The 264,878-nt window shown below is 40.9% G+C and overlaps 43 protein-coding genes, 6 long non-coding RNA genes and 1 other non-coding gene across 64 annotated transcripts in view; 25 read left to right on the top strand and 25 right to left on the bottom strand.

Annotated features, from left to right (window-relative positions):
* Positions 1-3,173: 3,173 nt before the first annotated feature.
* Positions 3,174-8,730, top strand: LOC130703652 (adhesive plaque matrix protein-like). The gene is given in 6 exon segments (XM_059496476.1): positions 3,174-3,297; positions 3,367-3,498; positions 3,577-3,612; positions 3,682-4,423; positions 4,661-6,573; positions 6,575-8,730. Coding segments are annotated over 6 exon segments (4,671 nt in total). The 5' UTR covers positions 3,174-3,291; the 3' UTR covers positions 8,417-8,730.
* A 1,367-nt stretch (positions 8,731-10,097) lies between these two features.
* Positions 10,098-11,261, top strand: LOC130703666 (uncharacterized). The gene is made up of 3 exons (XM_057525106.1): positions 10,098-10,128; positions 10,240-10,374; positions 10,441-11,261. Exons 1-3 carry the CDS (start codon positions 10,123-10,125, stop codon positions 11,050-11,052), a joined length of 753 nt encoding a protein of 250 aa, XP_057381089.1. The 5' UTR covers positions 10,098-10,122; the 3' UTR covers positions 11,053-11,261.
* A 1,742-nt stretch (positions 11,262-13,003) lies between these two features.
* Positions 13,004-15,638, top strand: LOC130703680 (uncharacterized). Its single transcript, XR_009004792.2, has 3 exons — positions 13,004-13,135; positions 13,367-13,647; positions 14,232-15,638. It is a non-coding gene; the product is annotated as an uncharacterized LOC130703680 (long non-coding RNA).
* Positions 15,639-15,759: 121 nt separating this feature from the next.
* Positions 15,760-35,733, top strand: LOC130703653 (uncharacterized). 2 transcript variants are annotated; one of them, XM_057525088.2, is made up of 10 exons: positions 15,760-15,910; positions 19,033-19,241; positions 19,731-20,045; positions 21,117-21,761; positions 23,478-23,681; positions 27,508-27,654; positions 28,892-29,187; positions 29,773-30,100; positions 31,050-31,510; positions 32,467-35,733. In XM_057525088.2, the coding sequence occupies exons 3-10, from the start codon at positions 19,994-19,996 to the stop codon at positions 34,225-34,227; spliced, it is 3,894 nt and encodes a 1,297-aa protein (XP_057381071.1). In that variant the 5' UTR covers positions 15,760-15,910; positions 19,033-19,241; positions 19,731-19,993; the 3' UTR covers positions 34,228-35,733. The 2 variants fall into 2 exon arrangements, with proteins under 2 accessions (XP_057381071.1, XP_057381072.1); XM_057525089.2 differs by lacking the exons at positions 15,760-15,910; positions 19,033-19,241 and having other exon boundaries at positions 19,380-20,045.
* A 1,869-nt stretch (positions 35,734-37,602) lies between these two features.
* LOC130703668 (gem-associated protein 2-like) lies at positions 37,603-38,643 on the bottom strand. The gene is made up of 5 exons (XM_057525107.1): positions 38,498-38,643; positions 38,345-38,429; positions 38,120-38,275; positions 37,944-38,054; positions 37,603-37,885 (listed from the first exon to the last, which is right to left on the bottom strand). Exons 1-5 carry the CDS (start codon positions 38,599-38,601, stop codon positions 37,607-37,609), a joined length of 735 nt encoding a protein of 244 aa, XP_057381090.1. The 5' UTR covers positions 38,602-38,643; the 3' UTR covers positions 37,603-37,606.
* Positions 38,644-38,918: 275 nt separating this feature from the next.
* Positions 38,919-40,858, top strand: LOC130703660 (endoplasmic reticulum protein SC65-like). The gene is made up of 6 exons (XM_057525096.2): positions 38,919-39,440; positions 39,511-39,563; positions 39,636-39,960; positions 40,038-40,163; positions 40,262-40,595; positions 40,670-40,858. Exons 1-5 carry the CDS (start codon positions 39,080-39,082, stop codon positions 40,585-40,587), a joined length of 1,191 nt encoding a protein of 396 aa, XP_057381079.1. The 5' UTR covers positions 38,919-39,079; the 3' UTR covers positions 40,588-40,595; positions 40,670-40,858.
* Positions 40,859-40,868: 10 nt separating this feature from the next.
* Positions 40,869-45,901, bottom strand: LOC130703654 (neurogenic locus notch homolog protein 1-like). Its single transcript, XM_057525090.2, is given in 11 exon segments — positions 40,869-41,546; positions 41,612-41,766; positions 41,835-42,047; positions 42,050-42,083; positions 42,195-42,311; positions 42,376-42,488; positions 42,552-42,746; positions 42,815-43,171; positions 43,238-43,555; positions 43,992-44,063; positions 45,749-45,901. Coding segments are annotated over 10 exon segments (1,758 nt in total). The 5' UTR covers positions 44,056-44,063; positions 45,749-45,901; the 3' UTR covers positions 40,869-41,354.
* Positions 45,902-47,596: 1,695 nt separating this feature from the next.
* Positions 47,597-49,459, top strand: LOC130703661 (protein pelota-like). 2 transcript variants are annotated; one of them, XM_057525097.1, is made up of 8 exons: positions 47,597-47,758; positions 47,818-47,910; positions 47,978-48,125; positions 48,184-48,438; positions 48,543-48,765; positions 48,828-49,020; positions 49,089-49,195; positions 49,260-49,459. In XM_057525097.1, exons 1-8 carry the CDS (start codon positions 47,718-47,720, stop codon positions 49,349-49,351), a joined length of 1,152 nt encoding a protein of 383 aa, XP_057381080.1. In that variant the 5' UTR covers positions 47,597-47,717; the 3' UTR covers positions 49,352-49,459. The 2 variants fall into 2 exon arrangements, with proteins under 2 accessions (XP_057381080.1, XP_059352470.1); XM_059496487.1 differs by lacking the exon at positions 49,260-49,459 and having other exon boundaries at positions 48,828-49,033.
* Positions 49,460-58,074: 8,615 nt separating this feature from the next.
* On the bottom strand, positions 58,075-59,075 carry LOC130703669 (uncharacterized). Of its 2 annotated transcripts, XM_057525109.1 has the most exons (6): positions 58,979-59,075; positions 58,854-58,925; positions 58,656-58,795; positions 58,402-58,585; positions 58,246-58,339; positions 58,075-58,176 (listed from the first exon to the last, which is right to left on the bottom strand). In XM_057525109.1, the coding sequence occupies exons 1-5, from the start codon at positions 59,004-59,006 to the stop codon at positions 58,275-58,277; spliced, it is 489 nt and encodes a 162-aa protein (XP_057381092.1). In that variant the 5' UTR covers positions 59,007-59,075; the 3' UTR covers positions 58,075-58,176; positions 58,246-58,274. The 2 variants fall into 2 exon arrangements, with proteins under 2 accessions (XP_057381092.1, XP_057381091.1); XM_057525108.1 differs by having other exon boundaries at positions 58,081-58,339.
* A 1,966-nt stretch (positions 59,076-61,041) lies between these two features.
* Positions 61,042-62,591, bottom strand: LOC130703665 (uncharacterized). Its single transcript, XM_057525105.1, has 8 exons — positions 62,439-62,591; positions 62,233-62,363; positions 62,072-62,151; positions 61,858-62,005; positions 61,693-61,788; positions 61,513-61,629; positions 61,351-61,447; positions 61,042-61,252 (listed from the first exon to the last, which is right to left on the bottom strand). Exons 1-8 carry the CDS (start codon positions 62,488-62,490, stop codon positions 61,203-61,205), a joined length of 771 nt encoding a protein of 256 aa, XP_057381088.1. The 5' UTR covers positions 62,491-62,591; the 3' UTR covers positions 61,042-61,202.
* A 1,230-nt stretch (positions 62,592-63,821) lies between these two features.
* LOC130703656 (U4/U6.U5 tri-snRNP-associated protein 2-like) lies at positions 63,822-65,967 on the top strand. The gene is made up of 9 exons (XM_057525092.2): positions 63,822-64,017; positions 64,083-64,229; positions 64,291-64,580; positions 64,638-64,863; positions 64,919-65,205; positions 65,266-65,456; positions 65,521-65,656; positions 65,716-65,802; positions 65,863-65,967. Exons 1-9 carry the CDS (start codon positions 63,942-63,944, stop codon positions 65,905-65,907), a joined length of 1,485 nt encoding a protein of 494 aa, XP_057381075.1. The 5' UTR covers positions 63,822-63,941; the 3' UTR covers positions 65,908-65,967.
* Positions 65,968-66,499: 532 nt separating this feature from the next.
* LOC130703651 (protein PRRC2C-like) lies at positions 66,500-75,164 on the bottom strand. Of its 2 annotated transcripts, none has more exons than XM_057525084.2 (8): positions 74,923-75,164; positions 74,327-74,483; positions 73,492-74,197; positions 72,636-73,425; positions 69,686-72,576; positions 69,425-69,609; positions 68,350-69,351; positions 66,500-68,278 (listed from the first exon to the last, which is right to left on the bottom strand). In XM_057525084.2, exons 2-8 carry the CDS (start codon positions 74,414-74,416, stop codon positions 66,827-66,829), a joined length of 7,116 nt encoding a protein of 2,371 aa, XP_057381067.1. In that variant the 5' UTR covers positions 74,417-74,483; positions 74,923-75,164; the 3' UTR covers positions 66,500-66,826. The 2 variants fall into 2 exon arrangements, with proteins under 2 accessions (XP_057381067.1, XP_057381068.1); XM_057525085.2 differs by having other exon boundaries at positions 74,327-74,828.
* Positions 75,165-75,675: 511 nt separating this feature from the next.
* LOC130703671 (large ribosomal subunit protein uL29-like) lies at positions 75,676-76,697 on the bottom strand. Its single transcript, XM_057525112.1, has 4 exons — positions 76,573-76,697; positions 76,180-76,316; positions 75,944-76,025; positions 75,676-75,882 (listed from the first exon to the last, which is right to left on the bottom strand). Exons 1-4 carry the CDS (start codon positions 76,573-76,575, stop codon positions 75,733-75,735), a joined length of 372 nt encoding a protein of 123 aa, XP_057381095.1. The 5' UTR covers positions 76,576-76,697; the 3' UTR covers positions 75,676-75,732.
* Positions 76,698-76,884: 187 nt separating this feature from the next.
* Positions 76,885-79,805, top strand: LOC130704079 (endoplasmic reticulum mannosyl-oligosaccharide 1,2-alpha-mannosidase-like). The gene is made up of 9 exons (XM_057525561.2): positions 76,885-77,297; positions 77,360-77,915; positions 77,980-78,128; positions 78,195-78,383; positions 78,449-78,633; positions 78,698-78,821; positions 78,883-79,044; positions 79,115-79,258; positions 79,314-79,805. Exons 1-9 carry the CDS (start codon positions 77,184-77,186, stop codon positions 79,533-79,535), a joined length of 1,845 nt encoding a protein of 614 aa, XP_057381544.1. The 5' UTR covers positions 76,885-77,183; the 3' UTR covers positions 79,536-79,805.
* A 374-nt stretch (positions 79,806-80,179) lies between these two features.
* LOC130704238 (uncharacterized) lies at positions 80,180-86,188 on the bottom strand. Of its 3 annotated transcripts, none has more exons than XM_057525708.1 (8): positions 86,053-86,188; positions 85,159-85,303; positions 84,903-85,085; positions 82,911-83,149; positions 82,547-82,824; positions 81,430-81,634; positions 80,885-81,355; positions 80,180-80,823 (listed from the first exon to the last, which is right to left on the bottom strand). In XM_057525708.1, the coding sequence occupies exons 3-8, from the start codon at positions 84,916-84,918 to the stop codon at positions 80,626-80,628; spliced, it is 1,407 nt and encodes a 468-aa protein (XP_057381691.1). In that variant the 5' UTR covers positions 84,919-85,085; positions 85,159-85,303; positions 86,053-86,188; the 3' UTR covers positions 80,180-80,625. The 3 variants fall into 3 exon arrangements, with proteins under 3 accessions (XP_057381691.1, XP_057381690.1, XP_057381689.1); XM_057525707.1 differs by having other exon boundaries at positions 82,911-83,152; XM_057525706.2 differs by lacking the exons at positions 84,903-85,085; positions 85,159-85,303; positions 86,053-86,188 and adding an exon at positions 84,305-84,680.
* A 642-nt stretch (positions 86,189-86,830) lies between these two features.
* On the bottom strand, positions 86,831-97,929 carry LOC130704019 (mitoguardin-like). The gene is made up of 8 exons (XM_057525492.2): positions 97,794-97,929; positions 97,391-97,498; positions 97,169-97,325; positions 96,939-97,079; positions 88,245-88,378; positions 87,471-88,154; positions 87,209-87,379; positions 86,831-87,122 (listed from the first exon to the last, which is right to left on the bottom strand). The coding sequence occupies exons 1-8, from the start codon at positions 97,794-97,796 to the stop codon at positions 86,982-86,984; spliced, it is 1,539 nt and encodes a 512-aa protein (XP_057381475.1). The 5' UTR covers positions 97,797-97,929; the 3' UTR covers positions 86,831-86,981.
* Positions 91,768-96,259, top strand: LOC130704001 (protein unzipped-like). Its single transcript, XM_057525471.2, has 2 exons — positions 91,768-91,990; positions 94,385-96,259. Exon 2 carries the CDS (start codon positions 94,385-94,387, stop codon positions 95,687-95,689), a length of 1,305 nt encoding a protein of 434 aa, XP_057381454.1. The 5' UTR covers positions 91,768-91,990; the 3' UTR covers positions 95,690-96,259.
* A 1,167-nt stretch (positions 97,930-99,096) lies between the features above and the next one.
* LOC130704008 (carbohydrate sulfotransferase 11-like) lies at positions 99,097-100,164 on the top strand. The gene is made up of 2 exons (XM_057525479.2): positions 99,097-99,262; positions 99,323-100,164. The coding sequence occupies exons 1-2, from the start codon at positions 99,119-99,121 to the stop codon at positions 99,995-99,997; spliced, it is 819 nt and encodes a 272-aa protein (XP_057381462.2). The 5' UTR covers positions 99,097-99,118; the 3' UTR covers positions 99,998-100,164.
* Positions 100,165-100,222: 58 nt separating this feature from the next.
* LOC130703999 (glycoprotein-N-acetylgalactosamine 3-beta-galactosyltransferase 1-like) lies at positions 100,223-103,724 on the bottom strand. Its single transcript, XM_057525469.2, has 10 exons — positions 103,160-103,724; positions 102,667-102,756; positions 102,341-102,580; positions 101,987-102,264; positions 101,779-101,917; positions 101,595-101,713; positions 101,453-101,498; positions 101,321-101,379; positions 101,096-101,250; positions 100,223-101,032 (listed from the first exon to the last, which is right to left on the bottom strand). The coding sequence occupies exons 3-10, from the start codon at positions 102,445-102,447 to the stop codon at positions 100,451-100,453; spliced, it is 1,485 nt and encodes a 494-aa protein (XP_057381452.1). The 5' UTR covers positions 102,448-102,580; positions 102,667-102,756; positions 103,160-103,724; the 3' UTR covers positions 100,223-100,450.
* A 1,113-nt stretch (positions 103,725-104,837) lies between these two features.
* LOC130704011 (carbohydrate sulfotransferase 11-like) lies at positions 104,838-105,844 on the bottom strand. Its single transcript, XM_059496669.1, has 2 exons — positions 105,764-105,844; positions 104,838-105,720 (listed from the first exon to the last, which is right to left on the bottom strand). Exons 1-2 carry the CDS (start codon positions 105,842-105,844, stop codon positions 105,016-105,018), a joined length of 786 nt encoding a protein of 261 aa, XP_059352652.1. The 3' UTR covers positions 104,838-105,015.
* A 2,068-nt stretch (positions 105,845-107,912) lies between these two features.
* LOC132088248 (carbohydrate sulfotransferase 11-like) lies at positions 107,913-108,263 on the top strand. Its single transcript, XM_059496670.1, has one exon. The coding sequence runs from the start codon at positions 107,913-107,915 to the stop codon at positions 108,261-108,263; it is 351 nt and encodes a 116-aa protein (XP_059352653.1).
* Positions 108,264-109,026: 763 nt separating this feature from the next.
* On the bottom strand, positions 109,027-111,283 carry LOC130703998 (F-box only protein 42-like). The gene is made up of 8 exons (XM_057525467.2): positions 111,010-111,283; positions 110,810-110,944; positions 110,545-110,756; positions 110,315-110,490; positions 110,071-110,252; positions 109,773-110,013; positions 109,509-109,710; positions 109,027-109,431 (listed from the first exon to the last, which is right to left on the bottom strand). The coding sequence occupies exons 1-8, from the start codon at positions 111,140-111,142 to the stop codon at positions 109,114-109,116; spliced, it is 1,599 nt and encodes a 532-aa protein (XP_057381450.1). The 5' UTR covers positions 111,143-111,283; the 3' UTR covers positions 109,027-109,113.
* A 9,333-nt stretch (positions 111,284-120,616) lies between these two features.
* On the top strand, positions 120,617-123,189 carry LOC130704000 (LIM homeobox transcription factor 1-alpha-like). The gene is made up of 6 exons (XM_057525470.2): positions 120,617-120,922; positions 121,045-121,522; positions 121,628-121,863; positions 121,927-122,256; positions 122,340-122,411; positions 122,512-123,189. Exons 1-6 carry the CDS (start codon positions 120,853-120,855, stop codon positions 122,814-122,816), a joined length of 1,491 nt encoding a protein of 496 aa, XP_057381453.1. The 5' UTR covers positions 120,617-120,852; the 3' UTR covers positions 122,817-123,189.
* A 1,074-nt stretch (positions 123,190-124,263) lies between these two features.
* On the top strand, positions 124,264-126,142 carry LOC130704002 (all trans-polyprenyl-diphosphate synthase PDSS1-like). The gene is made up of 8 exons (XM_057525472.2): positions 124,264-124,455; positions 124,537-124,662; positions 124,756-124,889; positions 124,953-125,094; positions 125,163-125,252; positions 125,322-125,453; positions 125,525-125,719; positions 125,785-126,142. The coding sequence occupies exons 1-8, from the start codon at positions 124,336-124,338 to the stop codon at positions 126,004-126,006; spliced, it is 1,161 nt and encodes a 386-aa protein (XP_057381455.1). The 5' UTR covers positions 124,264-124,335; the 3' UTR covers positions 126,007-126,142.
* A 273-nt stretch (positions 126,143-126,415) lies between these two features.
* LOC130704006 (all trans-polyprenyl-diphosphate synthase PDSS2-like) lies at positions 126,416-128,288 on the top strand. The gene is made up of 6 exons (XM_057525477.1): positions 126,416-126,523; positions 126,595-126,872; positions 126,938-127,223; positions 127,284-127,399; positions 127,466-127,577; positions 127,636-128,288. Exons 2-6 carry the CDS (start codon positions 126,601-126,603, stop codon positions 127,849-127,851), a joined length of 1,002 nt encoding a protein of 333 aa, XP_057381460.1. The 5' UTR covers positions 126,416-126,523; positions 126,595-126,600; the 3' UTR covers positions 127,852-128,288.
* A 754-nt stretch (positions 128,289-129,042) lies between these two features.
* On the top strand, positions 129,043-131,158 carry LOC130704009 (uncharacterized). Its single transcript, XM_057525481.2, has 6 exons — positions 129,043-129,099; positions 129,249-129,392; positions 129,452-129,678; positions 129,737-130,080; positions 130,140-130,281; positions 130,346-131,158. The coding sequence occupies exons 2-6, from the start codon at positions 129,334-129,336 to the stop codon at positions 130,453-130,455; spliced, it is 882 nt and encodes a 293-aa protein (XP_057381464.1). The 5' UTR covers positions 129,043-129,099; positions 129,249-129,333; the 3' UTR covers positions 130,456-131,158.
* Positions 130,823-132,324, bottom strand: LOC130704003 (uncharacterized). Its single transcript, XM_057525473.2, has 3 exons — positions 131,475-132,324; positions 131,225-131,408; positions 130,823-131,153 (listed from the first exon to the last, which is right to left on the bottom strand). The coding sequence occupies exons 1-3, from the start codon at positions 132,322-132,324 to the stop codon at positions 131,030-131,032; spliced, it is 1,158 nt and encodes a 385-aa protein (XP_057381456.1). The 3' UTR covers positions 130,823-131,029.
* Positions 132,325-133,123: 799 nt separating this feature from the next.
* Positions 133,124-134,633, bottom strand: LOC130704012 (phospholipase A2-like). Its single transcript, XM_057525484.2, has 5 exons — positions 134,257-134,633; positions 134,047-134,201; positions 133,816-133,975; positions 133,599-133,745; positions 133,124-133,529 (listed from the first exon to the last, which is right to left on the bottom strand). The coding sequence occupies exons 1-5, from the start codon at positions 134,418-134,420 to the stop codon at positions 133,412-133,414; spliced, it is 744 nt and encodes a 247-aa protein (XP_057381467.1). The 5' UTR covers positions 134,421-134,633; the 3' UTR covers positions 133,124-133,411.
* Positions 133,402-173,838, top strand: LOC130704004 (all trans-polyprenyl-diphosphate synthase PDSS2-like). Its single transcript, XM_057525474.2, has 8 exons — positions 133,402-133,537; positions 133,624-133,767; positions 135,939-136,257; positions 136,317-136,602; positions 136,682-136,797; positions 136,920-137,031; positions 137,092-137,323; positions 173,829-173,838. The coding sequence occupies exons 2-7, from the start codon at positions 133,749-133,751 to the stop codon at positions 137,305-137,307; spliced, it is 1,068 nt and encodes a 355-aa protein (XP_057381457.1). The 5' UTR covers positions 133,402-133,537; positions 133,624-133,748; the 3' UTR covers positions 137,308-137,323; positions 173,829-173,838.
* LOC130704010 (phospholipase A2 hemilipin-like) lies at positions 137,583-139,062 on the bottom strand. The gene is made up of 5 exons (XM_057525482.2): positions 138,673-139,062; positions 138,456-138,616; positions 138,226-138,385; positions 137,985-138,134; positions 137,583-137,917 (listed from the first exon to the last, which is right to left on the bottom strand). The coding sequence occupies exons 1-5, from the start codon at positions 138,834-138,836 to the stop codon at positions 137,689-137,691; spliced, it is 864 nt and encodes a 287-aa protein (XP_057381465.1). The 5' UTR covers positions 138,837-139,062; the 3' UTR covers positions 137,583-137,688.
* On the top strand, positions 139,683-140,533 carry LOC130704017 (mitochondrial import inner membrane translocase subunit Tim23-like). The gene is made up of 3 exons (XM_057525488.2): positions 139,683-139,803; positions 139,864-140,113; positions 140,172-140,533. The coding sequence occupies exons 1-3, from the start codon at positions 139,770-139,772 to the stop codon at positions 140,446-140,448; spliced, it is 561 nt and encodes a 186-aa protein (XP_057381471.1). The 5' UTR covers positions 139,683-139,769; the 3' UTR covers positions 140,449-140,533.
* On the top strand, positions 140,807-141,711 carry LOC130704014 (ADP-ribosylation factor-like protein 6-interacting protein 4). Its single transcript, XM_057525486.2, has 3 exons — positions 140,807-141,398; positions 141,461-141,511; positions 141,585-141,711. The coding sequence occupies exons 1-3, from the start codon at positions 140,896-140,898 to the stop codon at positions 141,682-141,684; spliced, it is 654 nt and encodes a 217-aa protein (XP_057381469.1). The 5' UTR covers positions 140,807-140,895; the 3' UTR covers positions 141,685-141,711.
* Positions 141,828-143,109, top strand: LOC130704015 (ADP-ribosylation factor-like protein 6-interacting protein 4). Its single transcript, XM_057525487.2, has 3 exons — positions 141,828-142,774; positions 142,840-142,890; positions 142,951-143,109. Exons 1-3 carry the CDS (start codon positions 142,314-142,316, stop codon positions 143,039-143,041), a joined length of 603 nt encoding a protein of 200 aa, XP_057381470.1. The 5' UTR covers positions 141,828-142,313; the 3' UTR covers positions 143,042-143,109.
* On the bottom strand, positions 143,225-144,739 carry LOC130704007 (vesicular integral-membrane protein VIP36-like). The gene is made up of 7 exons (XM_057525478.2): positions 144,479-144,739; positions 144,299-144,414; positions 144,016-144,213; positions 143,792-143,954; positions 143,558-143,730; positions 143,436-143,493; positions 143,225-143,376 (listed from the first exon to the last, which is right to left on the bottom strand). Exons 1-7 carry the CDS (start codon positions 144,582-144,584, stop codon positions 143,225-143,227), a joined length of 966 nt encoding a protein of 321 aa, XP_057381461.1. The 5' UTR covers positions 144,585-144,739.
* Positions 146,941-160,718, top strand: LOC130704186 (uncharacterized). The gene is made up of 3 exons (XM_059496483.1): positions 146,941-148,719; positions 158,589-158,766; positions 158,846-160,718. The coding sequence occupies exons 1-3, from the start codon at positions 147,727-147,729 to the stop codon at positions 159,262-159,264; spliced, it is 1,590 nt and encodes a 529-aa protein (XP_059352466.1). The 5' UTR covers positions 146,941-147,726; the 3' UTR covers positions 159,265-160,718.
* Positions 160,816-163,765, bottom strand: LOC130703997 (exonuclease mut-7 homolog). The gene is made up of 10 exons (XM_057525466.2): positions 163,317-163,765; positions 163,120-163,260; positions 162,626-163,040; positions 162,369-162,550; positions 162,229-162,296; positions 162,044-162,171; positions 161,846-161,987; positions 161,414-161,762; positions 161,192-161,344; positions 160,816-161,131 (listed from the first exon to the last, which is right to left on the bottom strand). Exons 1-10 carry the CDS (start codon positions 163,603-163,605, stop codon positions 161,016-161,018), a joined length of 1,983 nt encoding a protein of 660 aa, XP_057381449.1. The 5' UTR covers positions 163,606-163,765; the 3' UTR covers positions 160,816-161,015.
* LOC130703996 (FHF complex subunit HOOK-interacting protein 1B-like) lies at positions 163,888-168,294 on the top strand. 2 transcript variants are annotated; one of them, XM_057525465.2, is made up of 12 exons: positions 163,888-164,203; positions 164,259-164,414; positions 164,476-165,087; positions 165,151-165,246; positions 165,433-165,480; positions 165,893-166,195; positions 166,254-166,422; positions 166,484-167,076; positions 167,141-167,528; positions 167,611-167,728; positions 167,796-167,872; positions 167,967-168,294. In XM_057525465.2, the coding sequence occupies exons 1-12, from the start codon at positions 164,036-164,038 to the stop codon at positions 168,050-168,052; spliced, it is 2,814 nt and encodes a 937-aa protein (XP_057381448.1). In that variant the 5' UTR covers positions 163,888-164,035; the 3' UTR covers positions 168,053-168,294. The 2 variants fall into 2 exon arrangements, with proteins under 2 accessions (XP_057381448.1, XP_059352461.1); XM_059496478.1 differs by lacking the exon at positions 165,433-165,480.
* LOC130704013 (polycomb group RING finger protein 3-like) lies at positions 168,696-170,040 on the bottom strand. The gene is made up of 4 exons (XM_057525485.2): positions 169,803-170,040; positions 169,582-169,734; positions 169,376-169,521; positions 168,696-169,281 (listed from the first exon to the last, which is right to left on the bottom strand). Exons 1-4 carry the CDS (start codon positions 169,906-169,908, stop codon positions 169,009-169,011), a joined length of 678 nt encoding a protein of 225 aa, XP_057381468.1. The 5' UTR covers positions 169,909-170,040; the 3' UTR covers positions 168,696-169,008.
* Positions 173,839-177,479: 3,641 nt separating the features above from the next.
* Positions 177,480-180,070, bottom strand: LOC130704285 (uncharacterized). Of its 2 annotated transcripts, XR_009004897.1 has the most exons (5): positions 179,982-180,070; positions 178,587-178,665; positions 178,430-178,528; positions 178,163-178,366; positions 177,480-178,102 (listed from the first exon to the last, which is right to left on the bottom strand). It is a non-coding gene; the product is annotated as an uncharacterized LOC130704285 (long non-coding RNA). The 2 variants fall into 2 exon arrangements; XR_009421537.1 differs by lacking the exon at positions 179,982-180,070 and having other exon boundaries at positions 178,587-178,800.
* A 318-nt stretch (positions 180,071-180,388) lies between these two features.
* Positions 180,389-200,913, bottom strand: LOC130704089 (filamin-B-like). Of its 4 annotated transcripts, none has more exons than XM_059496473.1 (47): positions 200,212-200,913; positions 197,884-198,008; positions 197,663-197,793; positions 197,380-197,593; positions 197,200-197,317; positions 196,946-197,133; positions 195,680-195,835; positions 195,316-195,444; positions 195,027-195,245; positions 194,471-194,693; positions 194,262-194,402; positions 194,032-194,124; positions 193,438-193,875; positions 193,269-193,376; positions 192,965-193,192; positions 192,381-192,519; positions 191,862-191,941; positions 191,640-191,779; positions 191,547-191,574; positions 189,188-189,589; positions 188,987-189,126; positions 188,900-188,927; positions 188,687-188,833; positions 188,407-188,625; positions 188,170-188,343; positions 187,953-188,102; positions 186,878-187,102; positions 186,591-186,758; positions 186,257-186,484; positions 186,027-186,164; positions 185,784-185,957; positions 185,491-185,721; positions 185,309-185,424; positions 185,034-185,232; positions 184,784-184,969; positions 184,501-184,722; positions 184,260-184,433; positions 183,787-184,170; positions 183,389-183,705; positions 183,037-183,316; positions 182,488-182,841; positions 182,284-182,422; positions 182,082-182,224; positions 181,694-181,828; positions 181,378-181,560; positions 181,137-181,318; positions 180,389-180,900 (listed from the first exon to the last, which is right to left on the bottom strand). In XM_059496473.1, exons 1-47 carry the CDS (start codon positions 200,561-200,563, stop codon positions 180,769-180,771), a joined length of 8,820 nt encoding a protein of 2,939 aa, XP_059352456.1. In that variant the 5' UTR covers positions 200,564-200,913; the 3' UTR covers positions 180,389-180,768. The 4 variants fall into 4 exon arrangements, with proteins under 4 accessions (XP_059352456.1, XP_057381556.1, XP_059352458.1 ...); XM_057525573.2 differs by having other exon boundaries at positions 193,438-193,914; XM_059496475.1 differs by lacking the exon at positions 194,032-194,124.
* Positions 200,914-203,119: 2,206 nt separating this feature from the next.
* LOC130704087 (uncharacterized) lies at positions 203,120-204,805 on the top strand. Its single transcript, XM_057525571.2, has 7 exons — positions 203,120-203,303; positions 203,386-203,441; positions 203,548-203,690; positions 203,799-204,022; positions 204,385-204,464; positions 204,539-204,679; positions 204,748-204,805. Exons 1-7 carry the CDS (start codon positions 203,228-203,230, stop codon positions 204,781-204,783), a joined length of 756 nt encoding a protein of 251 aa, XP_057381554.1. The 5' UTR covers positions 203,120-203,227; the 3' UTR covers positions 204,784-204,805.
* A 331-nt stretch (positions 204,806-205,136) lies between these two features.
* LOC130704088 (eukaryotic translation initiation factor 6-like) lies at positions 205,137-206,482 on the bottom strand. Its single transcript, XM_057525572.2, has 6 exons — positions 206,298-206,482; positions 206,121-206,206; positions 205,923-206,047; positions 205,627-205,854; positions 205,365-205,549; positions 205,137-205,305 (listed from the first exon to the last, which is right to left on the bottom strand). Exons 1-6 carry the CDS (start codon positions 206,402-206,404, stop codon positions 205,296-205,298), a joined length of 741 nt encoding a protein of 246 aa, XP_057381555.1. The 5' UTR covers positions 206,405-206,482; the 3' UTR covers positions 205,137-205,295.
* A 381-nt stretch (positions 206,483-206,863) lies between these two features.
* LOC130704084 (integrator complex subunit 4-like) lies at positions 206,864-211,137 on the bottom strand. The gene is given in 17 exon segments (XM_057525567.2): positions 206,864-207,478; positions 207,546-207,690; positions 207,743-207,907; positions 207,975-208,303; positions 208,373-208,506; positions 208,577-208,712; positions 208,775-208,897; positions 208,961-209,078; positions 209,133-209,220; positions 209,332-209,506; positions 209,572-209,764; positions 209,823-209,962; positions 210,049-210,207; positions 210,276-210,422; positions 210,488-210,616; positions 210,697-210,855; positions 210,915-211,137. Coding segments are annotated over 17 exon segments (2,856 nt in total). The 5' UTR covers positions 210,966-211,137; the 3' UTR covers positions 206,864-207,013.
* Positions 211,138-211,497: 360 nt separating this feature from the next.
* On the top strand, positions 211,498-213,450 carry LOC130704086 (mitochondrial chaperone BCS1-like). The gene is made up of 9 exons (XM_057525569.2): positions 211,498-211,711; positions 211,796-211,961; positions 212,020-212,159; positions 212,225-212,419; positions 212,476-212,517; positions 212,580-212,668; positions 212,737-212,839; positions 212,904-213,098; positions 213,167-213,450. The coding sequence occupies exons 1-9, from the start codon at positions 211,555-211,557 to the stop codon at positions 213,337-213,339; spliced, it is 1,260 nt and encodes a 419-aa protein (XP_057381552.1). The 5' UTR covers positions 211,498-211,554; the 3' UTR covers positions 213,340-213,450.
* A 15,458-nt stretch (positions 213,451-228,908) lies between these two features.
* LOC130704085 (zinc finger protein ZIC 1-like) lies at positions 228,909-233,375 on the bottom strand. Its single transcript, XM_057525568.2, has 2 exons — positions 231,910-233,375; positions 228,909-230,176 (listed from the first exon to the last, which is right to left on the bottom strand). Exons 1-2 carry the CDS (start codon positions 233,276-233,278, stop codon positions 229,665-229,667), a joined length of 1,881 nt encoding a protein of 626 aa, XP_057381551.1. The 5' UTR covers positions 233,279-233,375; the 3' UTR covers positions 228,909-229,664.
* A 15,169-nt stretch (positions 233,376-248,544) lies between these two features.
* Positions 248,545-250,325, top strand: LOC130704297 (uncharacterized). Of its 4 annotated transcripts, none has more exons than XR_009004912.2 (6): positions 248,545-248,678; positions 249,079-249,454; positions 249,526-249,722; positions 249,802-249,844; positions 249,931-250,102; positions 250,164-250,325. It is a non-coding gene; the product is annotated as an uncharacterized LOC130704297 (long non-coding RNA). The 4 variants fall into 4 exon arrangements; XR_009004911.2 differs by having other exon boundaries at positions 249,079-249,251; positions 249,334-249,722; XR_009004910.2 differs by having other exon boundaries at positions 249,079-249,722.
* Positions 250,326-252,529: 2,204 nt separating this feature from the next.
* Positions 252,530-253,933, top strand: LOC130704319 (uncharacterized). The gene is made up of 4 exons (XR_009004924.1): positions 252,530-252,981; positions 253,102-253,205; positions 253,277-253,361; positions 253,441-253,933. It is a non-coding gene; the product is annotated as an uncharacterized LOC130704319 (long non-coding RNA).
* A 5,097-nt stretch (positions 253,934-259,030) lies between these two features.
* Positions 259,031-261,285, bottom strand: LOC130704306 (uncharacterized). The gene is made up of 7 exons (XR_009004917.2): positions 261,114-261,285; positions 260,885-260,978; positions 260,669-260,820; positions 260,429-260,605; positions 259,385-260,369; positions 259,227-259,314; positions 259,031-259,166 (listed from the first exon to the last, which is right to left on the bottom strand). It is a non-coding gene; the product is annotated as an uncharacterized LOC130704306 (long non-coding RNA).
* Positions 261,286-261,682: 397 nt separating this feature from the next.
* On the bottom strand, positions 261,683-261,754 carry Trnap-agg (transfer RNA proline (anticodon AGG)). The gene has a single exon. It is a non-coding gene; the product is annotated as a tRNA-Pro (tRNA).
* Positions 261,755-262,940: 1,186 nt separating this feature from the next.
* LOC130704100 (uncharacterized) overlaps positions 262,941-264,878 on the bottom strand; it is a 3,326-nt gene continuing 1,388 nt past the window's right edge. Inside the window, exons 4-8 of the long non-coding RNA XR_009421529.1 lie at positions 263,682-263,947; positions 263,505-263,610; positions 263,322-263,453; positions 263,160-263,263; positions 262,941-263,069 (exon numbers count right to left, since the gene is read on the bottom strand). This is a non-coding gene — a long non-coding RNA (uncharacterized LOC130704100). The remainder of the gene's footprint in view (positions 263,070-263,159; positions 263,264-263,321; positions 263,454-263,504; positions 263,611-263,681; positions 263,948-264,878) is intronic.

Genomic DNA, 264,878 nt, shown 5'->3' on the forward strand with positions numbered 1-264,878 from the left:
TTTTATAAACATTAGAATGGCTAGACAAAGCCTTGTTTTCTCAAGATCACGATGAAACATTTTCTATAACACATTTTGGGCTGAACTCGGAGGCTGCGGATGAAGCAACGCCCGGACTAGGACAAGGTTATCGCCGTTGGATAACAATTGTTCGTATCCCGTAAAAAAAAAAAAACCGCACCGATTTCGTTTAACAGCAAAAGGAAATTCAAAAAAAAAAAAAAAAAAAAAAAAAAAACACTAGAATTAATTGCGCATTGAATTGCATATGTTTTTTTGCAGCCACGGGAAATTCCGCAAGTGTTAGTCACGCCTGCGTGAGATGGATGAGCCTCGCAAATTACATATGCGGGCAGTTAATGTATACTCACGGCCTTCCTGTAACGCAATGAACGTATAGAACATAATTTCAAAGTCTAGAGCCAGAAAGTCTTAAACTTCCTTTCACACCATATATACAAAAAAAACAAATTCAGGAATTTTTAACAATTGATTTTTGAATCGGTTGCTAGACTAGTTCAACGACCACTTTCCCCTTCGTCTAGATATGTCTGCATATATAGTAACAGTTGCCTTTTTGTATAGATGAACTTGCCATCGAACCAGTTTATTTTGTGTGAAAGGGAATTTCAATAAATTTCAATTGTTTTGTCACGAAAGTTGCTGTTCCAATCAGGCCTCAACGCGCTATGCAAATATTTGAAAATTGCTGAAATGGAACATTAAATAGCAATTTAAGTGTTTGCCTTACACGGTGACAGTGAACGCCAAAATTGTCCGTCGATTCCGGTGAATCCATGATTATCGCGAAATCACTTTCCATTGGATCTCTCTTTCGTCTATCGCTGTTATTGCTCAATCGAGGGGCAGAGCTAATAAAAGAGTTGAATAAGATTGTGGGTCGTATAATGTCAGTTTCGTGTTTTCATAAATCAGTGAAAGGCACATCTACGTCAAAAAACGATTTCGACATCGCCTAGTAACCTAAATGATAAATCTCAGTATCAAGCCAAAAAGAAATTATTAATTACAACTGAAATGTTTCATCATATTTTGCAATGTTTGTGTGTCCTCCCAAAATTTTGCTTGACATATTACCCGCTCCTACATTACAAAGCTGACCCAGTTGCTGAAAGATCCTTGGTTTTCCCAAAACACGTTGAATCACAATGAAATCAATTGTGGGTGAAAGACTAGCATCTTTAAAAAAAACAAAAAAAAAAACAGAAGAATCCCAAGGCCTCCCGGCAGAATCTGTTGCGGAGTGTTCCATTGAGAAATTGCGCATTCTTGCGTACCGCCCTACAGCAGGTCCGTGATTGTTGGCTTTTAGCGATGTTCATTGTGGAAAACGAAAAAGCCGATTCATCAAGAACAAAAGCTTAAATATAAAAAAAACAAAAAATATGCTTTAGGACAGATTCTGGAACTTGCTGGAGCCAAAAGTGGCCAATACTACTTTCTACTTTTTTGTTTTTACTTTCTATGTGTATACGTGCGGCGATTGAGCTCCATTAAATGACCTTCAAGCTTCAGACGGTTGCTAGATGCTGACCTATTCATCTAATGTATTCGGAAAACCCGCTATAAAAGGATTTTTAGAAAGAGAAACTGAAACGGTCAAACGACGAGTTTGCGCGACTATCGCCCCAGCAACGCCCAACCTTCTCTTCCCCTTCTCCAGGATTTTACATGATGGATACAACTCCTCCCCCCCTTCATACCTCAAAAATGTTCCATAACGGCCATATAATTATACTTTTTTTTTCGGGAACAAAAATTCAATATCAGTTGTAGGAAAGAAAAAATGAATTGAAGGACGCCCGGAAAGATATACTTCAACATATTTGTTCATTTTTTTTTTGCGTTCATTGCGGGAGTCCCGTTTACCTTGAATACATATCCTTGTGCTATCGTTTTTTTTTAGGTAAAACGTATGGTACCGCAAAAGAGTTCATGTACCCTTTTTTTGAATATTGAAATGATAAGATTATAACACTAAGATTTTTTGGAGCACGGTGCTGGGCGTATTCGAAACAGATATTAGCAAAATTCCAAGTAATTAAGAAATTCGGTGCTTTAAAACCAGAAAGAGAAAGGAAATTCATTAATCAAGTAATAGACAAAGTTTAGCTTGGCAATCGAGACGTTTTAAATAATTTAAACTGTTATTTATATAGTTTGTTTTCTAATTATTAGGCCATCAAAAACGTTTTGACGTGGCTAAATAGAACAAGTCCAACGCACGTGCACTTGGAGGTCGGGAAAGAAACCGGTTTTTCACACGGCAGTAATTTCACATTGGCAGCCTTGGTAAACTGACAGCTGTCACTATTATCGTGTTCATAATTTAGCGCAAAAAAAAAAAAAAGTATAACATTGCGTAGTCATTATCATTAGGTTTAATTATTGGCAAGCGTTGTCGGTATAGTGCATCCCACACGAGTTTCTAATATCCCCTTGAAAATCTCGTGAAATGGCCATTTAAATACGTAATTACACTCACATAAAAAGAGGGACATGTTGAAATTGCTTCATTGAGAAATAATTCAAGGATGAACCCACACACAAAGTTTTACTGGAAAAACAATGGCGGAGGCGTAAGAAAACAGGATGGTGAGGTAAAATTTGATTACGCCGTGAAAATGATCAAACGTGACTGTACGGTTTGTTTGGAAACAATAGGCGTCGAAACAATTGGAGAACCGGTTGAATCTATCATGCAAATTCATGTTTTGCGGATTGATTTGCATACGGCTAGATTATTGCAACGCCGATTGCGGCGAAAATGACGCTCACTTTTTAGCCGGCCTTTCAGCTGAAGGGAGAAAGAATCTCTGTCCAAAATGCATCGGTCGACACCATTCACCTGCTGGAACTCGTTTTTTTTTGTTGTTTCATTTTGGATCGAACGTCAAGTGTTACGGCTAGACGAAAGAAAACAAAATAGGTGGCATGTACCCATGTACGTGTGGCTCACCTATTTCAGAATGTTTGAAAGAAAGTGGATCGTGAACTTATGTCAGTGCGTCTATATGAAAGTGTGTGCGTACCCGAGATTATCTTATGTTCCACATTTCCGTTCACTTTCTCTTGTTCTCGCTGTTTTTTTATTTTTCAGGTTTTAACCTTTTCTCTTTGCATATTGTGGCATTCAGATTTGCAGCAGTTCTAGGGTTGACACGAGCCATACGAGTCGCCTATAAAACGCATCGGTTAAGCGTTTGAACAGTGTCAGTTGTTCTTCAACTGTGGTCCAGTTCTTACATACTCCCTCCCCCAGTTTGAACAATGAAGGTATACACACAAACTACGACCTCGACTGCGCATGCAAAATTGGCTCATCGAACTTTTGGATTATTTTAGATTTGGTTGGTCGTCGCTGTTTTGGCTGTTGCGTTAGCTTCGGCTAATGTCGCCCAAGCTGCTGCGGATGTGACCGCTGCCGTTTACGTGTCTCAAGAAGATGATGATATCAACAACGAAACCACCGAAATAGTGAGTTCCATTTCTAATCGATCAATTGGCATCAAATTAAATCATGATTTATTCTTTTTTCGTTTATATAAAAAATAGTACAAGAATACGGAAAATGATGACGATGATGACAAGGTGAGTTAAGTTCATAAACAATGATCGAAATTTGATGTAAAAAAAACTGGGGAATTTTCAAAATGGCAGGTTCACTTCCAACAGGAAGTGCGAAAGATTGAAGATTCCAGGGAATCGGCTGAATATATCCAGGCAAAGAGGACTGCTGAAATCCCCACCTGCAAACCGATTTACATTTACCTTCCAGCACCAGCTCCGGCCGTCACACCTGCTGCGTACGTTCCACCTCCAAAGTACGTCGCTCCCACAACCGCTGCCCCGGCTTACGTTGCCCCGACCACTGCCGCACCGGTTTACGTTAGACCAACGACCGCCGCACCTGTCTACGTTGCCCCCACAACCGCAGCACCAGTCTACGTTGCCCCCACAACCGCAGCACCAGTCTACGTTGCTCCCAAGACCCCAGCTCCCGCCTACGTAGCTCCCGCATACGTGGCTCCTGCTTACACAACTGTAGAGGTCAAAACAACGGAGAAGAAGTACGGCTCCGTCCGAGCACCAGGTTACAACTTGGGTTACGCAAAAACTGAGACCACCGTACCGGGATCGGTTGACGTTAAGACCACGTACAGGGCCGCTGAGTACCCCAAGTACCCTGCACCAACAACAGCCGCACCTGTTTACGTTGCACCTGCTACTAAAGCCCCAGTCTACGTTGCACCTACCACTGCCGCTCCAGTTTACGTTGCACCGAAAACCGAAGCTCCCGTCTACGTTCCTCCCGCAACCAAGGCCCCAGTCTACGTTGCTCCTGCCACTAAGGCTCCGGTCTACGTTGCCCCCACAACTGCTGCTCCCGTCTACGTTGCGCCTAAAACTAAAGCCCCCGCCTATGTTGCCCCTGCCTACGTAGCACCTGCTTACGAGTCGGTTGAAACCAAAACCACCGAGAAGAAGTACGGATCAGTCCGCGCTCCAGGTTACAACTTGGGTTACGCCAAGACCGAAACTACCGTTCCAGGCACTGTTGAGATCAAGACCAACTACAAGACCGTCACAGTTGAGCAACCCAAATATGTTCCAGCCAAGTACCCTGAATATGTCGCACCAACCACCGCAGCTCCCGTCTACGTCAAACCAACCACTGCTGCCCCGGTTTACGTTGCACCTAAAACCGAAGCTCCAGTCTACGTTGCACCTAAAACCGAGGCTCCAGTCTACGTTGCTCCAGCAACCAAAGCTCCCGTTTACGTTGCACCTAAAACAGAGGCTCCAGTCTACGTAGCACCGACCACTGCCGCCCCAGTCTACGTCGCCCCCAAAACTGAAGCTCCCGCTTACAAAGCGCCTGCTTACGTTGCTCCCGCTTACGAATCGGTTGAAATTAAAACTACAGGCAAGAAATACGGATCAGTCCGAGCTCCAGGTTACAACTTGGGTTACGCCAAGACCGAGACCAGCGTTCCAGGCACCGTTGAGATCAATACCAACTACAAGTCCGTTATCGTTGAGGAACCCAAATATGTCCCAGTCACCCCGGCTCCATACAAACCGGTTGAATACCCCAAGTACCCAGTGTACGTTGCCCCGACTACCGCAGCTCCGGTTTACGTTGCCCCGAAAACTGAAGCCCCAGTCTACGTTAAGCCAACGACTGCCGCTCCCGTCTACGTCGCTCCCGCTACTAAGGCCCCCGTCTACGTTGCCCCGAAAACCGACGCCCCAGTCTACGTTGCACCGGCAACCAAAGCTCCAGTCTACGTTGCCCCCGCCACGAAAGCTCCAGCCTACCTAGCCCCCGCTTACGAAACGGTGCAAGTCAATACAGTCGGTAAGAAATACGGTTCCGTCCGCGCACCTGGCTACAACTTGGGTTACGCTAAAACCGAAACCAGCGTTCCAGGCACCGTTGAAGTTAAGACCACCTACAAAGCCGTCGAATACCCCAAATACCCAGAGTACGTTGCCCCGACCACTGCTGCCCCCGTCTACGTTAAACCAACAACTGCTGCCCCAGTTTACGTTGCTCCTAAAACCGAGGCTCCGGTTTACGTTGCTCCCGCAACCAAAGCCCCAGTCTACGTTGCACCCAAAACCGAGGCTCCAGTTTACGTCGCACCGACCACGGCGGCCCCCGTTTACGTGAAACCAACAACAGCCGCCCCAGTCTACGTTGCGCCCGCAACTAAAGCTCCAGTTTACGTTGCCCCAAAGACGGAAGCTCCTGCTTATGTAGCCACTGCGTACGTCGCTCCTACTTATGAAATCAAAACTCCAGGAAAGAAGTACGGATCAGTCCGAGCTCCAGGATACGTTTTGGGTTACGCCAGGACAGAAACCAGCCTTCCAGGCACTGTTGAGATCAAGAACTACAAGTCGGTGACCGTTGAACAACCCAAGTACCCAGTCTACGTTGCCCCGACTACCGCAGCCCCAGTCTACGTTGCCCCGAAAACCAAGGCTCCAGTCTACGTTGCCCCGAAAACCCAGGCTCCAGTCTACGTTGCCCCGACTACCGCAGCCCCAGTCTACGTAGCCCCGAAAACCGAGGCTCCAGTCTACGTTGCTCCCGCAACCAAAGCCCCAGTCTACGTTGCTCCCGCAACTAAAGCCCCTGTCTACGTTGCACCAACCACCGCTGCCCCAGTTTACGTTGCCCCGGCAACTAAAGCTCCCGCCTACGTAGCCGCTGCTTACGAAACAGTTGAAATCAAAACAGCAGGAAAGAAATACGGATCAGTCCGTGCCCCAGGTTACCACTTGCCTTACGCCAAGACTGAGACTTCTGTTCCAGGCACTGTTGAAATCAAGACCAACTACAAGACCGTCACAGTTGAACAACCCAAATACGTTCCAGCCAAGTACCCTGAATATGTCGCACCAACCACCGCAGCCCCCGTCTACGTTGCCCCGGCAACTAAAGCGCCGGTTTATGTTGCCCCAAAAACCGAGGCTCCAGTCTACGTTGCCCCCACCACTGCCGCACCTGTCTACGTTAAACCAACGACTGCGGCGCCCGTATTACGTTGCACCCAAGAATGAAGCTCCCGCTTACGTAGCTCCTGCTTACGTAGCCCCTGCTTACGAATCAGTTGAAATCAAAACAGCAGGAAAGAAATACGGATCAGTCCGCGCTCCCGGTTACAACTTGGGTTACGCCAAGACTGAAACCACTGTTCCAGGCACTGTCGAAATCAAGACCAACTACAAATCGGTCACTGTCGAACAGCCAAAGTACGTTCCAGCCGCACCTGCCCCCTACAGACCCACCGAGGCTCCCAAGTACCCAGTCTACGTTGCCCCTGCCACTAAGGCTCCAGTCTACGTTGCCCCCACGACCGCAGCACCGGTCTACGTTGCGCCCAAGACTAAAGCCCCCGCTTACGTTGCCCCCGCTTACGTTGCCCCTGCTTACGTAGCTCCTTCTTACGAATCAGTTGAGATCAAAACAACAGGAAAGAAGTACGGATCAGTACGAGCTCCCGGATACGTTTTGGGTTACGCCAAAACTGAGACCAGCGTTCCAGGCACCGTGGAGGTCAAGACCAACTACAAGTCGGTTACCGTTGAGCAACCCAAATATGTTCCAGCCAAGTACCCTGAATATGTTGCACCAACCACCGCTGCTCCAGTGTATGTTGCACCCAAAACCGAGGCTCCAGTTTACGTCAAACCAACCACCGCAGCTCCAGTGTACGTTGCACCCAAAACTGAGGCACCCGCTTACATCGCACCTAAAACTGAAGCCCCCGCTTATGTAGCCCCCGCCTACGTCGCTCCTTCCTATTCATCCGTGGAAATCAAAACTCCAGGCAAGAAATACGGATCCGTCCGCGCTCCAGGCTACAACTTGGGTTACGCCAAGACCGAGACCAGCGTTCCAGGCACCGTTGAAATCAAGACCAACTATAAATCGGTCACCGTTGAACAGCCCAAATATGTTCCAGCTGCTCCTGCTCCATACAAACCGACTGAGGCACCTAAATACCCCGTTTACGTAGCACCTAAAACCGAAGCTCCTGCTTACGTTGCCCCCGCAACCAAGGCTCCCGTTTATGTTGCCCCGAAAACCGAAGCTCCCGCTTATGTTGCCCCTGCCTACGTAGCCCCAACATACACATCCGTCGAAGTGAAAACTCCAGGAAAGAAGTACGGATCCGTCCGCGCTCCAGGCTACAACTTGGGTTACGCCAAGACTGAGACATCCGTTCCAGGCACTGTTGAGATCAAGACCAACTACAAACCAGCTGTGGTTGAAGAAACCAAATACGTTGCACCGGTTACGTGGGTAGAAAAATACGTTCCAGTTGCCCCATCTGCATACAGAACGACCGAGGCTCCTACATACCAAGTTTACGTCGCACCTAAAACCGAGGCTCCGGTTTACGTTAAACCAACAACAGCAGCCCCAGTTTACGTTGCTCCTAAAACCGAAGCACCTGCTTACGTCGCCAAGTCTTACGAGTCGGTTGAGGTGAAAACTCCGGGCAAGAAATACGGATCAGTCCGAGCTCCAGGTTACAACTTGGGTTACGCCAAGACCGAGACCAGCGTTCCAGGCACCGTTGAGATCAAGACAAACTACAAGTCGGTCACCGTTGAACAACCTAAATATGTTCCAGTCACCCCTGCTCCATACAAACCGGTTGAGTACCCCAAATATCAAACCTACGTTGCCCCGACTATCGCAGCTCCGGTTTATGTCGCACCGACCACTGCCGCCCCGGTTTACGTTGCACCGACCACTGCCGCTCCAGCGTACGCTCCATCGGTTGAAACGAAAAGTCCAGGAAAGAAATACGGCTCCGTCCGAGCTGTTGGATACAACTTGGGATACGCCAAAACGGAAACCAGCACAGCCTAAATTAAATTACAATTAAAAAGAACGAATTATTTGTTTCAAACCAAATTTCAAAATTCACCAGTAATTTAAAGATCTTTGGTTGGCGGCTTTAGGATGATGTCGAACTATGTATTTATGACGTATAGCTCTTTATTATTCGACGGATTTCTAAATGAAATGACATGATCTTGTTTTTGGTTGTTGAATGTGAGCTTCAATGTGAGGGTTTCTATTAGCGGTGCTCTATAGCTGAATTTATTGTGATGCTCCTCAAAAAGCCATGCTTATATATATTGGTCCAATTTTATGAATGAATACAATGATTTAAAAAATTACATCTCTTTTCGAACGTCATTTCTTTCATCATAGGTTTTCGTTTTGTTTGTCCATCTTGTATAAAACTCATTGTGTTTGCGAGTCGAAGATGAATTTATTCTTTATGCGAGTATGAAAGATTATGATTGCTCAGCTACTGTTGTTGAGAGACTACATACGCCAAGATTAGATGGTACAGACCATTCGTGTAGGATAAATACGTTGAACAACTCCACATGTCCAATGAATTCTAAAATAGAGAGCGCCAATAAGTGTTTGAATCGAAAAATAACATACTCATATTAAATGAAAATTGGCATGTACAAAAGCAAAAAAAAATAAGATTCAACAGCCCTCATATTGGAAAACATGTAATTAATAAAAGCTATGATTGGCATACCAAGCGCCATTTGAATGAGTTATATTGTACGGGTGAAACATTGTTTCATAACAACAATATTTAAGGGTAGAAAGTAGCATACTAGAATTTTGCCGATTAGATTTTGATAAAAAGAGAGAGGTTTGCATAACATAGTTTAAACATTTAACGCTCCAATTGATCGATATTCTGAGAGAAAAGCTGACAAACATTGAGGTCATTTCAATTTTTCGTACATGCTCGATCAGTTTAATTGATTTACGCAGAATCTGTCATCCTTATCTTCGTGTTATCGCAAAAATGTACGACTGTCTGGACACCTTTAGCACCTCATTGACATAAATAGCAAGTGATTGATCGAGGTGCCCACCTCACCATAATAGGAAACCTCACCGTACTTTCTGCACGTTTGCTATTTTTGTCTATCTACCATTCTCACATAGATAAACATCCCATCGTTGAAGGACGAATGGCAAACTCAGCTGTTCACCAACAGGTTCAATAGCATTTTTACAAGGAGAGAAAGAACAGTCTTCCAGTACCGGTTCGAGCTAAACTTATGCCATCGGTGATCTAATGGGCAATGCTTGCCAATTAGTTTGGGGTTTTTCTGGGTGGCAACGGGAATCCCGAAGATCACGGTCGCCCCAAAATTTAAACTTGTTTAGACCTGTGTTTTTTTTTCACATTTTCTACTCGTCATGATGTTAAACAGAAAAACAGTTCAATGTAGAAGGTCTCGATGTCGTATAGTAAAGGTTAACTCCCCCTGTTTCATAGTGAAGAAAGTGGATCACGGACTTGGGTGTTGAAAGGGCCAAAAGATTATCAAAAAAAAAAATGTAAAAAAAAAAAATTCCATTCGCTTTCCTTTATCTTGAATTTGAGCCACTTCACGTTATAGCACGTCGTACAGCTTGTCCAGTGACCGCGATACGGTTGACATGTCAAAAGAAAGAAATAAGAAGGAGTTGCAGTATAAAAAGGTCGAAGGATATCCAACAATGCTTCAGTCTCACTCAATCGCACAACAATGAAGGTATGCTTGTTCTTGAAGGCCTCACGTTTGTATAGCAAGCTTCTTATTAAATCATAGTGAACACTATCGCAATTGATCTCATCTTGTTCTTCACTAACACAACTGGACTAGGTTTGGCTTATCGCTATTCTTCTGGCCGTCGCTGTCACAGCAGCTGTTGCTGAAGCCAACGTGGCTGTCACAGGTGTCACTCGTCTTCCAGAAGCCGATGCAAAAACCAATGAAAATGAAGATTACGAGACCAGTGTAAGTCATTCATTTTCATTTGAAACTTGCACAGCTTATTGCTAAAAATTATTCATCGATTAACAGGGCAAAGATGATGAAGAGAACGATGAAGGCTCGAATGAATCTTCGTCTGAAGAACACGACGAAGAGAACAAGAAAACACAAGTAGCTGTTAAAACTTGCGGGGCCACTACAACCCACAAACCGGTAGCTGCCACGAAGCCCCGGCCTTACACCCCGACTCCATCGTACGTGAAACCCGCATACGTCAAGCCCACCTACCAAGTGGTAACTCCATTTTACAGACCTGCTGTCACCACTGAAGCTCCGAAGACATCAACAGTGTCCGGCTACATCAAGACGGATGCCCCTGTCCAAGCACCAAAATACATTAAGCCGGCCGTTGTTGAAGTTAGCACGCCCAAGTACGTGCCGATCTCATTCGAAAAGCCAGTAGCCACTCCGGCCGTGACCATCCGAAAATCCGGATGGGTACGCGCTCCTGGATACAAACTCGGATACGCCAGAGCGGAGAGCACCAATCCAGCTGTTGTTGGACCGCTGAAATACACAGCTCCAGCCACGGTTAGCGAAACAGTTACGGTTGTCACGACAACCAAGTCGGATGAGAAGCCCAACGCCCCTCGTCAGACTTACCCCAAGTGGTTTTTCAAAACCAAATCGACAGGGAACTAAAAAGCCGGTCGTTCAAATCGTAGATTAAAAGAAATACGTGTGTATGTGTGTGTAGTATGATTATGCAAACACCTTCTAGCTACTGTGTTAGTTGAATTGTATGGTAGACTGCATATTTTTCGCACATTTGCCTTCACACATGCCATTTTTTTGCAGGATATTTATAAACATGTACTCCGAGCTAAATATATGAAAGAGTCTAAACTGAACGATTTGTTTTACTGCCATTTTTTTTTTTTTAAACATTATTTTGAAAAAAATATAGTGACCGGTTGTAAAGCATAACGGTTGTTGGCCGTTATTCAACAAAGTATTGAGGGATTGCCCAGTTCGCGTACAATGTGCCCTGCCATTAAGGGGACGTCTGTCAATAAGATCTTGAAAACAATCGCAAAAAGGATGCACGTAGAGAAAGTCGTAAGGAATTCGGCCTTCAAAAGTTGCAAATCAAGCATTAGAAGAACATGTATATTCCTTTTAAAGGTCGCTCGTTCCAGACTTGGCGAGAATGAGTCGGAGACAAGTGTGTAAATCTAGACCATTTATTTTTTCTTTTCTCGCGTCAGACGTTGTCGCCGTTATTTATCTGTAAAGGATCAACCCTGTGAAAATACTCGCGAGTCACCTTCTTTCAATAGAAGCTGACCTTGTTGTGTATCGTTCCTATTACAGACTGCGATCCCAATCACGTTGGGTAACCTTCTCGTTTAGCGAGAAAGTAGGCTAGGTTACGTTGGCAATCTAGTCATTGTTCAATCCTCAAGCTCCGAATGAAATGAGATCGTTAATCAAACGTCTCGAATTTCTAGAGTTCAAATCTGAAGACCACGGCACGAAATGCGAAATGATTGCAGAAATATTTCAATCACAAAGCAGTCGGATGCCTTTTCCCCTTCGTTGAATTGGGCCAACATTCCGAGTTTATGTCACATAATCGTTTTAGAAACATTCGTGCAAAATTTCTCTTTTAACAAGACTGTCATCTGCGGCTTGTCTGTAATTAGGTGGACATTTTTCGTGTGTATTTTTTTTTTTTTTTGCATATGCTGGAGCAATAATGAAATTAGCAATGAATGAAAAGGGGAACCTGTCGGAATTAATCATATTCAAACCGCCACTGTTTTGCGTATGTCACGAGCAACGAAAAATAAATATGCACGTCCGATTATTCCAAGAATGGCCAGCCATAAAGGCTTTGGTAACATAAACTCACTATCCCCTACATATGCACTCGACACCACAGCAAAATTATTCATGTTTTCTCCTAGTTTCCGAACACGTCAAGTTGGCCTAGTTTAGTTGGGTCGACTGAGAAGCGTGACCGACACGTAGATTTGTTAACTGTCATGTTGACCTGTCCCTAAGACCAACCCTCCCCCCCCCTCGAGTCTACTGTGTTTTAAACAGATGATGGCTTTGACACTTGCATTTGTTATACGTGTCCCTCTAACGAACCCGACAGAAGAGGCCAGTTTACGTTTGTCGAATACAAAAGCCTTCAAGAATATATTTTCTTTCAGTTTTGGTATTGGTTTTCATGATCATATGGCTTGTATTTTCTCGTGTTGTATGCGTTTGAAAATGAAGACAAAGTTATTTACAAAATCGTAAGTAAGGTCGCCAATAGTTTCAGATTTTCAACTAACGCTTTTTTGTTCCTTTGGGTCGTGGACATACATTTTTTAACCACAATCAGCATTTCCTTTTTTTGTGTCGTAGACGATGTAGAGGTTAAGCCGAGAATATTACACCATTAAAAAAATTTAGATTCTAAATTTCATGCGCCTTGCAAAATACCGAGATAACATGCAAACCTCTTTTTTATTATGGGTTCGATTAGACGATATGAATGTTCGATCGAGATTTTTATCGATCATAGAAAAGCTTAGAATTTTGACCAGCAGATGACACGCAAGTTTAGTATTGCAGCACATAGCACCGATCAATCATGCTCGAAGACTTGACGGATACTAATGTCTCGTGTGAAACAAAACTGGATCTATTCTCGATTCAACCCCTTGTTTGGTTTGTTCCCTTCTACCATAAAGTTATTTAATTTCGAAAGCTTCTAAATGCACAGCAGGTAACTGCATAATCCTTGGCTAGAAACTCTACCATTCATCTTTCATACTAAATTGTCTGCTACTACACTTGTCAGGGTAGCTCCATGTTCCCTTTCTAGCTTCTATTTCACGACAAAACAAAACAAAACAGAACGAAAATAAGCAATTGGCTTAAAAAAAAAACAAAGTTCCAAGAGAAAGATAATCAGTCGTTGTTTTTTCTGTCTTCTTTTTGGGTTGTTTGCCGACAGTGAACGAGTAAAATTCGGAATAAAGCCGAACACTTTGGGAGTGGCCATGGTTAGACAAAATGTATTGTCTGAATGTACGTGCGTTTCTTTTAAGAAAATGGAAAAGAAAGAAAATAAAAAGAGCCTTCGTCAGCTTAATGACGCCACGCGTTCAGCCCAAGGCAGGCCAATTCGGCTAGAGATTTCAAAAGCCCGTCTTCAATGTTTGCAGCCGTAATAACTAAACGAATATACACACAGCGAAAACTGGAATAACCGGAAGAATGGACAATCAAATCGAGGTATTCTTCTCTTATTTTTAAATATTATTATCTCTGATTGACCCAAAAGCAGTTTTTGGGAGCCGGTCCAACAGTTGAAACATTCGGTAGCTCCCCCCCCCCACCAAAACTTGATGATGATGCTTATTATCCGTAACATAGAGATACTGTCCTACAGGGGGGGAACCTCTCTAATAATTATTTTTAAAATATTAGAAAAACAAAAATTTATGGTTGGGGGGGGGGCTAATCTCATTTTACATTCAACCAATGAAGCCCCCTGTTTGCCACTTATTCCAGGTAGCCTCTGTCGATCTAGGATATACCTGTATAGCATATAGCTATTGGGTACGTATACGTGATGTGCAGAGTGTTAAAAAAATATATATATATCTGGCCCAAACTTGTTCTCGGATTTCTTTTACCAGATGCATTTTTATTTTTGGGTTGTTGTTTTCCGAAAAAAAAAACCTTGTTGTACTTTGAAAAAATCTTTCCTAGAATACCTCTCTCTCTAAATAGTAAACAGCCCTAGAAGCAAACAGTTCATTTCAGAGTATATTAGATATATAAAATTTTTATTTCCATTTTTTTTTTTTTTTTAGAAGGAAGACTCGAGGGCTGGTTGCCAAGTCGGACACGTACGCAGAGTCCAGTCCCATGCTTAGCCACTAACCGGTTTGAACTCGAACAAATAAAGGTTTCTCGCATTTCCCGACGGCGAAAAAAAAAAACGACACTAGAGAGAAGAAGGAAAAGTCTATTTAACAAAGAGACTAGGAAACCTGCTGACCAGAGGAGCAGACGAGCAAAATGGACGGCACCCTAAAGTGTCTGTTGTTGATCAATGGCAATGGGTGCAGACGACGAAAACCTTTTTCTTTAATGGGATCAAATTCCGTCAGATCTCTTGTCGTTCTTATTTTGCACCACGACGTCCATTTTTCTTTTCGTTTGAAAGAAATGTCGCGGGATGAAAAGAAAAATGTATGTTTATTGTTTTGTTTCGAGTCTTTCTGTGATGTGGTTGTGAATCGATTTGGTGTTCAGCCGTAGGGCATTCTTCATAGCAAAGGGCGGGTTGATTCGGGATGCACGAAAGGTAGCACGAAAGAACGCGAGTGGAAAAAAGAAACATTTTCTTTTTCAGCACGATTGCACCATCGAAATTCGTACCCAATCACACACAGACATACAGAGCCAACTATTTCCTTCTGGAAGAAGCCAGGCCATTTTTATTTAATTAATTCACCCGTCAGCGTGAGAAACTAAATGAAATGAGTGCTCTAATCTAAACGCTCATCACACATTTCATGAGGTGTAACACAAACGTGTCAATTGAACGAGATTATGAAACGTTGGAGTGTAGACTATTGAGAGAAACCTCGAGGTGTGTGTGTGTTTTTCATTTCAGTGCTGTTACACACACTACATGGCAGAACACGAGAGAGACTTTGGCACTTGGTTGCACCATCACGTCTCCCCATATTTGAACGATAGTGAGACAAAATTCATAGCGGGAAAAACCTGTAGGCACTCGAGATTATTAGAGAGCTTTGCAATGTGTAGTCGAGACCTTTTCCAATATTTTTCAAACGACCGTTTTGGTGCTGGTACAAACAGGTACGCGATTCACAGCCGGTTTTCCCATCATTGTGTACTGAAACAAGCAAGCAAATCGCCGACTGTCCTTAAACCACATGGGGAGTTCCTTGGACTTTCGGTACGGCATGCGTAGATCGTTTTAGTACTACGATCAGTGGTGTAATATGATGCTGATCGTCTTCGTAAGGGAAGAGAGACGTCACGAAATTGATAAGGAAGAGATAGGCCTCTGGTGGCCAGTAGCAGCAGTTAGAGAGCGCCATTATCACGTACACGCAAGTTTGGCCGTCTCCGATGACAGTTGTAGAGGACACACACGTACGCACTGCTTTTTTTTTGGAGAAATTAAGCCTAGCAAAATGAGCATCTTTTAAGGCAAATGTACATGCAACATTTAATATAATGTCTCGATGTTTATAGTTTATGACTTGAGGGAAAGATAAGAAAAGTTCCCCTGGCGGCTAAAAATGGAACCACTGCCTATTTGACTTCTTGAACATGTGATGTGGTGCAAAGACGTGAAAAAACTAGTCCTTGATTGGCTTTCTGATCGACGAGTCGACAACTTTTGAGATTATCATCGTGTTCTTTTTTTTTTTTTTGGCCCGATAAAATTGGGTTCACGTGTTTAAGGATCAGCAAAACGTTTCCCACAGTGGCAAGACAGCAGTTTTGGACGGTGAGTTTTTCTTTTTTTTTTTTCGCCAATCAAGTACAACTCGTTTCCCCGCCATTAAACGTCCCGTCGTAAGCCTCACATTTTGAAGCACGTGCTCAACCGGCCCATGACTCGGCATTTTCTTTTCCCCAATTTTCTAAATTTGTTTTTCCCCATCAAAAGTGTTATGGCGAAATAATATTCACGTTTATCTATTTGAAAGACAAATTAGATCTCAAACTTTTCTTTTGTTCGGATCAAAAGTTCAATCGTCATGTAGCAAAAAAAGAGAGAGAAGGGGAAACACTTTTCACGTGGGCCATCAGCTGATCGGCCATTGCAACTAGCAAAAATTTATTTCGGGACATGTTTTGTCAGGTATTTTTTTTTTCTTCTTAAGGGTCACGACTAGAGAAAAGAAAGATTGACTTAATAATGCAACTTGTCTTTTGAAAAAGCACAGCACAACTTGGCAACAGGCAAACTATTTCCAGCTTCTTCTTTTTCTTCTTGGCTCCTCTCAAAAAAACGAAATGAACTGCAAAAAAAAATCAAGATGGCCTCGATGGCCTTTTTTTTTTACCCGATTTAAAAATGTTCAAAGTAGATTTTTTAAAAAGAATAAGTTTTGAAATGGAAGAGCCAAGGCGAAATCGTTGAAGGTCATCTTGGTTATGTGTCTTTATACGGCAGGAAACACACAAGTTGTTGGGACTCTTCTTCGTGTTAAAAGTTATGAAAATTGTTTTGCGGCAAAAGTTGTGACCTTTTTTTTTTATTTATTTTCGTGTGTAGAAAAACCCGAGGCTAAAAGAGGGGCGTACCTGACGTGTTAAACAACAGAAATTGTTGCGAATTTTTATTAGTACCATTTTTCCTAGCTCAATGAGGCTACATGTGCCCCAAAGGCCCATGGTGACTAGCAACAATTGTTATGAAATAACAAGAGATTTAGCTAGAAAGTATTTTTTTTTTCTGTGTTTTAGATCATTTCGCCAGTGGCGCGTTCCAATCAATCACGAATTTTTTTGTTTAATTCCTTTTTCGTCCGTTTTCACCATTCAATTTGCATACGGCTACTGATATTTCAAGCGGGGCAAAGAGAAACCGAGACGATCTGTTTCTTCATACACTTTGTTTGTTTTTTTTACGGCCGTCCAGCGAAGGTTTTTCTTTGCCAGTTGTGTGTTGATTGTTTCGCCCTTACTTCTTCATCTTTGAAGACGTTTCCGTCCTTTGCCCAGCGGCGCATGTTCTCCGTGAACCGGTTTCTTAACGTTCTTTTCCTCGCTCATCCCAACGTGACGATTGTACTGCAATTAAGAAGTCAGAAAAAAAAAAAAAGAGAATTACCCTTCCAGGTCAGGTTGGTTTGGTTGTCATGACAACGATATCCCGTTACGTAACACCTCATCTTTCAGATTTGTACACACCGAAATACGAAAAATCTCTGGATTGTTCTTCTTTTCTTGTTTCTGTTACATAAAAAAAAATGTACCACTCCCTAGTCCCGTGAGATCCCGCTGGCGTCACGTGTCGTGACCGTCGGGAATGTTTTTTGGCACTCATCAAAAGCAACGGTCGACCGAGGGAAGGTTTCACAATTGGAACATGGGACGTCATTGTAGAACACAATTTTTTCTTTCTAAAAAAAAAAAAAAAAAAAAAAATACGAGAGACAAGAATATTCTCTTTTGACGTATCTGTTCGAGTAAGAAAGGGCGGTGTTTTGGAAAACAGAAACCCCCCTCTCTTTTGCGAGTCAATTTACGTTTATTACTTCTCTTTGTGCTTTTTCCCCCCTTGCATGTTGTTTGCTGGCCCGCCAGGAGCCGCCAAACACTGGTTCGAACAAGGGACGAGTCGGTAATGGGCCAACCTCTTCATTGGCCACACGGAATGAACGCACTAACTAAGCCAGCATGGTCTCTCTCTATCCACAATGTCTTCCACATGATGGTACAATTGGATCGTCTTTCGAACCTTCCCCTATTTGATTGATGTCATCTAACGAACGTTGTATCTCAATCAAAAAATATTAGAAGAATACGCGCCCCCCCCCCCCGAATTTCTTGTTGTTTTTAAATAACAAATGATGAGTTTTTTTGTTTTTTTCGGTCGTCATTTGTTTCTTTGACACATCAGCGGGAGACGTGAAAGAGACCAACGGGATTTTTTGTTTCTTTCGTATAGCGAATCCGATACTTTGTTCTTTCCAGAATGCCCTCACCCAAAGAGAGAGAGAGAGAGAGAGAGAGAGTCAAATTCACCTTCTCAAGTGCACAGACACACACGCACACACACACCGTTTTTCCTTATTCAAAATGTGTTTCATCTGCTGCAGAGGTTTTTGAGGGCCGTGTGTCGTCGTTTGTCACGCTCACCTCTCTCGGAGGGGTCTCTCAGCATACCGCACATTGTTTTGATTGTTCTCTTTCTAATAATATCATTACAATAACTGAATTTATTATCGTTCGAGCTGCCAAGTTTCCCCCCCAAGCAAAAAGAAAAAATCGAAGGATTTTTTGTTTCACGAGTCACGCACCACGTGCACACGGAGAAATAAGAAGAACAAATCAGAGCTTCGATATCGTGATGGATGAACATTTCTTTCACACTCGAACATCATCGAGGGGCTTTGTTTAATTTTCTCGTGCTTAAATCAAATGGGTTCTTTCTAAATGCAATGAGATATGCTGTCTGCCTTCCATTTTCTGAGCTGCCAGTTTCATATCTCACGCCAAAAAAAAAAAAACAACAAAAAAAAAACACGAAAAGTCACGTCCCTTTTCATTTTTTTTTTTTTTTTAGTTGTCTGTTCTTCGATGTTCGAACCGGCATTTTGGAACTGGACGAAAATGTTCTGCTTCTATTCGCGTTGTTGGTTACGTTCGAATGTCGCACACGCTACAAACGACTTTGTTCCATGTTTTTTTCTTGTTTACTTCACTGCGCGCATCGATGGCCGACGACGTTGTCGAAAGTGTCAATGTCATTGACCGCATTTATTCAGTCCAAAATTATTTAATTTCTCGTATAGACACCGGATAAAACTCGTGACTGATGAACCTCTCTAACCCACGTGTCTTTTTTTTTTTTTTTTTTTTCTTTTCTAATTCTCATTTTTTTTTTTTATGTTCCAGGAGAAAGAAGACGCCACACAGAGAGAGAGAACGTTATACGAAGGAGATCGATGATGACGTCAAAGAGGCCCCCTCGTCACATGACTTTTAACTAGAGGGAGCCGTGATACAAAAGGAGGAGTCGTCTCGCGTTTGAAGTTTTCTCCCATAGTGGGGGGGCGTGACGTTAGCACGTGAAGCCACCTCCTACTCTCCTTCACATCCACCTTGTACGTATATATATATATATATATTTACTTATATAATAATCTTTTCTTCCTATTCTTCTTCTTTTTTATTTCGCTTCTGGTGGGCTCCTGCTTTAGAATACTTTTTTTTTTTTTCTTTTGCCTTTGGCCCACCCTCCCAACCCCTCCCTTTCTGCCCGGGGTTTTGAGGTCTCATGACTATGAGCCTGCCCGTCAACCCAGTGCTCAGAAGACTGTCCGACATGGACTGGTGAGGTCCTGCTGTGTTGGGATTTTTTTCTGTTGTTTCGTGTATCCCTCCCCCCTTTACGCACCCTCACACGCGCAGTGCAAAACAGCCGGTTACGTAACAAACCCAAAACTCGTTAAGAATTTACTTGTGCGCTTTCGTGTATCTCTTCATTTCAAAAGTGTCGATAGTTTTATCTTTTTTTTTCTTTCTTTCTTTGACATTTTTGAATTTGCGGTGTTCAATAATTAATTGAATTTTTTTAAAATTCTTTCAAAAAGACAGCGAACATTTAGGACAGAAAAGAAAAAGCGCGGGGTGGAAAGTGCCGGGCAAATCAAATTGGAACACACGAGATTTGTTTTTTCTTTTTTTTTTCTGAACAACCGGCGGGCCAGAAAAATCTCATTTCCTCCGGACAAGAAGACAAACATCTGAAAAAAGGGGGGAGTGAAAGTCTTGATAGATTCGAAAGAAGACCCGAGAAAAAAGAGAGAAAAAAAAAAATACGAAAAGAGATCAACCCTCTAAACCTAAACAACCGATGGGCAAGAAGACCCGCACGAGGCGCACCAAATGGAGGCGGCTCTCGCTAGGCAAGTTCCATTTCTTCTTCCAAAAATTTTGAATTTTTTTTTTTTTTTTTAAGAGATAACAAGTCTTTCTCCCCCCCCCCCACCCCCCATTCAAAATTCCTGTCGATGATGTGGTTTAATTCAAACGTTCGTTTGATTGTGTCTACCCTGCGCCGCGGATCATTTGTTGACCTTTTTCTAAAAAAGAGAGTTCACTTTGAAACGCCAGGTTTTTTTTTTTTTTTTTTTTGAAAGAGCACAGGTCCCCCCCCCCCCTATCTCTCCGACTTTCCAGTTGCACGGCCGTTTCAAACATCAGCTTTTTTTCTTCTTCTTAAAATAGCAAATGTTGGACGGGCAAACATCTTCCCTCCCTCTTATCTCGTGTTCCATAACCTCTACACTAAAGGGAAATGGTTCACAAACAAAATTTTATATTTCCTTTTTTGCTTCGGTGAGAGGTAAACAATTGAAAGAAAAATTCTCTTCGTTCTAATTGAATTTTTTTCTACAGAAGTAGAAAGTGGGGTAAAGGGATACACACACACACACACACAAAAAAAAGAAACGAGTATCGTGTTTTACTGCTTGTATTATTATTATTATTATTAGTGATACGACCAGACATGGCTCTTTTTTTTTTTCTAGGAAGGGCTTCGGGGTCACGCAATGTTGTCCCTTTCACGATCTCAAAAAGAAAAGAAAAACAAAAAAAAACAACATATGGAAATGAATTTTTGGGTTGGGGATCGAACCTGCATGTGATGGATTCCCAATTGCCCCCCGTCCTATTCGTTCCTCGGCATTTGGAACACACACACACACACACAAAAAAAATGGCTCTCTCGTCATGTGGGAGGGTTTTAACTTGCAGTTGGGGGCACATCGATTTTCCTTGTCCGTTTGTTTTGAAGGACTTGCGCGCGTGTCCCGATGTGTCACGATCGATACGTTGGAGAAGCCCGCGCTCGAAATTGACATGCCCTGCCTTTTCTGATGATTGACGTCGCCACGCCCCAATCAGCACGTTCATTGACACTCCGTTTTGTTATTTATTTATTTCAAATAATTCATTTGACATTGTTTGAATAGGCGATGCGTCAGGTCCTGAGGAGGAAGACGACGAGACTCAGCCACAACAACTGGAAGAACAACAGCAAGAAGAGGTGAGACAGAACGTAGTGCTGCACTCTGACGAGAAAGAGGACTCCGTTTGCGTTGAACACGACAAGAAATCAAAGTTTGCCGTCGTCGTGACGACCACAGTGAACAACAACAACAACAACAACAACAACAACTGCACAACGACAGCATCTGCGGAAGGCAAGAGCGAAGCAGCATCGGGTGGACACGAAGAGGACGACACGAAATCAGCCATGATGGTCTCCAATCACAACAATCAACGCGGCCCGGCGTGGAAACTGCCGGCCAACAGTACTCAACCCGTCAAGAACGCTAGCGGCTATTACAATGTTAATAACGGCTATCAGTCCGGCAGCGGGCGGCCAACTGGCGGCGCTGCCGCCGCCTCCACGGCCAACGGCTTCCGACGCGGAGCCAACGGCCCGCGTTACAACTCGTCGTTCAACGGCAACTACAACGGCTACGGACGGGCCAATGCGTGGAACAACGCGTCCTCCAACGGCTACGCTAATGGAGATCACCATCATCATCACAACGGAGGCGGCCCTGGATTGAGCAAGATGCACGGCATCGAGAAAAAGATCTTTAATGACGGTCAGTTCCTTTTGCTTTTCTTATTTAATTTTCGTATTGATTTATGTGTGTGATCCTACCCCCGTCGGACGGAAGGAAAGAGACGGGCCAATGGCTTCTTTCCTACCCTTTGTTAAAAAGGGAGGGTTGCAGGTGTAGGGCAAAAACAAAAAAAAAAGAGAAGGTGACTTGTCCAGCCAGACGATGTTCCGGATTAACTAAAGGGAAGGAAGGAAGCTGTACGAAGGAGAGCCGTCTTATCTATTTATTTTTTTGACATCTCAATTTCAGTTCAGGTTTAAAAAAAAAAAAAAAAAAAAAAAAAAAAAAAAAACATTTTCTAGCGTCAATTTTTATATTCGAAAAAAGAAAATCTTATTAAGATGGAGACAGTGAGGAAAAATGGCGGCAGCGCGCGCGCGCATGAGATTAGAAACGAGTCCGAAAGATGTGAAAAAAATCACGTGGCGTTTAACAAAAAAAAAAAAAAAACAAAAAAAAAAAACGGGAGCCTCGTACCGGGAAGACAAGAAAACCTGCTCACAGCTTTAATAAATTATTATTTTATACGAATTCAAATAGGAATAACATTCAATAGATATGGACCTTGCGTATAGCCAGCGGGCATTTTAACCAATGGTAAATTTTTTAGTCTTGAGGGTATACCGTCGGCGGGACGAGGTTTCTCCCTCCCCCACCCACCCCCCCTCCCTCCTACTCCGGGAATTGGAAGTCACGCGCTCACGAGCCCTTTAACAGTGATGACGTCAGAGCTCGTGTCATGTGCTCGCGTTTCTCCGTGTGTGTATGCGCGGCGTCCGGCCAGGAATAGAGGGGAACACGGTATACACACACTACATACGGGACAAGAGCCATTTGAAATTGTTCATCCGGCATCGTTCCAGTCGTTTCTCGTTAGGAAAAAAGGAAGAAAAAAAAAAAAAATTGGAGAAAACAAAAACATTCTTGAGTTGGGCGCCGACGTTTCACGGTGTTTTTCTTCTTCCTTATGTGTGTGTCTACGTTATACACATACCCCGTGACACGTACTGAAAATAAACTGCTGCCTGGAACACACGCAGGGGAGACGGACGCAAAGATTTTTTTTTTTTTTTTTTTTTTTTTTTTTTTTTGAGGGATAACAATTTAAAAGCTGACGGGCGCGGCCTTGTATTTCTAGTGGTCCTTTTAAAAATTTCACGGGGACCAATTGATTAATTGCGGGAGTTCAATCTGATTCAAGTCTTCCCCCCCCCCTATATTCTAAGAAAAACAGGTTCTGTAGTGAATCATTTTCAATTCTGTTGATGTTGCCAAATTTCAAAAAATGAAAAAAAAAAAAAAAAAAAAAAAAGTCTTGACATTTTTCTTGGATGAAAATAGATTTTTTTTTTTTTTTTACTCTTGTCCGGCTGCTCATTCATGTTGTGTGTGTGTGTGATACGCAAGGCTACTTACATCACGTGACCTCCACTTGACTTTGGCCCACCGAGGGCATCATTTCGTGTGTGTGTGTGTGTGTCTTCCTCAACTTCTTTTTTTTTACGTCATATTAAAGAAAAAAAGAAAAACTGGTTCTTTCTTTTTTCTTTTTTTTTTTTTGAGACTCGAACAAGAAGCCAAAATCGTTCGAACTCGTGTTGTTGCTATGCGCTTTTGGAGTGCGGTACAGTCGGGACCGATGATGTTTTCAAAACGCTGGGGTTAAAATAACTTGTTCTTCTCATTTTTGTGTAGAGGAGTACACGAAGATTTCTACGCCACGTCAAGAGGTGCTCTTCAAGAAGGGATCGATCGGCGCTAAGAAGAAGACGAGCGCAGCGCCAGTAGGTTCCGGCGCGCACACGGACAGCGGCAGCGAGCAGGACAGCGTCAACGGCAACGCCACATCGCCCATCTTGCCCGCACAAGGCGATTCAGCTGATTCGTTTCAATACACGGGTAAGTCTCCAAACATTTTTTTTTTTTTTTATTAAAAAAAAAAAAAAAGATTCTTGGATGTTTAACGGTTCATGTCAGGTGGGCTCCCTCTTTTTCCGGTTGTCTGCTTCCTAATCAGCAAACCCACCTCTTTTTTTTTTTTTTTTTTTTTTGTTTTAATTCCCTCCCAAACTGACAACTCATATTTGTCCAGCGTAGACTAGTTAAAACGAGAGTCTTCTTGACGTTCTTCTTTTATTTATTTTTTTATCATTTATTTGATTCCTAAAGTCTCTCAGTTTAAAGGAGGGGGACGAGAGATAACAGACAAAAAAGAGAGATCGGAAACTGATCCTTGTGATAACAGAACATTTTCTTCCCTTCGTTGTGTTGGAAATATAAAAAAAAAATGAGAAGAAAAACAAAACAAACAAGCCAAAGGGAAACCTTTTGAAAGTGGGGGTAGGTTAGAGAGGTCCCCCCTTTAGTTCTAGAATTTCATTCTATTTTCGTTAGGAACCTAAATTTTTAAAAAATGGAGGGGGGTTATCTTTTGTTGAAGAAAAAACAAAAAAAAAAAAAACAGGACTGTTCGGAGAGCTGGTGTAGTAAATGGTCTTTAAAGAAGAGTTCGCGGAAGCTCATTACGTCAAGTGGGCGGAGTAGATTTTCTTTTTTTTTTTTTTTTTTTTTTTAACTTTAAAATAATTTAAAAAAAAAAAAAAAAAAAAAAAAAGGAAACTGTCTCGTGCCCCCAAAAACTGATGATGGTCCCACATCTTTTTGGGACCTTAATGATCGTTTGTCTTTTGTTTTCTGGAAGGTGTGTGTTTTCTTCCCCCCCAAACGGACTCTGTGACTTTGAGAGTCGAAAAAGCAAACACAACTTGTGTGTCGAAAGATATCTCTTTCTTTTTATCTCTCCTACACCTACACTCGGTGCGAGTTCTCTTTTTCATTTTACAATACCTTTTTTTTTTTTTTTTTTTGTTTATTATATATTTTTACAAAGGAAAAAAGTGAGGTATTATTAATGCGCCAGAACCACCGTAGATCCATTCTCTTTAATAAATGGGTGTAGGAACCGAAGGGAAACGTGCCAAAACATAAAAACAAAAAAAAAAAAAACGAACACATCTCGATTTCCTCTCTTACAATGAGGAAGAATTTTTTCGTGTTCTTCTTTTGTTTCTTTTTTTGGGAGGGGGGGGGGTAACTTGCTCGTACAAAATGTTCGGTGTGCTAATGGTTCGCTCTTACGTCACGGCCAAAGTTTGGTGTTTTTTAACGCGTGATGAACGACCATCGGAAGTAGGACTGAGGGAAAAATCTTGGCCTACGTGTACAAACCAATTCATTTCGTTTGACTTTTTTTTTGTTTTTCTTTGGAACTTGACAAGATGCCGAACAGAAACATGTTTTAGTGCAGTACCTCTGTTTTACATTGACGTTCAATTGGAACCGAATGCCTTTTGAGGGTTTTTATTTTTATTTTATTTTTTTTTCATATAGAACTCCTGCCCCTCTTTAAAAAAAAAAAGGGAGGGAGCAGAACTCATTTGAATTCGTTTGGGGGCTGTTTTAAATTTTCAAACAGCCATAATAAAGTTTCAATCTCATTGAAAACAGTATGTCCCCACTCCCCTACTCATAAATAGATGTATGCAAATAGAAAAGGCCAGTAGGAAATGGAACGTCAGGAACTGTGGAACCTGCATCTCGTATAGTTTATGAGCTCGATGAGGAAACAGAGGACACACAAGAGCCGAGGTTTTTTTGGAACAAGCCGTCGTCATCATCATTAACGTGAGACTCCTCTCTCTCTCCCCCTCAATTTTTTTTTTTTTTTTTTTGTAGTTTAACGTTGACATTTACGATCTCCAGTTTTTGGAAGCGCGAGGGAACTCTCCGGAAATGTTTGAAAGGGACACAAGTGCGTGGGGGGGGGGGGGGGGGGGGGGGGGGGGGGGGGGGGGGCTCTCTTGTAGTGGTGTCGTATCTTGTTGGCACCGTGCCTCCATCATTTACGTTATTTACCTATATCTATAAACAAAAACCACACACAGACACACACGCCACGGATATCTTTCTATGTTCAAAAATAAGAAAACATTTAAAAAAAAAAAAAAAAAAAAAAAAAAAAACCAGCAGGAACTAATTAAGAACAAGAAAATTGGGGCAGACCCGTTCATATTCATTTGGCGAGTCTAGCTGTCGTCTGCTTTTAGTCCTGTTGGATTTTCAATAGCCTTGTTAATAAATCGATCATTTGAAAAAAGAAATCGAAGGATTTTGTTTTGTTTTGTTTAACAATTGCCATCTTTTTTTTGGGGGGGGGGGGGGTTGAACAAAAGTTTTTTGTTTTTATTTTGAGGAAACGTACAAGTTCGTCCTCCCCTTGTTTTTGTTTGCGCAGGCAAATCGATCGTTATGTTACCATGGCGACATCTAGCGTGTCATTGAATTTCGTATGGAAACATGTTTGATTTTCAAATTCCCAACTAACTAAATAATAATAAAAAAAAAAAAAAGATTTGTGTCACCTATTTTGCATGTACACACGGGCAGACGGTCAATGGCATCCAACTAAATTCTTAACTCATTTCCAGCCTTTCAAAAAAAAAAAAAAAAAATAATAAAAAACAATTTCTTTTATTTTTTAATGACGAACGTCCCCCCCCCCCCAAAATGAAAATAAAATCATCAGCTTTTTCTAACGAGGCAAGTTTTTTTTGTTTTTAACGAGCTCCTAGTGATCCTCGTTCTCTATTTGAACACAAAACAATGTAGAACTCACCTCGTAATAAAAACAAAAACAAAACGGAAAAGATTCACTTGAAATTCCGGTTGAAATCGGATGTTATTGGTTGGGTTTAAACTATTCCGAGCAGCGCGCGTCTGATGTTTTTTTCGGTCGGTCGGTCGGTGCTTTTGCCCCCTTTTTATTTAAATTGACAAACTATGAATTCATTATTCCCCCCCCCCCCTCGTCCTCCCGTGTGTGTTCAATAGGAACACAAATAGGCGATCGGCTTGATTTACCTTGTTATTAAATATGTAGCGACGAGGAGAGATATGGCGTCATTAATAATCAATGAAGACCCTTCCTCTTTTTTTTTTTCACATGAGGGAGAGGCTTGTTTTTCTTCTAATTTTATTTTTTAAAAGGTAGCCCATTAGATTGCCGCATCACGAAGCCTCGTGTTGAACGAACATCACGTCTGACCGCTATGACCCGCTTCTTTTTTTTTTCAATTGTATTTTTTTTTGTGTGTGTGTCTTTTTTTTTTCATTCCGAACAATTTTTTTGGGGGGGGGGGTTGAATCGACATTTTTCAAAAGTCGCGATCGAATGTGTCGTTTCAATGTTTTTTGACCGAGAACGAACGAACGAACGAACGAGGAAAAAAAAAAAAAAAGACACGTAAAAATCGATTGGCTCAAATCCAATCGGCTGCGTGTTACCCTTGTGTAACTATTTGCCTCGTCCTCCCCTTTTTTTCTTTTCTCCACTTTCTACGCATTTCCATCCGCCCTCTCTTTCTCCTTGGGGCTTGATCGATCCGACAGAATCGAGAAGAAGAAAGAAAGAAAAAAAAAATCTATCGTAGAGACCCTGCCCAATAATCTCAACGATCCTTCTAGATAAATAGCTCGTGCGTGTGCGTCACAGACAGAGGCGGGGAGGTGCGCGCATCACGTTCTCCTTGTTAATCAATTGGCATATTTTCATTGCATATTTTCCGATTGTTTTGTTTCTTTTCAACCGTGTGGATTTCAAAATGTTTAATATTTTGGTTTTGTTTCAAATAATAATTTAAAAAAAAAAAAAAAAAAAAAAAAAAAGGCAATGACAGTGGATCGACTGGCGATGCGTCTTCCACAGCGGGCGAATCAGCCGCACCTTGCGATGCGGCCATGGCTGCAGCCGCCGCATCCGGAGCGGCGCTTCAAGCCGGCTACGCTGACAGCGCACCACTCGTCTGCTTCCCAAGTGAGTTTTTTTTTTTTTTTTTATTCTTTATTAATTTATTTTTTTGTTTTGTTTTGTTTTGTTTAATTCATTTGAAAAGATCTCCTCCCTTCGTTGGCGTTTTCGGCTTTTTGATCACATTGCGGATGTGTTTCGAATCACATGACGTCGGCAAGTCTCGTTCGTTTTCACACACACACACACACACAAAAAGATTGCGCTTAGTCATTCAATCTGGCAATCGAAATCGTGTGGATAAAAATCTCGAGAAAAAAAAAAAAAAAAAAAAAGAAAAAGAAATGAGAACGAAGTGTCGACAATCATTTCTATTGATCGAAATTTCCATGTCCATTTTTCCATTGCTCTGTTGTCATCTGTTTTGTCATGTCGTTGGCACGGAGCGAAGGTGTCCAAAGCCAGAAGCCCTTTCCGTGTGTGTGCGTCTTTTAAAAAAAAAAAAAAAAAATTTTTTTTCGAAATCTTATTTTTACCGTGACATGTCGACGTCGTGTATCTCTTGTGACAACAGTCCAATCGGCTTTTGCTTTTCTCTGGCACTTTGCCCGAAAAACGCGTTCCACCTTCTACAGCCACCCGATGAACTGCCATCCCCTATATACTCTTTTTCGATGCGTTTTGTCCGTGTTCCAAAAACTTTCAATCATCCCTGCTCCCTCCTTGTGGCACCCCCTTCGGTCCTTATTTTTGTGTGTGAAGAAAGTCATTGAAAAAAAAAAAAAAAAAAAAAATCGAAAGAAAGAAAGACACAAGAATTTGTGTCCGCCGTCATGCTGGCCGGCGTGTGTTCGTACGCTGTGTGTGTGTGTGCGCGCGTGAAGGATTTGTGATGGCAGTCGATCGTGAATCAGCGTGACTGGGCGGACTAATGAGATTTTCTGTCATGCCCAGCACATTCCGTAGACAACGGCCAAAGCAGCAGACGTTGCAGCACGTCAATATTTTATGAAAGGAGCCAGAAGCCGGGGACCCAGCTGGAATGTCTCTCTTCTCTTTTTCCTGCCGCTCTTATGAATCCATCATTTTCCATCTCTCTCTCTCTCTCTCTCTCTCTTTTACTCTTTCCTACTTTCTAAAAACAAAATTCTAAACTGGTAGACGTTGTTATCGTCTTCTCCTACCGTCGTTCTTTTCCAAAACACACAATGCGTTTTTGTTTTTGGTTTTTTAAATGTCATGACTTTGCATTTCATGTTGTTCGCTTTTCCTTCTTAATGTATTTCATTTGCCATTTTTGCAGTGTACGATTTCTATGGTGGATACGGCGGCATGTACCCTGGCAGTATGTTGGTGCAGACTTATCCTGGTGGGCCGATCGTGGCGGCCGTGCCCGTCCCTATGCCCGTCCAAGCGATCGATTGGTACGGAGGGGCTGGCGGTGCGAGGGCCGCTTCCAACGGGGACGCCACTACCAACGGCGGCGAAGTGGGCTACTACTATGCTCTCGGCTATCCGGCCGGAAGCGAAGTCGGAGGATCCAGCCAACTTCCAGAAACGAGTTCCAGCACCCGCAGGAATTCACTCGAATCTTATCAAGTAAGAAATAAATTTTAATTTTAATTTTTTTTTTTTTTTTTTTTTTTTCTATTTTCGAACGTCAAGTGAAAAAAAAAAAAAAAAGGCCACACCCATAAAAATTGGCTGGAATTCAAACTTGCAGAGTTGAAAGATTTGTTTTTGTTTTGTTAGTTGGGGAAGAGGAGGAGGAGGGAAGGAAGAAAGAAAAGAATTTGCTCCGTGCGACGTTAATGGGTCTTTCGGGAAGTTTTGAAAACACGTAGAAATTCCCGCATACTCTTTTTTTTTTTTTATGCGCGTCGCTTGTTTGCTTCCTCTTTTTTTCGGGACAAACTTTTGGAACAAGCCGAGAAAAAGAAGATGTTCGTGTTCTCGTTGCTTCCAATTCATTTCCATTAGGCATGAAATATCACGAGTTTGCATAGCTCGACATTTCCCAATTTCTTTTTTCCTACAACATTTTGTTGCCAGTTTTTCAGATATGACACGTGATGGATGTTCCATGATCTTCTAAAATTGCTCGCTCTTCTGCATGCGTGTCCAACCATTTCTTTTTTGTCATTTAAAAATCAAATAAATATTTTGCATTATCGTCAATTATAGGCGAGCAGCCAGGAGGTGATGACGAGCAGTGAGACGGGATCTTCATCTGAGAACAGCAGCCCGTGCCAGAGTACGGGACCGTCTTCGCAGGGACCCGCCTCTCCGCAGGGCGAGCTCGTCTCACCCGCCATCGACCCCAAGGCGCAAACGGGCGGAGGGGCGGCCACGGCGGCCGCCGCCGCTGCCGTTGTCATGGACATGACGATGATGTCGAATCATCAACAACTCGACAATAATTTCCATCATCATCATCGCAAAATGACTGTCGCCGGATTCGTTTATCCGTACGCCGCTTACGGTCTCGCCCCACCTGCCCTCTACGCTTCCGGTAAGTGAAACCCACTTTTCCATTCCGCCTTTTTTTTATTTTTCATTTTTATTTTTGCGTGTCGTGACCTCGTCCAGCTTCTTCCTCCCCTCCCCCTTCCGTCCCCCTTTCCATTCAGTTCATTTTTGATTTAAAATTTCAAAAAAAAAAAAACCATTTAATTCAATTTAAATTCATTTAACATTTCACACCGCCCCTTTTACTTCTCCTCCCTGGGATTGATGGAGTGTTTCTTTATTCCCCCCCCCCCCCTTTTTTTTTTTATTTTCGGTTTTGGCTGACAAAAGACTTAAAAAAAAAAAAAAAAAATTGAAATTTTTTTTTTTTTTTCTTCTATTGGACTAGTCAACGAATGCTTGCGTATAATTTATTTAAAAAAAACAAAACCAAATTCGGTTGGTTGAAGTCGCGGTCGAACTGCTGCTGCCTGTCTTTTTTTTTTATTATTTTTTTTTTTTTTTTTTATAATTCTCACCACACAAGTTTTGTTGTTGTTGATGTTGTTGCTTGTAGTTGAAAAAGACTTGAGAGTGCTGTCCCCTTCGGCCGTGTAGTTTTTTACGAGGCGTCCCCACCATTTCTTTTTTTTTTTTTTTTTTTTTTTTTTTTTAAATTAAGCGCGCAACTGATTTGGACCCGCCCCTCCCCCCTTTTTTTTTCTGTTGGTCCTTTTTTTCTCGCCTTGTGCCAATTCAAACAATCCACTCAATCAAGCCACCTTCTCGCTGCCCCATCCCCCAATCTATCTCTCTGAATCTATTGCCCCTGTCGACGTGAGAGCTGTGATACCAATTAGAAAAATTAAATAGAATTTCAAAAAAGAAAAACAAAAAGAGAGAGAGAGAAAAAAATAATAAAAACTACAATGAAATCAAGTCAAAAACAAAAACAAAAAAAATTTGAAACTTTCTGATAAAAAAAAAAAATGCACCAAAAAAAAAAAAAACAGGCGGCGGCAGCTCGGAACAACTTTGCGATGCGACTAAGCAACAGCTCTACTATTACTACCCCGACGTCTACTACCCCAATGCGTACGAGCAATATGACGTGGAACAAGGCGGCGAAGAGGAAGTGGACGCGTTGGAAGAAGCCATGGATGTGAATGCCGACGTTGTTGTAATGACATCCGTTGAAGAGGAGAAGGTGACCGAGTCCGTTGAAGTGGATGGCGTTAAGCCGGACGAGAGGAGCGAGCAGCTGGAAGGCAGCGAATCGAACAAGAAGAGAGTGCTGGAACCGAAAGAAACACGAGACGTGGCCCCAGCGACGGCTGTTGCGAATGGAAACGCTGGAACGGGACGGCGTAAGAAGAGGCGCAAGAAGCGGAACAAGACCCAGACGGCAATGGCAGACGCGCTGGAACGTACGGAATCGCTAAAACTACCCAGGCCCATTCAGCCATTAGTCAGGGTACGACACACAGTCCTCACTCGCCATACCTCTTATCACATCCAAGTCGTTGCTCTCTCTCTCTCGTTCTTCGCTCTCTTTCCCTTTCCCTCTCTAGCCGACATTGTCTCGCCCTTATCATCGTAATTGTATGACAACAGTTGAAAGACATTTGTAATTCTAATTTGCCAGTGGGAAAAGGTTTGCGTGAACTACCTGCTCCTTCGTGCTGAAGGAAGACTTCAGTTTTGCGTTTTCCCTTTCCCCGGAAGCTTTGTCCACCAAGGTAGAGACATGTGCAGTGAGAGAGAGAAATAGAGAGAGAGGGGAGGAGATGAACAGAGTCATCATGTGTGAGTTTGTTTTGTGTTCTAGTTGCTTCTAGCACCGTCATCACACGTGGCATTTTTGTGTGTCGAAGGTAGCATGCACCATTTGTCGAACTGATCTCTGCCTCTCCAATCATGATCTGAGAATGTTCAAAGTTCCTTCTTTCTCTGTTGTTAGACCTTTTCTCGTGGCAATTTGTCAGTTTCTCTTTGTGCTTTTTCTTTTGTCAAATTTCCTCCTACAAAGAAAACAAAAAAACCTTGACCAAAACTAACACACAAACACGAAATCTCTAATGTAGCATTTTATCCTTGGCACGAGTTGGGACTAGATGGGTTCCAGTTTTGTTTTTACTTTTTTTTTTTAAAACCCCTCTTCTTTTTTTTTTTAATTCTTCAAAGTTGTGTAGCCCTTATTACCATAAAGAAACAACAACAACAGCAACAACAACTTGAACAAACAAACAAGATGAATGATGGAATCTGTCATCCTGTGCAGCGTTGCCGACTTGACGACTAATGCTTTTCTTCTTCTTATTATTTATTTTTTTTTTTTTTTCTCTCTCGGATGTTTATTTTCATTTCGTTCTTTTTAAAACTATCATTATTTTCATATCTTTTTCTAACAAAAAAAAAAAAAAAATAAAGGTTACTGATGACGGAGCGGCCGAAGACGAGGAAGAGGATGAAGTTGCGACGGCTGAAGAGGAAACGCTGGCGACGGCTGTGAAAGAAGAGAAAGACGCAAAACAGGAGGAAATGACTCTTCCGGCCGCCTCAAGTATTTTAGTTTTAGTTGCCAACGATCCAGCCGCCCCGACAGCCGATTCGTCGCCTCATGATCTTTTGCTCGTTGAAGAGGCCGTTTATCCGCCCCACTCTAGTCGAGTCGAACCACCAACCCCACTGTCATCATCCCCATCCCCGCACTCGGTCGATTCCGGACAACAGCCGCAATCCACTCCCGACTTATCCACTTCCAGCGCGCCTTCCGACGGCCAACCCGTGCCCGGCATCATAACCAGCACCACGGATGACGCTCATTTCCCGCTTCTCACCGCTGGCCAAGAAGAGCCATCCAGCCTAGAACATTGTCCTTCTTTTGTAGCCGATCCTGCGGAGATGCTCGAGTCCCCCGCTTTTTGTTCGACGCCATCTTTCCCTTTGTTTTCAACGTCAGCAACGTCCAGCCAAGTCGTCCCGCCGGAAGAGAAAGAAGAATCGAACCCAACCGATGCGGCCGTTTTGTTTGCTGTCCAACTCTTGTCGCAACTCTTGCCCGCATCGGACGGCATCGACTGCGTTCGAGTCCCATCGACGTCTACCAGCAGGACGGATTCTTTCGAGCGGGACAGTTTGACGGGCGCCAGCGAGAAAGTTGAAGAGCCTATCGATCGCGATTCGTTGGACGGCGATGAACAACAACAACAGCTGTGCGATGATTTCGTTTACCTCCACATGGACGAAGAGGACAAGAACGAAGCGGTCGATGTCTACTTCGAAGACGACGAGCCGGAAGGGATGGTTTTGTGCTCGAATGACGATCCCCGGCCATCGCTGACGCTCTGCCTGGACCAACCGCAGCTCTGGAGGACAGTCATCTTGGAAGAAAGCGAACCGAATTCGAAAGAGATGAGCCCGCTTTTGTGCTCGGACTCGGGCATCGGCGCTGGAACACCTTCGCAATCGCCTACACCGAACGCGGCTGAATCGCCCAACGAAGAAGAGCCGCCGCCTGGGCCGATCACGAAAGCCGTCAGCCGATGGCTCGAATCGGCCCCCATCGAACAGCAATTGATTGGCTCGTCGAAATCGATCATCTTCTTGGACAATGACGAAGAAGACTCTGACGACGAAGACATGTACTTCCACCATCAAGAGGTCGAAGAAGAAGAATCAAACAATGTGACTGCTCCAAAAAACGGGCTGGCGACCCTTCGTACTGCACCATCCAGTGACGGCACGGCATTGCGAAGGGTCGGTTCCGATTCCGCTTTGACCTCCGACTCGTCCGACGATCTTCTACAAGAAAATGGCGCTTTGATCGAGACTTGCGATCCGGCCAAGTTTTCCGTCTACTATCAATTGGGCGTGTCTGTCGATCAGGACGTGGTTGTTGGCGATCCGCTGGCCATTAAATCCACAACGCTGGACGATTGTTCGACGCAGCAGAGCAGCAGCTCGTTACCGACGACCGGCTCCTCTTTGAAGAGTCGCAAGAAGAAGACGTCAGCGCAATTGGACGACGGCAAGAAGAAGAAGAAGAAACGAGCCAATTCGTGGCGTCACGTTTTGCTGCGAGCCGCGCATCATAAATCGAAGAGCGGCGACGATGCGGCCTCGATATCATCGACCACTAATAATAGACGGCTCAAATCCGGTAGTCAATCGTGCTGTGCGCTTCAGTGAAAAAAAAAAAAAGAAAATCGAAACCAACTTTTGAACGAAACAGAACCTTCCCTTTTTTTTTTTTTTTTTTTGTTTTTGTTTGTTTTTTCATTATTTTGCATTTTGTTTTTGGTTGATTTTCATCATCGACTAGATCGCAGTGAAAGTGTGCGCGCGATTGGAGCATCTAAAAGTGTGCGCAGCTACAAACAAAAACAAATGATGGGCGGAAGTGACGCAAGTGCGATGGGCTGCTTCCAGGTTTTGTTTCGTGGCGTTTCATAGCTGGGATTTATCAAAGAAAAGACAAAGGATAATTTTTTTTTTTTTTTGTTTTTTGTTTTTTTTTGTTGTTGATTGATTGATTGAGTTTGAAGAAATGGGGGGGGGGAAGGAAAGAAACAAAAAGAGAGAATGGAAACATGAAAAATGATCGTTTGTGATACGCCGTTTCTTCATCAAATTTAAGTGCAGAATTAAGCATTGTGCTCCATTAATTACTAATTTTTTTTTTGTTTTCCTTGTCATTTTGCCCGGCCCCTCTTACGAGATATGTTACCATCTCTCGCATGTTTCTTCTTCATTTTTGTTTTGATTTTTTAAAAAAACTTAATTTGATCCGCTGTTTTGTTTTGTTGCAATAGCGGGGAACAGATTATCCATCCGTACGGCTATTTTTCAACACACACTTTTCAGAATTAGATTATAATTCTTTTTCTTCTTCTTCTTTATTTGGGGTAAATTTGGAAAAAAAAAACAAAACAACAAAACAAAATCTGTCATATCTACATTTTTTTTGTTTTTTTTTTTGTTTTGATGTTTTGTTATTTCTTTTCTTTTTTGGGTGAGCTTCAAATATTTACACACTAGGAATGTAATGTCAAATGAAAAAATTTAAAGATTTCCAGTGTGAATATGAGATAAACTCTTGGAAAAAAAAAAAAGAAAAGAATTAAGTAAAATGCCATCTACCGACAAAACAAATAACTGCCCTGTAATTTCTCTCCGAAAACTATATGCTGCCCTGAAATTTACGTGTTTCAAATGTTTTCTTATTTCACTGCCTATATATATATATATATATTTGGATTTGCTGGGTTCCCGTCCCCCCCCCTCCCCCCCCCCGCCCGTCTTTCCTATAAGACTACACCCCCATGTTTTGTTGGCTCGACGATTTGTACCGAAATATCCCCGAATCATAATCAATTTTTTTTTCTCTGGATAGGTGACAACTGCAAAGGAAAGAATGCAACAAACTAACAGAAGCTTCTTTTAAAAACAAAACTTACGAGAGCCCTGTGCCTTACGCAAAAAGAAGAAAAAGACATCCATTTTTTCGTGTGTCTTTAGGGTAATCAAAGACTACGAATATCGATTTAGATAGAAACAAAAAAAAAAAACAAAAAACAAAGGAAGGTGACCGGAGAGGCTAAATGAATTATCGCAGCGAACACAAACAAGAAATTTGTTGTTGAAAAAAAAAAAAAAAAGGCACACACCCACCAACACACACATACACGTCATTAATCATTCAAACAACGAAAAAATGCGGTTATTATTGCGACCCTTGTTTGTTTCGTCTTACGTAACCTATCGTCCTGGATCTTCCTTTTATTGTTGCTGTTCCTTTCTACAGAGAGTATACCCCTGATACGGGCATACACACCTACACCACTATACAATGGATTGTATCTCTCGGGTGTTACGTGTTTATTGATATGTAATGATTTGATTTATTATCTGAATGTGCGCTATGCGGCCGTTCCTCTGGAAACCTTTTGTTTTTATTCTCGTGGTTGTTACGACGCGCCCTCCCTCCCCGTCTCAGTTGAAAACAAATCCTATCGTTTTCTCTGCTACACCACACAGACACCACTTGAATCTACCACTTTTCCTTTATTATTGCTGCTTCTTTTCTTCATTTAAATTTATTTTTAGTTTTAATTTTCTTCTTCGTCACAAATAATTTTGTGTATCTTGGCATTTCTGTTTTTTTGGTTGTCTATTTCATCGTTCTTCTTACTTCTTCTATTATTCAGTACTTTATGTGCACTACTATATAACACTATATACATATATACTTGTCTTTTCTGTTTTGACGTGCCCCCCCCCCCCTTCCTCAACCGCCATTGTGACATTTTGAGTAAAAGAAAACAAACAAAAGGGAGAGCAGTTTGTTTCACGGTCTTCCACGGAAGTCAGACGAATGGCCTGCTCCTCCTCCGATTGAAGGATACAACTCGAAGTGCGCTATAATACATACAGAGAAGGGACGTTTTGATACCCACACACACACACACACACACAACATATACGTCAGGCTGTCAAATAAGCAATAACGATTAAAAAGCAAAAAAAAAAAAAAAAAAAATAATAATAATAAATAAATAATAACCTAAATAAATCCCCATTTTTGTTTCCCTTTTAAAACACAATAAAATATATTTGTATATGTGTGTGTGTGTGGGTTGGTGTGTTTGTGTCACAGCATCGTACATATAGTGTTGTGTCGTTCACGTGAAAGACATGAAAACATTTGTTTTTGTTTTTTTTATTATTGATTCACCAACACCTCGCCCCGCCCAAAATGCTGCTGCTGCTACCTCTTGTCTCTGTGTCACCCCTTCCCTCCTAAAAATCAATCCTCCCCACTCTCGGAAAAAGTATTTGGCCATATCTCTCTTCCCTTTTCACTCGCCATATTTTTTTGTCACACCCATTTTTATTTGTGTGTTCTCTCTCCTGCGCTGTTCCCTCCCCCCGATGTCGTTTTCAGCGGTTCAATTCGCCACGTAAAAACATATTCAACTACGAAAGGAGTCCCGTCTCGTTCGAAGAAAACAAACGGAGAAGATTTTGGTTGTCGATGGATAAAACAGCAAAAAAAAACAAAACAAAACACAATATCAATAAGGAATTGATTGGCGTTTGCCTCCCCTCAATTTATCTTCTTCCTCTCTTGGTTCATTCAATCGATGGAAAGTTCAAATTTTCTAACGTGTCTCTATATACTGTTGAATTTACGGGAACTTGAGGGAGATAAAGAAAAAAGTTGCCAGTACTAAATCTCTTGTCTACCCTTTCCTCCAGCTCTATCGCTACAATCTTCTTTTCACCACCCCTTTCATCACCTGCCTGTATTGCGGAGAAAGAAGAAGAAAACAAAAGCAACTCAGCTCCACCCTCCTCTCCCTCCCGAATAAAACAAAAGTGTTAAATGTACCATCAGCCACGTGCATGTTCTTTCACCCACGATCTTTTACTATATTATCATGAGTCATTACTTTTTTTTTATTTCTTACAAAATGGCGAGTAAAAAAGAAAAAAAAAAAGAAAAAAAAAAGATAAATAAAAATACAATGCGGGAAATGTGTTACCAGAAATCAGCTTTCTTCCTTTCTTATTTAATCGGGTCAGCTAAATCGGTTTGATCAAAATAACGACCGACTAGGCATATGAAAAGATTCAGTTGGGGTAAAAGTGGATCCTCGGCAGATGTTAAATTGGCCCGAAATGTGCTACACAAGCGCGCCAGCGTTCTGATGAGACTACACATTTCGGGCTTCAAAGGTTTCTCCAACTTTGCCAGCAAAGCATAGAGCCACTGACCCCTCTGTTGCGAAAAACTTGTTTCCTCCAGCCAGCTGACATTGTACTCGAGCAGAGTTTCAACCATAAACTGCATTACAAAATCATTACTATGTGAATTGTCAAGAAAAAATAGCAATTAAGATTACCTGATTCAATGACAAAATTATGGGAAGCATAGGTGGTGTTCCTGAACATTCTTTATCGTCTGGATTTCCAAAGCACAATATCGACCATTCCTTTTCTTTGTCTCCGTCAGGCTGAAATAAGCAATTAGAATTGTGAATCACAAAAACAGATGTATCAAAACATTTCAATTTTATACTAAGGCTATGGATGGTTTAATTTTGATTCCTTGTTGTTTCTGTTTAGCTAAATATTGGGTCATTTGGTTTCTTAGAGAAGAAAACTGGGAAACTTGTAACTTTTGCCATTCATCTGAAGGAAGGAAACCAGGTGGTGCAGCTGGACAGCCAGAGTCCTATATGTTACAAGATGATATCATAAGGTAATAACTTTTTTTTTTTTTACTTTGAATAATTTAGTCTACAGTAGTGTACAAGACGGTTTGCGCTTTGAGCTTTTTGCCTGTCATATCGGCAACGACGACAGCATCACATTTCCGCGATTCAACTCTATTCAAAGAGAGCCAGATCAAAACACGCAGATACGATTTAATAAACTAATAGTTTTGATAACTTACATAACACGTCTCAAGTATTCTTGACCCGTACTGGGTGCTGACTCAAAATCAATATCCTCATCAGTTTCCTCGACATGGAGTGCTTTATGGAGAAACTCATCCATACTAGTTTGAGTGTAGTTTCTCGGTTATTTGTTTTGAAGTTTGTAGTCGTCTGCTACGCTAGAATGCACTACGGGTTCGCGACAAAAAGAAATCGAAGAGCCATCATTTCAACTTTTACCTATTTAAATACGCAATATGATCAAATTTTAATATTTCGTGAAACTCTATTATTCTGGTGTTTCAATAATGACTAACATTTAATGAGAAGCACAAATACTTTACTTTAAATCTCTATTAGCGTTTCTTTGAGTTTATGGTTATATTTGACAATGCAGCGCCAGAGTCAAAACATGAAACACGAGAGTTTGTTTAAGCATAATTTTCCCTCGAGAGAGCTTTAACAGATGTTTTCTCACGCATGCACGATCTTCTTCTAGAGGGCATCTTGACTATTAACTGCCAGCAGTTGGGTAGATAACCCAACCCTCCTTGTTGTATACTCAAAATTTTTTTTTGTCAACTTTATACATTGTTAGAATGTTATTTAAAGTTTGTTTTCTGTCCTTGCTCGTTTACTTTTGTTCCGCTACAAAAGCGGATCCCGCCAATACGTATGATATTCTTTACAGCCAGGCGGTAGAAGCATATTTAAATGAGCAATGGGATGAGTGCGTTTCGCGCATGAACGAAGCCATCGAAGATTACCACTTTTACAGGGATGCTGTTGTGGGCTGCCGAATGGAATGCATAAAAGCTTCCTTTGAAAAACCTTTAGTTTCTCCACATCTAGAAGACATGAAACTCTGGGAAAAGATGATAAAAAAGACACTTTGCTTACTGAAATGCAAAAAACAAATCTTGAAAAATCGAGCAGAACTTGTTGATCGTCAAATTGAAGGTTGAATTCTTACATCATTGTTAATATTAAGTTATACATTGAATTAATATATATATATCTTTTCCAACAGCTGATTTTGAAACATTGAAACCTTATGATTATCTTCAACTTTGTTACTTTAAAGTCAGTATTTGTTCAACACATACTTTTTTACAGAGTGCTTAAAATGTTTGTGCTTTATCAATTTATTTTCAGACAAATGATAACAACAAAGCAGCTTCGTGTGCCTATACTTTCTTAACCATGAACACTAATCATTCGGTGATGAAAGAAAACCTTCGATTTTTCATTAATGAACTGAAGGTGGATCCTAACTACATCATCAACCTTGAAGCCAAACCATATGTCGACATGTACCTTAGGGGCAGTGAAGCCTACAAGAAGAAGGACTATGACAGAACCACAAACTACATGGAGCTTTCACTAGTAGAATATTTACAAGCTGAGGAAGAATGTAGAGCCCATTGTGAGGGCCCCTTTGACCAGGGCTGGTTTCCAGATTTCATTTCTAGCATCTCAAGTATGTACACAGCATTCACATTCTAAATAATCTAGTTTAGCAGGTTTACCAATAGGGTAACGACATTATTTGCTTAGATCATTATACTTTCACGTTACGCTGCAAGCGAAGGTGTGCCAAAAAACTACAAAACTTGAATGGCGAGATACATGACGACCTCCTACCGAGTCATTATCATTACTTGCAGTTTGCATATTTTAAACGTAAGCTATTTCTTTATGATAATTATCTTTAATGTTTCATTTCAGTTTTGTAAGATGATCAAACATGATGGTTTAATGTTTGTTTTCAATTTTTACAGTGGGGAATATCGAAAAAGCTTGCCAGGCTGCGGCCTCTTATCTTTTATTTTTCCCTAATGATGAGACCATGATTGATAACAAAAACTTTTACATGACGCTGGGCAACGTAAATGAGAGCATGTTCGTTGCGAGAGCCGAAGCACTTCATTATCACGAACGTGAATTAGGAGAGAAAGCGCTACTCCAATTTATAGAAGATAGCTTCCAGTTCGACGAGGGTGAGATCTTAGAGCCCACTGGTCCCGATTTTGCCTCATTTGATACGGATCTAGCAACCGTGCCCACGGACTCGATTACCCAAAACGAAATCCCCGGCAGCACGTAACTCATCAGGTTTCTCATGACTAATGTTCCCAATTTTTTAATACTCTCATAATGTTTTCTCTACAAGAATCTCTTAAACACAGTTATAGGTGTACATCCCCATAGCTATGTCTTACCCACTTGACCAATGACTTCCATTCATGTGGTGCCTTTTAATTTTCCAGTTCCAGAACTATAAGTGCCAAAGAATTCGTTCTTTAAAGCTGCCTTTCTCCAGAGCGACCATCTATTAGAACTTTCAGCTACAAATACAGCTACAAAAATGATAAGTATGCAAAGTAGTCTTTTTTAGAAAACGATTTTTCTCGTTGTATTTTAAGGCCAGAGTTAATCATTCAGGTATAATATTAAAGATAATATCATGCCATTTGCAGGAAATAAGCAGTTGATGAGACACGTTAAATTAGGTACAAAGCCAAAAATATCAGACAAACACAGAAAAGTCAAATTTTAAAAAAATAATATAAGAAAAAAAAAAAACAGAATTAGTTTCTGTTGTTCTGTCCTAAAAGAGATGCGATGCCCCACCCCCTGGTTGGCCATAAGGTATAAAAATTGGACACAAGTAATAAAGCGATTCCTTTTTTTTACAGCGTAAGAGATGAAACATCGTCAAGGCGTTTGCTGAGTTTGCTTTATTTTTCGTTTTTTGTCGTTTCCCACTTTTTAAAAAAATTTTCTTTTGAATTCCGGGTATGTGGTGACAGGAAGAGAAGAAGAGGAAAATTTGTTTTGTTTTCTTTACTAGAATTGCAATAACGGATTGTTTTAACCCCTGAAAGAAGCGCGGCATTCAACCAAGGGATCGCCATCCTGGCCAATGGGGCAAGAACAAACTGCCCCATGGTTACGTGCGTCACAACGTGCCCCAATTCCGCAAACGGAGGACCTCGACGAAGAGGTACTGGTGCATGGGTCGACACATTGGTATCCGTAACAGGCTTGTTGGCCGGAGCAATCCTATGTAAATAAGGAGAACATGCTGTCAGTGCTTGTTGTTGTTATCGGACTTTGCTTAAACTTACCGCATGGTCGATACACTGGCCCTTTCGGCATCCGACGAGAGGATCGCCGAGATATCCAGCGCGGCAGAAGCAGACGGGTCTGTCGTTTCCTTGACGATCCGTGCCCGGTTTACAATCGGCGTCGGTTCCGCAAGGATTCGGGTTGCAAAGATCACCTGTTTTGATCAGAGAAAAAGAGATATGGTTTAGAAGAGATCCTCAAGATTGCTTACGACATTCTTACTCTTGTCGAATGGTCGGCAAGCAGTGAATGGATGTCCAGTGTGGCCCTTGGGGCAAGAGCAAATGGCCTTGTGGCTCTCGACACGACACTCGGCGCCAATGCCGCAAGCTCCTGTGCAAGGGTCGACGCACTTGAGATTGAAGCAAGCCTGGTTGCTACGGCAATCCTCGTGTTGCGTGCACTCGGGGAAGCAGCTGCTGTACGGATCACCCAAAAGTTGGCCGGGCAACTGCAGATTGCGCGATGGTTCTAAAGAGCGTTCCAGAAAAAAACAAGATGACGTAATCATTTTTTACATAATCGTTTTAGGGGGAAGAACAAAACCGGAAAATTTTTTGAGGGTTTTCCAAAAATTCATACCCGAACGTTGCAGTCGGCGTAAGTTCCGCAACTTCCACATGGATCTGTGCAACGGAAGCCTAGGCAAGCCCGGTTGGCATCACATTGGGAATCAGTTTCGCATTCACGACGACAGCCCTGTAAGTTAATTTTTCTTTTGTTATTAATCAATTCACTTTTTATCATTTTATGTAATAAGAACCTCAATGGGATTGCCCATAAATCCATCCTGGCAAGAGCAGACAGCACGGTTGTTCTCGACGCGACACTTGGAGTTGGCTCCGCAAGGTGTGGGGGTACAATAATCTCCACCAGCTTAAAAATTTAGAAAATCATCATTAAAATATCGTTTCTTTCAATAGTATTTTCCAATTTGACTTTGACGGCCGGCAATGTTGGAGCTGGAAGACGGAGTACAGGAGACGAACGGATCGCCGGTGAATCCCCTTGGGCATTGGCAGACGGTGACGTGATTGCGAACGGTACATTCAGCGTCAACACCGCAAGACGTCGAGCAAGGATTGATGCAACGGAAGTTGTGGCACACCTTGTCGGTCGGGCATTCAGCGTTTTCTTTTCCAGCAAATTATTGGAAATTAAAACATTTTCATTGCCATTTTGTGAGGGATCCCGAAACTTACCGACACACTCTGAGCGACGACATCCAGTGTAAGGGTCACCCTCATAACCAGCACGGCAAGCGCAAACAGCCCGGAAGCTTCGAAGTAGGCAGTTAGCGTTTGATCCGCAGTTGAAGTTTGCGCAAGGGTCATCACCAAAGCTTGAGCTGCTGCTAGTGAAAGAAGATGCAGCTGGGCTAAATGAGGAACCAGAAGAGCCGAAAGAAGTGCCGAAGGACGAAGAACTCGAAACAGGGGCGCTGCTAAAGGATCCACCAAAGCTATCGGATCCAGTGATGATCGTCTGTCGGTTGCCAGTAAATGGGTTGCTGTTGAAGCTGCTGTGACTGCTGCTGGAACCGGTCAAAATACGTTGATCTATGCAAGAAAAATGATAATGAATAATTTAATTTTTATACCACGATAGGAAGAATTAGAACTTACCAGTATGACCTGCAGTGCAGCGAGTAAAGGGATCGCCAGAATAACCTGAAGGACAACGACAGATGGCACGACGGTTGCGGGGCTCGCAAACAGCGTTAGTTCCGCAAATGCCATCTTCGCAAATGTTGACACATCGTCCCCTGGCGCAGTTTTGCGTATTGGAACAATCGTCATCATCATCGCACTGTGGTCCGCAACCGGTGATGGTGTCCGGCTTGGGAAAGAAACCCGACTTGCAACGACAGACAGCCACACCAAGCGGGCTCACCATACAATCCGTATTGGGGCCACACGGGTAAGGACTGCACGGATCATTACCTGCAGATACAAATGGGGAAGAAAATGGAAAAACAAAACAATGTCAAATCTTTTGCTTTGCATATGACAAGGTATTGGTGCCACAGGGTCATGTGTGCTTCCATTATTACAGTACAAAGCAAAAGAAAAACAGGCCATCAGTGTACAAAAATGATTGGTTTTTGATAAGTGGTGGTTTTCCCAAAATCTGGCAAAGAAGAAGAAGAAGCAAGTTCACCTACTTTACTAATATTTCCTCATTCCGCACAGGCGATAGAATGAGAAAAAGGGCCGTTATACAGCCTTCAGGTACATTAAAATTTGCAAACTGACTGGTTTTATGCTATTAAAAGTTCAACAATATTTCTTCTCACAGATTACCATGCAAATATTGACTTCAAAATCCACTGACCCACAAAACGTTCAAATGCATTATTATTTTTGATAATATTTTTACCCGAAAAGCCTCCCATGGCGGCAGCCTGGGCAATCAGCAAAGACAAGGCCAGCATCCCGACCATTTCAAGATCTAAAAAACCGACATGTAAAGGTAAAAATCAAACAATGTACATATATTTCGTGTATACACAATAACCTAGCGTGTCTAATTTAATCACACGCATCCATATAACCTATTTTAATTCATAGGAATAGAAACACTTGAATGAGACAGTGAACCAATTGGAAAACCAGTTGAGGGCTATGCCTTTCATGGGTTATCAAATGTTTTTCTTTTTTTTTTCTTAGAGTTTTGCATGTGTCTGCCTGTCGAGGTCGAGTGATGTGGAAGGGAGATGTTATCTGTCTTGCCAATTCATGCAATTCCATAATGGGCTTGCAAGAGTTCTTTATTTTTGTTTGCCGGCTGGCCAACCTTGACGACCGGCTTCCTACCACCATCCCCCGGATTTTCTGACGTTATTCGGCATCGCACGTAAATCCCCTCTTCTCCATTTATGGAAGTAGTTTTCTCTCTCGTTTGCCAATTGCACGAATCACCAAATGGATTCGAGCTCAAACAAGACCAGCCCTGCCAACCAAACTCTCGCATTCTAATGAGCAAGGCGAAGAAAACAAGAAGATGACATCTTTCTTTGTTAGTTACATCCCCAGATTGGGTACTCTTGAGTGATTCAGTTCTGTCGTGTTATCGTTTGATTATGGGCGGGTCCCAACATTGAGTGACCTTCTTCTTTTGCTCTTTAGGCGGGTAGTGGTGGTGATTTCAGAAACTTACCATCTAAGGAAGAAGCTTAAAAAAACGCCAGAGAGATAGTTGCTGCTGCTGCTGACCCACACCCTTCTAGCCTCGACAAGCATAAGCTAACAACACATGCACGATTGAGAGAGGAAGAAAAAAAGAAACAAAATAAGAGACCCATGATAAACAAGCCCATCCTATTTGATCCAACCAGAGTTTCACGAACGACGCCAGTGATTTTTTTGCCCCCCACATTTTTCATTTGGATCTTTACCAACTTTCCAATTTTTGGCAAATACCTTTTTCTTTCTTTTACAACATATCTTTAGATTAACAAGAAATAGTTGTTCTTTTGTGAAGGGATTTAGAAAAAAAGCTCTTCTGGTTAAATGTGTTCCCGAACGACATTTTCGTTCAGCCAAGGTCGATGCTAATCACGCTGCTTTTCTTTTTCAACGTTTTCTTTTATTGTTATTAGGGATCAAGAAACTCTTCTCCAGTGTAATTTAGCAGAGGAAGAAAACTGGATAGTAAAGAACTGATGAAAACAAAGATCTTTCTGAACAAAAGTCACCGTCCATCAGCATTTAAACCGCCCCAGACAACCTTGAAAGAGCTGCCATCAGAGAGAAACCATCTGCCGGTGACTAACTTTTTCTCCCCCTTTATTGGTAACCTTCCCATCAGTTAAGAAACACACAATTTAATTTAAATTTACTTATGATAAACGGAATATTTTTTTATGGTTCTATTTTAGCTCCAGGCAAACGTCTGTTGCTGTTCCCTTCAGATGAAAAAGAAAAATAGGATACACGATGAAAGTGAAAATTGAATTATGGATGAGCTAACCGCTGGCCCGCAGGTTACGTCACGTATTTCTTATTCATCTTAAACTTTCTTAAATCCTTTCTAACGTAATTGGTTTCCTTTTACGCCGTCGACGAACACAGAAATCACATTAGAAATAATTGCGAAATGAGTGTTTATCCAGTTGGAAACACTTTGGTTTGTACCTGTGTGTTGTTTGTGCGGTGGAGAGGTAGGAAGTGCCTTTTCGTTGCCGAGTTGCGTCGAGAGGGAAGGAAGAATGGTACACCTGTGCGTGCGGACCTTCAGCCAGCAACTAACTGAAGGTGGACGGGCGCTCAGCTTCTCTTTTTATCTCCTCCAGGATCACGTGTTGCAGCGGGTTAAGAGCTTGGCTGGCTTGGTCGACAGTCTCTGTCACTGTTTTTTTATTCTGGAGAAACCAGAGAGGGAAAGAAAAAATCAAGTTTGTGACGTCAGCTATTGTCCTCCTGCTGGCCACACGGAGGAGGCATTTAGTCGATCCCTCCCTTGCTCTTATGGTGTGAGCTGTTGCTGTTGGATGTTACACGTGTGTGTTGGCCGTTTCTCTGGTTTGCTGGTTTCAGTGAGGAAGCGACCTTGGTAGTCATTTACGTACACAATCGTTGCATGGCTTGTATTCGTTAGCTCCAACCGCTTTTTAATTTGCTTTTCTTTAAGGGAAAGGAAACGATTTCGTCAGGTACGAATTTTACACTGGGCGTTTTCTTGAACGAAATGATTTGTTATTCATGGTGACGTGATGCTGCAAGTATGATAGGAAGTCAATGAAGAACAAGGTGACCAGCAGCTGGAGACATCTGAAACGGTCCCTGTATGATATCAGGGATGAAGTTAAACACATTTGTGTCTTATTACGGCTGATAAAGTCGATTTAACGACTGTTTGATGGATAAAAAGGAAAACCTTGCTTGCCAAAACGGGATAAGATTTTTGTTGCTTTTTTTTTTTTATTTTTTTTGAAAAGTGAAATTACGAACACGTCATGGAATCAAGCGAGTGAGCGACGCCCATAAAGGCACTTCATGTCCGCCTCACTATGCAAGGTGAAAGGAAAACTTGGGTTTAGACAAAACGCATTTATTGGTATTTTTTCTCTCTTTTTTTTTAGCAAAAAATTGAGGTAATGACAAAAGTAACAGCGCAGACACATTTGTGTTATGTGCGTCATCGTTTTTGTTTGGAGTTTATGGGAAATGGTCAGCAGCAAATAAGGTCCTGTGTGGGTTTTCGTTGGAAAGCACGAACGCAATACGTCATATGGTTGCAAGGGTTCACACCCTTTACGCAACCAAAAGCTTACTAATGCGGAAGGTCTATAAAAACAAGTCGGGAATAGACGGGGTTTTCTGTGTGACCTGAAAAGCAAGTGACGGGTTGAAATTTGTTGGCAAACGCTTTGCTTAGCCAACAAGTGTTCATTGCTCAATTTACCCCTGCCACTATTCATCAACGATGTTTCGTGGCTGTTTGCCAAGTCAGATTCAATGAACTACAAAGCAATGATTGCTTTCGCCATTTTTCAATCTTATACTCGGGTGAAACAAATTCGCGTAAACATTTGTGAAAATTTCATCGCAATATGAAAACAATAACAAAATAGGCGTGTTGCTGGAATCGTTTTACGTGCAAAAAAAACTCGATAGACGCCCATGCCTTCAATTGAAGTTTCCCTCAAAATGTCTGCGTTTGATTAAGGCCGGGCAGCTGATAAAAATGGTCGCAGCCTTCAAAGCGGCCATTTCGAAATGAACCAAAATTCTTGTTTCGTGAGTCTCATTCGGCCTTGGGCTACTAAGATTAGAGACAAGGATGACACTTTTTAAGAGATCAAGCTAATTTTCTATTATTTCTTTGAATTGCATGACCAGTGAAAATAAATCGGTTTGCTGCTAATTTTTACCCTTTCTTTGCAGGAAAACTACTCATTCACCGGAAGAAATTACGGAATATATACTTAGTTTTTTTTTTTTTACTTTGTTTCGCCATCTCTGATTGCAAGCAGATAACATTTCTTCTGAAGGTGCAACTTTTCGCCAACAGATGACGTTTCTTTTACGTGCTCATAAACATGATTGTTGACTTTCTATTACTTCCATCTTCATCAATTACGTTACATTTAACTTATTTAAGATGAAACTTGTGAGCAGATATATAGAAAGAGACGGCACAGGGTCAGTGCATCTTCCAAAATCAGTTATGTGGCAGTTGGTAATCTTAGTTAATGTTCTAGACGAGTCGCTCTCATCCCCGAGAATCCTGAGGATATGTGGCATGCATACAACCTTATATCTCACGGAGACACTGTTAGAGCTTCAACAATCAGGTATCCCTCTCGAACAAGTGCAAATCTGAAGTAGATTGAGTAATGAGATTTGTGTTGTATTTTTTAGAAAAGTTCAAACTGAATCGGCAACAGGCTCATCTAGTAGCAGAGTCCGGACCATGCTTACAATTGAAGTTGAAACCATTGATTTTGATACTCAGGCTTGTGTATTGCGGTTAAAAGGAAGAAATGTAGAGGAAAATCAATATGTCAAGGTGTCACAGAATGTCTTTACTTTTTGTTGTGTTCCATCATTACTTTTTCAAATGCCAGATGGGTGCATATCACACTGTTGACATTGAGCCTAACAGAAAATTCTCATTAACCAAAGCCTGTTGGGATGTTGTGGCTCTTGAACGCATTGACATGGCATGTGATCCAAGCCAGAATGCAGATGTTGCTGCAGTTATAATGCAAGAAGGTTTGGCCAATGTCTGTCTTGTTACAGGAGCAATGACCCTGGTGAGAGCTAAAATTGATGTAACCATTCCCCGCAAGAGAAAAGGGAATACATCACAACATGAAAAGGTTAGTATACTAGGTTGTTGTAACATTATGTGCGTTAACATTATACTTGCTATATGATGAGGTAAAATGTTTATTTTAAATTTACGTTTTTTACGTTTATTCAGGGCTTACAAAAATTTTATGACACCGTCTTGCAAGCTATTCTCCGGCATGTAAACTTCGAAGTTACGCGATGCATTTTGCTTGCATCTCCAGGATTCGTAAAAGATCATTTCTTTGAATATATGATGCAATGGGCTTCTAAAAACGACAACCGTATGCTTATCGACAACAAATCAAAATTTCTTCTTATTCACGCTTCGTCAGGATTTAAACACTCTTTAAAAGGTTAGTTTGAAAAAAGAAATGATACGCGGATAGTTGAGCTTAACTGTTGCCTGATTTACTAGAAGTTTTAGCTGATCCTGCTGTAACATCGCGTATGGCCGATACGAAAGCGATGGCCGAAGTCAAAGCATTGGAGAATTTTTATGCAGTTTTACAAACAGAGCCAAGCCGCGCCTTTTATGGTCTCAAGCACGTCTTGAAGGCTAACGAAGGCCAAGCAATTGATACCCTTTTGGTGTCTGATAATCTCTTTAGGTACTAAGTAAAGGTAAAACCACCATCTTTTGTCCATGTAATTTATTTATATGGCATTCATGCACCAGGTCTCAAAGTGTAGAAGAACGTAAGACGTACGTTAAGCTGGTTGAAAGTGTTCGAGACAATGGAGGCACCACGCGCATTTTCTCCTCTCTTCATGTATCGGGTGAACGTAAGTTTGAATTTATGACTATATCAAGGAAGGGGAAATTTTACATTATTTACCCCTCGAACAGAGTTGACGCAGCTAACCGGTGTGGCTGCGGTACTCAGGTTTCCAATGCCCGAGCTGGAAGAAGAACCGTTAGACAGTGATGAAGACTCATAACAAAGAAACTAAAACGAGGAATTCCTTGCCTTTTTCAAGTCCAGTTCAAAAATATTTCCTGCTGAACTTAAGTTGGAGGTGTAAATAAAATAAGGAAGTCACTGCTAATCAGTCGATTCAATAGCCGAGAATGAAATCTTTTTATCTTTAAAGATTTGCCTCCTAACGACGTACTTAAGTTAAACTTGAAGGTACGGTAAAGGCTATCCTATTATCTTCTATCCCTAACTTGTAATGTATGTTAAAGGTACGCACAGAGTACATAGTTTTAGGTGATGCAAATAATGTGTAAAGGTAATACATACAGTTTGACATTGTTAAGAACCGGTATCTTTCGACAGAGCATGCGGGCTTATTAGTCAGGCCTCCCGCACCAGGTTTCTTCCCCTTCTCTTAAATCAAGAGATGTTTTTTCAAATGGGCGAGACCCACAGAGAGCGATTGTTTAGCGCAAGTAGTGTTTAGCAGTAAAACAGCCGATATTTTTTTTGTGGGGGGGGGGGTAAAACGGATTGCCATATGCTTGCTCCGACAAAAACAATAATTGTGGGAAAGAAAGAAGTGGTTTCTGTACACGTGATAGGTGGAAAGGCAATTGTATGGCAATCCGTTTTACCCAAAATAAAAATAAAAAATATTAGCCTTTTTTCTGTTTTACTGCTATCGCCATCTACCGGTCACGTTTTTAGTTAATTTTCTACATACACTGACCGAAAAAAAATTTAAGCCCGACTAAATAAGCCCGACTTTTCTCGGTCGGGCTTAAATTTTTTTTCTGAAAAAACTGACACTCATCGGAATTGGTTGAATATCACAGGGTATACTCAAAATTGAATGCTGATTCCGAATAAATTGCTATTTTTTTTTATGAAATTAATTGTTTTTTTAAATACATAGAGTATTTGACGTAATGCTAGCGCGCCAGGACGCTACAGCGCTAGTGCGATGCTTATTTTGTCGGGCTTATTTTAAAACCTGGCCAAACAGTATCTCCACAGCGCACAGCGCCATCTAGCGCTGCAGATTCATCAGCCTCTAGCGTGTGAAATGGAACTATTGTTATTTTCTGTTGTCATGTGATTCTCATTGTTTAGTTTGTTTTTATGTTGACAACGTGTATCTGAGTTTCCATCGTCTGAACGGTATCGTTATTTCGGTTTTTTTTGTTGTTGTGAAGTGGTATACAGCTCGTACCTGAAAACTGAACTTTAAGAACTTTGAAAGGCCATATTATGTTCATTTACTATAGTTTACATTTGAAACTACGCAGGTCTTTTGTAACTTGTGAAAGAGAACATATGTTCATTTTTTTAATTTTCGAAGTTTTAACTTTCAGTACAACTTCCGGTTTGAAAATGCCTAATAACTCACTATCTGTTGGTCTGAATGAAAAAAGAACCACATTTTCGTAATCCTCGTGAAATTTGGGGTCGTATCCATGTGTCAGTAGGAAATACCCGAAAATCGTCAAAAATCGCAAATTTCCCTGAACTATAGTTCAGGAAAAATCGCGATTTTGGCCAAATTGGACTTTTCGCCAAAAACAGGTCAAAATAGGTCAGACACACCTTAAATTTCACGAGGATCACGAAAATCATATTTGTTTTGTTGTGGACCCAGTATTTCTGGAGATATAGGCTACTTCTGGTCACTTTCGGTATTAATTTTTTTTTCAACTTGGCAAAAAGTAAAAAATGAACATTAATATTCCAAACCGGAAGATGGCGATAGCAGTAAAACAGAAAAAAATACCAATATTTTTTATTGTTATTTTGGGTAAAACGGATTGCCATAGAATATTCTGCTGTAGCACCAATGTGCTATAGCGCACTGGCTATTGCTAAGCCTAAAAGATATTTTTAAAAATTTTATAGACATCTAGGGGAGGATTTGTGAACTGCTATTCAACGCCATGGCAAAATTGATATGCCAGCTGTTAGCAGTAATTTTAGAAGGTACGATGTTCCGTACACTTTTATCTTTGTGATCCGTTATTACTTCATGATCATTAAGGAGTTTTTGAATTAATTTTTGTTTTGTGCATCAACAAAAGCAAGTAAATAACATATAACCGTGATTCTTACCCTGGCATTGTTTTTTTGCCTTATTGTTGGACCTATAAGGTGGATGCCTGTTGATGCCAAGTGATCATAAACTGAACAGAAGGCAAACAATCAATGCTCAGATTGTGCTTTGGTAAATAAAATCTTCTGCTTTTCTTTAGTTAATTATCTCGCAGTTGTTCCGCAGAGTATAGAACAAACGTTATTGGGAAATGTAATGCCAAAGTATTACTTTGCAAGGAATCTCCCACAGTGAATCACGAGTTGACGCAAAAGTATTGTCTGAACCTTTTCTAGTTTATGCCCACTAAAGGACCTATTGCTATTCAACATATCTGTTATTATTCATCTATAACTAGAGCATTAAATGGTGTACTTTTTCATTTGCACCTTTTATTCCAGTTCATACCTTTGTGTGTACTAGGCATTCCCGTAATTTGGTTACCCTGAATCTTCTGTTATCTAGGAAAACTGTATGACACAATTGCGTGTGATAAAAAACATGTTGAAAGGGAATTAAAGGCAAAGGTTGTTTTGCATAAGATTCTTCTAGAACCAAAGGCTATTTCTAAAACATAGCATCCTTTATATTACGTCAGTTCCATCATTATTGGTCCTTGGATTAGAAAATAATCCAATAATTCTTGGGAAAACACCCTGACTAGTTTTCAAACTTGTGTCTTTTTAATATTTCGCGGAACCGTAGTCGTACTTTATTCTCTTATGTATCAATGTTATGTTGTTTTTTGGTCTAATTTATTTACATCTGTTATGCAGGAAAAACAGGAAACCAAGTCCTGCTTTTCGCTAAGCTTCGCCTTCTCCTCATCGTCGTCTTTGCCGTTTTCGCCTTCGACTCATCGCCGTCTTCACCTCACCGCCGCCTTCACCTCACCGCCGCCTTCACCTCACCGCTGCCTTCGCCTCACCGCCGCCTTCGCCTCACCACTGTCTTTGCCACTTTCGCCGTCTTCCCCGCCGTCGCCTTATCGCCGCCTTCACCTCTTCGCAATCTACACCGCCATCGTCTCATCGCCGCCTTTGTCCCATCGCAGTTTTCGCCTTCACGTCATCGCCGTCTTCGCCTTCACTTCATCGCCGTCTTCGCCTTCACTTCATCGCCGTCTTCGCTTTCACCGCTGTCGCCGTTTTTTTGCCTGTGGCCTACAACGATGGAACAACCAGGTCGGGGAAAAACACATGGCTATCGCGGGTGACTTCGCGACGGAACTTCTCGGGTATTGTCCTATTTCGTTTTGTTGTATGTTGTATTGTATAGTTAACCCATTGGCTGCCACCCCGTTTGGTCCCATTTTTTTTTTTAGCTTGTAGGGACGGGCCGCGCTGCTCTGCCTCTTGGCCGTATTTGCCTTGGGGTGGAGCAGTCGCAACTGCCCAAGATTGGCCTTCGGGCCCCGTAGGCAATGCACCGTTAGGGACTTCTCCTTGTCGGTATACTGATAGAAACCAGGGGTGTGCATTCCCGTAATGGTTTCTATCAGCGTGCCACCCCGGGCTTGTCTTAGGACAAGCCCCCCTTGGTCAGCGATCCTTCAGACGTGTGACGTAGCTACTGTAGTTTAAGCAACCTACGGGTTGCAGGGCTTGGCAGCCAATGGGTTAACTAATTGTATGTGTATTTTGTGTATATATGTATTTATGTATTTGTTTGTATATAAATATGCATCGTTGTATATAAAAATAGTGGTGGAATTGTTGGGTGGAGGAGGGACAATAAAAAACTATTTATAATTCACTTGTTTGTGCATTTTATTTAACATTTTATAACTTACGTTGTCATAACAGAAACGTGGAGTAATGTTACAAACCACATCTTTACGTTATTAGACAAACTTTAATTTTACTTTTTACTGTGAAAAAAAAAACACTTACGAGTATTTGCAATGAAAATTTATGAAGTTCTCTTTCTTTCTCTTTTCTTACAACTGCCAAACAATTACTGTGCAAAGAAAAAAGGAAAAGAAATCATTCTTCGTCAGCACTAGAACACTTCCCATGGTATTATTATTTTAAATATGAACTAATTTCAATTCTAATTCCCTCACGGTTTGTTTAAAAGATGTGATAATTCATCAAACAAGTATATTACCAGATATGTTATATTTTGCACTGAAACCACTACGCAGGTAATACTCCTTCCCGTCACAGAAGGATCCCACAGCCAGCACAGCACATTAGGTACATCTCAGAGACCTGCAAGTATACTTACAAAACCAATATTGCTAACAATAAATGCGAATGAATCTTGACAATTAACTAATACTACTAATGATAAAGGTGAAATGAATCATGACAATTAGATTGTGACAAATATTACGAACAATGACAGCTTTCTTAAAAGAAAACCTTGTGTACCTTAGTTGGTCGCATTAGGCTGTGAAATGTGTAATACCTGCTTGGTAATCAAGAACACTCGAGTCAAGGTTCACTTTTAAAGAATTTTATAAATGTGGTATAATACTTCTGTTATATAAACTTGAGCTATAATGCCTCCAAACTTGTATAGATTTGTTTAAAAGTATAAATTTCTCAAGAGGCGAAAACGGGAAAATCTATTTTTAAAACCAACCTGAAATGCAGGAAATCGAAAGAGAAATTTCAGTAACGACGGTCACATCCATCACACCTTCTCTCCCTCTCCGACACCATTGAAATAAAACAAGTGACTATCACTTTGCCATGGGATAGACAAACAGTTCATAACTTTCCCCCTAGATGTATGACAATCCGTTTTACCCAAAATAAAAATAAAAAATATTGACCTTTTTTCTGCTTTATATGGCATGTGGCAATCCGTTTTACATAAAAAAAAAAATGTCGGAAAAAAAAAATTGCACTTTTTTCTTTTTTTCCGACACGTAGCCATCTACCGCTCAGACTCGTTATTACTGGCGTAGGCAATTTCAGTCCATTGGATGCCATTCGCAGTTAGTTCAGTAGCGTGGATGGAGAATAACGCGTGGCTGGAGGAACAATTGAAAAATGGATAAGATAATACAACAAAAGGATGGTAAGTATAAACATTATTATATTGGTTTTCAATTATTAATTATTGTTTATTAGATCAAATTATGAAGCTGCAAGCCCAATTATTGTAACAACACAAAATATTAGATAACAGCAAAGCTAAGGATGGTAAGGCCTAATACGTAATGATTCTATTTATTTGCTTTTATTCATTTGTATTTTGTAGCTCAAAGTTTGAGTCTACAAGCTCAGCTAGGGGAAAAGAACAAATTGGAACGAAACAGTTTCCAAACAGTGAAGGGTTTTTCCAAACTCATCCCTAACTGAACATGAGGATGAATTGGCATTAGGCGAACACAGTCAGGTACCTAAACTTTTCAAATCAGAATTGAAAATAAGTATAGAATTTTAACAAACAATTATTTATTGTTTAGTTATTCAGTCTACCACCTGACAGTGTGTTAAAGTTAAATTCTGTTAGTGCTGCACTAAAAGAATTATTAGTAATAAGTCCAGGCAGCAAAGGAAGTGAACAATTGTGGGACTGTATTTGGGCTGAAAATGGGTGTGGTACGGAAACCCAGAAATAGCACGAGTTCAACATAAAACAGGAATTAGGTACTTTTCGGTTTTTTGTCTATCGAAAAAGTATTTTTAATGCTACTATTTTGCATTCACAGAATTTTAGTGGGGGATCAAGTCAAGTCTGGAAGTGTTACAGGATGGAAGAGTGAGCCTACAGTTGAAAAACACTGAAAGTGCATTACCATTAAGGTATGAGGTAAAGTAATAGAGTATGCAAATTGTCTAATGAGAAGTACCATCTTGTGTGAATGAATCCTGTACAGCAATCCTTTATAGTTCTGTCACAGCTAGAAGCCTCAAATAATTCTGCTTCTCTTGCTAAAAAAACTTGTCCTTTACATTCAGAGTGTTGGTGAAGCTGGGTACTTAAATGGCCCTAAAGATGTTTCATTTCGTTGGCATTGCAGCGATGAACATCATACATGGACTTTTTAGGTATGAAAGGAATTTTCTTGAAAATTTTTTGAATTTATGACAAAGCATTTCTCCTGCTTTTTGCCAACCATGTCTAATCTAAAAAAAAATTTATCCAATAGGAAAGGATTTTCAGCATACTGGGAACACAACTATCAACAATGCAACATTCTAGGGGTGCTATTTTATCATTCAAGAGCCTTATACAATGATTTTCATCTGCAATTTGTATGGCCTTTCACAAGCTTCTGCTAGAAGTTGAATCTATGAGTCATGTAAGTCACATGAGCAACAATTGAGATGCTTAATGGTGTTTTTCTTTTCTCAGTGTAGGATAATAGTAACATTGGATCTGAAAAAATTCTTGGTTGGGGCATGACACTGAATAAATTGTAATGATTGAATGGATGACATGACATTTCTATACTTCATTCGGATTCCCGAGACGGTATTTTATATTTAAAAAATTGAAGTGCATATCTGGGCTCCCTTCCTTTCCGTAGCCCCGTTTCCCCTTGACTCGTAATAAGCCCGTAGGGGGTCATGCCCCTACTGTACGGTATATATAAAAACAACATATACCGAGGTTTGGAGGGCTCTGGCCGGAAAGGGGACGTGGGGTGCCGCTTAGTCCGATGATGTGTTCACGGAGGGCTCTGTGGCTACCCACAAATCCGAACTAAAGGTTAATCGCTCCTGTAAAAATGTTCCAAATCTTCAGCTCTTCTTCCGGCTTCTCTTAGCCAATCACCGGGTAATCTCCCCGGTGGGTCAACAAGGCAGTGTCTCCCCCTGCCTGGGTTGACGGCAACTTTTGAAAGGGCTATTGTGCCTTTTTAAAGTTGCAAAAATAATTGTAATGTGCAGAGAATTGTCAATAAATTTTTTTTTATAAAATTTTTTTGCAAAATTTGTTATTTTCATTGTCTGTGTTCACACATTACATTTATCATCTTTTTTTTATTTAGCTTTCTCTATACTCCTTCATTGTTTATGCCACTTTTAATGGTAAGCATTGTTTCCTGTAAGCATAGTTTATCTGTAAGCATTCAATTATTATCCAGGGATCGAACCCTAGATGTTCGGCATTCCGCGCCGATGCTTTACCAATGAGCCATGAATCATATGATGTCAAGTTGGCTTTTTTCTAGTCACTTGCGGACTTGCATTTACACTTTGAATAAAACTGAAATTCAATACTGCAATATTATTTTCTCCATTTAGATGTAGATTTTTATACATCTAGTAAGGATTGAACCTAGGGTAACAGTTATCGCAGCTGAATGCTCTACCACAGAGCTATGGACATTATAAAAGCATTACAAAGATAAACATATAGTTGTGAAAGACTGCATAAACATCCTAGACGATAACATATGATATGCGATAATAAAAAATTTAAATATATCTCGTGGCTCAATGTTAGAGCATCGGCGTTGCACGCTGAATGTCTGAGGATCGATTCCCGTGCCAGTAAAACAATATACAAATACAAAATTACTTCAGAAAATATCAAGTTATTACACGTTGTTCCTTGTCTAAGTTCATGAATTAAAAAAGTGTAATAAATAGTAATTGAATACTTACAGATAAACGATACAACGGTGGCAAAAACAATAAAATTGAATTGCGCAAGCTGAATAAAAAAAAAAAGTTGATAAATGTAATGTGTGAACACAGACAATGAAAATAACAAATTTTGCAAAAAAATTTTATAAAAAAAAAATTTATTGACAATTCTCTGCACATTACAATTATTTTTGCAACTTTAAAAAGGCACAATAGCCCTTTCAAAAGTTGCCGTCAACCCAGGCAGGGGGAGACACTGCCTTGTTGACCCACCGGGGAGATTACCCGGTGATTGGCTAAGAGAAGCCGGAAGAAGAGCTGAAGATTTGGAACATTTTTACAGGAGCGATTAACCTTTAGTTCGGATTTGTGGGTAGCCACAGAGCCCTCCGTGAACACATCATCGGACTAAGCGGCACCCCACGTCCCCTTTCCGGCCAGAGCCCTCCAAACCTCGGTATATGTTGTTTTTATATATACCGTACAGTAGGGGCATGACCCCCTACGGGCTTATTACGAGTCAAGGGGAAACGGGGCTACGGAAAGGAAGGGAGCCCAGATATGCACTTCAATTTTTTAAATATAAAATACCGTCTCGGGAATCCGAATGAAGTATAGAAATGTCATGTCATCCATCCAATCAATACAATTTATTCAGTGTCTTGCCCCAACCAAGAATTTTTTCAGATCCAATGTTACTATTAACCTATATTAAGAAAAGAAAAACAACACCGTTAAACATATCAACTGTTGATCATGTAACTTACATGACTCATAGATTCAACTTCTGGTGGAAGCTTGGGGAAAGACATACAAATTGCAGATTAACATCATTGTATAAGGCTCTTGAATGATAAACTAGCACCTGTACAATGTTGCATTGTTGATAGTTGTGTTCACAGTACATGAAAATCCTTTCCTATTGGATAAATTTTTTTTTGGTAGATTAGACCTGGTTGGCAAAAAGGAGGAGAAATTCTTCGTCATAAATTCAAAACTATTTGAAGAAAAATCCTTTCATACCTAAAGAGTCCATGTATGATGTTCATCTCTGCAATGGCAGCAAAATTAAAACATCTTTAGGGCCATTTAAGTATCCAGATTCCCCAACACTCTGAACGTAAAGGACAAGTTGTTCTTTAGACAGAGAAGCAGAATTATTTGAGGTTTCTAGCTGTGACAGAACTATAAAGGATTGCTGTTGTACTGGATTTATTAACACAAGATGGTACTTCTCATTAGACAATGTGCATACTCTATTACTTTACCTCATACCTTAATGGTAATGCACTCTCAGTGTTTTTTCATCTGTAGGCTGACTCTTCCATCCTGTAACACTTCCAGACTTGATTTGATCCCCCATTAAATTCTGTGAATGCAAAATAATAGCATTAAAAATACTTTTTCAATAGACATAAAACCGAAAAGTACCTAATCCATGTTTCATGTTGAACTTGTGCCATATCTTGGTTTCCGTACCACACCCATTTTCGGCCCAAATACGGTCCCACAATTGTTCACTTCCTTCACTGCATGGGCTTATTCCTAACGATTCTTTTTGTGCAGCACTAACAGAATTTAAATTTAACACACTGTCAGGTGGTAGACTGAATAACTAAACAATAAATAATTGTTTGTTAAAATTCTATACTTATTTTGAATTCTTATTTGAAAAGTTTAGGTACCTGACTGTGTTCGCCTAATGCCAATTCATCCTCATGTTCAGTTAGGTTTGAGTTTGGAAAAACCTCCTTCACTGTTTGGAAACTGTTCCGTTCCAATTTGTTCTTTTCCCCTAGCTGAGCTTGTAGACTCAAACTTTGAGCTACAAAACACAAATGAATAAAACCAAATAAATAGAATCATTATGTATTAGGCCTTACCATCCTTAGCTTTGCTGTTATCTAATATTTTGTGCTGTTGCAATAATTGAGCCTGCAGGTCCATAATTTGATCTAATAAACAATAATTAATAATTCAAAACAAATATAATAATGTTTATACTTACCATCCTTTTGTTGTATTATCTTATCCATTTTTCAATTGTTCCTCCAGCCACGCGTTATTCTCCATCCACGCTACTGAACTAACTGCGAATGGCATCCAATGGACTGAAATTGCCTACGCCAGTAATAATGAGTCTGAGCGGTAGATAGCTACGTGTCGGAAAAAAAGAAAAAAGTGCGATTTTTTATTTTTTTTCCGCCATTTTTCTTTTTTTTTATGTAAAACGGATTGCCATAATAGCACAATGGTGCTACAGCAGAATATTCTATGGCAATCCGTTTTACCCAAAATAACAATAAAAAATATTGGTATTTTTTTCTGTTTTATTGCTATCGCCATCTTCCGGTTTGGAATATTAATGTTCATTTTTTACTTTTTGGCAAGTTGAAAAAAAAATTAATACCGAAAGTGACCAGAAGTAGCCTATATCTCCAGAAATACTGGGTCCACAACAAAACAAATATGATTTTCGTGATCCTCGTGAAATTTAAGGTGTGTCTGACCTATTTTGACCTGTTTTTGGCGAAAAGTTCAATTTGGCCAAAATCGCGATTTTTCCTGAACAGTTCAGGGAAATTTGCGATTTTTGACGATTTTCGGGTATTTCCTACTGACAAATGGATACGACCCCAAATTTTACGAGGATTACGAAAATGTGGTTCTTTTTTCATTCAGACCAACAGATAGTGAGTTATTAGGCATTTTCAAACCGAAAGTTGTACTGAAAGTTAAAATTTCGAAAATTTAAAAAATGAACTATGTTCTCTTTCACAAGTTACAAAAGAACTGCGTAGTTTCAAACGTAAACTATAGTAAATGAACATAATATGGCCTTTCAAAGTTCTTAAAGTTCAGTTTTCAGGTACGACCTGTATACCACTTCACAACAACAAAAAAAACCGAAATAACGATACCGTTCAGACGATGGAAACTCAGTTACACGATACGATAATCGAAGCAAATTTTTTAAAACCACCCCCTTAATTTTGTAGTCATCAGAATTAAGGGGCTAGTGGAACAGATATGGTTATTACCAGACAGAAGTAAATGGGTGATCCTATTCTTGCAGAATATTAACAAATAGCACATCTTCAAGATTTATTTACAATAAAATCTTCTGCTGCAAACTATGAATATTTTGTTGCATTGGGAAATGACTGCTATCCATTTAGTCATTTGTTTTTTTAAAATATATTTGTTATTTGTTTTTTTTGTGTGTTTTTGGTTGTTCATTGTCTGCACAGATTTTACAGTTTACATCTTTGTTGCAAAACACTGCAAATACTATAAACAATTCATCACCCGTGTGCCATCAAACAGGACTTGAAAGGTAACATCCTAAATATCACTAGGCAATATCCAGCTTGAGCTATGTTTCCCTAACATGAATGTCTAATCAAAATGAAAGGCGTCACCAACACTTCGAAATACGAACAACACCACTACAAAACGTTCAGATTTTGCCTGCAATCTTCCTCACATTCGTAAATCTACTTGAGAAACTGTCAAACATTCGAAGATCGACATTCAATACTGTGTTGCCACATAAGCAGAAAAGTAGAATACATCCCTATTCAAGCTTTCAAGGTGAAAATTACGTTTATTTTAAACACATTTTACTGGTTAACGAATTCATGGATTTGACTACACTACTAAGAATTTTCTATTGTAATTTCTGGTGGATAAAACAATTTGCAGTTGAATTTTTTATATGAAATTAAAGAGACAAAACCATGTGAATGGTTCTGTTAAAGTTTTCTAGTTCAGCTATCAAAACTGGGAATGTCATCATAGTCATCTCCTCCATATTCTTTCTGCATACCACACGGCGGATACATGCCAAATTTCGACCACGGGCTCACCACGTTGTTAGAGTACATCATGTCGTAAGGGTTTCTCATCATGGCATAACGTGGCGGAAGGACGTAAGGATTCATTGGATTGAACGACGATCCAAATTGAGAAACACATCGACATCTTCGAGTGCCATAATCCTCAAGGAGGAAATAGCTACCTCGTCTGCAAGGTCCACGTGTGAACGACTAATAACAACCGCCTTCAGAGTTTGGTGTTGACTTCCAGTATATTTGGCAACAGTCACACTTGTTCTCCGATTCTATAGAAGTGGAACAATGGTCATACAAAGAAAAAAGACCATTTTACGAAGCAAACTAATTCCCTTTAACTGTATTTTTTCAACATTAGCCGTGGATCCTACGATTGCTTTAAACTGCAAGACTAGCCATAGTTGTAGGTGGGTTCCTTAATGAATCAACTAAAGAAAATACAGAATTTTTTTAACTGTTAAGGTAATCATAAAAGCAGAAAACAAAGAATAAATGCCATTAATTGCCAATAACAAATGCCATTTACCATAGGCTTGAAGAACAGCATTGATTAGGTTCGTAATGGGTCCTTCAATGAGTTCCTTGAAGAACGGTGCCAAGAGGTTGAGTGCGAAATCAACAATCTATGAAATTTTGAAAATTAAACAAGTTTTTTTTTTCAAACACAGATTGCGTAGCGCATTTTTACGATTTCAGCAAGCCAATTGAAAATTCCCAGGCCGGTAATGTCCGTACTGATGTGACCCATTTGTTTCAAATCAAACACATCAACGACAACAAGCCCAGAGAGAATATCGATGGTCGACTGTGGAAGCAATTAAAGTACAATAAGGTAAAAATTAATTGTGATGAAGAAAAAAAAATTCACATGGAAGTAGAAGTTGATATAGTCGGCGGTTCCGGTCATTGAAGCGGTCGGACCAATATCCATGAATAGAATACTTATGGCATAACCGAAAGAAGCCTGTAATTGTAATAGTATGAAAAACCAATTATATTTATCGTTTAGCTAGCACATATTAAATCAACCAACAGTATTTATTCCGCAGTCGGATTCGAAGAAAATAATGGTCGCACTGCTGCTCAAGGTAGCGTCTCCTACTCGATGGATGGTTTCCATACCAGTAGCTAATCCATCATGGAGGTAAACTCCACCAGTAACTCCAGGATATTCATCCCATCTGTCAACGATTTACGTGGAAGAATTATTGTTTTTGGAAAGCAACGATCTCTTTTAATCTCCATACGTAAAGCTGAAATCCCCATCAGGAAGTTGAATACGATCATATCCTTGCAAGACTATTTGCTCACGAACTAAAACCAACACCTAAATATTAAACCGGAGATTTTCGAACAAGGTAAGGTATCTCTTCATGGCATAAAAAAATTATAAACTACAACACAATACTTCGTCCATGTAGTCGTTTGCATTTCCTAGTTCACCGTTACGGGTGCGAGACAACAGTTCTTCGGGAGCATTAAAAGAAAGACTAAGAACCGGGCGTTCTTTCTTGGAAACGGGTCGTCGAATCCCAGCCCCTATAAAATTACACAATGGTGTGAAAATTTATTTACATACATAACAGTCAGTTTCAATGGCAGACAACAACTAACCATTCGAAAGAGCAATAAGAGAGCATAAAGCAAGAACAACAACCACTTTCATGACGAAGGAATTGAGTCTTAATTTGAAGTAAGACAATAGAACACGCCAGTTAAGAAACAGAATACGAACTGCGCAACTACAGTTAAAAAAAGCTTCTTGTCAATCGCATAAAAGATGTACCGAATGACTGATCACTGATAATGTCTGTTTTCGCTAGATTACGACTGTGATGACGTTGGCGAACAATGAAAGGAAAACACAACATACAGGTAGAGTTACATTATCTGCAAGAAATGCAATGTGAATTTTAATGGTGAAACGATGCAAATCGTCATGCTAAAAAAATAATGTAGTTTTAATGCTACTCCGAATGTCGATACCGAACAGGCTTCCAAAACAGAAGTCAAATTACAAAATCGCGTTTTATAAAAATGAGAAAAATGCAGTCTTTATAGATGTAGTTTGGATGACAAATACATCGAACTAACGCGGAAACGTTTACCCAGATAAACTTAATGTAGACCCTTACATTTTGAAAAAAATAGGCTTAGGCCATTGTACCAAGTGCCAGCAGAGAGAACAGCAGATAACACATCTAATCAACATTTTGATCAAAGTTTGACAGATTTCATTACGAATGACATCTTCAATCTTCATCATGCGTCGATCCTACAGATCGGCAGTTGTTAGTTACATCGGTTTTCCTACTAGTTTGTATTCACCAGAGAATCCGTTTTGTTCTGAAACTACCGTAACATAGAGCTGCCGAAATGTTTAAATTTTAACCTGGGCTCACCTGGTCCGCTTGTATGCTCCGGTGTTTTACATGTCCTGGCACACTTGTTAGAAAATGGCAGGGAACAACCCAGCTGAATACGTTTAGAAAAGCAGCATATGGAATGTGCAATAATCACAAGACGTATGCCGTTTTTCTTCTAGCAGACGACTCTTACGAACCGTCGGTACGGTTCAGCAACCTCCAAGCTTGTCATTTCTGGCGCTAGTTTCATACGACAAAAAACCTTAGAGTTTTGTGAATGTCAGAAAAATACCGAGTTATAGCTACAACTATGTACAAAAATACCAATAGAAACACAAACCGATTAGTTAAAAAAAATACCAAAAAATTAAAGAGGATTTAAGAAACATACGAGACGGTTGAATTGTGCAGATCAAAATAAACAACAAAGAAGAAACATTTTAGAAATATGCAATGAAGGCAACTCGTTTGTTCACTCGATGAATTAGGCTGGCTAAAAAGTTTGAAATTAAGTAAATAAGGTACTGGTTCCCTAGAATTTGTAAAAACCGGACCGTACTAGCGGAAAATGATCGAGGATGCACACCATCTACCGGAGAAAATCAAAACAGTTTGTTTACATGCAAAATAACCCTGAAACTGCTTGGATGTCTGCTAGTGTTTCGTTTTTTAGTTGACGCTGTGTTTTCTCATAAATTGAAAATAAAGCGTATAGAAGAACTGCCAAATTCTAGTAACGATAGATTTCAAAATGGGAACAGAAAAGCAAGAAATCAAGCGGAAACACGAAGATGTCGATGACGCGGAGGAACCGGTCGTGAAAATAAGTACAGCTATCATTGACAATTGAAAACGTTAACTGACGCGCTTAACGCCTATAATTTGCTTTTAGGAGAACCAATTGTTCAATCTCGCTTGTGTCCTTATTTGGACACAATTAACAGAACTGTTCTGGATTTTGACTTCGAAAAGCTTTGTTCAGTTTCACTCACGAGGATTAATGTTTATGCCTGCCTAGTGTGTGGAAAATACTTCCAGGGTATGTTTACCTCAATTTTATCGCTAGCATCGCTTTATATGTTTTGGAATTCAAATATTAGGGAGAGGCCCAAGTACACATGCATATCTACATAGTGTGGGAGAAGGACACCATGTTTTCTTGAATCTTCACACTCTAAGATTTTACTGTCTGCCAGACAACTATGAAATCATTGATTCATCACTTGATGATATCAAATATGTCTTAAATCCAACCTTCACACAAGAAAATATTTCAGCTTTGGATATTACAGATAAGGTGTCAAGGTCTTGTGATGGCACTCTGTATCGCCCAGGAGTAGTTGGACTTAACAACATCAAAGCTAATGACTACTGCAACGTGGTCTTACAGGTACACAAACATAACTATGAAAATTGATAAATAACTGATCACTTACTTTCTTGCCAGGCTTTATCACATGTTGTCCCATTGCGAGACTATTTTCTCAGGGAAGGCAATTACATTGGCATTAAGCGCCCTCCCGGAGATAACAACGTTATCCTCGTGCAGCGTTTTGGTGAACTCATTCGCAAGCTGTGGAATCCCCGAAACTTTAAGGCGCACGTTTCGCCACATGAGATGCTTCAAGCTGTCGTTCTCTGTAGCAAAAAGAAATTTCAGATCACAAGCCAAGGTAACATAATGAGTGAAATATATATATGTATATATTTCACCTGTCTGGTTTGTAGGTGATCCTGTTGAATTTCTATCATGGTTTCTAAATGCATTACATTTGGCTCTTAATGGAACAAAGAAGCCTACTTCTTCAATCATTTACAAAACATTTTTGGGAGCTATGAAAATCCATTCACAGTTAATCCCACCTATTGATGCGACTGATAAGGAAAAGGATGCCTTAATGATGACTGCCGAGTACGTCGAAACATACGTCGACTCTCCTTTTCTCTTCCTAGCGGCTGATTTACCTCCTCCTCCTCTGTTCAAAGACGAATTTCGGGAGAACATCATTCCTCAAGTGAAAAACCTAAGTTGATAGTTGTTGGAGTATAGTTTTTAACCAATATTGATTCTTTAGGTTTCTTTGTTTACTTTGCTATCTCAATTCAATGGGGTCCAGCAGAAAGAGTACAAAACGTACAAAGAAAACTTCTTGAAGAGATTCGAGTTGACACGGTTGCCACGTTACATTATTCTGAACATCAAGAGGTTTACAAAGAACACATTTTTTGTTGAGAAGAATCCGACCATCATCAATTTTCCCATCAGGTTTCTAGATTGCTTAAATCCTTTGTAAATTTAATTTAAACCATAAAGGGAACACGCTTTTCAGGGGAGTCGATTTTGGAGACATTCTAAGTGCAGAAGTCCGTGCTAAGCATGGTTGCACAACGTACGATTTACTAGCCAATATTGTTCATGATGGAGAACCTACCAAAGGAACTTATCGTGTCCACATACTACACAAGGTAAATGAACAAAACTGCCGACTGTTTTTATTGCAAACTTGAGTCAACTTTTTTTTTAGGCGACAGGTAAATGGTTCGAAATGCAAGATTTGCACGTTACAGAAATTCTTCCGCAAATGATTACGCTCACAGAAGCCTATATCCAGGTAACTAGATGAAAAAAAAAAATAAATAGTGCCCAGATTAAAATAAAGAAATTTTTTCAGATATGGGAACAATCTACTGTGAGCAGCGACGTTGAAATGTCTTAATTGATTTTCTTCAAAAACTGTAACACTTGAGTTGAAATAAATATTCAAATTCGTACTAAGCGTTTATGTGAGATTTCTTAGTAGAGGAGAATAAATTTAAAACACCAAATCGCGAGGAAACGAACCATGTTTGATTACACAAGATGCAATAATACACAACTTTTCTCGTTTTTTTTCCATTTATCTTGCTCCAAACGGTGTGTATGTTGTGTGGCAAAACAGGGAAAAGGAGTGATTTTGTTTAATTAAGAGAAGAAGTGGGTCTGAGAATGCAGAGCAAAAAAAAGAATAATTCTCGAAACAAACACTTAAAGACAACCCCAAAAGGACAGAATGAAAAGAAAAATAAGGGTCGGAGAAAAATAGATTCACACCGCGCAATCAAATTGACCTTAATGAATTTCGCTCGTTTGCTACTCAAACTCTTACATACACACGCACAAAGTTTTCTTCAAAAAAATCAGACCAGCATACGATTGAATTCAAATCGCTTATTTTTGCGGTGAGCGGCGGTGGGTAATTTTTTTATGCTACAAAAATTGGAAAACGGCCAAGGGAGGGCGAAAAAATCGGGAGAAACAAGAGGTGGGCCTTTTGCTTTTGTCGCGAATAAACGAGGTGTGTGCGGGAACAAGAAAAAAGATGATCAGTCGGGGGAAAAAGTACAAAGGATCAAAGAAGAAAAAGGGGAGTTAGGGCGGCAGCAGCAGGGCTAAGCACAAGACGTTTGTCCAACAGAAAAGACAAGTTATCCTCTTACGCTTTTAATTTTTTTTTTTTCCCCGTGCGTCAGCTTTGCAAAAAGAAAGTCTGTGAAATCTTCCACCTAGGAAATCGAGTCCATCAAAGAAAACTTGCACAGCACTTTTTTTTTTGAGTTTTTTTCTTTTTTTGTTTGTTAAATTTTATCTCCTGAAATTCACTTAGTGACGGAAGCGGCGGGACCGTCAGCTTTAACACTGCTATCCTTGTTGCTTGCATCACTAGAAGCTGTCTTCGCAGGAGCATCCGGCCCGTTATTACCTCCCTTGCGCTGAGGCTTGTCGTCGGACGAAGATGTTGCCGTGCTGCCAGACGTGGTCGCAGATGTCGGTGTGGTAGCATTGCTACTGGTGGACGTCGTTTTGTCATGCTGATTCGTCGTCATCGCATAGCTATTAGATGCGTTGCTTTTCATTTGAGAGGGGTGACCAGGTGCCGAACCCGAGCCGGGAATTCGAGCCGGATGCGGATTGGGTGCTCTAGGTCGGGCTCCTAAGCCACCTCCGGGAGCTCCGGGAGGACCACTCGAATGCAACGATGGCGGCGGATGTTGTTGCATATTTCCAGTAGGGGCAGTCGGTCGTTGAATCGGTGTTGGATACCTTGGCGCATTGTTGCTGGTGCTTCCGCCAGAACTCATCATGTTGCTTGAGTTACTGCCTGATGTTTGTTGAGGCGGTGGAGGAGCGCTTCGGACGGAAACAAAAGGTTGTCGAATCGAGGGCGGTCCAGGGTAGGCACCACTCGAATGCGAGCTGCCAGCAAACTTGTTCATCGGATGCATTTGCTGCTGCTGTTGTTGTTGTTGCTGCTGCTGTTGATGTTGCTGTTGTTGTTGCTGTTGTTGCTGCTGCTGCTGTTGATTAGCGGCCTGTTGTTGAACTTTATTTCTCGATTTGGGAGACGTTCCAGAACCACTTTGTTGCTGAACAATGTCAATTTTCTCCCCTCCACTCTGACTACTTCCAATGTTGTCTAGTTGTCCAGACATGTATTGGGCAGGAGACGGTGCCGCTCCAGCAGGAGAAGGGCTGGGCCCTGATGGAGAATGAGTAGGTTTTGCAAATTGTAGGCCACCCAACGGTCCAGATGGAGGTATTTGGCTCGTACACATGGGACCAGGACCGTTCCGCGGCGGATAACGCCCAGCCATGTTAAGATTATACTGCTGCTGCTGTTGCTGCGTTGGCATCTGCTGCTGCTGCTGTTGCTGCTGCTGCTGTTGTTGTTGTTGCTGCTGTTGCTGCTGCTGTTGTTGTTGCTGCTGTTGCTGTTGTTGATTAGCCCTATGCGCGTATGCTTGCAGACCGGCTTGGGATGCAAATCCCGGCAGCGAAAAAGGGCCAGGAGCGGCTGGGGGGCCTTGTCCCATTTGTTGAAGACTAGGGCCACCAGGTTGTTGACTATAGTATCCAGCGTTCTGGTTGTTTTGGCCAGCACCACTCGAATAGAACGACGATGGCGGTGGTTGAATGGCTTGAACCTGTGGAGGCGGAGCCGTTCGCGGTTGCGATAGAAGCTGCGATTGCGACAAGTAACTTTGGCCACCCATTTGACTCACTTGTCCCATATTCATCAATGGTTGACTTGGGTCATAAGGATAATACATCTGGAAAACAATTTTTCTCGTTAGAACATAACAAAAACACATCATATTAAACCGATTTTCGAAAGGGTTACCGGCGAAGGTTGGTGGCTGGATGGTTGCTGTTGATAGGCTGATTTGGTGCCGATTGAGCCGTGAATGGATTGGCCGATAGAACCATACGAAGAAGACTTGAGACCGAGCGAGGTGTTGTTGGATATCAACATCGGTCCAGGACTATTGTGTTGTGACTGGCCAGCGAAAGGCCCATGACCCTGTAGCCGGTATTGCGATGACTGGTACAAATCATTCATCGCAGCCACCGAGGGTGGCACGTGGCCTCCTGAAGCACCACCAGATGCAGCGTTAGGAGGTGCAGCTGGGCTTGGTGGAGGCGGTTGCTGAAACAAAAGGTTCTGTTGGGCAGCGAATGGACCCGCGCCGGCAGCGTTGCTTAAACTGCCCAGATTAGAGAGACCAGCGTGCCCGACACCCATACCGTGAGCAGCTGGAGACATGAAATGGGAAAATTGTGATCGCCCTGGATTGCCTGGACCGTTGAGCACTTGCAACAGCGAAAACTGAGAATTCGAATCCAAAAACGGCCCATAGATGCCAGCCTGAGGAGCACCCTGTAGCTGCTGGCCTGGCGCTGAACCGTACACCATTGCAGCTGGAGGAGATGGAACGGCAGGCATGCCACTGAACTGGTGATAGCCCAACGGCCCAACTGAGCCTAATCCACCGGGTCCGGCAGCGGCGGCAGCGGCTGCGACGGCCGCTGCTGCGGCGGCAGCCACAGACGGAGTGTTACACGATGGCGCCCCGCTGAAGGTAGGTGAAGACGACATGGCTTGTTGAGCAGCCAAAGCCATCGCTGCTTGTTGCTGTTGCTGCTGTGGCTTGACCTTGCAGACGTTGTTCACACCTGAACTGTCCATCTTGGCCTGCTGCTGTGCGCCATAGACATCTTGCGTCATGTCGACAGATGGATCTGTCTCGTAACCGACTGGATAAGCTCCAGGCACTACATTTGGATTGACTCCCTGGTTTGGATCTTCTCCGTGATGTTCCATAACAGTTGGCATATCCCAAACCTGATGGAAATGACCAAAGTCAAAACAATGTCTTTATCTCCATTACAATTAAGAATATTATTTTCAAATATACCTTTTTAACGGATGCGATTTTCATATTGAGTTCGGCCGTAGAAGGGGAGATGGGCGACTGGACGCTGGATGCGGCTATATGTTGGATTCTAGGAACGGCAGAATTGGTTCCGACACCGATTGCAGATTTATTGCAACCAACAGCTAGCTGAAGATTGCCAGCTCCTTGATACCCACTATTGCCACCTATTAGTCAAACAAAACAAAAAAAAAAAAAAGGTTAATTGACGTATGTTTAACATGTCGATTCATTCCAAATTACCTACACCGGCAGCCATCGCTGCCATTTGTCCAGTATCACCTTTGGAAGCAGCACTGACAGCAGCAGTTGCGGGGGCTGATGCCTTAGCATCTGAAATCTTATGCTGCTGCATAGAAGAGGGTCCTTTGAGCCCTCCTTGTTGGGTAGGGGGTGTGCCTCTTCCTTTTGCCAATTCCGCCGACGAACTCTTAAAATTTGTGTTTTCGAATATGATGGTCTGAGCCGGTGGTGTAGTCCCATCTAGGATAACTGCGCTCTCTTCGGTCGCTTTGTCTACGCTCGAGTCGGTCAATGCCATTGAAGCCATAGCATTTGTCAGTCCAGGCGAAGGCGCACCTCCAGCCTTTTCCCATGCTGTCCCACCCATTTGCTGTTGTTGCTGCTGGACCGGTGGAGTGCTCTCCTTCACTTGAGGCATTCCTTCATGCGGTTCAGCATTATCAGATTTCTGGGTTTTATGGCGATTATCCAGTTTTGCCAGACGAGGAGGAAGGTTTGTCTTAACCCTCTGCTCGTAGCGTTGGTTCTCCGAAGCTTTGGAAGCCTGTCCTCCACGATTTCCTCTTTCATCATTCCTTCCTCCAGCTCGATCACGATTATCCCGTTGTTCGATTCGGTCGCCTCGATCGCGATCATTTCTGTTTCGTTCACCACGATCACGGTTATCTCTGTTGTCTCGCATATCTTTAGGCTCATTTCTTCTATCGCCACGTGGTTCCGCCGGGCGCTTTAAGCCATCATCCTGGTTCAGTTGCTGTGGACGGTCTTTAGCTTTCCTGTCGTGGTCCTTATCATCGGCAGTAGATGATAAATCCTTGATTGACGCCAAGTTGGACGATGTTCCACCGGCTGTTTCCGATTCTTTATAATAATCATTATGATCAGGTTTCCCACGAGGACGCCTATCATTGCCACCGACAGGGGCAGCACTACTGCCTCCACTACCGCGTCCACCTCCTGCCCCTACGCCACGCTGTCTGTTTGATCGATTGTGTGCCGAGTCGCTATGCTCTGAATGACCACTCTCCCATGGCTCTTCTTTAATCTTGTGGTCGATTCTCGCATTCGACCCACTAACGGAATCGTCTTGCTGCTGGAAACGGGGAGGACGTTGTTGTTGCTGCTGCTGGCTATCTTTGTTGCGAGTATGCGGCTGCTCCTCATCGTCAAATCCACCACGACCATTACCTCTCCTGTTGCGGAAAGGCGCCGCACCTGCTGCTGGAAGCGGACCTCGATTATTTCCTGCTCCTCCACCCCTAGCATGATCCTTCTTCTGGGCTTCCTCTTCATCAGGAGATTTGCTCTTCCTAGGAGCTTCCATGTGTTTCTTTTCGACATGCTGTTCATTCGTTCGATAATGGGCACCTTCTTCTTCATAGTATTCATCGTAACTGTCTGAATATCGTGAGTTCGATTCTCGACGGCGATGACCGGGCCCAGTTCTTCTACCTGAAGGCGCAGCATTGGATGCGTTATTGGTAACAGATTGCGCATTGCTACTGCTACTATTGCCGGTTTTTTGTGTCACCGAACTAACTGGTCTAATGCGCATTTCTTTAGCAGGGCCCTTACGATCCGAATCATCACCCGTCTCTGTACTGGCCGACCTCTCTTCGACGATTTTTGCCGGTTCCGGAGCTTGTTCTCGGCTTTTCGAGCGAGTCGCCCAGACATTTTGAACACCGTCAGCGGGCGGTCTCTGCTGCTGTTGCTTTTTATCCGCCTCATCATGGGCGTTGGTATTGGTAGAATGAGGGACTGAACTGCTTCGTACATCACCGTGAGTAGTGGCTGGTTGCTGTGCTGGAAGTGACTGGCCTTCTCGTCCAGGTAACCGGCGAAGTGAAACGAAATTGCTTTGTTTGTTTTCCGAACGAACATCAGCTTCGAGTCTTTCTCTTGGAATGGGAGCAGGTGCATGATGGTGCGCGCCATGGGCTTTGCCACCACTTTGAATGCGTCGTTCTTCACTGAATCCACGATCAGTATGGGTACTAGAGGGAAGAGGGAGTTCATCTTCCCCGGGTTCATCTGCCCACGACACAATTTCTGTCATGAGGGTAGGAAGAATACCCTTTTCTTTGCCCCCTTCATCTTTGAGACTAGACCGACTATTACGGCTGTTGGGTCTATCCTGTTCCACGGCATCAGACTCGGATGTTTTGGCATCTTTGCGTTTGATGACAATATTTTCTTTTTCGGTCCATTCACGATCCCGAACAGGTAACTCTGGGCGATGACTTCGACCATCGCTGAGTCTTTTCTCCGGATCTGCTCGCTGCCAATTTTCTCCAGATCTTTTATACGGTGGTTCACGGTCACGTTCATGATCTCTGTCTCTTTCTCTGTCTCGATCTTGATGCCAATCACGCCCACTGCTACCGCCTCCGCGAGAATCATAACTATTGCTGCGATCCATACTTGGAGGTTGCGGACGTTCCCGATCATCTCTATCTCGCAACCGTATCTCTTTTGGAGGCGGGCCTCGTTGATCGTTCTCATCCATTCTTCCGACTCCAGCGCCGCCACTAGCAGCTTGCTGTTGTCTTTGCCTCAAAAATCTTGGCGGAAGTTGAGGTTGTGGCGGAGCATTACGGCTATTATACGAGTAGTCTGACCGATCATTTCCTGATCTACCCAATCCAGATCGCTCGTATTTATCCCTGTCTGGGCCACGATCATCCAGATGCCGGTCACGGTCCCGATCACGTTCCCGATCGCGTTCTCGATCGCGCTCACGGTCACGTTCCCTGTCACGTTCTCGATCGCGTTCCCGGTCACGATCACGATCTCTCTGATTCAATCCGGTTCTCGGTTCGACGTCAGTGGTAGATTCCCTGTTACGATCTCCTTGTTTGGTTTGTTCGAATCGGCGTTCTTCCTCTTCCCTATAAACAATACGGAAATAAGAGATCGTAAGAAAAATAACTATAATCTTAACAATTACCTCATTTCTTTTGCGCGCTGGGCAGCTTTAATTTCTACGTTCTTCTGTTGTCTTTGTTGTTCTCTCCAGAAGTCGTCTTCATCTATTGAGATTGGCCGGCTATTATTCTGTTGATGAGGATGGCGAATGGGCTGAGTTCCACTAGCCTGCACGGCCGTCGCACGATCCCTGGTGTGAACACTGGGAACAGGTTGTGTCGAAATAGCCCGACCTTGAGCTTGAATATTGTCGGCCCATTTTCCATCGCGATCCGCCTTTGATTCTTCTTCGACGGCCGTCGCTGCTGCTGCAGCAGCATTAGCCACCGATGCACCACTTTGTTGGCCGTTACGCACTTGTTCGTTCGGTTCATCGTCGTCGAGTTTCTTATCGTAATCGGGTTCATCCTGCAAAGCCGCCCAGCCGTCGTCGCCCGAAATCTCATCCATTCGTCGAAGATCTTCTTCTTTGATGATTGGGCGAGGATACAGATCTGGATCATTCTGGTTAGCAGCCGGATTTGCCATCCGCACTCCTTGTCGGTAACGTGCTTCTTGAGAGGGGGGTGCAGGATATCTACCGGGCGGACCGCCCGGGCCTCGAGGCCCGTAATGACCTGGACCCGGGTATGGGCCTGCTGGATAGTTTCCCGGAGGAATCTGTCCACCGCGGAACATGAAAGGAGGCATGACGGATCGCAGCGCATGAGGTTGGCCAGCAATTTGGCCTGGGTGTACAGGAATGCCGCGCGGGCCGACCTGGCCCGGAGGCAAAACATTTGCAGCCTGCCCAGCCGAGCCATCGACGACACCTAATCCGAATAGCAAACCGGTAATGATATGTATTAATTTAGACTAATAAAAAAAATTTATGTTACCTGGGCCCCCTTGAGAAGGTGGAATATTTGACGGCCTCCCGCCCTGTACCCAACTGCCTTCGGTTTGTGGTCGTAGACTCGGACCTGGACCGTACTGCAGTGGCTGGGGCGACTCCTGACGCGGAATTTCCGATGGCGAGACAGGAACAGGCCCGGCAACCGCTGTCGGTGGCTGCGGTGCGACCGGTCTTTTCACTGGTGGGCCAGAAGCTTGCGCGTCCGCCGTCAGGGAAGGAAAGTCTTGTTGAAATTTCCTCTCTAGAAATGTGGAAACTGGGGGTTGTCTGGGCTGTGCAGAAATCGACGCCTGTTGACCTGGTGTTGCAGCAGCTGCTGGAAGAGGCCCCGTCGCTGGTGCAACGACTCCTGCTGGAGCTGGCGATTGCGATTGGGGTGGCTGTTTGCTTCCGGCTGCAGCCGGTGGTGCCGCCGCTTCTTGAGCACTTCCAGTCCATCCCGCTGGATTGGGAGTAGTCTGTGGAGCTGAAGAAGTAGGGGGTGCTGCACCACTACTTCCACCTCCGCCGCTGGTGGATGAAGACGAGGAATTAGAGTTGGAGGATTCGGGAGCGGTTACGCCACTCTCGGATTTCAGACTAGGCAAGTTGACAGGTTGCGGGGCCCGTCGAGCACTGGGCACTTTGCCCAGACTTTGCATGCCATGTTTGGGGGCTACAGTTTTAGCCTGTGGCTCGATAGAGTTACCCTGCAATGGACAAGGAGTACAAGTGAAAGCTGTTGCATCTTAAGTTCATCAAACGGAACAATCAGTTGGGTTTTCATCATTGGTATGTTGCACATAAAAAACCAGAAATAAACAGTACTGAAGCTGTACCTTGTACAAGTTGTTAATGTTTAGCGCTGCATATTTTGCTTTGCCTTTCTCCCCCTTGGTAGCACTGACAGAAGTGGTCGATGTGGACATGCTGGACGCACAATCCCCAACATGAGGCACTCAGATTCACACCCACAGAACGAACCTTTGCCCTGGGCTGAGTTCAATGTAAAAGAAACAAAAGTATTAGTACTCCTCGGGTATTCTTCTCCTTTTGGTTTGACAGTCGCAATGTCTTGATGTTCCCAACACCCAACCAAGAGGGTTTACTCCACACAAATGAAAAATACTCAACAAAAGAGAATTACTGAACTTGCCACCAAATGAAAAGTTTCAGATGAAATGCTATTAATTCCTCTTTGCTTTAATTAGTTTGTAAAAAAGAACTTGTATGTGCCAACAAAGCACAACTGATTTGTTCACTCAAACGTTTGTCACTAGCTCGAAATATTACACAATAAAGGATATACTGGAGCCTTCGAATCACGAACGTCGGCGAACCCTTTCAAGAAATAAAGTGGAGGTAGGGACGAGCATTAAAAGGATGACTTTTTTTTACTGAACAACGAATAATGAATATTTCCGGCTGTTGTTACCTAGGTTCGTCCACTTGGGTTTATCCAGAATAAAATAACACAACACACGGTAATGTATCGGCCTAATGGATGTAGGCGGATGAAAATATGTCCTTAATGCACGAAAATTTTCCTACTAGGGCGCGCACGAATAAAATCTTTTTCCCTTTTCCCACTAGCCACAGTTGTAAAAAAGTACTTCGGCTATAGGGGGCTTGTCTGTGGAAGGCGGAGGATGGGAAAATCGACGCGCAAATATGGCGGAATGCCGACTGAACGATAAATCGATACTTAAACAGCGTTGCCAATGCATTTTATACGTTCTTCATTTCCGAGGTATCGTTTTTTGTTATTTCTACTCCTTTATAATAGTGTGCAGTTTTTTGTTGCTTTTAAAAAATAATGATTTAGTTATTATTTATGTTGACTTATTCTACCGTGAACTGCTTTATCTTTTCTAGTTAACCAACAGGCATTTAAACATTTTCTCTATTGCATTACACAGTAATCGTCAGCAGTTTTCACTAGATTATTGAAACTTAACGTATTTGATTTACTTAATCATCCTAGTTAGCCGTTGATTTCGTAAGTCTCACTTCATTATGAATTCTCTTAAAGTGAAGAATCATTTCCCTTAGTTTTGTCATAGATATTCAGTAGTTACGAGAGAAATTCTAAAAATTTCCGTTTCATAATCCATTCATTAGGATTCTATAAAAAACCAGTCTTATTGTTTGTTTCATCGTGAACTAACGAGAAAATTAAGAAACAAAGTTTTGACGGACATCAGAGTGTAATGAGCCCGATAGCAAAGAAATCCAAAGCAATGATTTAAGCCTTGACTGCGAATTTGCGCATGGGGAAAGCCCTGCTTCTCCTCAATTCCTTGGAGGTCTTCTTCGCCTTCTCGCCGGTAGTAAGAGCTCGGCGCATAGCACGCGTCCTCTTGGAGCGGAGATCTAGGGGCTTGTATTTCTTGTTCTGTAGGACAAAATGAGTGTTAGTAAAAACAGATGCAATACAACGAAGCAGAATTACATACCTTGTAGACTTTGCGCAAGTTCTCCTTTTGCTTCTGGTTCATAACAATAAGAACGCGGGCGATGGATTTACGCACAACGCGGCTGCAATAGAAATTCATTAAAATATAAATGGTAGGCTTTTCATTAAAAAAGAAAATAACCAGTGCAAAAATTTAACTGGTATATCTCATGGACTAAAGTTCGATGTTGCAGATATCATGGGAAGGTAATGGGTTGAAGAAATAGCTAGTCTTACATCTTGGACAGCTTGGAGGCAGCTCCACTGGTGACTTTGGCCACTCGAAGCTGAGACAGCTCCTTCTTGAGCTCATCAAGCTGCTTAAGGAGTTCCTCCTTCTTCTTGGTGCGAAGATCACGGCATCTCACCTTGGCCTGTTGAAAATAATACACGTTCAATTAGATACTACCACAAAGTATACGAAACAAACAGTGGGTCGGCAATCGGCACACACACACACATACACACTGCATTTACTTCTTGTCAAAATCAACCATTTAAGCAAGTTCAAAAACCTGACATCCAACACAACAAGTTACTAATGATACCCTCCATTTCTATTCGATTGCAACACTTAGATAAGTATTAAAATCACGGATGTTAAAGGATAGAGTTTAATAAATTGCTCACCATTTTGGATTCTTGTTCTGTCTCAAGTGAACGACAGAAGACGGAACACGGTACCACCTGGCGGCTGCACTCTCAAGCTCCCAGGGGGAAGGGAAAACCTTGATGCCAGATTATCTTTATTTGTAGTTAATAATTTTTCTAAAAAGCAAAAATTTCAATTTCAAAATGATTATTTGTAAAAAAATAATTCAAAAGTAAATGTTTATGTAAACAAATATTTTTATGAGCTTAAAATGAAATACAGCGGAGTGACAGTGGTTATAAGCTGATTAGTTTACGTTTTTTTTTTGTGTGTTTTTCTTGGGATGGCAAACACTGTGACGTCCTTAACTAGACGACTTTTGACAGACTGTAAAATATGCGCTGGCGAGGTTATTAATGAGATTGTCTGCAAAGAGGTCTCTTTACATATTTTTAATGGAGTTCACTCTTTGAAGTTTACTAATAGTTTACTGTTATTGGTTGTGAAGTATGTAAATAATTATCAGATATTATCGATGCAGACGCCAGAATCCACCAAGAGTAAAATTAAGGAACCATAGCTCAAACAGTTTTTTGCATTGAGATTATTTAGCTAAAAATACCAGAGAAATTGGTTTGCCAGTAATTCGATGGGGACTTCTACTCCTCAATGGGGATTCACATCTGTCCCTGTGCCACCTGACTTTCCGTATCCAGCCACAGTTCTTGGGAGTGAACCCAACCAGAGAAAACGTCTATGGCGTGTAAGCTCCGATGGTTGTCAATTGAGTTTTATGTGATTCTAAAATTGGATTCTTTTTGATAGAGATGGAATCAGCTGTCCAGGTTCCAGCGCAACACCTGTCTACTCTTCATGGCTCTCCTCATCACACTCTCCATATTGTTTGTTTTGCCCAATCTTCCAACAACAGCCAGTTTGCCTTCCCCATCCAGAAATGAAGCATTAGAAGGAAGTGAAATTGTACAGGGAATAAAACCCAGTCTTGAATATGAGAGAGAACCTGAAGGTCCTCCTAAACCAATCACATTGTCAAAACCAGTACACGAGAACTTTCGACCTCTCACAAAGGAAGAGGAAGCAAATCATGTTGGTGAAAATGAAAAAGATTCAGTGAATTTGCCAAGAAATGGCATTGATCCTTTCAGCAAGAAGAACCAAAAGATTGTTTTTACCGGTCCAACGAATCATCGTCAGAGAGCGGTTGTAGATGCTTTTAGTCACGCCTGGCAAGGTTACAAAACTTATGCGTGGGGTCATGATCATTTGAGACCTATTAGCCAGACCTACAACGATTGGTTTCACCTCGGATTGACAATCATAGATTCTCTTGATACTATGTACATAATGGGTCTAGATAAAGGTAAGCTTAGAAATAACAAACTAACTTACAATTTTTCACTTTGTTTTATTCTTACATGTCATAGATTTCAACGAAGCCCGAAGTTGGGTCAAGGACTCATTACAATTTAATGGAAATCGAGATATTAATTTATTTGAAACTACCATTCGAGTGCTGGGAGGATTGCTTAGCACGTATCATCTCTCCGGGGATAAATTATTTCTAGACAAAGCGGTGATTTGATTTTCTCCAAACCCAATTGTAAAAATTGAATTAAAGATATCTTTTTTTTTTTTGCAGCTGGAACTAGGCTTACTTCTTTTACCGAGCTTTAAAACGTCTTCAGGAGTGCCATATTCAGATGTTAATCTTGGAACTAAGAAGGCCCATCCTCCCAAATGGAACGCCGATTCAACCACGTCTGAGGTGACGACAATTCAGCTTGAATTTCGTGATCTAAGTCGTTGTACCGGTGATCCTACCTTTGAGGTATGAAAGGTTAAAAAAATTTCAATGTGAAATAATTATAAAATATTTATTGGAATGGCTTACAGGAACTTTCGTTCAGAGTGTCCAAATTTATCCACAAGTTGCCAAAGACGGAAGGACTAGTTCCCATTTTTATCAACCCCAACACGGGTCAGTTCCGCAAGTCGACCATTACATTAGGAGCAAGGGGTGACTCGTACTACGAGTATCTCCTCAAGCAGTGGATTCAGACGGGCAGGACGATCGATTTGTAAGCGCCCGACGACCTGCACGTGGCAGCCAAATGAAATTTTAATTCCTTTCCCGTTTTACAGTTTACGAGATGACTACAATGCATCCATCAGCGGCGTCAAAAACTTGCTTGTGCGCCATTCCAAGCCGAATAATTTACTCTTTGTCGGCGAGCTTATCAATGGAATGGACTTCAAAGCCAAAATGGTTAAATTAGATTTAACAGACATCAATTTGCTGGTCACACTAAGGACTATTATTTAAACAGGATCATTTATTATGTTTCTTACCTGGAACATTGGCTCTGGGTGTTCATTACGGCATGCCACCGGACCATTTGCGCCTAGCCGAGGACCTCCTCTACACGTGTTACCAAACGTACGCGGCTCAGCCCACTCATCTGGCACCGGAAATCACGTATTTTAACGAAGTATGAGCTTTTTGATGCACATTATCGGCATCTTGAGTTGGTTAAAGGCTATACGATCTTATTCTGTTAGGATGATGACGGAGATAACGACATGATTGTCAAACCGGCCGATTCACACAATCTTCTGCGACCGGAAACCGTGGAAAGCCTGTGGTACATGTACCACTTGACTGGCAACACGACCTATCAAGAATGGGGTTGGAAAATTTTCCAGGTTTGTTTTAAAGTCTGATTTAACAATTCAAATGTTTAATAAGTTCTGTCCACAGGCTTTCGAGAAATTCGCCCGTGTCGAAAATGGTTACAGTTCGCTTGGCAATGTGAAGAGCATTGCGGAAACCAAATTGCGAGACATGATGGAATCCTTCTTCCTGGGCGAAACGCTCAAGTATTTTTATCTACTCTTCAGCGACGATCAGAAGACGCTGAGCGTCGACCGCTACGTTCTCAACTCGGAAGCTCACTTCTTCCCGATTCACACATCACGATGACCAGTTTTCACTCCCAAAAATATAGCTAAAAGTTCTATCTTTTTTTTTTCCAGAACAAAAAAGAAAATTTAAATTGTTTGCAAAATATTCTAGTAATGCTCACACGGTTTCTAGATGGGTTTGTGCCGTATTCCGCAATTTACATATTTAGTAATTTTTGCACTTTTTCTTTTTAAATTATTATTCTTCCACCACCAGATAGGGACAAGAAAACATCTAAAAGAAAAAAAAATATTATTGCATGTTCATTACACTAGTCCAAAAGTTAAATGTCCATTTTTTCTGTTTTAATTATAGAAGCCGTTTCTATATTTTTTTTTCATTCACGTTTTCTCACGCTGGTAGCAAAGGAAGTTAAAATGCAAATAAGAATCCCAGTTGGTAGGTATTCGAGACTAACGTGACAGCTTGTGGTGTTCCATCACCGCGTGCGTGATATTAACGCTCCAAGGGATTTCCATCTCGACTTCAAAAAACACGAGGAAAATGGACGCGTTCGTGAAATGCGGAACACCGCCCCACATCGTCTACTGAAAAAAAAATAAAGAACTTGCGTGTCGTGGCAAGAATCGATCACCAGAGCGCATCGGTAAAACGTCTTATGCTTTAAAAAAAAAAAAAAAAAAAAAAAAAAATAGATCGAGAAAGAATCTCTTGTTATCGTCGACGAGTTTCCTCTTATTTACACGCACGAGCAGTCCGGCAATCAGACAACTGGCATGGTCGAAATTAGTGGATGATAAGACACTGCAGAGGAGGGAAATAGACACAACAGTGACAAAGAGTGATTTATGGAACGGGTGGGAACAATTGTACACAACAGGAGCACATGAGAGATAGAGAAACAGCATAAATGGAAGTCGGACCGATCGATGTTCCGTGTCACGCAAACGGGATTATGAAGGGGACATCAAAAGCCACACATCAACATGAAAAGTTGACAACAGAAAAGAGAACCAAACTATTTTCTTCTTTCTGTCGTCGACTTTCAAGGATATCTCAACTTTTGGTCCAAACAAAAAAAGGGCCGGCTTTAAAAACTGTTACCTTTCGTTTGCTCCCCTTATTCTTTTAACAGTTGGAACTCGTTTTAGTAATCAGGCACTGCGCCCCAAAAGTCTTCGACGATGGGGATTTCTTCCACATCCTCGGACAAGGATCCTTGTCTATGAAGTAGCGGTCCAGTCTCGTACTGGACAGCAGTCGACTGGTCAGATGATACATTAGCATCGCGACGGGCAGGCGGTAAAATCAAATGTTCGGCCGCTTGATAAATATCATCCACTGTCTATCAAAACCGGAAGCTTTAATACCTTTGAAATATCGAACTCTAATTTCATTGATTATACCTGTCCGCAGTTGAAGAAATCGCCGGTAATAAATGATCGACTGGCCGTCGGTTTGTCCGTTTCAGGCCGCGGAGGAAGTCCGGCAATGTCAGATAACCTCGGAATATTATGACCGCGTGACGTGGTCATCAAATCGGAAGAAGGCGATATTGAATTCGATAAAGCTATGCTGTCGGACGATCCGTCATCGACTCGACGCTGACTGGAACGGCCCGTTTTCCCTTTACCACCACCACCGCTCTTGCCAGATTTCATTAAAAGCGGAGGCACAGACTGCGTGGCCGGAACGGGACTACTGGCCGGTAAGCTGGACGAAATGTTCTTTAGTTTAGCCGGCCTTATGATTTGCTGCTGGTGTTTCGGCCGATGAGACACTTTGCTGGGCGATATGTGTCGCCTCGTTTTGGCTGGCGATTTGGCCGGTGATTTGACGCAAGATGTCGTTTTCGGTCGGACAGAGCCGCTAGTAGTCTATGTCAAACCATATCAATCGTTACAATAAAAAAAAAAAAAATCAATTGATTTGAAATAGAAATGATACCAACCGGCAGTTGCATGAGAGACTGAACTTTACGCTCGGCCAGCCTTTCCTGAAGCGACGAGACGGAAGCTTGCTGGAGTGAAACTTGCAGACGTTCAATGTACTGGCCATCAGTCAGTGCGGCGGCTGCTTGGTCGGCCAATCCATTGATGGAACGCGGCCGGATGATGAGAGGGAGACTCGCCGATCCACCAGCCGCTTTAAATTTACTGAAAAACAAAGAACATATAAAAGTTTGTTACATTAATTTAAAATTTTTTGAAGAAAAATACGTGGCATTTTTAGACGATTTGAATCCGGTAGAACACCGCGATTCTTGCATGATTCACCCCCCGACTTCTTATTTCCGAAAACAAAATGGCCGAAATCTACTGTCATTCCCGAAAGGAAGTTAAACACAAAGAACACATTTAATGTAATTGAACGGGCACTGGTGATGTGTCTATCTCCTGGAAGCTCCCAACAAACAATTGCGCGGGCGATACCCAAGAAAGGACGGGTGGATGATTGGGACGTGTGTGTGTGTGTGTGTATCCAAGTTGAGCACGCGCATCTCTCCTGTTTTCTTATTCCTTTATAGTCTAGCGAGTATTACAAATTCTCATACACAACCAATTGGTTGGGGTTCCTACTTCTTTTTTCTTTCCCCCCTTTTCTTTCTACATATATTAGTGTTACCATGGAAACAAACGCCAATGCTTCACTCTTGTTGATTTTTGTTTGTCTACCAGGTCAGCGACTGCATGCAACGTCAAATATAAAATACAATAGACAAGTTTTCCAAAATAAAATAAAAATATTGTTCCTAGGGCGGCAAAAATTGTCCCATTCGATACGCTGGAAATGGGGTAGGACACGGAGGAGGTAAAAAACGAAGTGGGCGGGCGAATTTTTATAGCAAAATATTATTTCTTTTCAAGTACGTGCTCGGCTTCGTGACATGTTTTGTCGTGTGCGGAGAACAGAGATCGATGAAGACGGAGCATTCAGGCGCCCCAGTCGCGGGGGTAGTGGGCAAGGTCCATCTATTTCCACCTAATGATCGGTGATCGGCGGACACAGTGCCGCGCGTGACCTGTCGAGTAAACTGACGTATAGACACAACACTTAAAACTACTCACTGGATGATGGACGGATCGCCGCTGCTGGTAGACACGGGAGAAGGAGGCGGCGGAAGAGTGGAAAGAGGAGGAGGTGAAAGCGTCGAAAGCAAAAGGGGAGTAGGCAGATTGAATCCCTTTTTCGATTGGGCAGTGGCCGCCACAGCGATGGATGCGACGGATCGTCGAGACGGACGACTCGGCCGTTGGCTCGAACTGGCAGGACCCGTGGCTGGACTTGGAGTTGAAACACCGGAACACGCTTGTTTCAATTTCAAATGAAGATTATCCAGCCATTCCTTTTTCAAACATTCGCAAAACAAAAAAAACATTCAAATGAATTTTCAAAATAATACGTTTTGGCGGGCAATTTGAAAACACTTGCCTGTAAATCTTCCTGCTGCATGACGGTCCTTCCATTCGATTCCGGATCCGTGAGTTCTGCATTGCGCGCTCTCATATTGAGCAACTGTTTGCGGCAGTCGAGACGACGTCGTGCTACTTCCTTTTCTTCTGGATCTTGTATCGTGTGCAAATCAAATGACGAGCCGAGCAGACCTTTACTCAAGCTGACTTGAATGGCGGCTGTTCCAGCGCTGAATGTCTTGACAGCCAAGTCCTCAACTACTGGGGCGGGTCAAGTGCAAACAAACATAAAAAACAAAACACCAACGCCAAACGGACGAACAAAATGTTAAACGCGCATTTTACACAAAACACGAGCAATAACCAAATTCCCGCTACGCTTTAACTCCGGGGCCGTCGTGACTTACAGGTCGCACGCATCCACAGCGTCCGAAGTCAGAGACTCTTGTGTTAACCGTTGACAGACACTGTATGTGTCTGATGGCACAAAAACACACATACAACCTAGGCAGACCCCCCACACTCACGGCCGATCGGGTGGCCGTCTCAAAAACACCTCCCCCTATCCAGCCCGATCAGTACGCCTGCCGTCAAGTTGTTGTTTGTTTTTTTTTGCACCGTTGTGGGTGGAGTCACGAGAAATACTTGAGTGTACGTTCGAAAAGGTGCCCGGTCGATTGTTTTGTCCCAGCAAAGTGGCCGTCGGCTGTTCCTTTTTTTCTTTTGTTTTCCAATTTTTTTCATTGCTATTTGTGGAAGAGCTGTAAATTCAATCGTTGCGATTGAGTTTGACTCAACTCGAAGACTTGCCATAAAATTCCATGAGAAAACGCGATTCGCTGGTCTTTTATGGCCAGCCCGATACACAAGCGTGTAACGTAATAGACGATCGATTGCGTACGACAATAAACAGAACAAAACTTTTGCCGCTGACCCGTCATGTAACTACAATTCCATAGTTCATTCGAATCGATACAACCGAATTGACATGCTAAAAATGATCTCGTGTCGATCGGCAAAACACGCGTCGCAATCGATATGTCCTGAACACCCTTTTTTTTTTTAAAAAGAAACTCTTCCCCACTGTCTACCTTTTTCGCGATCCCGATGTAGACGTTATTATAATAAACGACCCATTAAAATAAGGACAAAAACAAGCGAAACAAGAGAATTTTTTCTTTGGGCAAAAAGCTTAAATAATAAATAAATAAATTGCGTGAGTTGATGCAGAGCCAACGGATCCACGTGCTCAGCGGGTGGGAGATTGAGGGGCGTTTCCCACTTGTACAAACACTCTTACCTAACAACCCTTTCTTTTCCTTCCGTTCGGAACATGAGTCATAAGCAAAACGTGAATAACTATTCGGAGGAAACATGAAAAAAAAAAAAATGAAAGCCTCCTTAACGACGTACCGTCAAACACATCCAATGTGTAACATTTCGATCGCTGAGTCGGGATGGCAATATGATCTCGACGACTCATAATCCTCCTATTCGGCTAGCCATCGTCTTTGTCCAACACGGCCACGCACTTCAAACTAACGTCATTTTCCGCAACAATTAGTTATCCAAAATTAAATAAATTTTTTTTTTAAAGAAAAATATGGGCAAAATTAAACTTGACAGACGGAAAGGCTGGGACACTGATAACAATCGACACCAAAAGCCGAGGGCTTCCGGTCGACGACTGAACTTGTATAGCGTCAACAACTATCGGCTGAAAGCCTTCAGGCCGCCCCAGGTCCTTAACAACAAGTTGAACTACCGCTGACTCCTACACACACAAACACACAGACATAAGAAAAGAGTTGTGTGTGTGTGTGTGTGAACGTACTTCAAAAGGGCGGCCCATCGCCACTGTCCCGAACGCACCGGATCGGACTTTTTGCCGATAGCTAAATTTACATAATGGTACGGCCAGACCTTATTGACACCGCGATGGGCGCGTGGCCAAGAGTCTAAGAAAAAAAAGGAGTGGCCCAACACAATGTACATAAGTTTTAACACATACCCTTTATCCTAAGCATGGCCGATCCTGGGCTGCAACATATCCCCACGTCGGAATGCCGAGTGCAACTGCCCAATTGAATTTTGCTGTCCCAGCCATCCGAAATAAAAGCTGGTTTTGTTGTTCTTTTGCACAAATGATATTTTTATTCCGCGGCTACGCCCAGACTCTTCTTCCAAGTGTCTCCTTTTAATTAAACATAAAAAGATTGACGATAACAAATGCTCTTGGCGAGATATCATAAACAAATAAAACATACCAAACTGTAGCCAGTTCCTTACGCTCGAAAACATGAAAAACTCAATCGTTCCAGTATACCACCGTCAAATTGGAAACGAAATAGCTTGTGTTGCTTCACGTAGTCACGGAATTCCTATTGCAACCTCGATCTAAACAAATAAAACCTAAAAAAAAAAAACATTAAATATTTTATTAGCAAAAAAAGTAATATCAGTTGGACGTTGTTCTCTACGGGAACCTTCCCCCTAACGTATGACAATTGGATTAATGTCCACCTGTCACGCAAAACGTGTCAAGGAACCTTGAAAAAAAAGATGGCTGAAAGGAAAAAACGAGTGGCTCAACTGCTCGTACGTGCACTGTGTGTTATTATTCACTTTGTTGAATTCTTTTTTTTTTTTACAAACAGCTGACGGATGTATCCATCAACTCTTCCTTAACCGTCCCTACGTTTTAAACACTTTTCGTGATGACGTGTGCGGTGCCCAAACACTTAGCCGAACCGCCATTTTGTTTCGGCAAGTGTTGAGCTATTTGGGTAGATTGATGCAACTGCGATGTGGATCCCTCTACACCAAGCACGTAGATGTTGCGATAATGAGGCAAAATTGGTGAATTATGCACGGTACAAGTTTAGCGTGAAAAAGAACGTTACCTACGACATTGCAAAGGCACGAGTGCTATGGTAATAAAAAAAAAACTACAAGTCACGGACGGGTTCTAAACGGTGGGTGATGACGTCATTGAAACCCCCCGTCAAAAAATGGTGAAATTACACAACAAGTGTCGAAAAGCTAAACGTCACGTTGTTGATGGCTGGTAAATGGATGGACCGGACGGAAGAAACGTCAAGGGAAAGAGGAAAACGAATAAATAATAGGTTCAAAAAAAAAAAAGGGAAAACGATTATTACCTTTCGTCACGATCAAACTTCTTTCGAGTTCTTTCGACCACACGAAGATGCGTTTCCCACGTTGAGTTTGATTCCACGTGTTCGGCATAATGGTAGCACTTAGGAACCAAAAGAGCACGAGATCGAAAATTTAGACCTCAATCTGCAGAAGAAAGATGGCAACTAACCTCGTTAATTTTCTGCCCTAACCACGTCGACTCGGCAAAAAACAAAAGACGATAGCGTCATTGTTAGTGGTGAACTTATTCGCGGTTTTTTTAGCGGGGGGGGGATGGAGAAGAAAGTGTGAACAATTGACGATCGCTGTACATCAGGTGTGCATCCTGTAGAATTCACTAGAAACTCTACATTTTCTTCTTAATAATTATGTTTTTATTATGAAAAAAGAAATGAAATAAACATAGTCTGTCCTACAGCCTCTAGGATTACATTTTGTTATTTTAGTTCCCCTTTTCAGATTCCATCGTAGCGAAACAAATGTCCTGGAGACATGGTCATCCATCATTTGGTCTCGGCCATGATTCGAGTCGTACGATAAAACAAGAGAAAAAGAAAACTTTTAAGGTAATTTCATGTGTCAATCAAAGAGAGGCCGTGTCCATGTTCTACCCACCGCTGCGTTATTATTGTTATTACTTAACCATTTCCCTTTCCAATTATGCTTTTCCTCCTTTTAGAGAAAAAAAAAAAGAGTCGAGACCCAACGCCATCTATCGGCAACTATATAAAACAATAAGCGAAAACAATTTCAAAATTCGATTGGCCGATGACTATATTTTTCTGAAAATACGCGATTCATTTGCGGTCGAGTTCCACACCACTACGTTTCTTTTTTATGAGACAGCGTCAAAGGTTTCTATTTAAAAAGCTTTAATTGCTGACCGATTCATTCGGCCCCGATAAGCTCGGCAGTTGTCCGCTGGGTATGGTCACCTGCGTGGCATTTGCCGAGTGATGGCCTCTCGACGTTCTTTAGCAAGCGCCCAAACATCTTCGGCCATTTCCTCAACAGTCAAGTAGCGAACACGTTCGAAATCAAAAATATCGCGCAGGTATCCTTCAACGTGATTCTGCGGGCAACGATCGATAGAAAACAATTTAGACTGATGCGTACAGATTACCATGTCAATGATTATATCATAAAAAGACATTTTACTTTGAAAATGAAACAGGCTTTCTTCAGATCGGAATCCGGTCCTAAGAAGCCCCAAGCTAAAACGGGGCTCAAGTGTTCCATGATACCGTAAAAGTGTGAAATGAAGCCATCCTGGTAGAGCAGCTTCCGCCGTTTGGCCTTCAAAACACTCCAAACTGCTGTCGCCAAGGCCTATGCTTTCGGAAATCAATCAATGGGAAAAACGAAATTCATTGACAATCTTTTTTTTTATTTTTAAGTGCAATCTTTTTAATGCAATTACGCCTTCTTTAAATCCATTGCTAAGCCATCTGTTATTGATAACAGCCAAAACGGAAGATGGAGGAGCCGTCAAATCTTCGAAAGCATCCATTAAGATGAAATCCAACACGACATCATAGAAGGTGACAGCCTTGACACCTCTGTGTTCCATCTCGGCTGCTAGTTTGAATCGTTGCTCTGTATCTTGGACGAAAACCATCATGGCGTCGTATGCTTCAAGGACGTCGCGAGGATCCTTATCGGCCAGCATCAGCAACTCGGTCAACAAGGAACGGCCGGCGGAGATGAACCACTGGTCGGCCCCGGCCAAGTGGAACACGCCCTGACAGGCCAGCCGGATGCAATGCAATTTGCACAGGTATTCGATGTCGCTCTGACAGCCCGTCAGTTCGGTGCGCAGCACTCGGCAGGGTATTCCGCTCTCGTCCAGCTGCTTCATCGAGCCTTGGTACAAGCTGGGCAGACTATCATCGACGGGCAGGTCGGCGAAATCTTCCAAATCGGCCACTTCGTCGCTCACCGCCGACACGAACGAATCGGCCGACGTGAAACTGTAAGACGTGCGCGAGTACAGCGTGTGAGAGCCGGAAGCGTAGCCCACGTTCGTTGCGCTTTCCGTTTGGAACAATACTGAGTGTTCGTGAAGGAAAAGGTGCTCCGTCTCATCTTGAAGTACGTAAGCGGCCTGAAAAAGATTTTTAAAGAAAAGTCTTTGTTTGTTTTCATTTTTTTTTCTTTCAAAAAATGAATTGAAAACATCAAACATGTTCTTCACCTTGAGAACGCGTTCCAAACTGCGGCAGAATTCGACCTCTTCGGCCGTCAGCAGAGCGGCGCCTGTGCTGTTCGACTGATAAGCGGCCAGCGCATCTTCCCAGTAATTAATGGCCGTCTCTAGTGATTCGACCCCTAGCGAATAATAATAAATATTTCATTTAGTCAACAACTTGCATCCAAGTAGAACACGCAAACATTCCACACACACAACACTCGTGCGGATTTAAAAATTTGAAGAAGACATCGATCATTTCTTTTTTCCAAGTTGTAGATTGAATGACGATGATAAGCCACACGTTCATGTCGGCCTGTTGTAGACTAAAAAAAAAAAAAAAAAAAATGATCGTATCTCTTCCTTTTTTCGAGTCGGAACGTCAACAAGAGGGCGCCACTGCTGACACAACATGTCAACCCTGATCTTATCAACGGCTTATTACTATTATTATTATTACTTAAAATTTTTTTTTTTTAAAGAAAAATTAAATTCCATTATTCTTCACTTCCCCCTTTTTTCTTTTTTTTTTAAACGTCATAAAAATGAAATTTTTTTTCAAGCCCCTCATTTCCTGGCCAGACGACAGGTGTACAAGCATCGTAATCGGCTTCGGGCCAGCACAGGGCAGACACCACATCAACAATAATTATAAAACTGGGTGGATTCAAGCGGGAGGGAATTTAAAAAGAGGTGAAACACGATCGTCTAAACAATGGAGGGAAACATTTGAATTGTTTCAAAATATAAAAGAGAAGAATCATCGCAACTGCTGCGCATTTAAACTTTCTTTTTTTTTTTTCAAACAATAAATGAAAACCTTAATTCAACACAAGAATTTAAAAAAAAAAAAAAAAAAAGCTCCAGGAATATGAGAGGTCCGGCCAAGGATTGAATGACGCCTCCGACAGGGAGAGCACGAGTTGCTGGTCAGCTCTTTTTGGCCCGTTTTCTAAAGTGGCCAAATGAGTGGGGAGATCCGATTGCATCTCTTTTGTGTACACACGTCGGAGCCAAACAATTTTCTTCTTGCCTACCCTTTTCTCTCTCTCCTACACCACTCAACGTCGGGATGACAATGAGGTCATCTGAACGCTACGGATGACATACTCTTTTCATCATCGCTTGTCGTGATGGTGAGCCGTCACGACTCGAACGCACCAAACGGCGGATGATGAGTAGGAAACAGCCACACGTTTCTTATTTTTTTTTTTTTTTTTATTCTTCTTTAAAAGTAGCCGGCGGGAGTTTTCAAACTTGCCTGCAGGCTAAAGGGAGAGACGGTTGTACGAGTTAAAAGAATAGAGCATCGCTATAATTAAAAAGAAGTGGAGTAAATGAAATAAGAAAATAGGTGCACGCTAAAAAAACAAACAAAAAAACGTGTACGGGTGAAGAGTGAAAGAAGAGAATTAAAGATCATCATCATCCGGGTAGAGTTAAAACAATCATTTTGGCTTCTGGCCATTTGTGTTGCTATTGTTTTTTTTTTTTGTTTTTCTTTAAACTTGGACACTCGAAATGATTTGGGTTTAAAATGAGTTTTTGGTCTTTCGCCCTCGTTCATTTTTCACGGTGTGACAGCGGGAAGAGAAAGGGGAAAGAACCGAATCGAATTCGGAGCAATCGTTTGAATATTTATTCCATCTTAGTTTTCAGATGAATATATTTTTTTTTCTCCATGATTATCAACGCTTTGTGAAGCAGAAATCTGGAACAAACCAGCGGTAGCCTTGTAATGACTACAACAAAACCAGTTTCTCCCTTCGAATGCGTACGGTTCGAATGGAACATACGGATAGGGCCCCCCCGAACAAAACAAAAAGAGCGCCCTGTTTAAGCGACTGCATTTGCATCTGTTAAACTAGTGACGATTCATTTGGGAATGTTTTTATGTATATCGCCAGTTTTTCTTGTTCAACCAAGGCGGTTGAACCGGTTCCTTCGCCACGGGACGTCCTCTTTCTTTTGTTTTCCACTTCAACCGTTTTCGAGTGGAGGGCAGACGGCCATAAATGTAAAGAAGGACAAGAGAATCGACAACTCCAAAGTAGAAGGTTTTAAAATGAATTGAAATTCGCGCGAAAAATTTCAAACTTCAAGGTGTTGATTGCAATCAGCAACAAAACCGCGTAAAGAAAAACAAATGAGAAACGCCTTTTAGTGTGTGCGCGGAGCGTCTCTAAGGGGAAACAGGAGCGTGAGTTGGCCTTCGTGAACAAGCGAATTCATCATCGTAAATTGCAGCGCATAACTTTCCCCTACTTGTTGGTCTATTCCGACTTCATTATCGAATGAATGCGTCGGCACGAAAAATAACTTTTCCGCATGACAATAAAAACCTTTTTTCTTTATTGCGTTTTTTTTTTTCTTCTTAAATTTAAAAGAGTTGGCCAACGCCCTAACGCTATCACATCGGATTTAACACAATAGCTCCTGACTTGCCTCACTTGGACTTTGAAAAAAAACGCGAGTCTGGTTCATCGATTCATGTTAGAGACACTCACGACAAAGAGGGGCCGTACCTCATTAAGAAGAAAACCCGTTAAAAACGTACGGGCGTGTTATGACGTCATTTCCTTCCCTTTTCTTTTTTTCAGATGACGACACAAGTGATCTTTAATTACCTCTAGAATTGTCACAGTGGAAATAAAACAATGGCGGCGAATTGCGATATAATTTTTGCGCTTTCGAAATTGCAAGTTTAAAAAAAAAAAAAAAAGCTAAAGATATTGTGTTTTGTTCCAAAAGCGGAAATGCGACTGATTGAAACCCAACAACGGGGAGGAAATGGCCAATGAAAAAAACATTCTGTTTTTCCTCTCGCCTCGGGACTATTCGTGAACTGGACCGTGTACGGTCTAAGCACAAAGAATAACAAACGACAAGTGTCGTACTCTTTAAGCGGTCGCTATTGCAACTGAGACCACACTTTTAATTAGGTCGTAAAAAGAAAAAAAAAAAAAGAAACTAATAATGCTGTTATTTTTTATCAATAAGCCGGCGGACTTGATGATAATAAAAAAAAAAAAAGTTGTTCCCCAGTCAGGTGAGTCACGCTGGAGACCTTCCGGAACAAGTTCTGTGGTTCTACATGAGCTCATGCCGAAACACGTGGAAATGCTAAAACAAAATGATTTTTTGTTTTATTTGTTTGGTCGAAGGATAGGCGTCCCTTATTTCTTATTCCTGTTTTTTGTACAACTTCCAAAATCGCTTGTTATTGCGTAACATCTAGAAGACTATCGATCGTGCGCTATGGTTTGGAATGTTGTTTTTTTTTTATTTATTTATTTTTTATTTTTTTACTAACTCCGCATCTGAAATGGAACACCCAATACAATGTTCGCTAGTAGTTTGTCAAATTGCTGTTTTGACGTCAGCTCGTGAATCAGAACGGAAAAGGCGCAACGCTCGTAGCGGTGGCGCTAGTGTCGATACGACCATTGTCTCTGCTGGGCGATCAGGTTCCTCTACGCGGACCACCGTCGCTTCAGTTGCAGGCGATCCGTCCTACCGACTGGTCTCTTTTTTTATTTTATGTTGTCGTACGTGTTTTGTTTTTTCTTTCCCTCCCTGTACATCGCGGAGAAATTGAGTGAAATTTTGGAAATCGTGCAATTTCGTTCACGAAAAGTGTGTCAACTCGGCTACAATTGCGCTCGCTGTGTTTCAATTAAAATATTCAAACGGATTAGAACGCAATCGATTGAAAGCTCTCGGATTGGCTCGTTTCAAAACAGAAAATCAACGTAAGTTTTCGTTTTGCTTTTCAGTTCGCGTCAAATCGACTAGAACTTCCAAGGCGGGACCCGTTGGACGAAAGCGAGAAGATCACACCGGTTGTTCTATTTGATCAATTCCCTCCCCCCCCCCCAAAAAAAGGGAGAGAGATCGGGCCGTACTCTCCATTTAATTAGCAGACAGGCAATATATTTCGCATGAGGCGGCCCCCCCCCGTTGACGTCACGGCTCGCGTCAATATTTGATCTCTCGGCAATAGGCAAACAAAATGTCAGCTTTATTTATTTCCTGGAATTTTTTTTTCCCACTTTTAAAAATGACTTTAAAAAAGACAATGTTGATAAATCCCGTCAAAAACGCGCAGAGGCGAAAAAAAAAAAAAAAAAAGAGAGACACGCAAGACGATGGAACGGCGACAGAAAACCACAACTGGATGTTAAGAAACAAAAGCGGGAAAAGTTGGTGTAGCGTTCATAATGACACCGGAGAACAGCCTAATCATTCCTCTGTGTCCAGTCATCTACGATTCGTTGACTCCCCCCCCCCCCTTCAAGACATTTTCTCTTAGAGACTTCCTGCCCCTTCAATCTCAGTTAGTTTCGACTGAGAATCGAAGATAATCGGCTAGTCACGACATTTTATCCCGCTATTATTTTTCAAAAAAGCAACAGAAACTATAAGACACGCTCCAGGAAGCGAACTGGTTGAATATTATCCAGCCCCAACGAAATCACGTCGTAAAAATAAAGTCGATCCGCCAGAAACCCGTTATGAATTCACGAAATGGTCCTAGCATATCAAGTAAATCAGCGCACGTCTAGCGAATTCTTAAAAAATGAATTTTTTTTCCAATCGCGTCTGCCCATAGAAATGGAGAACTCAACATTTTTTTTTTCTTTCCAATTCGGTGGTCGTGGTGGGGGTGTAATAACATTTTCGGTGTGGGTCATTCCGACGGCCCGTGTTTCCCATCGCCAGCTGCGCCCTCGCTTTCTTTCTCACAGTCGGCCGTGCTCGGAAAGAAGGAGCCCAGTTAAAAAGGGGAGGGCATATTACATCCGCAACTCTCCTACACCACTTCCTCTCTTTCTATTTCACGTTTGCGCTCCAATGAACATTAAAAGCCGACGCTACGTACCCCCCTCCGTCCAAGACAGTCCAAAAAAGAAAAAGCCACTCGTACTTTAAACACTTTCTCTCCTGTTCCATGAAGCGTCTATGACGTCATGCAATCCACACGGAGGTAGAAACGCCAAATAATAACAATACGATTTGAATAAAACATAAATTTTTGACACACAAGTGCGTGACGACGCATCCGAACAAACAGAAAGTTCTCGCCAGCTCACCGTTGCCTCTTTACATAGTCATCAAATATTTTTTTTAAATTAAGGTGTTCGTGCAAACGTTTCTCCCCGCCCTTCCCGAAAAATCGCACCTAACTTCTTTAAGAAATGACGCGCTGATAGTGTGCATCCACATGTCCCCGTTCAAAAAAACGTGCGAAAAATGGACACGCACTTTAATTTCTACAAGAAATCAGAGAGGGCCCTCTTAGATAGATCTCGATGGTCAACTCTTAATTCTCAGAAGACGAAAATGAATGAAAAAAATATATATAGTAATCGATATATATCGGCAGGATTAGGCTACAGTACGAGAGCGATGATAGCCGAGCTCGTTAACCAACACCGATGCCATCGATCCGACGCGGATAGAAAAGAAATAATGGGGGAATACACAAAAGAGAGAAGGAGGAATGCGGATAACAATGTGCCCTCATAAAATGTGTCTCCTATTGAAGGGGCCACGTTTCACGTCGCAAAAATTCCCGAGAAATATATAAATAGACAAATAAAATGAGAAACATGTTCCTAAAGAAAAAAGCCTTAAACGGGGGTGGAGATCGTCCATTAAGATTTCCGTTTTTCTTTCAGTTGGAAAAAAAAAACAAATCGCGTGACAAGGTTGCCATGTCACAATGTCCCCGCAAAAAAAAAAAAAAGAAAGGATTTGTTTGTCTATAGTCGTTTTCTTATCGTAGACTAACAACAAAAAAGAACAACAACCAAAGACAGACAGCCATTGGAATTGTCTGTCTCCGAAAGAAAACAATAAAGAATTCTGAAGAAAGGCAAGACCGAGCTGAGATTGCAACAACAAACACACAAAAAGGGTCTAGTAAAGTTGCAACAGTATTTCGGTTATGCTAGACGCATAGTAAAAAAAAAAGAAAAGAGCCTCACAATAAACAAAACGAGCCCCCACCATTCGCTTGGCTAAATACGAATATTTTTCAAAGGACGTCGAACTGCAATCCGCAGTTTAAAGAAACAAACGAAACTGATAAAATTCTTTTGTCCTTTTTCGAAAAAAATAAAATAAATATATATTATAAACAGATGAAACGGGCGGGTGGAGTATCAATCGCTCTGGTGGCGTTGTTGCTGGGCGTGGCCGCCGCCAATAACGGAGTTCTAATCAAATCGAAATCGGGACAGCCACTGACATCGAGCACGCTGCATTGGGTGGCCGTAACAGCGGGCAGGATGCCAGAAGACGCCGTCGAAGGCGGCCACGGAACGTACGTGTGTCGATTCCAGCACGTCGGACGGCTGGAGATCGGTGCCACGGACGAAGAAGAATCCAGCAGCTGCAGGATCGTCTACTACGGCCGCATCATCATCCGAGATAAATTCGAGGTACTCGTCAACGTCCAGCAAGCCGGCCGACTTGTGTGGACCAAATGGGACCGCTCGCAAATGTCCTTCGTCGGAGCCGTCCAAGTGGGCGAACAATACGTCGGTCGCGTCAAGACGGCCGACGGCTACAGGCTGGGACATCTCGACCCGACTGTCCAGCGCGGACGCATCTTCACCATCGACCACGCCCAAGATCAAGTTGTCGAGTCGAGCGAAGGTGAAATCCTGCTGGAAATGGAGGCCATCGACTACGAACTGGGACCCATCCAAGTGGTACGCAACAGGCGCAAAATTCAGAGCCAAGAGGACGTCCGTCTTGCTCACACCATTTTGGACAACATGACGGAAGATGGACCCGTCATCGAAGAGACGAACGTAGCGTCCACCTTGTCGTACGTCGTGACCCATTCGGCCTATCTGAGCCACGTTCGCGGAATGATTAAAGGATTGCCGGCCAGCGTTCATCTGGGCGCAGACACTAGCGGCGGCACTGTCCACTTCCGATGGGGCGATCAAACCATCTCGGGATCATTCCCGCAGCTGATGGATGTCTCGCATCGGCTAGAGCCGGGAACGGCCGTTAACGTCTCGCTAACGGCTCGGCGGGTCACGTTCGACGCTCCGTTCAGCGCCCGTTTGAGCAGCACCTATTCGGACCAGTACGTAGGTCGGAGGCAGATCGAAGGTCAATCGAGACAAACGATCCTGGAGGACATCCAGCTGCACTACGGCGACGTCTACTATTTGAGCAACGGGTCGCTAGTGCCCAGCACGACGACCTCATCGACGACGAGTTTACCGACAACATCAACGACAGCGCAAAGCCAATCGACAACGCAAACGCAGCCAAGCTCATCTGTCACATCGCCGCCCAGTCTCAAGCAGACGAAAGAAACGTTAGAATTGAAGAGCCGCAACGTGTCCAGCAACGGCCAGACGTTATCGACACCCTTCGCGTTATGCACTAGCTTTCTTGTATCGCTTATTATCTTTATCGGCCGATGAAGAAAGATGATGGGAAAAAGAGAATAGTATCCGGTTCACCACCTTTTAATTTAGTGTTCAGTCCTGTCCTACCTAACACGTACCAGTAAGAAAAGAAAAAAAAGGGGGGGAGATTCTTTTTTTAAAAACAAAACAAAACCTGTGATCGCACTGTAGATGTGTCTAAAATCTCAGCTCCCCCCCAGACCTCCCCCCCTCTCAGATATTGTAGTGCAAGTCCAACATCAGGGCAAAAACAAAAAAGGGAAAATGTGTGCAACATTAATTTAAAAAGAAGACCTGTGCCAATAGATCTGTTTAAAAAAGCGTTTGTCCAGACGGATGGATTTTTGCGCGGTTAAAAATTCCCATTATGATTCTTCATTTTTTTTTTGCTTGCAAATTTTGTTTGTTGTTCTTTTTAAAAAAAATTAATTGATGAATATGACCCACATTTATGCATACGTATGTATAGAAAAGAACTGAGAGAGAGACCTAACCCTTTAAAATTTGAAAATCATTTGCTAATGTACAGAAATAAAAAAAAAAAAAAAAGAACAAAAATAAATAAATAAATAAATACACTGATGCGGAGGAAGAAAAATAAAAGTCTTTTTTTTTGTGTGTGTGTGTGTGTGGCCGGAACCATACTGTAGCGTCTATCAGTTAGCGGAAAAAGCCACGCACACGTCCTCCCTCCTGGGGACGGAGGAGGTGGCCGGAAGCTCATCACCATCATCGCCAGTCCTCCATTGAACAGATCCATTTACTCCAGGATCGATAAAATTTCTGCTTTTCTTTCTATTTTGTTCCATAACTGGTCCCCTTCCTACGCAATTCCATCGATTTCTTACAAACGATCGATGCTAACCTCGTACAAAAAATAAAAGGAAATCTGTGTTCTAACGCGGAGATACCGACGCCAGAGATGAAAAAGGAATGAACCAAAAGGCACACACAAAAAAAAGTCAAGAACGGTGGGAGGAAGGAGCGTAAACAAGTCATGTGTTGTTGAAATATGGCCTAGACTTTTTGGGCTCCAAGAACAGACAGTGTTCCTTCATGTGGAATGGCTCAGCCGACAATCGTGTCCAGTCAGAAAAGTGGGTGAATAAAAAAAAAAAAAAAAGGGGGGGAGAGCTTTTTCTGGTCTGGATGTATGCCAGAATCAATAATTGCTTAGTCTTATCCATGCACTAGAACATTGATCCCCATACGTTGAAAAGGATGGTGAAATGTTTCGTGATTCAAGAATTGGTTTCAGACTTACCCATTGTTCCTAGGAGCTGAGGGGTTGATTTGGCGTCGGCCCCTTCAGAGACAGAGTAGCGGTCACTGTTTACCGATGCAGATCTCGTTCGATGTATTCTTTGGGGAACAGGGCTGGTGCTTTGAAATTCCGAGAGGAAGTCTACCGAGCACGGAAATAGAAAATCCGAATAAAACAAAACCACATGTTATCAATACAGTAGAATTGTGTGAAAAAAATCAGATTTATACCTCCATTGGGACTTCTGAATCCAGAACGCAGTCTGCGATTTAATGTGGCTGCATCTAGTCTAGAGGGTTGGGTGGGGCGTATCCTTTTTCTCCTTCTCAAGTAACGTGAGAGTAAAGTCACCAAACCAACACCCACGGTTAATGATATGATAACCACCTGTGTCAAAAGAAGAGGGTGCTTATGTTGGACATAGTTTTCCATTGCTGAAATCAAATAAAGACCTTTTGTGGTTTGGAAAGAGATAGTCCAGTTACTTTGAAATATGGTAACCTAATGGCAAATGATCCCCATGTTAAAGTTGGCCTGGTACTGTATGCAAAATTCAGCACCTGTATAGTAAAATGGCACAGAACAAAAACAAGGAACGTAAACAACGGGATACACTTTGGTCTCATTACACCCAGCCACTTGGTTTAAGATTGAAAATTATTTTCTATGAATATAGAACAATGGTGCAAACATGACTCTAGGAGATAAGATAACTCGCAATTACAAATGCTTTTGTTTCAATTAAACACCTTGGTGGAAAATAGCAGCCATGCAACAGACCCGCATGAGATAAGAAGGCTCTAGATTTCCCTTTACAAATTATGAAACAGCACAAATAGTTTAAAGCTTATTCACCATGGCGTTACGTTAAACAAAGATAGTCTTCATCTATCGTAGATGACGAACGAGTTATTTAATTTTTAATGTTTTTTTTTTGCCAAATACCAACGTCTGTTTTGGAATCACGTGCGAGAAAACGTCTGCCGGTTACTCAGCTCCTACTTCGTAAACACCACCTAGGTGGCGAACCTTACCAGAAAATGATTTAAGGCGGGAAAGACACGACGTGGACGCCAAATTACATTAAAATGAAAGAAATTATGAACTATTTAAATGTTAAGTCATAAGCCTCTGCAGTGGGGATGCAAATACCATTGTATAAAATGAACTTACTAATTTCAATCACCTCAAATAGTTTTAAATTACAGGCTACCTTTCTTCGCAACAGATATTTACTAAAAAAAACTGAAAAGCTTAAGAAAACTTTGACTTACAATGTTTGGTTAATTTTGAGACGAACAAAAGAACTCAACAAGCTGTTTGTTTTCCAACAATCGTCAGTAAGAAGTCCACAGCAAACTGTTTTCCACATCAATTTTTCCATCGAGTTAGATGAACGAATGCTTGATGATACAGAAGTTGTGCTAATGTGGAATGATATTGAGTTGTAGAAAGCTTTGTTGTTTGTCATACTGACATAATCTTCAATTAACGACGAAGAAAAATTTTGATTTCACCTTGTTTGTCTCGTCCTCGTGTAAGCTGATCGACCGCCATGCTGTTGAGAAATTCGTAGATATCATTGATCGGCAGACGAAAAAGCACAATTGTCGGATTGGTAGCAACAAAACTAGTTTTTTAGAGAATCAGCCCTCAGGAAATGATCGCATTATCATATTTTTGAATTAGCAGTGAAGAAGTGGGAAACAACAAACAGGAACAGGGGCTCTTATTAAAATCGTTAAGTTTGGGCTTCCAAATCTCCCCCGAAGCTTTCAAATGTTGCCGAAGACAATGACACCATCAAGGTCAACGAAATAGACACCTTGCCTTACGCAATTCTAAACAGTGAACACTTGTTTTGAGGTATCAAAGCTGTTGTTGCCAGCAACAGACAACTGATAAAGACATGTATGTGGTAGATGCAAAGTTGGACAAAGCAAAAGAATCATTCAGTTGGCTCCGATAACTCAACTAAGAATGTTCGGTTTACGTGGCAATCGCTGTGCATGTAAACGCTTCCTCACCGTTGTTGTGTGCATCGTTTTTTACATAGTCTTCTTGAATCACTCGATATCAAATGGTTTGTTATTATAAGTAGTAATTAGTGTCCCCAGCTCGAGTAAGTAAATGTGTTTTTTTTTCTAATAGCTTGTCTAGAAAACCTTCCCACAGAAGTGATGATGGAAAAAATCCAATTGGAAAGAAAGAATTTGTTGCAACAAAAATGTAGAGAGCTGAAAATGGAGTCGAAAACGAGTCCACTTCCGGCAAGGTTCATAATCGAAGATCGGCACCGTGTGATGTACTGCGATGTTCCAAAGGTAATAAATACTGAGATTTGATTTTTAAAAAGTTAATTTATGACACTAGTTCGATCCCAGGCTGCCACTACTAATTTGAAGGAACTTATGCTTGTCTTGTCGGGTAATTTTAACATTGCCGATCTGCGATCAATACCGAAACTGAAAGTGCATGAAGAAAATGAAATGCGCAAATTGGACGTTTTCGAATCAGCAATGATTTCAAAAAATGGGGTAGCCAATTACACGAAGTTTATCTTTGTACGACATCCATTTGAAAGATTGGTCTCCGCCTACGAGAACAAGTTCGGACGCACTATTGACGGCACTGCATATCAACGGAGAGTTGGAACAGAAATTATTCGCAAATACCGTCAGAAACCAACCAAAATTTCTTTGGAAAAAGGTGACGATGTCACATTTGTGGAATTCGTGGACTACGTCGTAGACGAGTGGAAGCTGAACAAGAAATGGATGGATTTGCATTGGCTACCTGCGAACGATCTCTGCCTTCCTTGTTCCATCGAATACAACTTGATTGGGAAGGTGGAAACTCTCAAACAAGATGTCAGTTTTTTGTTGCACAAACTCAATGAAACGGATCTCATTCCACCATTTAAAGCCAAGCAAAATCCACCCCAGACAACACCATCTGTGTGGAGACGGATGATAAAACAGCTGAGTCAACAACAGATCTACGATCTTCTTACCATTTATGCAGCCGATTTTCATATTTTTGGATATCCACCGGATTAACCCGTGTAGCATGTTTAATATTTTACTGCGCCATGACCTATCTTCTAAAGACACTTCGTTCTTATTGACAACACACATAATCCTATATTTATTTTGTCGAAGTAAAGTTTGTGACAAAAATCCAAGAACATCAGATCTTTCCAAACCGATGACAAATTCCTAATAAAACTGCTTTCAAATCATTAGGATTTAATACCTAGAAAACAACTTTTATTTAATGTGCTATTTAAGATAACAACGCACTGGGATGGGAACGTTTTGGCAAAATATTAAAGCAATTGTAGGACGAAAAAGAGGCATCTCAAAATTCTACAAGCTTATTTTTCTCTTTTAAATATAATTCTTGAAAGTCAAAAAATTTCTTTCGAAAAGCTTTTTTAATAGGATTGTCGACAGATCTCTCTTGTTTTTCTACAATTACAGGACTGTTAATCGTTTCTATAGGGGCAAATTTTACCTTTGCTGCCTCTGTAGGCTGTCTAGTCCTGGTTGTAATAATTCGTGGAAAATTTCGACGTCGAGAAAGCAAGTCGTCCTTATTTTCACTTCCAAGACGGCACTATCTTCGTCGGGATCGAAGCGTTTAGTTCTTGCCTTCATCGTCACTTGATCCACAATGGCCTTAGTAATGAACGATGGTTCCATATTCGTCCTTCTCGTGGTTAACAAAGTACGAATTGGCTCTTCTACCTTGAACATAATGGGTCGTTGATCGACCATTCCAGAAGAATTAATTTGATATCGGGAATAATCAGATGATTGCTTGATTGTCTGCTGTGCGTCCTCAGCAAAGCCAATAGTCCCTTCAGTTGTAGTTTGCCTCGGCATTGGAATCCCAGCAATGATCAAGGTGTCATTGGGTGCGAACCAAGGAGTTGCAGTAAGATTTATTACAGGAGGCGGTTCGGGCGTGGCTGGGCGTTGGTCAACGATTCCAAAGGGGCGAATTTGATAAAAGAAGAAATCCAGTAATCGCATCAGTTTAGGGTCGATGTAATGAAATGATATGGTGCTATCTGAACAGCAGTCAGATCCCTTGCATAACAATAGAAAATAATTTTAAAGTTTCGAATTTGATCATGATGCTGTTTTGATTACCATTATTGGAGGGTAATAGATAAATTTCCAGTACCAGTAATCGGTAATCTTGCGGGAGAAGTAGAACCGATCAGGCTGAAAAGGAAAGAATCTTCCTCTTCCTTTCGAATCCCGTGTGTCCATGGCGGACACGTTTAAGTTCTCCATACATTTTCCTGGAAGGCAGAAATTGGATGACAACAGTTTAGTGAAACTAGAAAATTGTGTGACAGAACTCGAACGAACCCAATTCGACATCTTCCGCTCCTTCAGGATCTTTCCGACAAAGAAGTGGATTGAAATAACTAAACGAGAAGGTTGAAATTAATCACGAATTCATGCTGCAGTAGATTTCAAAATGGAATGGAATTCGATTACCCATCTTTGACGAATCTCTTCGTAGCTTCTTTACTCAAAGCATAACCTGTAAAGGCAGTAATACAAAAAGAATACCCCCATAAATTATTCTCCTATGAAAAATGAAATGGAAAGCGACGCTTGGCTGAAAAAACTAGATTACCTGCGTCTCCACTGAAAAACCCTGCCGTTACATTGGTCTTATACTTGTGGCCAAACCAGAAAGGCTCTGACGTTTTGAAAGCCGAGAGAAAATAACGTAGGTTCTCAACAACGACATACCTATTGAGGAAAGTCACCTTTAGTCCGACATACAATGACAATCTGACTAGTTTTGAGTTTCTCACGTGTCATCGTCAGCCTTGAAAAACCAATCAACTTCGTCTTGAAAACGATCCCAGGCATAGCGGAAGGCTTCGCGTGTTTTGCCCCATAACCTGTTCCGGCCTTCTTCTAAGTCCAGTTGAACAGCAGGTAGATTCGTATCTGAAAGCATACGAAAAGAATAATAATTAAGATGATTTTAAAAATTTTTAAATAAAGGCCTTTACTCACCAGCCTCTGTACTCATAAACAGTAGGACATTGCAACGTTTACCCCACGTCTCTTTCACGGCCAATGCTTTTGTTTCGTGGTTTGCCGGTGAAGTCATGACCCAGCATAACACACGTACTTTATCGTAGAGACCCTTTTCATTGTTTCCTTTGACGTCTTCTTCCTCCCTTGCGCGGACAGTAACATCTTTTTCAGACGTCTCTGTTCCCTGTTGAACTGATGACTCAGGTTCTTGATCGACTCCGCTTACAGGGACCAGATGGTCATTTAAAAACAGCCTGCACAACGTTAAAATTTGTTCGAATTTCTTATAATAACGGAATATTAAATACTGAAAAATTAAAAAAGACTTACTGTTGGACAGATTCCTGTACGAGTGAATTGAGAAAGCAGCCAAATATTGCCCCGACAAGGAGAGAAAAAAATGACAGTCGACGGACCGGAAGGCGGAACATTTCCATTGCTGTGCAATTGAGTTGATAATAGTTTTCTAGGAGATGTTACATTACGAGCGATATTCGAAACACCTGCGTCACCAAAGGGTTCGATCGCTACTAGCGTGCTGTAAATTTCCTTTTTACTTATGCATAGTTTCTACCGAAGTTAAAGGAGAAAACAGGATGATGAACAGGTTATCTACCTGGTAAGTATAACTTGTTTTCATAGTTCTTTTTCATTACCTGCTGGAGAAAATGGAAGGTGGTCACCAATCATTTTCGGTACATGGAGTCATCACGTAATCATCCGGACGTGGAGGAAACGGAGCCAATCTGAGAGATGTGAAACAGAAAAACCACAATTAACAGAGACATGGTTTTTGATTTTTAAAATACCACATTGCTGATGACAGTTCAAATTTTGTTGTTGTTTTTGCAGAGATACACTATGTTTTTTCTCCTATGTCCTAATGAACATATGCAAATCCAGATGCAAAACTCGTAAAACAACTTAAGTACTTTTTGAGACACTAAGTCAGACCACAAAGGCTATTGCCTCGTTATTTCACAAGTGATAGGAATCACAATTTGAGACAATAGAAACATGATGTTAGCATTGTGTTGGCAAAAAAAAAAAAACCAGAATGATACCTCCATTGGGACTTCTGAATCATAGTTCAGAATCATCAAGAATAGAAATGATCATAGTTTTCCATTGCTGAAATCAAAAAAATACCTTTTGTAGTTTGGAAAGAGATAGTCCAGTTACTGTGAAATATGGTAACCCAATGGCAAATGATCTCCATGTTATTGTTAGCCTGGTACTGTATGCAAAATTCAGTACTTGTATAGTAAAATGGCACAGAACAAAAACAAGGAACATAAACAACAAGATACACTTCAGTCTCATTAGACTCAGCCACTTGGTTTAACATTGAAAATTATTTTCTACAGAATAGAACAATGATGCAAACATGACTTTAAGAGACAAGATAACTCGTAACTACAAATGCTTTGGTTTCAATTAAACATGTTGGTGGAAAATAGCAGCCATGCAACAGACCCTCATGAGATAAGAAGGCTCTAGATTTCCCTTTACAAATTATGAAACAGCACAAACAGTTTAAAGCTAATTCACCATGGCGTTACGTTAAACAAAGATAGTCTTCATCTATCGTAGATGACGAACGAGTTATTTAATTTTTAATGTTTTTTTTTTGCCAAATACCAACGTCTGTTTTGGAATCACGTGCGGGAAAACGTCTGCCGGTTACCCAGCTCCTACTTTGTAAACTTCGTGGCGAAAGTTACCGGGAAATGCAACTTGGTCTGCGTCACCTAGGCCAACCGTTTGGCTTTTGCATTGAGCCAAACAGTTGGCTTAGGCCAATGCTTTTGCGAAGCCTCTTCTAGCCGAAGCGCTTTTTTTTCTTGGGCTAAATCGCTTACACACCGGCTTTGACATTTGAAATTCGCCTGCTGGGGTGACATTATACTTTATTGCTATTGGCCAATTTTGGTTAAGTAGCTCACAGGCAATATCGACAGGCGGCAATAATGGACGACTTCAAGGTCGTGAATTTGAAATGCTATTTTAACCATTAAGTTCTGAATTTACATATAAAGATATTAATATAAATTAATTCCGATTTATAGAATACATAGTTACTTAAGCGATCTGCATTATTTCGGAAAAGTTATGCTTTCCAATCACGATAAATAACCGAAAGGGAAGCCTTTTGAGTCGAAATTCTGGAATTTATACGCCATTATGGCAGCTTTTAGTTTGTTTTTTAATTATTTTGAAACCCCAGATAATCTAACTTATTGGGAATAATGGGTACTAAACAGAACTATAATATCCCCGAAAATTAATAGTTAATTTAAATACTAAAGATGCGTATTTTCGATTTACCCATAGCGTTATGTAACGAAATCTTTCAGCACATTATTGGATGCGAAATTTCACCAAATGAAAACAAATTTGGCTGTGAAATGACGGCATTTTCTAGAGATTCATAAAAACATATGATTGATGGATAAAAGGTAATGATTGGAAAGGTTTTTGAGTTATTATTTTACCTTTTAAAAAGTAAAATAATAAAAGTCAAAATAATAACTTTTACCTTTCGAATCTAATCTAGAAGAGGTTTCGCAAAAGCATTGGCCTAAGCCAAATGTTTGGCTCAATGCAAGAGCCAAAGGGTTGGCCTAGGTGACGAAGACCAAGTTGTGAAAGTCAGCTTGATTTAAAAAAAACGCACAGCGCCCGAGATTCGTGAAACTGATCATTATTCTTGAAATGCGAAACCGAATCCGAATATCCCCTAAAGAACTATCAACTCTAAATGTTAAGCGCTTCGATCCCGACGACGATAGCGCGGTCTTTTAAGTGAAAGAAGAGGAATCGCTTTCACGTTTCTATCCTTATGAGTTATGGTCTTAAGTAGAAAACTGAATGAAAAAAAAAAAGTTTTCTCCGGTGCCAGATCCTCGTTGTTCATCTAATAATACAAATTAATTTATGGCAAATGAAGCGTAAACTATCTTCATTTAGAAGACAGGTCATGGCGCAGTAAAATATTAAACATTCTACACTGGGTAATCCGGTAGATATCCAAATATATGAAAATCGGCTGCATAAATGGTAAGAAGATCGTAGATCTGTTGTTGGCTAAGCTGTTTCATCATCCGTCTCCACACAGATGGTGTTGTCTGAGGTGCGTTTTGCTGGGCTTGAAATGACGCAATGAGATCCGTTTCATTGAGTTTGTGCAACAAAAAGCTGACATCTTGTTCGAGAGTTTCCACCTTCCCAATCAAGTCGTATTCGATGGTACAAGGAATGCAGAGATCGTTCGCAGGTAGCCAATGCACATCCATATGTGTCTTGTTCAGCTTCCACTCTTCTATAACGTAGTCCACGAATTCCACAAATGTAGCATAGTCACCTTCTTCCCAGACTTTTGTTGGTTCCTGACGGTATTTGCGAATCATTTTTGGTCCAAGTCTCTTTCGATAGTTAAAGTCAACGGCATTGATTCCCACTTTGTTCTCGTAAGCGGACACCAGTCGTTCAAATGGATGTCGTACAAAAATAAACTTCGTGTAGTTACCTACCCCATTTTCGGAAAAGGTTGCTGATTCGAAAACGGCCAAATTGCGCATTATATTTTGGTGATGCACTACCGTCCCTGGTATTGATAACAGATCGGCAATATCAAATTTACCCGACAAGATCAGCATAAGTCTCTTTAAGTTAGTACTGGCAGCCTGTGATCGAACGAATGCCATCATCTATAAATTACCTTTTTTAAACTTAAATATCAGTATTTATTACCTTTGGAACATCGCAGTACATAACTTGGTGTCCATCTTCGATTTTGAACCATGCCGGAATTGGACTCGTTTCCGATTCCATTATTAGCTCTCTACATTTTTGTTTCAACAAATTCTTTCTTTCCAGTTGGATTTTTTCCATCACCACTTGTGTGGGAGGGTTTTTTAGAAAAGCTATTAGAAAAAAATACACATTTACTTACTCGAGCTGGGGACTCTAATTACAGTAATAATGACAAACCATTTGATTTCGAGTGATTCAAGAAGACTATGAAAAAGACGATGCACAAAACAACGGCGAGGAAGCTTCGACGGGCACAGCGATTGCCACGTAAATCGAACATTCTTAGCTGAGTTCACGGAGCCAACTGAATAATTGTTTTGCTTTGTTCAACTTTGCATCTGTGTCTTCTGCGCCATGTTTTTATCAGTTGCCTGTTGCTGACAACAAGAGCTTTGATACCTCACAATAAGTTTTCGCTGTTGAGAATTACGTGATGCAAGGTGTCTATTTGGTTGACCTTGATGGTGTCATTGTCTTCGGCAAGGTTGAAATCTGAAAACGTCGGGTGAGATTTATAATTTCTTCGCTAGTTAAAAATATGATAATGCGATCATTTCCTGAAGGCTGATTCCCTAATAAACTTGTTTTGTTGCTACCCATCCGACGATTGTGCTTTTTCGTATGTCCATCGATTCTATCCAAGAATTTCTCAACATCATGGCGTTCAATCGGCTTACACATGGACAAGACAAATACGATGAAACCAAAATCTTTTTTCTTCATCAGTTGAAGATTATGTTAGTATGACAAACAGCAAAGTTTAACTACGATGCAATATCTTTCCAAATTAGCAAAGCTTTTGTATCACTAAACATTCGTTCAACTTGCTAAATGGGAAAATTGATGAAGAAAACAATGTGCTGTGGACTTCTTGCTAAAAACTGCCTTGAAACAGACGACTGTTGGGGAATAAACAGCTTGTTGAGTTCTTTTGTTCTACTCAAAATCACACAGACATTGTAAGTCAAAATTTTCTTGTAGGTTTGAGGTTGATTTAGTAAATATTTGTTGAGAAGAAGTTATAGGATAGCCTGGAGTTGGATAAACTCCAGGCTATCTTTGTGAAGAAGGATAGCCGATTGACCGCCACGCTGTTGAGAAATCCGTAGCTATAATCGCTGGACAGACGAAAAAGCACAATTGTCGGATTGGTAGCAACAGAACTAGTTTTTTTAGGGAGTCAGCCCTCCGGAAATGATCGCATTATCATATCTTTGAACTACCGAAGAGATTATAAATCGTTAAGTTTGGGCTTCCAAATTTCCCCCGAAGTTTTCGTGTTTCAACCTACCGTAGACAATTACGCCATCAAGGTCAACCAAATAGACACCTTGCATCACGTAATTCTCAACAGCGAAAATTTGTTGTCCTTGAACTCAACTAAGAATGTTCGATTTACGTGGCAATCACTGTGCCCATCGAAGCATCCTCGCCGTTGTTGTGTGCATCGTTTTTTTTCCGTAGTCTTCTTGAATCACTCGAGTTCAAATGGTTTGTCATTATAATTGTAATTAGTGTCAACAGTTCTAGCACGTTAATGTGTTTTTTTTTTATATTAGCTTTTCTGAAAAAGCTACCCCCAGAAGCGACGGTGGAAAAAATCCAACTGGAAAGAAAGAATTTGTTGAAAAAAAATGTAGAAAGCTAAAAATGGAATGAAAAAAGAGTTACGTACTGCGATATTCCAAAGGTAATAAATACTGATATTTAAGTTTAAAAAAGGTAATTTATAGATGATGGCATTCGTTCGATTACAGGCTGCCACTACTAACTTAAAGGGACTTATGCTGGTCTTGTCGGGTAAATTTGATATTGCCGATCTGTTATCAATACCAGTGTCGGCAGTGCATAGCTAAAATAAAATGTGCGCATTGGCCGCTTTCGAATCAGCAACCATTACCGAAAATGGAGTAGGCAACTACACGAAGTTTATCTTTGTACGACATCTGGTTACGACTGGTATCCGCTTACGAGAACAAGGTGGGAATCAATGCCGTTGACTTTAACTATCGAAAGAGACTTGGACCAAAAATGATTCGCAAATACCGTCAGAAACCGACAAAAGTCTCCTGGGAAGAAGGTGATCATGTTACGTTTGTGGAATTTGTGGACTGTCATAGACACGTGGAGGCTGAACAAGACACATATGGATACGCATTGGCTACCTGCGAACGATCTCTGCCTTCCTTGTTCCATCGAATACGACTTGATTGGGAAGGTGGGAACTCTCGAACAAGATGTCAGCTTTTTGTTGCGCAAACTCAATGAAACGGACCTCATTCCGTCATTTCAAGCCCAGCAAAAAGCACCTCAGACAACACCATCTGTGTGGAGACAGATGATGAAACAACTTAGCCAACAACAGATCTACGATCTTCTTACCATTTATGCAGCCGATTTTCATATGTTTGGATATCTACCGGATTACCAATTGTAGAATTTTTTATGCTTTGCTGCGCCATGATCTATCTTCTAAATGAAGACAATTTACGCTGCATGTGCGGTAAATTAATTTGCGCGCTATCGTCGGCGGGATCGAAGCGTTTAGCATTTAGAATTGGTAATTCTCTAAGTGTTATTCGGTTTCGATTTCGCATTTCATGAATAATGACCAGTTTCACGAATCTCAGGCGCCTTGCGATGATATATCTGTAAAATATAAATAGCAAAATCAAATTATTTTTGTTCGTTTTTCATATACTATGTTGAAGACAAACCTTTCATATGGTTGCAACCAACAGAGCCATTGGCCAAAAGTCAATGACGAATTCTTTGCCATCTCAATTGAAATTTGTACGAAAAACCTTGGGAATTGCGCTCGTTTTGGAAATTGTCGACGTCATGGTGCTTCTTGTGTTTTACTTCACATTATCTCTATTTGTCTCCTATTTTAGATAAATGGCGCCAAAAATGGATTAAATGCCCGTATGGAAGTCAAACCTTCCGTTTTGTAGTTTGCTGCAGTTCATGGACAAATTCTAACATAATAATTCTAGATAAAAAAATTTTACCACATTCAAAAGCAAGCTGACTTTCACTAAGCTTTTGTTTGACTGGGTAACATTCCTTAAAATGCTGTTCAAACAGTAGGCCAGTGTCTTCTATGGCACAGTTTTTCATATGTTTTGAGCTGCATCTGGTACCTAACTCTAAGCCAAAAATAAAGTATAGGACTAAACTGGAATTAAACTAACACCAAGTAAAGTGGCAAACGTATGTCTTTTACGATATTATACAAATCTGAACAGCTAATCGTTAGGGCCAAGATTAAACTGTTGTCATCGTTATCAGATGATACTTTTAGGGGCTTGAATAAAGTAAACTGCGTTCGAAACAATTTTAGGCCCGCCAGGCGAATTTGTTGTTGCCTGTGTGGCGATGAATTTTTGCACACCACCAAAAACAATCAATTCACCCCGCCCGTGTACGATTGAGTAAAGAACTGCCTCTTCAGGTGATCCTCGCCCATTCGTGAAAGATTCATTCGGTGGAAGCCACCGAACTCTGTACTTTGAAAGAGCTTCACTAATATCAAGCAGGCAAAGACTCATCGACGATTGGCTTCCTGAAGGCACTTTAACTTTCGGGATATCACGGGCATTTCCCTGAATTTTCAGCAAATTTTCAAATTAGCTGTAATCTGAAAACAATAAATAAAACAAATAAAGAAAACGTGTTAAACCTGTAACCGTTGGATACGCTCTTCCATTTGTTTCAGTGCTTCCAACTGTTTTCCTCTATTTTTCATTGCGTTAGGTCGGACAGACGGCCGTGTTCCAGGCCGTGGGTGAATACGTACTGGTTCCTTGGGCTCCACCTCTTGTCGCCTTAGATTCAAATCACCACTGCCATTTCCGTTAACGTTTTTTTCTTCAGGAACTCGGCTAGATTAGTTTTAAAAAATAGTTAACATCATTGTTAGACCTGAAAGTAAAATTGGATTTACTTGTTTGGACGGTCAGCGGAATTTTCTACAGGAGGAACCCAAACAGATCGGCCCCGTATTTGCGCAGACATGTTATAATGCGATGCGTACGCCGGATGGGGGCTAGAAGCTTGTTGGGCGTTTGGTCTCCTGCACAGAAACACCACCTTATCTTCAACTTTGCATCCTGGAGAACACCACATATGTGAAGCGCCATGCTCTTGATCCTCGACAGTTAGCTCCCTCCATCGCCACCGTGGGCCTGTTTGGCAATTTATTTTGAAGCAAGTAATCCAGACAGGCATTATCAAATTAAAACCTTCCATGTTGAGCAGCCAAACGTCATTAAAGACACTATTCGGGCCTCCACAACCACCTATGACTAACAGGTTGTGTTCATTCAAGGCTATCTGAGTCTGTCCGTAACGTCCCTGTGGCTTAGGTTCCTCTATTTCTTTTTGGAACCAAGAGTTATTTTCGAGGTCATAGCATAGAATTTCCCTAAAAGTGACATTGAAATTAGTAAGTGGGGTACTATTATTTTGTTTTTGCAAAGAAGTTACTGAGAAGGCTGGCCAAGTGACAGTTGCCTTCTGATTCCCCCAAAAACAATCATGTGGTGCCCATGTACAGTTGCTGAATGGCCAGCTGCTGAAGGTGGAGCTGGATGTGTATATTCATAATCCCATTTGTTGGTCTTCAATCGGTAAATGTTGAGCTCATTGAAAAGTTGGCAAACCTGTTCAAAATTGTAGTTTTTTTTCCGTCTTGATTTGTTGCACTAATAATTTACCTGGTGAAGTGGAGACGAAGATGACTGTGTCCACCCTCCATACAAAATAAGGGAGTCCTTGTAACACACTAGTGTTGCACAGGCCTTTGGAGAAGGATATGACCCTGTAGGGAGGGGTCTTACCCAAGTTCTTGAAGAGAGATTCAACTTCCATAAGTCATTGAATGTTGTATTTGTTGAAGTACACCCTCCAAATACATACATGTAGTTATCTAGAGAATGGAAATCAGATTGAATACCACAAACTTTTTAATCAATCGAATACCATAGTAGCAGGCAGCATGTGAATAACGTCTTGATATTGTTGTAAAAAGGTCATGAGATGACGGGAGGGTTTCCCAGTGAATGTTATTATTGCTGATACTGGACAGAAATCTCATTTGATGCTTGTTGACCACTTCTGAAATTTTGAAGGATAGACTATATCTGGCCATATTGCTGCAAACCTTGGATAAGATTGCATACCTTGGACAACTTCCAACCATTTTTTGCAGACAAGTTTACATGATTGCAAATCATTGTAGGGGGAGACAAGTCCAATGATGTATTCAAGAACTTCGGATGGCAAACTATGAATGAAGGCTTCGTCTTCTACCATTCCAGTTGGAAGACTTCCACGGCTGATGTTTGTTTGGTACAACGTACAAAATTTGAATCCTGTAGGAGGTAAACTTTAAGCCCTCCCTATTCGACTAGAAATATTACTATGGTTTTTGTTGTTGTCCGTTAATCTTTTTGACGAAAATGTTTTTGGTGTTCTTTTTAGCGTTAGATGGCGTCCGCTACGCTTAGAACCCTAAAATCGACAAAAATCTTTAGCCAAAAGGTGGCGTGAAAAATTGCTCCGAAACCGACATGCCATCTAACGGGGAAAATATCGGGAAAAAAGGGTCGGTCGAATTGCACGCATAAGACACACTTTTGATAGAATCCCTAACGGGAACTTTTTAAAGAATCCTTACAAAAATATAAATCATACTACGTGTGAGTAATTCACCTTTCCCTGCGGGAAACATCTGCGAACATTTAGCTATGCATGTTACTTTTTGTCTTCTTTTTTTTTAACGCTCAAGTGGGTGTGGTTTTATTTCAGTGTAGATTGATGATGATGGGCCCGATCCATCCGTCATGGTACAGTTTCCGCCTACATATGTTATCGCATACGTGACTTAGTTGATGGAGCATTATATGTCGCATGATTTTCTATCTAAAGGATGCATAGATAAAGCCGCAGAGAGGTACGATATAACAAATTGTGTGACAAGTTTGTTCAGTTTGTCTGGGATAATAATCAATACAATTTTCAGGTTCAATAACTAATAAAATCAGGCATCAAAAATTAAACCCTTCCTCACATTAAATTCTGATCATGACTTATAGCTAAATTTTTAGCTCGATTTAGATTGCCTTAGCATTCTTTATCAAAGTTGATTTACATCGCTCAATTAAGGTTTTACGCTGAATGTGTAAACAAATTCACTCCGTACGGCGCTACGTAGGATTTAAAAAAAAAAAAAAAAAATACGTGTAGTCGTTTAAAGTCAAAAGGATCGCAGAGATAACGTCAATTTTACCCAGTTAACAAACAAGCGGGGAATCAATCGGAAGATATGGAGGAAACGTGTTTTTAAGGGCTACTCGGTGGATGAATAAAGAAAAGCCAGCAGGGGTATGCATATTGCCCATACAAGGACGGGGGGAAGGCTAAAGGAGGGTGGAAGGGATCAGCAGCCCTTTTTTTTCCGGCTTTGCTATACGAGTTTTTGCCGTCGAAAATACACACAACGATAGGAGAGAGAGCATGCCCTCCAACGACGCCGACGCTGCCCGGAGGGGAGGAGAAGGGGGAGGCCAATATCACTGCGCCGCTTGCGCGTCGTTGGCTGGTGTTTAAAAGACTCTGGAGCGTGCGCCGGTCACGTGACCCTATATACTGCAGCTTATAATAAATACTACGCTATTTCTTTTCTCTCTTCTCGTAGCTGGCCCTACCCCTGCAACTGTGTTGACTGGAAACAAGGTCGCCTGTTTTGCCTGTCCCAGCTACACACGGCCTGTACGTATCGTGGGCCATTAGCAAGTTGGCATGTCATTCAGTGGGTTACAGTAGGCCTTTCTGTCAAAGCTTTTTTTTTTTATTATTATTATTTGAATATACTGGCATGCAAATAATAGCCGACCCGTCGTCCTCTTCCATGTATACTAACCTATAAAAAAATAGTACAGCCTCTTTTGTCTTGATGTAACATGAAATCTCATTTAATATTCAAATTCTTTTTAAATCATGACAAAAAAAAAACAAAAAAAAAACACATTGCCCTATTGACTTGTTCCTCTCTTCTGTTGATATGCTAATTCGTTGTAGCGGCAACATCGTGGGATACATCAATGGCCTACTGGATGCAGCAAGAGTTTGACGTCGTTAATGAATAAGGCGAATACACGGGTACGTCATTAATGAGGTCTATTTTCTGACTTGTTGTATAGCCATAAAATTGACCTTTGGTTGGTTGGCAATTCAACAGTTTTCCGTCCGTGTCGTTCGTACGTGTGTGTGTGAAAAGAGTTTTTCCGCCTCTTTTGTGCGATTGCTGAGGCGACGAACAAGTTCCATCGGGTCGCGTGGCCGGTCGGCCGACCTGAACAGCACGGGGCCCCTGATCAAACCCTCCCTCCCTTCATCCTTTAGAAGAAAAAAAAAAGAGAGTATAGCAGATCGTTTGCTGGAGGTCAACCATTGTTTGCCCCCCTTTAACTCTATGGTCCTCCACCCACCTACACCCATATGATACAAGTATACAGTAATATAAACACTTTGGAGTCGCTTGTTGAAACAGAGTCAATGAAAACGGCATCTATTGCAGCCTCAAAACAGCGAACAGAAAGCAAAAACAAAGTCAAACAAAAACATTGAAATAGAAAACGACCTGCACACCAATGTCAATAAAAAAAACGTGGGGGGTGGGGGGATAGAAGGGCACGGATTTTTTTCCCACGAACGAGGATCGAGTTGATTTTGAATAAAACAAGAATTAAATGTGAAAAGCGTCGATGGGAACAGGTCAACGACTCATGTCTTTTTTTTTTAGCGATAACCTGTGGACAAATAAAAGATTAAGAGGGAGGAAAAATTATTCACTTGACGTGACACATTTTGTTGTGGCGCGGGACCCATCGTGCCCCCTCCCGTCCGCTGCTCATAGCTCTAGAAATCCGGGCCGATTTGAAAGATTCAGGTACGGATGGTGTGTGTGCGCGTGTAGCGCTACCTTGACAACGATTACTCCCGGCGGCACACCCCCGCATGTGTAACCACCCCCCCCCCCCGTTCCCTGGACTAGCACCTTCCAATCACGTTCCCAGGCTCATTTTTTTTAAATTTTTTTGTTCATTGTTCAGCAGCATTTTTTAGTTAGAGGTTCGTCCCTAACTGAATTTGTACGTACATTTATTCAAAGCCGAACAATCTCAGAAACGATGTTGATCAATCGTGCCGGATAAATAGCCTTTGGCTGTACGGCACACACACACGCATGGAACAAAGTCAACAATATGTACATCGTCGACGAAGCTCTTGCGCCCGCCGGCCTGGATCCACACATTTCCCTTTTTTATATATATATATATATATATTTTTATTCTGATTACGTATATATATATATATATATATATATAAGATGCTCACCCGTCGATTCTGATTTTCTGATGTGTTGCCCAACTTTTTTTTTATTTTCGGTGCTCCTTTCTCACGGCCCTTGATGTTGCAGTGCTTTTTGACGACCGACGTCCTCTTTTGCATTTTCCTCGCACTCTTGTTTGCGTTTGTTTGTGTTGATTTAAAAGCGATACACACACACACACACACAGACAGCGCTTGAAGTATAGCAAAGGGGGGGGGGGATGCAAGAGAGCATCAAAGTTTGTTTGTATTTGTCGACATTTCAGTTCATTCGGCCGTCGATATCCCTCTCCCCCTCCCCCCCTAGAAAAAACAATCCCTCACTCCAAAAAGGGATTCTTTTGATTGCCGTTCTCTGTAACATTTGAAATAATAAGAGTTTTGTGATGATCGTTTAAACGTCACATTTCAAACGTCGAGTGCAAAAAAAAAAAAAAAGAAAAGCTTTTCTACCACTTCATTATCACCTGATGCTCGAACGTGACAAGGAAAGAATCTTTCTCTAGCCCTCCCCTTCCCCCCACTTCAACATTGAAAACAAAAGTGTCATCAAGTTTCAACAGTTAACTTTGTGCCCTGTGCATATCCTTTGCGCGTTTCCGGGTTTGTTTCCGCGTTGTAATAAAGAGAAATAAGAAACAAAAAAAAAAAAAAAAAAAAAAAAAAAGCCCCCCCCCCCCCCCCCCCCCCCCCCCCCCCCCCCCAAAATAAAAATGTACGATGTGATGACAAGATGTGTCGTCACAGGTCAGCAGTTTTCTTATTCACTTATGTAGTCCAGCAAACTCCTTTTTCTTTTTTGGCCAGCGTAACTCGTTCGGCCGCACGATCACGTGCTAGCCACCCACCGAGCTGTCAACGGACACGCGCGCCCCTTCGCTAAAAACTTCCCCTCCCCAATGGCGGAGTGAGAGGGGATATATTATGTACACCAACGTCGTATAAGAAAAAAAAAAAAAAAACCTTCAAGAATCTTCCTGTTTTTGCGGGTCACAGATGCTGCCCCGTGTTCATCCCAAATGTTTTTCTTTGCGTCCCCCCCCCCCTCCTACCATTGATATTTTTTGCCTTGTCCGATACAATAACACTCGAACTTTTAACTTGAAATAATAAGAATAATCTCATTTCAATTGATTTCATTTTCTGAACGGGGGTTACGAAGAACAAAACGGCATCTTTATAGGAAGGAGGGGAGCGATAGAATGGGTATTTTCACGCCGATACGGTCACGCTAATATGTGACATCATCAATTCATATCCACCCCCCCCCCCCTATATATATTCCGCGTTTCCCTTTTTTTTTTTTTTTTTTTTTTTTTTTTGTTGGCCTCCCCCATTTTCATCTGTGTGTGATAAAGGGCGTCGATGGCTGCGCACGTGTTCCCCATCACACATCTCCTTATGTGTGTGCTCGTACGGAATACATCAAAGATTGCGCAGACTACGGTACCCGAAGAAGAAGGCCAAAAAAAGCGGGATACAAAAAAAAAAAAAAATCGAGATGGTGTGGGGGAGGGGGGAAAGCAAACATCAAATAACATAAGGCTGTATATATCAGTTGTAAGGTTGAATGACGTGTCAAACTAGGTGGAAAATGAGCGCGTACAGCGTCCAGTTTATTGCGACACGGCCACTTAGCGGAGGGAATGGAAATCCCGATGTCTTCGACGTGATCGCAACATTTTGTTCTCTTTCCCGTTTTATAATAATTGAAATGAATTGTTTTTTGGTTTGAATTGACACGCTGAACTCGAAAGACTTTGGAATGAATTGACGTTTCCGTTTGGTTGCGAATGACGTAATCCTTCCGTCTTTGAAAGGCTCCAGTTTGATGGATTTTCCAATTGTTGCACAAGAATTGAATTCCTCCGCTCAACATTCTGATCAAATATAATAACTGACGTTTCCCGTTGGCCTATTCGCTGTGACATCATAATCCCTGCTCGATCCGTTTGACTTCTTAACGTTGTCCTTATATCCTCCCCCAACCGTCACTCATCTCAGCCTCTAACTGTATAATACTATCCCTTTCTTTTCTTTCTGTTTGGCATAACAAGGCCTTGGCCCTTATTGCATAAAAACGGAAATGAAGAGTCTATAGCGTTTTGGACATGTCAACTGTTATTCCGACGGCCAGTGTAGGAAGAGGGGGAGGATTTATCGCATCTAAGTTCTTTGTATGAGATAAGCTCGATTTAAATGTCCTTCGCATATGATGAGGGGGTGTTTCCCTCACTGGCTCCCGTTTTCTTTTTCTTTTTCAATGACACGCTATTGTTGTCCTGCGATCAAAACAGGTGGGTTTAATAGATCTCTCTCTAAACATATATATATATACAGAGGGCTTCCTCCTCCTTCCCCCCCGTTAGAAAAGAAGGGGGATGATTGGACACGCAGGTGGTGTCCCTCATCCCCCGCTTACATGGTCCCTGATTTAATCAAAATGGCGATCGTGTACCGAATTTTTTTTTTTTTTGTGTGTGTATCTCGGGCCGTGTTCGATTTCAATAGAGCACGTGCTACTTGTGTATATCTATCAGCTGATTTTTGACACAACACGGAGCGTAATGCGATACGCAGGCCAGGTGATGTGGTTCCCTATTGTTTTCATGTGGACACGGGATAGAGCGAACAAATTTCAACTGTTTACTCATTTTCTCGAAAAATGTTTTGGACCCACACCTACACACGTACATCGGCAAGTGGAGTACATTTATTGGATCTCTCATTATTTGAAAGAAGAATTTGTTGTCGAGGGAGACAAAAGAGTCGAAACTCTTTTCTCTTCCATTTTTTTTTCTTTTTTGATGAAAACAGCAGCTGGGAAAAAGAGGAGAAGGAGCTTGACTTTTATCACGCTCGATTTCACCAGCCAATATAACATAGGAGGGGGTGGGGGATACAAAAGTTGATGAAGAAATGTTGGTTACCATAGCAACGTCAGCCGAGCCTGCGATATGAAAGAATCGTGCAAAACGTTGATCGTTTGACGAGAAAAATCCGATTGATTTAAAAAAAAAAAAAAAATTTCAAACTAAAAACAAAATTAAATCAGAGTTATTTTCGGTGTGTCGACAGCACGAACAATGACGAGTGTGTGAATAGGGTCACTTGTGTGTTGTATACCCGAACCACTTATTCGAGTGTGTCTCTCTGGCGCTCGGTGAAGCTCTCGGTTGAACAGAGATCCGAGAGACCGCGTCCACTTGAAAAATTCAACATCCCCCCCCCCCCCTTCCCTTTTATTTTTTTGATCGGTCGATTTGACGTTGAATGACGAGGAGCTGCCGGACAAACAACAGCCTTTTTTTTTTATTTTAATAATATGAAATTCCCCTTTCTTTTTATATATATACGTATATATTTCTCATTGTACGCCATCTGGTTGTATGGGATATTGTTCTCAGATGTTAAACTACTAAACAGCACCAAATCAAAAAATTGAATCGCTCATTGAAAATCTTCAAAAAGAAGAGTTTGAGACCTCAACATCGAACACACTCGTCTAATATCCATAACAGTTGGTGAACAAAAATGAAAGTCAAGTTTCTGAATTTTTTTTCGAAAAACACTTTGCTTCTCCTTTTAAACGCGTATAGGTAAAAACGCAAGAGACTTTCGGTTAGGACGTCAGAAGGCTGAGCACCCAAAAAGAAACGTCTAGGCTGAGGGTTATAAATCGGATGCAATATCGACGCCACCCTCTTGTCCGGAGACGACGATATTGAAAAAAAAAAAAAAAAAATCTCTCTCTCTCCCCTTTCTTTCTTTTTACTTTAGCTCCTTTTTGTATGTGTGTGCTTGACTTGTGCTGCCGGCCCTGCTGGCGTATTTATATATATATATATATATACTTCTTTGCCAGCTAAGCATCAGCAGTGGCGGTAGCAGCAGCCCGTTCTAATATGGCTTTTGTTCGCTCTGTCTTCGCACAAGACACCTTTTGTGTGTGTGTGTGTGTGTGTGTGCGGCGCCCACTGCGCACCATCCCAAACGCAAATCGTTCCAAAACATTTTCAGAATTACAAGTTTTTACTTAGAACTTTGCAAGGCCTTGCGCTTCTCTCCCTACCTACCCCCCCCCCAAAAAAAAAAATAAAATATCTTTGTATAGCTCGCATCCAGCTGTGGGGTGTATAGTACTCTAACTCTTATATAGCGTCTAAGCATCCGTACCAAAACCTTCCCCCTTCTGCTCCTTTGATGAATTCCACCGACGCATTCCGCAGTTTCTCCGGTCCCCCCCCCCCTCCCTCCCGGTCGGTTCAATATCTCGGCGTGCGTGCGTGTGTGTGTGTCATGATGCCAGGAATGTTCGTCTTTCTTTTCTTTCCTTTCATGTGTTTGGATATATATATATTTCTGTCGAAGGGAAGGCGAGTGGGTTGACGTTCGATGTCATCCCCCCCCCCCCCCGTAAGGACGAGCAACATCACAGCCTACATATGTACATTAGACATTTTTTTTGTGTGTGTGTTTTTATTTAGATAACCTCCGTTACTCGTTTGTTTTCTATTAAAAGGTCGGGAGCTGGCAAGCTTTTGCGAGAGTCTTGGATCGGTGTAACCATGGCGACAAACACAAATGCTATAGACGGGGCAGAAGAGAGAGAGAGAGAGAGAGAGAGAGGAGGCACATACTTGTATACAGTTGTCGTATATAGTATATAAAAGAAAAAAGAAAAGAAGCCAGCAAGCATCGGGAATTTCTTGATTGGACGGCACCAGACGCCGACGCCCCAAATGTTCACGAGCTTTAAAAAAAAAAAAAAAAAAAAAATAGATGAAGCAAAAATGGCCGACGAAAGTCTATGACAAGGAGAGATATATCTTCGATTTAGATACAAACCGATGTAAAAAAAAAAAAAAAAAAAGAAAAGATTCTTTTGTATTTGACCCGGAGAGTAGCTAAGGTAAATAATGAAGAATACATTCTCTTGCTTCTTTTCTTTTATATACTACGTGTTCCAGGAGATTTTTTTTTTTTTTTTTTTTTGAAAAACTTGCTTGTTTGAACGTGGCACAAATGTCTTCTCGTTCAAACATATGAATAAATGCCGACGTCAACCTTCTTGATGTCTAACAATCAAACAAGAGACAGAGCATCGATCGAACGCCGTTTTCAACCCAATCAATAATGACCCACATCTATTCTAAACGCCATTTGATGCAATGCCAACCGATATATATGTAGACACATAACAATTGATTTTTTTTTTTTTAAAGGGGGGGGGGGGTTTCTTTTCAGGGAGGCGAGAAATGTGAGCCGAAAGGCCAAAGCACTAAAAGTTTGGATAGTGTTGCCTTTTTGACGAACTACTCCAAGAGGAGGGGTCACCTTCTTGTTTTGGGGAAACTGGAACGCTCTGGATGTATAGACGGATAAAGGCTAAAACGATCGTATGATCAAGGTGCAACACGATTCTCCCAACTCAACATCTGTATAAAAACGAATCATTTCAGCAGCAGTCTATGACCGGGGTGATACGGAGGAGACAACATGATTTAATCCCTTTATTTTTAATCACACACACAAAAAAAAAAAAAACATTCATGGGCGCTATATGTTAGTTATATATATATATATATATATATAACAACCCGGGCCAGCCTCGCTAATGAATTCATTTGGCCGGCCCAAAGTCAAGAGCTCACTGCTTTTTAACATTAATAAAGATTAGAAAGAAAAAAGGGCCAATAGCCGAAAGGATAAGCTCTGTATATACACAGGAAATACAAGAAACGTATATAACACAAGTCCCCCCCCCCTCTTTTTGTGGTAGATATCATTGAAGAAAGTGAACAGTCAGAGAGTCTTCCATCACTCTCACCCCCCTCTCTCTCTCTCTCCTCTATCCACAGTGCCGTGGTTCCAAAAACAGTTCCTAAAGTCAGCAGCGTTTTTTTTTTTTTTGCTGTCCCCGGGATACTGCCGGAACTAAAATGGAACATAAGAGATGGCCCATAAAAGTCTCACAAGCAAAGCAAATAATAAAGAAAAGAAAAAGGACCAAGTCGCCATTGCCGTAGATGTGAGTAGCGCCCAGGAAAAGCCCAGGCTATCGAAAAGTGATGAGAGAAAGACGAAAAAAAAAATAAAATAAAATAGGAAGAGACGGCCCCACCAACGAGCCAACCACGGCCCGTCGTCGTACAAGACATCAAACAGTTGGAGTAGTTCAAAGAGGAGGAGCTACTCCATCGGCCGTGGACCCGGTCGGCCAATCGTTGGCTTTCGTTCGTTCAGCGCAAGCGCCTCCTCGCCGATGGGCACCTCCCCCCCCCCCTGTGCTCCCGCTGTGCAAGAGAGCATCACCATCGATGGTGCCTTGAAAAACAGTTTTTGAGAGACACAGACAGAGTCTATACAGTGTCGGTGGTATACGTGCCCGCATGAAAGAGTCGCATTTCTTGTTTCTCGGGTTTGCCCTACAACATTTGGCAAGACAACGGGGGCGTGTACACTCCGTGATCCCAGTGTGTTGTCCGTCTCTTCTCTCTGTGTGTGTGTGTGTGTGTGTGTGTGTGTGTGTGTTCGTCTGTGTTTGTGTGCCTGCAAAACTTTCGTTTCAAAAAAAAAAAAAATTCATTGGGTGGGAAACGATTTTTGTGAAATCTATAAAAGTGAAGATGGTTCAACAACAGCAGCCCGATTGCAAGGATGTACGGTCCAGGAATATGCAACGATCTCCTACACCAGGTAAATCCTGATTTGAAATGTTGCCCCATTTTAAATGAACTCTGTCTTTTACCTTAAAAAAAAAAAAAAAAAAATGCGGTCCTTTTTGAATATGAATTGATGTACGGATGGATTGTATATAGAGAGCCTGCAGTATGGCGGAGGTGACAGTAGTTACGGCAGCAACAGCGCCGGACACAATCATCATTGCTGCTGCGCCAACGGCGATGCCAGCAGTCCCGGCTCGTCGTTCCAGTCCAGTTTGAATCATCCGTCAGGCAGCTGTTCGCAAACGGCCTGCGCTGGATGTTCGTCGTCGGCTGCGGCGGCTGCAACTGGCATCACTTGCATCGCAGGCCCAGTCAGTTCGTCCAGCAGCGGCAATGCGCCGACCATCGTCACGTCAACGACGGCCAGCATCGCGTCGGCCGTCAAATTCGAACTGGGCCGGATCGAAGTGTGTGAAGGATGCGGATTGGGCATTGCCGATCGCTACGTGATGCGCGTAGCCGACGGATCCTGGCACGAGGATTGTCTTGTCTGCTGCATCTGTCACGCTCCACTCGTCCATTCTTGCTTCACCAGATCCGGCAGAGTCTACTGTCGACAAGATTACGATAGGTAAGCGACGTGAATTTCGTTTTTTTTTTTTTTTTGTTGTTTTTTTTTTTTTGAAGCCGATCGGAATTATTTAAATCTTGAATGTTTTTGTTTCGATTTGAGAAGGGTTTACGGAGCCAAATGCGGACGTTGCGGCGAACGACTTTATCCGCACGAACTGGTCATGAGAGCCGGCTCTTCTTTGACCTTTCACTTGCCCTGTTTCGGTTGTTTCATTTGCGGCCGGCCACTTCAGAAAGGCGACCAATTCGTCGTCCGTGCTGGCCAGCTTCTTTGCCGGGCCGACCTCGAAAAGGATCTCTTTCTCATCCAATCAACCACCAACAACAATAACAATAATGGTAAGCTCTTTTCGTTTTGTATTCTTTTATATGATTGCAAAATGATTTGAGAATTTTGGATAGGTGATGATTCAGCGGCGGATGAGAACAATAGACCTCGTCACGACGGACGTCGGGGACCGAAACGTCCGAGAACGATCCTGACATCGGCGCAGAGACGCCAATTCAAAGCCTCGTTCGAAATCAGCCCGAAACCTTGCCGTAAAGTGCGCGAAGCTTTGGCCAAAGAAACGGGATTGAGCGTCCGCGTCGTTCAAGTTTGGTTCCAGAACCAACGGGCCAAAATGAAGAAGTTGCAGCGTAAAGCCAAAATCGAAGCCGAGAAAAATGGCTCATCAACGTCAGTGGCGACGACCTCTGGCGATAAGAAAGACGGCAAAAGCGACGGCAAAAGTAAAAAAAAATAAATCTATTTAATTAACGTCCTTAAAAAACAAAAACAAATGGCAACTCATTTTTACGATGTAAATCAACAGAGAGGTTTGGAGATAGCGGCGATGGTGCGGGCAACTCGTCGCTCATGTCCAACATGCCCTACTCACCCAACGGTAATAAAAAAAAAAAAAAATGGATCAAAGAGAAGGACGGCCAGTAGTTTAACAAAACCCTTACGTCTTTTTTTTTTTTTTTTTTTTAAATTTATGATAGGTGATGGGTCTTATGTCGGCCATTCGGGCGATAGCATGTGTGGCTCGGATTTATCGCTGGACGATAGCGGCGGCTTTGATCAGCTGGACGATGGGCATTCTCTCAGCGGTGTCGACCTGCAGGACATCCAGCAACAGCAGCAACATCCGCATTCGATGAGTTTACACCACCATCACCATTTGGATGCAGCTTCGCCTCACCTTCACCATTCTGAGCTGATTCCTCCACCGGGATCCTATCACCCCATCAACCCAATAGACAAACTTTATTTGATGCAGAATGCCTACTTCCGTTTGGACCAATAAGGTTCAACAACAAGCTTCCCTCACTCGATTTTCATCTCTCTCTCCTTCGAGTTTCTCACTCTGCTAATGTTTTCATGTATAAAGTGTTATTTCTTTCAGTGAAAAACAAGATGACTAACACTAAAAACAAAACAACAAAAAAAAATAATAATAACGTCATCGTTTAACAAACCTAGTCGTCGCATGTTGTTTTACCTCTCGTCACCCCTTTTTTTTTTTTTTTGTATGTAATCACTAATATTCCCCTCCCCCTAAAAAAAAAATCTAGTCATCTTAGTTTTGAAAAAAAAAAAAAAAAAAAAAATTGCTCTGATCTTTTTCTCTTTTTTTTTTCATGCCTCAATTGTTCGATTGAATTTCTTTTTTATTTCGCCCCGTGTTGTTTGTTGATTCAATACCAAATCCTGAAATATCCGAATTGATGACGATGATGATGATGAATATTCAAGTCATTCCGCTGCGCGTATATACTCGTGTATAAAAGTAATAAACACATCCTACCAAAAGAAGGTGTGACCTTATAGAGTTGCCCATCAAGACAACTCACAGAAATAAGGTCTAAACGCATAATTTCATTGTGTTGCCTTTAATGTGCAGGGCGATTGCGTTCTACCTGTCTTTTTGATCTTCAACTTCGGCGTCCCGCCATCTGGCACACTTCACACTAAGCTATTCTTACGTTTCAACAGGTTTTCTTTTGTTTTTTTTTTCTTATCTAGGAGAGTCAAACAGTTCGCTGTAGCCTTCGGGTAAGGTGTTGGTCAAACCCACTTCTGTAACGCTGCATTGCCACCAGGATCGCTAGCCTCGTTCTTCTGAAATTATACCACCGTTCACTCACGTATAGGCCAAACATTCGTTCGCTAGTCAGCAAGCAAGTACCACCAGCTAGTGAGCTCTTCCTACACCCAATGGCCGAGACGTGAAACCTTTGATAATGATACATATAAGTATATAATTTAAATGACATGACCACCTCTTTTTTTGAATGAGGGAGGATTGCCAATCAGATGATTGTCGTTTTTGTTTTTTTTCTTTTGTCAAGCGTTGGAGAGAAAAGAGGACGCTTGACATCGAGACGGACAAGTTGATGTCTCATCAGCAAGGCGCTTCTTTAAGGGGAACTTTCAAAAAAATTGAACGGGTTTGAATTCAAAACGGAAATCACTACCAAAACACGAGCGGGGCATTTCTCATTTTCGAAATGAATTCTCGTTAATCTACTTACTGCGTATCATCAATTCCTGTCGTATAGCGTTTCAAACTCTCTAAAACCAAAAGAGTATATGACCCAACTACGATTTCTTTAGGAAAGGAGCCTTTCTCTTTTTTTTTTTTTTTTTTTTTTTTGTTCATAACAACCCGAGTCCCGAATGTTTTGATCGATACTTTACGGACGCATTATAAACAGTGGCACGCTAACATTTTTATTCACTATGAAGAGAGAAACGCGTTGAAGCTGACATTAGCTTTCTATGTTTTGCTCGTCTTTGCCAACTATTTTGAATACAGCAAGAAAATGAAGTGCTTTCTCATGGGCCACAGGTTTGCTAAGCGTTTGGCATATCATCCTCCTCGTTTCGGTGAAACTGGCCTTCTAACCGCGCGCTCATCTGCATTCCACCTTCAATTCAATCAGGTTTAAATATTTGTTGTTGTTCGTTCGTTCATATTCATTTTTTTCGTGGCTATAATTTACATTACCGTTTTCTATATGAAGATCCAAACTGGCGTTCCGAGTGTGAGCAGCCTCACTGCTACTGCCCCAAAAGCTGACAACGTTAAACTCCGTGAAAGCGATTTGATTAGACAAGATGTGACGGACATTTACGCTGGCATCAGAAATGTAAGACAGTTCCAACCAAAACGTTGCGCTTATAACATTTCAACAAAAAAAACAAAACAAAAACAAAAACAAAACAAATGAATCCACGATTAGGCTCTAACGGGAACGCTGGCGCCATTGATACCCATAGCGCAGTATTATTTCAACGAAGACGGTAAAGCCATAAGACCTGTAATTACCATGTGCCTGGCTAAGGCAATCAACTCTCACCTGGATCAGAAATCGCCGTATGTTCAACACAGACGTGTTTACCTTGAAGAAAATTGTCTTTGAAATCATTCGTCTTATAGGACTGTAGCGGAGAATCAAAGGAAAGTGTGCCAAATACTCGAAATGATTCACGTCGCAGGTCTTTATCACGACGATGTGATTGATAAAGCCGAAAGCAGACGAAACAAGCCGTCCATCAATTGCATCTGGGGTGTGAAACACGTAAAAGAGCTTCGCCTTTATTTCTTTTATTTCGTATTTCATTATTATTATTTCTTGTAATGTTTTAGTCCATTTTCGCTGGTGACTTTATCCTCGGACGTGCGATGAGCATCACCGCTGACATTAGCGATGAGGAGGTGTCCGTGTTATTAAATACGGTATGCAAAGTGATAGCCCACAATGGTGACGAGCCAAAAGTAGCCCAACTCCTTTTAAAATTTTTGCAGATGATTGATCATATTGTGATTGGAGAAATCATGCAACTGGTAAATGGCGAAACTGAAGAGGAAAGATTCGATCATTACATCGATAAAACGTTTAAGAAAACTGCCAGTTTACTTGCGCATAGTTGTCAATCGGTATGTTTCAAATGCTCCGGTTTATATTCTATTCGCATGTTTCATCATTAAAACATTCCAATTTGTTGTAGGTCGCCTTGCTGTCTGGAGGTGATTCAACTTTGCAGACGATGGCATTTAAAATTGGACGTGATTTGGGCATGGCATTTCAGCTGGTTGATGACATACTGGATTTCTCAGCCACTTCCGCCCAACTGGGCAAAGCTGCGGCGGTCGACATGAGCCAAGGGCTAGCCAACGCCCCGGTCCTATTTGCCGCACAAACAGTAAGCCAGCACTTTCGAGTTGGCCCGCATTCCCGACTTTCTAAATTGATAACTGTACTTTCCAGTTTCCCCAATTGAACGCCATGATTGCGCGCCGCTTCCAAGAACCTGGAGATGTCGAGACAGCCTTTCGCCTCATTCTTCGCTCGGACGGCTTGCAACGAACCAAAGATTTGGCCACGCAGTATTGCGACGAGGCCGTCACCCAATTAGCTCGGCTGTCGCCATCGCCTTATCAGCAATTCTTATTCACCATAACGCACAAATTACTCAACAGAATGAAGTAAAAATGAAGGTATATGCCTATGTGTGGGCTCTTCGTGTACATTTCCCTATTAATATGCAGACAACACTTTCATGCTTCTTCTTTTTTAAATATGTTTACGTTCATGCTGTATTGTATATTCCCACTTTCAAAATAAAACGGCGTTTCTATCAACATAAAAAGTCAACATTACACGCGTACGTGCAAAACGACGCCCATGGCCTTTGGCAGTAGGTTTCGATGGACATTCTCGTTTGTTTTTTTGTTTTTTTTATCGAGGACGTTTCGTTTTTTGGATTATTTCATGTACACCTGTCAAGACATGAAACCTATATCAAATTGTTAGGCGCACAAGAACCGGATTGCTAACATCTGTCAGTCTGGTGTGTGTGTGTTGCCTAGGCGGAGAAAGTAATCCACTTTTATTCACGTCAAAGTGGTGAGACAGCGCGGAACGTTTCCTTCACCGGTCTCGCTTTTAAACAGAAGATTGTGGCATAGTATCGAAATCGTTTGCTCATTCCTAGAGGTCTTTGAAGGTAAGCCTTTAATTCAAATTGATTTATATTGGCAATGTGTAACCAATTCATTTGCACGCATACAAAAACAGAAGAAAATGGCGTTGAGGAATTGCACGACGCGCTTAATGAATCATCATCGTCAGACTGTTTTGATGCCTTTGAGTGATGGTACACTTTGCAGGCCTTTGTGGTTGAGTTCTCGACGCCTTCACAGTCGTCTGATGGAAGCCGTTGCCAATGCGGAGAAAGTGGCGGGCAATCCAACGTTCCTTCGTCTAGAAACTGTAGGTAGTCACGAAATATCCAACATGTCCATCTACCTGACAAAACTTATGGAGACTGGACATCCTCTTACAGCCACTGTCCAGTATATAGCTAACATGCAATGGACTCTCCTAATTACAGTTTTAAGTTTAGATTTGGTTTTTATAGGCGTTTGATGGCGCCTGAAAATCAAACGGATTTAAGTAGAGGCTTAATCGTTTGGCTGATATCGCAGGCAGCCAAATGCGATCCAGCTGAAGGCATTCTGCCCGAACAGAAAAGACTTGCTGAAATTACACAATTGATTTACGTTGCTCACGAGATTCACTCGGGCATAATGAATCTCGCAACTCCAAACGAAGATCTAGAATTGGGCAACAAGATAGCCATTCTGTGTGGTGATTTCATTCAGTCCCGTTCCAGTATTCAACTGGCAGCCTTTCGAAATCTCAGAGTAAGCCCATCTGTATACAAGTTTCTCTTGCCTAACACATTTTAAAGCCGAATGTTGCAGATTATAGACCTGTACGGTCAGGCCATTTCGGATTTCAGCGCTTCTGAATTCGTAGAATTGGTGTCTGATGAAAAGAATAGTGCGCTGGATAAATGGAAGCAGCAAACAAAAATGAGGTACGTCCCCAAACACAACATTTGTTTTACAATACAACGATATAGGAATATTGAAATAAAATGTAGATACGGTACCCTGTTGGCGCATTCGTGTCAGTCAACGCTAATACTTGGTAACAACACGGAACTCTTACGATGCGGGAAACATTTTGGACATGAAATGGCATTAGCTTGGCAGGTAAAACAACATCAGTCATCTATGACTTTTATTGCATTCTTACGGCGATTGGTTTTAGGCGAACGTTACGCTCCAAAGCTACGAGAAAGCAACGAATAAAGGAGAACACGTTCTGGCCAAAGTTTTCCCAGGAGCTTCTGTCCAAGAAGTTGGATCACGTTTTCAAGTTTTACGTGACAATCACGTTGACGCGGCGTTGGATATGGCCAACGAGTTTCCAGAAAACGAGGCCAAGAATGCCCTGTGTAACATCGCAAGGGCACTCAAGTGCTGACTGATTTTACGTTGATATTGCAGTACTACGTCGATATTGCCGTGAAATTTGCATTTTCAACGGATGCGAAATTTCACGTTCAAATGTTCTTCTTTTTGGTCTATTTACCATGTGGGGTTCCCCGCACATCTTGTGCCGTTAAGCAATAGCACCTGTTTGCCCGGCACATTATTCATTTTTTTTTTTTAATGTTTTAAAAGGAAAGCCTGTGAACTGATAAGAAAATTTCGTTAAAAAAGCTGATTAGAATTTCGTTGATTATTCTCTGCAATAACAACCAGAAGAAATTTCTATTTACACTCGCTTAGGGATCATTTAAAAAAAACTGAGATAAAAAGAAAGGCGAAATATCCTTTTTTGGGGAGATGCAGTTCATTTGAGCTGTTTTCACTATTTTCCTTTGCTTTTTCGCAATTAAATACATTAAAAAAAACTTGCCTCCGCCAAGGTTTGAAGCTCATTGGTCCCATAAACCAAACACACCTTCGTGCTCATGAAAATCTTGTATCCTACCGAGCGAAAAAGGTTGCTATCAAGGGATAAAGGGATAAAAAACAGAAGTAATGATTATTGACATAACAAAAAAAAAAAAAACACGTCCTTGAAGCTCAAAACGTGATTAAAGTACCCTATTGCATATTCACCTTATTATGTCAGGAAAACCAGTATAACTTGTTCGCGTGTTTTAACAATTACACGAGTGCAAAAATGGGTCAACATTTGAATCCCGACGTCGTCTGCTAAGGAAATCTATATGTATTAGGTTTTCACCTTTTTAATTTCCCCTCGTTTACGGTTAACTTTGTACGATTTCATTATTTTGTCTTTGTCATGTTTTTACTAAGCAGTTTCTTAAAATGGGAAAATAAATGAGCATAGCACAAAGCATCTGCGACAAACCCAAGTAGGCTACGTTAATTTGGTTTCGAGGAGGACCAGTGACTGTTCGCTAGCTGTACGTGTTTACATTTCGAAACAACTTTCAAAATAGTAATTTCCTCTTTACTTGCCTTTTTTGGAACGTTCGGCCTTAATTCCATTTGGCATCCAGTTTCGAATTTTAGCGTAAGAATTTTATTCATTTTAGGCGTTCCCATCAGTTAGTTTATTATTACTTATTTATTTATTTTTTCAGCTAGTGGCCGCCGTCTCGCAACGTCATCTCGTGAGCAAGGTTAGAAGCTTCCGTTGTGTTCGTTTGACGAATAACGAAAGGAACACTTCGGTTGCGAGAAATTGGGTCAAAATGTAAGTAATATTGTTTTTTTTTTATTCATTGACATTAATATTTCTGTTTACACAAAAAAACTAAGTAAGAAATAAAAATAAAACAACAACAACAAAAAGAAAAATAAATAACAAAATGCAGAATACGTCATCTTCCTTTTATTGTATAGCAAACCACTGCTTTGCTTCGGGAGGTTGGATTGAGCAAAAACCAACCACTTTCACTTTCGCAGAAATTAAGAGCATATCCGTAAAATGGGTGTAATTAAACGCTCAAAGTTCCTTCACATATCGCCTTTAGAGACTGGACCAGTGTAAGTTGCTTCTCAAATGACCATGTAATCAGTATTTGATGACAAGTCATCTATTTTAGTTTACCTGAAAATGATTCGCTGCCAGATTTGGCACCGCCAGAGAATCCCACACCTGCTGAAACTCTAACCCAACAAACTCAACATCAGCTTCCACCAGTCAGGGCTTCCAGACCAACATCGTGTTTTCCTAAACATTTGGTGGGAAAAAGCCGTCCCAGTCGCAAATCAGATAATGGACAAGAGAAGTTTCCAAAAGGACAGAAAAAGAGAAGACGTTATGAAAACAGTATGTCTGTCCTATTAGTTTTTTGGAATTCCTTTCTATCTCTGATTGTTCCTTCAAGATAAATTCTTGCTCAACTTGGCTGAGTCGGATGAAGACAAAAGGGCTGAACCAGGGTTTACTGAACCTCACTCAGTATTTACCATTTTACTGCAGGAGCCAGAAAAAATGGGGGCCTGGAATTCTTTTTTAAACCTTAGCGAAGATGATCAGTTGGCAATTATTGCCAATAATGAAATATTTGCTTATTTCAACAATGAGCCCATCCTGGATCAGGTGCCGTTGGCCGCCGTCGAAAAGATTGTCAGCTACCGTGAAAGACGCAGAAACATGACTGCTGAAGAGGCCTTCTGTACTTTGTGTCCTAAATTGAAATCTATTTTCACTAAACGTCATTTCCCTATGGTAATGTCGAACAAAAATACCTTTTATTAACATTTAATCATTGAGATTTATATTCTTAGGGAATGTTAGCACAATTGGAGAATGAAGTTCTTGATTTTTTCATGGACGCTCCTCAAGGAACATGCATTATCGAAAGGCAGTGCAGTTTTGATCGACTCATGCTCCACGCTGTTACGCGGTTCAACTTCCTCTGTTCGCAAAGTAAGTCAATTTCCTATCACCGCGTTCTTTAAATTTATAGTGTGGTTGTCTACTTACCATGAAGGTTTTACATCTGAAACCAATCGTCGAATGACACATATTCGGAATATTTGTCCGGATTTCATCCCACCTCCCATTTCCCTATCCGAGTACATCCGAAAGAAGCGCTGCTAGTCTATTGGTAGACAAGGCACGCAGTGGTCACAGGAAATACGTTTTCAGATGCAAACATTGACCTTATTTTAAAATCCCTACGCGTACAATGTTTTCCTCAGTTGATAGACCTCCCACCTTTATTTTTCGTTACTGGGTTTTCGTTTTTCAGAAATCAGTTTTACCGTAATTTATGTTGATTTAAAAGTAACATTACTTTGGGTCGTTTTTGGTTTGCACTTTAAAGTTAGGGTTCATTGACCATGGGAAGTGGCAATAGTTTTATGTGTCACCATTCATATTTTCTTTCTTTTTTTTTTTTTTTTTTTGTTTAGAGAGAAATCTTGTTTACTTTGTTTAATAGTAATGTTCAACACCAATAAGGAGGTCTTAAGAAAATAGAAATTTCAAACGTATTGGTGGTCGGGTACGTTTTCCTTTTCCACATTTTTATTAATAACAATTCAGTTTTTAAGGTAAAGATTTGAATAAATAATTGACCGGCTTTTCGAAAGCTGGGCAAAGAAAGAAGTCACGGCAATTTGGCGAAAGAAACATCCGATCACTTGGAGTTGCTTGTTCTTCTAAAAACATGTTAGTACTTCCACGCCGAACATTTGAAACTGGTACATTGCGCTTTGTCAGCGCCGTAAGTTGCTGCTTTTTGGAAAATGGCCATATTGTTCTGCATCGTATCTGGCACAAGCGCCGACAAGAACCTGGAGAACAAATATGTTGAAAAGGGCAACCAACATTTCTAAGATGGTAAAGAAAAACAATTCAATATTACGTAAGAACATAAGATTTTCCTGGAATTGATTTTGCGTAGGATCCAAGATCGCAAATGATGCGCTGCATGCATTCTTCTGTTTCCAGGACGGAACCATAGCCTTCCGCAATATCTAAGATATTCTTCTTCATATCGGTTATATTCAATTCACCAAACTTGCGTCCGTTAGTTGTGATGGTGAATCCTGAATTTTCAAAGGAAAATTGACCAACAATTTCGTTTGGCAGAATAGCAAATTTAAATCATTTACCCGAGAAGAGAATAGCTGCCAACGGGATGACCAGAGCAACTACAATCAGTGGCGTAAGTATCGACAGCCAAATTTTTTGTTCATTGGTTAGATGCTTGTTATTATCAGGCAACAAAGCAAACAGTGCTTCTTTATCCTTTTCAAGCATATCTTTGATAGACGGTCCTTTTTCTTTGCTCTCTTTAACTGGGACATAGTAGTAATACGGCCCTGGTGGACTTGGAGCAGGACCATAAGAAGGCGCCGGTGGATCGTAGGCCGGCGCTGGGGCAAAGTTGTAGGCTGGAGGAGCTGGTTCAGGATATGCCGGAGGAGCTGGTTCGGGGTAAGCTGGAGGAGCAGGTTCAGGATAGGCTGGAGGGGCGGGGGGCATGTAAGGCTGATAAGGTGATGGCGTAGGTGGAGGAACGTAAACTGGCGCTGGCGGAGGAGCGTATACCGGCGCTGGCGGAGGAGCGTATACCGGCGCTGGCGGAGGAGCATACACCGGCGCTGGCGGAGGAACATATACTGGCGCAGGTGGTGGCGTAATTGTTGTAGGTGCAACTGAAGTAGGAGCTGGAAGGGGATTAGGAGCTTGCGCTGGAGCCGGCCATTGCCGATCAACGTTATTGTGTTGAGCAACTACATCCCATTCATTTGCCTGCTGGAATCGTCTATTGTTGTCCATACTCGTGGCCCAATAGACCTGCGGTTTCCGTTCGGGTTCGCTCTGTCGTTGCTGTTGCTGCTGGAATTTCGGTTTGGGTTGCTGTTGCTGTGGCTGTTGCTGTTGCATCTCGACTCCGTGGAGAAACAACAGCAGTTGCACCAACATCACTACGTGCCATTTGTGATTACCCTTCCACATCTCCAAGGAAATATTCCCTATCCTGAAGAGAAAAACCTTCGGAAGCGCTTGCTACAGTAGTACAAACTCACCTCGTACTCCTACGCCTTATTTCGCTCTGTTAAAACAGGTAGATAATATTGAAAATCAATTGGCACTTGGTAATAATCATACATGTGATGGATTGCAGCTTGTTAGAACTCTAGAGCGACGCGATCCACCTGCATTGTTTTATATGACGGCGGGTAGAGTCCAACGAGGCGGAGCCTTGTTTATTAACGTCTCTTTGACCCGAGAGTGTGTAAAATGCAAGGTCTGATTACCGGATTGGAAGACAAAACAGCCGCCTTGATCATCATTATGCTGTTGTGTAGACTGTGTACGGCTGAAATGGGCTTAGTCGGTTGTGAGCTGAATAGTGAATTCACTCGAAAAATGTAGGCCATAGTGGAGACGTTGCACAGAGTCTTGTGAGGCATATCCGAATCGATCCGGATCGGGTACCGTAACGGAAGAAGGCTTTACCCGACTTCCGCATCTCGGTGTTGATGAGAAGCGAGCCCTTTATAGATGGGTCACGCATCGTACAGTACTAACTTGAGAAAATGAAGAGCCATGCCGTTCACTACTTCCTGCAGTTGCCAAACGACCCCAAATTTTACTGTACATCTTCTAATGTTTTCCTGTTTTGACCAGTTGCTAAAATCGATTCAACACCTGAAATTAGGTAAGATTGAACGGATTTGCTTTTCACTTCACTAGAAGTTCATCGTCCTCGTAATGTTACAATTTCGGTGTATTTACACACATTTAAGGTTCTCTACAAAATGAAATACTGCATTACTAACTAAATGTTTTCCTTTGAAAGGTCGAGGAGTCGAACGTGCTCTACTAGCCACTGCCAGATATTTCGGCAATGTTACGAAGTCGAAAACGTGATACAGACAGTTTCAAAAACATTTAGGTATGCTATGCAGTCATATTCAACGATTATTCAAATTTATGCATTGATTAATTAAAACTGCCCGATTATACAGAGTCGTAAAACACTACAAGCAGCGGACTTTCAGGAACTTTCATTGTGGTTCTAGTAATGTGTGTTGAGCTTTCAAAGGGAGCGATTCTCGTTCCTCGATTTTCTGAATGGCTGAGGACGAACAAAGCACCACCCACTTTCTGGATCCTCATTCTCATCCAAGTTTCGAAAATATTTGCGGTGTCGCCGCCTAGTATGGTCAGTAAAAACGATTTATTCGTGATGTGATACGATGAATTGGAGGAAAACTTTGTCTCACCTTGATTCTTGGTTTGAACAATCAGGAGTTTGCTGGTAGCAGGTGATGGCCGCAACGTTGAAATAAATTAAGCCCACCGGAAAACTTGCTTCGTCATTCGAGTTCAGCAAGCAATGACGTAGCTGGTCATCGCAGTGGCAATTGGATCTTATGCAAATTACGAGTAAAGGTAAGTCAAAATCATAATTAAAAGTAGTGCAATTAAGCAGACATATACTTGGTGAAGATCGAGTTGTTGCACAACCCATTTTTACAAGCTCCGGGGTTCATTTTGTCGCCACAGTTGTCGTGATCACGACAGCACGTGTCAGTAGCTACATGAGTCCCTAGGTCGTCGAAAGCATTGGCAACATTTCCTGGTCCACACCATTTGGTGCCTAGAGCGATACGAAATCATTTCTGCAGGGATGGTCTGGTTTTTTTTTCCATTTTCTGGCGTCATGATTACCTGGATAGATGAAATGTATGTCAACAGGATTTGATGTTGGATTAGCAGCCAGAAGTTGCCTCTGGCATTCGTCGAGAACTGCCGACCATTCCTGTTGATTAATCATCCGGATAGTTGGCCGATCCGGAAGGTTTTCGATAAATTGAATCTGGTTCCTAACGTAACATTCTTATAGAACTGAGACAAAAACGAAAGAATGTTTGAACCTACTTTTGACCGTAGATGTGACATGGCTCGTTAGGATCGCCTCTGACCAGCACAGCCCGTCTGCCGTAAGGATTTCCGTCAAAAATCAATAGCTCATCGGAATTCGTCCAGTTTGAAGTGGTTGCAAAGGTGATTTTTAAAAGCGATAAGACCACTATGAGCTTCATTGTTGTGCTAGGACCTTCGCTTTCCCCGCCAACCAAACGGCAATATGGTAGACCTGCGATTCCGAGTACTAGACAACGACTGGTGAAACTTTGATATTTGGTTGGGCCTCAAGACGGCTGGTTGGTATCAGGAAATGTCGGGAGATGTCAATCGGTGAATTCTTGAGAAAGAACCAGCCTATCGTCTTAAGATTAAAGCTAAAAAAGACGATGAGCAAGTAAAGCAAGAAACCAACGCTAATTCTCTTAACGTAGATACGAGAATAGAGATTACTTTAGCATTGTCCTATTTCCCCTTTGTATTCTTCGCTTGAGCTATATAGTGTGCATCACTTCCTCTACGTTCCCTTTAGAAATTAAATCTCGTACCAACCGTTCTCGTAGGCCCGATGGTACATGCACAGAAAAGAGAAAAGGATTTCCCAGAGAAGTCGTATCATCATTACGTTTTCGAAAACAACAGACTTGTATATCCGGAAAACCTGTTTGCCTGATCTAGTGCACTGGGTCACGAAGTTTCAGAGCGATGCGTCATTTCAACTGCTGTCAGTGCCCAAATCACAAGGATTTTTGGGATTTTCTCTCTTCACGTGAACTCAACTTTTGAGTATACTAGTAACCTTCCAATTGCGTCGACGTTTTTGTAGTGCTTTGCTAACCTTTAATTTTCGTTTATCAATAGAACTATCACTTGGTTGTCATTTTTTAAAGGAAAGTAAAAACAAAAATGGAGCTGTGCTTAAATTACAGTCAATGATTTCTTTCTTTCAAGGAAAAAAACATCAACTGGAAATCGTTTGATTCGCTTGGAAACAAGCTGTTGCCAACGAAGGATTAAGGTTTCTTGTCTGCTCACTTGTTTTATGTCCCATACAAATCCCATTATCTTGTGAGTTTTTTTGGTTAGTGTCAGTTTATTTCCAAAACCATGCCCCATCGAACTATTTAAGTATAAACAGTTTACAAAAACAGACGAAGAGAAATGTGAAGATATGTATAGTAATTTTGAAAAGAAAACTCACCAACTAGTTCCAAAACCGGTTGGCATCTATCCAGCGCACTAGGTCATTTTATACACTTTATGTGTATGCTGCTAACAGCATCGCGTCGAAAGCGTTCGAGGAAGTTGTTGGATTGGTTATGTTTAATAAGAACAGGTGGTATTTCTTGGGGAGAGAAATTTTGAGTTAAAGCAGTACGCACACATCTTAGAAGGGATTAGTTGCGTACTTCTGTCAAGTCTATGTATTGTTGCGGAGCTGTTTGACCAATTTCGATCACTCATTGCGCACGTTACCGTAGGCATCTAATCAAGTTTTCCATCGTCAACTTTAAGTTTAAAAAAAAAAAAAAGTCGTGGTTTGCTTTCATGTGCGTTGTGTTAATCGAGGTTATTTTAAATGTTATCGTGATCTATGAACGTTGTAATGTATTTCTGTCAACAGATGGTGTCCATGTTTGATTGTTTAGATTTGCAGACGACTCAATAACTGATATTGTTCATTGACTGTATTTCAGGAAATATCCACCTGATAGAGCTGTACCTTTTATTAAAAAAAAAAGAAGACATGGTACCCAGAAGTTGTTTGATTCGCTGGAAAGCACTTCATCTGGGTTCCCGTATTCACCCTGCAGTTAGCTTCTCCAGAAGTTTATTTGCAAGTACCCAAGTGCATCAAACAAGTTGGGTACAAGCCGTTTCAAATGCAGAAAAAGTAGTGGGCTTTCCTACATCCCTCCTTAGTCTGCGAAGCGTTGCAAACGATGAAATTTCTAATATTGCGGTATACTTAAAAAAGCTTATTGGGACCGGACATCCACTCATTGCCACTGCCAAGTAAATTCCTGGCATGCTCTATCATCTGACGTCTACTTTTAATTCATATGCTTTCTCAGAAATTTGGTGTATTCCAAAGATAAGACCCATCAAACCAGAGGCTTGTTGGTTTTGCTTATGTCAAAGGCAGCAAAAAAGGAGTCTGGTCAAGACATTTTGCCTCAACAAAGAACCCTTGCAGAAATCACAGAATTGGTCTATACAGCTCATGTAATTCACGGTGGAGTAATAAATCTTAACACACCAAATGCTAACCTAGAGATGGGTAACAAAATGGCAGTTTTATGTGGCGACTTCTTTCTAGCCCATTCTTGTGTGCAGTTAGCAACCATACAAAATCTGAAGGTATTATTTTTTTTTCCTTTCTAATTTAAAACTGAGTTTCTGTGAAAGAACTAAATTCCATTGATACTGCCTGCTGTAGATTGTAGAGCTGATTGCACAGGCAATAACAGACTATAGTACTTCTGAATTCATAGATGTAGTTGCAAATGAAAATGATTCTGCATTGGATAGGTGGAATCAGCAAACGAAATTAAGGTAAATCAGCATTACTATAAAGCACATGGCTAAACAGGATCCTATAAAAGTGCAAATGTTTTTTTTTTGTTTTTTTTTTTTGTTTTTTTTGTTTTTTTTGTTTTTTTTGTTTTTTTTTACAGATATGGTTCTCTAATATCCCATGCTTGCCAGGCAACACTCATTCTCGGAAATAACGCAGAACTCGCCGAAGCTGGAAAATCTTTTGGTATGGAGATCGCATTAGCTTGGCAGGTAAAAAGGCTAGTTTTCCTCAAACCCCAACCCATTTTACTGTATTTAAGTGGATTATAGGCGAACATTGAAATCCAGACCTACCAAAGCAGTGAAAATAGAGCTGATCATGTTCTGTCCAAGTTGTTTCCGGAAACTTCATTTGTAGAGGTTGTATCAAATTTTCAAGCTGTACGTGATAAGCACGTCGATGCAACATTGAAAATATTGACCGCATTTCCGCAGAATGATGCCACCATTGCCCTGGGTAATATTGTAAGGGCACTCAAGTATTGATTGTGCTTTGACTTTAGTAATACTACTCGTTTTGTACTATATATGTTCGTCGGCTAATATCTGTTACATCCTGTTATTGAATAGCGTTTACCTCCAAATTGATTTTGAGTTACTAAAATGGATTTTTTATATTTCACTTTATGTACCACAACCGCGGCCCCTAATTTTTTTTTATTTACGACCCCCCCCCCTTACTTCTCCCCCCGTAGAAATAGATGACCTGACATCTCCTACCACAAAAGTGACAAGGCCAAAAAGATCAATATTCCCACGTGTAAAAACTACAAGGCGTTGAAATTTTGTTAGGCTTTAAAAAGAGGTCCCCTCAGCTAGTTTATTTTCCAGTTGTGACAAAAAATGGCCTTGGTTTCTATCTGGCGATCATTTTCCGGCACGTACCGACAATGAAGGTCCAGCGACTTGCTTTACCCTTATTGTGACATCGCTCATCGAGGAAATCACATGCCGAAAGATCCCATCGGTCTGGCTCCGCCGGAACATCACTGATTTTTTAAAGGGCTGCGGCGGAATGAAACACCACCCATATTGCGAATTTGTTTGCCTTGCCTGATATTGCCGTTTCCGTCGCCTAGTTAGCTCGATGGGTTCCCTGTACAATGCACAACAGATTTTTTATTTTTTGTTCCTTTGTTGGGAACCTTCTATAATGTTATTACCTGAATACTTTATTCACGCAATCGGGGGTTTGCCGATAGCAACTAATAGCACCTACGTCGAAGTAGAGGAAACCCACAGGAATGCTGGCCGGGTCATTCGCTGCATTGAGCAAGCATTGGCGAAATCGGTCGTCGCAGTCGCAGTGTGATCTTACAGGTTTCAAAGTTTTTAGTATCGGAAGAGTTAAGTATAAAAATCTTTAGTTCTCTAAAAATTAACCACTATCATTAGAAAACGTACTTGGTGAAGACAGAAGTGTTACATAAACCATATTTGCAAGTTCCAGGCTTCATAGTGTCTTGACAAAAATCGTGATCACGACAGCACATGTCGGTGGCGACGTGTGGACCTAGGTCGTCAAAGTTACTGGCAACGTCTCCGGTCCCGCACCATCTGGTACCTGGTAATCCCAAAATCATCATTAAACATCGTCATTTAACGTATTTGCATAAAGAAATTTCAATAATAACCTGGGAAAATGAAATCCAGCTGGTTGCTTGGTCCAGTCGGTTTCTGGTTCAGAGATAGCAAGCGTTGTTGGCATTCGGTGGCGACTGCCAACCATTCCTGTTGATTGATCGTTCGTAGAGTTGGGCCATCTGGAAGATTTTCAATAACCTGAATGGGGTTACTAAAACGAAACATCATCTCCGAGTTTTTGTGGTTTGGAATTGAAAGTTGAAATACTTGTGACCGTAGATTCGACAGGGTTCGTTTGGATCACTGTTCACGAGTACGGCTCGTCTGCTGCGAGGATGCTCATCGAATATCAGGAGTTCGCCTGTGGTTGTTAAATTTCCAGCAATTGCAAGAATTGCTTGTAGAAGAACCAAAAACAGGAGGCATATCATTCTTCCCTCTGTGGTATCCTAGCCAAAACTGCGTTGTGAGGCCACTAAATATTTGAAAACGACTGACGAACATTTGAAGAAGTTGGTCGCCGTCGTCAGGTCGTCCAGCTTGTTGTGGGGAATATAGATGACCTGCTTCTGATCTTGCCGCTTTTTAAAGCATGTATTTTGTGTTGGCTACGTACAGTTCTCTCTCGGGAACCCTTCGCATTGTCTTGATTTAGCCGGTGAAACATATTGCTGGAAAATAAAGCTACCTGGTTTGAAAGATAGGGACCTTTTTTAAAAAATAATAACCAGAAAGTAATAATAAAAAACAAAAATAAAGATATAAAAATGAAGTAAAGCAATAAAAATAGTAACCAGTTTTAAGTTGTGTTATTTGTCTTCTGCCTTCACAAAAGCTATTGGGCAAGCCCAGCATTAGTTGGAAGCTGGTGTGAAGTATTAGTACAGGCAGGTACAGCCAAAGTGAAACACAATTTCGGAGATGAACTGATTGCAACAGCTCAGTTATTGCATGACCTCTAGTATAAATTGCATTCATAGCCTACGTGACTTACCCTTCGGGGAACTCCTATACAAAATTTATTTCAAAAGCAGTTTCCAGCAGTTTCCATGTCGCATGTTTCATTTGTTGGGTGTAAAGCTGTGAGACTGTGACGTCAAAGGTAATCGTGGTATTGCTTTATTTCGATTTCCAAAAAATCTCAAAATAGGAAGTTCACTTTGAAAACAAGTAAAACTGGAAAAAATGAGAGAAATAAGAATTCCTTTTTTTATAGTTGTAATTCGGTAATTCAAAACAACCATTTTGACGATTCTGGCAATGTGTATTACGATAATATTCTGCAGACGACCCACGTTTGATAAAAACCTTGGCAACTTGGAATCCTAACATTTAAAACAAGTTCAATTAGTTTGTTTTAAAAAATGGATTCAAGACAGAATGATTTTAATTCATCAGGTATGCTTAATATGACTTTCGTTTGTATGGATTTTACTGCTAAAATCGTCAACTTGTCAGTGTATTCTAACAGAAATTTGGCTCCACTTTCTCCGTATCTGAATTTTGACCCATCGTACTTGAAAAGCAGCCAACCGGAATTTATCTTCCCCGAAGGAGCTAGTCGAAATAGAGGACGATTTGAATTAGCATTTTCTACTATTGGTGGAATGTGTATGGCTGGTGGAGCTATTGGAGGTGTCTCAGGGCTTTTACAGGGAATTAGAGACACTTCTGCTGCTGGTCACACAGGAAAGCTTCGCAGGACCCAGTATGGTTCTACATTTTTTTTATGATTTTCAATCTGTAACTCAATATTTTATTTTTAGATTGATTAATTATGTAATGAAGCAGGGAGCTAGTTCAGCCAATACTCTTGGAGTGGTTGCTGTTATGTACAGTGCATTTGGAGTGGGCCTATCTAAGTTAAGAGATGCAGAAGATGAATTTAATACATTAGCAGCTGCTTCAGCTACAGGTTTATTATACAAGTCAACTTCAGGCCTGAAGAGCTGTTTGAAAGGTGGAGCAAGTGGTCTAGCTCTTGCGTTGGTGTATTGTGCATTCACATCCAGAGAAAAAATCACTAACTGGACTAGCAGTTAATTTTTATATGTTTGAACTATCTACATGTCCCTTCATCTAGTATGAACTGTAAAGTTATCCAATAAACATTAGTCTTTTTTGTTAACATGTGATAGCAAACTCGAAGTTCGGTTTTGATTTTAAATAATGCAATGTTCCGTCAGCATGCAGGCCCGTTCATTTACTTGTTGGTCACAGTTTTTACCTGTTTATCTTCAACCAGACCCGATTAGCCAATTGTTAGGGCGGATCGGGGCGGGCGAATTGATCTCGGCGCTCAGCCGCCAAGTCGTAATGGTGGGTTTCAGAAACTTTGGTTGCCAAACCCAACAGTTCATGAAATAAGTTTACCCACATCGCCACATGGAAATTGTCGCTATTTCGTCGTGCATTCACTAAACCGAAAAAAGGAAGTAAAAAGCAGTCATCTTGCGAAAAAAGAGTTTTCTGTCGGGGATCTTTGGCACAATGGACACATTAAGTGGAAAATTGTTGGCTGAAAAAGTTCTAGTTTCAAAATCTGGTCGGGAAAGTAAACCTAAGAATAAGAAAATAAAAAAAAGTAAAAAATCTTCTAAAGATAAAACGTCAAAAAAACGTAATTCTAAGAAGAAAAAACGTAAACGTCAGATTTCAAGCTCTTCCAGTTCGTCCGATTCTTCTGCCATATCTAGTAGCAGTTCAGAATCAAGTGGAGATGAAAAAGCAAAAAAACGGAAGAAAAAAAGTAAGAAGACTAAAGCAAAAAGGCAGAGAGCCAAGTTAGAAGCTAGCAATTCAAAAGCCATCATTGAGAAAACACCAGTGATCATAGCTACCCAAGTAGTTAAATTAGTGATTCCAGAGGCAGATGTTGGGCCACACATTGACCTAAAATCGTCAAAGATTAGAGCTCCCATGACAAAAGAAGAATATGAAAAACAACAAAGCACTTTAAAATGGATAACAGATCCAGAAACTGGAACAAAAAGGTGAAAAATATAACTTGAACAATCTTTGAGCAGTTAAAAATTATGTTGTGAACCACATTTAGGCTTATTCGTGGCAGTGGAGAGATTGTGGAAGAAATGGTCAGCAAAGAGAGGTCATTTTTTATCACATTATTTTATTGTTAGAAAAAATAGTAAATTTTTGCTTGTTTTTTTTTGCCTTCTAAGGCCGCAAACGATGAAACCAACCCCTAGTACACTGTTTGCTGCAGATGGTAACTATTTCCAGCCTCAGAGTACTATGAAAGCAAGATCCAATTACGATTGATAATTAAATTTCAATTTTACATCGAAATGAGCCATCTGCGTAATTTTTTCTATTTATTTATGCTATCAAATTTATCCAACAGGGCGGGGCGGGGCTGAATTTTCAGGTCTCCCCGATAGCCCCGATGCCATTTTAAAAATGGCGGATTCGATGCGTCATTAAAAAAAAAATTCAATGACATCGAATTTTGATTCGTTAGCCAGAAGATTGATTACACTGAAGTACACAATCGATTGCTTAAATTCGAGGCGCTTCACCCCGATTAGACACCCTGATTGAAACCCGAATGAATTCGAGGCGAAAAATGGGCTAAATCAATCTTAAATTCCAATTTTTTATGTTTAAAATTTACGATGTTTAGACGGACTACGTTTTTGGCAAAGGCAGCTAGTGTTTTGTGCCTAGTGCAGTCATGCCGTCATGCAATAATAGTTGGTTGAGTAATTTGAGTAGTTCGCCTAGTCATTGCAGTTGCGGAGAAACTTGTTGCCAAACCCAATTTGTTAGCAACGTAAACATTGTTTTCAAAACATGCCCGGAAGCCTTTGCAGAACAAACTTGGTTGCCGAAGAACACAAGCTTTCCTGAATTGTAAACTTTAAAACCATTGTTGTGTGTACGTCAAAGCAATGGATGGAGCTATAGTGGAGAGATCTCGATCTTCCAAGTGTAGTATGGATAGTAAAATAAGAAAGAAAAAAGGAAAGAAAGATAAAAAAACATCTCGAAAAAAGCATTCCAAAAAGAGCAGCCGTAAACGTCATGTCTCTAGTTCTTCGGAATCTTCTAGCAGCTCGAGCTGTAGCTCAGAATCAAGTAAAGAAGAGAAAGCAAAGAAAAGGAAGAAAAGGAGTAAAAAACACAAATCAAAGAAAGTGAAAGCAAATCAAGAAACTCTTAATAGCCAAGCTGTAGTGGAGAAAAAACCATTAACTGTACCTGTGCATACAGTGAAACTACCTATACCAGATGTTGGACCACATGTTGATTTAAATTCATCGAAAAGTAGAGCCCCTATGACTAAAGAAGAATATGAAAAACAACAAAATACACTGAGAAGGATAGTAGATCCTGAAACTGGGAGGAAAAGGTAAAGCAACACAAATGAAAGACAATGTTTTAAAGCAATGTCATACAAAAATCTAATGTCTTTAGACTGATCCGTGGAAGTGGCGAAATTGTAGAAGAGATCGTCAGTAGAGAAAGGTAAATATAAAATTTACAATGTAATTTGTTTGTTGGAAACAATCTTGACTTCTTTTGCAGGCATCAAGCTATTAACAGAAAAGCAACAATTGCAGATGGTAACTTTTTCCAGGCTCAAGCCAACTTGAAAGCTAGATCGTCTTATGACTGAGGGTTTGTTTTCTTCTCACATAAGATGGATAACACAATTGCCTTAATTACATGACACAATTGAACAAAGATTTTACTCACACCCACAATTTATTTATTCAGTCAATACCTTGAGCACACAAAATGAACACTTTAAAGCACAAAAATAGGGATTTTAACATTATGAGACAACAGAATTTGTAACCTAGTAAAACCTCTTTCTTGACTGTTCCTGTTGTCTCTGATAGAAAATTATTCCCAATACTATGCAAACAAATACCCCTAAAACACCAAGAAGCATTAACAAGAAAAGTTTAACACCTCCAAGGGAAGACGGCTTTGGGTCATCGACGTGATCTAGAGGTAAACGCACATTTAAAAAAATGTAATATAAGAAAATAGTTTAGTATTGGTACCTCTGGGAGGTTCAAACGATTGGGCAGCTGGTTGAATATTTGAACGATCTTCTGTAACCTGCATGCAGTAGTATTCGCGTTAACAATGAAAGAAAACGGAATCCATTAACCATGCTACTCACCGAATCCGTCAAGGAATCATCGAGCTCGTAGAGTTTCACTGAAATAATGTCATGGTTATCAGACAAATCACCAGTCGTTGCCGACATACCAAAATAATATCCTGTCGGTAATCTCACACCATCGACTGTAAAACATGGTTTCCAGCCGGATTTGTTATCGATATCTGTTGAAACTGCAGAGGAAAAATTTAAATTTGAAAAGAGAAGTTTTAAACTCTGAATTACTTTCAGTACCTGTGAGCTTGTCATTTTCATATCTGATTGCCAAATATGTTTCGTGTTCCACATTTCTAAACCTTGCCTCACATCCTGCTAACTGAGTGTGTGTCCCATCTCGATCATGGTCATAATAAAGCGTTCCATTGTTGACCATAGCAGAAATGTAAGGATGGGCATGCTATCGATCACAATACCAATATTTATATTCACTTTATATTACTGAGTAAGAAATGTTTTACATTATGAGGGCCATTATGATTGCTGTATGTGTCCAAAATTATGGCAAGGCCATGAAAGTAATCTTTGGATCCAAAGACAGGACCCTTAACCATCCTATCACGAGCATACCAAATGGCCAAGCCATCTCCAAAGAGATCTTTCCCATGACCATGCACTTTAAACTGAACTTGGATTTCCCAGTTCCTAGATTTACAGGGCTAAGATGACACAAAACACAGAAACAAATAAATTTAATGAGTGAGAAAGTTGTTTTTTAAATATGTAAATGGAAAGACTGTTCACCACTATATTCCAAATTGCACCACTTTTACTCTGCAGGTCAGATGTTAACCTGATATAGTTCGAAGTAACCACAGTGCTGCCTAGAAAATCCCAGAATGGCATGGAGAGCCCTGACCCTACATGGCCACAAAGGTGACGATAACTTATTGCACAGAAAAATATTTTTGGTTAAAAACTTGCCTGTATAAGGTTTCATAAGCGAATGTTCTCTCTTCAGGTAGTCATTAGTGTTCCACTCGCATTTTACCATACATAAAAACAGTAACAGGAGATACGAAGAATCCATTGTCAACACAGAGAACTATTCGTTTGGAAGTTAATCGCAACGGAGATGCGGGAAGTAGAAAAGATCTTGTTTAAAAGTTACACGCCGACAGATTTCGTTTAGCCGAGTTTACTACACAATTACGCGCATAGGTGCTAGGTGGCATAGGTCGATAGGTGTCACTTTGAAATCGTAGGAGGAGCCTATGTTTGGGCCAGAAGGGAAAGTGCGGATGCGGACTGAGTAAACTGCCGATGTTAAGGTGTGGACTGGCGCCCCAAAAGTGCCACCAAATCGACGGGTTATATTTCCAAGCCTCCTTTTTTGTAGTTTGCTTTTTTATTAAAACTTAGTGTTTCTTATTATGCCTGGACTATCGGTAAAGTAAAACTGGGCTGCTTGCGAAATTTTCCAAGCCAATCCACACCTGAAAATCCGCAGATTACCCATTTCGAAGTCGTTGGAAAATATGGGCCAGTTGTAAATGTGGCATCGAGCCAGAAGAGGCTTCGGATCAGGGACTTTGACTCTTGCCTTAAAACCACGTTAAAACCAAGTTGTCGTGCACTCGTGGTGGAGCAATGAGACCCCGTTACTTTGTTAGAACTTGAAGGAGCATACCATTTGCCCATTATACTGGTTAAATTCATATTTTGAACTTATCGATGATAGCAATGATTCGCAATGTTATCTGACATTTTAAAGAATCGAGTTGGAAAAGTTCAGAATATCGGAAATGCCCGTACGAAAGCGTGATGTAAGCAGAAGGCGCCATTTCCACATGCACGGTGAATCAAAGAAACAAAGGTTAAACATACAGGTAATAATTCTGCATCAACATTTATCGTCATATGAAAGTGTAATCTATGATCTTCGTGCATGTGGGTGCAATAGAAACGAGTAAATCTGTCCGTCTTCCAAACATTCGTGTTTCAGTGCTAGAATCCTTTTACAGATGGCATGGTGAAACTCGTTTGCTTTGCGCGGGCGTGAAAAGAGAGTCCATCAGGACGGGGTTGATGTTGGAAGAGAAAGAGTAAAGTGAACAGAGACAAGAGTGGCAGCTTGAGAAGGGTAGTGAACGAGAAGCAGCGGAAATAGTGAACTCAGGTTTGGCTTTGTCGCTCTTGTCACTCCATTTGGGTGGCTCCACAGTTTCTTAAAACACAATCCTGATATTATAGCAATATAAAAGTGACGTCGTGATTGTGGAAAACAAGAGTGGGGATGAGTGATGGATCTGTGGTAGTAATTCGTGACAACTTCGATCGCTGGTTACACATTCAAAGTAATCAAATGTTGCCTGCTGCACCTTTTGCCGACTTAAACGTTTTGTCCCTATCTTTAATTTTCTTTTCTTATGACGTTAGAAAGCTGGCACGAGAGGAAACGTTATTTCCTGACGTGAAATCATAGCAAGCTAATTTCCTTTGTTTTTCTCTGCTCTTCCTGCCTGATTTCTTTCCTCCTTGGTACCCATTCCCATTTTTTGTGGTATATGTTTCTTTAAAAAAAATCATCATTTATGTTTGTTTTTTTAAATTCTTTATTTCCTTTCCGTTTTTCCCCCTAAGGCAAAGGACACAACACCAAGATATTAAAAACAACAACCTTCTGCTCAGAAGTCATAATTCTCAATGTCGAGAAGGCAATCTTCCAGTGAGAAGCATCGTGTATTACGTAGCAAGCAGTCATTCGATCATTGAGAACCACAGGCATTATCGAGCTTGCACAGACAGGCAAAGACATCCGCCCACGATCCACTGACAAGACCCTGCCGTCAGATCCATACGGCAGGGATCGCAACGGAGGCAGCACAGTTGGAGCGGAACTGGCAGCCATCAACATTTTTCTGCTTTACGAATTGAAGCAGCAGCGTGTAGCTGCTGAGAAGCTGGCGTGGTGGCACCGGCCAGCCGCCGGCGAGTGAGCCTCGCTTTGATCGCCGGGACTGGAGTGCAGCCCAGCTACTGCAATGCCTGGGCCGGGCGGAGCAGTGGCGGACCTTTTAGGCCTCGGTCATGCCAATCTGCTTTCGCTGCCATCACCTTCCAATGAGCAGCAGCAGGAAAAGAGAACGAAGAAGACGAACGAAAATCGTTCACGCTCTCATGGAAAGTGTGACGACCAGGTGGCGTCCAACCACATCTTTTCCATCGGTAACCATGCAGCCTATCCGACTGACCAGACTTGTTTCCAGTCCCACGTCTGGTCATTTCTGGAACTATTCGCCACGTTTCACCCATTTGGGAGTAGCGTTGTCGGATCGTTTAACCGAACGAGTCCGATTCACTGGGCAAAAACAACTGCAATGGAATCACGACCAGCCATCGCTACGGCCCGACCAAGACCAAAGATCAGCTGCAATTGATGGAGAAACCTGCTATTGGCCAATAGCATTCCCTTGTTAGTGGCACTCGTCTTGGTCGTCTCTGATTTCCTGGTCCTTGTAGCCTTGGTCTTCCATTTGTTTGAATCATCATCTTCGGCTTCGTTGTTGCCATCCACTTTGGTCTCGTCGTTCCCATCTAGCATCGATCCTCTTGTTTTAACATGCAAAGAAGTGGTTCACTCCCTGTCTCCAGCTCCTGATGAACGTGAATCGTGCAGTGGAGACCCACATTTGTTGCCGGCATGGACGTCCGATGGAACACTCTTCTCCATTTGGATATTTGACAGCGTACTGCTCTGTTGTGCAGTTCTTTGCCGACTGATTCGGACATCGTCCATCTGGCTGCGCCGATCTAAATTCCGTGACCGTTCATTTTGCTTCGATTCTAAATTGAATTGCTTTTCTCAACGTGCCAGTGAAGATGGGAATAAATTCAACAGCCGTTGTGACCACGTTAGCAACCAAGATCGTGTCTGGGTAAACACTCTTCGTCCCTTTCATTCAGATTGCGACCGTGCCCGACGGATCAGGAAGTGCGAGGTGACACTAGGTGACTGGTGGCATTGGCTGTGGCCGTCCAACCACACCCACGATGTTCGTCTGTCTGATGTCTTCACTCAATCGCTCTCACGTCACCGACGAGGTGGCCTTCAGTGGACTTGTGCCATTTCTCAGTGGCGACCAAACTGTACCCATTTGGATAATAACGTCGGTAACGACCAATTCGTGAAACGTTGGCCCGGCTTCCGTCTTCCGACATCTGCACTGCCTATGCTGGTGGCGAGAAACGCTACGCGGCTCATATTGGACAATAATAAATTATTACGCAACTCTCTCGGTCGAAGAGCAGCCGTTACCCCAACCATTTCATCCAGTTGCCTGGCGATAGTGCTTCTTTTGAGCAGTTTTAGTTCAGTCGTCGTTTCATCGGGCACACCCAATCCGCAAGCAGTGCCACCGCTAGGGTCTTCATCAGCACAGCCATCGTCTGCATTAGCGAGTGACCGTTTGCCCATGACTGATTCACTTAATCCGTGGCTAGCGGCTGACGGCGGCCTCATCCTTCGAGCGGCTGCCGGAGACACACCAAATTCTTCGCCCCTCAACTGGATTCGACCCAATCCTGGATCTTGCATTCCTCAGCCGACCATTCCGGCATGTCCGTCCGACCGTTTTTGCCGCATACCTGAAACAAGTTCACTTCCTGTTTCGTTCGCCCATCCCAGCGGCGGGATGTCCCCAATCAATAACAATAGCACTCAAATTGGTGTCATTGGCTACCGGCCTTTGGATTCCGCGTCAGGCCGTGACGGCCGACAGGAGAAAAACAGCGGAACAAGGGGCGAAGTGAGACGGAACGAGAATGGGTTACCACCAGACGATGATGGCTTGAGGAATGCGGATGCAGCCGTAGCCAAAGCGAGCCAGTGCCTTCCTTACTTACAGCCCGGTAGGAGAGAGCGAAGCGATGACGGGCCGTCGTCGGCCGAGTGCATCTGCGGCCACCCGGACGGGGCCAAACGGATCGACACGCTGCGCAAGTATCACCTGCAGCACTGCTACCACTACAGCTTGTGGCACGTCCTGAGCGACACGATGCGCGAGGGCATCGCCATCAGCCGGCAGCAGTGCTACGCTTACATCGAGGCCGTCCAACGACTCGACAATTTGGCCGCCCATTTCGTCTGCCAATTTGAGGATATCATCCGACGCTACGATTGCGGCCAGACCTTCTCCAGCAAATCCTCTTGTCACCAATGCAAGGTAGGACCATTTATTTACGCACTTGGTAGTTACTAACAAACGGTAGCCGGGGGCATTGATGTATGTGTCGTGTGTGCGCCGATGTGACTTCGCTTACATCGCTTATGCATTTGCGAGTCTACCTGGTAAAGGTTTCGAATGAGGTACTAGAGTGAGCTCTCCAAACGGCTTACTAGAGAAGTTTACGGGGGGGGGAGGGGATCGATAGTGACGCTAGAATTCAAGTGTGATTGAGTTTGCAGGCAACTCTTGGGGGGCTTACCAAATTTGATGTATCAAAGGGCTTTCTTGTAATACTATGCCGTTATCAATGTTTTCAGCATTATTCGGTTTCGTTTTTTTGATGATTCCACCACTTTTCGCGCCTCATACTTTTGTTTTTGAAATTCTCTATCTGATTGGAAGTAGTGCGGTAGCACTTACACATTAACTTGCGCAAGAGGCAGGCATGTTTTAAAACGCCAAAACCCAAATTGAAATTACAAACTTGTTCGTAATGGAAACTCAAAATGAGCTAATAGACCTTTAGCCATTTTTTGATTACCATTGACGAACAGACAACAATTAGCAGTTGCAGCGGGATTTCTCTCGTTCTATCGCAGATGAATCGAACGTGTTTGATGCAGCGCAACGTGTGATCTAATATGCTGACTAACCAATTCAATACAGCATATTTTGCTTCTGCAGTGGAAAAGAAAAAGGGGAGGCAATGAACATTTCTTTGTATATCAGCTTCGATTCAAGTTTCTATTATCATCGATACGGTTTCTTTTCTTTTGCATTCTCCTCTTGTCCACACTCGCCTCGAATTGTACGATGGGTTGTTGACAAATGTGTTCCACGGAGCCAATGGGATCGACTGTAACGGAGGATAAGAACCGAAGACGAAACACACGGACGCACGGACTCTGAGATACTAAGAGAAAGAAACAAAAGGGCAGAGTTAGCAGACGCGGGAGAAGGGGGAGAGAGGCTACGGGAGCGGTTCTCGGGGGCGAACCTGTGCTTTCGGCTGCAACTTTATTGATTCCGTCAGCAATCTCAACATCTTTCCCTTGACTGGCTCGAAAGGCGATGGGGGAAAGAGGACGACAGAAGAGGGAGACGAGTGGCGGATAGGAAAAGGAAACAGAAAAGGAGATGACGAAAAGGGAAGGAAGTGAAGAAGAGGAAGAAGAAAACTAGGAAGCAACGGGATGTCCATATCCCCTAATATCAAAGGAAACAGAGGTTCATCTCGCCTCATCCCTACTTTCGTTTTCCTCCTTTTCGCTTTCCCTTTCGTTTTCCTGCATTTGGACGGGAGAAAAAAAAAAGTTTTCATGCTTGATGTCGAAATGTCCATGACTTGCCACGGTATTGACTTAATAACACCGACGTCCGTTTTCTCCCGGTGCTGCCAAACAGTTGGCCAGTTCTTCCGCCTTTGTTTAAACTGCGTGCAAGGACGACCACTCTTCCACATGTGCATTATCGTATAGCTCAAAAAAAAAAAAATTTCCATCTGCCCGAATCTGGACGCATATTCACGAAAAAAAAAAAGGGGAATCCAGCAACTCGAGAACCTGACTGTTCGAGAGAGATCGACGTGCTCTATCGATCTATTAATACAAGCGCATGGTCGGTATGTTCGAAGCGGTTCGAAGAGTCGACGCCGATGCAAGACGATTCGATTCATTTGTGTGGCTTTTGTGTAGGACGAAAAGAGATCCCCCCCCCATACTCTGATCCTTCTTGTCCCCCTCTATTTTTTTTTTTTTTTTTTTATCCTTTGCCCGTTACTACTTGAAAATTAGATCCTGTTGGAAGATCGTCATTGCGGCGATACTTCCGCTCTGTATTGCTCTTTCTTCTTGGCCAGCTTGTTCTTTTCTCTCGCCTCTTCTTTTTTTTTTTTTTTTTATTTCCCAGCACTGATGGGTCCGAGCTCTACGCACACACTTTGTATTCTGCCAATGGGTTGGCGAGTTATAGGCGACGAACGGGAGAAACCAACACGATTCGTGAGCAGTGATACGGCGCATAGTGGAGTGGTTTGGATGCCAAAGAAAAGGGGGATGCGAGCTGACTGCTGAATTGGGTTGGGGAAATGGAACAAAATGGCCGAAATCCCTTCAGCTTATTTCTACTGGTACACATGTAGGCCTGCGCCGAAGAAACTAACCAGACAGAAAAAAGAGAGAGAGAGACAGACAAACACTATACATTGACTCAACAAGACAAAGGAGGTGACTGGGCCTAACTCACGACAAGAGATTGACAGAAAACCCAAAGAGGAACTGGCAGAGCAGATGAGGAAAAAAAAATCCCAACCGAGAAAAAAGGATTTTCTTGTTTGATTGCCATCTGCGTGTCAACAACTCGCCCGTTCTTGCGTACGCGTCATAAATACGATAGATCCCCCACTCATTCCCCTCCCTGTTCTCTGGCTGCCTACCTCACATTGATTATCTATCTTTTCCTCTTTTTTTTCTGGGGCTTGTCTCTAAAATTTGAACATCTCCGACGCTTTTGGGGCCTTGCCCCACCAAACTCTCGAGGCTTTCGATTGTCGTCGAAACGAGTGTTTGCCACCACTTCATCACAATAGCGAATTTGACAGCAGCCCCACCGCTTTTGCGTCCCCCCTTGCGTTCACGGCCGTTCTTTTTTCTTTATTGCAGTCAGCGGGCCTTTCGTTTTACTCACCATCGTTATACCATTTTTCATTCTTAATTTTTTTAGCCCCGAATGAAGTGCTTTCCTGCTTTGGTTATTTCTTTGTTTCTTCCAGCGCTTTTTGATCCTCCCTATCTCCAGATTTGCAAATGGATCATTACTTAAAAGTTGTTCAACAAACAACCCAATGTGTTTTTTTTTTTGTTGAACAGTTTTTTAATTTCTAAAAAATTGCGCCCATTTAGTTTTCAAATCAACTTAAAATGGATGGGCATTCGCTTGGCTTTCTGATTGACAGTTGTGCGTGTAGAAGCCAATCTACTATGGCGATCAATGCGTTTTTATTGGTATACTCGTAGTTGCATTGAAAAAAAAACAAAGAATTCATTGATCCGGAATCTGTAATTACTATATTTCTTGTAAATGATTGGTTGTATAGTGCGTCTAGATGAAGAGCACTCGCCAGTAAATATGGTAATTACAGTGCCCCTCCATTGATGAATTATTACTTTATCGTTAAAGGCTTCCGTTGTTCCGTGCCAGTTGTTTGTCTTCATTCTGCGATCCCACTTCCCCCCCGACTCTTCTAAACGACATTCGAGTAACTTTGTTTTTTAACGTCGCCCCATTTTGGCAAAGTGTTTTGATAGTTTGCCATATCCAATAAGCAGCCGTCAAACGTATATATCTCACAGACCAAATCTACTGTTCGTTCTCCTATCGGTGTACGTGTGAAACCATAACGTGTTATTATTTACGATCCATATAAATATCCCCCCCTTCGACAAATCAGATTTTCTCTTGTAATTCTGATGGCGCGATCGCTACAGAACGTTGGGGGGAAAAAAATGGGTATCTCCACTGCGCTCAGGTGACTACCCATACAAAAGTCTTTCTAATCAATAAAGAGCTGACGCCTACGAACGGCTGCTACTTTCATTTATACACAGCTTCCTGGTTTAGAAAAAAATGATTGAAGTTGCTCGTCACGTCTCTGTATTTCAACGGTAAAACGTGCATGATGAGGACCACTCGCGAAAGGTTTGGTACGAGTAGGTTCTTTTTTTAATTTTAAAACTGCGACCACCCTACTGTAAATCCCCCCCCCCCCCAATTTTGTACAACACTTTCAAAGTTTGGTCGTGAATACCTTGAATATCAAATAAGTCACGTTGTTCCTTTACAACGATCCTCCCAAAAGTCCCGAAAAGCTGTGAGTCGCCATTCGTCAGTGTGTCAAGGAATGAAAGGATGAAGGAGCGGATTAATCGCTTGCCGAAAAAAGAATGAATCACGTGCTATTAATCTGGGGGATGAGGAAACAACTCAGGAAAGGGCTTAATATTCGTTTGACATTTAGGCATCCTGACAAAGAGAAACTCTTTTACGACAACCTTTCAAGTTCCGTTAGGCAATCCCTGTGTATTCTGAAATCGTATAATCACATCTTCAAATAAATAGAATTTTTTTTTACCATCGCCGTGTCGTTTTAGGAGCCACGTAGGGAATGCTAATTTCTACTAACATCCGGTCGGAAATCAATGATCGGAAAAAAACCGTGTAAGTTGGCATATTTCCAAGCAAATCATTGATCTATATGCGCGTCAAACGTAATTGGAAGAATCCCTTTTGTTTTTCTGCTTGCTCATAGCCTTTTACTGTACAAGTCTCTCATTTGGGCCCAAGAGCAAAAAGGAAAATTCGATCGACCACAAGACTTGTGTGTGCACGCTCTTTTCTTTTAGAGAGCCTCTCACGCTTATTAGTTTACACCCCGTTTCCCCTCGCTCCCCGCTTTTTTCCCTGTGCGTGGCTATATCTTTTGTAATATTTACCACACGACACTGTCGCCATATGTCGTCGCCATCTTCGTAATGAACGCTTTTTGTTTAACGTGCACTGTGTTTGAGTGACTCGTTTAAAGAAATTTGCATTCAAGTGGGCTTTGAAGTGAACATCCAAAATGGAACTATAACCCCGTAAATTAAAATCGAGTGTAGTTGGGTTGTTTGTTTATAAAGTCTGAACTACTACATTTTGGGGTCTTAATCAACATAACGGCGGGCCAGCAGCGGCCGCAAAAGGCAATCAACTAACAGCCCTGTGTTGTCTCATTTCATTGGAAACGGTTTCATTATTTTGCATTCGATATTGTCTACGGACGAGAGCTTTACGAATGCAAATTCTCTGTATTCCCGTGAGAATCCTCGTAAGACTTGGAGACAAAAGGGTCGTGAATCTGTCGGTCTCGATTGCTCTGGGTCCGTCTAGTTACTAAACCTCAATTTTCGACGGCCATTTTCTTCGCCAGTATCTGAACATGTTCTGAAAATTGTAGATTTAAGCATTGACTTTCCTCCTACGCCATAATCGTTAAATGCCCAAAAAGCCGCTAAAATTCAAAAATGTTTTCATTAAATAGCGCAAATAACAACACGTAAAAAAAAAAAAAAAAAATGTGTAATCCATCAATTATATACCGATGTGTTAGCATGTCTGGGATATGTGCCATAGACAATTACGTAAGTCATTGCTTCTAACACTTTTTTGTGTGTGCCACCACTTGAGGATCTCAGGATATTTCTTATCTCTAATGGAATCGTGTCTGAATTGTTCGCGGAAAAAAAACAACAAAACACTCCCATCTTTTTTTCTCCCGATAGATGGCTGATTAAGTTTTTTGCTGACCAGATAATCGATGGCTATCGTTCGTGCTATCTTTGATATCGAAGGCTTTCATGTGTGTTGTACTGACTAGCGATGATGGCCACTCAAATTGTTGACCTTTCAGGTCTTTTACTTGGTTCCTAAAATTGTACTTTAAAGCAGATTGTAATATGCGATTAGTTTTAGAGCCATTACTGAAAGCCACATGATAGAACATGCACTGTGCAACGGTGAAAACTACCAATTTCTTAATGGGATTATGATAAATTCTTTTTTTTTTGTGGTAACTTTTTCGCAACTTTTCCGTACATTTTTTCAATTTTCTTATTCTATACGGAAAGCTAAGCTTGGAATTTATAAAATAATGCGCATCATGTTCTAGAGAAAAGGAAAGGTTAGGGCTTAAAAATTGTATTCGTAAATCACGTCAACAACCTTCCATTTTTAGCTTTGCGACCGTGACCAAAGACTCGAACTTTAATACTCCGCACAAAAAGAGGCGAACGCGAAAAAACAAAAGACTGCACGCATTCACTGCATAGGTAAATAATCGAACTCATACATCAGCTTATTCTCACGTCCCCTGCATTATCGATGTCAAAGAAAGGTAAAATCAATCGCGTACATCGGTACAGTCCTTTTCTCTCTGCGTATGTAGAAACACAAAGTTTGGGGGGTTTGTATACAAAACGAGAGGAAACATCGATTTCAATTGTGGTCTCTAGAACATCATACGTCTCGTCTTTAAAAGAGTACATAGTCGTGCAACGGACGTGACATCTAGAACAGTAGAAGGTGGGTCGATACCATCTCACCGGCGAATACTGGGCTTATCTGGGATGGGGGGGGGGGGGGAAGGGCTTCTGCTACTAAAAACCATCGAGTGGTCTGATGCTACGTTTTGTCCAAGGCACGCATTTCACTGATGAATGGCTGAAGCCAAAATAACGAACGTGATGCGTTCGAAAAACGACCCAACATCTCGGCAATCAGCTGACTCAACGTTGAAATTCACTTTGTAGGTTTGATGAAATGGAGTCGCTTCGATTGTCATCCGCTCTCTGGTTACATAACTCCATTAGCTGATCACTCTTATTTTGGTTTTCGATAGAAAGGACAACGTGTACAAGAAACGTTAACGTAGCCAATTTTACGATAAAGGCTTTTTGACTTAAAGTAATAAGAGATGTCGTTCTTAAACATTTAAACTCTTGATACGTTTCCCCTATGCTGAAGTAAATCTGAAATTAAATTTTTTTGCTTTTCGGTGTGGCAAAGGTTGACTCGTACGCCAACTCTCGAATTGCCATTATTCTTAATTAGGCAAGTGAGAGCGCATGAAGTTTGACCATGTCGGGCTGTTTCGTTGATAACCTAAGTTGCCTAAATCGTTACCTGGTTACCTCAGTCGCTTACGTTCATTAGAAATGATCGTAAAAAACCTGCTTTATCAGCCTTGGCTCTAATCAGTAAATCATCAACTCACAAATCCATGCGTGCCTTTTGTTTTAAAGTTGTTTTATAGATGAAAAAAGAAACGCCATTGTTTGGATAATAACGCCATCGTTTTGATGTAACCTCAATGTTTAGCAGAGTTCAGAATTTCATCGTCAGTCATTTAAGTAACGTATAAGATCATTCGTTTTGTCTTATACTTTATTAACTGTGTCGCCCAGGATCCACCTAGTAAACACAATCTAAATTACTCTGCCCATAAATCGTTAACTTTCATTAGCGTGTTTTTTTAATAGGGATTATTAGGTTTCGTTACATACCATAGATGGCTCTACCACCAGTACAGTTCCTAATACTTTTAATTTCGCCTATTAAATGCCTTTAAAAAAACACGCTATCGATTGTAATTACTCTAAGGAGGGAAAATGACATTTTTCAAATCCGGAATTAGCAGAAGAATGAGCGTGCGTGCCAACTTTGTGCCGATGCACGCGAGTTTCCGCATGATCAAGTTTTTTCACACGTACCTACAGGGAAGGTATGATCAACAAAAAAAAGGCTTAGAGAGTGAACGGCAATTGTAACGGCAAAGCCAGGAGGAAGATGGCAAAGCAAAACGATAAGAAGACTATATAAACAAGACGGGAAGAAAGTGAAAATCGATATTTGGCTGACGTAATATGGAAAGCGTTTTCGATGGGGCATATACTTTCTTGCAGGATGGTAGGGCTTTCTTTTTTTTTTTTTTTTTTTTTATACTGTTGTCTGTCGTTATGCTGTTTACACATTCGGCCATTTGTGTGCATTACCACTTTGACCGTCAACACCGACAATCTCGTATTACTGCGGCCGAATTTCCCCGTTCCCAACGGTCTATCCCAATCGTTTAAACTCTGACTATCTTTTACTTAAAAAAATCAATCGCCAGCGAGCGCGGTGTCACTGTAAATTGTCAAGTATTTTACACGCGAGGGTAGCCAGGAATGCATTCGCTTCAGATATTTGTAACAAAAAAGAGTGGGGAATTAATTCTCGAAAGAAAAATACCTGTGTTTTGCTAAATGCTGATTTTGTTGGCGGGATTAAACTGTTGTCTGATTACAAAGTTTTGAAAACAATGTATGTTGACATTGTAAGGTATAAATTTGGATTGATTGTTTAACTGCTTGAGTACATCGTCTTTTGCAATAGGACAACTACGAAGCCTTGCGCTTATAAGTTTAGACAAACATCGCATTTCACCGTAATTTACCGCAATGGAAACTGTCGTAGATGACAAACTTGGAGGTAGACTTCGTATCGCCTTGGTTGATTTAGTTAAAAAAAAAAAAAAAAATGACAGCATTCCAATGTAGCCGCCATCCTAGAAACTGCTATTGAGAAAAAAGAGAAAAAAAAAACGTATCCAATATTGAATACAGCGTATGAATGATTAAAAGCATGACAGAGCAAAGCGAGGGAGGAGGGAAAAAGAAAGATTGCAACATCAAATGATCGGGATAGGAGATCTTGACATTTCTTTTATTTCTTTTCGCTGTATTTTTACTTATAGCCAGTTTGTCTTTGAAGAGAACGGTAGGTCCTGGCTCCTATATCCGCGAACCCTCTCGTCTTCCTCTTTTTTTTTTTTGCCCTTCCTTCTCTTTTCGGTCTCTTTCATCTGGCTTTTTCTCTACTTATCTATTTCTTCTTCTCCTTCGTGTCGTCTTTTTCCTCTGTTTTCGGCAGGACGCGATCAATATAGCGTCCGACCCCAAAAAGAGAAGGAAAGGAAGATCCCAGTTCGAAGAACAAACTTGAAGCTTCGACAGACACACAGTGCTACAAGCACGCTCACGCTGGAGCGGCGCCCGCGCACAACTTGCGCCAGACGCAACCGTTAGAGGCTCACATACACACACAATAAAACGCCGTTTCAGGCAGATGTGTGTACAGATTGCGTTATGTAGGCAGGAAACATTTTCATCAGGAGGCGGCATCCATTGGCGTATGGTAAAAGCTCATACAGAATGCCAAGCACAAACTGGAGAATGTGTTACATCGTTATCAATTTAGTGATACGATGATGAGCGCGAAGCACTTACTACTTGTGTATTCCTTCTTCCATATACATGCGTCTTCAGTAGAAATATAATTAGAGACAAACTTCCAGTCAGGTTAGACTCTAGCGAATTCCAATCGATGAAAAGTTCTTTTTTATCCTATTATTTAGATTCCATTTTGTTTTTTCATTGTTTTGAGCACTTGGCAATGTATTATTATACCAATCAAGTACAGTGGAAGGTCAACGTTTAGGTTCCGCTTTGCGTAGATTGCTGTGCGTCATCCGACCCCCGTACACGTTCGAAAAAAAAAGTCCTTTATATATTAGGTAATAGACGTGTGATGAAACTTGTTATAGATCATATCTCCATGGTCCTTTGTCTCCTCATTTCCTACCGTTATGAATCCCCCTGTAGCGGTAGCATTCATCATGAGTTATTATTTAGCGTGTCCACATCTTGTCAATGGCCAACTACCGGTAAATACTAACTCGGGTAGCTCAACTTTGTCAGCTACAGGAACTTGAGCTTGATCAATAAGCTTGTGCCTTTTAATTTTTTATTTGAAAAACAAAAATTTCATTCAATTGGGTCGACCCGGAAAGACGCTTAAGAGTGATAATGCATTGCCATTGGTTCACATTGCTTTTCCTTTTTAAAAGCAGCTTATCAGAAAGAAACGTATTCTTCCAACCCTCATCAAATTGTAGTCTCGTTTTTTTCTAAAAATGGTCCGTTTCCATACGCTCTGTGTAGGACAGGGTTGAAGTGACTACACACAGAGCTAAACAAATAAAGGTACCGAATGTCAATCTGATCAAAGGAGATCTAGTGAATGTTCGCCATTTGCCAACGCTTAGAATTGGACTCGTTTTAACTGCTTCATATCATGCGCTCATTTAATTGTCTATTCACTATTTATTGACGTACTTTGGACTAATTCGACTCGATCGAAACACCACACGTTTTGAGCGTCTCATTGCTTATTCGTTACATTCAATTACACCGATTTCGGTACATCAACGTTAATTGTAAATTGCTGTCTAGGTTGCCTACCGCCAATGGGTGTGTTCCATGGTTTTGCCGATGTGGTTAGACGGCGATCGCATCAAGCCGTGTCGGACATTTTGTCACGAAGTTGAGCGCCTATGCCCTTATTTCTTGCCGGCCGAAAAGACAGGACCTGGTAGTCAGTATGCTGGAGAACCTTCGTTTCTGTGCATCGGTAAAGTTGTTTTTGCACGCAGCATGACGCAACTAGGAAGGAGGCATGCTCTAACTTGGATCCTTCTTTTTCGACGCAGATCCTGATGTACGAGAAACTACCAATCAGTCGACTAATTCTGCCTACAGTGAACGACCCTGTTACCGGCCGTGTACGCTAGAGTACAACCTCGAGCCGGACATCGATCCTTCGCTGTGTGTGGCCAGCTTGGGTGATATATCTGGCTTGATGGAAGAAGATGGAACAGCGGAGGCTAACAAAGAGTGTCAACAAACGTACACGAACGTGACGGCTTCGGTTAGCGAATTCGACGTAGACACGCTAGACGTCGACTCTGAAGTCAATAATGACCAATGTACTCCCTTGTTAGGCAAGGATCCACTGTTAACTAGCAGATTATCTAGCAGAGGGTGGACAAATAATTTGCATTTGGTTTGGCCGTGGCGAACATTAGTGCTTCCTTTCGCCATGCTTCCGATTATCCACTTTTTCACGTAAATCCGCAACGGACTTTTGCTCGTTCGAGTGTGTTTACATGAAAGCGAGAAGTTTATGTCACTTATCATTTTTTTTTTCCGTATCATTTTATTGTCGACGATCGCGTGCGTTTAAGAGCAACGTCGTTCAAAATCTATCGGGCACATCAAACACAGTTGAAATCGTTATATTCAGATTACCGTTTCACGAAATCTACGTAATATCAGTCATCGCGCAGAGACACGATTTTCTAAAAAATATGCGTTTCATTTCTTCTTTATCTTTAATTTGTTTTGCAAACTTACCTAAACTTTAGAACTTCACTCCGTTTTCCTCGGAAAAACAAATTCTAGTCCATTTCATTTTCAATTTATAATTCCAACCTTTTCAAAGCTCCACAAAACCCAGCAGATCGCCGAATTTCAAAATAGTGTTTGTTTTAGAAAAAAAATTTCCTTCGTTTGCCGTTGTTGTTCAAATCCAAGTTTTTCTATTTCGTATACTACGATTAACCGAGATTTAAAAAAAATATATATATATTCTAACACATCAGGTATGAAATTTGTTGGGGAATAACGAGGCGTCGTTTGTATGATTTCTATGGTTATTGGGGGTATAGGTTGCGATTTCCTCTACATGTGTGACAGTATAGCGCAAAAAAATCTGATCCCTTTTGACTGTTAAAAAATAGCGATGATTTGGCACGTCGCAAATTCGACGACCACAACGAAATCAATGGTGGTGTACGGGAGAATGATAAAAACCTAGGATTTTTGAAACTTAATCAACTCCTATTCCAATGGCCTGTTGTTTTCTTACCCCCCCCCCCCTCCATCTTTAGTGAAACTGTACAATAAATAGCAGCCTTTTTTTTCTCGCACCGATATTATAGTGGTCGTTGAGGGAGTCCATTTGTTCACCCATTTAAACTCCCAAGAAAAAAAAAATCGACTCCGACTGACATGTTACGAATCTGCCTTTGTTGTAAGCCGTGTATCCATTTAAGCGATCGGACAGCAAGTTCTCCGAGTTGCGACTGTGAATGAGTGAACTCATTGTTTTGATTTTTTGATACAGCTTACCTTTTCAAGTTTTTTTCCACTCATAGTTTTGAAAACAGAAAAATGGTGTAGATATTTGAGTTTGATCTGCAAATTTTACACGGATGAGAGTGTTGAGTAGTTAAAAGTATGTACTGATGATTGACCAGAGCCCCACTGTTCTTCAAGAGAAAATTCAAGACAAGCATTTGTATACGGTGGTTGAATAATTCAAAGGAGAAATAGATGCATCACAATAATATAAGACCTTAGATGTGGAGTCCTTGCCAAGCTGTTATGAGAGAACGTAGCTACTGTTTTTAACTATTATTTCTAATTGCCAGATTGCTATAATGTCCTGTGCATAATGGTAGGGCACTTCTATGTTGTTAACAGTGCAATCCGGTACACAAAATACAAGCCATTTGATGCTAATTTCATCTTTTCTTTTTACCTGTTCTACATTCTTTGAGTTGAAAAATGCAGGTAGAAGGTTTCTACGTACTAGTGTAAAAATGTTTTGAATCACGCGTCGTTGTGGAAAAGACACATTTCTTTATTAGACAGAAATCAGAGCGATTGGAATCTTAGTGTCGATTGAAAATTGACAGACTTGTGTAACGAATACACAATTAAAATACGGAAGCAATAAATCATAAACGACTAGTACATTTCAGTGAAAACAAAATTTGTGCTTCGTTTGAAAATGATACGGTTTGTCATTTGTCGAGTTCAAACATAACGAGCAGTACCCAACTTCTTCAAAAGATTCCACCAATTAATTTCTAGGGCTCCAGCACGTTTCTGAAGATAATCGTACAGCTCTAACAGGCAGAACGCATCGAGGGCTAATTTTTAAATGCCGTTATTATGACTCCAAAAACTATTAGAAGTACTAAAATCAATACCTGCATAGATAAATTGTGATTTGCGTAGAGGTCGTTTTTGCCAATCCGAAAATTGCTCCTTTTTATCTAATGGAAGTCCGAACAGCAAGTTTACTACTCCACTCAAACCTTTGTGAGCATTATGTTTCTCCTGAAGGCTAGCTTCGCTCGGCGCTAAGATAAAAAATGTAAAGACAATCGGCTAAAAAAGAAGATGCACGAATGAAAATTAGCAAATCTCACCGGTAGTAGGGACAAATGATGGGTATCTTGTTTCAATGTGTGTCCACAAGTTTTTCATGTCAATCCAATTGACGAAAGATTTTGAAACATTTTCTAAACCTGGCAATGATCTGGAAAGAACATGAAGGTCTTCTTTTATACCAAATCCTAGCTTTAGAATTTGCGGATTCCCAAATACAAGCCGAATCAATTCCTGGCCCTTTGCAGCGGTACAGTCTTTTTCTTCTCGCAATGAGAAAACGTCTAGGAGAAAAATTTGATTGTGTGTAGCTATTTGGAGCACTGCAGCTTTTGCAAGCTGGGCATCAAAGCTGGGTTGCCATTCAACGTCGATTCCGATCACACTTGCCTGTGATATAAATTTAAATAACAAGAACATTAGCGACCACACTTACTGCTTTAGGTAACTTTACGATTACACCGTTACTTTACTTTTGAAACAATTTCAAGAAAGTGTTTGACTTTCTCCCAAGAGCAGATCCAATGAATAAGATCGAATGGCATCGATAATGAGTAGAATTCTGGTTGTGATTTACTATTTATCGTCCAGTCATTTAAATCGGTAGTTCCAAGCCTAGATAGAGTACGAAATTGACCAGTTTCTTAAATGAATCACGTTTAAATTCTTACTGAGTTTGATCGTCATCCTTCGACTTCACAACTGGAATGAAATTATAGGGAAGTTGGTCTTCCGGAATGGCGTAGAGTTTGGCGTATTTGGTCGCAACCACATCATCAACGCCGGCTAATTGTCGAATCTTAAGAAAAGAAGGTCTTATATACAGCCTATGAAACTTAAACATATTAAAGCTAACCAATTCCAGTTGAAGTTCTACAGAATCCGATACTGCGAGTTCCACAAGTTCTGTCCAGTTTTCATCATCTAAGAACGAATAATGACAGTTTTAGTTAGTAATGTAATTAATATAGAAATTAAGTTGTTTATGGGTGTTACCGATCGAGTTTTCGAAGTATTTTTTATGGACCAAATAGCGAAGGCCTCCTATCTTTTGCCTTAATGTAGTGTTAGGATGCGATTTCTTGTCTAACTCAAAACGCTTGGCCAAACGAGTCACCAGATTGGCCACGTTCTTTGTGGTCAACTTTCCATAGTTTACATCAGGAATCGACGTTTTTCTACGTGGAATTTGAACACAAGAAATTTCCTCAGTATACAACTGTGAGTAACAAAAAAACAGTAGGTCAGTTTACGAAATTTCCTTGAGCATTTCACATGGTTGTTTTATGTGGCTATCCAAGAACGAAACGACATCAATTTGCATATTACGATCTTTCTTTAAATATTCTTCAGCTAAAGATAGTTTGTCCTGGACTATCAATGGAAGTACAAAATCCTCTTTCGTAAATTGGCAAAAGAGGTTGAGCGCAACAACCAACCGGCAAGCTGATGCAAATTCTTGTCGTTCAATTAAGTCTTGCACGATTGGAATTAGTTGTGTGTTGTAATGTACCCCACGGTACATATTGACTACTTTTTTCACGATTTTTCCGTTTTTCTGCCTAGAAACCGCTAGCACAGCTTCTTTTGTAATTTGCTGTTGCACTGTGGGGTAGTAGCCATTAGTTTTGTGGAATTCATCCAACCAAATTTCAAACTGATCAACAACTAAAATAAATAAAATTTATTATTGATTAGGTGCAACATTTAACTGGAAGATTTTATGTGAAGGATTTTCTAATTTTACCAAAGGAAGCTAATGAATTTGGTTTGTTTTTAAAGAAATCATAGCTGTGGTACATGAGATACACTGCTGAGAGGTGGGGATTTTGGCTGGCACTAAAAAGTTTGTGTATAAGCTGCTTCACTTGTTGACCTCCCATGCCACCTATTTCAAATAAAAATTTTAGTTGAAAAGATGTTGGTTTCTAAACCAACACTTACCAGCAATCCATGCTTCTTGAATCACTGAACACTGTTGCCCTCTGCACATATCTGAAAGGCAGTCATCCGAACTGAATACAATATCATTGAAGTCCTTTTTCACTCTTTGCTGAGAACACTGTTCACGTGTTGCACTTAGCTCTACAGAGTTTTCCATCCCAGTTGAATCTTGATTCTGAATCTGAGATGGTATTGAAAACTCATTCCATTCAGAGTGTATTGGAAGGGCAACAACATCTTTTAATAGCTCCTCATCAGTGTCAGAACCAAAATCTTCATATGAAGCCATTCTCCCTTCATGAATGTCGAATCTTAGGCTAAGTTATAAAATTATCCTTATACGACTGACCACAGGGTAACAGGAGGCAAACGGTAAGTGTCAAATAGATCGACTGACAAAGAAGTAAAAATAGAATAACGTATGGTTCGAAATCAAAACCCCACTCACGTTTATACAATGGGCACCTGTCCGGCCATGTACAATAAAGTAAACCATAGCACAACTGCTCCGGTAAGTGAAAAAATTCCCACTAGATGGCCAACATGTTATTCTATCTATACAGTCCATGTATTTTTTTACTCTAGGGGTTTTAACCATAGTAAGTGAATGTTTACAGAATTGCGTCAATTTATGTGCGACAAGATTAAAAAGCGACAAGTAGAATCGGTATCTATGCAGTGAACGTGATTGCACGGCAGAGTGTGGATGCCAGTTTAAAATGAATTATATACGGAACAGTTTCTCCACGGGTAGTTTTAGAAGACGACAGACAAACTTGGTTGAAAACCGAGAGAATTCACGGGTCAAACGAGATGATAATGATGCTTGTTTCGAGACGTACCGGCACCATTGCACACAGTTGGAGCAAACAATATCCAGCTATGATGTAAGACATGCACACTTACCCTAGTTTTTATTTATCAAAAATTTTCATTTCGCAGAGTGACACCGTACCTATGGATGATTTTGAACTTATCATTACAAGTCATCTGGAACACTTGGTGAATTTAGTTGGCAAAGACGTTGAAAAGAGAAAATCTATTTCAGGACCATCTGCATGCCTGGACCATTTCCTCAACAGAAACATTATTTCAATGGTTGGTTGAGTAGACTACTCATACAGGATTCAACATCATTATTTTGCATTTAATTTTACAGGTTTGTGCCTGGAGCCTCGAAAATAAGCATGATGGTCTGCTAGTTGCTGCAGCAGAGGCAATAGACGCAATATTAGCTGCAGCGAAAAAAGTAGATAAAGAATTAGACCTGTTGAGAGATGCCAGCTTTCACCAACCTATTAGCCGATTGTTTAAAAAATATGAAATTGAAAATGTGTCAGGCAAATGTGTTTCCACAAAAATGGAAAGCATACTTGTCTCACTGTCCTACTATGTTTGTGTCTTTATTGTGAGAGAGCCATCTTACCTGGACCTGTTTTATGATATTGCCACTGTTGCAGACCAACCAAAGTTTCCTATGATGACCTTGTTAATCTGTAATTTGCACAAATGTGGTGCCCAAGGCCAAACTTCCAGAGATAATTTAAAACTGCTGATGGCACTGGCTAAAGAACAGCAGTTACTAGCCCAATTCATAGCTCTACATTCAGATCTATGCCCAGTCGTTGCAACTGGGTTAAGTGCCTTGTTCTCAGATCTACCCCGTCCTCTCCCTTGGCATGTGCAAAAAGCGGGGATGCTGTCAGATTTGGACATCGAATCCTTGAAGGAGGTCGAAAATTTTGTAACGTCAGTGGAATTCTGTGATTCGGTAATTATTTTTCTTTTTAAACAAAAATACTGCAATTGGTCGTTAGCAATACCTCTTACATAGATCCTGGAAACATCATCGTGGCTGATTGTCACAAGACTACTGGATATGTGCTACAAAGGCTTCCTGGTTCCTGTGCTTGGTCCGGCGCTTTTTCAGGTAAATTATTTCAAATCAGTTACTTTAGTATACTCGCACTATATTAGAAAAACAATTCATCGATGCAAAACCCTAATTGGAATTCTGAATTCCATTTCTATCCACGTTCCACTTTCCGTATTGAGTAGTGCAACTTTTCTTATTTGCTGTGTGAATAATTCAAATATGAAAATGTGCATATTATAGGACTCAACAGGACTCAGCGTTAAGTTACTCGACTCGCCTTTTAATGTGGTCAGTACAACTAACTCAAGAAACAAACAAGAAAAAGTTATCCCATGTAGTTTGAAGTTGTTTTTGCTAGCTCAGCATGCTAGTCTAACATGAGTTTTGTACCCATAAAATTGTAGCTAGCTTGAAACACTAACAAAGTCTCAAGTAGTCTTGCTTAATTAAAATTAATCGCCCTACTAATCCCGATGTTTGATTTTTTTTATGCAGAAATAATTCGTGAACGAAGTTCTCGAAATTAATTGGCCCGCTCACTAATGTACGGTTGTCTTTTAGTTTGGTCATTGGTTTCTTTTTAGTTAGCAAAGAGCATGCCTTTTTCGTATCAAATACGTGGCTTTATGTTAATGTCTGTAACTCTAACTTTTTTACAACGTGCTTCAAGCTAAAATGAAAAGACCTATTTCGTATATAGAACACCATGAAGGAGATATTTTCTGCAACGTGCTACCTGACTCTGATGATCCGGCGGATTCGCCACCGTGGGCTGATCGGAATCTTCGTTCGCTTTCTCTTTGTTAACACCTATGAAGATAAACCAATTATTGACTTCCTCGTCGAACGAATGTCAGCAAAAAGCGAAATCCGACTGGCAACCTTGAACCTCTTTTACGCCTTAATCGAACTAAATTGTGAAGATGTTATGTTGGTATTAGCTATGCGACATCTCTTACCGTGCACCCACGTCATGCTATCGCAGAGGGGAGACATTCTACAGGTTTAAAATGAAAATGATTTACCATGAAAATTTTAACAACCTTATTTTTCATTATTAGGAAAGTGACACAAACTGCTTATGGGCAGCCAAATTTCTATCTCTTGTGCCGACTGCGTGTATCACTCGTGCCTTAGACAAAAACAGAATTCCAGATTCGGGACAAAATTCGGCTGAGAATGAACCCATTTCTCGAATACGCAGCTGGTCAAGAGCCAGCATAGATTCTGGTACTGATTTTAATATTATTTTAATCACTGGCTTAATTAATAATTATGTTCATATTTAAAGGTGACAGAAGGTATGGTCATTTGGCGTTCACAACTAACGACAGAAAGCCGACTTCTGCCAAGCAGGCCGTGCCAAACGGTTGCTCTGCCTCGGACTTTGACTGCAATCAATTACGGAAGTATCTCAAAGACCAATTCAATCAGATGCGCCCATGTGTAGACGCTGTCGACCATTGGACTTATCGCTATAACGGCTCAAATCCACCGATGAGGGAAACCGTTCGCATGCTTTCCAAAACTTCAGATATTGAAGAACCTGCAATTGATACAATTGCAAGCGCCAATACGTTAGACCAACCTGAAAAAAAATTGGATCAAACAGTTGCCTCTCCTGCCCCCCAGTACCCACCAGTAAATCCCGCAGACATTTACCTATACTGTATGGAACAGCTGACAACGTGCTTGAACGAAATGAAATCAAACCCAACCTCACCTGGACAGAGCAGTGGATATTACAGCATCAATTGTAACACACAACGAAGTGACCTGTTGAAAGAAGAGACCAGCTTTTTCTCAAAAGAAGTTCAAGATGATTTGGAATTCTGGTCTCTGATGCGCGACGATGACTTTGATTCTGCACCAATTATTCCGCCTGTATGTATTTATTGTTATAAGTGAGTTAGACGTTTGTGTTACCTAGTTTAACTTTTTTTTCTAGGTTGTTCATTTGGATGAAAATGCTACCTACCAAACTAGTTTACCAAGCATTGGCCCATTCTTGGAAAACTTAGTCAAGTCTATCGATGGATGGCTTAACAATAGCATTGAAGTGAACATTGCACTATGTTCTATCTTATCCCGGCTTGCAACGTATCCCCATCCGCTGCTACGATCTCTAATACTGAATCCCTACCTCATCTTACAGCCCAGCATACCAAGTCTTACTGTTAGTATTGCCACATTGAAGCAGCGTATTGATGGCGCGTTAAGGGTTCACGAGAATCAAGACAAACTGATAGAAGAAGCTAGGCTGGCATTACAGGCTCGCTTGCCCTATCCTGTCTCTTCTGTTAGGAGAGACGGTACTGTCAACGCCATCAACAAAGGTAAATAAATTTCTTACAATATTGGAAGCAAAACCCGTTGGACATAATTAAACATTCTGTTTATTTCTATCAAATGTCTTAGATATTAAGCACAAGCCTTCGAAATTCGCCGGAATCTTCAGTTCTCTTGTTCGCAAAGATATGGCAGATTCTATAAGAGAAGAAGACTTCGAACGAAATAATATTGGCAACTACCAGCGGTAAATTCTGTGGTTTCTAATGTATTACTTCTGCTTTCCAAGTTACATTTAATATTCCCTTTGTTAGACAAACTTTTCGAACTGATGGTGCGGAGAACAGCGACCCAATTGGGAACCACGTCGCTATTTGCGCCGTTCTGCTTGGTAAGGAGGGTATTTTTTATTTAATTAATTACTTATTTGCAAATCTTTTGTTAAAATGAATTTTTTCTAGTTATAATGATTTTTTTGTTTGCAGAAGAGTGGTTACTGGAATTGGCTGCAGCGTGCATGGAACAGGCTGTTCAGTTTACTCCGTTTACCATCCCCCTTACGCAACTGTAAATTCAAACCGCAAGTACAGTGACTTTGCTAAGCAAGTTACTTTTTCATTAATTACTTTGTTAGTACTGAGTTCCCCTTTGCGTTTGCTTTGGTGAGCTTCTTATCAGCTATATCAAAGTAAATGCGTGATTGTATTCATTTTTTATGAAGTAACGAACCTGGCCACCTGTCTATATCATTTGGGTCTGATCGGTGATAAATTTTAAATGAGGAACTGTTATTACATTGTTGATCGAGACGAATCGAAATGAAATCTTCTTTTCGGATCGTCGTCGATTCCAGTTGCGCTATGTGAATAACTGAAAATGTTTAGCCGTACGTAAAGCATGGAGGAGTTTGTTGGTCCTCTTCGACGAGTAATTTTTGATTTTCAAAGTTTATCACATCTAAACTACTGATAGGTAATGGTAAATTTGTTTGAAGGATTATCTTCTGGTTCTATTCTGCAATTGGTGGACTGTGCATAAAGCAAAAGAAGCATAAGTGCCAATCCCTTCTAATTTCCGACGAAATAGTGACCTAAAAAATTCTTGAACAATTGTCTTAGTCAAATTATATTTTCGAAATGGAATAAATTCTTGAGAAGACCGCATCATACAAATTCAGGCGAATACATAGGATTTTAATCGGCAAAGAAACTTCGTTTCAGCTGATACCATTTCTGTATTGGCCCCGAAACACAATGTTATCGAACACAACTATACCTGGACTGTACACACCATTTTTCTAGTCGCACCATTCATACCAAGAAAAAAATAGAGATATCAAACAGAATACATCAGGAAATTGGATGGGGTTCTTCCAAATACACCGTTGACAGAATGTAACATCGATGCTACGCAAACTCAGAACAGCAATTTAACAGAAGCATCTGTAAGTTACAATTGTAATGCATTGGTGAATCAAAGAACCATTTGATTCTCCGCACGAGATCGACTTTAGATAAGAATTTTGCTTTACATCAAATCCACCCGTGGTCTGTAGACCAACTTTAGGGGTGCTTCTTTAAACCTCCACCGAGTCAAAATCACAAATTTTAAAGTATGGTCCTTCCCCAGCAGCTCATCATTGCATAGAATATCAACATCTCTATAAGCATCAATGCTATCCAGGAGTTTCAAGGCAATGAATTTTTTAAGATGTGTCACTGTGGCCTGTGATGAGCATCTAAGAAATCTCCGTTCTAACTGTGATAATTGTTTTGCTCCACACTCTAGGCATATGTTCACCTGATGGGAAAATGGAAACATGTAAGAAATGGCTCTCCAAATTAACCACAAGAAGAAAAGGATTGTTGGCCAGGATACAAAAAAAATTATTTACCTGCTCATCAAATCGATGAAAGTCAGTATCATTTACATCACTCTCTGTGGGTTTGTTGGTACCAAGTGGTTCATTATTGGTCAACATGTCTTTTGGACATGTGATTCCACGATTCATGTAAAAGCTTTTCTCACGTTTCATTTCATCTATTAATCATCAATAAAACTTAGTATGAATGAAAACAACAACAAAAAACCAATAGTTACTGTCTTGTAAGTCAGGGACCAATTTATAGACAATATCTTGCATTGTCCGATCAAAACTGATGTACTGAAGGGGGTGGGACTGGTGGATCATGATATTGCAAGAGGGACATGTATTATTTTCTTCCAAGTGCTTGACCAAGCAACTTTTACAAACTGAAAGATAAAAGATATTACTTAGAACCAAAGGGAACCACATAGAAGAAACCGGTAATATCCAATACATGTATGAAGACACTCCGTGACAGTCGTTGCGTCGATGAGGTAACCACTACAGATTTTGCAAATGATGTGGCTATTTAAAGTGCGTAACTTGATTTTTCTTTCCATAATGAGATGTCTGTTCCTCGAATAGTCTATCTACATAAGTACGAGAGTTACGGAAACAATGTCCAAAAGTGTTGCTGTACGTCTCAATCTACATTTCACTGCCAAAAAATGGCCTAACATGGTGAGTTGTCCTAATCAGCGGAAGCGGAATGGTGGAATCTAAAAGGCGGAATTGAGGTAAGCACGTCAATTGTATTTTTGGTCGTCATTATTGCGAATTGTCACAAAAGCCAGATTGTTCCAAGGCAGGGCCCTCTTCTTCCTGCTTCTAGACCAGGTATTTTATGGAAAATTCATTTCATCCTTCAAAAATCCAATCGTTGAATGTTAAGAGTTAAGAATTAATGTAGGTGTAAATGCAAAAGTGAAAGTCCCAATATTTCCATACTCGTGGTTTGATACTGCGACAGCAATATTGAAAGAGAAAATGTCATCTGTTTGACGAATATTTGTCACAGTTTTTCTCATTAGTTATTAGTAATTGAATGAATTTTTAAAGAACCTTGTTAGGCATATAAAGTAAACTGCGTTCTCGTTTTTAGAAGATATTCCAAATCACTATCGAACATTCTACAAAGTTCACAGGATAAAAATTCAATCGCTTACATGAATGTATTGTTCCTCCCCTGCCACAACCACGTTGCTTTTAGCAAGACCCGTAAATGTGTTCATTGACGGTGCTCAATCTCTATGCCTTTTTATCTCAAGGTAAACTTTTTTTTCTTAATTCTTGGAAATTAATGTGTTTCATGTAGAACAAACATTTTGTGCATTAGACTACTGTGAAATATTAGTAGGGTTCTGAGATGACAGCATGCAAGGATGACTATTTTTATTCAATGTGGACATTAATAATATTCCATGTCATCCGATTGGAGAGCGTTTGCCCTTTTGTTTTGCAGCCTTGCTACGATATTTTCCAACAACTTCGTGTCAGGGTGCTGATGATTTCTGGATGCTTTTCCGTAAGCTGTATGTTTGTTTTCCTTAGGTTCCATTGACCTCTTTCGACCGCAACCTGCAAAACATTTTAAATTTATTTCTGCACACACGGATAGCAATCAAGTATCTTAGTGACGCTGAGGTCTCTGACATAGAAAACGTGAAATGAAAATATTTCTGTAAAGAAGCAGACGTACGGTTACAGACAGCATCAAGGGGCAGAGGTAAAGCTTTTGCATAATTTTTGTACCATAAAGGAACAGACTATCGTAAGTTATTGTGTCATACCTGCAAAAGCATTGCAAAATGGTCTTTTCTCTTTGTATGACCATTGTTCCACTTCTTCTATCGAATCAGAATCATTCTGGTTTGCCGTTAGTGGCTGCGACAATGAATTTGAAACGTAAAGACTGATGACCAGCCAGGCCAGTACTACCAAGCTGTAGAACAGCGGTCTCGTCATACCTGCTATACACATCCTGCTGATTATTATTTTAGTTTGGTTATAGTTATTAATGTACAAGTTTTCCGTCTAATCATTTTTTTCTTCTTTTTTTTAAATAATGGTTTTAACAAGGACATATGGTAAACATGCTGCAGCCATGGGGAAAGTTCGTTAATGTAAAAGATGAAAAGCTTTTCATTAATTTAACCTACGATCATTTGCTAAAATGATACAGCCGCTTTGCTGATACAGATCGCCAACCCAGCTTAATTCCCTCAACCAGAAACAATTTTTCATTAAGGTATAGTCTGTCATAACTTACCTGATTCGAAGTTGATTGGTTACAAAAAGGAAAAGTAGGATATGAGCTGAAATCTGGATTCTTTCACTTTCGAAATCAGAATGTCCATCCAAATTGCTAGAAAATGTGTTGGATTCAGTACGGGAAGTAGGTGGTGACGAAAGTCTTGGTTCGTGAATAACCTTCTAAGAGGTATTAGAACAGTTTTTATATGTGTTTTAGGCTCCGCCCTGCCTAGCCGGTTCCCCACTGTTCCACCAAATGTTAATGCCGTTAGCGTGCATTTATGCATTTACATGCCAATAGGTGAGTAGAGTGACAGAAAACTTTCCAGAAAAGTATTCGCCATCAGCTTAAAGTTCTGGCAGCTGGTGACCAAATTGTCGAATTATCATTTCAATTTTCTTGCTTGGTTCATTTTTCCTCTTGGTATTTAGGTTACTTTGTGCACCCCAAACGATTGGCTGGACGTAACCCATACTTCTTATAATGTTTCCTGAGGAACAGTTGTTTTGAGCAGGACTTCAGTTCAACAGTTGCCCTCCGATGATCACTGTGTCCAGATAGCGAAAACTATCCGAATCAGGTTTTTGAATTTTAAAAACAAAATTGAAGGCTATACCTCGTTGTGCCTCAGCCCGGCCCAACGCTCTCACATTTTTCTCTTATTTTAACTATACACAGCCCTTTCCCTTAAAAAAAAGGCGACAGATGCATTGCATCAGAACAACAAAATCGTTCGTGTTCTCACAAAACAATGGCAAACCACTTACTTAAAACTCCATTACTTTATAGTCAGCAGGGTTCTTCAATCACTCACGATCTGTGTAGTGTAACTGTGCGTAAGCTTATGGGCACTTTAGCGTTAAATAGATGCACTAATGACGCCCGTCGCGTTTTATCCGTTTCCCCCATTTACGATTTGCGCATTTTCCCTGATGATGTGCAGTCCAGTGATATGCTGGGATGCATAATGAGCAGTAGACCACTGTAATGGCATATGTAAACCAGAAATGGGGATTTAACCACTGATTGTGATAAGAAGAATGCTGATTTTAAAAAAATAGCAATAGGGAAATGCTTCAGATGCCTAAAACTACAACTGCTTAAAAATACCAAAAAAAAAAAAAAATTATTTTAAAGGGGCTACTACATCAAAGACGGATATGGCCCAACAGTAATGTAAGAGAACTTCAGTTTTCTACATTGTAAAAATACCGTTTATGAATGTAAAAGCAATTAAGCTGGATTTAAATTTAAAATTTTGTCTTTATTTTTTATTGCCATTAGATGGCACTACATTGTTTGTTTTCTTTTCTCTAGATGGAAACACATGGGACGCTGCTTATAGACCGTGGGTATTTTATTATTCTCGAAATTTTATTTTGTTTTATTTGTTTTTTTGTTTTATTAAGACAGCAAAAGGAAGATATAGTCGATAGACGCAATAACAACAATACCGATGTTCATCCTATTCCAATGCAAGGGTAGGGTAGGACAAGAGGAAGGGAAAAACGAATAGAAAAAATGGCAACGTGTTTTCCGAGTTTCAGTTTATGCTGTTGGCGGCTGAAAGTTCGTTTGGTTTGCTCAGACATCGACCTCAGTTAATACCACCGGTAACTAGTTGCAGTGAGTAATATGTAATAAGTACATGGTAATTATCATAATCGAGGTTTTCATGAATCTAGTGAAGGAAGAGAAACAATAGAAAGCCTACACCTACACCATTTTACCTAAACTTGTTTCAAAATCGGATCCATTATGCACGTGTCACAACCAGCCAGCAGAAAATTATACTGAGTTATATTTCTCACATATGGATAAATAGGTTTGAATTTCTGAAATATAATATCTTGGATCACAATCTAAATATGAATTAATTTACAGGCAATAATACAGACATGAAGCTGTTAAATGTGAGATAATTTGTTAATTGAAAACAGTGTTTGTACCTAGTTCATTCTAAAAATGAGTCAGCCGTTTTACTATAGAATTTTTACTTCTTAACACCTAAGAAATATTTCTTTTGATAGGTAATTATGAATTATTCCCATTTACGCTAGATCTTTCTTGTATTTATTTTAGGTATCTGTTTGTGGTTCAACAGAAGTTAAATGGAAAAGCTTTGAAGTGAATCATAAGCTATTAAGTAAAAGAAATTCCGTAATGAGTGGAGGTTGTGCCATTTGCTTTCCTCAAAGGTCTCATGTTTTAACATAACAATATCAGCTAAATTACCTTTTCTTTAATTTTATGAAAGACCTTGGTATGGATACCCATTCAGTTATCGTTTTTACAATGAGTCTCAACGTTGCTATTCTGTCTCTATGGGGTAGGAATTTACAAACATGGTATGATTGACAGTTTGAAAGTAGTATCTTCATTCCTTTTAGAGGTGGGAGACGGGTATGATGAATTCAGGCCTGTTCCCATTGAATAAAGTATTTACTGATATTGATGGAACACATGGCATGTGTCAATGCCGCGATCGTAATCAGCTCGTATTCAAGGAAGACGACAGGTGTCACCGTATCTGTGCCAAGGTATTTTTTTTTTTCTTATCTAGATCTTTTAATGGCAAACGGTATGCTCTTGATGTTCGTCGTATCAAAACACATGCTTACACTTTTTTAAATACATACAAATTGTCATTTATGATATAGGGTCCTTGTGAACGTGGCCAATGGCTTGAGCCGGATACCAACGGCTATGGCACCTACCGCCCCTCGCCTTGCCCGGAGAGCAAGTGTGACTGTCGCCAAATGTGCTGGAATTCAACACCAAGCTCTGAAGGCGGTTGTTCATTACGTGTGAACAACTGATAACAACGAGGTAGCTATTTCAGCGACAACGAGGCACTCTAAGAGGTCGATGTGTTTCTCAATTAGGATCGTCGTTCATCCTTACGTCTTTCCGCCACGTTATGCTATGATAAGAAACCCTTACGACATGATGTACATAAACTATGTGGTGAGTCCGTGGTCGAAATTTGGTATGTATACGCCGTTTGGCATGCAGAAAGAATATGGTGGAGATGATTATGATGACATTCCCAATCTTGATTACTGAACCAGAAAACTTTAGTAGAATCATTCACATGGTTTTGTCTCTTGTATTTCATTAAAAAATTCAACTGCAAATTGTTTTATCTGCTATACGTTACAATAGAAAATTTTTAGTAGATGTAGTTAATGTAAATGTAGTTTCCCCTTGAAAGCTTGAATAGGGATGTATTTTACTCTTCTGCTTATGTGGCAACACAGTATTCAATGTTAATCTTCGAATGTTTGACAGTTTGTCAAGTCGATTTACCAAATTGAGAGGAAGATTGCAAGCAAAATCTGAACGTTTTGTAGTGGCATTGTTCATATTTCGAAGTGTTGGTGACGCATTTCATTTTGATTAGACATTCATGTAAGGGAAACAGCTCAAGCTGGATATTGCCTAGTGATATTTAGCATGTTACATTTCAAGTCCTGCTTGATGGCACACAGGGATGAGGAATTGTTATATAGTACTTGCAGTGTTTTGCAACAAAGATATAAACTGATTATATCTATTTTTTTTTTTTGCAATATGAGATATTACTCTATAGAAGACCACCAAAGAAAGCTGTTGTACAAAAGATATCCAGTAATACTGCAAACAAAGGACAATACTGTAATGGCAAAGTAACACAATTGATACTAGCCACGGATCACCTATCAGCAAGAAAATTGGTAAGATACATAGTTTTATGGTAGTATAATTTCCTGGTGTCAATCTTAACTGACTATTTGACTAGCACGTAAAAACAAATTCCATTTTCGTTTTCCTTGGTTAATTTTGAATCAGAATCATCTATAGTTATCTAGATTTAATGCTATTATTTTTATATAGGAAAAAATTTTAAGCCCGACAATATAAGCCCGAGCTTATTTTTTAACCCAGCTTTTACCGTTTTTTACGTTTTATTCAAAAACTATGAGGCCCACGAGAAAACAATCCTTATATTCGTGATGCCCGTTCAATTCTACATCGAAACCATGTATTTAAAGCGAAATCTAAAATTTTGCCAAAATTGAAAAAGTGAGAAGGCTTATAGCCTTCCCACCAGAAAGTCGGGCTTATTTTGTCGGGCTTATTTAGCCGGGCTTAAAAATTTTTACGGTCAGTGTAGGTAGAGAATTAACTAGAAACGTGACCGGTAGATGGCGATAGCAGTAAAACAGAAAAAATGCCGATATTTTTGGGGGGGTGGGGAGGGTAAAACGGATTGCCATAGATTGCATCAAACTTACCCATTCGGCAACCCAAGTGTGCATATGTTTTTCTTTGATAATTATTTTATTTTGCTACTATGCTTTGTAAACTGCAATTGTGCCCAATATTTTTATCTTTGCATTTTAGGTCTACTCTTAGCCTAAGAGTGGAGTTACTCTGATAATATTCAGTTGCAGTGATAGGATCTTGTCCTCTTACTTAAGGAGTGTTTTGCCTTTTCAGTAATCGAAGGGGCCGCAAAGATTATTGATTTTCTATCAGTGACTGTCAATCTGCCGAAGGTGTTTTCTTGAACAATTTGGTAATTTATTGATGGTTTAGAGATCACAAGTTTATTAAATCAAATATCTTAAATTACAGAGAGGAAACTTCCATGTGACAAGCCCGTACTTTGTTGGAGGTTGATATTTTTTAATTGAAAACTATCATTATCATTAAAAGGATATGGATATTGTGGTCCAACCCTCACTAATGGTATGTCAAAGTGAAGGGCATAGTTAAGTTCCCATTGGAAACATGGTCCAGATCTCCCATGTTACGGTATTTGTTTCGTTCAGAGTAAAGTACAATTAAAAGATTCTCTCAACTTTTCGGTGGCCACATTTTACCTTGATCGTAATTTTCATTTTTCATTCCAGGTTTCATGATGAAAATTTGCAGCTAACCGTAAAAGATGTCCAGCCGTTATATTTCCCTGTTTCAACAATAGAAGACGAAAAGAGATGCAAGATTTTCGAAGAACGCTACTGTCACTTCACCGTTGATATACGGAACGTAAAAGGTTTATATTTTTATAAATTAAAGTGCATATCTGGGCTCCCTTCTTTCTGAGGCCCCGTTTCCCTAAATTTCTAATAAGCCCGTAGGGGGTCATGCCCCTACTGTACGGTATATTTAAAAACAACATATACCGAGGTTTGGAGGGCTCTGGCCGGAAAGGGGACGTGGGGTTCCGCTTAGTCCGATGATGTGTTCACGGAGGGCGACGTGGATGCCCACAAATCCGAACTAAAGGTTAATCGCTCCTGTAAAAATGTTCCAAATCTTCGGCTCTTCTTCCGGCTTCTCTTAGCCAATCATCGGGTAATCTCCCCGGTGGGTCAACAAGGCAGTGTCTCCCCCTGCCTGGGTTGACGGCAACTATTGAAAGGGCTATTGCGCCCTTTTAAAGTTGCAAAAATATTTCTGATGTGCAGAGAATTGACAATAAATTTTTTTTGAAACAAACTTTTTTTGCAAAATTTGCATTCATTATTGACTGTGCACTTTTACAATTATCGTAATTGGCAATTTACTTTTACTTTTAAACAGCTAACAAGTGTGTATCCATTTCTATGACAGTGTATTCTGGGCTTTCCGAGGGATCGAACCTCAGTCAACTGATACGCCAAGCCAGCGTCGTTCCGTTCACCCATGACGGTCCTTACTAACATAAATTGGAATTTGAATGCCTATCTACGTAATACCCAGCAGACAAGGTTATTTAGTACTATCTACTAGTTTCAAGATATCAATTGTAGCTTAATGGTATAGTGTCGGACTGGCATGTCGGTAGTCTTGGGTTCAAACCCCAACTCAGCTATCAGCAAAATACTTATAAATAAATACAAAGTGAAATAATGTTAAAAGTTTTTATTGTCCCTCCTTCCACCCACTATTCCACCACTTTACATACATGACAATACAACTCACAGGTTGGCTGCCACGCCACTAAAACTACAATAGCTACATCGCCATCTGATGGATGGCGATAGAGGGGGACACAATGGTCCGGGCTGATGCAATAGTGGAGACCGTTGTGGAAACGCACATCCCTGGTCTCCACCACACATCGAGAAAAGGGAGGCCCTGTGGTGCGTTGCCTTTTGCCTTACGGCGAATTTTGGGCAGTGGCGACTGCTCCACCCCACGGCACATAGACCATGGGGTAGAGCAGCGCGGCCCGTCCCTATCCAGCTACAAAAAAAAGGGGAGTAAAAAAGGGCGTGGCAGCCAACCTGTTAATTAGCACACTATACATTACATAAAATAACAACGATACCACGAAGACCACGAGGCGAAGACGAGGCGGCGACGGGTGAAGCGATGACAGGCGAAGCGATGACGGGGCGACGGGCAAAGCGATGACGGGACGACGGGCGAAGCCATGACGGGACGATGGGCGAAATGATGACGGGACGACGGCGAAACAATGACGGGCAAGGTGAAGAAGGGCCTTTTTTTACTTAGGCTTGGTAGTCCTATAATAAGATATTAAGTTTGAAAAAAGTAATACTAAAGAAAAAAGAAACTTAAAATACTGAGGCATAGTGGTGTTGAGGTTCACGTCAAAGTGTGGTGACTGGCAAGGTAGAAATAGTGAGAATACTGCTGAATTTGTTGTTTTCAATCGTTTCAACACAGTTGTGAGGAAGATGCTGCACTTCCCATCAACTTACAGACAATAATGAGTTGGCGAAGAATGATCTTTTTTGGCCAGCATTCTTTGCAGTCTTAGTTGCGGGCTAAAATTAAAAGCAGAACCATGGCAATTTAAAACACTGAATGCCAAAATATGAGTCTAATACCTCACTCTTCAACTCAAAATCACACTACTTGAAAGGCTCAGACGAAATGACAAGAAGATTGCATGCCAGCATCCTTTGCAATATTGGTTTGACGAGCTACTTCTCAACAGCAGAAGAATGTCAATGGGATTCTTATTGGAAAATATATGTTTAGTACCTCTTAACGAACAAGAGAAAACTATGATGGATAGTTGATGATAAAATTAAGTAGTAAGTATGCTGATAGTTCACTACACCTGTTACACAAAAAATAATCCAGTAATAAGCTTCACTTGATCAACACAATAAAGGAAAACACTTTTTGACACACCATTTGATTTGATCGAACTTCTACGAGCACAAAATAGTTTGATTTCTGACACTACGGCTGATGAACTTGCATCGCCATCTAGCGGAAATTGAATTTCGTCAGATTTTTAAATAAGCCCGACAAGAAAACTAAGCCCGACTTTTCTTATTTTTTAAATTAATGTTTGAAACCTAGATATTGCCATAACAATACATGATTTGAACTCGCAATTCAACGGTGATGTCGAAATTTCAGTTTGTTTTTACCTGGAAGTTATGGTTTAGGAGTTATTCAAATTCGACGTGGTTGTTATAAAACCCCTTTAGGTAGAGGTTAAAACCACAATTAAACAACAAAAACAAAACGCTGTTTAAAAGGTGGAAGCTACACTTAAGATAAAAATGCTTCAAATGTTTGGAATATTAATGTTCATTTTTTACTTTTTGCAAAGTTGAAAAAAAAAATTACCACAAGTGACCGGATGTAGCCTATATCTCCAGAAATACTGGGCTCACAACAAAACGAATACGATTTTCGTGATCCTCATGAAATTTAAGGTGTGTCTGACCTATTTTAATCTGTTTTTGGCGAAAAGTCCAATTTGGCCAAAATCGCGATTTTCCCTGAACTATAGTTCAGGGAAATTTGCGATTTTTGACGATTTTCGGGTATTTCCTACTGACACATGGATTCGATCCCAAATTTCACGAGGATCACGAAAATATCGGTCTTTTTTTGTTCAGACCAACAGATAGTGAGTTATTTAGCATTTAAAAATCGGATCTTAAACCGGAAGTTGAAATTTCAAAAATTTAAAAAATGAACTATGGTCTCCTTTACAAGGTACACAAGATCTGCATAGTTTCAGTCGTAAACTATAGTAAATTAACATAACATGGCCTTTCAAAGTTCGTAAAGTTCAGTTTCAGGTAGTTAATAGTAATAATAATTAAGTAACGTAAGTAGAATATAGCAAAATAATTATTGTATAGTTACAATTAATCAAATAAAGTTATAAATTAAAAAATTATATATTTATATGGCTAGAATGCGCAAAGTTGTACTTAAAAAATTAAATAGGAATCTGGCCGATAGATGGCCATAGCTGTAAAAAAGGAAAAACGGGGGTAAAACGGATTGCCATATTCCATACGTTTTGTAAAACACAACAAAACTTCTACTATGTGGTAATTCAACATCACTATTTACTAATTTCTTTAAAGACTTAGAGAGAAAGCTTACAAAGCCATGCAAGGACATTACCTGAAATGCAATCCAGAGGTAAAAACAACAAAAAAACCGAAATAACGATACCGTTCAGCCGAAGAAAACTCAGATACACGTTGTCAACGCAAAAACAAAGTAAACAATGAGAATCACATGACAACAAAAAATTCACTTTTCACACGCTAGAGGCTGATGAATCTGCAGCGCCATCTAATGGAAATACTGTTTGGCCAGGAATATCCAGAAGATGTTTTCCAAGACCATATGATGAAAACTTTTATTTATTTTTATTATTTATTTTAAACCAATAATTCAAATTGAACCTTGTCAACGGCGATGATTACGATGTCTATAGTCTTCGAATTCTTGGCCACGAGACATTTGACCCAATACAACTCGAACAAATATAATTAAAAACCAAAATCAAAGAATAAAAACCAAACGAGTTATTTTAGTGGATTTTATTTTCATTTGCAGTATTTGTATTTTGTTCACTAAAGAGCGACATTATTGTTAGAGGGTAGCTAGCGACGACTAACCATGCTTTGGTTACTATAAGTCTATCTCAACATGTGTGCCAAAAGGCATACGACCTTATTTATAATTTTGCCAACGATTGAAAATGAACAACAAGTGGAGCTGAACGCCGAAAAAGAAACACAATAAGATGAGAACCGGCCGATAAGTTTTCGTCATCGAATGGTGTGAGAAGATAACTTTATGGAAACATATTGATTGAGGGGTTGTGGAAAAGCAACGCACAAAAAAACAAGCTGCGATTATAAGAAATCACGACAATTTGATTCATAAAGGGCAGAACATTTTACAGCTGCGCCTGAGACCCTCGCCAAGACACTGCGCTTAGATTCATCTGTCCAAATCCAGTTGAATAGCCCATACTTCCTCCGTAAAATTCACTTCCAACGTTGTTGCCTTGCTGCGGAGAATAACCACCCTGCACAAACGAAATTTGGAGTTAGTCCCTACAGTGTTTAAGTCATGTTCCCGATAATGGAACATTGTCAGCCCTTACGGTGCAAGAAATATAGCTTGACAATTGCTACTACGCCATATTCACAATTACCTTTTTAGCAAGGAACATGAATTTAAATAAAACTTAGGTAAATTTCAAATGCAAAGAAAACTTAATTTGTGAGTAGCGTATTGAGAAATCATTTAAATATAAAGAACCTGAACGAATCGGCCGAGTTCCTCTTGCGTATCGAAAATCATAACGTTGAATGGAGATCCAGGGACGTGCTCTCCGGACCACCGCACTTCTATTCGGTAATCTCCAGGCTCTGTTGGATCATATTTGCAGACTATTGAGCGATCCTTCTGATTTTCTCTTTGCATTTCAACTCGGAACGCCCCTAATAAAGATCGATTGTGAAGTATTCAACACATTTCAGAAAGGGTTAATCAGCTTTACCTTTGGGTCCTCGTACACGTACGGTCAACTGACCGGCACCGGCTCCACGAGTGTCACACAAGAACCGGCTTTGAAACGTGGCCAAGACACCGTGTTCAATGCCTGGCCCGTGTACTCTCACTTTTGTGGCGTCGGGTGCCCCCATTACACGCAAACTGAAGGGACTGCCGTTAACAGGTTCCCCTAAAAAAAAAAAATATAAAAGTACTTTAATATGAAATCACGGCATTAATGAAATCGCTTCTGAAACGTTCACGATGTTCCATGGAAATTTCGTCTAAATGTGGCTATACTGTGTCATTGACTGAGTGCCTACCTCCATATTTTATATTAAGAACGTGACGACCATGTTCTTGTGGTTTGATGTTCAAACTGTAAGTTCCGTCACGGTGGTCGAACAATTCACAAAATGCAACTTTGTGCGGGCCAACGCATTGAGCGGCAAGTTCACCTAGGAAACATGATAGACAAAGAATAGAAGAATTGCACCCGAATAAAACAAGTTAGATTGAGGTTGGATGAAAAATTCTAGCTCATCCACTTCAAAACGCGGTTGAGTGGAGAACATTTTCTCCACTCGTTCAAGAACAAAATATATCCTCACTTACACCGACATATGAGCCCTACAGCAATAGAGCATTCCGCGTAAAAATAGCAATAACATACGATTAAAACGCAATTGCCTATTAAAAGCCAAGGCTTACCAGGTCCAGTATTACGGGTGTCAATAAAACTCTTGATTTCTCGGCCTAAGATTCCCCATTTCAGTCCTTCACCGGAGCAAATGACTTTGGAGGCATCCACGGTCGAGGTGACTGTAACTTTTAAAGGGCACCCTTTCACTTGCCTGCAAAAATCGAATAAAATTAGATTTACTATCCAATGATAACATAAGAACGAGAGTACCTTTCCGCCCACATAACGTTCAACAGGTAAACACCAACAGCGTCTGGTTTGTAACTTGCTCTATACATGTTATCACCGATTAAACTTAACGTTACGTCTAAATCCGATTTGATGCCAGTCATCGTCACCTCCGGAATTCCTTTTTTTAAATACGAGTTTCTTGAGACTGAACAACAGAAGGTAATAAAAAAATATTAGATGTACCTGGGCCAGCCCGTGATCCGTCAATGGTAAATTCAGCTTCGGCATCGACCATAGCTTTGGCTAGGCCTTTTCCTGTTAGGATGACTTTATGGTCACCTCCGCTACCCGAGCTACTGATGCTACTGGCTCGAGATTTGTTAGAGGATACGTGACTACTTTCTTCAGGAGGGAGAGCGATACTGGTGACGCCCACAAGGGGTGAGTTGGGTAAAGGCACGCGGTTCCAGGTGAACTTGGTGGAATATTCACCTACTTCCAGTGGAGTGAAACATACCCTAGTACGATGTGGCATTGGTGTTTCGATCGTTGTTTTCACCTGACCCGATGGACCCTTGATTTCGGCCATCAGTACACCTGTTATTTAGAAATTGACGAGAAAACAAAGAAATTAGAAATATTCTGCAATTATTTTAGACTTAAATAAGGGTATAAAATATTCCATGATGGCTGCAGGTTTTTACCAAGTCTCTTTTGCAATGTTTAGAATAAAAATGGAAAGAAGAGAGCTTGGGAAACTTGCAGCCATCACTCGTTATTAAGTTAACAAACCTGGTCCAGCATCCAAAGTGTCAAAACTAATTTTCTTTTCTTCACCTACGGCGAGAATCAGTTTATCTTTGCTATCAACAAGTGCCTCCCATCCCCCGATAACGCGAACTTTTCGTGGATTAATGATTTTCGGATGGAAAGGTGAGCCGTGAATATCTCGGCCGTTCCACAAAACGCGAACGTCAAAAATGCCAACTTCGAGTGGTGTGAAATTCACTCGGAACGTTCCAGTGTTTTCTCGTATGATTTGACATTTGCAGACGCTATCCGGTCCATCAATCTACGGCCACGAAAAATTGCGCAAACATAAATGAAATGCTTGATCAGATATCAATGTTTTAAAATGATTTACCTGGACAGTTGGTTCACCGGCAAGTCCCCGGGCGTCAATACTGAATTGTGAAGGCACTCCTTCGATACCGTGAAGCAATCCTTCACCGTGAGCTTTGGCCAATCCTTCTTCTTCGGCAACGAAAATGAAAGGTGAGCCTGGTATTGCTTCGCCGCCACAAATGACGTTAAAACAATATTTTCCAGGAAGCGTCGGATGATACTCGACTAAATCACCCTCTCCATTTGGAAGCGATTTGACTTCAAGCGGCAACTCTTTCGACGTGGGTGTAACCACTGTGACGTCAATGGAAGTGAGGCCGGCTTCTCGTTTGCGAACTAAATTCAGGGGAGTTTCATTTAGTTAAAATATTCAAATTATTTTAGAAAGCCATACATCAAATGATTATTTTTTCTTACTTTGGAAAGAAATGGGATCGTGGACCGAGACGTTGGCACTGCGAACATTGTCGACCGTCACTTTCTGAGCGTCATACGCCTGAGCAGTGAAAGGTGATCCGCGAAGTGGTTTGCCATCGTAAAGAACATCGATCCTATAGCCACCTGAAACTGGTGCTGTAAACTGGGCCAGTAGGTTGCCGTCCTTTTGCTGATAGCATCGAACTGGCACGGCCATGTCTTGGGGTCCGGCTACTACAACGTCGAATAATTTGGTGCTACTGCCGCGCGTGTCAATTATAAACGAGTTGATCTGACCGGTTCGGCATTGGTAAAGACCCATACCGTGGGCCAATATCTCTTTGCCCAAATAAGGATTTTTCACCTTAAGCTCGAATGGACAACCTGTTAGAACAATTGAAAAAATCCGATATAGCATAATGCCATACTTTGGTCAAGGCATTTACATAACCAGTAACCAAAATTCTTCGAACCTGAAGCATGGACGCCGCTGTATCTCAGATCGACCCGATGTGCGATCGGTAATTTAGGAAAATAAACTACTTTCAGTAGTCCATTGCCTAAGTTTTGGACATTATGCTTGACACTTTGGTTGGCCGCTCGCAGAGCTACGTGCAGAGTTCCACGACCGGCTTCCGAAGTATCAACTACATTTACAAAATACATAATTTGATTAAAGCCTAATTGAATTTGAAAATAAAAGCAAATAATTACGTATAAAGTAGCTTTCTTTGCCGGCGTAAGCTTCGTGCACTTCGGCAATACGGACTGAGGCTGGATCGGTGACTTCTACATAGAACGGGTGATTGGAAATGGGTTTGCCCTGATGCGAGATTTCCACTCGATAGGTACCAACTACTTCAGGCTCGTATTCTACACGATAGATTCCATGTTTCGTCCTGGTAATCTGATTGCCAATGATGCTTCCTCCAGGTCCTTTGACAGAATACAGCCAGTGAGTTATAGATTTTAATTAGACATCCTCGACAACACTTACCAATGATTTTGACGTCAACCAAACCGTCAATGCCGTGAGTGTCGACCTCGAAAAAGGCTGGTGCTCCTAGAGCAACTTCTTTAAGACCATCTCCGTTGGCAGTTGCCTGTTTCGTTTCGATTAGTGCCCGACTGGCCACTCCAACATTTTCACCGTCATCACTGATTTCGCATTTGAATGGGCTCCCTTTCCGAGATGAATCAAGAACATTTAGTATCACTTAGGCAGTTCTCAAGTAAGATCGTTTTACCTGGTACGTCTTCGTCGTTAAACGTGATATTCACAAAATGAGGCACAGATTCCTGTGGGATGAAGGTGACATCGTACAGACCACGACTTCGTGCACGTACGTCTGCTTTGACCGACGACTTTGTTGTTGTCACCACAAGTTCCAGCGTCCCTTCACCAGCTTGGGATGCATCTACTGTAAAGGTGATGGACTGCCCGACCTGTAAGCAATTATTGTAGGAAATTTGTTAATAAAGTTTCGATATTTGAGGAATTAAACAAGAAAAACAGCATTACTTTGGCACAGCCCAATCCAGTGACTAATACTTTTGATACGTCGTAGATGTTACAGATGAAAGGACTTCTTCCAACTGGTTCATCCCCATTCATCACCACTGATACAGTATGGGGACCTATTAAACAAAGCCAATTCATAATTTCATCTGATAAATTAAGCAAGACAGAAAGTGCGTACGTACCAACTTCGAATGGAAGGAAATCCGCTTTAAATTTACCACCTTCTATGACTTCTAGGTTGACAGGAAGGTCTTGCCCACTAGTAGAAATGACACTGACTTTACAGTCGGACATTTCAGCTCCACGTGAATCGATTAGCAGAGACGCAGGCTTGTTGAGTGGCGACATTTTAACGCCAGCTCCCGATACCAGAATTTGGTTGGCATCCGTCACTCGGCACGTGTACGGTGACCCTACGCAATTGAAACAATCAAAACATAACACACATGCCAGTATTTAAAAAGTATCTGGTTACCTGGAACAGCTTCTCCGTTGAATCGTACGCTCAGCGTATGCGGGAGAGGCTCCTGAGGTTTGAAGCTGACTTTGAATTTGGCGTTGCCTTCGGATTGGACGTAATTCGGAACATGTCGGCCATTGACAGAAACGATTATCTCCAAATTTCCGGCTCCCGCTTGACTGGCATCGACTATAAAACAAATAAAAAACCTCGTTAAGCTTTAAAAAAATAAAATGATTGATAGAATCGGCAACTTACTGCTGAAGAAAACGAATTTGCCGACCACCCCATTGTTGACATCAGTGACGCGGACTCTTGCCGAATCGTAAGCTTTGACCACAAATGGACTTCCGTGGATAGGAAGGTCGGCGTATTTAATTTCAATATTGTGATCACCTGAAAGAATGATGTGAAATGAGGTTGAATACAGTGAATAATGAATGAACTGTTTGGGCTTTTAAATGCAACGATTTTGAACATGATTTTACCGACTTCCGTTGGTGTGTAGGTAACAGAATAACGAGATTCTGTCACAGTTTCAATTACAGAAGGAACTTCACGACGTGACGGTGATAGAACGCTAACGTCTAATGTGCTTGGCTGGCCTTGAACGTCGATAAGAAAAGAGGCTGGACGGTTGACAGATGTTTTCTCTAATCCATCGCCAGTTACACGAACCTGGCGAGAGTCGATCACTTGACAAATAAAAGGACTCCCTGTTCAAGGAAAGAATTCAGACATTAATTTTATAGGAAGTTACGCAATTTTTTTGTTGTACAATTTTTCTAAATTAGATTTTGATGTTATGTTTTCCACTCGTACCTGGAACATTTTCTCCATTAAATTTAAGCTCTACTTCGTGTGGCTTTGGGTCTTTAGGTGTGAACGAGATGGCGTAGGTGTGCAGGCCGTGTGCTTGAGCCGACGTAGGTACTTGGCCACCATTGACGGTCACCTCCAAATTACCAGGCCCCGCTTGGCTAGTTTCAACTAACATTCCATGAAAGAACACAATCAACAATGTTACGGTGAGCAAGTACATACACGTTACTTATTCGTAAACTTGAAAACTTGTAAATTTGATCAGAGGAAAGAGATTGTTGAAATACCTAAAAAGGTGACGGGCTTCCCGACGACGCCTTTAGCCGCTTCTTTGACTTTGATGGCAGTCACGTCATAGACCTTGCAGCTAAATGGTGATCCAGAAACAGGCTGGCCTTCGTATAGGACATGAATGCGATGTTCGCCAGCCACTTTGGGCGTAAACTCTGCCTGGAACGTTTGGTCTCCATTGTCTTTCACTTGAGCGGCCACCGTATGTCCCAAAGATGGCCCTGCATATAGTCGTGCACAACCGTCGTACTTAACGTTGCATCTCTCATCACAAGTAAAAAGTCTCGTTTCCACGTGGGTTTTAATAGCAGCGCGATGGTTTGGCATTCATTAATAGATCATTATTTCCAAAAAAAAAAAAAACACCACATTCTAAATCGACAACTGCAAAGTAGTTAATGCAAAAGCGTTCAAGCCCGTAAAACATTCAGGTCGTATTTTGTCAGTCACTTGATAAACTCTAAAAAAAAGATGCTTGAAATTTGGAAGTTGGCATAACGAAGAAAATTTTTGGAAGTCTACAACAGTTAATTCCTGAAGGAGTAAAAAATATAGACAGCCCACCAAGTTACATTGGTCGAGAGAAATGTTTTAGATTTCAAATTAAAAAGGTAGAATAAAAGAAAGTAATGCAAGAAATGTTTTTTTTTAAATTTGGTTCTTTTGGATGTCTAATGAAATTATGAGAAAAATGAGTAGGAAATAAAGTCATGTCAAAGGTCTAATAGTCTCTCAGTCGGTACGGAGAGGATCCTGGAACAGAAAAGAGAAAGAAGATGCTAATACTGGAATTCTGTTCTTCCTTGTTTTCGTGTTGTGTGTCTCTCACTAAAGAGAGAGACTGAGAAGGCTCTGTAACGATAGTTATATCAAGAAATTGGCTTTCTGCCATCATAAAAGTAAATCGAGCTGGTGATGTGACCGAGACTAGAATGGAATTAAAATTTAGCATTTGGAGCAAAGACAATATGAAGACACACTCATTCTGAAATGGACAGTAACTTGAAGAATAAATAACGAGGATTTTACACTGAATTTTCTGAACTAATGACAATATCAATGAAAACGTACCTTCAACGTTGATTTCAATATCTTCAACGCTGCCTGTGACGTTGCTCAACTTGAAATATGAAGTTTTGCCGACAGCAGATGAAGCTAGTGATTGGCCGCTGACAACGATGCGATCGGGCTCGGTGAAAACGGGAGCGTTAAACGGCGATCCTATTGGTTTATTTTTAAAAAAATGAGTTGTTTAATCGTGTTTCGAATATAATAAAAATGAGCATACCAGGCACAGCTTCTTTGTTAAATGTGATGGTAATCACGTGGTCGATGGCCTCCAAAGGGACGAAGCTGACTGCGAAGCGAGCACTTCCTTGTGGATGAACTTTTGTCGGAATATTGCGACCTCGCGCGCTGATGGTGATTTCCAAATTGCCTTCTCCTGCTTGACTGGCGTCCACTATTCAAAAAATGCAATCATGTAAATTTCGTGCCAACTAGTTTGCACCACAATGCAATATACCGGTGAACTGTAAATTCTTCCGGAGTACGCCGGTCGGCATGGGACTGACGTAGACCTTCTTTGAATCATAAACTTTGCAGACGAACGGCGTACCAGTGACAGGTAATCCGTTGTAATCGACGCTGATGGTATGTGAGCCAACCTCACGCGGACTGAACTCGGCCGTGAAAGTATTGCGCGCACCGCCGGATATTTTGACCGGTAAATTGGTGGTAGGGCCTGTTTTCGGTAGATCAAATCAATTACAATTGAGAAAAAGGGCTGTTAATGTTAAATTTACCTTTAACAGCGACGGCTAGTTCAGAGTTGGCAGTTCCGTCGACGGTGATTTCAAATTGAGCCACTTCACCCGCGGCAACAAGTTCCATGTTGCGCAGCGAAACGGATACCCGGCTGGTGTCGGCTATTTTGCACACAAATGGGCATCCTGTTGTTGGAAAAAAAAAGACATTAGAATGAAACTCCGATTATTGAGGAACAGTCGTAAGCTTACCTGGTACAACTTCTCCATTGAATTTAATCTAGAAAGAACGGCACAATTATTGATTGCTTAAGCATTATGCAAAAATCGAAGACTTACTTCGATGGTGTGAACTTTGGCAATTTCGGGAGTGAAACTAACTAAACACTTGCCACCTCCGAGCACCTGGACATGATTCGGTACTTCTCCATCATTAATGGATATCTCCAGCTGTCCTTCGCCAGCTTGGCTCGCATCCACTAATTGAAATTCACCGTATTATTAAGAAGAAATTTAAAAACAGAAATGCAATTAAATTACCTCGAAATTGGCACGGCTGGCCAACAGCGCCATTGGTGACGTCGGTGACACGAATGAGCGAGCTGTCGTAGGCTTTGGCCACAAAGGGACTGCCCTGGATCTTGAGTCCGTCAACGCTGATGTCTATCAGGTAGCTGCCCACTTCCGATGGGTTGAATTCGACACGGTGCACTTGGTTAGTTGGCCCGTCAACAATGCGCGATGAGAGTTGTCTCTTGGATGGACTCGTGATGGAAACGGTGGCTGCGTCGCGGTTTTTCCCGTGCAAATCCAAATCGAACGAGGCGATCTTGCCCGCTGCGAAATGGCGCACTCCTTCACCTCCGACGACGGCCGGTTTGATGGTTGCCTTCGACAGCATTGTGCTCGATCCCTCAGACACCTCTACTTCCCATGGACTGCCTATTGTGCATGCAATCAAGACAACATTTAATAAACTGTTGAATGCGGAAGGCACGACACGGACCGCTCGTTCTTTTTAAACAATTTTTCAATCTGTAATTCCTGATCTTTCTACGATGCCATTTTTTTCTTGAAAAGAAATGTACTCGTCAACGTGGTGGGCCGTCTGTTCCATAGAACAAATAGGTAAACAGAGCGAAACGAAAAGAAATGGTCACGTTACCGTTTTCTTTCTGAAATCCGAATACTCTGATTTGCGAGATGGGAAAAAAGTTTGTGAGAATTCAAAAATGCGAACGGGTAGTGAAAAAATAAAGAGAGATATAGACGAAAGAAACACTGTGGGTAAACACAGGTGAGGGGCTTGCGTCTACTTCCCAGAAAGGCCGGTTGGGGCGTGCGGCAAGTCACCATCGATCTCGAGCTACATAAGCGCATCCTGACCCACAAGAATTGCTTGAAAATGGAGAGAAATGAGAAGAAAAAGAAAAAAGAACCGTTGCTGCATTGCCCTGGGGCCATCGAGACAGAGCTACGAAAGGTAGACTTCATTCTTTTTGAGCCACAATCTTCACAGACACACCACCTCAGTCCTCTTTGCATAGTGGGATGGGCTTCCTCCCTTAAAGAGGTATCATGCAAACTCGTCAAGGTGTGTGTGTAACGTAGGTGCACAAATTACAGAAATGCTTCCACAATATCAGGTCACTCCACGAAAGCACATTTTCATTTCCCCTCCAGTGACTAACGATTTGAATAAAATGCGAGAATACCAACAGCTTTCCGGTGTTTTTTTTTTTTTTAAATAATAGCGAAAAAAAAAGATCTAGATTACATCAAATAAAATCCCGGAAATGGAGTTTTCACATATTCACAGACATTCTAGCAATGTATGCGAGGAAAAAATAAAGCCTTTTCCTGAAAGGAATACGTGACTGACGTATACAAGTTGCAGTCGGTTGAACATTCAACCGATGCAATCATTTCCTCTTTCGGAATTGTTTACTCTTTTTTTCCAGGCAAGGTTTAAACATACTGCCAAAGTCAACGGAATAAAAAGGTCAATCACTTCTGTGCTGTATCGACGGAAACGCCCTCAAGTATTGCTGGTTGTCAAACTCTCTACCCTTCATCCTTTTTAAAAACTAATGCAGAATTAGAAATTACTTGCATTTTTTTTTGCCCTTTTTTTCAAACATCAGCCAGTGTTTAATCAATTACGTTCAAAAGAAAATAGAGGAAAGTATTAGAGAATTGACACGAAATGTGTTTTACCTGTTGAAGAGGCAGAGAGTCGTCTGCTGCCGACGCTATGCAAAATGAAATTAGCTAATCCGAAAAGAAGATTCACTATTCACACAACTGAGCACAATTTTAAAAAAAGAAGAAGACGAGTTTCACTAGTATTTTCGATTTATCCAGTTGGATTTCGACTTTAACATGCGGGGTTTTCGAGTGCAGCGATGGCAGTAAGTCAACAGAGACTGGGACTGGAACGTCAAACGCTAGCTAGAAGCAATGCAGCTTTGAAACCGGTACCTGCCTTCTCTCTCCCCCCCCCCCTTTCTGTTTTCCCCCCCTCCTCTTCACCTGTGAAAAGAAGGATGGAAAGAAAAGGTAAAAAGAAAAATGCGTGCCAGGAGGAATAGATAAATAGGACAAAGCAAAGGGAGGCAGTGATGAAAACCTGTGCGAACGCCAAAACTGAGAACTCGTTTCGAAATAAAAACAAGAGACAGATAAGACTGTATACAAGAGCAACCCAATTGGATCCTCTCGAGGCGTACCTGAGTTACACGCATAGTAGCCCTCCCTGCTTTTTTTATTTTTAAAGCAAACGCAACTTGTTGGCTTCACTTCCTTGCAGCCTAAATATGGGACTTGACTAATCGAAAAAACACCACCGACGAATGTTGCCACATTTTTAAATAAAAGAAAATAAAAGGAAATTACGTACCCCGCACAGTTTCACCGTTGAATTTCATCTGGAAATAAAATTCAAGAGTTTAATTCAAACGCACATTTTGCTAACACAGCTTCATCGCAATACCTCAATGGTGTGAACAGTGGCTTGATGGGGCACAAACGAAGCTAAGAAACACTGATCGCCAAGCTCACGAACGTAACTAGTCACGTGTCCTCCGTTGACGAGTATCTCTAGATTACCCGATCCGGCTGTCGAACCATCGACTGAAAGAAAAAAAAAAAAAAAGACAATCATACCTTATATATAACGTTCTGTGAAGATCGAATCAAAAATGGAATCACATACTTTCGAATTCCACTGGTTTGCCCACTACGCCACTAGGCACACGGCCGACTCGAATTTCCTGGGCATTGTAGGCAAAACATCTAATATAAAAAAAAAAATACGTTGATTGAAAAATGTTGGGAATGAGATCATCTATGGTGAGATTAAAGCGCCATCAAATCACACAGCAAATTGGAATATAGAAAATCATTCCCAACGATAATGACAGTTAGCACTCGGCCAGCGTACCCAAACTTTTTCCAAGCGGTTTGGGAATGCAGCCCGTCTGTTTCTGATTGATGTGCACACAAACAGATTATAGCCGCAAGAGGATTAATTCGGACAAAACACTTTAGCGAGACTGTAACCAAATTCAAGGTGCTAAAATGCTCCCAGAGGATATCCGCTTATTACCACGAAATCCTTGAGCATAAAAATACAAAACAATTCTTCGATGTTCCAGTTCTACTCCTCATTCCCAACCACAGGTGAATACGAAAAGGTAAATAAAACAGGAAACGAATGAACGTGTTAACATACCTGAAGGGAGCACCGGAAAGACGTTGATTCTTCACTTGAATATCTATGACGTGTTCACCGACTGTGGTGGCGCTGAACGACACGTTCACACCTCCAACGGTTTTCTGAATCTGAACGGGAATGACGCGCTGGTTGGGACCTGTCGTCAACAATATTATCAGCAAAGTTAGATTGGCTGTGTAAGCAATTAAATGTTTATTAGAAATTTTTAGAAGGAGATGACGCAGGTAATCGATGCGGTACAGTTACGCTAACTGAACTCGATAAGAAATGGTGCGGAATAGTCGGAACGGAGTACCATAAGTAACAACTAAATCATGGAACGTAACCCCGTTGATAATCTATGATAAAAAAAAATGGCCGACATTTTGCGTGCGTTTCAATGTGGCTGAAAAAAAGAAATCAGCCTAAATGAAATCAGAACTATAATTTAGCATAACCTCCTTCTGTTCATCATGAAACTATGACGCCATTCAAAATGCTTCTAGAGGCACGAATGTTGTGTGACTATTGGCTAATCGATGATTGGATAGAAAGTTGGGCGCACGTAATCGATAAGAACAAAAGGTGAAGAGGTTTGTGACCTGTGACTTTAACGATGACATCCTTGGCATCGATGTCGCGTGACTGGATGGCGAAAGTAGTGGTGCGTCCGACTGACGCCAAATTCAAACCGTCGCCCGTCACCGTCACGTTGGTTAAGTCGATCTGACGTTTGGCGGTTAAACGTGAATGGACAGCGTCAGATTCATCGTGGACCGAATCAAACAGGTTGCGCGCCACTGTCGCATTCGATCTGTCAATGAATCGGTCTGTTTCCCAACCGGTATTGGAATGTTAACATCCAAAATAAAAACGTAATTTTCAATCAAACAGGTTTTTTTTTACCTGGGGAGCTGTTTAATTTATCATCGGGACTGAGACCAATTCCTGTTTTAGCCATCGCATCCCACGAGTCTCGACGATAGGGCGTGGCACCCAGCGCCATGGAAGACACTAACCACAAAAAAACGTGTTACAATTAAAAGAGGAAAGCCGAAACTACTTGTAGATTTACCTTTGACATTCGACGCCTTGTCCACTCGACTCGTTTCAAGTCTTTCGCTTTTATTGGCCAACAGATGGCTGATGGGAGAGTTGAGCTCATTGGAAGAATATTCGTGTTTATTCGACAAGTGATTGGATTTCATTTCGTACGTCTCATTGACGTAACGACTCGATTCGGTCGTGAAATCACGCGACGTCTTCAACGTCGATCTTCCAATCCCGTTCATTTCTTCCGCATTGTTCTGCTGAAAGAGGGAGCTCAACGGCTGGGCCGTCACAGCGTCCGAGTTGCGTCTTAGCGACAGGACCTTCTCCGGCGACAGTAATTTGTTTTCACGCTCGACCGAGTTCAGCCGTTTGTCACGACCGAGGCTCGAATAGCTTTTCTCTTGATTTAATTCCGTTAGATGGCGACGGTCGGTGGCCAACGTGCTGTAGCCCTTGTCCACTAATAACGACGAGTTATTCAATGATCGGTTGTTGACATCTGCACAAATTGCCAACGTTATTTTCAAGCGGATTAGTTGCGATTATAAGCGCTGGGTTTATATTAAGGCACCAATTAACAGGTGTTAAAATAGGTTAGTTTTAAAAAAAAAAATACCTGCGCCGAGCGAAAGACCGTGGCCGTGCCGATGATTGTAAATGGAATTAGCTTTGCTTCGTTGGTGGTTAGCACTGATTTGCCTCAGAATTTCTGTCGGGTTAGTTTAGCGCGCCAAAAATTTGAAAATAAAACGGGAGTTGATTATCTTTAGCCCGCACACAGTCAATATGAAACCGTTACCAATTGTTTTTTTTTACCCGTCGTTAGATTTAAATCGATGTACTCACTTTCTGCTGAAATGTCTTGCGTCGTGTCTTTCGATTTGAAACTGGACGTGACGTTGCCAGTGGCTCCATATTTCGAATCTCGTGAGTGATTATGCTTATCGGCGCTGTTGCCGCTGCTTACACGTAAACTGTACGGCGAGCCTGTTGTTAAAATAGACTTGATTTTGTTCTTGATCCTCGAAAGATAGCTTAAAATGAAATTAAAGTACCTCTGACTTCGATGCCGTTATAGTAGACGTAGACACGATGTTTGCCTCGTTCCTGCGGCGTAAACGTGATCATGTAGATGCTTTTCTCCACCTCGCGGACATTGTGCGGTATGGAACGACCACGATGGACCAGGTCGAATTTGGCTTCACCCCATCCGGCTTCCGAAGCGTCGCAAGTGAAGGTAAATTTCTCGCCAGGTACGGCTCCGGTCAAATCCAGCAACTGTTCGAAGAAGGAAAAATTTCAATAACATTTGCAATTTTGCCAGTTGTTTTAATGCAAGCGCTTCACGCGTATCGACGCCAGTAGCTGCTGGCGTGGGAAAGTATTTTCTGGCTAACAGATGCGCGCGGCCGCGTGAGTCGTATGGGAGACTCGTTCACACTCCCAAAGAAAAAAGGAGACGCTCGTTAGTGGCAAAGAGGAAAATATTTCGTTGACCTTGCGGTTCTATCCGATAAGAGCATTGCCATTTTATCTTAACGCAATTCCGCCAAGAATTCATCAAAAATTGCATCTTGTTATTAACACATTAAATGAAGCGTTTGCACTTACTTTGACTGCGTGCGGATCGAAAACGAAGCAGGTGAATGGACTGCCTTGAATGTGCTCTCCTTCATAAGTGACGGATATCTTCCATTCGCCGGCCTCGTCCGGCTGGAACGTTGCTGTGTACACTCCATTATCGTTGGTAACTGGGCAGCTGAGTATGCGATCGGTCGGCGATTTAGCCTCCACTTCCAGCGCCCCTCCACCGGCACCGTTTGAATTGATCTGAAGATTTAAAGAAATGAGTTGAACGAGGATAATCCAAGCGAGAAACGGACGGGCGGCAAAATAATACCAAAACCTCGACGATGGAGCCGAGCGCACACGGATCAATTCCGGAGAACATGATCTGCGATAGATCCGGCAGAGCACGGATGCGAACTGGACAACCGGTAACCACTTCTCCTTCGCAGTACACAGTCAACTAAACGAATGAAACATAAAGTAATGAAAAAATACAAAATGTGAACGGCCTCTCAGTGAAGCTGTTGGCAATAAACTGGGCATTTAAGTGGAAACTCTCGTTCATAGTCACTATCGAAATAATACGCCATCCGAGACGATTGGAAGGCGGGCGTTGCGGCTGGACAACGGCCATTTGCGCTGGACATATATTCCCTTCATTTTATTTCCAGGTCTCGTGAGAAGCCCATACGAACCTCATGCATGCCGACTTCTGTGGGAATAAACGAGCCGGATCCACCCGTGGGAGTCAAGTTGAGACGACACTCTACTTCGCCGCTGGGCCCCCGCACCACCGCTGTTATCTCCTTGATGTCAATATCTGGCACCAGGTATTCAATTTTGAAACCAGCCTGCAATAAAACAAAAGAATGCGAAATGTAAAATCAAAAATGGTGGTGTGTAACAGAAAAAAAAAAAAAAACGGACGTCAATTTCAATTTAGGCGAAGGGCTACTTTCGTTATTTAAACGATGGTTAAATACAGGAAGAGTTTCTCAAAAATGGGTTGGAACGGTAAGAACCGCGGGCTAGCGAATGGTCACCCGTGGTTATAACTGCGTGAACAAATAAAGTACTTTCTATATGAGAACTGCTCTCCTCCGTTCTCTTCCAGTTTCTTTTTTTCCCTACCACTTCCATCCCCCCCCCTTTTTTTTCTTCACGTGTTTTAGCATCGCAACCCGGCCTATTGACTTCCGCTTCCCACCTCTCGCGCTTCAGAAATTTTAACGGTTTCGTTACACGCCCAAAATTAACCAAAAACGCAATGAATAAAAAAACTGTCGTGTTGATTTTTTTTTGTTTGGTTTGCCAGGCCATAAATTTTGTTTACAAATTGCGTTGAATCTCATCAGCGTACGGAACACAAAAATATGCTCCGGCACGATTTGCTTTATTTTAACTATTAAATTTATAGTACGCTATGAGAGCTGGAAAATTACATGGCTATAAGCTAAAAACCCTGTAAAGGCATCGATGAACAAGAGGCACTCCCAGATGTGCGTGAATGAGAGCCGATAATCAAAAACCTTGACCAAGTTGAACGAACCGTTCTTAAAAGAACTATATCCACGTACACCAAAGGTGTAGATACGTCATCGTTCAGTGTGTTGGTTTAACATCTACTAGTTCCACCCATCTGTTCATCATTTAAGTCCAAATTGAAAGCAACAGGTAAAAACGTAGCCGGCTAACCGGCCACACCCATTTTTAGCGCTAGTTTCTTCAGCTACCTATGGTTTTACCTCTAGCGACATCTACCGAAAGCTAAAGGTACTTGATATTAAAACCAAAACAAATACATAATTTGTTTTAGCAAGTGGGAAAACCTTTTCTTTGGTTATTCTGGTAAATCCCAATTAAGCGAACTACGTAGCAACGTCTTTAGCAAAGCGATCACATTTGCTGAAAATCTGTTTAGAATTCCATCAACGCAAAGTTGTAAACAAACATGGGCTTACCGGGTTATGAACGCGGACGGTCTTGGCATCGGGCGTGATTTTCAATCGGTCACATGGCTTTGGACGTGCCTTTACCCATTGAAAATAGGCAGCGTAGGCCATCACACCCAAGTGTTCAACATTAGGATCTGCCATATCGACAGCTTTCAACACCGGCTCAACGTTCAGCCGTTCACCTCCATGAAGTCCTGGTTAATTCAAAATGAGATTATATAAAAATCAATCTCGATAAAGAAAACAGCAGGATAACTTGCCAATTTCAAGATTGCTCTCCCAGTTTTCAGGATCGCGCGAGAGCTTCTCAAATTCAGGGACAGGGCCTCCGAGGGAACGAACCAACGAACACACTGCGATACCGTCATTCCAATTTGACTATGATGAAAAGGAGAATAAATTAATTAAACGGATAAAAATAAAATTCTATCGGGCAGTACCGTGAAATTCTTGATTTTCAATTGAGGTATCTGACTGTTGACCCAGCGCAGTGTGGCAAAAAATCCAGGACTATTCTCTTTCATGAAATAAGAGAGGTAAGTCATTCCGGACAGGTCATCCAAATACGGCGAGGCCAAATATTCCGGCTCCAACACCATCGGAATGTCGAAAGTTTTCTTGGCTAGTTCCATGGCACGCCGGCAATTCTCCACGCTGTATCCCAATGAAAATCATGTTACTATTTTTGTTTTTCAAAATTCAAGTCACCCCTTTAAAAATCACCTGTTTCTGGGATCGAGTTCACGCCAATCAGGGAACAGACCAGGTTTGCAATAATCCAATAGAGCGGCCAATCGTATTCCACTGTTCCAGTCGGTCGTGAAATTGTGAACACCCGTCTCTGGCAAAACGGCCTATAAAACAACATTCATTATCACGATAAGGAAAAATTACATCAATTTTAATGAGAAAATCTGAAATGAATAATGTAATGATGAGAATACCTTGAGCCATGCCAACATCAACTTTTTAGGTGGGAATTTGGAACGCCCGATTTGATAATGCACAATCAGTGACCAGATGAGGCCCAAAATGAGTTTCAGATTTCCATTGACAATGTCCACGTTACCTGCAAAAATAACGAGAGGTAAAATCAGACCATTTAAGGCGGTTCATTTTCGTTAGGCATGGCACAACTACGCCTCTAAAGTATCAATTGACTTATTTGGTGTCGATGGAACACAACCTCATTGGGGATCACATTGTTTTGCTTATAACTAGCAATAGCTTGTCAATAATATGTTTCGTGCAGGGCGGAACCCGCCACGCCAATCTGTTTACAACGCCTCGAGTTTTTCGCATTTCGACCTTCTCCACGCCCAATATTAAAAAACCTCAAACTACGACTAGCAAATGAATAAAATAAATAACATTTGCATTCGTTAAAAGTCATCAGTTTTATCTTATCTACATTTGCATCCCTAGAAAGGCGTGAAAAAAAAATGGCGCTATCCTTTTTAGGAAGGGAGGTGGACAGTCATGGGAGGAGTACTACACCGGCTGATGTCACTGCCCATTTCCCAATCAAAGAAGGTAAACTGCGTGATTTTTTTTTCACGATTGCAATTCAAAACAAATGAAGGTGAGCGGCCAAGGGCTATCGGCCTTGAATAGTTTTTTTTTTCGAATTCCTTACATCTATTCTCGTCGCTGACAAACGCGTCCGTCTTTGCGCACCAGACTGTTGGCCGCACGCGGCCATCGTTCATTCACCATATGTTAATTCGCCGCCGCTCATTTAGCTGTCAAATCTTGTCTGCCACCAACCAGCGCATAATAAAACACCCTGATTCACTAGTGGATTGCCTTATGGGTACGTTTTTAAATCACCTTCGTCGAGTTGCTTCGTTTTTTGCAAGCAAATAGCAACACGATCGGGAGAGAAAGCTGAAACGAATCATTTTTGGTTGAATTGTTTTTGGTTTTTTTTTCTAGAAAAGGTCGTTCTACATGCTCTACTCCTTAAATAGCGTTCCACTTTCACGCTTTTTTTCGATGGCGAGACGTGGCCTCATAGCGATCCCTCTTTTGCCATCGTTAACAATCGACGATCTCTTTCCCTATATGCATCTCTAGCCGAATACGGACGACCGCCAACGATCACGGGTGAAAACGTAAAGGCATTTCTACATTCGGAAAAAGAATGTTCTCAAGATTAACATTTTCTTCGATGACGATGCTGAAAACACTATAGACTTTCCTTAACGGGATTCGTTTGTAGAGGCTGATGCGCTCAAGTCAATGGCTAATTGCATTTCGGGGACGTTCATCAATTGCAAGGTCAACAACCTTTTAAATATTTAAAACGAAACATGAACAATGGGATTGCGTAAAGCTTGATGTACAAATTTAAATGGTTAAACGTGCGCGCAGACACGCGCATTGACCGGAAACGCTTTCAATTAAGACACGTACCGAAAAACGAGTACGTACAAGACAACTTCATACCTTTGCTCACGAACGAAACCAGTTGACATTTAAAAAGAGACGGTCAGCGCAAAAACAGGTGGGAATCGAATGCTAATTCAATTTTTGGCTCGTACTTTCGAATCGGCTAGAAGATTCAAATAGGGACTTGAATGCGTGAACCTGGCAGCAGCGCAGGCCGAGATCACGCCCCTCTACTATAACCATAAAAGGGCTTGGCCAACAAAAGACCATCAACGTGAACTTTCGCTTGGGGATCAGCTGAGAGAGCAGCCGCGGTCGAAAAGAGAGAATGCGTGTGTTTGTGTATGTGAAAGTGAAGGTAAGAAAGAGAGGAAGGAGGGGAGGAGATAAGATGAAAACAAAGGGAAAAAAGAGAGAGAGAGCGAGGTGAATGGAAGATTGAAGTCGATTGTATTGGAAGGGGAGGAAAAAAAAAAACGTAAGAATTCTGTACTGGAATGCTCTGCAAAAATAGCAAAATGTTTGACTCTTCAACACCTTTAGCGATTCTATTGTTGTGCGCAGGTATTTACGGTGTAGCCCTTCACAAACAGTTGATTACGTCACTAGCTCGCGCAAGAGATACGAAGACGGTTAGAAACGGAAGAGCAAGCCTTGCCATATACGGCGCGAGAGTGAAAGTGGAATTCTTATTTTTTTTTTCTTCTTTCGCCACAGCGGATGGTGCGTCGTGCCACATCCACTGCATTCTAGTCCTTTGTCGAGCTTACAAATTTAGGTCGAGTCTCACAGATGTTCAACGCACATCGGCCGTCCTTGTTCTATCGCTTTTAATCCCCGATGTTATTGGTATAAGGGATCGAGATGTTCAAATATAATACCAATGTTGACAAGTTTGATTCCATCAGCCGTGATGGCATTCAAGGCGGTGGTGGCGTTTTCCAGCATCTGGTGCTGGTTGACGGGTCGGAGGACGTTTCGAAGTTTGCGCTTTTGAAGGACCTCGATTAAGGCTACAAGCCGGACTCCGTCGCACAGGTCCGTGCTTAGATCGCGCACCTGGAAACCCGTCTCCTTGAGCATGTCGTTTACCCAGTTGCGGAACGTGTGCGTCTGAATCTCCACCCAAATCTCCTCGTTGCCTTTGATGGGCATACTGGTGGCTGCGTGCCCTTGCGGGCTTCGCGCTACCAGGCCGCTGTGCGAAATGTAAGCAGTGTCGTCGCCTTCCATCTTGGCCTCTTCAATGTTTCTCTTGTTTTTCTTCTTTTAATTTCAGACGAAAAATTCACTGCTCAGCCAATCAGGTCGTTTGAAGGTGGCTGTCAACAACAGGTGTACATTTTTTCTTCCCTACGATTCGAAACCAGCTGGGCCGAATTTCAACGCGTGCCTAATGGCCGTCTCAGCACTCACGACACAAAACAAAAACAAAACAATGGGAAAACACACTGAGCTTTTGCAATGGAAACGAGTTGAACAATGTCTGGTGGCAAATCGGGGAAAGGTCTGTTAATGGCGGAAACTGTCTACACACTGGCTTTTTTCTAAGACGGCGATGGCAACTAAAAACTAGCCACTCGTTCACGTCACTCGACGGCCGAACCACTGAATACATGCAGGCGGTAGGCCACGCAGCCACGCAGGTTGAAATCGAAAGCGGTTTCTCTTTCTCTTTTCTTCTACCTCCAGTTGGTCCCTCCCCTGCCCAAAAGAAAGGCTCGTGTGCGCCACAGCCAAAGAAGAAGCGGCTTTTCTTCGTGTCAAGCTCCGGGGCCTCTGGCATGTGTGTAATGGCGGCGGATACTGTAATATTTACATATTAACAGGCCAGCTCAACCGTGAGTACCGCTATGCTTTCGGGATAAATGCTATCGTGAAAATTGGACCTTCACTGTAGCTACTTGCACGATTTACGCGAACAACATTAAATATATGAGACGTCTTCCAAGTTTCAATGGCATGCGCAAACTTTGATTAAACTTGTGGACAAACCAGACGATCTTGACCCATTGAAATTCGATAGAGCGTTAAAAGATTAGAAAAGCGGTCATCACCTAATTCGGTTCTAGAAATCAATCTACCTGTTTTTGTCGCTACATTTTAGCCCGTTGTGGACCAGCTCGATGTAAGCATATTTACATGGATCTGTCTACAACTCAGGTAGATTGATTTCTTGTTGTTGCTGAAGTCATGTATAAACATTTGTGATTTTCGTGTAAATGTTTATGCATCCTTTGAAATTAGTTGGGAGCGAGCTTACATTAACTCGTACCCTTTTACTGATATGCATCACAGAAAGGTAACTTTGAAAGTTAAAAAGGAAAAAACCGCAAAGGATTTTCCCTTTTATCAGTAGAACCGCGAAGGAGTGAAGTTTGGGTTTGGCAACCCAAAGCTGACAGTAAAAAAACAAAAAAGAGATAAGCCGCATAAGAGAACGGCTGGGAGAGAAAAATGATTTAGAAAGCAATTGATGAAAGTGTTTGCCGTGAAAAAAAATCCAATACGTCATGTTTCCCCCAAAATACTTGGCATTAAGGTATCGCAAAATGTTTTATGGGATACGTAGCAGTAACACGTTGATATTCTCACAGATGGGAACTGGCAAATGGAAATGCGGCGCAGCGAATTGTGACTAGCAATTGACAATTGATCACAGTCTATTAAGATTTGCTGGAAAGTTTAATACGAAAAGCTTTTACTACTATATTACGCAAAACAATTTTCTCAATCGTAATAGTGTTTTGCGTAATCAAAATCATTTAACAAGGAGAGCGTAAAAAAAATTCAAAACGACTACGATTGCAACGACATCTAGCCGCGGCACCAAACAACTCAAGCGGATGCATGTAACAAATTGGGCGCCAAAAGAAACAGAACCACAGACTTCTAAGGAAATTTTTTTTTTTTTAAATTCAAACAGACTAAAGCCAGGATTATGTTATTGTACCAATTACTCAACAAAATCTCTCATTATTGTCCTTAAAATAGAAACGCAGGAGCTTTACAAGTGAAACATGCCGCTCGGCGTTGAGTATTATAAAAAATGTCTACTATAACCCTTTCAAAAGCACGAAAGATCTAGAATGACAATCATTCAAAGATTTTCCAAGCGTGGGCAATGTACCACGCTTGGAAAATAACACCTGTTGTTGTACCACGCCCACAGTTGCACAAATAGAATTTACTTTAATACATTTTCTTTCTCTTTGAGCCTGTCTATTGATTAGACAAAAGTCTTGACAAATACTTGCTCGTGCGTCATGTGGGCGTGATGATATTGTACCTCCTAAACGAAGCAAATGCAAAAACAATAACCAAACAGATGATAAACCTTTTGCGATACCGAACCCAAGCTGAAAAGTTCAATGTCGTCCGAAATACCATTCAGTTACGAAAGCCTCGTCCCAAGCTTCAATTTCAACATCATGAAATTGATGTTGACTTTGAATCTAGTTTGTTCAAGTTAGCACGTGTGTTAGCAATGGATGCTGATAGCGTGGCTCCTTCATGACATTGAGCTATGTACAGTATGTACAGTACTTTCAATAACAGAATGGGTTTTAGAGTCTGTTAACAAAGAAAACATGCTTGACGGTTGACGGATTATTGACAGATACAAATAGTGTCGCAATTGACTATTGAACCATCCCAACTCAAAGGGCGCCATCGGTTACTTTCCCCATATGAAATTGTGTACCATCCTATCGTGCCCTCCTATCGTTAGATAGGAATCGTTATCACAAATGAAGAACCACAAAAAGGGACATTTAGAGAAAAAAAATTACGAATTGTTCAAGATATTATTAGAGTTGGTGATATATTCATTTTGGGCGCTCAAACCTGTTCTGCCTACTCTAAATTTATCACACGTTCGACAGGAAGTCACAAGTAATGAACAAGCATTTGATAACGATATTACTCATTGTAGGGATATCTAGTCCCTGCTTTCGTCTTTATGGAGGAGCCAGTAAGTATTTTTTTTTGAATTTACAATTCTTACCTTTTCACAACGTGGTGAATCTTGTTCGTCTGCTGATCTTTGTTCCAAGTGACGATTTCTGGGATACACATTGCAAAAAGCACGTTGGAGGATTACGTGAAACAAGTAATTAGGTTCTTCTTGTGAAATCTTCATTTAAAGATGGTTCACTTTCAGTTTTATTGCCACGCGTTGTCTGCATGCGTGTCTGTACGCGTCTGAACGTGTCTAGTGCTGGCAAGATTTTGTTGATCTAATGGACAATGGAGTTCCCGGGCTGAACATCCCGACTTTCGACCCATGGTTTGCCAATAACAGCTTCCCATTCCGCATGCAAGATGGCGAAAGTGCCCTCCGGGCAGATGTCAATGCGACGTAAGATCAAAATTATTATAGTTCACCGGAAGTATCTTTAACTATAATTGTAAATCACATGTGATCTTATATTAGCCGTAATGAAATTCTAATCAAGTATTTCAACAGGAATGTTACATCCCTCGGCTTTTCTTCGGTGCAGGTACCGGTGGTCTATGAAACATCTGAGTCGCATTACAATGTGTCTTTATCACTTCCTGATTTGAAAATAAGCGGACTTTACACCATTATTGGCAGTCATCACTATTTTTATCCCATTGTCGGAAATGGGCCATTTGATATGACTTTGCTGGATGTGTCGTCAAATGGGACGACATCTGTCCTTTTCGACGGTAAGGCGTCTGTTTAGTTGCACTGGTGCTGTGTGTTTGTTCAAAAATGCTACGGCATTGCCGAATATTCTAAAAACAGATAGGCTATTGCACCGGAATGAGATACATTTTTCTTTTTTGGAAATTACATATTACGATTGTGGTTATAAAATGGGAACTTATCGGAATTTCTGATAATGCAACTTTGTTGCTTCCTCTGCAGAAAAGAGATCCATTGCAAACGACATCAATTCTTAAACTGCACTAACCATTAGGTTGGTCGTAAAATCAAACTGAAATGCCAAAGACATACTTGACTAGCAATAAACCTTCAGTTTAATCTAATCGGTTGCTTCTGTCTCATTTTTTTTTTTATTTCCTAGGTACTGTGTATAGTTTGACCAAAGTGGTGCTGACCCCACTGATATACGGTTCTGCAACTTCTGAATTCTACGGTCTTTCCGTATTTCCGTTTTCATTTGTTGCCGCTCAGGTAGTATCGAGGGCAAGGTGACTTTACGCTTATTTTACTTACAGATTTCTGACGCGGGTAGTACATCCGATACTTACATTGAGATCGTCCACCAAATGACCGAGCTTTTGTGGTCCCATATTGAAGAGGAACTTCGGATGCAATTAAGCGATTCGATTACTCAATACCTGAATGACCAGCTCTTGGTACTAGCACATTCCCTTTCCTTTTATCTTGCAAGTTACCTAATCGCATTAAATCAAAATGATTATAGGATTTTCAACCTAGCAGTATGCTTTACCAGCCCTGAATAAACTTCACCTGGCACTTCACTTTACAGCGTAAAATTCTACTTGAAAGTGCTTCAAATTAGCTTTTTTGGGGGGGGGGGGGGGATTGTTCTTCACGGTAGAAATCCATTATGTAACAGGATGCATAGAAATCTAATAAAACAGGGAAAACCACACGAACAGGATGAGCCGAGCTGTGAACTTAAATTACGACTGTCAGGCTATACAGTAAGCCAAAATATGGTAAATTTGTTTTCCTTCAGGTTTATGGCAAGACCTATGGTTTTTTAAATGGATTAATTGAGGCATTGTGAAAGATTTCTGATACCATTGAATAGTATGATGACTTTCAGAGGAAGGCCATTGCCATTTCGATTCAGAACTTTATTTCTCTTTGATTGGATGAGTAGCTTAGCATTTTGCGACGTGCAGGCTTTGATTGTTACATTCTAAGTGCAGCAAATGCAATATTGTATGTTAACTTGTTTATTCAAGCCGTGTGATACAGTATTTGGATGTCCGTTGCAAGCATCTACGTCAGCCTGTTGAAAGGGGAAAAAGTTAGAAGTTTATCCTACTTACTCAAAAGAAGTTTTTTTACGTTTCGATTAGCGATTCCCTCATATCTGTAGTAATGACGCTCGGTTGATTGGCTTCATTCAAACGGAAAACGTTTTCGATGACAGAGATCTCGGTAGCTGTCGTATCGAATCCGCAAAAAGCTGACCAATCATTTACTACTAAGCCGGCACCGATTACATCGCTACCTCTGTTAACTGTTCCTGCCTATAAAAAAAACAAATAAAAGCACACAAATTGTAGTTGGTTACCCTATTACCACTCCTTCCTATCTTAGCACTTACCACTAGAGGCACCTGCAGAAGAGAACTGAGCTCATCTTGGTCTGCTACAGTAGTTTTTGGATGAACAATACCTCCCTGGTTAGAGAAGGCACAATACGACCCTGTAAGTACAGAGCCTGCAATTGTATGACGGAAAACTTCCACATTCAATGTGTCTGCAAGCACTTCCTCAGTTTCTTTGTCCAAATCAGGATGAACTAAGGCAACATAGTCATTGCACGCAATAACCTAGAAAATGCATAATGAAATATGTATCAATTCTAAACAGGCCATCAATTGATGGTAAAACAAGTTACATTTCCTAAAGCTGAGAGGCGTTCTTCAACACGCTGGATCTTGACGGAATCTGGTAAGGAATTTCGAATGTGTTGTAATTCCTGGTCTGTAGTGCTGTTTGGCACAAGTATACCATGCCTGTTGGCTATTGAACAAGCAGATTGGAAAATAAACAACATTGATTGTTGTCAAATTTTTGGTATCAGCTAAGGACTCACCAACTGTCAACCGTCCAATTATTCTGCACCCGGCAACTGATGTATGGATAACTGGGACTGTATCAGACAATTCTGATTCAAAGACACTGTGGGCCACAGTAAGTAAAAAAAAAAGCCAACAAGATATATAACGATTCTATCATGACAATAAGGCGCTATGCATTGTGCTTATAGTACCTGTAAAAATTTTCCGATCCACCTATAGCTACCAAGCAGTAATTATTTGTCAGCTTTGCAAAAACACCGACTTCATTATTATTTTCAAATTGAACACGAACCGCCATAATAATAAGTTTCCTTTAAATGGGTGAAATATGAAAATTCTATGGACGAAACGAAAAAGATGACAACCCACGTGTTTGCGCAACTTCCCAATGGAGTAGCCAGACTATTTCACCATCAAGCAAAGTTAAAAACGTCGGGAAGTTCTTGATAACCGGTACACCCGATAGATGGCGTTCGCACTTCTACGTGTGTACCTGAAAGCCCGCGAATTCAAAACCTCAAACCTTAGAAAAATGTTAGTAAACCATATTCGTGGCTGATGTTCACCCATGATAATTTAGCTCTGTTTCATTCCTTTAAATTAGCTTTATCAAACTGTTGCTATTTAAACTAAAAATGAATTACCTCACAAGAAAAAAATGAACTCCCATCGTCCTATTAGGCGAATTTCTTTGGGTGTCAACTAAACAAAAGGTATTTATTAGTACATGTAACATGGCCTTGACGAACCACAATCGTAAAATTCTATTGATTAATTCTCATCAGCTTACCAGTTTTCTGTAATATCAGAACCAACTAGCATATGGTAAAAAGCGAACAATTATATATTCTTCACTTCAGGCGAACAACCAGAGATCCCACATACCGTCCGACCATCTGGCAAGAAATTATATTCCTCGTTTGATTGGTTTGGGAGATACAAGTACTCGCACAGGTTTACAAAGTTCAATAATAAATGAATCTTCCGAAAAACCTCGCCACCTTTTCAATGCAGAAGGAACCTCCGGATCCATAACATCCAAAACCAAAGAAAGCTCAATATGCGATGATTCTGTCCACACCTGGTGTGACACTAGAACCGATGTTCGCAGACGATGTTCAGGAATAACTGTAACGTTTTCGCTGAGTTCGGTTTGAGCATACTGTTTGATCCTTTTCAGATGTGACTCTTGCGGTATGATTAACTGGGCATTAAGATCGGGATATTTCACCCGAACTCGCAAATATTCTGGATGAGCGAGACATTGAATTTCGGCATCTAAAACCACCCCTAATACGAAACCCGCCAGAAATTTCTGGGGATTATCGGACTCCCCAGTCGGCTCTAAAATTTCAGCATTCACTTTAAAGGCCTACAAGATAAACAAACAAATTAAAACAATTTTGTATGTACGTTTCTTGGTAGAACTAGATTTTTACCTTAGCAGGAAGGCAAAACGGGGCAACATACATATGTGCCTGAAGAATGGGGAGCAAGATTCTTGATAATACGCCAGGTTTCGTGTCATCTAAGCGCGTTATTTCCTTGACAATGCACCCAGCGAAAGAGGGCAAATTTCCATACCTATCAGGAATCAATACAGTTGTTTTATCGTAAGATTCAAAGGTAGAATTACCCTTTCAATGCTTCAACTCTAGAAACAAAATGGTCCGATAAAGCCAACGCAGACGTATTACTAGCTCGAACAATATAGACCAATTGAATCGCCATTGCTTGTAAACGTGTGCTTTGAATAAGGAGCTTTTCTTCAGTCGATAGATTGCTGAACATATACTGTAGCCTAAAATTGGAAAAAAAAATCCATGTATAGGACGCAAATCGGTTAAACAATGAATACCTTTCATTACCTAAGACTACACCGTTGTAACTGATCAATCAGATTTTTTACCACATCACCATCCTGTGCATTAAGGCTTGAAGAGTCAATCCAAGCTGGACTATTCATCACCTTTGCAATCAAGATATGACACTCCAACTGCGTGGCTAAAAGTTCAACGCCGTGCGCCAAATTGTTGTCGATTTGAGCCAAGCGAATCAAATCATGACAAGCAGCATCCCATACTTTGATCTGATTTGCACTGGTTGGCTGGTTCAAGCGTGACATAACATTTTGAAGAAAATAGTTGGTGTTCGTATCAAATTCCACCTGTGTTTCCATTTCTTCTACTCCAGCGAGCTATAAACATGAAAAGAACGAAATCAATATTAAGGAAAAGACTACGGAAAGCACATTATCACACATTACCTGAAGACGTGGCACAAAATTCGAAATTGTGTCGCGGAGGTAACGATAATGTCTGCGAATATGTTCCTCAAACAAACTAAGAATTTGGGGACAGAACTGGGCGGCATTGAACACGAGCAACAACACGCAAACGTCTTGGAAAGAAGAAAAGCAATTGCATTAAAGTAGATGATTTGTAAAAACAAAATACGTGTTCGTCCTTACATGATGGATCTTCCACGTCAGCTTCTGGCATGTCAAAAAAAGGATGGACAGTTAACAATTCGGGAACCAGTAGAAGTGTCAAATTCGGATGACTGGATCCGAGCGATTGAAGACAACGCCAGATCGATCGTTTATCCTAAATGGTTTCAACTAAATGTATAAAATGTTTTCGAAAACTAAAAATGTGTAAGTTAATACTTAAGGATAACGCTTAAGGTTATCAAGTAAAGCCTGGACACAAAGTTTGAGACAAGCCTTTGTTGATAGGCGACACGCTCCAAGCATTCGATGCAACCCTTCGCGGATTTCAACATTGGAATCCTAAAATATTAACACGAATAGAATAGTTATGGTATATTACACTCCAATAAAGCCATACTTTACCTCTAGGACTCCTAATATAATTTCTAATTGATCTTCACGCAACACAATAAGGTGACTTATTTTAGTCATACAGTCTATGGCTTTCAGACGAACTTCTTCAATCTCGTCGTTGAACATGCTATTAACCAAAAATCTAAGTAACTTTTCAAATTTGAAGGAAAAGGTATTTTACTCGACAAGGAAATCCAAAGAAAGCGTTGCAAATCTTGGATTGGAAAGCGCCAACTGACAGAGTGAGTCGAGGGAAGCGCTGCGCACTTCTGCAATTAGAAATAGAATTTTAAAAAGGCGAGAAATCATTTTAGGAATTGATCGAAGACAACCCGAAGTAAAATCTAAATGTTATAAAAAATCATCAATTTAAAATTCACCCATAAATTCGTCTTCAAGACCGTGAACAAATGCTCCACAAGCCCCACTATGTATAAGAGATACAGATTCGGCATCTAAATTTTCGCGTGGCTTATCGTCAGCCCAGCGAGTGCCACTTGCCCATTCCCCTGATGTGACTGTTTCCCAATGTCTTTCATGAGCAGAGCGTTTGCGCTTTAAAGGAAGAAAAAATGCTATTAAAAAAAGTTAAAAAATTATGATTAGAATATAAAAATTACTCTCATATCAGACATCAACTTTTTGTCTAATGTTTGCTCCAGGAAATGGGGATTGACATTGACCATGGATCCTAGTAGTTCAGCAGCTAATGTTCTTACATTAACCGAAAGGTCACCTATAGCTTGACAAATCTTGGCAAACGCGTCATCAACTAAATGGACCTCATCTTGACACCCAGGGATCATAACACAGCTGCAAGAAACATTTTTCATTCTAAATTCATTATTACAGTGCACACAGTTTTTCATACCTCTCCGGGTACGTATGAGATAATACCCAGACAATACGCATTGCAGATTGCCTTACGTTTTCATTGTCGTCTTGTAGAGCAGTGCACACATCAGCGTACACACACAGCTCTAATTTTTGTCCGCGGTCGTGCAAACGAAGCTTTGTAAATGACGAAACAAATAGTAAATAAACTCATTTTGAATACCGGTTTGAAAATCTACATCAGGCTATTTCCACAGACTTACCAATGCATCATAGGCAGCCGTACGTACTCTTGGATCCTGAGATTTCGTAAACTTGCAGATATGTTTCACATTTTCACCTTGGAGAGTGGTAGTATTTGACAGCCCACCAAGTAGGGAAAGGCAATGGCATTTTACCAGATGACTGGAATTGTTAAGTAACTGAAAATGCAGATTCAAAAGACAGATGTTTAATACTAGATGATAAGTAAATAATGAACCATGCATACTTGTGTCCCAATGTTGATAATTTTATTTAGCAGTGGGCTATCACAAGCAAGCAAATTTCCCAGCTTTGATAACACACTGATCATTGAAGCACAAACTTTGTGGGATGTTTCCATGGAAAGAAGTTTGATTACTTCATTTATAATTAACTACAAAAATTAATCAAATGATGTTATATTGAACACAGAAAAAACATTCATTGCAATAACTTTACCTGTATATCAAATTTGGAAATTTTTCTGAAATCTCCTAGTATCCCAATAATTTTCAACCGTATATGTGACTGCTCACTACGGTGATATGTCTCTATCAATTTTCTCATGAGAACAACTTTGTCATCAGCCTAAAAGTCGGAAATTTGATGCCACACTTTTAATAAAAGAGGGCTGTCATATTCTAAACAAACACATGATTTCAGCTTACATGGAAGGGAAGTTTTCTCTGGATATGATTTAAGTAAGCCACTAAGTCATCATTAGTTTCTAGTCTTTCTAAAGTATCAGTCACAAGTTCGTCTTCCAGTTGTACACTCGAGAGACGAGGTTTCTTCATAAGCTGTAATGGCTTGCTACATGCTTCTTCCTGAAAAGTGTTTATACAGCTTATAACAAAAAGAACGTTTCCAAACCTTTCGTTCGTACCTGTACAACTTGGCTGTACTCCGCTAAGGCTCTTTTTTTCAGTACCGCCATTCTCGGTTGTTCACTTTCTTCTGCTCGAACTTGCTACCTTAGCCGATTTACGAGAAGGTTGTTTGAATCAAATTTCCGAATCTATGCCAGTTGTTTGTAAACATTTATGAGTACCACGTCTATGGTCGTTTTGCCCGAAATGCTTTTATAACTTGGATCAAGCGATTCCACCACAGTCGAACGTGTTTTTATGAATAATTATCCAAAGGAGCTAGGCCATTGCCAGACTCCAACAGGCAACAGCTCCAGAATAAAAATTAAAAATCCCTAAATCCTAATTGTAGCTAATTGAACAACGATCTTTTAATACTTTTAAAATAGGTTTTTTAATGAAAAGTCCTACAACGAGATCTATCGTTAAAAAATTGGTACAATTTTTGTAGGCTTTTTTTTTATTTGAGAAACACAGTAACTTTTTTGGCAACGTGGATTTTTTTTCGAAAACACCACCAACCGGCGTCGTCTGCAAAGTTTCCTGCTAAAAGCATATGATTAAAACCAAAAATAATAATAAAAATAATAATAATAAAGTTTAGTTGGTTCCGAGGATTAAATGTGTATTTTTTTTAAACGCCAGCATTGATCAAAAATGACTATAGCTGATTACATATCTTCTTTGACTAGTAATCCATATTTTGGGGCTGGTTTTGGATTATTTGGTGTTGGTGCGGGTGCTGCATTACTTCGAAAAGGGTGGCAAGGAACTCTCATTCTCTTTCGGAGGCATTATATAATGACTTTGGAAGGTATGTCAAACTTAGCAACTCTTAAATTTGTTTCCTGATTTGAGCAATGGAAAATTAATGTAAAATTTCCTCCATTCCATTCAGTACCATGTAGAGACAAGAGCTACCAGTGGATGTTACAATGGATTACCACACGTGGAGCTGTGCAAACACAGCATCTGAGTGTAGCAACCGAATTTTCCCAGTCTGAATCTGGAAAAGTTTCTACATCTTATCACTTTATTCCTAGTGTTGGTGTACACCTCTTCAAGTAGTTTGAATTTTAAGCTATCACAGAGCAATATGCTTTTATGCAATGTTTTCTATAGGTATAAAAATAATTGGATAAGAGTTGAAAGAACACGAGAACAACACACTTTAGATTTACACATGGGTGTGCCGTGGGAGACAGTCACACTGACAGCATTAGGAAAAAATAAAAAAATGTTTACAGATATGTTAGAAGAAGGTCTGAGCAAAAGAAAGCTTAATATGTTTTCATCCATAATTGTAATGAATTATTTTGGAACTCAGCTAGGTTGGTAGCATTGAAACAAACAGAAGGAAGAACTATACTGTACACCGCCTTGGGATCTGAATGGAGACAGTTTGGAGCACCTCGGAAACGCCGCCCACTAGAATCCGTTGTCCTCGACGTCGGAGTGGCCGAGCGAATAGTGCAGGATCTAGTTGATTTCATTGGCAACCCGCAATGGTATTCTCAAAGAGGTATTGCGTGCATGTCGTTTTTCCGTTTGCCATTGAAAGAAACCTTGCTATCATAGGAGTTCCGTATCGCCGAGGGTATTTGCTTCATGGTCCTCCAGGTGATTTATTTATACATTTGAATGTTCGTTACACGACCGCAACTTTTCTTATACTGCTCAAGGTTGCGGTAAATCTTCATTTATTACCGCATTGGCTGGAAAATTGGAGTGCGTAGTTTGCGTTCTGAACCTTAGCGAAAAAGGCCTGACGGTAAGTTTGCCATCTGTTCTGATATTTACGATTGATTTTACACAATCCTTTCGTTTTGTCCCTCAAAGGATGACCGTTTAAATCATTTGATGAATACAGCGCCGGTGCAAAGTATTATTTTATTAGAAGATATCGACGCGGCCTTTGTAAGCAGAGATGAATCGAAATCAGGTTCGTCGAGGGTGTCCTGTTGTTTTCAAATTGAAATATTTATTGATTTTCTAATTTGATCCAGTGAAGAGTGCGTATGACGGTGCCAACCGCGTTACACTCAGCGGGCTTTTAAATTGCTTGGATGGTGTAACGTCGACGGAAGCGAGGGTCCTTTTCATGACCACCAATTACCTGGATCGGCTTGATCCAGCTCTTATTCGGCCGGGAAGAGTCGACGTCCAAGAATTCATCGGATACTGTTCCGAATTCCAGCTCGGTAAATCATACAATTATTATTGTTCATAAAACGCAGCTGTTTAATTTCATTTGTCTATTACCTTACAGCCAACATGTTCAGGAAATTCTATCCTGAAGCGCACGAATTGCTCGTGGAGCGATTCGTCCAAGCTGCTAAAAGTCTTGACAAAAATTTAAGCCCCGCATCAGTTCAGGGACACTTTATGTTTCATAAAACTAGTCCCGAAGACGCCATCGTTAACCTGCACAAGTTACGATAGCACATGCTGTTGTTTAGGATCTTAAAGAAACAGAGGATTCATCCCACTTGATCTAGCGAACCGTTTCACATATGTGTATTTTCGTTCTTGCATGTACAGCGGTTCTATCATTCACTTGGTTCATGAGTGAGAAACAAGTTTAAATATTTGCTTTTGAAATACAATGTGCCATTAGAATACCACAAGAATACCAATACCACACCAAGTTCATTAGAATACCTAGTTTACGTTATAGTCTCGCTAGATGACGTTCGTTTCTGTGAAAACCTCGAAAACAATGTAATTTAAACAGTAAACAGCAAAAACTTTTGGTATCGAGGAGGGTCACATCGCCCGATGATAAGCTGCCTGCATCCATGAACCGTCTTTCAGGCCATGGGGAGACCTACGAACAACCTACGAGTTCCGATCACCTCTTCTCTACCTCAGTTTTTTGGGTCGATCTTCAACATGTAGTGAACGGTACTACAGATCGATGTAAAGCGTCTGTACGTGTCTTTTGTGTATGTGTGTGTGTGTGTTTTTTGAGTGTGCCATTTTTAGCCCCTATTATAGTAGGCATGGCTCTTCTTATTTATTGCTTCTTTTTTCCTTTTTTTCCTTCTTCTTTTTTCTTTCTTCCTTTTTTTCTTTCTTGTTTCTTGATATGGTGCGATGAAGAATCTTGCGAATCCGTTGTGATGAAGATGTTGAATGTTGCGTAACCCGATGAGATGAATCTTGAGTGGGAGGGGAGGGTGGTGGGAGGAGAGAGTGGAGGGAAGGGAGGAAATTGGCGGAAGTTGGCGGTGGCGGGACTTGAACCCGAGGACTACAGATTACAAAGCGTGGGTGATAACCACTGTGCCAGGACCGCACATCCCAACCAAATTTTGGTTTGGATGTCACCCATTCAAATAGCCAGCTTATGTGTATAGCGTGTAAATGAAGTATGGTGCTGTGGCATAGCGCACAGGTGCTATGCTGATTGCATGGGTTCGAATCTCTGTTGTTATATTATATATATAATTTTTTATATTATTACATATTATTATATTATTAAATTATATTATATATTATATTATTATTTATTATTATTATTATTATTATATTATATATATTTTTTGCGTTTAGTATCGCATTTGTTGTTGCAGGCAGTTCTACATTATGACGTTCTTAATTCTTGTTGAATGTTCAACCGTATAGCTTCTGCTAGTGGTACACGTTTACAATATCATCGGAAGATCTCTCAGTAGATTGCATAATGGTCATTTATTTTTTTTTTTAAAGGAAATGACTGTTGCTTCTTCTATTCTTCGACCTGAAAATCTCTAGCAAAGATGTACAAGAAAAACTGGCTACATGTCCTATTCCTCCCCTATCCATTTCTTTGCCGTTTTATGACCTCAAAGTCTACAAATCCTTTGCGACACTATAAAGCTATATAGGCTGTTTGCATTGCCTGTCACATTTCGAGAAAGACCCCCATTCAGCTGTTGGAGTGGCAAGAGAGAGAGGGGGGAAAGAAATCGAATAAAAACGAGGGGAAAGCCACTCAACATTGGGGTTTTCGATATTATTTCATATAGAGGATCAAGCAGCAATGACATCCCCAGTAACCTTTCACTCTTATAGCTTAATGGGGGGAAGCCCACAGTATTATAACGCGCCTTCTTCCTACGTTAGAAATGTATTTTTGAATTTTTCGTTTGGTGTATAAGAGACACACGTAATCAACACCCACTTCACTGGCCACAGCCCATTAAATGCTTGTATAACCAGCAAGCGGAATGTTTATATGAATTTTAATATCCGAATATGGCGAGAGAGGACATCGCTTTCAAAACTGGGGAAAACACTTTAGCTCCCTCGTTTGACTTTAAACCTTAAAAAAAAAATCAAAATGCTGGAAAAGTAGAGGGTCTATATAACAAGACGGCTATCTCCAATGTAAACGTCACTTTGGGTCATTCGTCTTGAGGGCCAGCTTCATTGTCATCGCTGAAAGGAGGGTCAACTGGCTTTTGTTCGACTAGAAGAAAAAAAAATCTCTTCTTTACCCCGAGGTACTCAAAGAACCTCGACCTTATAGGTAAAGAAGAAAAAAAACTTTGTCCCATTGAGAGAAACGGATAGATTTATTGCCAGTGTGGTCTTTTCTTTTGAAACACTATGAAGGCTGGAAAAAAAAAAAAAAAAAAAAAAGGGAGAAACGTCTATTGTTGGGAAGTTTGGGAACTAGATCTTCAATTTTTACGAGGCACCAAAGTTGTTTCTTCCACATCTAAGTTGAAGCTTTTTTTTTTTTCTTTTACACTGTCCTCTAAGCTAATTGCTCACTCGTTATATTGATATGGTTATTGGCTTTTTGGAGTTTCGACGCCGGTGGCTCGTCGTTTTAAACCTTAAATTTCTAAAAATATATAAGGAACCTCGAGATGGGTCGTCCATCGCCAAATGACATTAGAGCCCAAGGAGGAAGAGTACGAGTTTTTTTTTATATTCTCCCACTTGTGCATTTATCGTATAAATAGAGTTCATATTTTCCGTTTTTATGGCGTAGCTCATTTGTCCGTATGTTCTCCATTTTCGAAGGAGAGGGACACCCTCACCGAAAGTCAAATGCTTTATTGCTCATGGACAAGTATATCGCAGCACGTTTGGGAAATAAACACACAAGGCTCCCCTGGTGTTGGTTTTTGTGTTCCTGCTGTGCTTGGCCCGTGCTAAACAAAAAAGAGTCCCACAAGAACAACATCTCGCCGCAAAACTGCGCGATTATTAAAAAGATGATTTCATTTGAAATTATGTAATGCGCCTCTTCGCTATAGCGCAAGGGCAAAGCTGAAAAATATCTCTGATTTTTTTTTTTTTTTAAATGCCTTAGAGCAGCAAGAAAAATGAATCAACATCGTCACTCATCAGGTTTCTGACACACCTACAGGGCAAGTTTTGTTCATTTCCGTTGAAGACAGTGCCTTTGAGCAATGTCTTGTTAGAGCTGAGTGTATGCGTGCTGTTGGATTTCATTGGCGATGATTGATCAATTGCAATGGCTCGAAAAAAACAAAACAATGGATTACACGTCGAATGCCATCTGTAGAGACTCTCTTGTGCGCTTGCAACGTGCAACGTATAGATAGAGTTCCTACTCTCGAGTTTTTGGTAGGAATTTATTTGCTTAACAAAACAAAAGAAAATGCATAAGAGACTGGCCCGAAGCCAGCAGTTAGACGCCATCAGCCTATAACCTATTGGGTGGAAGACCTCAAAAGAAAAGAAAGAGGTTGGAACCGCCTAACAGCCAATCATAACGCAGGTGTTTCTCTTTGAAAAATTTTTGTTTTTCTTACATACAAAAGCGAAAAGGTTCACGTTTAAAAAAGAAAAAAGAAAAAACATAATTTTCTTTTTCTATGTTTGAAGTGAAGGCATTTCTCTATCTCTTGCTTTCAAATTGCCTTTTTAAAACGAAAACGTGTTTCCCTCATCATTTCATTTTGTTTTATGTCTAACACATGTTGTCCGGAATCGTCGAGAATCATTTGCTTCCATAGGTTTCACATCAACAGACAAAAAAAAAAAAATGTTTTAAAAAAGAACCTAACGAAGCGAAAAGGTTTTGTATTTTTTTTTGGACATAACACGACCTCCGTCGGAAACCTCTCATCATTTGCAAATAATCAGTTTATATAATAATGAATAGAATTGCACTACATTCCTTTGTTTGTTTTTTTTTGCATGTATTATACGCGTTGCATAAAAAGACAAGAGAATGTTGCGGATCTTGTTAAGGAAGGCCATCAAAACGTTATGATGAACATAGCGGAGCATGAAATGATAGCATTCACGTTTATATTATTCCGTTGAATGCCGAATCGCGAAAAAAAAGAAAATTCGTTTTTCACTATATATATAGAGGTGTGGGGCTATTTAAAAAGCCTGGGCTCTTTGTGGCCCGTCTGCAATGTGTGCAAAGCCCTGGCTGAAAACAGTGGCTCTGCATGGCAGCTGGAAAAGCAGCTGGGAAACGAAACGTACATAGTCGAACTGCCTTCGAAAAGAAGAGAAAAAGAGGGGACACCATGCAGTGCTGCTGTCTTGCATATCTATACTGTTGAATAGAGTCAGAGTGTGCAGAGCACCTTGATGTGCCACAGCAGCTCTTGATCTATGGGGCTGTGCAGACCTGCCCCTCAAAGAAGAACCAAGTACCGGTATACACCAATCTCAACGGGGGTCAGAAATTCAAAAATAAAACCTTTACCCCCTCTCAAAAATGTTATATTCCCCTTCGTCCCGAGAGCACACATATATATATATATACCTACGCTATCAATTTTATTTCGATTTCGATAATAATTCCCTTTGTGTTGGCCTTAATCTTTTTCGTGCGCAGATAGAAGAAAAATGAATCCCTTTTGTGGGAAAAAGACGATAGTCTTTTGTTCAATGTCATTTTCGCCACGTTTTTTAAGTTAGGTGACGCAGTTCCGTGATGGCTTTTTCCTTTTTTATATACGACAACTGTAAATATTATGACAGCGTCGCGCTTTGTATGTATTCAATACATACGTCACGCAACGTCTGGACCGGATCCATGGTCTCTTCTTCTTAAGTTTATTCATATTTTTTTTTTTTTTTTTTTTTTTATCTACATAACTCCATCCATTAAGGTCGATGATCACGAGGTTTGTCATTTCTAAATCCTCCGAGTTTATTTATTTTTTTTGAATAACTGACTAAATTGAGGTATACTGTATTCAATTAAAATGCCCCCTCTAAGCCAATAGGTTTTCATGACAATAAACAGACCCAAGTTTGAACGCACGTCGAAACATACGGTTGATGCCTCTTCTCGGTGATGGATAGCATATCTATTCTTGTTTCATTTCCTTTTCCAATTTTCATGTGTCTGTGAGTGTAGACGACACGCGCCCCTCAACTATGATATAAGTGATCCGAACAATATGACATTACAAGGCCTACGCTTGTGATGGATGGCTATCTATTTCGATATAGAAGGGAGGCACGTTTAGACGGTCGGACGCAGCACACACAAAAAAAAAAACACACACACACATTTTTGGAAAAAGCTAATGAACTTGATGCGTTCGTGTCTTTATAAAGAAGAGTCATTTGATTTAAAAATGCTGGAACGTGAAATCCGTCTTGGCTTTTTAGTTTAATCGTTTTGTATATTACGGCAACTGGCGTTATGGCTGGCGGCTATATGGAAATGAATTTGTGTTTAGATACACCGCAAAAGAGCCGAAAGTTTTTCTTTTTTTTTTTTTTTAAAGATCGCCTTTGTGATAGCAACGGCTGAGTAAAAACGAATTTTTTTTGTTTTCTTTTCCCCCTCTCTGAATTCATGAGCTATTGTTTGTTCGTCTTTATCTTTCATCTTGCGCCGCATTGCTCTGAGATCCAACTCTTTTCTTTTTCTTTCAGATGTTATTCAATCGAATCGCAATTGCACATTCACACAGCAAGTTCGCGAAACAAATGAAAGAATTTCATCATTTCAACATTTGTTGAAGGACGTCAAGGCAAAAATGAAAAGTGTTACGTGAGGACCATATCCTGCCTAGTCCAAGGACAACATTGAAAGCCTTGAATGTCTTCTTTCGATTTCCACAGTGGCCTTCTATCGCATTTACTAGAATATTTTGACTTTAAATACGAAGGTCTTGCAAAACTATAGGCCACACGTGTAGATGTAGTACAACAGTTGTAATAGCGTTTCGAAGAGAGACACAAAGAAAAGAAAAAGGGTAGGCCTTTTGTTTTTCGACAAGAAAAGCTTATTACACAAATGCTCACAGGGAGGCCTTAAAGTGCCAGCCCACTGGCTTCTACCTGTAATTAATTAATTACCAGTGCCCACTATGTTACCGTTAGTTAACTTAATCTGACAAGCCCTTCGAACTGGTTATTTGCTGCCTTTCTAACCCTCGTCCTGCCTCTTCTTCTTCGCTTTTGAATTGTGTGTGAGACCTCTCACAACTTTTGAATGCAACCTTTTTTCTACCTGAATCATTGGGAAATTCTTTTTTTTATTTTTTTCAGTTAGAATGGTTGAAAAATCGTGGGGTTGGTTGTGTTAACGGAGATCAGGACCACTCCCCATTTTCTTGACTGGACCATTTTTTGAAGATCGACAAACTCTGCAAACGTTGTATAAAAATTTAAAAAAAAAAGACAAAGTTCACGTACGACCCAACTGACGCAACTTGTTTCATTTGTTATATCTGATTTTTCAAGCGAGCCCTAATGATGTGCTTGGCCTGTATACATCTGTCCCTTGTTCGTCATTAAACAAGATCCATTTCTACTTGTTGGGGGGGGGGGGTTTAAAAAAAAAAAAAACATTCCAGCAATCTTTTGTTGGAAATGACCTCTTCAAAAAGGGTTTTCTCAAACAGCTTAAGAGTCCGGATAGAGAATGCCAAAAAAAAAAAAAAAAAAAAAATCTATAGATGTAAAGAGGAGCGCGGGTTCCATTTTATATCTTTAGAAAGACAAGGGGAATAACAAGACGAATGTCAAGAGAGTTTAAAAAAGAAAAAAAGGGCTCTATTGTCTCCTCCCACTTCGTGTTCGAGTGTTGTAGGTTGACATTGACGCAGTCGAGAAATGGCTTAAAGACAGTGAAAAATTACACTGAAAAATCAAAGGGTATAGAAAAAAAAAAAAAGGACAACATCTCTACCTTCATAAACAACATACAACAACAACAAAAAAAAAAAATTTGGAATAAGGAACTTACCTGTGACACAGGCCAAAAATGTGAGGCTTTCTGGACCATCGGGACGCGTTTCATATTCACTGGGCAACCACTGAAACTGGTGGATTGCATCCGCCGGGATCGAAAACGCGGGACGCAATCGTGATGGACGCAAACGTCGAATTAAAAGTAGGTAACACAAACTGCGTCGGAAAAACAAGTACACACACAGCAAAAAAAAAAAAAAAAGGGTAGACACGTGAAATGTTGGAAGTCGCACGAGTGAAAAAAGTAAAAAGGAAAAGATAGGCGTGCCGTCAACCTATCATGCCCGGTCGCTTGATCACCTGCCTTCGCACCGCCCTCCCACCTCCACCACGTCGACTTTTTGTGTCCAAATCAACCCCTCCCCCTTCTTGCATCTCCACCCCTCGCTACTGCTGTGGTTTTCTCCACCAAAAATGTTTCATTTCAAACTGTTTTACTTTTTCAAAACGAAATTGATTGTTTTAAATTTGTGAAAGATCTGGGTTTAAAAACTTAATGAAAAAAAAAAAAAAAAAGAAAGGCACAAGAAAAATGGAGAAAAAGGTGAACTTCAATTTCCAAAAACATGAAATTACAGTCATATTTCGTTGTTGGCATCTACCCAAAAGAAAACGACATTTGAAGATTTGAATTTTTTTTCTTCTAAAGAATTGCTGTACGTACGTATGGCAGAAATTTATGAAGTGATTCATCTTATGCCAAGGTACAAACCCCGGCCTGTCAATGTTGTAATGTCAGGTTTTTTTTTTTCTTAAGGGGGAGAAGGGGAGTGTATATGGGCAAAAGGTGTGCATTTGTCGGGCTAACAGGAAAAGAATTCCTCACGTGTCCCCCACTTGTTGGCTGGCAGCGTTTGAATTTGATGGTACGTTAAAAATGCGTGGCTTCATGCAACCGTGAAGCGACAAATACGTTTGATCAGTGTCTCCTCCATCGTTACACATTTGAAAATGTTTGACTGCCATTGGATGAATCCTGCCCATCATAACCTTTCAATGTTCAGGACATCAAGGATCACGTTTTGGTTCCACAAAAGTCCTGGAATGAACGAGAACATGTATGCACGCTCGGTATTATTATAGTGCAATGCGGTTTGGGGCTAAGGAAAAACAAAACAAAAAATGAGGGTATTATAGAAAAGAAAGAAAAATAAAAAAAAAAAAAAAGAGTGACGTGACAGTAGGAAGAAAAGCTTCCGTAATGGTAATTAGACCTTGAGAATGTAATTTCTCTCGTACTACCCCCTGCAGCGTGAATTTTGATTGTGGTGAGCTGGTGAGCCCAATGCGGCTAATTATCACCTTCCCATCCTATTGCCCCAGCGTTCTCCTTCTTCTTGTCTTCCTCCACTGACTCCGCCTCTTTTTCCCAGCAATTGTTGTATACCATAAAAATTAAACAACACACACACACACACACACACCTCCTTCTTCTTCTTCTTCGTAAGGTCAAAGTTTTTTCTGAAAAAAAAAAAAAAATAGAATTTTCTATTTTTAATTTAATCATATTTCGTTTTAAAGCGATGCTTATTATCATCAACTTTTCTAAAACATTATACAAAAAAGAAAACGTGTAAAAGACTTCAACATGATTTATACTTCTATGTGATCATTTGTAACGTTAGTTTTCATATCTTCTCACAGTTGAATTGTGCCAACTTCTTTTTTTTTTTTTGATCGTTTTATTCAAATCGTTTGACTTGGACGCACGTGCTGCATTTTGTTTTGGGGACTACGTAATTAGAAAACATCAAGCACAATTTTTTTTATTGATAGGTTTGACCGAAAAAAGCGACTTCAACAAAAAGTTCCATCAACTTGTGAATGATGTTCGGTGAAGCTGTTTTAAATCATCGTCTATGTTGGAACCCATAAACGTAATGGTTCACCTTTTCATTGATGGATAACAACGGGGCCCAATGTACATAGAGGAATGCCCCGAAACGAAGTCAAACTGAGAGACGCATTCCGTACGTTCCATCCATTTTGAAAGAAAAAGATGATGGGCCAACAGATCTCACGTGGCCCCCTCGAAAACTGTCAGTTAGACTCCAGAACGCCGTGTTTCCTTCTTGAACAGTTTACGTGTGACCATGTGTGTGTGTGTGTGTGTGTGTGTGTGTACATCCCCGGTGATCGTCATTAACGTTTTGTCTTCCATCACCACAAGTAAATTGCACACTCGAGAAAATATATGGAAGCCATAGCTCAAACGTGTTCGGTTAAAACCATGGCTCATTGGTTAACCACAGAGCCGTGGGAATGAGAAAACAAAATCGAAACATTATTTAAAAAAAAAGGAAAAAGAAAAATCCAATTCGCTTTTGTAACAAATGCTTAAGGTAGAGACCCAATTGTGAAAAAGAAGAGGAAGAAAAGAGGGCTGCTATTGGTCAGCTGGTTTGAAAATTTACGAAAGGAAGAAGCTTCAAAAGTAAGGTAGTTAATTGGAAGCCACAGTTCAACTGCACAGGTGTTCCTTGACCAAAGCCGTTATTACAATATTTTTTATTTTTTTTGACAAGACTCTAGGCCCTCCTCCCTTTTCGTTTCATATATATATATATATATAGTTTATATAACTATGAACAGCAGAGAGGAGAGAGCTGATGATATTTACCTGTGCAGCAGCTCAGATTCTCACGATGTGCTCCTTTCAAATATCAACTTTGGCAAAAGTTATGTCTACGGATTGAAATAAGGGAAGGGATAGAGCCCAGATTATCTGGTTCTTGTGTCTTTTTCCCAGCAAAATGCAAAGATCCCCCGTTGGCTTCTGGAATAGAACTCTTCGCGGGGGTTCCCCCCCCCCCCCCACCAAAACTAAGGGAAATTATAACGCAACTCGTACCAGAGCTCGTTTTCATTCAAATTTTCCAGTTTTGTCTTTTGAATAATTATTTAAAAAAAAAAACAGAAAAATAAAAGAAGTTGATGTCGCATATCTGCAATGCGTATAATTACATCGACGATGATAAAGGACATTTTATGCAAATAATTACAGGTTTAAAAAAAAAAAACGAGTGACGGTAGCTCGTGGCTGCTAAATGCCGCTGCCACGGCAGCTTAAATAACTATTAACGTTCTTTTGCCAAGAGGGATGGTATTTCTGTAATTAAGTTAGTTGAGTGCTGCCATCACCGAAGTTTCTACCTGCTTCTTGAAAGCCTCCTCCCCCCCCCCCTTGAAAACAAAACAAAAAGAAGCGCAGTGAAAGAATGATGGCCAAAGTTGTGTGGATGGTGAGTGAACACATTCATTTCCATCGGATTAATCGAAAAAAAAGGCCTACTACTAAAAAAAAAAAAAAACTTGTCGGGAATGAAAAAAAAAAAAAAACTTTAAAATGATTCATCGGGCGGAAAATACAAAAAGGTTTTCTTCGGGGTGCCCCGGTGTGCCGCAGGGTTTTTCGATAGTAAAACTTCATAAAAATAAGAAACTGAAGATGGAAAGAAGAAGAAGAAGAAAAAAAAAACGGTAGGGGACACCGAGAGAAGAGAAAAAGGGATAGACGTGAGAAGAAGAAGAAAAATGTTTCGAAAAAAAAAAAAAAATCATCGCATGGTTATAAAGTTGCGATCTTGGAGAAAATCTGAATTTTTTTTCGTTTGTTTCTTATGCATGCTTAAACCCCTGGAGCGAACACGATGGAAACGTGGGTAGGAGGGCGGCCAGCAGAAAATGGCACCCCACGCATGAAACTTGCTCTATAGTGTATATATCTATTTCTGATATGTATACACATTTTATGGATTTATTGCCCAAGCTGATTGCTTTACATATTTTTTAAACAACTCAAATACATATTTTCTTTTTTTTTGTTTTTTTTTTGTTTTTTTGTTTTAATCCTTTTTTGTTTTTAAAAACGTGAATTTTTGTTTTTGAGCAAGGCTATTGATTTCGAAATGATTCTAATCTTTTTCCCTTTTTTTTTTTTCTTACCCTTCCCCTTCCGAAAGTGCGGTAGGGGCTATGTAGACTAGATGTTCTAAAAAAAAAAAAGAACAAAAACCATCAATTCCATGTCTATGGAACACATACCTGGTTCTAGTTGCCATAGAACTAATCTCGTGTATATATGCAGCTTGGGGAAACCTCCGAAACCATTAGCGGCATCTTTATTTTTTTTTTGTGTGTGTGTATATATCGCTTAAGCTTTAAACCACATTCATTTTTTTTTTTAAATAAGTTTTGTTTTCCGATAGATTTTAACATCTGATTCTACGTCGCGTTCAACAGTTCAATAAAGAACGTTAGTGTATCCCCCCTCCCCCAAAGAAATGAAACGACCTGATTGGGTCACGATCGCAATTGATCGTGAGTTTTTCTTTCTAAATCTACGGTTCAGGACTATCCGTGCATCGTAATCCCTTTTGTTTTGTTTTTGAAGAGTCATGCATGACCTAGTAGACATGAAACGAAAAGAGCGACTCTTCTCGTTCTTGGAACTCTTTCGGATGACTCAAGGGCGAAAACTGTAATGTTTCTTTTTTTTTTATGACAACATGTTCATGTTTTCCTCTATTGCGTACGTAACCGCAATAATGCATCAACGTGTCAGTTTTCAAAGGCCCCCTTCTTTTTTCTTTAAACCCTTGAATCTTGCCAAAGAAAGATGATCAAATTGTTTTTTTGTTTTTTTTAGAGTTGCCTTGCCAACATTGTTCTTTGCTGCGCATCATCTCGTTTATGTTTTTCCAGCTATTGAGGATGAATCGTTGATCCAGCTCAAATTGTTTTTATTGGCCAAACTGTTGATGGCACACACATTGAACAATATATACGATTTGTTTGAGGCACACAATTGAGATGCCCCCGTTTGTGGTAATCGGAACGTAACTGATGAGATGATCTCTATCGGATATCCTTATAGATTAAACATACAAAAGCTCGTGTCAAGGACACCACTTCATATATTCTTTAAGTTGTCTGTTGAAGTCAAGTTTAAATGCATTCCCATTGAAATAATAATAAAAAAAAAAACAATTGGCCTATATATAATCTTCCTTATGTAACAGCGTGTGACCTACCGTATATTAAAAAAGAAAAAATACTTTGTAAGTACAGCAACAACGAAGAAGAAAAAAAAAAAAAAAGAGTGTTGGCCCAAATAATTATGGTCTTATTATGACGGAACCCAGTCTATACATTTTGATCGGGCACGTTGTGCACAGAGTGACGACAGGGAGCTACTGCATCAATACGCTAAATAGAACATAAGAGAGTGCTGGAACGGTTGCCTTAGTTTTCTCAGCGAGGGGTTGTCACAAGCAGACGCTGAACCGGTTGATAAGACTATTGAATAGGGGGACCCAAAACATGTTCTTTTATACATACACACAAACACATACGCACTGAATGATCCCCCCCTCCTTTTTTTTTTTTTTTCAATAGAAGCAAACTGTTGGGGAGGGGCCCGATCAAGAGAATGACCAGGTTCTTTTTTTTAAAAGGCCGATGGGGCTGATATATACTCAAGTAGAGTCAGTAAAAAGCTGATGGACGAAATAAGAGACGACGATAACGTGCGTTCGATGTCCCACTATTTTTTTTTGTGTGTTCAATGAAATAAAATAAGAGGAACTTGTGTCTTCGACGGCTGGTTGTTATGGGCGCCACGCCTTCCTTGTCCCGCCCTGTTCGTTCCCCTCTCGAAAGCGTGGAAACCTTCTCACGAATTCAATACATCACTGCTGACTTCTTTTTTTTTTTTTTTTTAGAACACTGCCAACGACATTGGCTTCTGCTGACTTTAATGCACAATCGGAAAAGATTGTGTGACATTCAAGAGTCTTCTTCACACGACACGCCTTCCTTGCTACGTGAATGCGAACTTACGGTGTACGTGGGAATTGAACGTGATCTCAATCAATCGAAAAACGTTATTTTCGAACATAGAAGCAAACTCATCGAGTTGGAATGTTGATATCTATCTGGAAGGAGAAGAGCGTTAGTCTTCGAGATATGTTTTCCCCCAGATAACGAAAGAGTCATTGTTATCAATTTCTCTTTCTCCTGAAACATTTCTCGAATCGAGAAATACATATACTTAATGATCGCTTGATGACGCAGCATCATTTCCCCCCCTCCTATTTTTTTTTTTTCAAAAATAAAAATAAAAAAAAAAAAAAATCCACTTTGCTCTGGAAAACTTGCCCAGTTGGCAACTTAGAATATATGAAAATCATCAGACTCTTTGGTCCGTTTAGAAAACGAAAAACCGAATTCAGACTGCATTCCTTCCCTGTCATCGAGATAGACGATCCCCATTATAACCGTCATCCAGTTATTCTCCCCCACAGCTGAATGGGAAATAAGCACATCGCAGCTAACAAGCCCATAATTGATTGTTCTTTAGTTCGTTTCTGTTTTGTTTTGTTTGTTTTGTTTTTTTTTCAATTTTTTTTCTACAAGACCAAAGTCTGAACGTGCGCATCGATGTCCAAGTCACATCGCAAAAGACTCACATTGTGTGACCTATACGAAAGGAGACATTCCATTTCTTTTTTTTATATGGCCAACAATGTTTTACTGCTGAAGAAACGAATGACCTGGTCCTTGTGGAGGTTGATGAAGTCGAGAAAAAAAAAAAAAAAAAAAAGGGAGAAAAGAAGAAGGGGGGAAAGAAAAAAGGTCGGAGAAAGGAAGGACAATCGCCTGCTGTGGAAGAGTTCGTAAACAAAGACTATCCGTAAATCAGTTAGTTCCACTTGTAAGCAGAAGTGCATGACTCCCAAAAATAATAATTCCTTTTTTTTTTTTTTTCGGAAATCTTCCCCCCCCCCCTTTCCATTTCGTAGTGAGAACGATTTCCAATAAAAGAAAATTCATTGATCAATGTATTAAATTGTACGTAATCGAGTTCTAATCAATGGCTCACACACGGCAGCGAATTAAAGAGAGACGGGTGTACTTGTTACGTTTGTCCATGGCATTGCCCGTTTTTTTTTTTTTTGAAAGGAGTAAAAGAGAGAGCCGTGTGTAGGAAGAATGTGTGTAGGGGGGAGAAAGAAACAGGTCAAATGTGTCAGTAACATGACGGGTGATCCGGCAGTCACCGTATCTTTGCCACATCTACAAGATTGCCGATCGCTCTTTTTCTCTTTCTCAATGATGCCTTTTTACTTCTTCTCTTTCTCTTTAAATATTCTTTTTAGCTCTCTCCGCCCTTCTTTATTTTTTGGCTGGATTTTTTTGTGCAGAAGAATAGAAACAAAAAAATGTGTGTGTGTGTGTGTGTGTGTCTTGGTAGGCTATTATTAATGAAGTGAAAAATAATGAGATTGTTCTTGGATTGTATGATTTTTCTTTGCCAAAAGATTGTCCGATTCAAATGCCTGGCAAGACAAAGGAGTTTGTTGGTTAACGAACTAGTTTTTCTGTGTTTTAATTGATACCATTTGGGATAAAATGTCGCTTACACGAAATAGGGCGTCCCCACGTCTGAGCCAAAGTTAACCACAACCACTTTGCATTTGAATCATTAAAAAAGTACGTCGTCCTACGTTCAAAATAAAATTCATATTCCTAATTTTCATTCAATTCTGCATTTAAATCATGTATTTTTATAGGTACAACTTGCTTTTTTAAAACCATAAAAAAGTCCAATATGTCCGTTAAAAAAAAAAATATTATCTTTATCTTAGCAAATTTCAAATCGCGTTATAATCAAAATTTAATGCTGATTTCGAATCAAATGATAGTTTCTCCTCAAATTCCATAAATTTTCAAATAAAATAAAAAGAATTGCAAGTAGCTTCTTGAACTTGAAAAAAAAAACAAGGTAGACGAAGAGGCCCTCATTCATTTCGAAAAAAAAAACGGGATCTTCTTAGGGAAATCGTCGATGAATCTTTCTTGACGTGTAGAACTAAAAAGAAAAAGGTCCACATTTAAAGAAGAAGAAATGGGAGTCCCTGACCACACTGATGATGCATAATCTTTTAAAGGAAAAAAGGGAGGCGTAAAGCGTGCCGGGGCGCCCCAGTCAAGTTTGTATGTGCATTCTTCACATTCCTTTTGGAACCTCTAGAAAGAAAAAAAAAAAAAAATGATAATATTAAGTCCTGCATACGTCTCCACAAATAAAAAGAAATGTCTTAGGTGCCCTATGCGTTATCCTCATTCAATTGCTTGTGAAAGGGAAAGCAAATGAACAGGCCTAAAACATCGAAGAGCCTGAGTGTTCCGTTATTTCAAGTCGTTTTACAAGCATATTTCTAATTGGCATTTTAAAAATCATGAATCAATTCAGATGATTGCGAAACAAATGACATAGGCCTGTATCATACATTTGAGTAAAAAGGTCTGTCCGATAACCGTGAAATAGATGTTTTAGATGTGTTTAAGATGCATCTCGTAACGTAACGTTCCGTGTTGTACATCCTTGTGCATATGTAGAGGCCGGAAAGGTAGAAACCGCGTAGGAAAATGAATAGTTCACATTCTTCCGCCGCATTCCTCACTGATCAGATTGGGTGGCTCTTTCAAACGTCTTTCGACCAGGTAAAAAAAAGAAGAAGACTCCCTTCGGAAAACTCTCGAATACGCTTTTACATGTTGGGATCTAATAAGCCAACAACAAACTTATGACATGGTGGTCGTCGCGTGCTGTGACAGTTTTGTACGCGATAAACATCAAAAGGCATTTGTTTTACCTTGCCTCATTTCCCCGACGCACGGCCATTCTTGAATGTTTACGACCTTCTTCTTCTCTTGTTTTTCGAACTCGATCAGCGATTACAAACGGTTCGTGTACAGTCCCGTTCATGTCGTGCAATGAAATAAAAGGCTCTTTTTGTCTTTCGGTTTTAATAGAACAACTGTAATACTTTTTTTTTTTTTGTTTTGTTTTGTAAGAGTAGGATCTGCAAAAGTATAATATTCGGACATAAACACTCAACGAACTAGCGATAGCAGTTATAGACATACGAAAAAAAAAAAATGTACACAGACACAGGCGGTTTTCTTGTTTTGCAAAAATAAAAAAGGGAAATGAGCACTGCTGTACAGGTGTATCAATCGACCATCTGAACAATAGCAGAACTGAAATCGAATTGAAATTTGTTTTTCACGTATCGAGAGGAGTAGAGAGAAAAGACGAATTCTTTTGTCTTACTTGTTGTGCTGGTTCGCTGTGGATTCACGAAAAATCGGGGATATGAAGAGGAGGGCAGCACGACGTCCCGTTTCAAAATCATTGCAACGCACACGTATATAGGCACAAGCCTATATACGCATATAAAATATGGGGGGGGGGACAAACTGGATATGAGGGGGGGGGGGGGGAGGCTTCGATATTCCATTCAAAAAGAATCGTTGTTGGTGACGTCATCAAGAAAGCCACACACACACACACACATAGAAATGCGCCAAAGCTTTTTTTTTTTTTTTATACTTGCAAGCGTTTGCAAAAACTTCCGAGGCAAGGTGATATCGAACGGGGTATGTAGGCTTGATTTAAAAAGATAAAATTCAAAAGGGATAGTGTGTGTGTGTGTGTGTGTGTGTTGAGCGCTGACTTTGAAGGGTGTGTGTGTGTGTGTGTGTGTTCACGTGGTTGAGCGTCAATAAGCCACTGTCGATGGTGCTGGGTGGTGTAAGTGGGTCACTGGTCCGATCGGCGAGTGCTCTGTGGATGGCGGAGTGGGCATTCCGGCCGCACTTTGGCAGATATACCACTCGGATAAATTAGTCGGGTGGTTAATGGGCAAGGAACCCAGGAGACTGTTGTTGCCCGAGTTGCCCAGGCCAAGGTTGGTGTGGCCCTGAACATGCGACGATCCAGTCGACGACGGTGTTGGTGTTGGTGAAGGCGAGCTTGATGGTGAAGAGTCGCTGTCGCTGTCATTGTCTGGGTTGTCTGAGTCGTAACTAGAGCCGTTCGGCGGCGTGCTCTTTCCGTGAACTTTCATATGCTTGCGCAGCGAGGACGGATGCGTATAAGATTTGTCACAGCCGCGAACCTTGCAGTTGTACGGCTTGTCTGACGTGTGCACGTGCGAATGCTTTTTCCGATCCGAACTGTTGGCGAATCGTCGGTCGCAGCCGTCGAATTCACATTTGAATGGCTTCTCGCCTATCGGGGAGGAAACAAAAAAAAAATGTAATTTGAACATTGTAAATAGAAGACAATTTGTATAGAACAGGTCGAAACGGTTTGAATCGAGGCCGTTTCTATTTCATGCGACGCTGCGCACCCCGTTCGGTTTTATTTTCATGCGATGTGGTTCGTGTGAAATGGACCGACTACAAAATCGAAACTGTCCTGACGGATACGTATCACATTGCGTGTGTCGAGTTAAACGAAAAAAAAAAATTTAAAAAGATACGCAGACTGGCGTTGGCTGCCACCAACGGCTGACGGTTGTTGATCGATGATTTTTGTGTACCCGTTCGGGTTTGTTTTTGTGTGAACAGTTGGAATCTAATATAGGGATCGGTCTGTTTTCTACCGATATCTAGATAAACAAAAATCATATCCTTTTTTTTTTTTTTTTTATATTTTTGTCGGTTGTTTGTATACAAGTCGATGTTTAGTAAGAAAAGAGCTGCAAAGTATAAAAAAAAAAAAAAAACGATGCAGCTGTCTACACCTCTCGGGCTTGTTCTTGGGCAGAGGAACGAACCCAAAGCAGCCTAGTTAATGACGTTCAAAGAAGAACGTGAGGGGCTTAGAGCAAATAACATAACCAAGTCGGTTGAGAGTCGTTCCAAAAAAAGATAATATTTATGCTATTGAACTGTGAGCCACGTGCTTAAAGTCAAAATATTTAGCTTCCTGCGCTTGACAGGTCTTGAACATCGACACTAAACGTTACCGATTCTCACCCCCCCAACCAAATGTTGTTTCACATCTTTGGCAAACTATTAGGGACGTGCCCGGGGTTCAATACGGTTCGTCTATTTGACGTTCTCCTCAAATGAAACATCAGCCTTTGATTTTACTCGATCTTTGAAACCGATGGCTACAATTATAAACAAAAAAGGCCAATATCTCTAGGCCTAAGTGTGTGTACGATTCATCGAATCGAACGTCGCTGCTTCGTACCACATACATAATGAGGCGGGGTGATGTTTTTTTTTTTTAAACATTCTTTAGGCTGCCATTTAAGCTAAAAATATAAAGCCTTCAAGGTGAACATCAAGTTTTCCAGGTACCTGGCCAAAAGAATTGTTCATGGATTCTTTTATAGAAACAAGAGTGTTGTCTTTTAGCAAGGCCATCGACAAAGTTATACCTTCCTGCCCCACCAACAAAAATTGACACTTTTTTTTTTTTTTCTCCTGATGACACTTGGGTTTAAAAAGAAAACTGATTGGTCTCTCAAGTCGATGAAGCGCAAGGTCAACTTGGCTCAACGTTTTTTTTTTTCTTTTTTCTCCGATGGGAATCGGTAATTGCTATAAAAGATTGTCGAATCGCAATGAGAAAGTGAACCTAGTAGTTTTTCTGAGCTGATTAAAAACGTTTGTTAACTCTCGGCGAAAAGAGCGACGGACAATTTTTTTTTTCTATCCAGTTCGCAACACAACGTATATATCTATTCAGGAATTGGGCCGACGGCGTGATTCGTCCACTGCTTTTCTTATCCCATCAATCCGCATAATTAATTGAAGATCACAAGAGATCCAAGAAAACAAGATTCCCAATGAGTCCAGGGCGGTCAGACCTCGCAAAGAATGTCGAATACATTAACCGAAAATGATACGGTCGTCCACCTTTCGCTAACGCGGCCTATTCATCGAACAGGGGCTACATTTCTTATCCTTTATTATACATAAAAATAAAATGAGATTTGTTTCGTTTACCTGTATGAGTCCGTTTGTGAATTTTCAGGTTCTCACTCCTTGCGAACACTTTACCGCATCCAGGGAAAGGGCACGGGAATGGCTTCTCGCCAGTGTGGACACGAATGTGATTCACTAGTTTGTACTTGGCTTTGAATGGTCTTCCGTTGCGGCAGCAACCTTGCCAGAAACAGGCATGATTCGTACACTCGGGTCCACCAACGTGTTCCACTGTAATGTGCGTCACGATTTCGTGCATGGAATTGAACAACTTGTTGCACGTCTTCTTGGGGCTCGGTTGGTCCGTGTCGATCCACATGCACGAGAGCTCCTGTTTGATCGGAGGGCGCATGTAGCGGAAGAAGGCGCCAGAGCCGGCGTGAGCGTGCGCCGCCGCTTGGGCGGCCGCCTGGGCCGCGTGGTGAGCGTGGTGAGCGGCGTGATGGTGGGCCATGGGTGTCATCGAAGCCATCGGGTTCGTAATGGCCGTGTGGAATTGATTGGCGGCAGCCGCAGCGGCCGTCATGCCCGAGACGCTGTGAAACTGCTCGCGCGAATACATTTCCATGGGCAGACGCATTTGCTGGTGGTTCATCGCCGCCTGATGGTGGTGGTGGTGATGGTGGTGATCAGCAGGTACTAGGCCGGGGAAGAGAACGTGGCCTGCGTGATGGGAGACGTTGCCAGCGGCGGCAGCGGCGGCCGCCGCGTGCTCGGCCGCCAGCGCAGCCGCCGCACTCGATCCCGGGAACATGTGCGAATGATGGTGCTGACCTGAATGAGCATCCAACGTCGACATGGCGTCGCGGCGTAGAAGGAAGTCACGGGCGGCATAGGAACCTACGTGCGGCGGACGCGGCGGGCCGTGCGGATGGTGCGGATGGTGCGAAACCGGGTAGGCCGACTGGGCGAAATGCTGGTTCTGATCGGCCGTCGACATGGTCGTGTGCGTGTGCGAACCGGACTGGGCCAATTTCAGGCCCATGTGAGTGCCGTCCATGAACGGGTTGAGCATGTTGGCCGACGTGTTGGACGCACTGTTGGCCGACGACGAGACGGCCGAGGCCGAGCTGGTCAACGTGCTCGTCGACGTTGAATTGTTGTTGTCCGGCGCCGAGGAGGACGACGTCACTGACGACAAGACGTTGCTGTTGTTGTTGTTGTTGTTGTTGCTTTGATCACTGGCACCAGCGGCGGCACTACTACTGGATAATTGCGGATGGACGGGCACTGAACTGAAGTTGAAACTGGCCACACCATTAAAGTTTTGGTGATGGTGATGATGTGGATGGTGAACAACAGGGTGATGGTGATGATGTCCGACCAGGAAGCTTTGGTTCCGCTTGTGGAAACCGTGATCCATCACAGAGGCGCTCAAGGCAGCAGTCATGCTCGCGCTAGGACACCCAACACTCGAATAATGCCTTGCGCAGCAGGACTCGCTCTCTTGGTCTAGTCTGTCTTTCAGCTATCGCTGCTGGGTATCTTCTCTCTCTCTCTCTCTCTCTCTCTCTCTTTCCTTTTTTTTTTTCCTGTGTTGGGCTTCGCTTTTTTTTTTGCTTTCTATCCAACCCCCCCTTTTCTTTTTATTTTTCTCCATGTTTTTCCCTTTTTTTTTTTTTTTTTACCTTTCTATTCGTTCTCGCAGTCGAGTTCCTAACACGACCAGTTTCTATTGGTTCGTGTACCGTCCTCGGCCATTGCCAGCTCTCCTGGTAAGCCAATCCTATTCATCGAGCACCGCCTTCTTCGGCCAGAACAGCGCCCCGAAAGGTCTGCACGCCACCCCTTGGTACCGTAACAGGATCCAATAGCTATTCACGCTTTATTTTTTGTTGGGGGGGGGGGGGGGGGGGGGGGGCCTCCTTCCCTTTTTTTTTTTTTTTTTAGTTTGCCTTTGTTGTGGTTTGATCCCGTAAATTTCACCTATACGTCCGCACACGCGGCCAATTCGATTGGATTAAGTGCACTTCATCAGATTTTCTTTTTCTGTATATAGCGTTCTTTTTCATCAGCTTTAAAGTGATGTCCTCCCGTATTTTGCCCGCAATCAATGAGGGGAAATCGAAGCACAGGGCCTTTGAATTGTTTTTTTTTTTTTTCAGGTCGATGGAACGTGAACTCTACGTAGACATTTTGAAAAGACTTTCGTGATTCGCGTTTATTTTAAATAATCGACCGGTAGACTCGGCCAGACGTCGCTACGAGATGATGTCCATTGAATCAAAGAAACAATTGTGTTTGTACAGCGTGAATAACCCGTGCACGTGAAACTGAGGGCTGTGTGAAAGCGAGTACTGATTACATATATACTGTAACAAAGCTGAGGCTATAGATCACGGCAATTGGCTATCGACAAGTTCATTCACGCAGTGTTCACATCGTTCACCTTGCGTTCGTATCTTGTTGGCATTTGCACCTGCGCTTCGCCATTGCAACGTTCTTCAACGCGTGCAGCGTGGACGAGTGCGTGAAAGACCTTCAATACATACTCATTATATCACGTTTTGTCTGTTGTTCTTTTTGATGGAATGACAAATACAGGTACATCCCCCCCCCTAGTTACAATGCCATATATACCTGACAGAGTATCTCTTAGCTTTTGTTTCATAACTGCGCACGCATTAGCCACATGATAATCACATAAAGACTTTGGCTTCAATTCATTTTCATTAGAGCCAAGTCTTCGAATGCGACGCAGTTTGAAACACCTCAAAACGTCGAAGGCTTTATTCGCTATCAGGCGTCTATTTCACAAGTGGGTCTGTAGGGGACGCCTAAAAACACGTCGTGCCAAGTGAAAAATAGTGGCACCAGCATATCCAACACAAAAAGCAAAGCAGGTGCCAATAAATATGCTGGGCATTCGTGACACTATTCGTTCGTCGTAACACTCCAAGTGGAACATGTAAAATCAAGACTGATTACACACACACACACACACACACACACAAATTTGCGTGTTTCATTTGCCCACTATCGTCCTATACGCTATATTATACGAAACAAAAAGCCACGATCGACCAATAATAATGCGCCATTCGTGAAACTTACGTATCACATAGCAATGCGATATTATTCAGAAAAGAAAAAAAGAAAAGAAAAAAAAAGAAAGGCATGACTATGTATACATTAAATGCAATATTATAAATCAAATGAAGGAAGAAACACTGCAGGAGTCGAGATTTCTTGGGTTAGAGTTGACAGTGGGGGTCCGGGCAAGAATGCGTCTTGGCTATTTGAAACAACGTGTTGCATCTATAGAGAGAGAGAAGCGTATAGGTCTTTTTTCTTTAAACAGGGGCTTTCTGCCTTTTTCGCCGTGGATATATATATATATATATATGTAGAATGCTCCTTGTATATATAGTTTATATTCCGCTCTATACCTTTGCTTTTTTTTTTTTTCTTTTTTTCTAAATTCTTTTGACTTCATGGGCATTTTTTTACTGCTATATGCCTTGTGCTATGTGTCCCCCGCTGGCTTTGACTATAATTCCAATTTTTTTCTCTCTCTCTCTCTCTCTCTCTCTCTCTTTCTTCGTATTCTTGTCTGTGTTTCCCGATGTCAGCCCACAACGAACACAGCAATAACTATCATCGACCAAGCATTCCTCCAAAGTGTGACATGGGTATGTATATGTATATATATATGCATATAGATGTATGCACGGGACTGCGTGCCTTTAAATACTTTCCAGAGAGAGACAGTAGATAATCAATGAGCGCATAGTCCGATCGTATGCGCATTTGACACGAGTCGCATAACTCGTGTGTCCTACACGTTCAGAGTTTTTAATTATTTAGGCCTGGATGATGCGATCAAACAAATTGGCCGCTTGATGAAAAGGGACGTACGAATCGTTTGTAAAAGATTTGAATGGAGCTATAAAATATGGTTGTACGAGGCGTCGTGCAGTGCTGTGCAACATACTCGATCGCACTGAAGGAGTCCCCCCCCCTTTCTTTTTATGTGTGCTAGAAATAATAAATTTCGCTAAATATTGACGTCCAATTGACAAAACATTGAGTTCCACCCATTGGGCGCAAATGATTCGAGTTTGTAAAGGGCCTAAGTTTCACGTGATATAAAGACCAGTGAGGGATCTGCGCGAGTCGTTATCAACCATGCATGTCTCATTCATATTTCGCCAATGACCTGATTACAAGCAGGCAATGAACTGTATGCAGATCACAATGAAATTAAAAGGCTTGCAAAAAAAACAAAACAAATGCCATCTATTACAGTACATACTGAGAGAACAAGTAAAAAGGCCTTATAGCCACATCACCTGAATCCGGATTATTTTTTTTTTCCATTTTTTAAATATCATATAAATACATGGAGTATAGGCTAACGATAAATTTTTTATTTATTCTGTTATTATGCGTATTCGTAACAGTAATGGTTGGAATGGGTCTTCGTGAAGACCACCTGGAGAGGCGGGATAGAAGTAGACCTCCCACAGTGATTGGGTCCATACCTCATTCCCCATTGGCCAATGGCACAAAGAGCTGCTCTGAGGTGCCTCCAAATGTGCCCTGCTGTGGGACAATGGGAACATAAAATCCACAGCAATCATATATATACGTAATACGAAAAAAAAAAAAAAGGAAAATGCGGATGGAACACAAAAAAAAAAGGGGTAAGAAACAAAAAGGATAATGTAAAAACAGATGAAAAAAAAATAAAGGGCCTTTCCCCCCTTTAATATAATTTTTTTTTTCCTCTGTTCAACATTTATGTGGTTACAGGTAAGTATATAGTGGCAGTAGAAACTTTAATGGCCTACACTTCAATCACCCACAGTTGAATCTACGCAAAGGGCCTTTGCCACAAATGAATATTCCGAAATGAGATCGTCTCTTTATAGGCTCATGGACATTGCGAAAAAGGACGGACGTGAATCAATGCGTCCCTTAGTGGCCGTGAGGGTGTGAGCGGCTATGTCCTTCCATAACATCCTGCCGATCTCTTGCAAAAATACAAACGTGACGTTAAAAGCCCCGAGTGACGAGAAACACTGACGGCGTGTTAAGCGCTGGAAATAGCAAACGTACACGCGTTTTCACGCTCCGGAATAACCCACCTCTATTTCGACGGACCCCCGGCTGTTTCACACACTTAGGGCTGAGGAGGTCGTTCCAGCTTTGGAAGAGCACACACACAAGTAGTGACCCCCCTCGCATCTTTCAATAAGTGTTTGCTCTTCATATACCTGAGTCGTTCAAAAGCCTGCCATCCGAATGTGTCATTCCTTCAATAGGTACGTGTTGATCAATCGTCGTGACACTCAAGTTCGTGTCCTCTAGAGACTTTGGTGTTCCCGGAAGTTCTTGGTTCCCCCCTTTGGCTGGTCACTCGTACATAGAAGTCCGGAGACAACAGATGTTAGCAGTCAGTTCCAAAACTTCCTCCTATTCCTAAACTATTCTGAACATCGCGAAAAAAAAAATGTCCAAGTTCTAAATACACATATATAGTGTTTTAAAAGAAAGACGTTGAAATTCGAAACGGGCAGGCGAGGTTCCGGCTCATATCCACGCATATATGTATACTATCATTATAAGATGTTCCTTTTTAGGGTCTGTCACTCGACAAGAGTCGCCCCCCTTCCCCCGTCCTCAGAAAGGCAGTTCATGTAGAATCGAATTTCTTCACAGATGACTTGACGAAATCTAAACACATCTCTTCTCACAACTCATTTGTCGCCTCCTGATGTTCTTTTTTGTGTGTGTGTGTGTGTGCCAGAAGATCAAATGACTTTTATATAGCATCACAGACTATATATACTCTGCAGATCGAAATCAGTGTCATTTCCAGGACAGAGAGGGTTTGCTTTAATAATGAATGAGAGTCAATACAATTGACGTGTCCCTCTTGATATGAGAAAAAAAAAAAAAAAAAAAAAAGAAAATGCTGTTTCATTATAGACAGACCACACACACAAGACATTATAGATCCTTTGCTATATGCTGGCTGGAAAGCAACGTGTCTTGTATACGGTACGTTAGTATCAACCGCAAAATGGCTGCGGCAGTCAATTGCACCCCATATACTCGGTTGATTTTTATGGCCTAGTTTATGCAGCAGGGGGTTTCGTTATTGTTTTTTCTTTTTCTTTTTCTTTTTTTCAGCACCGTTCGCCTAAGGTATTGGAACACGCGGGAGAACTGTCGTCGCCTGCGACATAAAATACTGGTTTGAGGTTGAACCGAATTTCGAATCGATTTCCAACCTATATATAACGTGTGCTGTGTAACACAATGCGCACCTTCTTTTTTGTTTTTGGTTTAATTGACAGGGAAAAGCTTCGAATTTCCCAGGAGCGTCATAACAGAAGCAGAGAGAGAGGGTAACGATCCCAAAATACGATCGTGATATATCCAACAAAGTAGAACAACTTGAAATGCAATTTGCTTTATGACATCACGAGCCTCTTTTAATTCTTTTTCTATGTAAGATAATATACAAAAAAAAAAAAAAAAAAATGAAAAGGGCATGTATTGCATTATTCATGGCGAAATTGGGGGATGAATTCTTTTGCCTGTAGATGCGCTCGAAACTTGGAAAACCATCAGTGGTGTGACTACAAGGAGAGAAATATACGACACCTGTACCTCTCTTTGATTAACGACAAGTTGGTATCCATTTCTTACACAGGTGTTCTTTACTTCACAGCAGTTGGCCCTTTGTATATCAAGTTCAAACCCTATAGCCAAAGCGAAACCTATGCACATTGTGTGTGTATATATATATATATATATATACACGTATATATAGCATTTATATATATATATACAAAGACACAAAGGGTGAACATAGGAGAAGAGGCGGGGGACATTCAACATTTGGAAACGCAGTTAAATGTTAACCCCCATCGTTCGTTTTTTTTTTTTTTTTTTTTTGAAAGAAAAAAAAAAGGGGGGAAGGTCCTATTGTGTACAGGGGTCTAGCCTCAGCAACACTTTCAGCTGACATGGTGTCCATCCCCCCTGATTATAAATATCGGAGCATCTCAGCGAGGGGGCCACGCGCAAAACCCCAATCGTTCATCATTCTCTATACCATTTACTCTTTGCTTCCACTGAGTTTTCTTTTTCTCAAGTTTGGAATGAGAAAGAAAATAGCATTGGAATGAAGGAGGGAAGAAAAAAAAAAGAAAAGGGTAAAAAAGGTTGTCTCATGTTGTGTCTTCACCATAAATTTGCCCTCCTTCCAGTGGGACATCCCTCGGATATGTTTTGGCTCGCATATCTTGATCATTCCGCATTGTTTTCCCTCCATTGGTCTATTGAAAAAAAAAAAAAAATTCCATTCTAAAAAGTTTTGTTTCCAATGATGTGTCGATCGACTTGCATTTCAAAAATCTAATGTTTCACGAACGTTAGTTTGCGGTTATTGGAATTAGAGCGTCACCAATGTTCCATAAGGACGCTATATAAACGTTAAATGTCTAACCATAAAAATGGTTGATCTGATCGAAACGAACTCAACTTTAAACTTTATATTTCGAGTCAATCTCATCAACTGTGCAGAGGGTAACAGAAAATGTATGCATTAGAAAGTGGTGGGTATAGATGACACTCGATGTGATCTTTCGTTTGTTGGCCTTTTGCCGTACGCGCACAGCAGTTTGAAATACCTGGCGCATTCCCGCCGGTAGGTAGCAAGGATGCGTCAGGCATTCTTCCGATTCCAAACTGGTATTCCCCTTATACTTTATGCCTCTTTTTTTTTTTCTTTTTTTTTGCCCTCTCCTCCCCTTCATACTGAGAAGAGTTACTACCTTTGCCGTATACATACAACGCACCGGAATCTTCTACCTGTTCATCACAACAGTCAAACGTCCTGAATAATGTTCAAACATGTAGTATCCATCTTTCCTTTTTTACTTGTTCATTCAAAAGTAAGAAATAGTTTCACCTAATCCATTTTTATTTTAGACATTTTCACCATTGCGTTTGGCTGTGTACGCGTTACGTTCGGTTTTCACGGACGAATAATAAAAGACCCACGCGCATTATCAAAAACATCTTGTGAATACTCATCGTTTAGTAACCGTTGGGTTTTGGAAGTTATGGTGTGTGTTTATGACGTAAGAGTTTAGGAAGACACTCAAGTCTACACCGCACGTATATACGTAACAGCGTCGTTTAGCTAAAAATAAAAGGACATACGAGATTACGTTGGTTAATTCGATGCTAATAAAATGGAGACGAGGTTATAATCGAACGCACGTTTCACTCATAAATAAAGGCCTATGCTCTGGTCATACGGTAAATAGAATCTCATCGATTTGAAATGCAAAAGTGCGCAAAGGAAATGAAAAGGATGTCTCAGACTATGCCGACATTTTCACGATCAACATCACATTGTTTCGTAGGTGACACGCTGGAAGAGCACAGAGCCATGAAGAATGGACCCATTTTCATGTTTTAAAAATAAATTCTCCTTTTCTTTTTACTTTACGGTGAATCATTTCTTTTGTATTTAAACACCTTTTTATTTTTCTCTTTCTGTGCGTTTTGTAGTTCTCTTTTTTTCCAGTTGTTCTCATGGACTCAAAAAAAGAAAATGTTTTGTATGATGACAAGGAGCGAGTACGATCGCTATAAAAAAAAAAAAAAAAAAAAACCCGGGGCTCTTCCCCAAAAAAAGAAAAGAGAAAAGGTGTGCAGAGAAAAAAGCAAAAAAAAAAAAAGAATATAGTTAATCTATTTGTCTGTCCACCTGCGCTCTATATTTCAAGTTGCGGTCTGTCTCAAAGGGAGGTTGAAAAAGCTCTCCAACAGCGGGGATCCTTTCACCGCCCAATGATTATGTGTAATGCCATGCAGAGCCATTCGGCGCATTCATCGCATTACTGCACCTTCAACCAGCAACCAGTTGCACCTGCAACCGGCAGTGTAACAATTGGTTACTCCAGCCCACGCCAATATCCCTCCCCATTTTCTTGAAGACGATGCGGAGGCCGTTTGCGCATCTGCTTCGGCCAAAAGAAAATCGTTCGAAAAATCATTTGAGCTTTGATTTTTTTTTTTTTTTTTGGGGCTGACATGTTTCAAACTGCCAACGTGAGCGTCTACCGTATTGCGTCATTTTGTTTTGTTTCTTCCTTGTTAAGATCGTGTTTTTTTTTTTATGATGAAAGGCAAGACGTCCGGGGAAGAAACTGTTAGACCATTAGTCAAGAGGCAAAAATAATAGGAGTCCCCACCAAGTTTGGGTAAACACGAAAGCTGTAAGTGTTGCGCGCAAATAAGCAAAAGTCAGCAGTAGGTAAAGGGCTGGCTCGTTTCACTCCGGCTTGATAGGCAAGCGGCATTCATCAGCATGTATATACTGGATGTTTGAGGTGATGTGCTGCATGTTAAGTTATACTGTGCCAAATGGATTTCAACAGACTTTGCTAAAATCAACACACAACGAGGGGACCTGTCAGCGTGTTGCACAGCTTTAACCCTTCGCCATTTCTTTCGCCTTGTGATGGGGGTATCCGTTTTTAGTTTTACGAGCATGCCACTCGTTTGCCTGTCTATAGATCGCTTCGAAATGTTTATCGTTCTCCGACATATTTTGGCAACGTGCCTGACTTTCAATTTCGTTTCACTTTAGGCCGCCTTCTTTTCCTATGTAGAGTTTGGTCGTTCGAACGTGTTCTATTTTAAACGTATATCGTCGTAGCCGGGAAGTTGAGTGCGGTTTGTCTATTCGCCTTTGGCATTTGTCCTTTAGCCCTTTCTTCCTGTTTCCTTTCCACGTTGCATTTCCCTATGTGTACCAGAGAGAGAGAGAGCACACATAAACGGTATCATTAACTGAATACCCTATATAAATGCTTGTCTGATGAACATTACAAGACATTTCCCTTCTTCAATTTGGGGAAATTGTTGTTACCTAACGTTGAATTGCTTGGTCGTTATAGTGATGAGGGATCTGGATGTGGACAGTGCAATCATGACAATAAACAGACGATCATCAGCCTTTCTATAAGAGGGCGAGTCCTGCAAGCCAAATAAATTTGGCGCATTGAAAATGAGCGTGATTTATTCTGGAAATCATTCAGTATCGAAATTACACGTCCTTAACTCGAGCCATATAATGTAGTGATACAAGAGGATGCCTAACGAACGAAGGCCAAAAATGGATGCAGCGTTCCTACCGTGACTAAAAGCATGGCCCGTTTGATTTGATTATACGGCAAAATCTCGTTGTGCACAGAATGAAAAAAAAAAAAAAAAAGGAGGGAGTTCCACTAGGGTAAATCTGGGCTGTTGTTATCTACAGGATGTATACAAGGACAAGTCTTTTTAGCCCTGCAAATAAACCTCCAAAAAGCTATTGCCAAGCAAATAGAGAAGCGCGTGACGTTAACAAACACTCTGGCCCTGCAATTGCATTTCTTACAGTCCGTTCTATAGACTATACATCCTTCTATTAATAGTATACACGAAACGAAAGGGAATAGCTTCTTTAACACCTTGTTTATCTACTTACCGAATGTTAATAGTATCAAGCATTTTGCTGATTGCTGTACAGGAATGTGTGTGTGTTGGAACATTTCCGTATGGGATGAACATTATCGACAAGCCACGTCACGCTGGCCAATGAAACATACGTAGCAGTAAATCTACCACCCAACACACAGACGTGCAGACTAAATATTTAATGATTTTTAGGCCTCGCAATCAGTCCTTGAAGAATTCTTATTTCTGTAAGGTTGTACGAGAGTGCATGTTGTCACAAACGACTCGTCTATAATGCTCTTATAATTCGTGCAAACGTGTGTAGCCTAGCTATCGATTCAACACCCCTAGTTGTAAGTAATGAATTCGTTCGTGAGGGAAAGGTTTTTAGGGGAACATCGTGCACACGGTTTGGCCTATGCACGAAACAGGTACAGGATATTTTGACAAAAGAAAGAAAAAAACAACATAATTTACGACACGCCAGGCCGGCTTGTCAACTGAATTTACGTCACGTTTATGTTTGATCTACAGTGTACGAGTTATGTACACGTCTTTCGAACAAAACTAAAACTATATAAGATCCCGACGGGCATATAATTTCATAGTGTTTTCGCATCAAATATTTAAAAAAAACAGGGCCGTGTTCAAGTGCATATACATTTCAAGGAGATTGCTGATTATACATATTGGAACGAGACACACCTATGTATTTCTGGGAGGTGATTCTGGCACGGGCACATACGATGGGTTATAAGCCAAAAAATACCTCAGGAAAAAAAAAAGGAAATTACCATAATTTTGTTTTCCTGGCAGCGCATTCGCTGCACGAGTATAACGTGTTCTTCGTTCGTTTTGGCCTCTCCAGTTCCCCCTCCGATCTTTTTCCAGCGTCGAAATATCCCCGACGTATATAGTAGTTGGTTATATTCTCCGCCCCCACAAAAGGCGGAGCCCCCCCGCTGGGTTAAGCCTCTTGTCGAAAAAAAAAACAAAAAATACAAAAAGAACTCGTGAGTGGCGTAAAGAGGCAAGAGAGGAGCACCTTAAGGAACCGTAGGAAGGGCCCCAAAGATTATATAAGCACACGCAGCACGCATTCACAGAACTCGAACCATATAGACGGTTTGACAGTCCGTCAGTGCGAAACATTTGGACCTCATACTTCTTCTTTGTCGTGTTGTTCTTCTTCATCCTCGACATGTCCGCGCATAACGTATTACGCTATTTTTTTTTTGTTTTTTTTTTTGAAAATTCTCTTCTTTTTTTTTAATGTTGTAATCGTTGGTTCAAACTTCAGCATCTTATTCTCTGTGCTATGCAAAACTACTTTCGAAGAAGAATGATGATGTCGTTGAACGAGGTTGTCCACCGGTTTCTATATACCTTGAAGCAGCACGCAATAAGAGCGATGGACGATCTTTTGCCGATTTTTATCGTCTAAATTTGCGTGAACCCGTCACCAAAGGCGATTCGCTATATCCCGCATATAATAATCATCTTTCATTATGATCGATCCCATATTTTTCGGGGGTTTTCTTTAAACAGAAGTATATAGGGTCTCATCGTCCGCTTCCATCACGCGAACGATGTGTTGCACTATCGGTTAAAAGCGATGCAACGCAGCGTAACAACAGCGTTCTCAACGGGAGCTCCCACTAGGTGCACCGCTCCCGCCAACTAAATGAACATTCATTCAAAAAAGAAAATGATCATATTTCGTTTATTGCAAAAAAAAAAAATGATGAAACAAGATTGCGTAAGATGAAACGCTTTTTATCGGTAGTTTGCGTATCGTTTGGATGTTTTCAAAGAAATTGGTAGTTATACGAAGGACGTCACGTTTACCTGTTATTTATCTACGTCTTCACCGCAAGCTTGTGGCTTTCAACAACGACCAGCACTTGTTTCGAAGAAGATTAAAAGAAAAATGTTTTACCTTCAATTTTTTTTTTTTTTTTTCTTATGGTTATCTGTTTTTGTGGGAACAGATTCCCTTGTTATTCCCCTTAAATGCTTCTGCTATGGATATATAACTCCTTGCATGAGCTTCTCTATGTTTTACACTTACTACCCTTTTTTTTTTTTTAGAATAAAAAAAAAAAAGGGCTAGGTTATATAGAAGGCCTTTTTGATGTAGGGTATATATGTATGCACCACCTGAGGTATTGTTGGTCGAATATAGAGGGTACACAAAGGGTTCTTGCGCGATTCAAAAAAGGCACAGGAAGGAAATAGCCGATGGCCTACGTTAAATTGCTTCATAAATCTGGCTGGCGATGCTATTGTTCGGGCCGGCTATACGGACTTTTGCCCCCTTCGTAATAACAGCCATGGTGGAACGTCCTATAGCCAATCCGAGGTTTTCTTTTACCAGTTAGACAATTGAGATTCCCGTGTTATTGTCGACGTGATACAAGCCGTGCTGCTTTTTTTTTCTCTCTCTCTCTCTCTCTCCAAGGTCGCCAATGTTCTCAAACACTGCATTCGAGTTTTTTTTTTGTCTGTTATTATTGTTGTTGTTTTCTTTTGAATTACAAACGCCGACTTGTCACGTCCAGATAAATCATTCACGCTCATTTTTTTTCTATACCAAGTTGGTCTCGCCTTCGAAGGAGTTGGTTCGATGGACAAACGGCGTATTGGAGCCCGTAGTTGAGAATCATGTTGACCATCTTTCATTGGCCATAAGATAGCAAACAGGTGGGCCTATGTAATGTTAATTGCAACAAGGTGAAAAACATGCGAGGGATTACATTGTTCACTACATTAATTCACCTGAATTTTTGCATGAGCCGCTTTGTTTTGTTGGTTAAAAAAAAAAAAATTGCAAGAAAAGATGAATAGAAGGACGATCTGCCCGGCAAAGAAATAAAAAAAAAAAAAAAAAAGCATACATATATAAAAGAATAAAGAGAAATACATATAGAGAGGCATAGAGGACAAAAGGAATAAGGTGTAAGCCACCACAGAGAAAGGTGCCATTCGTCTAGAGCTCCTGACACACAAAAACTGAAATGACAAAAGAACTGATAGACTATACGGTGCGTCAGTTGCCTGCTTTTTTTTTTTCTCTCTCTCTCTTTTTCTCATTGTACGACGGTTTCCTTTGATTTCGATCGGACCGAGTCTATTGTTGGTTGGACTGCCGGTGAGGCGTGATGGTTTTTACTGGTCCCTGCTCCTCTATACAGTAAGTATATACATATAAATACTTGCTGTAGATACGCACAGTGTTAGTGTATATATCTGAGAAACGGACCAAATAGGAGGAGAGGGGGGAAAACAGAGAGAGAGAGAATTTCATCTTTTTTTTTTCATTTTGATGGCCTATTTTTCTCCCACTTCACTATAGTAGATAGGTAGACATTTCGAAAACTAATCCGCACAACGGGATCAAAAGAGAAAAAGGGGTATGTCCCCCGTTGTTCGCCGCAACATTTGTCTTTGTCGAACGGAAAATCCCACGTGAAAAGAATAGACAGTTTCTACAGTTTCCTTTTTTTTTTTTTCTAAAACATAAAATAAAAAATATAGAAAAGAGAAGAAGAAGAAGAAGCACCGGTTTTTTGGGCTGGATTAGTTGTGAAGCTTTGCGACCCTGAAAGGTTTGAAACATTAACGAAAAAAAAAAAAAAAAGGAATCCTTGTTTCCTAAGGAGAGTCTTGAGGGAAATTGGCTGAAAAGGTGCGTCTTGTACGCCGATGTTTGTCAAAACCAACAACCAATTGTTTGCACCTTGTTCTTGTACCGTGTTCTTTCATTCCGTCGGAGATCAAGCATGAGAACGAAATCTTCCAGGCACATTTGTTTTCGCACCTTTGCTACACTGGAAACATGTTGTCGCAAATGCTAGTCCCCCCCGATTTTGCTTATTGTTACTGGAACACTTCGTTTTCTATGCTTCTACTCGTCATTTTATTGTTAATCAGCAGGGATCTTGGCATTATAGCGCTTATATATACATCCTATGTTCATAAAAAAAAAACAAAAAAAACAACGCGTTGCAATTGTTGGCCTCAGCTTCCAGGCATTTCACCGACGCCGTTTGATTGTGGGAAATGAAAACCCACTTTCGTAGCCAAGTGTGACGCAATGGCTGAGCAATCTTTTATTATACGCATGATGCATTAGGTTAGCATCGACTTGATTACAAGAATAGAAGAAGCCCATCATCTAGAAGCCGCAATCCATCTTTTCGTGCTCGCCTGACTTGTCCAGTTGATGTCATCTAATCAACAGCCGTAGGATCGTTGTGAACGAAAGCTAGTCGACGTTCGCGTGTGCGCCTCAACTCCCAACAGTTAATGGAGGAGAAATCGCTTGCTTATTCATCTAACATTAAAAAAAACAACAACTAAACAAATAGAAAAAAACGGCCCTCTGCCCGTTTCCTTTCTATTCATCTACGATTATTTACGATTGGTCACATATATACATCAATGATGCTTTTTTTTTCCTCTTCTTTCCTAGTCTAATGTTTTCTACTGCGTGCTATTTCGATAGAATAACAACTCTTTTTTTTTTTCCCCCGTTTGTTTGTTATTACTTTCCTATACAAGCGGAGCGAGCCCTATCTTTAATGCATCCAACCCTTCCATATCGAGCCCCCCTCTCTTTTTTACCGAGAACATATTCTCTTTTTGTCCGTGTCTGCCATGATGCAAGTATTAACCCATTCTGCTATGATGCATCGGTTCACGTTTTGCCCTCGCACGTCTATAGGGTCCACCCTCTCGTTCTTGTGTCGCTACTATACATCATATTTCATCTATAGTTGTGGAAACATGGAGGAATTCCGCTTAAAAAAGCAAACTTCCCTTTTTGTCCTCGCATTTTGTTGGGGGCCCTGCTGCTGCTGTGTATTAAACTGTTCACGTTTTATAGCGAACACAGTTAAGAAAACAAAAAGAAATGTGAAATGGACGAAGCGATATCGATGGCATATTTTGCCCTTTTTTTTTTTTTTTTAAATGTGAGTATTGCAATGGTTGCTAGCATTTCACACTTCGGCTCGTTAAGTTGGCTACGCCTCATTGGTCTGGACCGACACATCACCTTCGCATCCGGCTGGAAGCGGATGTTGGGCATCCTCTCTTTTCCACCCGCCAGTGGTAGCATACAACTCGGCACGTACGGCTCGCTGACTGCTAGAACCATTTATTCCGTGGTAGAGGGGACGAGAGCCCTTTTCATCTCCATCACCCTTGCTCTTTTCTATGAGCTAGATCTATACAAACACACGGCCGTTCCGTCACTTCTTCTTCCTCTTAGATACCAATATATTTATAGCGTCCCCTTCCATCAGGCCATTCCCCCTTTTTCCCGGTCTCCTTATTCAGTTGTGCGCTTCCAACAGCCACACGTGGTAAAGAAATATTTATAAACATATAATATAGAAAGAGAGAGAGAGAGAGAGAGAGAGCCAACCACCATAACAATGGCAGTAACGACGTGTCCCCTTCGACGTCGGTGGCAGACGATTGATGAGCCAGCTCAGTTTTTGAGTTGACTCGATCTGCTGTCCAATGATGATGGCGACATTGTATATACATCCCGGAGTGCGGCCAAAAAGGCCCACAGTGCACTAAATAAAAATATTGATTATTGCCAGCAAACTGTGCCAGTTACACTTGCGTCAGAGCTATACGGTTGCCGAAGGATGATTGCTTGTTGATGGTGGACAAGCACCATGCGTAAATATTCGTTCTCGAATAGCGCTATACCTATAAGATTATTGTTTTATGTTCTGTTTTGTTATCTTAGGGGTGCATTCAGTGTAGGGTGAAATGGGTTAAGCACTGTGATCATCGATCATAATCATCTGCGTAATTTTAAAAGCAATGAACATAACTCATTTGCAAGTTTGTCTACTAAGCTACGGTTCTCTGTAAAGTTAAATGCTAAGGTGTGACATACCAATGTAGAGGTAATAATTAACTCGTCATCATTCTAATAAGAAATTATGAATACCCGTAGTTGGATATAATCAATGGCAAACCTTTTATTTTATGTTTTACTTTAATATCTTTGAGTAGCCTGCAGCGCCATCTACGAGTAGTTATTATCACTATTATTGCGAGTTTGTTTAACAAGAAATTATAAACCATCTGGCATCGCTGTTCCACCTTCGGTCGTCTGCCTGTCATTTCCGTTGCAAATCGTTTTAGTGGGACAGTCGACACGTTGCGGACGAGACAGGTAGACGGAGTCTTACATGGATGGCAACGGAAAAATGCCATGCGTGTTCATTATTTCGGTTTGTCAGTGAGCAGCTAATGGAAGATTAAATACTGTAATCAATCGTGGAATGTTTAAGGTAAAGATATTATATTTCTCTAACATATGAGTTTTATTCAAGGTTACAGTTGATGCGAAGTAAGTAATGATTTAAATAAGTGTAAACTGGATCTAGAGCTGAAGCCAATGTAAAGATTTCGCAATGCTGTAATATTAAGTTTCCCAATAGGGATTCTATTAAAACTAGGAATATGATCAGTGTAATAAGATTTCTCTATTAATGGCGCGAATTTGAATGACACTAGATGGCGTGCGCGTCGGGGAGTTGGTTCGTAAATGTTTTTGAATGTTATTCGTTTGGTAGAATTTGACCTTGTTGATCGCGTACCTAGCAGTGCAAAGTGATCTTAATTTGCCAAGATAATGGTACGAGGTATGAGAGCATCACGTTTTCACTTTTAGGTGTTTTTATTTTTTAGGTAAGAGTATGAAGTATATACCAGAAGCAACGCCAGCTATGCATATTACGCTCCAGAGATGGCGTTCGGTTCCAAATCGCCACTACGCTCTGGTATATGACACTTTTCACTCGCCACTCTGCTCTGGATCCGGCCTTGCTAACGGATTGGCGCTGTCTGTTGCTGTACTGGTGGTGAACATAACTCCATCTTGAGAGCTTAACATACGGAGCTTAAACTCTTCTCAGCAACATGTAACTCATTTATTTCTTCTAGTATACTTCGTGGCAAGAGCATGAAACTATGAAACCGGCATTCAAAGTTTACTACATCAACATTTAGTAAACTGGTGGTTTCGCTAGATGGCAAGCCGCTGCAAACTCTAACTGAAAGACGGGTATGACAATTATCTTGCGACTTGTGACAGTCATACTGTAGGTATCGTTTAATGTCTAACCCGTTCATAAGGAATAAAATATACTACTACTATGAACTATGAAGTTCATAAGGATGGATAGTTGGCCCATCATTCACACAATTTTCTTGTTCAGGCAAGAAGTGTTTTGTTCTGTCAAAAGCTAGTGACACCTCGTATTCACTGAGTGGTGGGACTAGTTGTAAAAAGAAGCACACTAGATTTCTACGCAACCGCTAAATGATTCAAGGTGATTTTTCAATTAGTTTATTAATGGTAAGAAGGCATAAGTGTTTGTGTGATTAATGATTAACTTTGGCTTTCTACAGTAATGTGCAATGGAACGGGTAATTGGTTGCTCCGTAGAGAAAGGTAACTTATATAAATTGAGTTTTCATCAGCTAATTTTAGGAAATACTCAAAATAAAACAGACTGTAAAACAAAATTGTTGTCACAGCAGGAAAGCGGATAAAATGCATTACATCAAGTGAATGTTGCTGTCAAAGTATTTGAACTTTTTGGATTTTTGTCTGACCTGAAAGTGCCCAAAAAATATGCCCTTAGTGACATTGTAAGAGCATATAGTTCTTCAATAGAAGACAGTGTTCACAAATGCATCAAAGTGCAGAGTAGGTCTTCACATAAATTTATGGTAATTTAATCAATGATCTTTCCCATTCTTCCCCGCAGATATCGGGGCAAGTTTGAAAAAGTTTGTGTACAATCCTAATTGAGGGATGTGTGCTGCCTTCATTTTATGCCAAGTTCCACGATATCTGATTGTCAGACTGGAAAGTAAAATAAGTTGGTTGGTCTGGGTGGATAGTTCAATATAAAAGTTGAAGCTCAGAATTACACCAAGTGCCTTCGGTTATTACGTCGAATCCAACGAACCAGCAGTAGGGAACTACAATTACGGCAAACGTTTGATCAAAATGAATTTAGATAATTAAAGCGAGAGCCGTCTGCATCTAAAGAGGCCACATGCAATTGTAATAGAGAGAACAAGGAGCTAGGCTAGTTTGAAACATTCTTTCAATAAGGTACATTAGTTTTGATTAATTTGTCTCTACTGATTCTGATTTTGCTAATCAAGGTGTAAACGGAAATTTGTTTTGTAACACCTAAGTAATGCGGAAATTCTTCGCTACCTGTGAAGCCGTTGCGAGTTACCGTTTGAAAAGTAAATTGTGATTTAAAAGGTTTAAAGTAATATTCTCTACATAGATAATTGTGTGTGAAGCGCCGCGTTTCCTGTCTGTTGAAAAAAAACTCGCCTAGAAATCAGTAAGCTAGTTTACGCAAAATTTAAAATTATGTTTTACGGATTTGTTGTCACAAGATAGCAATGTGCTGGATGCTAATTAGTTAGGGCTAATTCACGTTTTTCCATCGTTAGGTAGCCGAAACCAATTTGTCGCGAACAGGGATAACTTCCATGCGTTTTAGACCGCTAGATGGCCTATATGTTTCCTTCCTGCAACGGCAGATGGTACTACGTTAAAGTGGTTCTTGGGCCAGAGGTTAGATGGCAGTCGCATCATAGGTATTTCCAATTGCTAGATGGCAGTGTCGCGTGTGTTTCTTGTACCGGACACCAGATGGCATCATAAAATGTTCTTTCTTCCGGACACTAGATGGCACGTAAAGAGATTCTTCTTCCGACACTAGATGGTCGCTACAAATGTGGTTTTTAGTCGCAAGATGGCATGTCAAATGTTTCTCCTGCCGTGCACTAGATGGCATTGTTAAAAACGTTTCTTAACCTACACGTTAGATGCCAGTCGAAAAACTTTGTTGTTTCTAACCGCTACATGGCACCTGCTGTCTGCACGCGCAAAGATTTGTTTCATTCTGATCCTACTTTTTTTCTGCCCAGGGTCACAAGGTAAGTGTTTTCTTGTATTCCTAGTGTGATTACTTTGATATGGTTTTGTTTAACAGTGCCGAGAAGGATATTTTGCCAGAGTGTCCACAAGCTGGTGGAGGCGGTGGCAGTGGTCCTTTGACGTCACAAAGTAAGATGAAAATATCGAAAAAGATGTGCGAACTTAACTTCTTGGTTCTTTTTATAGTATGGGGAAGGGCACGTTTCTCGAAGGATTGTCCACAAGCAAAACCGTGGCGGTGGTGGAAGTGGTACCTCCCATGAGGTAAAAAAAAAAAATAAAAAAAAACCTTTTAAGTGTACATTTTTAACGAAGAAGAGGGCCATGTAGCAAGGGATTTTCCAGAAGGAGGAGGCATTGGTGGCAGCAAGTGTTACAACATAAGCACCAATTGTATCTTAACAAGAATGTTTTATGCTCCAGTGTTCATTGTTTTACCACAGTGTAATGAAGCTGGCCACACATCGCAAAAGCTGCCTGAATATATTAAGTGAATTGACGGGAGATGGAAAGTCGAGTAAACAATATATTCCAGAAGCTGTGACATGTGAAAGTAGTCTTCCAAGTAAGCCATTTTTCAAACTGTATTTTTGATTTGAAAATATCTATTTGGTTTGCTTTAGGTTACAGGAAAAGATGTACCTCAATACATTACATCATTCTAAGAAGCAGGCCTGCACCCACTACTACTTCAAAACATTAAGAATTCAGGCTACATAAAACCAACACCTGTACAGAAAGCTTCATTTACGGTTATTCTTGCCAAAAGAGATTTGATTGCTTGTGCTGTCACGTGCTCCGTCAAAACGGCAATCCAATTAATTAACGCTGTGTAATTTTGAAACCTCGATGCCCTCGTACCGACTTGATTCGAATGGGTCGGAATGAACTGGGTAAGTTGTAGTAAAAATAATTTTGAGTGGGAACGCCGGTGATTACGGCTACTAAAAGGTCTAATTGCATCTAAGATACTCAACAACCCCTTCGTGATATTCGTTGATTAAGTCATCTAAGATTTAACATTTTTTCATGCAGGTGGTGTACTTGGTACCGGTTTTGAACATATTGTTAGAACAAGGTGTTGCTGGTGCGTCTGATGCCATGGAGCAAAAGGCAGAAGTTGCAGTTCTCGCACCCACTCGTGAATTGGCCTTTCTAATTCACCGCGAGGCGTGTAAATTCTCCTACAGTTCGGTTTTAAAGTCTGATTACATATGGAAGAATTGTCACGAACTATCAACGGTCAAATCTTCAAGCTGGGTGTAATATTGTTGTCGCGACCGCGGTGCGATTCAACGATTTCCTCGACCGTGGAGTATTTGTCTTGAAAAAGATTGCCGTTCAAGCTGTTTCTCCGATGTATAAGAAGAGTCATACATATTCGTCCATATTGCAGTCAACCAACGCTGGCGTCTGGTTGACTTCAACGTTAACCAGTACTATTGATTAAAATGAAAGAAACCGGCTCACAACGAAGAAAGGCAGGAGTTACTATGTTTACTCTGAGTTCCGTGCATCTACCATTGGTCGTTTTTAGGATTATGCTCCTGATAACGAATGCTGTATTTTCAAAGAAAACCTATTTGACTGGTCAACACTTCAATTTTTTAATTTTTGATGTAAGTACCAGTTTAGATGTATTCTCGTTAGAAATAATCGTATTGTCCTAAATGTGCTATTCTTTAGTGAAAATGGTATTTTCGAAGCTTATCAATTATTTTTTATTTATTCCGAATTAGCAACCACCTTTCGATACTTAAAAGCGAGGACCGAATGGCACCTACACTTGGACTGGATCGGACCGTTATTTGGTCGAATGGCTAGCAGCAAAATTAAACTTTACGTAGGTTGAACTTAATTTGTCTGCTTATTTGTTGTTTGTTATTCTAAAAAAATACCCTCTTTATTCCACAGGTATTCGTTCGTGCTAATTAATCAAACTATTGCGAATATGTACGGGACGCATGAGGGTTTGTTCTATCAACTCATTAATGATGAGGTAGCGAAAAATGGTTTATGCATTGATTTTCAGTAGATAACTTATGTGCATCATGTTTTTTATTTTTAAATTCTGTAAGGGTATCGATGACGTGGCGAACTCTTTCTATTTAACGATGGATCGTGAAGCAAGGATGGACTATACTTTCCTGACATGGGGGGATGGATTAAGCCTTGTTGTGCCATGTATCAAGGAATGTGAAGAACACTGAGTCCGTCTACCATTGATTCAGAATTAAACAGCCAACCCAAAGAAGTAAGCAATATTTAGCAGCAATGAAGTCTTTTTACTTGATTTGGATTTCATATGTTCTATGTGATGAACATCATGACGAATCAAGGTGATAATCAAATTTTTTTTGCACTTAAGAAATTTTGGTATAATTGGAGGCATTGGTACTGGACTTGGATTCTTTACGTTTTTGATTGAACAGATTTATTCAAACTACAAGAAGCACAGACATCGTTAGTTGGCGTTAATTAAAAAAAACAATGCTTCAGTTTGATGGTAAGCTTGATAAGTGGATAATCCATTAGTAACTTTTTTTTACATTTTGAAAGTAAGCTTGAATGTAGGAGAAAAGTAGCGTTAGATAGTAGTGAAGCTTAGTTTTGTTTCTTGAAAATTTCGCCATCAACTGCAAGAAGTCTGCAGAAATGTGTTGTTTTTCTTTCTTTTTCAGCATCTGTGTTGAGTTTCCCCATCTGTCGTCATCGTCAATAATAAACGTATAGTCAATTTTAACTAATAGTTTAACAACTATTTTCCTGACTTTTTTTATTCAATACTAAGTTATTAACGGGTTTATTCCTGTTTAACATATAAAATTTTTATCAAATTATTTATGTGTTTCAAGTGCTAACTTTAATAGCGGGGTATGCCCTAAACATATCCCCAACATTTTTGCGTCAAATTATATGTTAGCACCGAATACTAGCATTTAACAGTATCAAGCGTCGAATAAAAAATAAGTAGCAACTTTGTATCAGGAATTTCTACTGCAGACGGTCTCCCAAACACTATGGCCACCTATTGGTACGATATTCAGTTTTCTACATTGGGTTTCAGCGATCGTCCGGGGCTAGGGTAAGGTCTGCAGCAACTTCCACTTCTAATACTTCAAATGCCATAAGGTTCACGTGTAAAAGGTATCAATTTCGTAATCCTTGCTTAATTTAGTTAAAAATACATTATTCCGATGCGAAATTGAACGCTGATCACGAATATTGGCTCTGTTTTGACATTGGGCTTAACAAAAGGGAGAAAAACGAAGAAAATGACCGTGGGAAAATTGCCTCCAAAACCGTCAAAAATTGACCATCGTTGGAATTGCTTGAAAATGACAGAATATACTCAAAATTTTATGCTGATTCCGAGAAAATTGCTATTTTCTTCTTAACATCAACCGTTTTGGAAATACATAGGATTGAATAACTTTGATGTGTCACGCTAGCGCTGTAGCGTACTGGCGCGCCAGTAGTTTTAAATTCGGTGTATTTCCAAAACGATTGATGTTATGAAAAAAATAGCAATTTTCTTGAAATCAGCATTAAATTTTGAGTATATTCTGTCATTTTCAAGCAATTCCAACGATGGTCAATTTTTTACGGTTTTCGAGGCAATTTTCCCACGGTCATTTTCTTCGTTTTTCTCCCTTTTGTTAAGTTAAATATCAAAACAAAGCCGATATTCGTGATCAGCGTTCAATTTCGCATCGGAATAATATATTTTAAACTAAAGTAAGCAAGGATTACGAAAATTGATATCTTTTACACGTGAACGTGAAGGCAATTGAATGATTAGAAGTTGCTACAGCCCTTACTCTAGCCACGGACGATCGCTGAAACCCAATGTAGAAAACTGAATATCGTACCAATAGGTGGCTATAGTGTTTGGGGGACCGTCTGCAGTAGAAATTCCTGATACAAAGTTGCTAAATTTAAAATTGCTGAGCTCCCATGTATCAGCATTGGATTATTTGGCTCCACTCAAGATAGTTTCACAACAGTTTCCTCTTCTTACGCTACTGTCAAAGACAAAATTTAATACAAGATATACCTTGGGGCCATAAGTGATATAGATTCAATGCCAACATAGCTGATTTGATTTTGATTCACTAGTCACACTTGTTGCAGTGTTTTACATAAAAAGAAGCAATACATTCCCCATGGTGTCGTGCTTATTTATTTTGTCGGGCTATTTTTCAAGCCCTAACTTCTTTAACATCGGGAGCTGTTGAGTGAAATAGAACTGGATACCTTACCAGTAGATGGCTATACTGTTTGATGGATCGTCTGACAGTTTAAATTCATTGTTTACCACATGTAAGTTTGCAGCATTTTTGTTATGCTGGCATGTAATCTAAATTTTGTAATTCTAGGTGATGGCATTCGCGTTACGTTTAAGTCAAGATCTACAATGGGATAATTTCGTAGAATAAGTATCTCTGAGAGCTATGTGTTGCAGTATCATGCTGATGGTAAAAGGTGTATTCTATTTTTAATAACTTTTGAATTTCCTTCTCTGTATGTGCAGTGACGTGACAGTACTGGTTGGTGGTGTTATCTAGGGATAAACCTTTCCATTTTCCCATCCAATCTGTAAGACAGCTCTGATTGTATAACTACAGCAATATTCCCTGCATAACAAAGGGAATGTTCTCATTTTCTTTAGTGAACTGTTCCCTGTTCCGTTCTTATTGCCATTTTGGCAATCGAAGAGGCCCACGAACAATATTGATTTTCTACCAGACTGCCATTCTGCCAAAGATGTCTTCGTAAGTGATTCAGTATTTGATTGATGGTTTAGAGATCATGGGTTTATTAAATAAAACATCTTTAATTACAGAAAGGAAAATTCCAAATGATAAACCCATCAGTATCATTAAAATGATATGGATATTTTGGTCCAACCCTCACACATGGTGTGTTCCAAGTAAAGTGTGTAGATGAATTCTCATGGAAAATGTGATCCAAGCCTTCCATGTAACGGTATTTGTTTCATTTAAAGCGAAGCACAAAAATTGGTTCACATCTATTCTGTGGTCACATTTTATCTTGATCTTAATTTCTCTTTCATTCCAGGCTCCTTGATGACATTTTGCAGCTAACCGTAAAAGATGTTCAGCCATTATATTTCCCTGTTTAAGAATAGAAGACGAAAAGAGATGCTAAATTTTCAAAGAACGCTACTCAGAAGACACGGCTAATTGCTGATTCATCCCGAACAGTAAAGAGTTTTATTCTCATAAATTCAAGTGCATATCTGGGCTCCCTTCTTTCTGTGGCCCCGTTTCCCCTAAATTTCTAATAAGCCCGTAGGGGGTCATGCCCCTACTGTGATCAGCAGTTAAAGGTTGTGAGCGCGCTGTCCGGAAAGGGGACGTGGGGGTCCCCCTGGCTCGATGATATCTTTTGGAGGGCCTTGGGGCTACCCAAAAATCCGAATAACGGTTAATCGCTCACGTGAAAACTTGTCCTTATCATCACTCTTCATCCTTTTCCGGCTTCTCTTAGCCACGCACCGGGTAATCTCCCCGGTGAGTCAACTAAGGTAGGGGGAGACTACTCATGTGGTAGAGTTTCCTCCTATCTTAGTTGACACAAAAAAGATTTTACATCAATAAAAATTTTTTTTTTTTTTTTAAACCCAAAAATATATTTGCTTATTTTGTCTTTACTCACTTTAACTTATGCGTCTACAATCGGTCCACATGAGGCTTTTTTTTTTTTGCTGGTATTCACCATCCTGAGATTCGAACCTTAGACATTTCACATTACAGTCGAACGCTCTACCATTGAGCCACTGTCTAGTATACAAGTAATAATTCGAATTTGAAAGCGTATCGACTTATCAACCATAAACAAAGTTATTAAGAAAGAAACTCTTTGTTTATGTATGTTGTAGTTGGCTCAATGTTAAAGTGTTGAACTGATACGCTGGAGGTCTAGGGTTCGATCCCCAATCCAATTCAGAATATACTCACATAAATTAAAACAAACTTCATGTAAAAATATAAGTTTTTATTGTCCCTCCATCCTCCCACAAATCCTCCACTTACATTTACATCTTACAACACAACACAATACAAGACATACATAAATAACTAATTAACAGGTTGGCTGCCACGCCACTAAATCTACAATTGCTACGTCGCTATCATAAGGATAGCGACCAAGGGGGACTTGTCTGCTGACAAGTCCGGGCTGACATATGATGGAGACCGTTGTGGAAACGCACATCCCGGGTCTCTACCACACATCGAGAAAAGGGAGTCCCTCTGGTGCGTTGCCTAAGCGCCTTTCGGCGAATTTTGGGCAGTGGCAACTGCTCCACCTTATGACAGATAGGCCATGAGGCAGAGCAGCGCGGCCCGTCCCTATAAAGCTAAAAAAAAAAGGGGAGAAAAACGGCGTGGCAGCCAACGTGTTATTTAGTACTACACAATTACACAATAAAAAAATACAACAAGGACAAAACAATTACAACAAGATACCACAAAGACCAGGCGATGACGTGGCGACCACGGTGCGACGGGCGAGGTGAAGATGGGGCGACGGGCGAGGTGAAGACAGGGCGACGGGCGACGCGAAGACGGGCGAGAGGAAGACGGAGTGACGGGCGAGACGAAGACGAGCGACGGGTGGGACGAAGGGCGACGGGCAGAGCGTAGACGTGTGTTGACTTGCAAAGTAGAAGGGTTGCTGCAAAAATATTTTTTGTTAACCGTTGACAACGCTTTACAGAGGAACAGACTGCTTCTACCAGATTGAGACTGATGAAATGATGAGTGGACACAGAGTCTAAGAATGACGTGAGGTATCCAATTGCATTGTTGGTAATCTTTATTTGCAAACAGCATCCTTTTGGGTTTTAGATCCACGAGCTAGAAATAAAAGCATAACCATGCCAATCTGATACCGATTAACAAAATCTAAGTAAAATACCATAGTCCACAACACAAAATCCTACCACTTAATGGGCTACGTAGAAATCATTTGAAACACCACATATAGTGCACTTCTAACACATAACTGAAGGACGTGATGAATGAAGAAAGAGTAGCAGAATGATGTCATTGGCATGATGGTATTCCAACTCATATGGCTTGTGTCATTTTTAATTTTTCTTTGTGGTCAGTATCCTTTGTTGTTAACGTTTCACCAACTACATCTGAAAACAGAATCATGGCTATTGATTCTGAATGTTAATTCATTTTTAAAACCTCTCAACGCAGAGCAACTGAATAGCATGATAGAATGTAAAAATAGTAGGTTGCAAATAGCTTTTGGATTTTGTAGCTGGCCTAGCTGATTGCAAGTTTACTCGTTGCACAGAAATAATCCACTTGATGTTTTTCACTTCAGAAACACGAAAAATAATAAAAAACCTACAATAATTTATGTCCACACCATAAATTTGATCAAATTTATCAATGGGAAATTACATTGTTAAGAATTTTCGGACGTGGGTTTCACTTCTTGCACGTAGTTTTTTCACAAAACAGAGGCAACAGTAGCGCCATCTATTATCCTAATTTACAAACAACGCGGGTTGTATAAAGAATTGTTTATTTTCAGACGGAGAGATAACGTCAAGAGACACATACCACCAGAAAAACCTTTGAGAACCATATAAAACAGTTTTAAAACACGAAGGAAGCAGTAGATGCACACATATAACAATAAAGCACATACGTTACTGTTTGCTAACGCCGTTTTTATTACTGCAATGGTCTCACCAGTTTCTGCCAGTGTTGATTTGTCCGGTCCATTCTCTACTTCCACTACTTTATCACGCTTTTTTCTGTTAAGAGATTTAGTTTAAAACAAAACGTGATAAGACATAAATTAATACAAAACATACCTTGCGTACAAAAGTGAAGCAACCTCGTTACTGGCACTGCTGGCGTGGTTTACCTTAACACGTCACATTTGCTGCGGTTACCCCTTACCTAACAAGAAACTCAGTTACAAAAATGTGGGGTATTTTGTGGTAGACTCATTTAATTTCTGCTTTCTTACTTTTCTGTGTCTGTCTCGTTATTTTGCTTTCTTTCCTATGTCTTCCAGTTTTTCTGTTAGTATTTGAAAGTGGAGCTGTAGTAGTAACCGTAGTAGCCGATTCCCCATTTTTTTCTCTGACGGAGGTTTGTCTACTACACCATCAATTGTACATCGAAAACCATAAGTTTTCTCCCAGATGTTCTTTTGGCAGAACCGACTTCGTTGTTTTTTTTTCTTTTTTTTCGAAACCCATATCAAGCACTCGATCAGCTTCGTCCAAAATTTAAAACCGGACCCCCGTGAAGTGAAATACCCCACGGTCGAGAAAATCCTTGTGTCGTCCCGCGGTCGCGACAAGAGTATTGCACCCAGCTAGAAGATTTACCAGCTGATGGCTCGTGACAGTTCCTCATATATAATCACAGATTTTAAAACCGAATTGTAGGAGAATTTACACGCCCCCGGTGAATTTGAAGGCCCAATTCACGAGTGGGTGCGACAATTACAACTTCTGGCTTTTGAACCATGGCTGAGACGCACCAGCAACACCTTGTTCTAACAATATGTTCATAACCGGTGCCAAGTACGCCACCTACATGGAAAAATGGGAAATTTTAGATGACATAATCAACGAATATCACGAAGGGGTTGTTGAGTATCTTAGATGCAATTGGACCTTTTAGTAGTCGCAATCACCGGCGTGCCCACTTAAAATTACTTTTACTTCAACTTACCCAGCTCATACCGCCCATTCGAATCAAGTTAGTACGAGGGCATCGAGGTTTCAAAATTACACAGCGTTAATTAATTGGATTGCCGTTTTGACGGAGCACGTGACAGCACAAGCAATTAAATCTCTTTTGGCAAGAATAACCGTAAATGAAGCTTTCTGTACAGGTGTTGGTTTTATGTAGCCAGAATTCTTAATGTTTTGAAGTAGTAGTGGGTGCAGGCCTGCTTCTTAGAATGATGTTATGTATTGAGGTACATCTTTTCCTGTAACCTAAAGCAAACCCAATAGATATTTTCAAATCACAAAATACAGTTTGAAAAATGGCTTACCTGGAGCATAACTTTAGCAAAATTGTTGAAGCGTTCCGTACAGACGATGCCGTTAATCAGTTCCATTTCATCGCATGTCACAGCTTCCAGAATGTATTGTTCATGCAGCTTTCCATCTTCCATCAATTCACTGAATAGATTTGGACAGCATTTCGAGGTGTGGGCAGCTTCATGACACTGGGTTAAAACAATGAACACTGGAACATGAAATATTTTCGTGAAGATACAATTGCTGTTTACGTTGTTAAACTTGCTGCCACCAATGCCTCCTCCTTGTGGAAAATCCCTTGCTACATGGCCCTCTTCTTTGAAGAAATCTTGTCTTGAAAGAATGATTGTGTTTCAGTAACATGAAAAATTTACTGAAACATGTTTGAACATCCATCATAGGACTGGCAAATGTTTTTTTTAAGAACGTCAAGTATAAGAAGGGGATAGAATTTAACTAAAATTAACTCATCACTGCAAAAACAATTTTAAGGCCAATGGTCCCATTGCCAGTAGAAAGAACCCTCTAACTAGCCCGAAGTTCATTCCAAATAAGGATTGCCTATGATAAGACAAGAAACAGATTGATGATCACTACAGATGTAAGAATGATGCAGAAAAGGAATCACAACAGAAAATGGCCTGTTTAATTAACCATTAATCTATTATGTAATAAATTGGCACTGGTTAAACCTACTTGATCACGTGCAGGACCTGGTGGCAAAGCTACTCTCACACAAAGAATTTTTATCTACGTTTTTGAAGTTCGCTTGCGTAAATTCTGGTGATCAAAGAAAAACAGAAGAGAAATATTTTTAAATGCAAAATTGAACTTCAGAAACATAACATGCCAATCCGAAGATAATCTCACAAGACGACCTCCAAACCTTTCACGCACAGCGTCAGGAAACAAATGCTGTCACGGCGACACCGCTGTTGTAAAACGCCATCTGGTGGAAAACTGTTGCCAACGCCATCCAGTGCGCAAATGGTAACGACGAATTAAGACGTTTCGAGAACTAATACCATGACGTTAAATCCGAAACCGCTAATATCGCATAGTGAACTGAGGCGAAAATCGAGTAGCGCAGCGCTAGAACTAAAAATGAAATGAGCTGAAGTCCACTCACGATAAATCTGATTTTTGTCAATAGTTTGGAGGCATTCTGTGGTGAAAAAGAAAGAGTTTTTTAAGCAGTCAATTGTGCACCTGCCGTCAAACAGGTTTCAAAAAAACATTCACAACCAATTGCGCACAAACCGTTCGGGCTCGACCGGGATTTGAACCCGGGACCTCTCGCACCCTAAGCGAGAATCATACCCCTAGACCATCGAGCCGATACAATATGAAGCCAATGAAAACGTAAGTACGTAACGATCATTGAGATTGGACGCTGGCCGAGCTTACCTTAAGCTCAGCATGAGGAGTTAGAAATACCTGTCCTGTACAAGAGGTTCATAATAGCACCGCCAATAATCCAAAATCATATAGAGCTGCAGACTGAAACGACATTTCCATGTGGTACTCACCAACCTCGTGAAATCAAATCTACGATTAAAATGTAATGCAATCACCCATTAGTTCAAATTTGAGAAAGTGAAGCTCAGAGAATAATAGGGTGTTGCTGGAGATGGTATGTCTTGCATTAAATTAAGTTTCTGCATTCCTAAAACAATTGATCAAATTAAAGTACGTAGTAAATGGAGTTATTACTTATACAGCTATTTTACCCATTGCGCTATGCAAATTAAATACAAGCCAAGAACGCGGTTTCAGTTTTAGTTCCTCATGCCGGGAGCGTCACGGTTGGCATCTAAGAAGAAGAACGCATAGCCGTTCCGGAATTTCAATGGAATGCGACGTTTTCTTTTGCTGAATAGTAAATTGACACGAATGTACATGAACGGAAATCGCATTAGATTTGTTGGTAGTACAGCAATTATCTTCTTTTGAAGGAAATCTTTCGTTTGCAAGTTGAAAATTCGTGTTTGAATACAAATGGCGAACTCTTCTACGAAATACTTTCGACGTATTTTTCTTGCCACAATCGATATTGCAAATCGATACGCATAAAAGAAATTTTATAGACACGCTGATACCAGCAAATAATACGCCTACTAGGAAAAGATGGGGGAGGAAAGTGACAAACTCATGTTTAATTTACGCTGAGGTTTCCCTTGACATTATGGTTCATGTAGGATGATACTTTGCAACTGTCTTTCAAAGGGACCCTGGAATTAGGCAGCTGGTAGAGTGATGCATTCCTAACGCGTAGGTCGAGGGTAGCAAATATTATGGTAACACACATAGGAATGAAAAAAATAATATTCTCACCAAAAGTGACGACGGCAGCTGGCTTTCGGTACGGTTTAAGAAGGGCAAACAGTGAAACTGGTGAGGGACGTCTCAAAGTTACGTTCGAATTCATCTTCATACATTTCTGGCTTTGCAGAATTCGAGTGCCAGAATTTATACATCTGATTTCGAAAAAGCCGCAGTGCTTTTTTATGGTACCGCTCTGAACCTCGGAAGAGTAAATAACATTAAAATAAGAATAAAATTCTAAAAGATTCAAACCAAAACAGCATTGGGAAGTCTTCTGCTGCAACTTTGAACGCAAGTGCTCATCAGTAAGCAATACGAAGGATCCACCTTAAGAGCATTTGAATAATGACAAAGAAAACTTAAAAAGTCAATCATAAATTGATTACGCGATACAGAATCACGGTTAATATTGCATACCATCCCTAGGGCCAGAATACTGTAATTTGGGAGTAATCTAAATGAAGGGGGGGGGAATATCTTTAGCCAAACTCGCGCGTCCTCCATGTCCTCGTAATGGCAAGCTGTACTTATAGGCAAGCATAAATTAATTAGATATATGGGATATCAAAGTTGGATTACCTGTTAAAATGTCAGCTCCATCTGCCGCCTGAAAACGCTCGTTTTTGAATTACGCATTATCCTAAAGTCACAAATAAGGTGCAGTTCGGCGTGCTTGATTACCAAACTTGGTTAAATTCGCAGCTTAATAACCTATTCAAAACAATTGTTATTAAGGGTTAAACAAAGCTTGAGAACTTAAACCTTAACAGGGATGATGAATGTGAGCTTTTCCATTAGCATATCCTCTCAATGGCAAGCTAGAGGAACGTCTTTTGGAGTTGCCATTATCATTCTTGTTTAGGGTTGTCTGCCAGAAACAAAAGAAAAAAAGAACTTATTCTTTGAGTTGTCGTTTCAGTGATCGTTGGTTGCACTCACATGACGTCAGAATACGAAAAGTAACTTTGGCACGATGGCACTTGAAGTGACATTTTACGGAGTTGACCTCCCTTAGGAGGCCTTGTTGAAAGTTGTGCAGTCTAGTGACATCGACCCACTTTCTCCGCTCGCTCCATTAAAGTTTCTTGGCTATTTCCAAGATATGGTTTTCGAAGGCTTTGTTCTTTGTCAATCTGACATGATCCGTTCAACTTTTTCGGGGCTCTGTCACATCTTGGGGTGTGGATTCTTCGAAAGATTACATCCTGCAAGAGAATAAAATTAATTATCATTCTCTTTCCATTCGTTTTAACAATTGCTATGAAATAAACAGGAAAAAAAAAATCAATAAAATATGAGTAACTTTCAACTGCCAATCCCACCTAGCTAATATTTGCCAACAAGTCCAAACTACAAGTCCAAACTTTGTTGTTGTTTGCCGAACCCATTGTACATTGTAGAGGTGCAACAAAGCAGAAATGGAAAAAAAAGGGAGGTCCTCCTTACAACTAAACCATCGAGACATTGTCTGAGTGTTTGTAGAAAAATAAAAAGAAACACATGCGGCAAACAAGAAATGGCGGCGAGTTGATAAAGCAGGCGGATAGAGTGCTTGGCATTCATCAGTTTGACAGAAGATGGATCGATCGGCAAAGATTTCAAAACGTTTTGCTTGCTGGGTGTGCTGCGAAAATTGCCATATACCGCACTGTGTAGAGACTGATGTAAATTAGACACGCCTACCTGACAACTAACATATCGCAGATGGTTCGTTTTGAAATTCCCGAAATTTCGCATCGTTTTATTCGTTGCGTGTTGGGTAGAAGTGGGCGATGTCTGATGATTCATCGCACATGGCGCAAAATACGCCTGAAATTACAATGATGGATTGCAGTAGCCAAGGAAAGAGAAAACTGAAACGCGAAAAATTGGCTTTTAAAATAGGGGAAATGTTCAATACTCTGAGCACGACAGCTGTGTGCCATTGGCGGGGCCCATCCTTGTTTAGCTTATCAATTTTAACAACATGTAGCCCCTTCAGACAGGTATGGTATTTACTTAAACATAATCTTTTTCCTATCACGAGAGAGAGACCCCATTTTTTTTTCTTTCTGAAAGGCTGAATAACAAGTCGACATAATAGCTGCGTTGTTAACTCACGACAAAATTCAATTGTGACTCTTGTCGGGATAGATA

This window comes from Daphnia carinata, chromosome 8 (assembly GCF_022539665.2).
Source record: "Daphnia carinata strain CSIRO-1 chromosome 8, CSIRO_AGI_Dcar_HiC_V3, whole genome shotgun sequence".
Taxonomy (NCBI): domain Eukaryota; kingdom Metazoa; phylum Arthropoda; class Branchiopoda; order Diplostraca; family Daphniidae; genus Daphnia; species Daphnia carinata.

What these genes read in the sequence shown, in the direction of transcription:
- LOC130704007 (XM_057525478.2), bottom strand. Translation starts at nt 144,584, where the DNA reads ATGGATTCTTCGTATCTCCTGTTACTGTTTTTATGTATGGTAAAATGC. An exon ending in ATCATAATGGCCCTCATAAT is followed by an intron (nt 143,955 to 144,015) that starts GTAAAACATTTC and finishes TGTGATCGATAG; the next exon opens with CATGCCCATCCTTACATTTC. An exon ending in TGAAAATGACAAGCTCACAG is followed by an intron (nt 143,731 to 143,791) that starts GTACTGAAAGTA and finishes TTTCCTCTGCAG; the next exon opens with TTTCAACAGATATCGATAAC.
- LOC130704000 (XM_057525470.2), top strand. Translation starts at nt 120,853, where the DNA reads ATGGTTCAACAACAGCAGCCCGATTGCAAGGATGTACGGTCCAGGAAT. An exon ending in TGTCGACAAGATTACGATAG is followed by an intron (nt 121,523 to 121,627) that starts GTAAGCGACGTG and finishes CGATTTGAGAAG; the next exon opens with GGTTTACGGAGCCAAATGCG. An exon ending in CAACAACAATAACAATAATG is followed by an intron (nt 121,864 to 121,926) that starts GTAAGCTCTTTT and finishes AATTTTGGATAG; the next exon opens with GTGATGATTCAGCGGCGGAT.
- LOC130703997 (XM_057525466.2), bottom strand. Translation starts at nt 163,605, where the DNA reads ATGGCTTCATATGAAGATTTTGGTTCTGACACTGATGAGGAGCTATTA. An exon ending in ATACTTCGAAAACTCGATCG is followed by an intron (nt 162,297 to 162,368) that starts GTAACACCCATA and finishes ATTCGTTCTTAG; the next exon opens with ATGATGAAAACTGGACAGAA. An exon ending in ATCACAATTTATCTATGCAG is followed by an intron (nt 161,132 to 161,191) that starts GTATTGATTTTA and finishes TTTAAAAATTAG; the next exon opens with CCCTCGATGCGTTCTGCCTG.
- LOC130703665 (XM_057525105.1), bottom strand. Translation starts at nt 62,490, where the DNA reads ATGAAAGTGGTTGTTGTTCTTGCTTTATGCTCTCTTATTGCTCTTTCG. An exon ending in TCTTATTGCTCTTTCGAATG is followed by an intron (nt 62,364 to 62,438) that starts GTTAGTTGTTGT and finishes GTAATTTTATAG; the next exon opens with GGGCTGGGATTCGACGACCC. An exon ending in CCGACTGCGGAATAAATACT is followed by an intron (nt 61,789 to 61,857) that starts GTTGGTTGATTT and finishes TTACAATTACAG; the next exon opens with GCTTCTTTCGGTTATGCCAT.
- LOC130704186 (XM_059496483.1), top strand. Translation starts at nt 147,727, where the DNA reads ATGCTGGTGGCGAGAAACGCTACGCGGCTCATATTGGACAATAATAAA. An exon ending in CCTCTTGTCACCAATGCAAG is followed by an intron (nt 148,720 to 158,588) that starts GTAGGACCATTT and finishes ATTGCTGTCTAG; the next exon opens with GTTGCCTACCGCCAATGGGT. An exon ending in ACCTTCGTTTCTGTGCATCG is followed by an intron (nt 158,767 to 158,845) that starts GTAAAGTTGTTT and finishes TTTTCGACGCAG; the next exon opens with ATCCTGATGTACGAGAAACT.
- LOC130704088 (XM_057525572.2), bottom strand. Translation starts at nt 206,404, where the DNA reads ATGGCGGTTCGTGTTCAATTTGAAAATAATAATGAAGTCGGTGTTTTT. An exon ending in GCCTCTCAGCTTTAGGAAAT is followed by an intron (nt 205,855 to 205,922) that starts GTAACTTGTTTT and finishes TGCATTTTCTAG; the next exon opens with GTTATTGCGTGCAATGACTA. An exon ending in TTCTGCAGGTGCCTCTAGTG is followed by an intron (nt 205,550 to 205,626) that starts GTAAGTGCTAAG and finishes TTTTTTTTATAG; the next exon opens with GCAGGAACAGTTAACAGAGG.
- LOC132088248 (XM_059496670.1), top strand. Translation starts at nt 107,913, where the DNA reads ATGTTACGTTTGTGGAATTTGTGGACTGTCATAGACACGTGGAGGCTG.
- LOC130704014 (XM_057525486.2), top strand. Translation starts at nt 140,896, where the DNA reads ATGGACACATTAAGTGGAAAATTGTTGGCTGAAAAAGTTCTAGTTTCA. An exon ending in CCAGAAACTGGAACAAAAAG is followed by an intron (nt 141,399 to 141,460) that starts GTGAAAAATATA and finishes AACCACATTTAG; the next exon opens with GCTTATTCGTGGCAGTGGAG. An exon ending in GAAATGGTCAGCAAAGAGAG is followed by an intron (nt 141,512 to 141,584) that starts GTCATTTTTTAT and finishes TTGCCTTCTAAG; the next exon opens with GCCGCAAACGATGAAACCAA.
- LOC130704003 (XM_057525473.2), bottom strand. Translation starts at nt 132,324, where the DNA reads ATGTGGAAGGGTAATCACAAATGGCACGTAGTGATGTTGGTGCAACTG. An exon ending in GGCAGCTATTCTCTTCTCGG is followed by an intron (nt 131,409 to 131,474) that starts GTAAATGATTTA and finishes TTGAAAATTCAG; the next exon opens with GATTCACCATCACAACTAAC. An exon ending in GGAAAATCTTATGTTCTTAC is followed by an intron (nt 131,154 to 131,224) that starts GTAATATTGAAT and finishes TTTGTTCTCCAG; the next exon opens with GTTCTTGTCGGCGCTTGTGC.
- LOC130703660 (XM_057525096.2), top strand. Translation starts at nt 39,080, where the DNA reads ATGTTATTTAAAGTTTGTTTTCTGTCCTTGCTCGTTTACTTTTGTTCC. An exon ending in TGTTGATCGTCAAATTGAAG is followed by an intron (nt 39,441 to 39,510) that starts GTTGAATTCTTA and finishes CTTTTCCAACAG; the next exon opens with CTGATTTTGAAACATTGAAA. An exon ending in TTCAACTTTGTTACTTTAAA is followed by an intron (nt 39,564 to 39,635) that starts GTCAGTATTTGT and finishes ATTTATTTTCAG; the next exon opens with ACAAATGATAACAACAAAGC.
- LOC130704017 (XM_057525488.2), top strand. Translation starts at nt 139,770, where the DNA reads ATGGATTCAAGACAGAATGATTTTAATTCATCAG. An exon ending in GAATGATTTTAATTCATCAG is followed by an intron (nt 139,804 to 139,863) that starts GTATGCTTAATA and finishes TCAACTTGTCAG; the next exon opens with TGTATTCTAACAGAAATTTG. An exon ending in GGAAAGCTTCGCAGGACCCA is followed by an intron (nt 140,114 to 140,171) that starts GTATGGTTCTAC and finishes TTTTATTTTTAG; the next exon opens with ATTGATTAATTATGTAATGA.
- LOC130704002 (XM_057525472.2), top strand. Translation starts at nt 124,336, where the DNA reads ATGAAGTGCTTTCTCATGGGCCACAGGTTTGCTAAGCGTTTGGCATAT. An exon ending in TCCACCTTCAATTCAATCAG is followed by an intron (nt 124,456 to 124,536) that starts GTTTAAATATTT and finishes TTCTATATGAAG; the next exon opens with ATCCAAACTGGCGTTCCGAG. An exon ending in TTTACGCTGGCATCAGAAAT is followed by an intron (nt 124,663 to 124,755) that starts GTAAGACAGTTC and finishes ATCCACGATTAG; the next exon opens with GCTCTAACGGGAACGCTGGC.
- LOC130703668 (XM_057525107.1), bottom strand. Translation starts at nt 38,601, where the DNA reads ATGGATGAGTTTCTCCATAAAGCACTCCATGTCGAGGAAACTGATGAG. An exon ending in TTAAACCATCCATAGCCTTA is followed by an intron (nt 38,055 to 38,119) that starts GTATAAAATTGA and finishes TGCTTATTTCAG; the next exon opens with CCTGACGGAGACAAAGAAAA. An exon ending in TAATTTTGTCATTGAATCAG is followed by an intron (nt 37,886 to 37,943) that starts GTAATCTTAATT and finishes TTTGTAATGCAG; the next exon opens with TTTATGGTTGAAACTCTGCT.
- LOC130703661 (XM_057525097.1), top strand. Translation starts at nt 47,718, where the DNA reads ATGAAACTTGTGAGCAGATATATAGAAAGAGACGGCACAGG. An exon ending in ATAGAAAGAGACGGCACAGG is followed by an intron (nt 47,759 to 47,817) that starts GTCAGTGCATCT and finishes TTAATGTTCTAG; the next exon opens with ACGAGTCGCTCTCATCCCCG. An exon ending in TCTTCATGTATCGGGTGAAC is followed by an intron (nt 49,196 to 49,259) that starts GTAAGTTTGAAT and finishes CCCCTCGAACAG; the next exon opens with AGTTGACGCAGCTAACCGGT.
- LOC130704008 (XM_057525479.2), top strand. Translation starts at nt 99,119, where the DNA reads ATGATGGAAAAAATCCAATTGGAAAGAAAGAATTTGTTGCAACAAAAA. An exon ending in TGTACTGCGATGTTCCAAAG is followed by an intron (nt 99,263 to 99,322) that starts GTAATAAATACT and finishes GTTCGATCCCAG; the next exon opens with GCTGCCACTACTAATTTGAA.
- LOC130703666 (XM_057525106.1), top strand. An exon ending in ATGAAGATTACGAGACCAGT is followed by an intron (nt 10,375 to 10,440) that starts GTAAGTCATTCA and finishes ATCGATTAACAG; the next exon opens with GGCAAAGATGATGAAGAGAA.
- LOC130704019 (XM_057525492.2), bottom strand. An exon ending in TCAGCTCCTAGGAACAATGG is followed by an intron (nt 88,379 to 96,938) that starts GTAAGTCTGAAA and finishes ATTATTCGCTAG; the next exon opens with GGGTCGAATCACTAGAGACG. An exon ending in GTTTGGAACGCGTTCTCAAG is followed by an intron (nt 88,155 to 88,244) that starts GTGAAGAACATG and finishes AATCTTTTTCAG; the next exon opens with GCCGCTTACGTACTTCAAGA.
- LOC130703653 (XM_057525088.2), top strand. Translation starts at nt 19,994, where the DNA reads ATGGGCAAGAAGACCCGCACGAGGCGCACCAAATGGAGGCGGCTCTCG. An exon ending in TGATTCGTTTCAATACACGG is followed by an intron (nt 23,682 to 27,507) that starts GTAAGTCTCCAA and finishes AAAAAAAAAAAG; the next exon opens with GCAATGACAGTGGATCGACT. An exon ending in ACCTGCCCTCTACGCTTCCG is followed by an intron (nt 30,101 to 31,049) that starts GTAAGTGAAACC and finishes AAAAAAAAACAG; the next exon opens with GCGGCGGCAGCTCGGAACAA.
- LOC130703998 (XM_057525467.2), bottom strand. Translation starts at nt 111,142, where the DNA reads ATGGTAGAAGACGAAGCCTTCATTCATAGTTTGCCATCCGAAGTTCTT. An exon ending in TCACTTGGCCAGCCTTCTCA is followed by an intron (nt 110,253 to 110,314) that starts GTAACTTCTTTG and finishes TGTCACTTTTAG; the next exon opens with GGAAATTCTATGCTATGACC. An exon ending in TTGGCTGCTCAACATGGAAG is followed by an intron (nt 110,014 to 110,070) that starts GTTTTAATTTGA and finishes ATTGCCAAACAG; the next exon opens with GCCCACGGTGGCGATGGAGG.
- LOC130704085 (XM_057525568.2), bottom strand. Translation starts at nt 233,278, where the DNA reads ATGACTGCTGCCTTGAGCGCCTCTGTGATGGATCACGGTTTCCACAAG. An exon ending in TCACAAACGGACTCATACAG is followed by an intron (nt 230,177 to 231,909) that starts GTAAACGAAACA and finishes CCTCCCCGATAG; the next exon opens with GCGAGAAGCCATTCAAATGT.
- LOC130704086 (XM_057525569.2), top strand. Translation starts at nt 211,555, where the DNA reads ATGACTATAGCTGATTACATATCTTCTTTGACTAGTAATCCATATTTT. An exon ending in TTATATAATGACTTTGGAAG is followed by an intron (nt 211,712 to 211,795) that starts GTATGTCAAACT and finishes CATTCCATTCAG; the next exon opens with TACCATGTAGAGACAAGAGC. An exon ending in TTAGCGAAAAAGGCCTGACG is followed by an intron (nt 212,669 to 212,736) that starts GTAAGTTTGCCA and finishes TGTCCCTCAAAG; the next exon opens with GATGACCGTTTAAATCATTT.
- LOC130703999 (XM_057525469.2), bottom strand. Translation starts at nt 102,447, where the DNA reads ATGGAAATGTTCCGCCTTCCGGTCCGTCGACTGTCATTTTTTTCTCTC. An exon ending in GTACAGGAATCTGTCCAACA is followed by an intron (nt 102,265 to 102,340) that starts GTAAGTCTTTTT and finishes AACGTTGTGCAG; the next exon opens with GCTGTTTTTAAATGACCATC. An exon ending in TCTATTACCCTCCAATAATG is followed by an intron (nt 101,033 to 101,095) that starts GTAATCAAAACA and finishes TTGTTATGCAAG; the next exon opens with GGATCTGACTGCTGTTCAGA.
- LOC130704089 (XM_057525573.2), bottom strand. Translation starts at nt 200,563, where the DNA reads ATGGAAGGCGACGACACTGCTTACATTTCGCACAGCGGCCTGGTAGCG. An exon ending in TATTGAAATCAACGTTGAAG is followed by an intron (nt 187,103 to 187,952) that starts GTACGTTTTCAT and finishes GACTATATGCAG; the next exon opens with GGCCATCTTTGGGACATACG. An exon ending in CAGCGGCGTCCATGCTTCAG is followed by an intron (nt 184,171 to 184,259) that starts GTTCGAAGAATT and finishes TTGTTCTAACAG; the next exon opens with GTTGTCCATTCGAGCTTAAG.
- LOC130704001 (XM_057525471.2), top strand. Translation starts at nt 94,385, where the DNA reads ATGAAACGGGCGGGTGGAGTATCAATCGCTCTGGTGGCGTTGTTGCTG.
- LOC130704013 (XM_057525485.2), bottom strand. Translation starts at nt 169,908, where the DNA reads ATGGAAAGAAAAATCAAGTTACGCACTTTAAATAGCCACATCATTTGC. An exon ending in GGTCCCTGACTTACAAGACA is followed by an intron (nt 169,522 to 169,581) that starts GTAACTATTGGT and finishes GATGATTAATAG; the next exon opens with ATGAAATGAAACGTGAGAAA. An exon ending in TTCATCGATTTGATGAGCAG is followed by an intron (nt 169,282 to 169,375) that starts GTAAATAATTTT and finishes TTTTCCCATCAG; the next exon opens with GTGAACATATGCCTAGAGTG.
- LOC130704238 (XM_057525706.2), bottom strand. Translation starts at nt 84,374, where the DNA reads ATGAGTCGTCGAGATCATATTGCCATCCCGACTCAGCGATCGAAATGT. An exon ending in GGCGATCCGTCCATCATCCA is followed by an intron (nt 81,635 to 82,546) that starts GTGAGTAGTTTT and finishes TTTGTTTTTCAG; the next exon opens with TAAATTTAAAGCGGCTGGTG. An exon ending in ATTTCTTCAACTGCGGACAG is followed by an intron (nt 80,824 to 80,884) that starts GTATAATCAATG and finishes CGGTTTTGATAG; the next exon opens with ACAGTGGATGATATTTATCA.
- LOC130703996 (XM_057525465.2), top strand. Translation starts at nt 164,036, where the DNA reads ATGAATTATATACGGAACAGTTTCTCCACGGGTAGTTTTAGAAGACGA. An exon ending in AAACAATATCCAGCTATGAT is followed by an intron (nt 164,204 to 164,258) that starts GTAAGACATGCA and finishes TTCATTTCGCAG; the next exon opens with AGTGACACCGTACCTATGGA. An exon ending in TATTTGCGCCGTTCTGCTTG is followed by an intron (nt 167,873 to 167,966) that starts GTAAGGAGGGTA and finishes TTTTGTTTGCAG; the next exon opens with AAGAGTGGTTACTGGAATTG.
- LOC130704006 (XM_057525477.1), top strand. Translation starts at nt 126,601, where the DNA reads ATGGCGTTGAGGAATTGCACGACGCGCTTAATGAATCATCATCGTCAG. An exon ending in CAGCCTTTCGAAATCTCAGA is followed by an intron (nt 127,224 to 127,283) that starts GTAAGCCCATCT and finishes CGAATGTTGCAG; the next exon opens with ATTATAGACCTGTACGGTCA. An exon ending in AAGCAGCAAACAAAAATGAG is followed by an intron (nt 127,400 to 127,465) that starts GTACGTCCCCAA and finishes AATAAAATGTAG; the next exon opens with ATACGGTACCCTGTTGGCGC.
- LOC130703651 (XM_057525084.2), bottom strand. Translation starts at nt 74,416, where the DNA reads ATGTCCACATCGACCACTTCTGTCAGTGCTACCAAGGGGGAGAAAGGC. An exon ending in CAGCGCGCAAAAGAAATGAG is followed by an intron (nt 72,577 to 72,635) that starts GTAATTGTTAAG and finishes TATTGTTTATAG; the next exon opens with GGAAGAGGAAGAACGCCGAT. An exon ending in AGCGATGGCTGCCGGTGTAG is followed by an intron (nt 69,610 to 69,685) that starts GTAATTTGGAAT and finishes TTTGACTAATAG; the next exon opens with GTGGCAATAGTGGGTATCAA.
- LOC130703656 (XM_057525092.2), top strand. Translation starts at nt 63,942, where the DNA reads ATGGGAACAGAAAAGCAAGAAATCAAGCGGAAACACGAAGATGTCGAT. An exon ending in GGGAGAACATCATTCCTCAA is followed by an intron (nt 65,206 to 65,265) that starts GTGAAAAACCTA and finishes TTGATTCTTTAG; the next exon opens with GTTTCTTTGTTTACTTTGCT. An exon ending in GTGTCCACATACTACACAAG is followed by an intron (nt 65,657 to 65,715) that starts GTAAATGAACAA and finishes CTTTTTTTTTAG; the next exon opens with GCGACAGGTAAATGGTTCGA.
- LOC130704087 (XM_057525571.2), top strand. Translation starts at nt 203,228, where the DNA reads ATGAACAAGCATTTGATAACGATATTACTCATTGTAGGGATATCTAGT. An exon ending in CGGGCAGATGTCAATGCGAC is followed by an intron (nt 203,691 to 203,798) that starts GTAAGATCAAAA and finishes GTATTTCAACAG; the next exon opens with GAATGTTACATCCCTCGGCT. An exon ending in CTGAATTCTACGGTCTTTCC is followed by an intron (nt 204,465 to 204,538) that starts GTATTTCCGTTT and finishes TTTTACTTACAG; the next exon opens with ATTTCTGACGCGGGTAGTAC.
- LOC130703669 (XM_057525109.1), bottom strand. Translation starts at nt 59,006, where the DNA reads ATGGATAAGATAATACAACAAAAGGATG. An exon ending in TAACAGCAAAGCTAAGGATG is followed by an intron (nt 58,796 to 58,853) that starts GTAAGGCCTAAT and finishes TGTGTTTTGTAG; the next exon opens with CTCAAAGTTTGAGTCTACAA. An exon ending in CAACATGAAACATGGATTAG is followed by an intron (nt 58,340 to 58,401) that starts GTACTTTTCGGT and finishes TTGCATTCACAG; the next exon opens with AATTTAATGGGGGATCAAAT.
- LOC130704079 (XM_057525561.2), top strand. Translation starts at nt 77,184, where the DNA reads ATGGGGACTTCTACTCCTCAATGGGGATTCACATCTGTCCCTGTGCCA. An exon ending in AATTATTTCTAGACAAAGCG is followed by an intron (nt 78,129 to 78,194) that starts GTGATTTGATTT and finishes TTTTTTTTGCAG; the next exon opens with CTGGAACTAGGCTTACTTCT. An exon ending in TGGACTTCAAAGCCAAAATG is followed by an intron (nt 78,822 to 78,882) that starts GTTAAATTAGAT and finishes TTATTTAAACAG; the next exon opens with GATCATTTATTATGTTTCTT.
- LOC130704011 (XM_059496669.1), bottom strand. Translation starts at nt 105,844, where the DNA reads ATGGAATCGGAAACGAGTCCAATTCCGGCATGGTTCAAAATCGAAGAT. An exon ending in TGTACTGCGATGTTCCAAAG is followed by an intron (nt 105,721 to 105,763) that starts GTAATAAATACT and finishes GGTAATTTATAG; the next exon opens with ATGATGGCATTCGTTCGATC.
- LOC130703671 (XM_057525112.1), bottom strand. An exon ending in GCCTCCAAGCTGTCCAAGAT is followed by an intron (nt 76,026 to 76,179) that starts GTAAGACTAGCT and finishes TTTCTATTGCAG; the next exon opens with CCGCGTTGTGCGTAAATCCA. An exon ending in ACTTGCGCAAAGTCTACAAG is followed by an intron (nt 75,883 to 75,943) that starts GTATGTAATTCT and finishes TTTGTCCTACAG; the next exon opens with AACAAGAAATACAAGCCCCT.
- LOC130704009 (XM_057525481.2), top strand. Translation starts at nt 129,334, where the DNA reads ATGGGTGTAATTAAACGCTCAAAGTTCCTTCACATATCGCCTTTAGAG. An exon ending in CCTTTAGAGACTGGACCAGT is followed by an intron (nt 129,393 to 129,451) that starts GTAAGTTGCTTC and finishes CATCTATTTTAG; the next exon opens with TTTACCTGAAAATGATTCGC. An exon ending in CTAAACGTCATTTCCCTATG is followed by an intron (nt 130,081 to 130,139) that starts GTAATGTCGAAC and finishes TTATATTCTTAG; the next exon opens with GGAATGTTAGCACAATTGGA.
- LOC130704010 (XM_057525482.2), bottom strand. Translation starts at nt 138,836, where the DNA reads ATGATATGCCTCCTGTTTTTGGTTCTTCTACAAGCAATTCTTGCAATT. An exon ending in TGTCGAATCTACGGTCACAA is followed by an intron (nt 138,617 to 138,672) that starts GTATTTCAACTT and finishes GTTTCGTTTTAG; the next exon opens with TAACCCCATTCAGGTTATTG. An exon ending in AACACTTCTGTCTTCACCAA is followed by an intron (nt 138,135 to 138,225) that starts GTACGTTTTCTA and finishes GAAACCTGTAAG; the next exon opens with ATCACACTGCGACTGCGACG.
- LOC130704012 (XM_057525484.2), bottom strand. Translation starts at nt 134,420, where the DNA reads ATGAAGCTCATAGTGGTCTTATCGCTTTTAAAAATCACCTTTGCAACC. An exon ending in TGTCACATCTACGGTCAAAA is followed by an intron (nt 134,202 to 134,256) that starts GTAGGTTCAAAC and finishes ATGTTACGTTAG; the next exon opens with GAACCAGATTCAATTTATCG. An exon ending in TGTTCAAACCAAGAATCAAG is followed by an intron (nt 133,530 to 133,598) that starts GTGAGACAAAGT and finishes TGACCATACTAG; the next exon opens with GCGGCGACACCGCAAATATT.
- LOC130704015 (XM_057525487.2), top strand. Translation starts at nt 142,314, where the DNA reads ATGGATGGAGCTATAGTGGAGAGATCTCGATCTTCCAAGTGTAGTATG. An exon ending in CCTGAAACTGGGAGGAAAAG is followed by an intron (nt 142,775 to 142,839) that starts GTAAAGCAACAC and finishes TAATGTCTTTAG; the next exon opens with ACTGATCCGTGGAAGTGGCG. An exon ending in GAGATCGTCAGTAGAGAAAG is followed by an intron (nt 142,891 to 142,950) that starts GTAAATATAAAA and finishes CTTCTTTTGCAG; the next exon opens with GCATCAAGCTATTAACAGAA.
- LOC130704004 (XM_057525474.2), top strand. An exon ending in CAACCATACAAAATCTGAAG is followed by an intron (nt 136,603 to 136,681) that starts GTATTATTTTTT and finishes TGCCTGCTGTAG; the next exon opens with ATTGTAGAGCTGATTGCACA. An exon ending in AATCAGCAAACGAAATTAAG is followed by an intron (nt 136,798 to 136,919) that starts GTAAATCAGCAT and finishes TTTTTTTTACAG; the next exon opens with ATATGGTTCTCTAATATCCC.